This window comes from Dama dama, chromosome 14, assembly GCF_033118175.1.
Source record: "Dama dama isolate Ldn47 chromosome 14, ASM3311817v1, whole genome shotgun sequence".
In the NCBI taxonomy this organism is placed as follows: domain Eukaryota; kingdom Metazoa; phylum Chordata; class Mammalia; order Artiodactyla; family Cervidae; genus Dama; species Dama dama.
In genome coordinates, this window is record NC_083694.1 from 2,921,723 (window position 1) to 3,196,243 (window position 274,521).

Here is a 274,521-nt window from a genome sequence, read left to right on the forward strand (position 1 = left end):
AAATCGTTTCCTTTCTCTAAACTGTTAACGTCTTTGCTTCATGTTCTGAAATTTTCTATGTACATCGTACCTGATACATCTATGTACGCCTGATTCATACCTCTTATTCCTTTCCATTTAAATTAATGATCTTAAAGGACACTGGCCAGGTTGTACTCATCAGAGACCCACATGGAAAGAACTGAGTAAATCTTATTTGTGGTGTCTTTGAGGTTACTTGCAGTTTCCTTCTCCTTTCCAGAGTCCCCTTTCTTCTTCTTTCCCCCCTTTCTGTACTTCTTAGTGAGCTGGCATTTCTGTGAGGGATGTAGTTTAAAGTTGAGGAACTACCATTATGAATCAACTATAATCCAATATAAATAAAAATTAAAAAAAAACAACTGAAGAACTACAAACACAAGTCCTCACAGCCTGTGAGCTGGCTTAGCTGGTCCCCACTATTGAAAATTTGTGCTAATAAGGCCCTCTGAAATTAAGAAAACAATCTTTTGCCTGCAGACCACAACTGGAGAGTGGCCCCTGGGCTCATTGCAGCTAGAGAAAAAGCCTGCGCAGCAACAAAGGCCCAGCATAGCCAATGAATAAATAAGTAACATCATATTAAAAAGATTGTTCTCCTAATTTCAGAGGGCCTTATCTAGGCTCTAGGCTTCATAGGTGCACTTCCTCGGCTCTTGGAGCAAAGGCTCAATAGTTGTGGTGCATGGGCCCAGCTGCTCTTTGAATGTGGGACCTTCCTTCCCTTCCCACAGGGATCAAACCTGTGTCTCCTGCACTGGCAGGCAGCTTCTTTACCACTTAGCCACAAGGGAAGCCCAAGAAAACAATCTTATTTACAAGTGCATCGAAAGAATACATTGCTTAGGAATAAGTCTAACCACAGAGGTAAATGACTTGTATTGGGCTAGCCAGAAAGTTCATTTCCCTTGGACCAGGAAAAACCATGAACATGCCTCTGGGCCAGGTTCTAATTTCTGGTGGCACAGAGGCTGACATTAATGACTGACCAGTGGCTCTTTTTGCTCCTCACACACACATACATACATGCTGGGCCAGGCCTTGAGCTCCGTTCCAGCGTGGTAGAAATTAGAGAAGTAAAATACACATGTATGCATATATATAAGCACATGTAATCTCTAATCCTGAACTTAAATAGGCAGTATCAATGGAAACTCACCATATATTGACATTAAACGTCTTTTCCCTAGCTTTGTCCACAGAAAAGGCCTAATACCAATGATCAACCTAATAATAAACACTCCCAATGCCAATATTATGGTCACTGTGGGAAAAAAACCTTTTCCCACAAAACTCAATCAGATGCCCTTAGAGAAAACAGCTCATTTCACATCTATGGCAAGAAATACACCAGGTGAGCCGGGACATCCGGTAATGCCAGAAAGCAAAGAAGCTTTCAAAGACCATCAAGTCTGCCAGGTGCGTCCTCTTGCTGAGGCTGATAACGGGCGCTTGCTCCATCTTCTTGGCCTCACTGTGAGCCCTGTGATAAGGAAAACGCGCCCCTTCCTTGTGCCTTGCTCCCCTTCAACCCCAGAGGGTCTCCCCAGTCCCTGCGTAGCGCAACCCGACAGGCCAGACAGACGAGTGCTGGTCTATGGCGCCACCTGCTGGTGGTGCTGGGACCTGCCGCTGCCCAAACCGGGTCCCTCAGAAAAGACAGAGACCAATGAAACATAGAAGGCTTTAATTTCATCACCATAAACATTATACTCTGATTGCTCACATACAGCATAAAATATTTACTCCGCTAAATAAATAAGACGTGACATTATTACAAACGGCACTTAAACCCCCAGAGAGATAAGACCTCCTTAGCCCAGGCAGGGGGTGCTCCTGAGTTTCTGTGCTAGAGTCCTCAAGCACAGATATGCCCTGGGGGCTGAGACGGGTCAAGGCGCAAGGAGCCACACTCTGTGCTTCTGGTCCCAAAACAGCCCCAAGGATGGGGCTGTGGAGCGGCGGGGAAAGATGGGCTTGGGCAGCCCAGGCCTAGAGGGGGTGGGGGGTTTGGGGGCTGGAAGGGTCATGGGGTGCGGGGTGCTAGGGAGGCGGCTGAGACCTGGAGCGCCACCCTTCACATTCCCCAGCCCTCCCCACTTCGGGTACCAGGAGCTGGGGTTATCAGTTGGGATGAGGAGAGCTTGCAAGCTCAGGATTAGGCAGTTTGGGGGCCAGACCAATCCCTCCAGGAGAAGGAGATTCTGGCAACCCTCAGCCCAATAACCAACCATCTCAGGGGACCTAGTCGCCGAGGATCTCATCCTACCCAACCCCTAGACACCTTGATTCCCCTTCTACTTAAATAAATAAGTTAAATATTTAAAAACTGGGGTCCCTGTGATGGCACCACAGGGGCCAACAAGCAAAGTCCTAATAAAATGTAGGGGACGGAGAATAGCAGAAGGGGTGCTGGAGGGCAGGGCAGCTTGCCTTCGCCCCTCAGGATTGTGCTCCCCCAAGTCCTTTTCATACCTGCAAATCCTGCAGTCTCACAGTAGAAACACCCGTGCAGGAGCGACAATGGGAGAGCCTACTGGATAAAGGCCCTTGGTGCCAGAACAGGTGGCTGCATTTACTCAAATTTGGGATTTACCCCAGTCCCTTCACTGGGTGCATCTTGACCAGGACACTAGCTGTCCATCCTGAGCCTGGGTGATCCCCCGGCAGAGTCCTGCATTCCAGTGCATGGACTTACTTAAATGCCCTGCCCGTCTCCCCTTAAAGAAGTCCAGACTGAAGCCCTCTGAAGAGTTACCAAGCCAGCCGGCCCTCAAGATTTGCTTAGAGCTGGGAGGGAAGAAGCACCTCGCTGCCACCGGGAGGCAGCGGAGAGCCACACCAACCACTTTGGCAGCAGTAGAAAGGGCAAGGCCAGCCCCGACCCCAAGAGGTTGGGCAGGGAGAGCCGGGACCGGGGAGGCAGGCCCTCCGCCCTCCGTGCCTGGCAAGTACCCTACACAGAGTATTTGGCCAAGTCATTCTTGTCAAATACTACCTGCGTGACAAAGTAAATGGCAACCAGACCCAGGCCTGCCGCCGAGACCATGTAGGCAGTGACGGACTGGCTGAGCTGAACGATGAAGCCCATGAACAGAGACGGGGCCACCTGAGACAGCAGGAAGGCGCTGTCCAGGATGGCCAGGTCCAGGCAGATGCCGCGGCCCGGGACTGCCCTGGCCTCCTGCGGCTCAGCCACCACGGCGCGCACGGAGCTGTCGCAGGCGGAGGCCCCGCAGAGAGCGGGCGGGGCTGCCAGCAGGCCGCCAGGTCCCCCGTGTCCGTGCGGGAAGGGCGCCGCGGCCTTGGGGCCCGGCAGGAAGCTGGTCATCACGCCGTCCTCGCCGGCACCGCCTCCGTCGTCTCCCCGGTACTTGGGCAGGAAAACCTGGGGGAGGGGGGGACACACCGGGACAGGTCAGCACCCAGACACGAGGTCCCCCAGCCGCGAGAACTCGGCCCTGGGGCCGAGAGGAAGCCAGGCATTGGGTCTCAATGAAAATCGGAAGCAGGGCAGAAAACTGGGCAGACCCCTGCGTGGTCTGCGTCTCCGGTGAGGAGTCTTCTCGGGAGTGGGGGCCGGGAGCCCAGAAGGGGACCCCTGAAACCACATGTTGAAGTCCAATCAGCATGACAGACGAACTCAGTACTGCCAGTTCGGAAGAGAACAGAGCCCCAAGGTAAAAGGAAAGACAGCAGAAGGAAGACAGGCGGGCAGGGAGACACGGGGCGGAGGAACACAGATGAGGGCCCCGCCGCCCCGAACCGCACACTCTCTCCCAGCCTCCTCCCGGCCCCCGCCACCTGCCACTGGAAACCCGTCGACCCCCAAACAGAGATGCGCGCAAGGCGGTGCTCAGGCCCAGGCTGCAGCGGCTGCCCTACTGTGAGGTCTGTGGCCCCAGCCCGGGGCAGGCAGGGTCCTCAGACTCAGCCTGAAGAGGCGAGGAGCGCCCACCGCGGCTCGCACGGCCGGCTGCGCTCCTGTGGGAGCCGTCCTGTCCGTCTCACCATCTGCGGGGACGAGCACGGCCTGCTCCTGCCCTGCCCGCGACGCCCCAGAGCCTCCCATCTGAAGACAAGGCCCGTCTGACCGCTGACCCCAGGCCCATGCGTGCCTGGAACACCGAGTTCTCAGGGTCGGCTGCATCAGAGCCGGGAGCCCGCAGCTGAGCTAGAGCCAAGGCTCGTGTGAGGCCAGGAGGCGGAGGAGGCGGGCAGGCAGCACGGGGCCAACTGTGCCCGGGACCCCGCCCCGGTCGGCTGCCCTACCCTGGGGACAGATGTGCTCCCCAGTCGAGGGGAAGACCAACGCCAGCACAATCCCTGGCACGTGCCCAAGCCTGGCCTCGGGACACCAGCCTGAGCCCCCAGTCAGCGCGGGAGAGACTGGAGTATGATAAAGGTCATCAGCCCGCCCACAGGGGCCGCAGGGGTCAGGTTCCCCCACCCAACGCCCACCTCTGCTGCTACCAGTTCGGTTAACACGCCCCCCAGCTAGGTGTTTCTCTGCCACCTCGCTCCTGTCCTGCAAGGGGCAGAACATGTCTCCGCTACAGTCTGGAAGCCCTATGAAGGCAGGCTGAGTCTCTTTTTTCTTGGGACACCTCTGGACAGAACTCTGCAACAGGGCTGCAGCCCAGTGAGGCTGGTGGAGGCAACAAAGGTGACCACAGTCTGGGTCAGAAGGTTCCCACAGGAGGAGGCCCCTGGAGAGACTGCTTAGAAGGGGGCTAAGCAGGAAGGAGGCCCCCAACTTACACAGCACCCAGGCCAGCAGCGGCAGGGGCTTCAGGATCCGAGATCTGCTGTGGGGGCGGGGGAAGGGGACCAGGCAAAGGAGGGAGGCAGGAGAAGAGACTAGAGACAGAAAAGGAAGATAAACTGAAAGAGGGGAGGGAGGAGTCCGGAGCCTTCCCCGTCTGAGACGAGAGCAAGGTCAGTCACCAGGTCCCTCCCTGAACAAGGCCCACACCAGGCCTTTCCCACTCACAGGCTGTGAAAACTAGATGCCCCAGAGGTCATCTGATCCAGCCCCCTGCTTCTGCACAGAACACCGCAGCCCAGACTGAGGACTTCAGCTAGCCTGCTTCTTCAGGATTTCCAGAGGATTTCACATTTCCTGCAATCATCCACTTTAAAGGCTTTATAATCCTGACATCAGGAAGTCATTCCCAGAATCTAATCTACACCCTCCTTCCGCAGCCCAAGTCTCTGGCCCTGGGACCACAACAGGCTTCCTCTCCCGTCAAAGAATTCCTCCTCCAGCTTCTCTGGCCAGACCCTGGCCCTGGCCCGGTCGGCCACCCCTCCCCGCCCCCGGCTCCGCTGAGTACCTGCTTCTCGCGGTGGTAGAGGGAGGCGAGCGTGTAGGGCAGGATCTGCAGGGCAGAGAAGGTGACGCCGGTGAGGGCAGCCGAGGCAGTCACCACCGCCAGGCTGCGGGACAGGCACGTGGCGCCGGCCGCCACGGGGAAGGCCACCACGCTGGCCAGGTAGACCGCCCGGGTGCCGAACCGCTGCACCAGCCGGTCCATGACCAGGGAGAAGAGCAGGGAGATGGCACACTGCAGGAACAGCCCCAGGCTGCCCATCCGGACGCCTGGGGGTGGAGGGGGAGAGGCCATGAGACGGGGTGGGGCGAGAGCACTCGGAACCAGGAGCACCGCCGCCTGAGCCCAAGACCCGATATTGCCAAACCCGCGCCCAGCATCCCGCACCCACCCCGAGCAGCGGGAGTCCAGGGTAGGGAAAGTGATCACAGCCGCTGGCCAAGGGCCGAGGAAGACGCTGTAAGGGCTCGGAGCGCTCAGCTTCCTGGAGGGGGCCCAGACAGCCCGCCAGAGGCTCCAAAGGAAGAGTTTGGGACGCCTGAGCTGGAAGAGGCTGGCCGCGGCAGCGGCGGAGCAGAGGGCACACAGAACATGGGGCCAGGCAGACCTCGGCCCGGCCTCCGGACCTGAAATAAGCTCAGCCTCTCCTTCCACCAGGTTGGGGCAATGACTGACCAAAACTTTACAAACAGCCTGAGGCTCCACTGAGGTTGCAGCCAACCTGCCGCTCTTCTCCTGAGCAACTGCACACACAGCCTGCACACTGGCCCATTTGCCAGATGGGGAAATCGGGGCCCAGATGCGCAGGCTGTGGGTGTCTCCCCACGCCCGAACACCCAGGAGGGCAGCTCCCACAGCAGCCCCCCGGGCACAGCCACGGCCTTACCTTCGTCATAGTGTCTGCGGGCCTCCGTGCCTGGCTCGGCCCCGGGCACGCCCTGGTACAGCCCCTCGCCCACAAAGTCCGTGTAAAATAACGTGAACGTCATGAACGCCATCCAGCTGCACAGCTCCGCCATGAAGAGCCGGCGCAGGGCGCGGGGCATGCGGCAACAGAGCCGGCGCAGCCGAGGACAGAGGGTGCCCAGGCTCCGCAGGGCCAGGCGGGCGCGGCACGGGCAGCAGGGCGGCACCGAGGGGGCGGAGAGCCCTTCCACAGGCTCGGTGGGGCCCAGGGCCGCCTCCTCGGCCACAAACGCTGTGGCCGCCACGCAGGTGAGGAAGATGAGCGCGAGCAGGCCAAAGAGGCACTCCTCCTGGGTGCCCAGGTAGGGCGCCAGGGCGCTGGCGTCCCAGTCGATGGCGGGCAGGAGGTAGCCCAGGCAGCCGCCCAGGCCGATCATGAAGGCGTAGACAGAGAAGGCCTGGCGACAGTGGTCTGGGTCCCGGAAGAGGTCGGAGAGCAGGGCCTCCAGGGGCGTGAAGCACAGCTGCCCGCAGTAGGCCAGCAGCCCCACGCCCAGGATCAGCAGCGCCAGCTCCAGCGGCCTGGTGTCCGGGCACAGCAGCCCTGCCAGCCGGCTGGCCCTCGGGATGAGGAAGAGGCTCAGCAGGACGCCCAGGGACAGGGCCCAGATGAAGGGCCTCCGGCGGCCGTAGCGCCCACGCCAGTGGTCACTGGCTGAGCCAAGCAGCGGGACCGAGACCAGACCCAGCACGGGACCAATGCCTGCAAGGAAGGCGAGGAGTGTGAGCAGAGGGCCGGGGCTCAGATGGGGCCCATCCTCCTCGAGGAGGGACGCGGTGACCACATCCCATGCCAGGCCCGCTCTGTACTGGTGCTGTGCTGACCACTTCACAGGACCCTGATGCACTCCTCACAACTGGGATCACTAACGCCCCATGTTAAGACGGGGAAACTGAGGCATGAAGCAGCCGGTCAGTGATAAGCTGCATGGGCACGGAGCCAGGGAGGGCGGGAGGCAGGGTTTCAACAGGCAGGCTGACCCTGACCCTGTCATCCTGACAGACCCCTCTTCCTGGGAGTGAGGAAAGTGACCGTTTGCTTGGTCACCACCAAATGATGGTGACCATTTGCCTTCTGTGGCTTTCGAAGAATTCGTCTCCAGTCAGGAGCCCAGCCCCTGCCCTGGGGGCCAGAAAGAGCCCTTGCGGCGGAGCGGGGGGATCCCCAACCCAGCTTATCAGTATCGAAGTTAGCAGCACAGCCGGGCTAAATCACCTAACCTCTCATTAGCCTCCACCATCTTCTCTGTGAAATGGGTAACCTCAAAGCGTTACTGCAGGAGTTGGATGAGGCCACAGGTTTGAACTGCAAAGGGCACTTTCTCCATGTCTCCCGGGGCTGTACGGGTGTAGGGGCCTGGGACACAGAGGTAACCAGGGAACGGCCCTGTCCTCCTCTCTCTCTTGGAGCCCTCGGCGCAGGGTCAGCCCACTGCTCAGCAGCACTGACCCCCTGGTTCAGGGGCAGCAGGCGCCTTCTGAGCAGAGGCACTGGTGCCTTCCTTCCCCGGGAGGTCTCTGGAGCAGGAGGGGACGAGGACACGGTGACTCACCCAGCACCATGGTCATGAACTTCTCCTCCACCCCCACTTCCAGCAGCAGGGGCGGCACGTAGGTGATGCCTGCCGCCAGGCACACCTCCAGGCCGAAGGTCAGCAGGTTGACCAGCAGGAGCTGGGCCTTCCGATGCCGCAGCAGGCGGCTTGCCCACAGCCTCTGGAGCATGCCGGACCAGGCGGGTGGGGCTCCGGCCCGTTCACGCACTCCAGAACGGCTCCGTCTCTGCCCCGCTGCGGACGCTGAGGCCTCTCCTCCTGGCTGCCACCGACCGCCGAGGACTCAGCCGGAAACCCACTTCTGCGGGCCCTCTCTGCAGGTCTGGTTTCTCAGCCATGCTAACCGCCTATCATCGTGGGGGGCCTCAGCGGGCACAGATGTCAACGCTCAGATCCTAAAAGGGCAGGGACAGTCACACACAGAGCAGTAAGTTCCAGGAACCCAAGCTCGGGACTCGCTCTGAACTCTGAATCTGGCTCCCCCCGGGCTGGTGGCATGGCCCTGCCACCCAGGAGCCACCCCTTGCCGTGCAGGCAGGAAGTGCATGTTCATATTAGCCTAAGGTTGACCTAATTAATAAGGTAAACATGGTTTTTAAACCTCAGTACACTCCAGAGGCTACTAGATGTTAGTAATTCTCTGTTTTGAAATACCTTTGCAACTGCCCTTGTTTCCTAGTATAGAAGGGAGGGGGAAAAAAAGTCAAACCAGCTGAATTCCCAGTTCCCTGGGCACTGCAATCAAGGGGCCCCTGGAGACCCTCTGCGAGGCCCGGTTTGTTTTTCTCTCTCCACTTCCCAAAGCTGGGCTGTTCAATTCCCCTTTGTTAAGAGTCACACTTCCTATTTCACATTGCCTGGCCACAAGCCAAGGTGCACCAAGCTGCCACCCCAAGGAGGAGGACAAGGGGAATAGAAAAGGCTGTGGCTTCTTGGGTTGGGTTTGAGCCTGTCATTGAAACCATATGAAAAGCACTCGCCTGGAAGAACCTCAGCCTGAAAGCCCCTCCTGAGTTCCTCTCCACGCTCAGAGGCCACGGGGAAGAAGCATCCCACGTGAGCTGCCCAACTATCCAGGGACCGGCGGCTGGTCCCAGGTCTCAGCCTCGCCACCTGGCAGCCGCTGTGATGATGCTAGTGACCCCGGGGTGGCTCCGCTCTTGGCCCAGAAATCCCCACAGCCCTTCCCGTCGGGCCTTCTGCTCAGCGATCCCAGCAGGGAAGCACCCACCCTGGTCTCCAACCCCTCGGGCAGTGGGCCTCTAGGTCTTGCTTCCTGACCACGGCACCCCCTGCAGTCCACTCTGTTTACAAGTGACCACAAGAGAGGGAAAACCAAGTCAGCTGCGCAGAGAAGGCAGAGGGGGGCCCAGTCCCCTCACCTGTCGTCCCACGGTGGGTGGACGGGGGGGACAGAGCCTCACGCCCTGCTGTGCAAGGTCCCCGCCGAGAGCCTGGCTCCAGCCCGCCCCACCCGAGAGCACTCCCGGAGCACCCTCAGCCCTCGGAGCCCTATTCCCATCTCAACATCTCCTAACTTGGTGCTTCTGCTTCCTTATCTAACATCTCGAGGCCCCACAGGGCCTGTGCCTTACAAAGCATGTTATAGGTGCTGTCTGCGCTGCACCACAGAGAAATCAGACGCCGTCAGTCCTGGCTAAGAAGTGTCCATCCCGTCACTGCCTGCTGGGGTTGTGCAGCTTGTAGCCCAGGAAGAAAGGGACTTCACACAAGGCTGGACAACCAGCAGCCTCCCCCTCCAAGATCCACCCAGACCCAGACCATCAGAGAGCCACGGACTGCCACGGGGTGGCATGGGAGACGCGTAAAACACTGCCCCGCGTGGTCGTGAAAGCGGGCTGGGGGACCGGATAACACCCTTAGCTGGGGTGCTTCCCTGCACTGCCATGGCAACCCCAGGAGAGCAGGGGCAGTGCTGTCTGACCTGCAGGGAAGAGTTTGGGTCTAAAGGCTTCCAGCCCCTTCCATTCCCCACCCTGGGGACTCCCCTGCCCTGGGCTTTAAGGGACCAGGTCCTCCCTGGGCAAACAGAGACTTTATCAGACCCAGCCTTGCCCACATCCGGCACCCATGCCCAAACCCTGGTTTGCCCCGATTGTTTAGAATAAATTGCAGCTCTCCAGCACCATCAAGCACCCCCCCCCACACCTCCCTCCCTCCCTTCGGTCCAGCTCCCCACAGCCAGGACTGAGGAGGACGAAATCCTTCCCATGCCCAGCTCCTCTCTGCACCCTCCAGAGGCGCTGTACCCAGGACCAGGGCCTGGGCCAGCTGAGGGATCCCTGGAGGAGGTGGGCGGGCCCGGCCTGCTCTGCACAGCCCTGCTCTCAGGGTGCTGAGCCCGGCCTCCCTCCCTCCTGCCACCCCAGACTCTCCCCAGCCCGGAACTGCCCGAGAGACGCCCAGCCCATGAGAACACCCTCCCTTCCAAAGCCCCCCTTTCTTTCCCTTACCGTTCCACAGTGCCCCGGCCTCCCCTGTTTCGCCCCACCCCAGCCCTCAGGAGGAGGAAACAAGAGGAGGACCCCCACAGCACCAACTCAAGTCACCAGTGGTCCTTCCAGGGCCTTCTAGACACAGAGGAGCCCAGGGCCCAGGCTCGGACAGACAAGGGACCAGGAAGCGGTCTGTCCCCACCTTCCTGCCTCCCACTCCCATCTGCATCCCAGGGAACACCTCTCCCTAAAGCTTGAAGCTGACAACTCCCGCTGAGTCCCCCTGCTTTCAGAGCCCCCTGCATCCTCAGGGACACAGGCAGGGCAGCAGCATCCACTCCGCGCCTCCACCCTCCAGCCCTAGAGATGCTTCAGACTCAGATCCTCCTCCCCACGGCTCCTGGAGCCCAACCAGAGGGGCTCACCTGGTGGAGAGGGGGCGGGAAGATGAGGGAAAGGGGGCTGACCCTGTGGACAGGAACGGAAGACCTCTAGGAGGGCAAGTCCCTCTCGAGGTCCAACTATCTCCCCCTCTCCTTCCAGATCCCGGATGATGGGACAGCAAGGAAGCTGAAGGAACCCCAAGACTTCTGGAAAGCCTTAGGGAGCCCTGCCCCGGGCCATCTTCCCTCCCCTCTGGGGGAGCAGAGCTCAAGCCCAGAGAGACGGAGGGTGAACCTGCATTCTACCTGCCCAGCTCCAGATACCCAAAAACTCCGGGTGCAACACCCCCAGAGCGGACTATAGGCTCCGCTGCAGCTTTCCAGCACTCACCGCAGCATGAGAAGGGGCTGGGAAACGTTTATCTAAAGAGTAACTCACTGACACCAGCCCGGGGTGGGGGGTGGAAAGGACGGGCAGGACCTAAGTGCTGCCCCCACGCCCAGACGCCCCAAGGAGACACCAGCCCAACCCCCAGAGGGCGGCTCCTGAGGGCTCAGCCAGGGCTGCTGAGCGGAGGGCAGACGCTCCAGGGCTGGAGGGGGCCCGGTCCCCCTCGCCCCATCTCAGGTCAGACCGCAGCAGGGAGTACGGGAAGTGCAACTGAGCAACAGGAGCGAGCCTTGGCCTGAACATTTTCTCCAAACTCAGAGGGCTGGAGGAGGCCGGGCAAAGGCCCCTGCAGGAAGGGAGTGTCGAGGGACGCATAAAGAGGCCTTTGAGGCCGTTCAAAGGGGCTCCTGCCACCCCTCCGGCGAGGTGGGGCTGGGGTAGCAGGCGGCCCCTGCAGACGACAGAGGCCGAGGGAGCAGGCTGGGGGCAGCTCTGTGGCCTCTTTATGCGGGCGCAAGCCCCCACACCCGCCCAGGCATCAAAGGGCCCCAGCCCCGGCCTGACCCCAGAGCCCCGCGCCCCGCGCCCTCCCTGCAGGCTCACACAGGCCACGGTCTTTCTCAGGAGGCCAGGGAGCCCCTCCCCGCAGAGAAGGAAACAGGGAGGGGTAGGCCCCTCGAGGAACACTGACTCAGGGGCAGAAAGGGGTGGGGTCACTCCGGGCCAAGCTCCCCAAGACCCCCAGCCCAGGCTGGGGCTGCAGGTGCGGAGGACCCCACAGGTAGCGCCCCGAGGCTGCACGGGACAGGGGACCCTGGTTTCCTCCACACCAGCCTAGACCCCAGAGCCGCACCCCAAAGTTGCCATCTCTCAGATCCTCTAGGGTCGGGGGCAGAGAATAGCTCTGGAAGTTCACCAAAACCTCCTTGGCGGGGGGCGGAGGGGGGGGCTACCCAGCCCCTTGCCTGAGTCCCACGGGGCCAGTGTCCTTGGTCCTACCTCATAACACCTAGCCCCCTGCACCCCCAAAATGAGCTCTGTTCTTGCAGCAGCTCCACAGGAGCCTTAGGACACCCCAGAAAGCTTGTGCTGGCCAGACAGGTGATGGGAGATGAACACGCCTGTGAGGTGGCAAGCTCTCCACCATGACAGACCCCCCTGCCTGGGCCACTGGGCTGTGGGAATTCTGCCTGCCTGGGCCAGGGAGAAGGGGACGCCTGACAAGGCTCCATGCAGCTCCCACGCCTTCCAGCCCACGTTCAGCCTGCGTTCTCCGGACTCAAGTGTACTTCCAAGGAAGCAAGGGTCTGCTCCCCCACCCCCGCCCGACCACCGGCAACAGCGATCTGCATAAGAAGCCAAGGCCCACGACTCCCCAGGCTCCCTAAGGCGTGCGGGAGCCCCACTCGGAATGCAGCCGGAGAGCGGGAGGCCCGGGGCTGCGGCAGAGAGAAGGCCCTCCCCCACCAGCCTGCAGCCCAGCCCTGGCCTCCCCCGGGCCCAGGGCCGGGGATTTAGCATCCGCCCTGCTGCGCCGCCTTTTCTTCGCTCGGACGGGAAGCCTTCTGCTTAGCAGCTTGTCAGAGCGAGCGCGGGGCTGCGGGCCGGGACACAAAGGGGGATTAGGGAGAGACCTCTCGGCCGCAGAGTAATCCGTCAAACTCCCCCTGGCTGCCGCCCCGGCCCTGCCCGCTCGGGCCCCTTCCAGCTGCTGAGGCCCCCGCCCCGCCCCTGGGCGGCAGAGAGACCCCCAGTCCCCGGGCGGGGGGGCGGCCGCAGACACTGGGAAAAGGGCAGCGGCTCCCTCCCCCCATCCCCCCGACGTGTGAAAACCCAACAGGTGGCAGCCCGGCGGAGGGAAGCCGCTTTTGTTGCGCGTCTGAGAGCCCCTGCCCGGCTCTGAGACACACAAGTGCGGGGGAGGCCGGGGGAGGGGAGGGGAAGGGACCCGGGGCCCAGAGCCCGCCCACCTCCCCCGGCCAACGCAGCCACGCGGCGGCGGGCCGGCGACCCTCACCTGGGCCCCTCTAAGCCGAGCACGCCTCCCAGAGTCACCTGGCAACCCCATGGGGGCGGGCAAAACGGACACACACCTAACGCCAGGCGCCGGGGCCTGCGGATCAGACGCCCCTCCTGCAAACTGCAGTGACCCAAGGTCCCCCGGGACCACCTTGACCAAGCGCCCCCCGCACCGAGACAGTCCATCTCCGTCAGCTGGCAGCTCTCTGAATCCAGACATCCCCAAACCCAGTGGGTTCTCCAGGGTGGCCAAGGTTTGACTGTCAGCCTGACATGGGATCGCCTGCCAACTCCGCACCTCACTATAACTATGGGACCTTGTCCACTGACCTCCCTAAGCCCCAGTTTCCTCATCTGCAATGACCAACAGCAGCTAACACTGTGGTCTGCTACATGCCAGGGACCCTTCCAAGCGTTTGAGTCTTCCAAATGGCTTGATGAGAGGGTACCCATTTGACAGGCGAGGAAACTTAGAGGAATACCACCGTCAGAGGGGTGTGAGAGCTCGGACGTGCAGGCTCCTGCAGCACCGGGCTTCCTTGCGGAGAAACATGGGAGGGGGCCTCCCATTCCCAACAGGAGCAGCAGAGGTCGCAAGGGGACCAACTCTGCCTCTCCGCTTGGCTTCCAGCCTCACCCACGCGGCTCCTGCCGGGGCCCCCAAAGGCAAAAAGAATGCCAAGAATGTAAATGCATCCCCAGGTGCTGGCCCCAGCAGGTGAGGAGAGGTCACTGGGCAGACACGCCTGGTGCTGGAGGCTGCGAAGGGACATGGAGGCTGGGGTAAACATTTCCAGTTAGGGGACAGTGAGCCACAGAGAATAATCACAGTGGCCGACACTTGCTCACGGTCCAGGAGGTGTCTGCATGTACCGGATGTCCCTTCTCCATTCATACCATTTGCACAATCCCACAAAGTATTTAACATTCCTATTTCACAAGGATGAAAGGGGAGTTTCAGAGAAATAGGTTAACATGCCTAAGGCTGCACAGGTAAAAAACGGTTGACTGGAAAGTTCAAACCATTCTTGCATTCTAGAAAGTGCTTGGAACTAGGAGCCTGGACAGTGTAGCTCAGTTGCAGCAACTTTTCCAGCTGTGTAGCCTGAACTACCTCTCTGGGACTGTTTCCACACTGTAAAATGAGTGCTAGTCTAGATGCTGTCTGAAGTTCTTTACAACTGTACGGCTATGTGATCTCACACCTGCCCCCTGGCCCCAGGTGGGGTGCTCACCGGGGAGAGGTGCCCACCGACAATGCCGCATGGCACTGGTGGGGGAGTCCTAGCCCTCCACCAACGAGAGCCAAGGGGAACCAGGCGGAAAAGGCTGCCCCAGCTACACTTACCCCATCCTTTACCTGCCTACATACTGCTCAAGTACAACAGAGCGCCAAGGGTCAGCGGTCACCTGAAACTGATCCGAGCAACCAACCCGTCTGGGGGCAGAACTGACCTCTCCCCTCCTCCCTCCCAGAGCTGGACTCTGTTCCTGGCAGAGTAGCTAAATTCTTTCTCTACTTGGGCCACAATGAACACTTCCCTACAAGGCGGGGTAGTGGTGTGTGGGGGAGAGGAACACAGGAGAACGGGGAGCGAGGCACACTCAGGCCGCTGGGGAGTCCCCTCCCCCTGCTCCCTACAGCCCCTGCAAAGCGAAACCTGACCAGCCTCCCTCCAGCGCACTTGCACTCTGCCAGCCAGCCGGACCAGGCGGCTCTCCCCAGCCATACACATCCTTGTCACCACCCTCCCACCCCCTACCGAGCTTGACCTCCCTCAGAAGGTGACAGATACAGGAAAGAGACCAGGGCACAGAGGTCTGGGCAGACCTACTAAGGAGCAGAGAGCCCTGGGCCCTGGAGTTAGACCATGGTGCTGGGTCCCATCCCTCGGATCTCAAATTCAATGGTCTCTGAGGCCCTTTCAGCCCTGATGTTGAAGCTGAAGCTCCAATACTTTGGCCAGCTGATGCGAAGAGCTGACTCATTTGACAACACCCTGATGCTGGCAAAGATTGAGGGCAGGAGGAGAAGGGGACAACAGAGGATGAGATGGTTGGATGGCATCACCGACTCAATGGACATGGGTTTGGGTAAACTCCAGGAGTTGGTGATGGACAGGGAGGCCTGGTGTGCTGTGGTTCATGGGGTCACAAAGAGTCAGACATGACTGAGCAACTGAACTGAACGGAACTGGTCCTAGGGTCTGTGACCAGCCCCATTTACCAGAGGGGGCTCTGGGCTGGACTCAGCCCTAGGGATGTGTTCTTCAAAACAGTCCCCTTAGCAGTGAGCAGGGTTGAGGGGATCCAAGAAAGAGGTGGTTTTTCTGTTGCTGCTAAAGAGCCCAAGTTTGCCCACCCCTGAAGAGAGTGTGCCTCCATGCATTACAACCTCACCTCCCCCAGAGCAATGTCAGTGAGACTAAAGCCTGCCCACCCACCACCACCGAGCTCCCCCTGTGCAAGCCCCGCTGTGAAGGGGCTGGGGGTTGGGAAATAACCCACCGCAGGCAGAGCACCCTGAGGTGGGGCAGGCGTGCACGCTCCGTGCTCTCCAGGGTTCCTGGAGGAGGCTGAGCCGTGACAGTCAGCAGGCAGGAACTATGCACAAAAATGTAGTGTCCACAGAACACCACTGCGGGAGCCTGGGGTTTCTATATGCACCCGCCTCTCCTTTTAGCCCCTTCCCAGTCAGGTGTGGCGGGAAGAACACCAGGCCCCAGATCACCGGATGTGGGATATTCATCAGCACTGGGCCTGTTTTTATTTTCAAAGCAGCCATCATGTTCCAGTCACCTCCCCTGGCCCTCCCCTCCCTTTCACCTAAATCTTATCCAGCAAAAGTCCCCACGTCCCCCAGGACTACCTGAACCTCCAGCTGCCAAGGACCCCTTTCCCCCAAACCCTGACGACACACACTGGACACTGAGTGATGGACATGGTCCTCCTGGTCCCTGGCTTGTAGTCGTTCCCTGTCTCCCACCCCACTAGCCCTTCAGCTCCTAGAAACCAAGCAGCCTAGCCCCTGCTCAGGCCCTGTCAAGGAAGGTGCTCAACCAAGGGCCTTAAAGGTGAGGCTGATTCAGGATTCCTGTCTGATGGGATCCAACCAGCGTGTCCAGGTACACTGAAGGTGCTCGGCTCTAAGCCACAGGAGCCAGGAGCAGGAATCTAGATTGCCACACTCCCAGGGATGGGTCAGGCACTCCCAGCTTGAACACTATTTGCTAACTCAAAGTATGCTTGGGCGAGGGGGGGTGGGCATAACAAAGCACTGGGGAATGAGGGCTGTCTCCAGCTGACTGCTCCTGGGGACATCCTCTCTGCCTAGACTTTCCTCTGGCCTGAATCTGATGACTGAAGGACTGCAGGCTATGAGACCAGAGGCTGGTCTCCAAACTCCATTCCAGCTGGTTCATCCCAGCTTCCTAGACAGAATGACCTCCGGAATTAACAAACAAGGAAAAACCAACAAACATACCAAGCACCTGGTCTGTGCTGGCTCCTTGCTAAATATCATGGTCTCATTTAATCCTTACCATAACCTTGTAAGGTGGATACGATCATCTGCATTTATTACAGACACAGAAACCAAAGCCAACAGGTGAGGTAGGCTTGTCGCCAACATCAGAAACAAGAAGGCCCACAAGTCGTTCAGGGTCAGTGGCAAAATGTGGACTTCTTCCCGTGGGGGAGGGAACACAGACCATGTAGCAAAAAAAGGCTCACACAGGAAGTTCTGGTCAGCCATCAGGACCATCCCGGGATGGCGCTGTCACCAGCCCCTGCCCCCAGGCGGGGACGCTTAATACACTAGACAAAGCTGCATGCTCCAGCCCTGCTGCTGGGAGTCAAGTGGCATCAGCGTTCAAGGCACTGGGCCTGGTACCAACTGGTCCAGCCTCCACCCTTGCTATCCAGCAAACAGGGCCACAGACTGTTACACACAGAAAGCCAGGCTGGGTTTTCTTCCTGACACCAGAAAGCAAAGGGTTCCAAGCTCTGGGGCAGGAGGACAGAGCAGAACAGCAACTTCAGAACACTCCCGCCTCTCCCACAGTTTCTCTAAAAATCAGAACAAAAGAAGTCTTCTCTGCATAGAAGGCATTTAACCTTTCAGGCGCTGTACCTTCACCATTTCATGGCACTTTCTTCCGACTTGAGGAAATAGGCAGGGTAGGGGTTTCTGGACTGATTGAAAAACAAGCCATGCACAGCAGTGACAGGGAAGAGGCCAGGACATCAGTCCCGCTGTGTTCCTCACACCGGGCAAGTTCGACTGCAAGTGCCATTTACGGCTCACATACAGCTGTATGCGGTGTAATTCCCTTGCTAACAAACTTTGGTTCCTGAGCGTGAACCACAAGGACTGCCTCCATTGCTAAAAAACAATAGCAGCTGACATTACTTGCAGCGGCTGTGCTCAGAGCTTTACCTACATCATCCTCACAATACTGCGAGGCAGGTACTGCTTTCCTCATCTTACAGAGGAGGAAGCTGAGGCACAGAAATGTGAACTAATTTGTGCAAAAGGAAATGAGACTGGGACTTCCCTCGTGGCCCAGTGGCTAGGCTCTGCACTCCCAATACAGGAGGCCCAGGTTCGGTCCCTGGTCAGGGAACCAGAGTCCACAAGCCACAGCTAGAGATCCTGCATGCTGCAGCCAAGACCCGGTGCAGCTAAATAAGTAAAGGAAATGGAATTCAAATCCAGGCAACCGAGTGCTAGAGCCCAGTCTCTTAACTAGTCATATGGACTCCCCACAGTCCAGAAGGCCTTGATCCTAAAGAAACCAAGTCTACAGCAGAACCCAAGAACAGAGGCCCAGGGTGGGTGCTATTGTCCGCTAGGGAACACGTGTACATACAGTGGATATAGTTAATACCAGTTACCTGTAACTGGGCACTTGTTACCTATCAGGGCACACAGTCCAGTGCTCGGCATGCATGGCTTAATAAAGCCAGAGTGCTTTTTACATTTTAGATATAGGAGTTAGCGATGGACAGGGAGGCCTGGCATGCTGTGGTTCATGGGGTCACAAAGAGTCGGACACGACTGAGCGACTGAACTGAACTCATGTGTACAAATATTTATATTTGCTCCATTATTATTTAATAAATAACAAAGCTACAGAGTAGGAATTTTCATTATTACTGTCATCCCCATTTTGTAGCCAGGGATACTGAGACTTAAAAGATGTTATGTAACTTGCCCTTCATCCTGGAGCAGCCAGGATACAAACACCTGATAGTCTGGCTTGTTATCCATGATACTGTGTTTCAGGCTCCAGGAGTCCTGATGAGAGCTTAATCTGCCTTTCAGAGTCCTCGAGACGATCCCGCCTCTCTCCCTTTTCTCCCCAGAGCCCTGCCCAGGCTGAGAGAGAGGCCCCCACGCCATCCCTCCAGCACCCAGCGGCCTGGAGGTATCTCAGTGGCCACCGAGGATCACTGTGCAGCTCCTCATCCTCCTGCAGGACACCTTAGAGCCAGGAGGGATGCACTCCATCACTCCATGAGCAGACCGGAAACCTCCCACCCCAATAGCCTGCTCTAAATTGGGGCCTGAACGTCCACAGCTGTACTCACAGCTGTATTTTTACCTTCAGATTCATCCTGTGGACTCAAGTTCCATTTTTCTGAGCACTTTTAGTTAGAACAACAGAGTCCTGGTTTCGGACAAGCCTGGTGAGAGGAGATAAGGGAGGAATGGGAGGATGAGACCTGCATCTGTTGGCTGTGATCTCAAATAACTTTGCAATCTCACACTGGAAGAAGTTGCTCTATAGGGAAGGCTGGGGCAATCAGCAGCCTACATTTCCTGGCGCTGCCCTCCCCATCCCCACACGCCCACCTGCCGCCAGGCCTCCGCGCAGGGGCGTCCAACACCAAGCCTGCCCCACTCAGAAGTGCGCCCGGAAAGGCAGTCAGAAGCCGCCCAGGACCTCACCAAGCCCCCGAACAACGCTTTCGGGAGCCCAGCAAGGGTCACTGTAGGACTGCAGCCAGCTGCAGACGGCAGCTTCGCCGGGATGGGGTCTGTGTTGCAGCTGAAGAACAAGTCTGCACCAGGTACCGACTGGGGCCAAACCCTTCCGTACCCTCGAGTGTGGCCCCTGGGGGAAAAAGACAGGGAGGTGTGGCCCTGGGCGGTGGGGCGGGAAGCGGAGCAGGTCAAGAGTGCCGGTCAGGAAGGCAGACACCGATTCAGGGGTCAAGGGCAAGGTCAACGCACAGTGATGCAGCGCCGGGGACCACAGGGGACCAGGGGCAGGGCTGGTCCTCACCCACGGTACCCGCAGTTCCCTGGGGCCTTCCCGGGCAGGCCTGCCATGGGAGCCCGGAGCCCTGCGACACTGTGGCGGGTGTCCAAGGACCACCTCAGCACACCTGTTGGCTGATCTCAGGATCTTCAGCACCTTCGAACCTGGGAGGCGAAGATAAGGACGCCCTTTCTTTTTCCTCCTCTTCTGACGGATAACCGAGGCTCAGGACGGCGCGCACACTGCAGCCCAGCTCTCTGCCCGGAGCCAAGCCCCGAGACTGACGTGCGAAAGGGCTCAGCCCCCTTTCCCTTCCAAATAACCCCTCACTGCCCCCAGGCAAGCCGCCCGCGCCCGAGGACCCCGCGGCGTTCCGGCCGTCGACCCCTTCCTCGGCTCCCAGGTCCAGGACGCTCGCGCCCCGGTGACTCACCCTGCCCCTTTCCGGCGAGGCTGAGACAAGGGAAGAAAATAAACCAACTTTCCAAAGAAAACTCTGACGCGGGAGAAGGCCACCGGAGCGAGCGGCCGGTGCGCCCGCCGTCGGCCAGACCCGGGGCTCCGGGGAGGGGCCTCTCTCCGCCCGCCCCGCCGCCCAGCCGGCCGCGGACGCGGGGGACCCGGCGCCTCCAGCCCGGCCCGCCTCCGCGAGAGAGAAAGCGCGGCTCCGCGGGGGCCCCCGCAGCCCGCCCGCGGCAGGGCGAGGGGCGCGCCCGCGGAGCCTGCAGCCCGTCACACCCCCCGGGACTCGCGGGGCCAGCGCGCGGGCGCCGGACGTCCACCGCGCCGCCCCCTCCCCGGGGGCGCCACTCACGCGCCGCCGCGGAGCCCGGCCGCGCCGCGCCCCTCCCCGCGCCGGGACCCTTCCCCCGGAGCGGGGCGGGCGCGCCCCTACCTGGCCGAGGCGGGCGCCTGTCACCGAGGGCCGCCGCGCGCGGGCTCATCCCCTCGCCGTCCCCAGCGCGCCAGCCGGCGGCTTTTAAATCTCCAGGTTACTCGGCGGGGGGAGAGAGCATGCGCGCTGGGGCGGCCCGGAGGGGGCGGGGCGAGGCGGGCCGGAGGTGGGGGGCTGCGGGGAGGGGGCGGGGAGGGGGCGGGGTGGGGCCGGTACCCACCAGGGGAGGAAAGCGGGAGGTCTCCGAGCTGTCTTTGTAGCCGCGACCGCGACGGGCAGCCCCCGCGTGGCTCCCAGACTATCATTACCTAGGGCAGTGCGCCGCGCCCTCGCCCTCGCCCTCGCCACCAAAACATTTAGGTAGAACCTGCCCGGCTTCCCGGGGCGCCTCCGCTCCCCGCGGCCGGTCTGCAGCCATTACCCGTGAAAGCTATGCCGGCCAGTCCCGGGTCCCCCGGGCCGAGCCGCACCCCACCCACCCAGGACCAGCCTTTGCAAGAGATGTCGCATTCTCCCCAAGTTACTCTTCTTACTGTTTGCTGTTCTCGGAAGCAGAAAGAGCTTCCTGATGGCTCATTCAGTCCCTCTTCCTGAAGTTAAAAGATTTCAGATTTTTTTTTTCTGTTTTAGAGTGTGTATGGGGAAAGGGGGGAGGGCGGGGATAGGCTATGTTGACAGTAAAGTGTCCCCTATATCAGCTGTTGAGCAAGGTCCCAGAAGATGCCTGTTTCCAGGAAGACCTGTGCAGGTGGGAGAGAACTGGGGGCCCAGGCTGCCCAGGGGTGGGGGCCCCTTTGTGTCTTTCTTCCTCCATGGAGGGGAGAGCACTCCGATTTATGAGCATTGTTGGTTTGAATACTACAAAATCAGGGGGAAGATGCTTTTGAAGGGGAGGACCAACTATGGCTGTAGCCATGGACCCAGTACCAGGGCATAGGGCTCCAAGGTTGGCCCTGACATCACCCAGGTGTGATGTGGGAACAAGTCCCTCCCATATTCTGAGCCTGGGTAAGAAGGAGTTGGCCAGAGGGTCTCTAAAGGAACCTCTGATTGAAAGCAGAAAAGAATGGGAAGTCTCAAAGGGAGAGAGGAACAGTGGAGCCCTGGTGATGGTGGGGAGGAGAGTGGGCACAGGAGAGGGGAGAGGGAGAAAAAACAAGAATCTACTCAGTTTTCTGGATCACTGAATAAGTTGTTCTCTGGGCACACTTACCCCTCCCCCAGCCTCCCAGCAGGTGACCCTCCAGGGCCACAATCGCTTTCCAAAGCCTTTGACTCACCCATTTGTGGCCAGCAGAGAGATCTGGTGGAGTCCTGAGTCCCTGAGCTGGTGTCCGTCTTGCCCCAGAAAAGAGGGCAGCAGTCAGGAGGAATTCCAGGTCAGTTGGAAAATTACTGAGCCAGGAGAGCAGGGATGGTGGTATTTTCCAGGCTTGGGGGAGGAGCACTGGGGGTGCAAGGGGGAGCAGGAGCCCATCCTCCCCGCTGGCTGGCTGTTGCTGGGAGAGCCTGCGTGCCGCGTGCCCTGCCTTGAGCCCTGGCAGGAGGAAGGGGGAGGAGGGCTCAGGAGAGTGAGCTGACAGTGTCCTGTGAGATCCTGGGCCCCACCAGAGGGTCTGGCCACGTGGATGAGTGCTGGCTCACCCCTCTGCAATGCCGGTGACTCTTCTTTACCAAGCCAGGTGGGCGGACTCGCTAGGCCCCACCCAGCACAGGGGACTGGAGGACCCTCCACTGGCAAGATGCTCCCTCCCCTTTTTCTGCTGGTGTAGCCTCATATAATAACAGTCAACTTTTACTGACTGTGCCGGTCGCCCTTCTAAATGTATTTCACGTATAAACTCATCCATTCCCCATGATGACTCAAGACACGGGTACCATTTTCAGATGAACTGAGGCAATCACTCAGTCCCATTACTACTGCTACTACTACACACCCACACTCACATACACAGTCTCTGAGCCCCAGAAATAAAGCAGAGGCAGTCCTGGCCAGTGACATCCAAGCCTAAACAAAAAGTCCTAACATCCACACCACCCCCATGATGCTGGGTCGTTCTGGATTAGTAACAGTTTCCCTGGGTTTCAGAGCCCCACTAAGTCAGCTGTAGAAAAACCATCGTGTCCCTTCCCCGTCTTCTGCTCCCCCTCCCCCACCACCACACACACACACACACACACACACATGCACACACGCGCGCGCACGCACACACACACACACACACACACACACACCCTACTCCCTAGCCACTTCCCATTTATAGGAAATGGAGGATGACGTGAGGAGCAAGGCATTCCTTGGGGAACTGCTAATAGTCTGGCTGGATATTGGAGAAACCAAAGATGCTGGCAAAAATGCATTAGCAACTTCTGCTCCATCCCCCACCCGCAACCCCTCCCCATTATCTTGGGCTCAGAGGAAGTGTCTTCCTCTTTCTACAGAGATAAGATACTAAGCTGGCATTGGTTAGCCTGAAAAACTAAGGCTGAGAAGCCATGAAGAACCAAGAGTTCCCTTGATGTTTCCACCTGCTCTCCCATCTCCACCACCCAAAGGCTGTGGTCCTGGTGGAGAGGGCTCGTTGCTTCCTCCCCTGTTTGCCTCGGGCTGATGGGTCAGCAGTCTCTTTAAGCATAAAGGCCACCAACTGGCCCAAATCTTCACTGTGGACTTTGAAAGGGGAGGGATGGAACACAAGAATTCTGAACATAAGAATTCGATTTCTGGAATTTCTCTTGTGTCAAAATAACTAGAGATATGTACCTCAAAGAGATCCAACCAGCCCATTCTAAAGGAATTCAATCCAGAATATTCATTGGAAGGGCTGATGCTGAACCTGAAACTCCAATATTTTGGCCACCTGATGTGAAGAACTGACTCACTGGAAAAGACCCTGACGCTGGGAAAGATTGAACGTGGAAGGAGAAGGGGACGACAGAGGATGAGATGGTTGGATGGCATCACCAACTCAATGGACATGAGTTTGAGCAAGCTCTGGGAGTTGGTGATGGACAGGGAAGCCTGGCGTGCTGCAGTCCCTGGGGTCGCAAAGAATCAGACACAACTGAGCGACTGAACTGAACTGATGTATATCAGAAGTATGTACAAGATGTTCATCCCATCATCCTTCATGATAGTGAAAAATTAGAAACAATTTAAATGTAGACTAATGAGCCATTGGCTAGGTAAATTATAGCAAATCCACATAATGGAACATTGTTGTTGTTCAGGGGCTCAGTTGTGTCCAACTCTTTGCAGCCCCAAGGACTGCAGCACACCAGACTTCCCTGTCCCTCACTATCTCCCAGAGTTTGTGCAGATTCATGGCCATTGAGTATGTGATGCTATTTAACCATCTCATCCTCTGCCAGACTATTCTCCTTTTGCCTTCAATCTTTCCCAACATGAGGGTCTTTTCCAATGAGTCGGCTCTTTGAATCAAGTAACCAAAGTGTTGGAACTTAAGCTTCAATATCAGTCCCTCCAATGAATATTCAGGGTTCATTTCCTTTAGGATTCACTGGTTGAATCTCCTTGCAGTCCAAGCAACTTTCAAGAGTCTTCTCCAGCACCATAATTCAAAAGCATCAATTCTTCAGCACTCAGCCTTCTTTATGGTCCAACTCTCACATTCATACATAATGGAATGTTATGCTGCCATTAAAAATGATAATAACAGAAGAATTTAATTGAATGGGAAAATGCTTAGGATATATTACTGATAAAAATAGCTGGGTACAAAATAGTATGCACAGTAGGGTGTATATTGTTAAAAATTAGGTTTATACTGGGACTTCCCTGGTGAGCCATGGCTCCAAGCTCCCAGTGCAGGGGGCCCAGGTTCAGTCCCTGGCTGGGGAACTGGATCCCACATGCCACAGTTAAGAGTTCACAAGCGGCAACTAAGGATCTCACAATGAAGATCAATGCTCCCACATGCTGCAATCCAATATCCTGGATTGGATTGGGGACAGAAAATGAACATTAGTGGAAAAACTGGTGGAATCTGAATAAAGTCTACAGGTTAGTGAATAGTACTCCACCAGTGTGAATTTCTCAGTTTTGATTATTTTACTCTGGTGTTAACATCAGAGCTTCCTTGGTGGCTCAGCAGTAAAGAATACACCTGCCAATGCAGGAGACACGGGTTGGAGCCCTGGGTCGGGAAGATCGCCTGGAGGAGGAGACGGCAACCCACTCCAGTGTTCTTGCCTGGGAAATCCCATGGACAGAGGAGCCTGGCGAGCTATAGTCCTCGGGGTCACAGAGACTCAGACACAACTTAGCAACTAAACAAAAAACATCAGGGAAAACTTGTTGAAGGGTATATGGGAAATCTGTATTACTTTTCTGTAAATCTAAAAGTATTACAAAATAAAACGTTTTTAAAACTAGGTGAATATCCACGAAAAGCAATGATTTTAAGAAGACATAGCCAAAATGTGAACTCTGGGTTTCAATGAATGGGATGGGTGATTTTGATAGGGTGGCAGGAGGCTAGGGAAATTTTTCAGTAGTGAATCATAAATTGCTTTTGTAAATGGAAAGAAAAGAATCAATAAATATTACTTTTTAAAGGAAAATAATAAAATAAAGAGGAATGAGCCATCACCCACGGGCTGCTCCCCAGTGGGGTCTCTTGCACCCCGTTTCTGCTCAGAGGTTAGGGACTGGGAGATCAGGGGCTGGAGCAGGAAAACCACCCCGCGGGCCTCCGTAACTGAGAGGTTTAGAGTGGTTCAGGTGAAGAAAGAGGACGGAGCGGTTTGAAAGGAGGGTCTATGCCCACACTTGGGCCATATTTCCACTGGCACAAACACTCCCCGGGCACAGAGGGGAGGAAACGGAATGCTCTGAGAGAACTGGACAGCCCCCTCTTCCCTCTCAAACCTCAAGCTTGGGAACGACTGTGGCCTCTAGGTCCTGAGGTGGCCCTGAGGGTCACTGCTAGAAGGTGGAGCTTTAAAATCGCTGGCAAATGCAGTCCCCGCTATACAGCTGGGGACAGTCGAATCTGAGTGGTAACCCATACAGGGAAATGTCTGAAACAACAACACCTTCAAGGAAACTTCCCTCTGACTGTGAAGAAACAGAAACTCTTCTACAAAGAGAACTTTCCTCTGGAGTTAAACTTCCTCCTGAGTCCTCCTCCCAGCCCCAACCAGGCACCCGAGGAACCAGGGGAGACACCAACATTGCCTTCGAAGCAGAGACCCAGTTGAATAGGGATCAGAGGTAGACTAATGCTGAGTCTGTTCTTCCATCCATGAAAATGTGTAGGCTTTTCTGCAGGCAGGTCAGTGTCAGAAGGGAATGGCTTCAGAGCGCCAGCCTAGACCAGAGGAGAGTCTCAGGGAGCCAGACACAGGTGACTTCACGAAGGGGCAGGACCCAAGCGGCTTTGAGCAGATTCAACATGGCGGGAACATCTGCAGCGCTCTTTACCTTGGTAAGGAGCAGCGGCTGCTTTTTGCTGGAGTAGCCCTGAAGACATACCCCACGTCCAAGGTAAGAAAAACCCAAGTAAGATGGTAGGCGCTGAGAGAGGGCATCAGAGGGCAGACAGACTGAAACCACAATCACAGACAACTAGCCAATCTGATCACACGGACCACAGCCTTGTTTAACTCAATGAAACTAAGCCATGCCATGTGGGGCCACCTAAGACAGACAGATCATGGTGGAGAGTTCTGACAGAATGTGGTCCACTGGAGAAGGGGGTGGCAAACCACTTCAGCATTCTTGCTTTGAGCACTCCATGAACAGTATCAGAAGACAAAATGATAGGACACTGAAAGAGGAACTCCCCAGGTCGGTAGGTGCCCTATATGCTACTGGAGATCAGTGGAGAAATAACTCCAGAAAGAATGAAGGGATGGAGCCAAAGCAAAAGCAATACCCAGTTGTGAATGGGACTGGTAATAGAAGCAAGGTCCGATGCTGTAAAGAGCAATATTGCATAGGAACCTGGAATGTTAGGTCCACGAATCAAGGCAAATTGGAAGTGATCAAACAGGAGATGGCAAGAGTGGATGTCGACATTCTAGGAATCAGCAAACTAAGATGGACTGGAATGGGTGAATTTAACTCGGTTGATCATTATATCTACTACTGTGGGCAGGAATCCCTTAGAAGAAATGGAGTAGCCATCATAGTCAACAAAAGAGTCTGAAATGCAGTACTTGGGTGCAGTCTCAGAAATGACAGAATGATCTCTGTTATTTTCCAAGGCAAACAATTCAATATCACAGTAATCCAAGTCTATGCCACAACCAGTAACGGTGAAGAAGCTGAAGTTGAACAGTTCTATTAAGACCTACAAGACCTTCTAACACCCAAAAAAGATGTCCTTTTCATTATAGGGGACTGGAATGCAAAAGTAGGAAGTCAAGAAACACCTGGAGTAACAGGCAAATTTAGCCTTGGAGTACAGAATGAAGCAGGGCAAAGGCTAATAGAGTTTTGCCAAGAGAACGCACTGGTCATAGCAAACACCCTTTTCCTTTTCCAACAACACAAGAGAAGACTCTACACGTGGACATCACCAGATGGTCAACACCGAAATCAGATTGATTATATTCTATGCAGCCAAAGATGGAGAAGCTGTATACAGTCAGCAGAAACAAGACTGGGAGCTGACTGTGGCTCAGACCATGAACTCCTTATTGCCAGATTCAGACTGAAATTGAAGAAAATAGGGAAAACCACTAGACTATTCAGGTATGACCTTAATCAAATCCCTTATGACTATACAGTGGAAGTGAGAAATAGATTTAAGGGACTATATCTGATACTCAGAGTGCCTGATGAAATATGGACAGAGGTTTGTGACATTGTACAGGAGACAGGGTCAAGACCATCCCCCCAAAAAAGAAGTGCAAAAAGGCAAAATGGTTGTCTGAGGAGGCCTTACAAATAGCTGTGAAAAGAAGAGAAGTGAAAAGCAAAGGAGAAGAGGAAAGATATAACCATTTGAATGCAGAGTTCCGAAGAATAGCAAGGAGATAAGAAAGACTTCCTCAGCAATCAATGCAAAGAAATAGAGGAAAACAATAGAATGGGAAAGACTAGAGATCTCTTCAAGAAAATTAGAGGTACCAAGGGAATATTTCATGGCAAGATGGGCTCAATAAAGGACAGAAATGGTATGGATCTAACAGAAGCAGAAGATATTAAGAAGAGGTGGCAAGAATACACAGAAGAACTGTATAGAAAAGATCTTCATGACCCAGATAATCACAGTGGTGTGCTCACTCAGCCAGACATCCTGCAATGTGAAGTCAAGTGGGCCTTAGGAAGCATCACTATGAACAAAGCTAGTGGAGGTGATGGAATTCCAGTTGAGCTATTTCAAATCCTGAAAGATGATGCTGTGAAAGTGTTGCACTCAATATGTCAGCAAATTTGGAAAGCTCAGCAGTGGCCACAGGACTGGAAAAAGTCAGTTTTCATTCCAATCCCAAAGAAAGGCAATGCCAAAGGATGCTCAAACCACTGCACAATTGCACTCATCTCCACACTAGTAAGTTCAGTTGAGCTCAGTCGCTCAGTCGTGTCTGATCTTTGCGACCCCATGAATCGCAGCACGCCAAGCCTCCCTGTCCATCACCAACTCCCAGAGTTTATTCAAACTCATGCCCATTGAGTCGGTGATGCCATCCAGCCATCTCATCCTCTGTCATCCCCTTCTCCTCCTGCCCCCAAACCCTCCCAGCATCAGGGTCTTTTCCAATGAGTCAACTCTTCACATCAGGTGGCCAAAGTACTGGAGTTTCAGCTTCAGCATCAGTCCTTCCAATGAACACCCAGGACTGATCTCCTTTAGGATGCACTGGTTGGATCTCCTTTCAGTCCAAGGGACTCTCAGGAGTCTTCTCCAACACCACAGTTCAAAAGCATCAATTCTTCGGCACTCAGCTTTCTTCACCATCCAACTTTCACATCCATACATGACCACTGGAAAAACCAGAGCCTTGACCAGACGGACGTTTGTTGGCAAAGTAATGTCTCTGCTTTTTAATATGCTGTCTAGGTTGGTCACTAGGTTTACACACTAGTAAAGTAATGCTCAAAATTCTCTAAGCCAGGCTTCATCAATATGTGAACTTCCAGATGTTCAAGCTGGTTTTAGAAAAGGCAGAGGAACCAGAGATCAAATTGCCAATATCCTCTGGATCATCAGAAAAGCAAGAGAGTTCCAGAAAAATATCTATTTCTGCTTTATTGACTATGCAAAAGCCTTTGACATTTGGATCACAATAAACTGTGGAAAATTCTGAAGGAAATGGGAATACCAAACCACCTGACCTGCCTCTTGAGAAACCAGTATACAGGTCAGGAAGCAACAGTCAGAACTGGACATGGAACAACAGACTGGTTCCAAATAGGAAAAGAAGTACATCAAGGCTGTATATTGTCACCCTGCTTATTTAACTTATATGCAGAGTACATCATGAGAAACGCTGGGCTGGAGGAAGCACAAGCTGGAATCAAGATTGCCAGGAGAAATATCAATAACCTCAGATATGCAGATGACACCACCCTTCTGGCAGAAAGTGAAGAGGAAATAGAGCCTCTTGATGAAAGTGAAAGAAGAGAGTGAAAAAGTTGGCTTAAAGCTCAACATTCAGAAAAGTAAGATCATGGCATCTGGTCCCATCACTTCATGGCAAATAGATGGGGAAACAGTGGAAACAGTGTCAGACTAATTTTTTCGGCTCCAAAATCACTGCAGATGGTGATTGCAGCCATGAAATTAAAAGATGCTTACTCCTTGGGAGGAAAGTTATGACCAACCTAGACAGCATATTAAAAAGCAGAGACATTACTTTGCTAACAAAGGTCCATCTAGTCAAGGCTATGGTTTTTCCAGTGGTCATGTATGGATGTGAGAGTTGGACGGTGAAGAAAGCTGAGTGCCGAAGAATTGATGCTTTTGAACTGTGGTGTTGGAGAAGACTCCTGAGAGTCCCTTGGACTGCAAGGAGATCCAACCAGTCCATCCTAAAGGAGATCAGTCCTGGGTGTTCACTGGAAGGATTGATGTTGAAGCTGAAACTCCAGTACTTTGGCCACCTGATGTGAAGAGTTGACTCATTGGAAAAGACCCTGATGCTGGGAGGGGTTGGGGGCAGGAGGAGAAGGGGATGACAGAGGATGAGATGGCTGGATGGCATCACCGACTCAGTGGACATGGGTTTGGGTGGACTCTGGGAGTTGGTGACAGACAGGGAGGCCTGGTGTGCTGCAGTTCATGGGGTCGCAAAGATCAGAAATGACTGAGCAACTGAACTCAACTGAACTTACCTTGGTGGCTCAGATGGTAAAGCATCTGCCTACAGTGCGGGAGACCCGGGTTTGATCCCTGGATTGGGAAGATCCCCTGGAGAAGGAAATGGCAACCCACTCTAGTATTCTTGCCTGGAGAATCCTATAGATGGAGGAACCTGGTAGGCTATAGTGCATGGGGTCACAAAGAGTCAGACACAAAGAGTCAGAGTGAGCAACTTCAATTCAGAGGCACCAGGTAAGGGTGAGCCTGGATGAACACCATAGTCTTTTCCAGCTCTGAGAGCCAGTGAAACCCATCCCCCATTGCTCTCAAAGGCCAGTACTGAGTCCTGTAGCCTCTTAGATATTCAGGGCATCAGCAGAATTCTCCCAGTCAAGGAGCCTAGAATTGGAGCCGCGATGGCTTAGTTATAGAAACCTAAGTAACGGGAAGGGTTGGAGCTGGGGGTGAAATGCTTATGGGACTCGTTCAGGGCAGCAAAGCAGAGGCAGAAAAGGTGATGCTGTCTCCTTCTCCCTAAGGGTTCCAGGAGTGAACCCAATCACTTCCCTAGAAGTCTCTAGTGGGGAAGACACTTAGTTAACCGGGCTGGGTTCTAAAATGCCTGGAGCAAGGAGGTGATTCTGTCACAGTGAAAAACTCTCTGGAGCTCAGACCGCCTGAGGGGCTAACTGCAGGGAAGGGGGAGGAGAATGGGCAGTGACAGTCAGAGGCTAGAGATCTCTGCCCGCTCCACGCCCCTTGGAGATCTTTCACCAGCTAGTCAGTGAGAAGCTGCTCCGGTGGAAAACGTGTGGGCCCTGGAATCAAGCAGACCCAGTACCGTCTACTGTGCATCCAGGCATTCACTTCTCCTTCAGCAAACATTTATTAAATAACAATTACCAATCAGGCTCAGTGCTAGGACATAGTCACTTTATGCCTGCAAGCAAGTCATTTAATCCGAGTCTTTATTTTTATGCAGAAAGCTTGTTGGGAAGAATGCAAGGCTACAGCGTAAATAATGCATTTAGAGGAGAATCTCATGCATGTTTGTTCACTCTGCCTTACGTACAGATTTCTCAGTGTGATTTAGGAGATGGGGAAGGACACACGAGGTGTCTGTCTGCCCTCGTGGAGGTTACCGTCTTCTCTGGGAACTAGAAAGTGGTGAGAAAACGTGATTCAGCAACACATCAGCAAGTGCAAAAATGTCGAGGCTAGAACCACATTCCAGAGGTCAAACATGATCCAAGTTCAGTGGTATAACTCCAGGGAAGCGGAGAAGTTCTGAGCAGGGTTTTGAGGCCGTTGTGCTGGTGATGGTGAGAGATAATTACCCGTTTCTGTGCTATACTTAACGACTTACAAACATTTTCACCAAGATCAGCAGGTTTGATTCTCACAAATACCTTTAAGGTGGGCAGGTGCCACCTCCTTTTACGGATGGGAAAACTGAGGTCAAGCACCTGCCCAGGGAGGCGGAGCTGAAGTCGGGGAGCCCTGGTTGTCCTGGGTCCCTGCCCGGCAGCAGAAGGCAGCGCTCAGAGCTCACTCGCTCACCTTGTTCCTGCAGCAGCAGCAGCAGGTGGACGGAGCCTGGATCAGGAGGCCAAGGCGCTCAGAGGAGTTTAGTTGCAAGCTGTGCGTCCAGACTCTCCAGATGGGGGAGGAGGAGGGGTGAAGCGAGGGGCAGGAGGGCATGAGGCAGGAGACCTCGAGGTCTTGTTCCATTACCCCCGTGGGGCTGACTTTTCCACTGCAAGGCGGGACTGAAAAAGAGGAGACTGCTACGCCACCAGTAGGTTCTCTCACACTCTTTGCTCAACCAGAGACGAGGAGGGCCAAACAAGGGCGAAAACACTAGCAACGCAGCAAGAGGGATGGGAGTCTGACCGGAGGAGGGGCTGCCCTGGGCATGAGGTGAGGTGTGGAGTCTCGAATCTCCTTTCTCTAAGCGTTCTGCAGTTCAGCGCAGTGCAGCAGCTCAAGGATCGAGGGGAGCTTCCCTGCAACAGGCCCCACCTTCAGGGTCTGCCCTGTGGAGCCTGCCTGAGTGGGCAGCTTTGGCCACTCTGGAAGGGCTGGCCTGAATGTGCCAGGCGTGATGAGCAGCAGGGTGGAGTTGGACTGACTTTTGGCAGGACTCACTGCCAGACTCACCCAGACCTGTGTGTGTGTCTGTGGGGAAGGGGAACTGACACTCATGAAAGTGCCTGTAAAGCCCTTCTCACGCTCCTGGCCCTGATGCAATCCTCAAGACAATAAGCAAGAGAGTAATTAATAACTCGATTGTGAACTAGCCTCTTGCCTCAGGTGGTTGTGGTACCACTTTTGCACAGTCCAGCCCCAGGCCTGCAGGGAAGAGAGGCGTAGACACACCGGGTTCAGGGGTCTGGGCCGGGTCCCAGCCCCCAGACTCTGCAGCTCCTGGGGACCAGGAGGAAGTCGTTGGTGGGGGTCGGGGTGCTTGGCTGGGCTCCCAGGCCAGGAAATGGAGGGGGCACAGGCTACAAAATCTCTATCCTGGAATTTGTTTGGTTTTTCTTCTCTTTAATTAATTGCAGAGCGCCTCCCAGGGCTGCCATGTGCAGTTGTAGCTGTTACTCACTTCACAAGTGCAACTAGGCAAGGCTGGTGGTCACACCTACCTTTGCCAAATTTGCAGGGAGGCCCCTTACGGGCTGGCTGCAGCCCCTGCTCCCGTGGCAGGCCAGGCACTCGCAGCACTGGGACGCCTTCGGGCCTCTCCCCGGCCCTCTCCACTGCCCTCCTCTCCTCCTACCCCATTTTATCTAATCTTATGCCCACACCCAGAATAGACTGTCTAGAGCCTTGGAGGGGTCCACAGATCACAGATGCTGGAGTTAGACTAACGCGGGCTTGCTGGCCTGCCTAGAGGTGAACTTGGGGCAAATGACAACTCTGCTGAGGCTAGGTGGTCCCCGGCAAATGGGGAGGATCGTACCCACCCCCAGGGTTGTGTGAGAGTCAGGGCTTCGTGCTGTGCTTGACACAGAGCCCTAAATAGTCCCTGCCCTGTTCCCGTCTTCGCTGCCTGCTCCCTCAGCCTCAGGGCCGCGGCCTGTCCCCGTCCCTGTAGCCCTGCGAGTCCTCCTCAGTCTACGACAGCACAGCTAAAGGGCACAGTTCTCAAGCACTCACACTGACATCTCCCCTGTGCTCCTCACACTCGGAGCAGTGGGCAGGAAGGTGTCCGCGTTTTACGGGGGACCGAGGACCCAGCCCCGAGAGATGGCTCATCGGGGGTGACGTGGCTGCAGAGGGGCAGAGCTGGCCTTGAACCCAAGGCTCACAGCCATGGTGCTGAGCTCCCCGCGATCACATGGGGCAGGGGTGGGGGGGGGGTTCTAGAATTTTACCAACACCTTTTCAGAATAAAGGGGGAGAGAGGCTGGAGCCTCCTGAAGTCCACACATTTTCAACCTGTCCTCCTCCACCCTGCCAGCCCTGAGCACGTGAGCAGCCCAAGAGAGCAGAGGACCACGAGAAGCTGTTGCACCAGCCCTGGCGGGAAGCAGACCGCGATCTCCATCTAACTGCCAGGCCGGCAACGGAAGGCCGGGCCGACAGGGGCGATGCCCAGATCAGACCACAGGCGGAGGCCCGATGTGATGTGGGCCTGTGATAGCGCCTCCGGAGCCTGCCAGCTGGGGAGTGAGCCCTCCTCTGCTCGCTGCTCAAGGCCTCCCGCCCCTCCAACTGTGCTCAGGGTGGGTGATGGTTAGGCTTTCAGAGGCGGTCAGCCGCGGGGCCCCTCTCGTTGCTGTAACGGCAGGGTCCCGCCGTCTGGTAGGTGGGGCAGGCGCCAAGACCACAGCTCGCTCCTGAGAAGGTTCCTCCCGGGCTCCATGGTTTCTAAGCCGGTTCAGTCACTCGGTTCTCATGAAGACCTTGGCAGACAAGCGCAGGACAGAAATGCCAACTTGGAGGAGTAGAAGGGACCTGCCAGGGCCGCACGGCCTGAGTGCTGGGGCCTGGCCTGAGCCCTGGTCCTCCGTCTCTTTCTGAGAGGGGTGACCGCAGGGGCACAGGCTGTGGATGCCAAGGCTGGAGCCCAGAGACAGGACCGTGCCCTGCTGTCTGCCCTGGGGACAGCTTCAGTGTCCAGGAAAAGCCTCTTCTTTCTCGGGGTGAGCAGGGCAATGGTGGGGTCTTGGCCCGGCCCTCCTGATCCCCCAGAGACTAGAAGAAGGGACGAGGAGAGGGAAGGGGTCTTTGGGGTGGTGCCCTCTGCACAGGCCCCCGCCCTGCCACTAGGAGGCAGCCCACCCACCCCCCCCACGCCCTCTGCACGCCCCCCCCCCACCCTGCCCCTAGGAGCAGCCCGACCCCCTGACGCCCTCTACATGCCCCCTACCCTGGCCCCTAGGAGGCAGTCTGACCCCCCCACGCCCTCTGCACGCCCCCCGCCACCGCCCCTAGGAGGCAGCCCGACCCCACTTGGTTTCCTGTTCACCCCCTTGCCTCTCTCTGGGTTTGCTCTGCGCTCCCCTCCACCACCCACCCCCAGGCCACACAGCAGCCTCTGCCATCTCCTGGCTCAGTCAGCCCTTAGTCCCTGCCACGAAGGGGGAGCCTCCCGAGGTGATTATAAGTTCCCCAGAGAGACAGGCCTGTCATTAAGAGCAGACTTCCCACATCCTCCAAGCAGCTAGCGCGCCTGTGTTTTCCTAAGAATCTATCGGAGCTCTCACAGGCTGCTCTTTGGGGACCCCAGTCCGGACCTGGAAGAGCTTCTGGGAGGAGAGAGGGTGCCTAGGGCCCCTCCACCGGGTAGACTGCCTTTGTCTTTGAAAGCTGACACCCCAGAAGTTAAGCCCCTTAACATCGCCACCACCACCTTCTAGAAAGAAAGCGAAGGGAGGTCTGAGGAGCAGCACCGGGGCGAGGGGTCCTGGGGGCTTCACTCTGGGGGCTCTGCCCCAGGCTTACGGGTGTGCAGCCCCTCGGTGTCTCTCTGGACTCGGGGGGGCTGGCGCGGCCTCCGTGGCCAGGCTGAGACGGCCGTGCGCGGGGTGCAGCAGGGCGCCCGGAGGGAAGAGCGGTCCCCGGGGCCTCGCTGACCTCCTTGTCGCCAGGCGGCCTCTCACACCAGCCTTTCACTTTTGAAAATCAGCTAGGGGACTGCAAGCATTCTCTGTAAAGGGTCAAATAGAAAATATTTTAGGGTGGCCTCTGTCACAATTCAACTCTGCCTTCATGGCATGAAAGCAGCCACAGGCAGCGCGTAGACGAGTGGATAAGGCTGTGTTTTGATAAGCTTTATTGATGGGCCCTGAAATTTGAGTTTTTCATACAGCATTTTTGTGTCAGAAAATAGTCTTCTTTTCTTTTTCTTTTTTTTCAACCATGTAAAAATGCACAAACCCTTCATCATTCATGGTGCAGACAGAAACTGGCAGTGCCTGGATCCGGCCTGCAGGCACTAGCTTCCTGTTTAGCTCTCCATTAGAGCTGCCTGGGTGTCAGCCTCCTTAAATAAAAAGGACAAAGTTGGTAAAAGAAGTGAAGAAGTTAGCGGGCAGCAGCACCTAAGCTCTATTTTACTGTCTTTGGATAACCATGTGGATTTATTTTTAAACCGGTGCTTATTCCATATCTTATTCTATGCTTTCATATAATTCTCTCATCCTCCCTGCAATCTTATGAAGCCACATGGTAGCACTTCTGTGTTACAGATGAGGAAAATTAAATGCAAAGAGGTAAAGCAACTTGCATGCAGCGACGCAGGTAATATACGGCAGAGTGCAGTTGCAGACTTATCCTTGGTTTTCTAGTCTCAGCAGCCAGCATTCTGCCCACACTGTGGGCCTCTCTCTGCCCAAATGCAACCTCAGGGGATTCATCTGTCCATCCAAGAAAACATTGGTTAAACCCCTTCTAGATGCTAGGGACACACTCTAGGTCTCTGCCTCTTGGAGTGTACATTCCGCAGGAACCCGCACATGCCTAAGAAGAAGGTAAAAAAAGGAGATGTGTCAGGGCGCCTTTAGGGAGGAGATGGCGGGGAGGTCAAACAAGAGAGCGCCCTCTGAGGAGGTGACACCGAGCTGGATCTGGAAAATCAGGGAGGCGCCCACCCCAGGAAGATCTGGGAGGAAAGGACCAGGAAAGAGGAAGAGCAAAGGCAGAGACCCAGAGGAGGGGCCAGCCTCTGAGGCAGGTGCGGCCAGGAATGGCAGGAGAGCCAGAGGAAGAGAGGAAGGCAGGGATGGGGCTGGGTTGGTGAGCTAAGTAACACCAGAAGGAGGCAAGCAGAGGAGTGACGTGATCTGCTTGATATTTTTCAAGCGCACTTTGGGAGGTCTGAGCTTTGCAGGGAGAAGTATCAATAACTCCAGTGAAAAAAGTGATGATGGGGGCAAAGACATCTGGACCAGAACTGGACAGTTGCTGACCGCTGGAGCAGCCTGGGGGGGCCCTGAATGGGTGGGAAGGGCTCCTTGTGACCAGGCACCCCCGAGGGGGGCTCCGCCTCCCTGTCCCAGAGCGCTGGCTTTGGGTTTCCTGGGTCATACAGCAAACTCCCACTGGCTATCTATTTTCCATACGGTAAAGTATATGTTTCAATGCTGTTCTCGCAAATCAAACCACCCTCTCCTTCCCCCACTGTATCCCCAAGTCTGTTCTATGCCTCTATTGAAGAAAGAAACTGTCAGTCAGTTGTGCCCAACTCTTTGCAACCTCATGGACTGAAGCCAGCGGGCTCCTCTGTGTCTCCACTGCTTCCCTGTAAATGGGTTTGTCAGTATCATCTTTCTAGATTTCATATCTATATGATTTATGTGTTAATATATGATATTTGTCTTTCTCTGTCTGATTTACATCACTCTGTGTAATAGGCTGTAGGTTCATCCACCTCATTAGAACTGACTCATATGCATTCCTTTTTATGGCTGAGCAATATTCCATTGTGTATATGTACCATAACCTCTTTATCCATTCATCTGTTGATGGGCATCTAGGTTGCTTCCATGTCCTAGCTGTTGTAAATAGTGCTCCAGTGAACACTGGGGTATACATGTCTTTTTCAGTCATGATTTCCTCAGAGTATATGCCCAGTAGTGGGATTGTTGAGTCATATGGAGAAGGAAATGGCAACCCACTCCAGGGTTCTTGCCTGGAGAATCCCAGGGATGGAGGAACCTGGTGGGCTGCCATCTATGGTGTCGCACAGAGTTGGATGCAACTGACACAACTTAGCAGCAGCAGCAGCATGGTGGTTTTACTCCTAGTTTTTAAAGGAATCTCCATACCGTCTTCCATCGTGGCTGTATCAATTTATATTCCCAGCAACAGTGCAAGATGGTTCCCTTTTCTCCACACCCTCTGCAGCATGTATTGTTTGTAGACTTTGATCATCCTGACCGGTGTGAAGTGATACCTTATTGTAGTTTTGATTTGCCTTTCTCTAATAATGAGCGATGTTGAGTATCTTTTCATGTGCTTATTAGCCATCTGTATGTTTTCTTTGCAGAAGTGTCTGTTTAGATCTTCTGCCCACTTTTTGACTGGGTTGTTCATTTTTCTGGTATTGAGCTGCATGAGCTGCTTGTATATTTTGGAGATTAGTCCTTTGTCAGTTGTTTCATTTGCTATTATTTTCTTCCATCCTGAGGGTTGTCTTTTCACTTCATTTACAGTTTTCTTTGCTCTGCAAAACCTTTTGATTAGGTCCCACTTGTTTAATTTTGCTTTTATTTCCGTTACTCTAGGTGGTGTGTTGAACCTTACCTCTTGTCTCTATATAGAATCTTGCCCTCATTGTCCCCACTGCTTAATGCTGATGTCTCTGTGTCTTTTGATCAGTCCTTTCTTCAGATGGCGCCTTGATTTTTGGTTCCTTGTTGAGAGTAACTCCCGTCATATACTGTAATCCTCCCATCCTCCCTCGCTCCCTCTTGGATGGAAGTTCCAAAGTCAACGGTCCTCAGTCTCCAAGGAGCATTGACTGAGGACCCACTGTGTGCCCATGCAATGCTGTCATTGGATAGAAAATCACTTGATACTCACATAAAATGAACATCCATAGCAGCCTTATTTGTAATAGCCCCAGACTGGAAACAACCCATATGTCCTTCAAAAGGTGAATGGTTATATAAACTCTGGTACCAACATACCACAAATTACTGCTCATCAATAAAAAGGATAAAAAGGGATGAATTATTGATGCACACAACAACTTGGATGGATCTACAGGGAATTATGCAGAGAGAAAAGCCAATCCCCAAGAGACACATGTGATGTGATTTCTTTTGTATAGTATTTTTGAAATAAAACCTTAGAAATGACTCACAGAATAGTGCCTGCCAGGAACGGCGGGCTGGGATGGTTATAAAAGGGTAACACAAGGGATCCTTGTTCCCTGTTGTAACTTCAGAATCTGGATTGTGACAGCTCAAACACACACAGGTGATAAAACTGTATAAAACTAAACATGCAGACAGGCACATGTAGAATGGAAATGCTGAATAAGATTTGTGGATTATATCAGGGTCAATATCCTGGTTGACTGTAGCTTTGCAAATGTTACCTTTGGGAAAAACTGGGCAAAGTGTACAAGGAATGTCTCTGTATTCTTGTTAGAAGTTTTTTTGTGTGTGTGAATTTGCAATGATCTCAATAAAGATTTCAAATAGGAGAGAGAGAGAGAGGTCTGCCTTCAAGGGTTCACAGTCTCCAGTGTCCTCTGCCTCTTTATCCAGCTCTGAGTTGACTGCAGTTGAGGTATAATAATTGAGGGACTGTGTTGGAGGCGAAAGGGACGACAGAGGGTGAGATGGTTGGATGGCATCACCGACTCGATGGACGTGAGTTTGGCTGGACTCCCGGAGTTGGTGATGGACAGCCAGGCCTGGCCTGCTGCAGTCCACGGGGTAGCAAAGAGTTGGACACGACTGAGCGACTGAACTGACCGAGGCATAATAAACAAATGGGCAGATGTTCGTCAGGAGAGATTGCCGAATCGCCACCGAAAGACCACAAATGCAGGTTAATCCTCACTCCCCTTCATGATTTCCCATTCCCAGTCCCCCCAACTTAGGCATTTTTTAAAACAAAGAATTGGGAGGGAGAGGCGTTGGAAGTTGGGGTGGGCAGCCCCGAGGCCAGGGTCAGGACAGCCTCTTCTGGGCTCTACGGCCGGCTCCCTCCCGCTCGGCGGCTTCCTCCCTCTCGCTGTGGGTCTCACGGGGACTGTGGATCGTGGGATCTCTCCTCTCTGCGTCTCTGCGTCCGTCTATCTCACCGACAGAGGAAGGAGGAGAGGTGCCCGTAAACCTCACATCCTGGCCTCTGCCGCGGGAGCAACCTTTCCCGGGAAGCGGCAGCCCAGCTGTTTCCTGCTCGCGTTCTCGCCTCTCCACGTCCTCACCTAGGATCCCACGAGGGGCGACTTTCTGAACCCAGCCCCCGGGGACTGGGCGGGCGGAGGAGGCAGCCCCGTCCCGGGCCTTCGCCAACGTCCCCTCCGACCCCGGGCCGGCCCTCCCTTCCCTCCTCCAGCCCTCCCCCGACCCCCTCCCCCGGCCAGGCTCGAGCAGCGGCTCCGTCCCCGGCGGCGGCTCCGTCCCGGGCAGCTGCGCGCTGCAGGGCTGGGGCAGCCACAGCGCCCTCCCGCCCGGGCGGCAGCTGAGGGGCTGTGAGGAAGCAACTCCGCTACCTCACGGTCTCCTGACTCCCAGCCCGTGTCCCCCACCTCCTCGCCTCCTTCGCCAGGGTCTCCTCCCAGCATCCGCGTCTCTGCCCGGCCCAGGGGTGGATTCCGAGGCGTCTGCGTGGAGGAGGAGACGCTCCGCGTCTCCAGGCCTGGTTGGGCGCCCCGGGCGAGGCCAGGGAAGGCAGGGGGAACTGTGAGCAGCTGCCTCCTTTCTTGTCCTTCCCATGATACCCGCGACGAGGGGGCACCGGGGACTTGGGTTTCCCAGCTCGGCTGGGAAACGATTTCCTTTCATAAAGAGGCATGTAATTAGCCTGGGGAGACGGGAGGACCCACAGTCACTGTGTCCTTGGCTACACTGATGAGAGAGAGGAGGGGCCCCAGGGGGATGGAAGCCCCCCTCCTAGCCTCCCGGGCCTCTGCAACACACAAACCCCTGATGCTCTGCCTGTTTCTCTCCTATCCACACACACAGGCCGCACTCAGAAAAGAAATACTAGGTGTGCTGGAATAAATGGAAGACCTTTGAAATCTTGTTGAGTTGGGAGCACGCTGTGGCGGATTCCGGAGGCAGGCAGACGCAGGGCGACCAAGGCTACAAACAACTTGCTAGAGGAAGGTGGTCCCCTGGGATCCTTCCCTCCCAGCTTCCTGTTTCATGTCACTTTCCACTCACTGCCAGCTATTCCCCCAGGACCCAGACCTCACAGGCCTGCACTCGGCAGCGGGCAGTTGCAGCCTGTTCATGGAGGTGCGGCTGAAACTCCGGGCCTCCCACCCCCACCTCTCTCCTCTATAGGAGCTGCAGGATTGAATCAGAGGGGCCTTGGGGGGCTGAGTGGGCGTTCATATCACTCCCAACCCTCCCCGCCCCAGCCCACATCTGCTACAGTCCTATTTCCTAGTCAGAGCCTCTCTGTTAGAGGTTTCTCTGTGTTTCCACCGTGCACCACTCCCACCCCTAATCAGAGAGGTCTGAGCAGTCAAGAGAATGTGGTTTCCAGGCAGGCCTAGCCTGTGCCCTTTGGGGGTGCTGCGACATTCCGACCAGAGACCCCCATCTGGTTCTATCCTCCAGTACCAAAATGTACATAAGAAGCCTTTTTGTTTGCCAGCTATTTCATAGGACAAGTATAAATAGACTGTGCCCCAAGCAAAGTGCTTGGGAGGCACAGAGGGTGGACAGCCGGGAGCCTTGAGACTAGTTGGCTGGGTGGCTCCCATCCCCTCACTTACCTGGATTGCCCCCCTATAGCACCCCCCACAGAAGGCACAGCCAGAGAAACTGCCGCATGCCTCTGCAGCACTAATGAAGGGCACTCTGGTTCGAGAGCCAAGGCTGTTCCTCGTTCATATTAATGATGCATGATTAGCTTCGCGTCCCCTGGAAATAGCACTATGAGGCCTCTAGCTGGGCGGGCTCACTTACGACCCTCATAACAACCCTGAGAAGTGGATGTCACCGACACAGTTAACAGTCTGAGAAAACGGACACTTTGGGAAAGTCAGCGTCCTGTTGGCGGAGAACCAGAACTCAAACTCAGATCCCCGACTTTCTGTCTAAAGTTGTTAGTTTTCTTCATTATATATCTTTTTAATCTATTTTTTTGGTCAATTCACTGATCCCTGATATTTCGGCTAGAGGCTGGGTATTCTGGGGAATAGCCAAATGCAATCTATCAAGGTTGGCCTTAGTCAATAAAAAAGTAGCTGAAAAAAAAAAAGAGGAGCAGAATGTTGTGTTTGTCAGGCCGTGTGCCCTGGGGCACCCCCTCTAGACCTCAGTTTCTTCCTCTGTAAACTGGAGATCGTGACATTACCTGGACCTCATGGGACTGCTCTAAGGATTCAATGATAGAAGCCATGATAAATGTTCAAGATGATTCCTTGAACATAAACACTCAAAAACAAGAGGTATCCTTATTAAGACTAATGTTGGAAGAAATACAGGGTTAACAGCCCAAATGAGTTCTCCAGGGTGAGAGGTAGATTATTAAAGGATGTTACTATGTATTTTCACTTTTGAACATGAACATCTGTGGTTTGTCAAAGACATTTTCAAGGTCCAGTGGTCTTCCCAGAAAGAATTTGAAAAAAAAAAAAAAAACACTTAAGACCAAGGCCTGGATCTGTAGGAAGTCCAAAAGCAGGCAGGATTCTTAAGGCACAAGATAAAAAAATCAGAGGTAGCAGTGAGATGACAGCAGGATTCATCCCAGAGAGAAGGGCTGTTTCCATCTTTAGAGACTCTTAGAGAGGAATGAAGCATCCAGGGGTGAAGAAACTCATTTCCAGGAAAGGAAAATAAAGGTGCAGTTATGGGGTTTAATTGGTGCTGTTGAGCCAAACTGAGATGGGTGCAATAACTGGTCTGTCACAATAGCACCATCTAGGCCAAGTTGCCTTTTCCAACAAGAAGAAAAGGGCAAGGATCTGGTCCAGCTGATCCTTTGTCATGATTTAAACTAGCAGAGGTTCTCAAACTTTAGTGTGCATTGGAATCAACCGGAAGACTTGTTAAACCCCAACAGTTGGGCCCTACTCCCAGTTTCTGATTCAATAGGCCTGAGATGGAGCTGAAGATTTTGCATTTTGAACAAGTTCCCAGCTGATGCTGAGGCTGTTGGTCCAAAGATCACATTTTGAAAACCACTGGTTTAAAGCCCTTTTCCAGGGGTAGCCAAAGTGTGTCAAATTGCAGAATCCTTAATACCTTCCTTTCCAACACATATAACAGTTGAATTTAGTTACTAGTCATCTAACTCCGTCACACTGATTAGAAAATGAATATGTGTATTCTCAATTAAGAATTTTAAGAATGTGGAAAACACAAAAAGAAATAAACACCCCATAACAAAGAAATCTCTTTGGAAAGTCTGACTGACACAAGCAAGGACTTGGCCTGTCGAGTGAGGAGAGGAACAGGGCCGAGGAAGGCAGGTTCCGTATCCCTCACACTGAGTCACCACTGGCTGCTTTTCTATTGAGAACCTGCCTTCTATGTCTGTCTGCCCCCAAGCCCACATTCTGACTCTGCAAGAATGTTGTGAAAGCTAGGCCTGAGGAGAAGAGAGCCATCCTGGTACACAGCTCAGTTTTCTTAATACTGTATTCTTTTTTTTTTTTTAATACTGTATTCTTAATCAGGGACAGAATTCCAGTTCTCACGACCTTAAATGCTGACGCTTATCCAAAGTGCCTAACGAGGAGGAAGCATGTGGCATGCTCAGAGATACTAACTGGGTTGTGAAAAGTGAAAATTTTACTAAAGCCCAGATGACCAGTTCTCTCTCTTTAGGCGAGATAGCATGACAGGAGGAACTTGCGACTTCTGGGAGTTATTTTATCTACAAAAGAAGCACAAACGATCTTCTTAAAAATCTGATGGAAGAGTGTTCAAGATAACAGGCTTCTGACCAGAATTTCCGTATGCTTAGTCTGACTGTTACTCAACTCACATAAATCAAACTTTTAAAAAGAAGCCTCTTCCATATCTGTTGAAATTGCATCTTCCTTCCCCTCAGACTAAAGAGAGTCTGTGGGGGAGGAGGGAGCATCCATCTTCTAGCTCATCCCTGCGGTCGGGTTGCCAAGACGCTCTTCGTCTGCAGAAGGGTTTCCTGATAGGGGCCTTCTGCAGAAAGCACTCTAGCGAGGCCCCCGTGTCATAAGAACAGGATATCACACCGCAACAGTAAAGCAGTTCAGTTGACCCCCGGGCGTCTGTCCCTGATAATGGTTCCAGTAGATAGTTTTGTGGCTTCCTTTCCGGTATTAAACTTGAAAAACCAAAGATACAAAAATATAGTGATTTCATACACCAGAACTACACTCCTGACAAGTATTTCTAATCAGCTTTCCAGTGAAAATGAGTGTTCCCTCTTTTAAATGTATGTCCCATAACTAGAAATACAGTTTGTAACTACTGGATGGAATTTCTTTTTGTGTGAGAAGCTGAAGAAATATTCACACACCAATCAGTTCTGTGTACCCCCACTATTGAAAAAACCTTCTCGGGCTTCCTTGGTGGCTCAGTGATTAAGAACCCGCCTGCCAATGCAGGAGACACATGTTGTCCTCTCAGCGGGGAAGATCCCACAGGAAGCGGAGCAGCTAAGCCCATGTGTCGCACCTAATGAGCTTGTGTTCTAGAACCCAAAAGCCGCAACTGCTGAGCTCACTTGTTGCAACTCCTAAAGCCCACGCACCAGACAGCCTGTGCTCTGCAACGAGAGAAGCCACCACAGTAAGAAGCCCGAGGACCATAACTAGAGAGTAGCCCTGCTTGCTGCAGATCGAGAAAAACCTGTGCAGCAGTGAAGACCCAGCACAGCCAAAAATAAATAAATAAAAAATGTTTTTAAAAATTAAAAAAAAAAACTTTGACTAGAGTAGACTTGGGGATTATTGTCACCCTTCCCCTCTAAAGCCACCCTACATTGTGGGCTGGTTAAAATTTGCCCTTCTGCAAGAGTGTTCTTACTAATAAATAACTCATTTGTACTTCAGAGACAAAGCTAAAAGGATTTCAGTTCTGCATGAATGAGGTTTTCACCGCCCCCTGTACCTTGCCTAGAGGTACACTACTGCTTTTGTTTGAGGCCGGTTAGTCTACAAAGTCAGCAGCAACTTAGGTTCAAGGCATTAGGGGCACACAGCCTCATTCAGGCTCACAGCATCCCTTCGAAGCAAGGGAAGTCAGTCCCATTATGTAAAATGGAGAATCGTGCATGGGGTGCGGAGAGATGATGGGCCAGGTAGGTAAGTGACTAGTCTAAGATCACTCTCTGAGCTGATCTGCTTGATCCACAACCAGCCACAAAGCTTTTTTAAAAGCAGGTATCAAGATGAGGAAAGATGACATGAGGCTTCAATAAAAGGGGACTCACGCTTTAGTGGGCGTTATGTACTATTCTGAACTCTGCTGTTAACATCTGTTACACTTTTTATACAAGGCACATGCATTTCCTGGAACAATCCGGTTTTAAGTATTTCACGCATTAGTTCCTTAAACTATAAAAATATCACAGAAATGCTAATACTCTGAGATCCAGACTGTATCTTAGACTGTTTTTTCCAGTGAGGAGTAGGACAAAACTTCATCATACCACAGGTCCCAATTTTGGGCTGGGAATATAGTCACCATAATTTTCATTGTTGAAAATTGCTGGCTAACTCAGAGGTAAACTCCAGAAGCAACAGATGAGCTAGAAACTCTCATTGCCACTGTCTGGCAGGAGACCGTCCCCTCTTAGACCTGAATCTCCCAGAGCAAAGGCAACTGCTTCTCAGTGGCTGCTCAGTAATGTTGACTTCTTCAGTTAGTGGCCTGTGAGCCAAAGTTTCGGTCTTATTGCTTCACTTGAGGGCGTGGGAAGAGAAAGAGGGAAAGCAAGATTAGAAAAGGAACGGCTTGCTTTGTAGTGACCCAAGACCGGCCCATTGTGCAAGGTCTTGGGCAGCAAGCGCTCGCTTTGACTGGGCGCCGTGTGTGCGCATCCTGTATCCTGAAGTCGCAGCAGCAGCAGCGCCCGACAATGGAGCCTTGGAATCTAAGCTCTGCACTGTTCCAGGCTTACCAGGAAATGCTGTTTATCTTGTACTTGGGCCAACCGTGTGACTCTGCAGGACAGGTGGTTCCCCAACGACTTCTCGGGCTACCTGATTCATGTACAAACAATATATTTGCCTCAAACACAGTAAGCCCATAGAAACTGTTTATTCACGAAAAAAGAAGAGACATGGTGGTAAATTAGGTCAGAGGCAGAAGACCAAATCGGGGAGCCTGGCGTCTGTAACTGAGATGTGGCATGCATTAGATATGAAGTCAGGTTACCAAAGTCCCAGATTATGTTCCAAGATCTACCCAGAATGTCAGCTGAGTCCTCTGTGACTCCTAAAGACATTCAGTGTCTTAGAAAAGTGTTTTGCTCTTTCATTTTTCTTAACTACATTAGAGGTAAAACTGTATTTTAAAAATGACCAGTACCTTACTCCATTAAGTCAAACTAGAGAATCAATTATAGTGATAAAGATTCAGTGTATGTGACTGCCTCTAAAGTTTTTGCGTAATGACAAGTGTTTCATCGTCAACTTTTTATAAATTATATCACTGTACACATTGAGTTCATTGATGAGAATCAATTTTTACCATGTAACTAATCTAGTTACCAAATTGGTAGTCACCCTAAAATTTAGGTCACTGATTTCCTTGTGCCAGTGACTTTCTACCTCCTTCAGAGCCTTACCTAACCCATTTCCCCCATCTCTTGTAATCAGGAGAGCCTTATGCATTCATGTTCCTACCCAAGGTGGACAAAGTGTTATCTACTAGACACGTTACACATCAGCCAAGGAAGTGGTCTTACACATTCTAATAAAAGGGTTTGTGCGTGTGTGCGCCTCTCCTATATTTATTCAACTGAATAGCTAAAATATTACCAACAATTGTAATATTATGTGATCTTCCATTAATTTATTCCTTAAAGTTAGATTTTTAAACAAATCACTTCTGGGTGCCAGTTTGGAGCTCAATCAAGGCAAACTGTTGTTTTTAACATTTAATGCTATAATATGTTAAAGTAACTATTTTCTTTACTAGGGTGTAAACTCTGGCTGTGCTCATTCCCTGGCCCCAGAACCAACACGCATTTGTTTCACAGTATTTGTCCAGGACTTCAACACTGAAACGGGAGGTACACCCGTGAGCAATGCTGATTGCTCCTGGTGGTGCCCCAGCCAAACATGTCAGATGGGCACCTGTGCATTCTGGTAAAGTAACGGAGGGAAAGAGAAGCGTGCCACCGAGGTAGAGGAACACATGGTACCATGCTGCTTTCAAGTCTCGGTCATTCTGTCCACAGGCATGTTATCAGTGCTGCTTGTGCAAGAAGATGAGGCTTGTGAGCTGGAGGGCAATTTTAAAAGGCAATACTTGTTTCAAAATGGGGCCGAGAGTTCACAGCTATATTTTGAAATCTCAACATATACTTTCATTTTGGGAACGTTATGCATAAAGGTTTTGGGAATTGTCAAGGGAATACAAGCAGATAGATGTGCATGAATCAAGAGATCCTACTTTGCACTTAAAATCAGAAAATATTACTGCTGCATACACTAGGATCTTAAGCAGGCACACTGATCACAGAACATCGCTAACACAAGCAGATGGTAGTGTCTTGATACTGTGGATGTTGAGCCCAGGGCAGTATGGAGACGGTCAAGGCTAAGCGTATGGAGGACACCGCCCTCTACTGGCAAAGGATGAGAGTGGCAGTCAAGACATTTTTCTCGGTGTAATCACTACCTTAAAACATAATCAAAGATGAAAGGAAAGCTTTTCACATAAGCTGAAGCTTCCTATCTAGGGACCACAGGGGTTTTCAAGTAAATTTAAGCATTTAATGAGAATTTTCATATTTCATTGAAAAGAAAATTTCCCATTAAATCTCTGATGTAACACCAAAAGGTTCAAGCATTGCCTTTACTTAGTGATGCTGAAGAATATGTTAAAAAGTTTATCATCAGTACGAAGGAGCTGGTTTTAGAACCAACAGCCGTGACAGCTTAAAGAATGACCTGATCTGAAGCCTTGTCACATACCAGCCACATTAAGTCACATTCTACCTGAGCCAATTTATTTTCTACAAAATTGGAGGAACATCTGACCAATCTCAGTTGTTGGGAAAACTGAAAGGTACTATGTAAACAGAAATGCTTCATAGGCAGAAACCAATATGGTACTCTTACGCGATTATCCTTCTATCAAATATAAATTTTAAAAAATGCTCAATTTTTTAAATAAGCTGCAATGTTAAATTACTGTGGAGTAATGCTCACAGATAGGAGTCGAGGGAAGGAGGGAGTTCCAAATGTGTTTTACCAAACATAAACTATGCTTCTGATGTTTGTTGACCTGATGGTCTTTGAAGTCCTGTAAACCAGACTATTTCTTCAGCATTGTGCTCAAACAGAAATTTGATATGTTAGTCATAAAACATCAACAGAAGGAAAAGTGGCTGGTTAACGTTCTTATGAAGTAAACTTTGGCTTGAAACAAAGAACTCTATATAAAAAATAAATGCCAAGTTAGCTAGTCACTAAAGGGTAACAGCATGCAAAAAACACTTAATCTCAAAGCCAAGATGAGTTTGTAATGTGAATTACAATGTTTGGAATGACAAGGCCAGAATGTAAATCGCGGAAAGGTTGAAAAGGATAAAATTCCTAATACCTACAGTATCTTGTACCATATTCTCCATCAGAGGTAATAGTTAACTGCAAACTGCAAGAGAGTGTAATTTTTACAGGTATTTGAAATTGAATGCAAATATCTATTTTACACGTATAAACATTACATATGATTGTTGAAAGAATTTTGCCCTCCTAAGACTGCATAACCTGGACATGAACGTGAGAAAAAACACTGACTAGGGCTCCTCGTGCACCCAGCCTCGTGCTCCCTTGAGTAATTAAAAGCTAATGAGTCTGTTTCTTGATTCCTAACTCTAGTCCTAGTTAAGACAAAACATGCTTTTCCTGTTACCAACAACAGTGACGGTCACTGCTAATTTCTAAAGAATTCATTCATCTAGCAGTTTCCCCCTAAAGTCAAATTAGACTGGGAGGTGACAGGCCAAGGTGCCCAGTTGTATAGTAAATCAGTGTATTTGCTTGAGTATTACAAGAAGTACACAGAGCACGCATCTGGGTTACAAAAGCCCTTTTATAAAGCCATTTTAAAACAAAACAAAAAAAAGTTTACAAAAGAAAAAAAGATACAGAAAAAGAATAACTTGCTTCATATGTCCCAAAAAGAGAAAACAAATAAAAGGGACAATGCCAACATGCTCAACAATAAAGTGTTCTTTTTCTTATTTTTTAATACAAAATACAAGCAGAGGACACACATACTGAAAGCAGAGCTCAGAACAGACACGCGGTCCTGGAGACCCTTCAGGAAAAGAGAGCAGGAGTTTGTTTATCTTTGTTTATGCAGATACATACAGAGACTGGGGTATGTAAAAATTAAGGATCACAAAAGACCATCGCACAAGTCTACCAACGCATGTTGCATCTAGAATTCACGGACATGGTCAACAAAATCATGTTCACTTCAACCCCCGTTTCATTTAAGTTAAAAGAAAAACCTTTTAAATAAAGTGGTTACATTCAAACTTTTCACTTCCTTGGTACCATGCTGCAGGTATCGGCACTGTTAAGGTGTTGCAAGGATGCCCAGCCCTCTGGTGTCTGACCACGTGTACCTAGCAACATTACAGTCTTTAGGGATGCCCGGGTCTCAGCCCATGGGCAATTAAGTACATTTAAGTAGGTTCTTCTCTTTCACCCTTCCTGCTTCCAGAACATAAAAGGTTAAGGACTACAATTAAGGAAGACTGGGTATTTTAGAGCTGGCAAAATGAAGTCTGAAAGATGAATCAAGGCCAAAAATGACTGAGAACCTGGCTGCTGCTTAACCTGGCAAATCTTAAAAGTCGTTACTTCAACCTTGCGGGAATTAGGTGTAAAAGGTTTGCTGCAACATGTTCTTGGTAAACAAACTAAGTAGAGCTCTTATTTACAAATCTTGTAACAAATACTTCTGGACAAAAAAAAAGAATTCGCTAATTTCCAGAAGACAAAGATTTAATTGCCAGACATATAACAAACACACACTCACACACACACCCACACAATACGTCAGGGATTTTTATACAAGTTATTTAGGGCATAAATTGAGTACTGTACCCCTACATCTCATCAAAAAAGGAACAACAGAAAAAATCCCAATTTTACCCTCCCCCCATAACCTAGAAAACCCTCCCTTCACCCCGATGTACAAAGTGTCTGCACAATGGTGGCGTCCCACCAGCCACACGAAGCACACCGTACAGATGTCACCGGCCCAGTCACTCCATGGCATGGCCACGGGCAGGTATACAGGGTTTTTTCCAATAGTGGTTAATACACAGAAAGCACCACTGTGAATTTTGAATCAGGCTTTGAGAAAAAAGTGTAACTTAGGGATTTGGGAGTCAAGAAAACTCATTTTGTATCAAGCTTATCTCAAGAAAAAGGGAAAATGGGTTGCAGATTGAAATTTGGCTTTAAGTAGTTTGACGTCCCAATATTCAAATAAACTAACTCCCTTTTCAAATAAACCCAGCTCCATGCACAGAGAAAAGGACAACTCTCTAACCTCGAGCTATCCCTTGACAGAAAATGAATATTGCTTGTTCTATCTGAATGTCATAAAAACCGGAGGCCAGGCTTCTGCCTTTCCAAACTCCTAAGGTGATAGCTTCTTCTAGGCATAGCTACTGGTGATGCAGGCACAGAAAGAAGTGTTCAAATCAAAACTCCCTTTCTTCATAAAAGCCACAATGGTCACATGACCTTTTATAAAGCTTTCCCTGTAGCTCCTGGAATTAATTTCTGCTCCTGCTTTTCTGACACCCTCAAAGCATCTCCTAGAGAAAGGGAAAAGGAAAAACAAGCACTATTCCCTTCCCCCAATAAGGACTCTAAACCCACTGTCACTTCAATGTATATAACAAACAAACCCCAAAAAACTAGCCTCAAAAAAAGTGGCAAGTTCAATTCAGTTGATCATACTGTAAGAATGTCAAAAACTTTACTGGACTGTTAACCTCAAATTCCACTCTTGATTAGTTACCTGTAAGAAAATGCTGTTTGAACCAGTACCAAGAATAAGTACTGAACTAAGGGCTGAACCTGGAACAAACCAGTTATGAGAAAAAACAAAAAAGGTTATCAAAAGCTCCATAAAGGGAAATCAACTACTATTCTTCAAAGATTCAAAGATTTCCACTCACTACCTCCCTAAAGGAGGAAAACACCCATTAATTTTCCTACCTGGATTCAATAGGGAGCAGCGATATGAGGCAGAAATGTTTTACAAGGTAGGGGAAAGCTACCCTTATGAAAACTAACGTGTATCCTTTGAGCCCACTCCATTGATTCCAGTCTGAGGTGGGAAAGGGGAAGAGCAGCAGCAGGCTACAACAGGTATAAAAGGTACAGGCTACCTAGCTCTGTGTGTGTGTGTGTTGGGGAGGGAAGTCTGAGAAAAGAGTCTGAAGAACTAGAATGTAGTGTCAGTCAGCGTAGCTGCCGAATCCATGTTCCAGAGGTAAACCTAACCGCTAACAGAGAACAGAGAGAACGCAAACAAGCACTTTCAAAGTCAATGTCCCACTTCCTGAGCAGCTGCAAACAAGACAGTGAGCACTGCCGCCACCCCCTAGAGGCACTCCAGAGAAAGGGGGCGTTCAACCAAGGGGGTGCCAACGGCGGCACTAGCAGCCTGTCGCCCGAAACCTGTCCCGACATCACTGTCAGCCTGACCATTGAGCACCTGTTTCCAGTTGAGACACCCCAGCTGTCCTATTTGCATGCATGATTTGAGGGGAAGACCAGAGTGTCTTAAATCATCAGCAAAAACTGGAGAAAACAAAGGTCATTCAGAGCCTGTCTCTCTTGGGACACAGATCCTTTTGTCCAGTCTATTAGAAATATACATTTTTTAATCTCATGAATTAACCTTTAAAAAAAGAGATCCCAAACAAAAAGCCCAACCAAATGCACACAAATAACCTAGAGGATGTGATTACTCTAAAGGATGTGCATATATCACAGAAACGTTAGTGCAGATTAATATATTAAAGAGACTGTTACATAAAATACTAAGGCTAAAGTTTTAAAAGACCCTTCCCCTAGTCTTCGCGAGGAAAGCACACGTTACTAGGAATGTTAAGACTTAAAAGTTATAAACCCCTAAAAACAGAAGTGCATGGTGGAAACACTGATAGGTTTTTAAAAAACATGTGAACACAAACCTTCTTGTTAAAATACCTGAACAAACCAATAAAGCAAACAGAATAATCTTTAACACCTCATTACAAAGTTCACAACTGTAAAGTCAACCATCATGAAAGATAATAGTCCAATTGCTACTTATGTTCAAGTTTTACATATTTGGCTGAATACTAAAATCTCCAAATTCCTTCTTTAATCCCCACAGTGCAACAGTGAAATGACTCTCTGCCACTGGTGCTTTCTTTAAAAAAAAAAAAAAAAAATCAGAGTAAGGATATTCCTTACAGTGTCCTAAAAATATTCCTTAAATAACCTTTTTTCTATGAACATCTGTAGGAAAGCCAGGTTGTTTGAGAGAAAAACATGCTATAACAGTAGATAGAAAGAAAATTGCATTAGTAAATACTGAGGAAGCAAATCTAGATACAAAGGCAGATGTTAAATTTCACTAATTTTTCAATTTATTAGCACACTGTGTCCTGTGCTAAGCTGCTTCAGTCCTGTCCGACTCCTTGTGACCCTATAGACCACAGCCCGCCAGGCTCCTCCGTCCACGGGACTCTCCAGGCAAAAATATTGGAGTGGGTTGCCATGCCCTTCTCCAGGGGATCTTCCCAACCCAGGAATCGAACCCATCTCCGGCGTCTCCTGCACAGTAGGCAGTTTCTTCACCCACTGAGCCACCTGGGAAGCCCATTAGCACACTAAGACCCCCTCCTAAACCTTGTTCCCACTAGCTCATGGCATCAGAACGTGGAGAAGCAAGCAGACAGGTCTGTCCCCTGACTGCCTTCATAGGCGTGTAACTGGCCTGTTACCCACTGCACACAGGCCTCCTGAACACATGGTTTCTCCAGCTCTGCAAAGCCCCATAAACTGCGGCTGTAAGTGACATGCGGTCAGCAAGGGCATCGGTATAAAGACAAACGCTAACTGAGCAGTGTCGGAGCAGCATGTCCCATGCTCCCATCAAGTACAGGATTAGAAGTGAAGAACAGAACCAGGAGAAACCATGCTCTGGAGCAGGGCGGTGGGCGCTGCGAGCGGGCTATGCAGGGGTGCCCTGTGCACTAGCAGGAAGCCAAGAGAGGCGCTCCACATGTTTCTACCAAGAGATGAGAAGGACGGGTCTGGCAGGAAAACTCTCTATCCCTCAACAAAAGCAGAGCATGGTTCATGGACTCTGAGTGCACATTTATGGTGCAGAAGAATTTCAACTCTCTGTTTTCATAAAGCAAAAATCTCAAGTCTTTGTGATTGAGTTTCACATTAACTGGCACTTTATTTTGCTTAAAACCTAAACATTGTCAGTTTGAGAAGAAATCCATTGTGATATATAGATATCCCCATTTTAATCTTAGGGTTTTTTCTTTTGATCCTTGGTAAAATTTTTTATCCAAGAAACAGGATACATACATATATATATTTAAAAACATGAACCGTTAGAGAATGAAATAGGAAATCAAGAAAGATTTAAGTTTTGGCGGCCCTTGCTTTTTTTAAGTTCTTTAAAGACTGTAGCTGAATAAAAGGATCACTGGCTCCGAGTCTCCTAGAGATAACAAGTGATGAGACTAAAATCAAGCAAACCTATATCCTCAAACAGGGTCAGGAAACCTCAATTCCCTGCCTTGCCCCACAGTAAAAAACATGAATACCTTTAGTAGCAGTTCAGAATTCATCTTTCTCTCCTACCTGCCCCATCAGTGGAAGTTTAACATCATGATTTTTTAGACATCCATATTTTTGTATATAGAATATAAACTTGTATTAGATGACAATTGATTTTTTTTTTTTAATTCAGGTAGAGAAAGAAGCAATAACTTTTAACTAAAACCTTCTACATTTTTTGATTACTGTTCAACTTGCTACCATTTAGCAAAAAGCAAAATTTTCATAGCGTTTACCTCAAATCTTATTGCTTTACAACTGTGGCATACCCTCCATTGAAAATAAAAAGATGAAGCAGTCAATCCAGTGATTAATTTAACATGGCTTTCATTGGGAAAAGGGGAGGGGGGCGGAAAAAGGGGGTCATGACGAAGAGACCAATAGACAAAAAAGGTAAATTAAACATACAATGCTTTTCTTAAAAAAAAAAAAAAAGAAGAAAAAGAAGAAGAAAAGAAGAAAATGTTATTTTCAACAAAAGGGAAAAAAAGCATTGAAAGCCCATGAGTCAAGCCATAGCCAAAACCATATTCTATCTTAAGTAGCTTTTCTTTTTTTTCCCTCTTTTTTTTTCTTTTTTCTCTTTTTTTTTTGCTTTTTAAATAAAATCTCTCCCCAGACCATCATCACTTTTAATCTTCCCCAGACTGGGCTTCCTCTTCAGACCCTTCATCCCCAGATTTCTCAGGCGGGGGACTTGAAGACGTTTTCTTCTCCAGCGGGCTTTCTGGTTCCTCATCTTCTTCTTTGGGAGAAGGAGTCTTTTCCTTTGATGCCTTTGAAGCTGTGGGGCGACCCACTTTCCCCTTGCCTTTCACAGGACTTGGTGTCACTGAAAGAAGAAAAATACAAACTTGCGGAAGGGAAGAAAACGTCTAACGTTTTTAACAAAAATCAGCTACAGAACAATCTGTAAGAAAAAAAATCATAAAGATGACACCCCGACTTAGTGAAAATGAAGGTGGGTACTTGGTTTTCAAACACTTTCAGCCAACATTACTATGTTAATAGTAATGTTTGTAAATAAAGAAACTACATAATATCCTTGGTGGCTTGCAAAACTGTTAAATTGTTGATGTTTAAAACTTGAGTGAAGAAGAGGGGATGCAAGTTAATGGACTAGAAAGCCATCAAATACCTGTTTTTTTACATTTTTTGGCCATGCTGCATGTGGGGTCTTCGTTCCCTCACCAGGGATCGAACTGGTGCCCACTGCACTGGAAGCTCGGAGTCTTAACCACTGGAGGGTCAGGGTAGTCCCCATCAAGTAACTTTTAATACTTCCATCATTACCAAACAGTAAGACATGATGAATAAAAGTTCTATTTGCCAGAATAAGAAGGAAATGGCAACCCACTCCAGTATTCTTGCCTGGAAAATCCCATGGACGGAGGAGCCTGGTGGGCTACAGCCCATGGGGTTGCAAAGAGTCGGACACAACTGAGCAACTTCACTTTCACTTTGCCAGAATAAAAAAAAAAAAAAAAAAGCAAATCCAGCTTTCTGATTTAATGACAAACTAGCTTCACCCAGAAGAATATCTGACAGAAACCACAAGGGCCCAAAGAAAATAAGCCTATGTTGTCGAGTGATTTCACTCTTTGTACAAATCAGAACACCTCAATGTCCTACTGTAGGTGTGTATTTTCACAACTTTAAGTCTTTAGGAGCTGCTGGGACTGTGGTATCAGTGGGGAAAAAGGCAGTCAATAGCTCAGGTGCTGCTGCTAAGTCACTTCAGTCGTGTCCAACTCTGTGTGACCCCACAGATGGCAGCCCGCCAGGCGCCTCCGTCCATGGGATTTTCCAGGCAAGAGTACTGGAGTGGGGTGCCATTGCCTTCTCCGAATAGCTAAGTTGGTGCAGTGTTAATAGGTTATTCCCAAATCTTGCCTTCTGTACAGCACTAGTTGAAGAACAGGGCCAAGCCACCAAACTCCTGGAGGGGCTGGAGTCCTTAATAATAAATAAGTGATACTTCCAGGTACAGAAGATAGGATCCTTTAGTTTTTGTTGTGTGACCACTATCAAGTCCTACTGAAGGATTTCTGGAGAGAACGTTTACTGGTGACTTAACCTGAATTTTGCAGAGCTCACCTGTGGCCTTTAGCCTGGGCTTCGGCATTTTCTTTTCTTTTCTCTCAGGCTTCGACTTCTTAACCATCTTTTTGTTTTTCTTTTTTGAACTGCCATAGTCACTATCATCATCGTCTTCCACTAGGAAATCCTCATCACTGCCGGAATCTTCTGAGAGGAAAGAAGAATTTCAACGTCCAACTTAATGTATACATCCTTCCAAGTGAACAAAGGGAGAGAGTGCTAAGAATGGGAGATGGGATTTGGAAGTCAGACACTCTTGGGTTCTATTTGCAGCTGTACTACCAATTCGGTTGGAGCTGTCATTGGCCCCACCTGTAAAATGGTTTAACATGCACATGAGGGTTACATGACTGACTTGTTTGAAGAGTAGGCAGAAAACAGGAAGAGATTAGGCTTAATGTGGATAAAAACTGAAGCCATCAAATAACTCTTGGTAGTTCTATATTTTCCATATAGTCCTGATAAGACCAGGGAAATGAAAGTGAACTGATTTGGTGTCTTTGGCCCAACATTAAACAAAGTAAGAAACCTACATACAAAGCAAATATACATATAATTAATTAATCTGAGTAACCTGTGAAACACCTAAATTCTTTTAACACCTTTTTTGCAAGGAGAGGTCTACACCTTTCTCCACTAGGACAAAATACAGATCTTAATCACAGTACCCACCAGGTAACTGTTATTCTAACAATGGTTCATTCAGTATATGAGAATGAATGGTGTACTTAATCACTATTTGAGTATTTAATCAGTACTTGAGTATTTATTTGATGAACTTAATCAGATAATAATCATGAGAATCTCTGAGTCTTTTAAAATATAAATAGATATAAAAACAATCATCTCTAATAACACTCAGTATCTAATTTAAGGGGCTGATTTTAACACTGAGCATCCAAAATATTGCTGAAGTAAAACTGAGGTCACAAACTACAACCATGACCAAGATGCAAGGCACGTTACGCACTCTCCTGGAATGGCGTCTCATCCTCCTCTTCTTGCTCTTCTTCACTGCCCACATCTTCCATGAGCATCTCCCTCTGTTTAGAGGCTGCTTTAGAGGCTGCCTGCCGTTGCTGGCGCACATTTTTATGATCTTCTTTTTCATCTTCACTGTCCTCTGCAATATCAAAGTTATAATGCAATGATCAAAGAGTTATGGGTTTGACATATGACTGGAAAAGGCAATGTAAGATATAAACTGCAGCTTTATTTCATTCAGAAAGGGAAAGTTCTATTCCTAAAAATGTCTATAAAATATGCAAAAAGAGAGGTAAAATTCAAAGAATGAACTTGAATAAGGCTATGCATGCATTATTATGGGCTTCCCTGATAGCTCAGTTGGTAAAGAATCTGCCTGCAATGCAGGAGACACCAGTTTGATTCCTGAGTCGGGAAGATCCGCTGGAGAAAGGCTACCCACTCCAGTATTCTTGCCTGGAGAATTCCATGGACTGAGTCAGACAAAGAGTTGCAAACAGTCAGACATGACTGAGTGACTTTCACTTTCACCCACTATTACATATGAAATAACCTAGGCATGTAGTTTTAAGTAACAATAAAGCTGAATTTAGGTATGAATACATGCTTCCTATAACATGCTTTAAACTTACATTATTGCTGTACCCTAAAATTCTCAATTACATTCAAACCTATCTACACAGTTTTTAGAAACTAAAGTTAGAAAAAATATTTTAAATATTAGAACAGGGGATGACTGTTTTCCAATATATGCATTCTACAATACAAAACATACAGAACTAAAAATAATGCTAAACTACTATCCTTTTCAACGAATGAGGTGTGGCCATTTCAGTTTAGGGGAGACGGAGGGAAATCTTCAAAACACACATTTAGATCAATCAGATCTTAATACAATTTTATAATAAAAAAATTACTCTCATATACTACAGTTTATTAATTAAAACCTTTTTAGCACACAGTTGTGGTCTTGCATAAATCTGACTTAAAGGGCAGGATGCCAGCCTACTGCCTCTAGACCAAGTTATATTTGTATTAGTTTCACCTACAGCCCTTCTCCTGTCAAGGTTTAGCTGTTACTCTTTTGGAAACACTAGAATCTTATAAGCCTTGCTATGGTCAGTGTTCAAGTCATCACTTCCACTACCAAACTTCACCTGAAGACAACAGACACAAGAACAGAGCTGATTTTGGCAGACTCAAAACTAAACCCACTTGGTAGGAGGTATGCTGAACATTAGTACAGAGTTATTCATCTTGAAGTGCTCAAATGCTTATAAACATGAGAGATTCAAATTAGGGTTTACAAGGTAAAGGAGTAAAAGTGTATATTACATTATCACAACATTACTAGCTAGATAGTGCAAAAAGTTAATACAATTTCTTTTCAGACAATCATTTAGCAGACTTGAACAAGTGAAAGGGAAACAGCTCAGAGTGACTCAGTGGATCCATCTGCCAATACCGGGGACATGGGTTTGATCCCTGATTCGGGAAGATCCCACGTGCTGAAGAGCAACTGAGCCTCTGCACCACAACCCTTGAGCCTGAGCTCCAGAGCCCGGGAGCCGTAACTTCGGTCTGTGTGCCCTGGTACCCGCGCTTGGCAACAAGAGACGCCACAGCAATGGAAGCTGTGCAGAGATAGTGCGGCTCGCCGCATCCAGGGAAAAGCCTGCGCAGCAGCGAAGACCGAGCCCAGCCCATGATTAGGAAAAAATAGCTCAGTAGAGCGAATGCAGTGGAACTTTGTCTACCCCTTCACATCTTATCTAAACAGCACTGGGACGTAGACCAAGACTAAAATGGATGGGAGCGAGATGGAACTCTCAACTCTTGAACAAGTTAAATTTTTAAAAATAAATACCAACCACAAAATAATCAGGATTTAACATTTAATCTAGTCAGAGTCTCTTCAATTGATTCTTTTAAGTTAAAACTCTTACAAAAAAGCTTTCTCTGTGGCTACTGTTTCAAAGGACCTCTTCACAGCTAAAAAGTCAAACTAAAACTAATAATTGTTTGCTTTTCAACCCAGAGTCATCACTTCCTGTATTTTATACCTTGATTTCACTTAGTATTATATATATTCTATATAGTTTGATATCTTTTATTTGTTCATGTAAGTGGTTTTCAATTTCAATTATGCACAATTTCAATTATGCATGAGAATAATCTGTAAATGCTTTTAAAAAACAAAGCCCCAACATCCCACCTAGACCTACTGAATCAAAGTCCTGGGATGGGATGGACATAAGTATTCTTAAAAAAAAAAAAAAACTTTCATAGGAAACTGTAATAAGTCACTTGGACTGAGAATCATTGTGAGCTGTTAGAAGATGGAAACATTTACTGTTTGTAATGTGGTATTTACCACAGAGCCTGGCATTATTATGAAACCATTTATTAAAATGTTCAATAAATAAATATATAAATAGAATTACAGCTACTACATTAAAAATTGTTTACTACCTGCTGAATGAGAATCATCCTTCTTAGTCTTCACATCTTTTTCTTCTGAGTCCTCACTATAAGAAAAAGGGGGAAAAGTTTAAAAGTCTTAGATCAAAATCCAAGTGAACATAAATCTCTAGAAATCTGACTGGAGAAGAATACTAAAGAAAATCTCTGTTAGACATAAAATAATTCAGATGCTGAGGAGTGAAATTGCTTCCATCATTTCCCTAATACATAGAGATACTGGTGATTAAGAACAATTTTATCCACTTTTGGAAAATACTGCTTCCTTTGAAGACCCAAAAGAAAAAATGAAGGTATCTCAACACAGGCTAAAACTTTTCACCTATGCATAAGCCTTGGTTCACTAGAACATTTACTAAGAAAAAAACTCCGTTGTCAGAGACAGAGTATGACTATAATGAAAATAAACCATGTAATGTATCAACGGTGGTAAAGAAGGCAAATGAGTGGATAGCACCAAATATAAACGCAGCAAATACCTTTATAATTATTAAAGGAAACTGGAGTTATATAAATTACAATATGCCTAAAAATTTATCTAAAGCAAATGAAAATAAATTAATTATATCCTAATATTGATATTTAGGAGTCCAGTATGCTGTACATCAGAAATCTGAATACACAGGCCTGCCTTACATCATGGAGAAAATAAAAAGCGAGCTAAAGATCATTGCAGGGTAAAAGTTAAAGAGCTTCAAAGTTAAATGGAAAATTTTATCAAATAATTTTTTATGTCACAAAAATGAACATTTTATATCCTCACAAATTTTAACTTAGAAATCTGGTGTCTAGTGTTCTGCCTTTGTCATAAATTAATTAGCTGTATGATCTTAGGCAATTCACTTGGTACTCTTCAGTGCTAGAATTTTATGATTCCATGAGAAATTCTGACAAACAACAACAAAAATCATACATAAAATTGTCTTCATAGCCTTCTTTTTTTCAACAGCAGATTCTGTAAATCTTTTGGTAAGTATTCCCATAATCTAGATCACACTCAAATGACAAACTATTGAGCCCAAGATTTCTAAGCAAAGAAAAAAACCAAACACATTTCTTTACTAAGCAATCTGATCTAAATATATTGTAATTTTGAAAATTGTGACTGTTCTATCTAAATTTTTTATGCAAAATAAGCATTTAATTCACAAGTCTATTACAATGATGAAGAATGAAATCATTTTCTCTATTTATCTTATTATTGAGTTTATAGAGGCCATTAATCCTTGAGCCCTTTTAAAGTGAAGTCAAGTAATAGCTAAACTTTTAAGTAAAGACCAACAGAAAAATCAACATAATACTGGTCTGAGGGAATAAACATATGAGATAATACAAATGGCAACAAAAACTGATTTCAACCATTCTTGGATACATAGGAGAGAGTAATAAAACCAAATGATTGCAACAATGAAAGATGTAGTCTAGATATCAATTATATTGATGAGACATGATAACAGGCAATGAAGATGCTCATTCCTAGGGGAAATATAATAAAATAAATACAATAAAAGACAGTTCTAAGTTGGGCTGCTGTATGAAACTGGAGTATGGACTTCCCTGACGGTCCGGTGGTTAGGACTTCGCTTTCCAATGCATGGGGTGTGGAACTGATCCCTAGCCAGGGAGCTACGATCACACAAGCCTTGTGACCAAAAAACAACCGAAACATGAAACAGAAGCAATACTGTAACAAATTCAATAAAGACTTTAAAAATAGTCCACATAAAAAAAAAATTATTTGAAAAAACTGGATTAGAGAGATATATTAATGAAACTATGGAAGAGTTATCTTCCTACAGTAAAATTTTATCTTATTTTTCCTCAAAATTTTTCCACATTTCTGAAATTCTCCAGGAAAGAAAATATTAGAGGTTAGTGATTCAACCAAACAGAAAATGCTAGGTGAATGTATTAAATTTAGCTTTTTGTGAATTCAGAATGAAAGACTTCTACTCAGGGCTTTATTATACTGATTTTAGTGCTTAAAAGTAAATATCTTAGAAGAACTAATGAGAATTATCATTTCATTTCTTTGAAATGCTCATACTTAATAGTATTGTTTGGAAGTGGTATAGTCTAATGGCTAAAAAAATGGATTTTGGAGTCCAATAGACATGGCTTTAAAACCTGTTGGTTCATTTGCCAGTCCTTAGATAAATCACTGACTCCTCTGAGTTAATGTTACTTAGCCTAATAAAGGTTTTGTGAGCATTAAATGATAATGATTATAAATTAGCGCATAATAGATACTGGCACATAATAATCATAAATGGTAACTATCATCACCACCACCATCAGGAAGGTCTTGGTGTAGTTATACTACCTTGAATTTGAGAGCTTACACGTATGCCTGTAAGAGCAGAGATGAAAGCTCCAGTACCCTGGTCTTGTGAGGCAATTACAGTTAAAAATATAACTCATCTGAACTCATTTATAAAACAAAGGGAAAGGGAACAGCTCAAAATGATTAAATTATTTAAACAAAGTAGGACTGATTATATAAAACTCAGCAGGCAAAGGAACTTAAGATTCTATAAGCTTTAGTTATAATTCTGTCAGTGATTTGTGCCAGTGATTTTCTGAATAGGAAAGGTCACTTATTTTTTGCTCTTTCTACAATGAAAATGGCAATAGTAACTTTGGGCAACAAGTTATCAATACATACTTAAACAATCTTTCTGCCTTTGTGCAGAGGTTTGTGGTAGCAACAAAATCATTCTATCATTCCTGGAGTTTACTTGAGACTCCAGGTTGAGTCTAAGCAAGCCTCCATGACCTTAAAGAGGCTAACCTCTAGAATCAAAGCACTGCATGCTTTGATAAAATGAAATACACAAAACAACACTAAGTGAGCAATGGCACTTTCCCAAAGTCACTGAAGATTCTACCAGTTTAGAGATCAGAGACTACCCTCATCTTACAGTGCTGGCAGTGTAAGTAGAAACAGATAGGTAAAATGCCTTACCTATCTTCCTGTGAATTCTTTCCAGATCGCCTCTTATTTTTAGCTTCTCGGGGAGATGATCGAATTTTCTTAGCTGGAGGGCCTGAATCTCTTCCATAATCTTCATCTAAACAGATTATGAAGATAAAATTTTATTTATGAAGATAAAATTTTTCAAATTTAATGAACTGTATTATGATTTTTACCTATCAAAAATACCACAGTATTTACTGAGATAATTCTCTCAAGCTGTTTAAAAGCTAAGAAGGCAGAATTTCCTAAATAATTTTCTTTCATTACAAAAAAAAATTCTTTTCCACTCTAGTTCCACCTTGACTCAATCATTTTTATTTTTGCCTATTGCTTTCTAGTCCTCATGTGTATACTTTAATATACTCACAGTCAAACATCTCTTATTTTATATTTTACTCTTTTAATTCGCTAAAGCTTTTTACATGTTTCCACATCTTTGTATTTATTTGGAAACTATTATAGTAACATGGTTTTATTATAAGCATTTTAGAATGTAAAGAACCCACAATTCTACAATCCTAATACAACTACTGTTATCAAGCAAATTACTTTTAAGCTAAAGTATTATATATAGCACACTCTGACACTTGAAGAAAACACCCTCAATTTAAAAAGTCCCATAAAACCTTGAAAGGTGACTATTTCCAAAACTGTTCACTATACCGTTATATACAGTCGTGAGGATCCAGAACAGTGTGAAGCTTCAGCAATTATTAAATGGTTGAATAATTATAAATTATGGAATACCACACAACCAGTAACAAGCATAAACTTTTCGTAACACAAGAAAGCTAAGCAGAGGCAGTTGGGAAAGGCACAGAATCCAAAATTCTACAGAAAGATGTCAATTATATTTTTAAAAGGAAAAAATAAGACCAAAAGCCTTTTAAAACAAAAAGGTTACTTGAGGGCTAAGGGACCTTGAATAATATTTCTGTCTCAGTTTCCTTATCTGTAAAATGGAAATAACAATACTTAAAACCCCATTTTAACAGGACTGAGCTAAGGATTAAATGAGTAAACAAAAATATTTAGCAAGTATTGCCTCTGGGAAGTTGGGTTATGTTCTTTTTTTATTCTTCTTTATACATTGCTGCATTTCCTACATTTCCCCAAAGCATATAATATTATCTTTATAAAGTAACATTAGATTAAAAAAATAAAGAAAAAAGAACAGTAAACACATCTTGAAAATTAGAGTAAGGACATATTCTACAGAAACCTTTTATGGCTAAGATTTATGATACACTAGCCTCTCTACAGTTAGTTCACAAATCAAAGGTGTTGCACAAAATACTCTCATCTTACTTCATCATGCAAAATACATCAGTTCAGTTCAGTCGCTCAGTCGTGTCCCACTCTTTGCGACCCCATGAATCGCAGCATGCCAGGCCTCCCTGTCCATCACCAACTCCCAGAGCAAAATACATACATGCTCCCTATTACAAGGTATGAGTTTTATTGTGATTATAGCAGGAGATATATTAACTAATAAACAATGTATCAGAATTATCGCACATTTAAACCTTGGACTCCAAAACTAGGTAAGAAAAAAAAATTATTGAAGTGTTTATTATCAATGATTTAGTAAGGAAAAATTAAAATCCATGCAGGTTCAACATTTGAGTGACACAGACTGATGTAATTTATATGTCAAAATAGTCTAAAAATTAAAAATTATTTCAAAAGAATTAAAAAAGTGTAAATAAGCTGGGTATTCTTCCACTAATCAGTTCAATTTACTACTTACTGAAATCATAAAACTTACCAGCATCATCGGATTCCTGAAATTGTGAATAATCAACGACCTTCCTATTTCTGTAGAAAGAAAAGACTCTAATCAAGGTCGTAAAAATATAGGACTTTTCTAAGATATTAGAACACACATTTCTATTTCATAAACAGAATTAGAACTAGCTCTCTGAAATTTATTTTTCAAAAAGCCCTCATCTCAGCCAAAAGAATGTCACATTGTGTTATAGGAAAGCGTAGCTTAAAACAAAAGTATTTCAAATGACAATTCTTATAATGCTCTTCTCAGGGATAGCTCAAATACTACCCTTTCCAACAAAACAACCTCCCAGGAGTACACAGAATGGCAAAATGAGCCATAGTACCATATATTCTTTATATACAGAGTCTGATACCATATGCACACAAACCAAAACTGTAAATGTTATTTTATTCACACATATTCCTTATAAATAAGGTTACTACTAATTTTTTCTCACGGCAAAGTGTCTTAGCTTTTAAATGTAATACAGTTAATTATAATATACAAACTATGGCGACTGTAAGTTAAGCTTTACACAGAAGGGAATGGAAGAAACTGATTCATTCAAAAGCTATTCTTTCGGACTTAGCTGGTGGTTCAGTGGTTAAGACTCAGTGCTCCCGATGCAGGGAACTCAGGTTCATTCCTGGTCAGGGAACTAGATTCCATATGCTGCAGTTAAGATCCAGCACAGCCAAATATATATATAAAGATGCTCTTTATTAAAGAGCATTCTGGGGGCCGCACCTCACAGCTTGCAGATCTCAGTTCCCTTCCCACAGCAGTGACAGCCTGGATGGAATCCTACCCACTATACCACCAGGAAACTCCCCTAAAGAGCATTTATTAGAGAAACAAATTTATGTATCTACTTGGCTCAATGATTTTTAAGTCCTTTCAGTTCAGTCGCTCAGTCTTGTCTGACTCTTTGTGACCCCATGGACTGCAGCAAGCCAGCCCTCCCTGTCCATCACCAACTCTCGGAGTTTGCTCAAACTCATGTCCATTGAGTCAGTGATGCCATCCAACCATCTCATCCTCTGTCATCCCCTTCTCCTCCTGCCTTCAGTCTTTCCCAGCATCAGGGTCTTTTCCAATGAGTCAGCTCTTTGCATCAGGCGGCCAAAGTTTTGGAGTTTCAGCTTCAGTCTGTCCTTCCAATGAATATTCAGGACTGATTTCCTTTAGGATGGACTGGTTGGATCTCCTTTCAGTACAAGGGACTCTCAAGAGTCTTCTCCAATACCACAGTTCAAAAGCATCAATTCTTCGGCGCTCAGCTTTTACTTAAAAGTACTTTTAGAAGTATTTCTTCCTAGGTAAAGCATCTTTAATACCTCAAACAAATTTAATTCCCATTTTTCTACTTCATATTCTAAACCTAGAAGTTTAAAATTTCTCCCTTAAGAGAGATATAAGAGCTTCCATGTTAGTATCCAAACAGCCTGGCATTTAGAAGAACTTTAGATGCACTATAACTAAGGGGAAATTGAACAAATGAATTTAAAGAACTAAGAGAAACATACCACCAACTACACTTAAACCTAAGCCGAGGACTATTCCTGGTTTGATAGATTAAGACCCTTCCCAGGTTGCTCAGTGGTAAAGAATCCACGTGCTAATGCAGGAGACAGGGGTTCGATCCCTGGGTGGGGAAGATCCCCTGGAGAAGGAAATGGCAACCCACTCCAGTATTCTTGCCTGGGAAATTCCATGGACAGAGGAGCCTAGTGGGCTACAGTCTATGGGGTCGCAGAGAGTCGGTCGCAGAGAGTCGGACAGAACTTAGTGACTAAATAACAACACAACAATAGATTAAGACACCATTTAAAAGCAAAAACAGGGCAGTCAGAATTCAAGTACAGGTGCAATGTCTATATAATACGCAAAAATGAGAGAGTAGGAGTGAATTCTGAACACATGCTTGGGGCTTAGACGTGCAAGAAGGCACAGTCGCACTCTCCCAAGCTGTGCCGGGTCTCCGTTGTGCACAGGTTTTCCTCGACCTGTGCTAAGTGGGGGCTTCATGTTATGGCGCACAGGCTCTAGGACCTTCGGGCTTTGGTAGTCGAGGCTCATGGGCTCGAGAGCTACAGGCTCAGGAGTTGTGGCCCCCCACGCTTAGTTGCTCTGTGGCATGTGGGATCTTCCCAGATCAGGGATCAAACCTGTGCCTCCTGTGTTGGCAGGCAGGTTTTTTTTTTTTTTACCACTGAGCCACCAGGGAAGCCCTATGGACACACTCACTCTTGATTAAAGAGGGAAAAAGATCCGTAAGAAATTTTGCATTGTTTTTCTTTAGTCTGCCAACAACAAATTATCTTCTGACTTTATTGCCTCAATGAGTCAAGATGCAAAACTATAAAATATATTGTAACTATGTTTTAAGAAACTGAGTTTATATATTAAAGATACCATTCTATTAGGAAAGTTAATTTAAAAAACATGACTATTAATTCTACTTACATGAGTTACCTAGTCAAATGCAGAGAGACAAAAAGTAGAATGGTGGTTGCCAGGAGTGGGGTAGAGGAAGATGGAGAAGTCAATGGTATGTATCGTTTCAGTTTTACAAGAGTTCTAGAGACTGAATGCACAAAAATGTGAATGTATTTAATTACTGAACCGTACGTTTAAAATGGTTTTAAGATGGGGCTTTCTTGGTGGCTCAGTGGTATAGAATCCACCTTTAAATACAGGAGGCAGGAGGCCAGGTTCAATCCCTGATGCAGGAAAATCCTACATGTGGCAGAGCAACTAAGTTTGTGCGCCACAATTATCGGGCCCATGAACACAACTACTGAAGCCCATGAGCCCTGGAGCCTGTGATCTACAACCAGAGAAGCCACTGCAGTGAGAAGCCCGAGCAGCCCAACTAGGGAGTAGCTCCTGGTCGCTGCAACTGGAGAAGAGCCCACACAGCAATGAAAATACGGCACAGCCAAAAGCAAATAAATAAAATTATATAAAAGAATCAGGAAAGTTGTGAAGTAATTAGCCTCCAACTAAAAAAAAAAAAAAAAAAAAAGAATTGGGAAAAAACCAGTTAAGATGGTAAATATGCTACTTTACCACAATTAAAAAAAATTTTTTTTTCTTAAAAAAAAAAAAAAAAAAAAAAAACACAAAACTATTGGGGGAGCTAGTAAATATTCATGTTCTAGCAAAATAGTGATTTTTAATGACAGATACCATGAGAAACAACATTATGAACCCAATGCAAAGATGGCCCTTTTCTGCGTTACTTAGAATCAAGGAAATGGGACGCTGAAGCAGGGGGGAAAGGGTCCAGGTGGGGGAGTTTTAAACTTCAACTTCTAATAATTATGTACAGATTCTGAAACTGCAGGTATAATAATTTTAGGGTATTCATGCTGGTGGAATTGCAGCTAAAATGTGGTACAATTTCCAGGGATCGATAGACATATCCTATGATACTGTATAAAGGCAAGTAATCATAATGGAAAAGGATCATTGTTGTTATTAAATCATTAAGTTGTGTCTCTTTGGAACCCCATGGACTGTAGCCCGCCAGGCTCCTCTGTCCGTGGGGATTCTCCAGGCAAGAATACTGCAGTGGGTAGACATTTTCTTCTCCGCCTTCCTTCTTCATATGAAGAACAACTGAATAAATTGGGATTTTTTTTTTAACTTGCAAAAGGGAAAACACGTTACATTTGGTGGTCAGATTAAGTATGGGTTCAATATAAAGAACTTTCTAACAGTTTGCTAATGATAGTTACACTTCTCTAGTGTATCCCTAGAAACACTCCTTAGAAAGGAATTATGTAGTGATAAATACAGAATCTGCCAAGAGGATTTCTAGGTTCTGGTTCTAGAACTTCAGGCCAATCACTTACTCTCTGGGCCCCAGTTCCTCAGCTGTTGGAACTGATGACCTAAGTTGCAAGACTGATCTAAAAAGTTGCTCTATAAAATTAAACACAATTATCAAAGTTTAATGAAAAACACGACTTTTTCAAATTCAAGTAGTCAATGATCCTTTTGGGCACCACACATCTTAACATATACTGCGGTACCATTTGTTTTCTTCACTAATTTGAGCTCTTTGAAGGTAACAATTATGTCTTATGTCCACACTGCGCTACAGAACAGGTAGGCACTCAAATATTTTCTGAACTTTTTGCTCTTAGGGCCAAATTTTAAGAGCTCTGTTAGAAATTTAATTATAGAAAATACTGTAGAGGTTAATCATCCAATCTCCTTAAAGTCTGGAGAAGGCAATGGCAACCAACTCTAGTACTCTTGCCTGGAAAATCCCATGGGAGGAGCCTGGTAGGCTGCAGTCCATGGGGTCACTAAGAGTTGGACACGACTGAGTGACTTCACTTTCACTTTTCACTTTCATGCATTGGAGAAGGAAATGGCAACCCACTCCAGTGTTCTTGCCTGGAGAATAACAGGGATGGGGGAGCCTGGTGGGCTGCCGTCTATGGGGTCGCACAGAGTCGGACATGACTGAAGCGACTTAGCAGCAGCAGCTCCTTAAAGTCTTTTTGGATCTCATTTCTTGCCACTTAACAATCAACACCAGGAGGCATAATTCCACCAATCAGGTTTTTTTTTTCCCCAACCACTTGGTCCTGCAGCTTCCTTGCTTAGAATGCTATTTGTATCAGTCTTATTCATATCAGCTACAACATCACCTCTCAACACCTTTAATCCCTTACTGATACTACATAAACCACTAATGTCTGTCTCCTCTATTAAACGTGAACTTCTTGAGGACAGAGGCTGTCTCTCCTTCACTTACAACATCAGATTCAAGGAAGGTTTGATGAGTGAATGGATTTGGCCTCCGCAAAGCATTAGGGTGAGAAAGGGCAACAGAAGGGAGGATGTATGTGCCACTGGAGGTTTTAACCTATCAGACTTTCAATCCCACTGCCCTTAACAACAAAAGAAAATTCAGTTTTCTCCAAACGAAAAAACTTTATTTTAGATTTAAGAGATTTGAAAGGGGAATTCCCTAGCAGTCCAGTGCTTAGGACTTGGTACTTTCACTGCGGTGGTCCAGGGTTCAATACTCAGTCAAGGAACTAAGATCTTGCAAGTCACCTGGCACAGCCAAAAAATTATTTAGTACGTTTTTCTTAGTTTGGCCATGCTGCATGGCATGTGGGATCTTTCTTAGTTCCTTGGACCACCAAGGAAGTCCCATATTTCCTATCAATGTATTTTTTTCTATCCTAATTTTCAACACAGAAAAACTACAAACATGTTATGATGCCACTGAAAGCATGGAGTCTTAACCGCTGGAGCAACTATCAAATGCCAAAACCAACCCTTCAGTGCAAAATGAACATCAAACACTCAAACTGGGAGGACAACACAAAATTTCAATACAGACACTGTGGAAGCAATGATTCTCCAATTAAAACAAATTAAATTAAAATTTTTCAATACAGCATAAAAGTTAAAAACATGGATTTTAAAATTGGGTTTAAATCCTGTGACTCCCAGTTACTTCCCCTCTTTGAACTTCAGTTTTCTCACCTGTAAGACAGAAATAACAACACCTGTCTCTCAAGGTTGCTGTGAGTGCCAGGCACACAATTATCCAATAAATAGTAGCCATTATTTCTTGTAAGCACTAACCTGTTCCATCCAGAATACCACTGCAATCTTGAACCCACCTGAATACATAACACTCTTGAACTATTTACCTGAACAGCATGATTAAATCACTCCTCTTAAAAACACTGTGTCTGGTTCTAGTATTATTTAGAAAGATCGTGTTCAAGAGTTTGTTGTTCATTTCACTAAAATGCAATGTCAAAATACCTATTTTAGCATTATTTCCAACTCTATGATAAAGTTTCCAGTTACCATTTAGGCCAGAGAAAGTAGCAATACTAGCTATTTTAAATCCATCATTCAAGTTCGATCAATTTCTATTACTCAAATCAAATGGAGTTCCATTTAAACAAGTCTAAAAATTTACACTAGAAAGCAGAACTGTAATCCAGTAAGGAAAACAAATGTTTAAAATAGAAACTATAGGAACACAAAAACTTCAATTATGTGCCTGCTCTTATTTTAAAAGCTGATACAATCACTATATTTAGATTCTAAAGGTAACTTGGTTACACATGAACCAATTCCTGGATGACCACCAGAGGGCTCTGAGATAAGTCCTCACTTTTGCATTGGTATAAAGTGCAAAAATGAAAGGTAAAGTTGGAAGCTAGACAAAGAACAAGAAAAGATCCATTTTTGGCACCAAATATGGCTAACTCAAGCAATAGGATTTTTTTTCTTCCTCTCTCTTGATCATCAACTTCCTTCTACTAAATAATGGTGAGTCTACCCCCCAAATATCTTTTTTTTCTTATAGCAGCAACCATCTAAGACCAAGTCAATAATATTTGAACAACATTCTAAAGATCAAGTGAAGTGAAAGTCACTCAGTCCTGCCCAACTCTTCGCGACCCCATGGAATTCTTCAGGCCAGAATACTGAAGAAGGGAATACTGAAGATTCCCTTCTTCAGGGAATCTTCCAAACCCAGGGGTTGAACCCAGGTCTCCCACATTGCAGGCGGATTTTTTTTTTTTTTTACCAGCTGGAGCTATCAGGGAATGAACAGTATTTCAGAGATGAAAATTACCACACCTTTGAGATGATCTCAACTAACCCTCTTAACCTTACAGATGAGAAAACAATTAAAACCACAAAATTTGATGCTAATCGATAACAAACATTCACATCAAATTCCAGGTAAGGAAGCAGAACTTTAAAATAGAAACACACATTTAATTGTTGACACCTTAAGCTTTATACTACTTAAAGAGCACAAAATCATTTTCTCAAGGAAAACCAGAAAGAACTTATAAACAACTTACATTGTTTAGCTCATTCAAGCGGACTATCCTTCCATTTGTAACCGTGAAGAAATCACACTGCTCTGGTCAATGCAGGGAAGAAGAAATACCTAGTTTTCTAGAATTTAGTTTCTCATTAGGCACTTAAAATGCACTTGAAATCTGAGTTTTGAGAAAGCCAAAACAGCTAACATAGCTTTTTTCACTAATCATGTAAGTGGTAAATATCTAGGACAATGTTTTTTAGTCTGTCAGTCACAACCCATTATTGGGTCCTGAAGTCAATTTACTGATATATGCCTTCGAGTGTGCTCAATCACTTCAGTCGGGTCCAACTCTTTGCGACTCTGTTGACTGTAGCCTGCCAGACTCCTGTGTCCATGGGAGTCTCCAGACAAGAATACTAGAATGGGTCACCATGCCCTCCCCCAGGGGATTTCCCTGACCCAAGGATCAAACCCACAACTCCTGTGTCTCCTGCATTGTACACAGGTTCTTTACCCATTGAGCTCCCTGGGAAACCATTCAGTTAGTTCAGTCGCGTCTCTTTGCAACCCCATGCAATGCAGCATGCCAGGCCTCCCTGTCCATCACCAACACCTGGAGCTTGCTCAGACTTATGTTCATTGAGTCAGTGATGCCATCCAAGCAACTCATCCCGTCGTCCCCTTCTTCTGCCTTCAGTCTCTCCCAGCATCAGGGTCTTTTCCAATGAGTCAGTTCTTCACATCAGGTGGCCAAAGTATTGGCGCTTCAGCATCAGTCCTTCCAATGAACATTCAGGACTGATTTCCTTTAAGATCGACTGGTTGGATCTCCTTGCAGTCCAAGGGACTCTCAAGAGTCTTCTCCACTACAATTTAAAAGCATCAATTCTTTGGTGCTCAGCTTTCTTTATGGTCCAACTCTCACATCCACACATGACTACCAGAAAAACCATAGCTTTCACTAGACAGACCTTTGTTGGCAAAGTAATGTCTCTGCTTTTTAATATGCTGTCTAGGCTTGTCATAGTTTTTCTCCCAAGGAACAAATGTCTTAATTTCATGGCTGCAGTCACCATCTGCAGTGATTTTGGAGCCCACGAAAATAAAGTCTGTCACTGTTTCCATTGTTTCCCCATCTATTTGCCATGAAGTGATGGGACCAGATGCCAAGATCTTAGTTTTCTGAATGTTGAGTTTTAAGCCAACTTTTTCATTCTTCTCTTTCACTTTCATCAAGAGGCTCTTTAGTTCCTCTTCACTTTCTGCCATCAGGGTGGTGTCATCTGCATATCTGAGGTTATTGATATTTCTCCCAACAATCTTGATTCCAGCTTGTGCTTCATCCAGTCCGGCACTTCGCATGATGTATTCTGCATGTAAGTTAAATAAGCAAGGTGACAATATACAGCCTTGATGTACTCCTTTCCCAATTTGGAACCAGTCCATTGTTCCAAAGGGAAGCCCTTACTGATGTGTAACTAGCATTTTATATTTTTTGCCACACAGGTGGGGGATCTTAGTTCCCCCCACCAGGGGGTGAGAGCCCTGAGCCTTAACTACTGGACCACCAGGGAATTCCCTGTAACTAGATCTTTAAAAGAAAAAGCAGCAAATAGAAAATATCAGAGAAAATTGTACCTAAATAACTGGCAAGTGCCTGAAGCTTGTTTCTGTGTTTGTATTCTTACATGTAACAAAATTGCAATGTCAAACCTATTTCTTACAGGAACCTCATCAAAATTGTCTTGAGAGCCACTGCTTTAGAATATACTGATTTCCAAAGTAGTTTCACTTTTACAAGAAACAGTTATAATCCGTGGCCACAAAAGTTAACATTTCTTTACTTTAATTCGTCTTTTCAAGAATATCACTTTTTTAAGCTTAAGCACTCATAAAGCCTATCCAAGGTTAGTGGCCTGTGGGGGTCAGGGGGAAGGGTGATATACCACCAGGTACGAGAACTACTGGACCTGGGAGCTAACCCAATCTTACCCAAAACACGTTATCCTATTAACAGATGTACTGTAAGGGCTTGACTAAGGACCTTTCATGATCTTCCAAGGCTACTAATTCTAAGAAAACTCCATAATGGAAGTTTCCAGTGTGGTGAGATCTGCCTCTGAAGTCCACTCACCAATTGTCTTGTCTAGCTCCTGGTCTTACCATGGTCTAAATCTAAACTTTCTCCCACAGAGCAGCCCTTAAAATTGATGTGACAGTTTCCACTCTTTCCTTCAAGGCTAAATATGAAAGTTTCTGCTCATCAACAATCACTATCCACTCTCCCCTTAAAACTTAGGACATTTGCCTCTATTTTTCTAACTCTCAAGATTATTCATGTGCCAAATTTTCTCAGGATATGAGAAAATTAGTTCATAGAAGCTGAGATACGTAAATTCAATTCAGGATAATTTCTCACAATTACTTATCTTTGAACTTCATGTTCCTTTTGGCTAAGAAATGTTGCTTTAACTGTATTTTATATCATTCTGCTTTTTACAATTAAATAGAATTCAAAACCAGTCATAAGATACAAGAAAGCAAAAAATTTTAAATAAAAATTAGAAAAAAATAAAAAATCAAGAATGTTACAGGAAAGAGTTCTCAGTTCTTCAAATGGGAAAAGTAAATTTCTAACTTCTGCACGAGAATAAAGGCATTCTGAATGATGAGCCAAATATATATTAGATAGTTATTATAATTCCCTCCTAAACCTTTTATCAACTTGCTAGTATTTCAGTCCAGGTGAATAAATATGAACTGTTACATGGCATTCCTTACTCCCAAAATATATTCAGTCCCTCCATATAGGAAAACATTTCCCAACATAATAAAGTGCAAAAACTATGCAATTAGCAAGAGTAAACCTCAAGCAGGTGAGACTAAAGGGGTCTCAGATGAGCACATTACCAAGTAGAGTCCTGTCTGCAGCAGTCTTGGAAACTTCACTGGACTCTTCCAGTTGTCTTCACACAACTATCAGGGACAAATATGTAGCCTAAGAAAGTCAGATTTACTGACTCATTCCAATAAAGATGATGGAACACCAGAAGTGTGGAGCATCTAACCAAACAGGAAAACTGAAAAGGATTTGGGGAAGGGTAAAATTTAGGTGAAATTTAAATGAATCAGTGTCTTGATGGGCTCAAAGCACAGTAGGACAGTGTGAAAAGGGGTCTTCATCAGGTTTAGACTGTGAAGTGGACCTTGGGTCCTATTTCTTGGAAAAGAAGTTAAGGTAGATGTGAATTTTGTGCCCAGGAAGCCCTTATTTGAGGCTCTAAAATTTAAATCAAGGACATTTCTCTGCATCAAAAGGACAGCTTTTCCTGACAAAAGTGTGATGTTTCACTCTAAATGATGCAATATCAAACAGCAGAGTTTGACAGTCTGATTTTAGAGAACTCAGTGGGAAAGCAGTAGTCAAAATATTATTATAAATTGTTTGTATTTATTCATCATTATAAATTATTATAAATCTTTCTAGTTGTCGCTTCTGTGGAAGATAGTCTGTTGTCCCAGCCCAATGAATAGCTGGCTGGATTTTTATTTCTCGGTGGAGCTAAGTTTTAGTTTCTTTTTTTATTTTTTAAGTTTTAGTTTCTTAAGAAATTCACGTTCTAGGTCATTTTATCTTGAGAGATGAAATCTTCCTGAAGATCACCTTGCTTTGCAGGTAACTGTACAGGTACACAGTTCAAAAGATACTAAGAAGCACCTGAAAATAGAGCCAGTTGAAACACTCTGGCAACCTAAAGTTTTTCAAAGACCTCTGACTATTTAGATACTAGTTATTTTAAAATATGGCAATACAATTCTGTAACAATCAGTTCTACTTCCTAGAACTTAGACAGTAATACATTTTTTGAGACAAAACAAAGGGATGCCCCAGTTTGATCAAGTTGTCATGTGCTAGATCAAATGTTTTCTCTTACTGTCTACAACACTGCAGTCTCTATTTCTAGACTCAACAATCCAAGAAGCCACTTCTTCATAATCCAGAGTGATATGTTTATTTCTCTTTGCAGCTAAGAATTTAAAAAGGCAAACAGAAGTAATACTTCACAGGATACTCAACAACTTCATTAAGTTCAAGTGAGTCAAGTTTGCAAACTCTATGTAACTGTGTATCATTAACTCTCAACTCCAGAGAGGCACCATTCACATGGACTGTAACGTGAATGTTAACTGGGTTGGTATCCCAGAGTTACACAGAATGGTGGCCTTGTTTTTTATCTTTCTGGGGAAAACAGACCAAAAACATAAATAAAACCAATCTCCCTTTCTTTATTCCAAGTTACTTCTCCTTACTAATGAGTTGTATTGCTAAATGATTTCAATCACTAAAACTCAACCACTTAATTTCTAACTTTTGTCAAGTTAAATCAACTCCAATTTATTAATTTCCTACTAATTGTAGCCTACTAATGAGTTTTATAATTGGTGCTGAACCTTTTCAAATGGTCTTTCTCCTTTGGTTGTTTAATAACATGATGAAATCAGTGAAAGATTCTACATTTTGTTTCTGGGACATATTCTACTTGATATTTTTAATACATACTAGATTCAGCTATGTTTGGCATTCTTGCATCTATGTGTATATGTAAAATGAGCCCATTAATTTCCTGTGGTGTCCTTTAGGTGGTTTTGGAATCCACTTACGGTGTTCACTTAAAGCAGTGCTATTTTCTTCCCACAAAAACCTCACTTCAGTGCGTTTTCCTCTACACTCAAGTGTCCTAACCCTTCAATGAACCTCTTTGCATATTCTCTTCCCCCGAAACTCTCCTTTCCTCCATTCACACCCCTCCCCAGCTCACTTTAAAGCTGGTCTTGTCCAGCAAAGTCCTGCTGTAAACCATAAACCCCTCCAAAGATGGCCAAGTGTGCTACTACCATGTGAGTAATACCCCGAGGCAGTGACTCACAGAAAAGGTCACACTGGCTTTGGATTGGCCACAGTTTCTATTTGAATTCCTGCTTCCTCTTAGTGGTTAGGTCAACTGGGCCAATTATGTAATTATCTAAGTTTCAGCTATCTCACATACAAAATAGGGATAATATACATACTTTGCTTAAAGAGTTGTTTCAAGATTTTGAAAAATGTGTAAAGCACCCTGCAGAACTGGCACAAAGTGTTTCTCAGTAATAGCTCTATTGAGTTTTGAGTGATTTTACTTTTTCTAAAATTAAAGGTTGAGAAAGGGACTGCACTGTTAAAAGGTCCATTCTCTCATCTATGATTTGGAAATTCAAAGTTCTGAAAACCAAGCTTTTTCATAATTTATATGGTGGTAAACATATGAGGGGCAAATGAGAGGATTTTTAGAATTTTAGTGCGAAAATTCCTAGGTTTTACCAGAGATTAATGTGTTTCATTATAGAAGCACTACCCCAGACTGGTGATGGTACATTATATATAGGGTATAGGAACCCTGTTATTTCTTTTTTTAAAAATTTTGTTACCTGCTTAAAATTTTTGAAAATATTGAACTCTCAAACACATATAGTCCCCCAATGGTTTCAAACTAAGGATTGTGGACCTGTAATACATTTGGTGTGTAATCAAATACAATAAATACAAATCTGGAAGAGACTTAAATATTTAAGTAAGACTCATGCAGCCTAAATCCACCTTTACTATTATTTCTACACCTTAGCTCCTTGACTTCAAAGTTATCACTTCAAACAGATGGTATTGGACTAAGCTGAAGTTCTTTCTAGTTGTTCTTTTAAAAAATGCTTTTAATTAAAACTTATCTCTGAAAGTTAAAGATTGAGTTGGAAAAAAACACAGATCGCTATTTAAAACATTTTGGCCATATATTTCCCCTCAACTATTTTCTATATAAATCTTAACCACTGGTGCATACAGAATGCACTCACCATTAGAGATGACTAAATAAAGAACATTTGCCCATCTTCATGCCAAACACTAGGAAGGAGAGTGGTACCACAGAATGCATGCCAGCATTGTACTCAGAAAATCTCAGTTCAAATACTGGCTCTGTTTGATGGTTCTGTGACACTGAGTAACGTACTATTGAAACTTATTTTGTCATCTGTTATTTGGAATTTTTAAAAATGTTCTGTTACAGGGTGATAAGGATGACACAAGATAAAGTGACATCCTCGAGTGGAGTACCTGATTCTGTATTTATACTTAGCAAATGTTTATTTACATTTAAGTTTATTTACATTTAGAGAAATGTAATTTCTCTAAAATCAAACTTAAAACACTTGCTTTTCTGGCTGTGCCACACAGACAGCTTGCAGGAGGATCTTAAGTTCCCCAAACAGGGATCAAACCTGGGCCATCGCAGTTAAAGGACCAAAAGTCCTAAGCTCTAGACCGCCAGGGAATTCCCAACGTTGTCTTGTTATAGTTTTCACATTACATATATATATGTTGGCAAATGTTGAGTATTTAAGTGTTGTTATAAAATTAACTCCTCCATTATTCAGGCTTTGCAAGTTATGTGAGATATTTTGGAAGGTAAAGTCTACGAAGAGTTTGTCTTTTTAGAGGAAAGTGACATGTAAGTAACAATGTACAGATTCAAGGTTAGTAAAAATCACACTTCTTTCACATGCATGCACACGCACACACACACACACACCCTGGACATAAAGAATAAGATGAGATACAAGGAACCAGGCTAATCTAAAACCACATTTATTAGTATATGACACTTAGTGTCTACTTGTGGGCTTTCCAGGTGACGCTAGTGGTAAAGAACTGGCTAGACAATGCAGGAGGAGATGTTAAGAGATGCAGGTTTGATCCCTGGGTAGGGAAGATCCCCTGGAGAAGGGAGTGGCTGCCCATTCCTGTATTCTTGCCTGGAGAATCCCTTGGACAGAGGAGCTTGGCCGGCTACAGTCGCAGTTGACTTAGCACTGTGTATACTTGGTATCAAAATCCAAACTATCTAAAATTTTCAGGTTTCTAAGTTTAACAGACCCTTTTTTCCTGTTTTCCCTTTAACAGGCCCTTTTGAAACTAATTTCCCGGTAAGAGTGAGTGTCTTTAAAAAAATAAAAAAATAAATAAGAAATCCAGACACATTCCAAACAAAATTCTCTTTGAAAATAAAGCAATTTAAAATCTTGGGAAAGCTGTTAATTCTCAACAAAACTATAAACAAGACCAAAAGTATTTTTATCAATCTGTAAGAGCCTAAACTTTCAATGTTAAAGGTTCTTTGCAATCTCAAGTACTAAACAAAAAGAGGCAGGGTATCAAGTACTTACAAGATGGAGAGAGAAGAAATAGATTGATCTGAGTGACTTGGGAGTATTTTCAATAAGAGAGGATCTCTGGAGAATACACCAAGCTGAATTTCAAAAAACCCACTTTCTAGTCTGGGCAAGTCAGTAAATCTCTGAGCTTTCTTTTTCATCTTTTACAAGTAGTAGCATTTTTAGTCCCTACCCCAAAGGATAAGAGTCATGAAAACAAAAGTTGAAAGTGTCATACAGTCAAGTAACATCAATACTTATCTGGTAGAAGGTAGAGCATTTATGTGGGAAGGGGGAGGATGAGGGTAAGCAGGGCTGGAAATTAAGAAATCTAGGTTCTAGGCCCAATATTGGCATGTATTAGCGGGTTACGCAAGGCACTTCACTTGTCCAGGTCCCCACATAAAGTCACTTGCAAGACGAATTTGCCTAAATTTCTTTCTGGCTCTAAGACTGTAATTTTATGCTATAAATTTGAACCCAAGGCCTAAAATATTTGAGCTCTCATTTATATGTGAGTCATATACTATAAAAGGTGAAGAGAGAGCAATACAGCCTGAACAAAAAAAACTACTTAGATATGTGCTGCGCACACATCTATGGAAAACCCTGCCATAGCTGATCAATTCCTCTCATTTGGAAACTGGTGTCAAGCAGCCATTAGTACATTTCTAAATCTTCTTTAAATGCTTAGGTTAACATTAATATAGGCATAACAAAAATGTAAACCAGAAAACCCTCAAGATTATATACAGGCCTAAGGACAGAAACATACCCCAAAAGAAGCTGCATAGACACTTATCTAACACGTGCTTTTTTTTGTTTTTGGTTTTTAAAGGAGGTTGATGATTCTGATACTGTGTCAACATCTGTAAATTTTGGTTACATTCCTTCAAGTACACAGATTCAATTACACCTTCAAACAAAAGCACTTCCCTAAGACAGAACTTTTTTTATTGCAAATTTAACAAACCACCAAACTCAAGTTTAATTATTTCTGCTTTATTATTGATCAAGAGTAGGTAAAAGACTTGAAAAACAGTTACAAAGAGACTTCATCGCTAAATATATAATCAGAAACCAAGTTGCTTGAAATTAATAATTTGAAAGAGACTCAAAGTCTACAATATATTTAACTTCATTCTTCAACTAGGGGCAAATAAACACTTAAAAAAATTACTTTTAACATACTAAGAAAAAAGTTGTGCACAAATCCCAATGCCTACAAAAAAACGCATTAGAACGTGCTTAATGTATTTATTCCCACCTGGTGATATTAAAAAAATCCAAATTTTCAAGAGATAAAAGATGTTCCTGTCCCAACATATAAATCTGGGGGCACAAACTCAGGCAGAGGAGTAAAGTTACAACAATGAAAAGTCATCAAAACCTAGTGACCTGCGGTTGCATTTTCATCACGCAGTAATTTACTTCCAGAAGACAGAAGATCCAATCCAGGTGAAACAAATCTTTATTATGATAATTGTCCTGTTTGTTCTGATCCTAAAGAAAATACTCTACGAAAATTGACCCGATACACCGGTCAATTATTATGCAAAAAAGTATGCATACTATAATTTGAACTATCGATTCAGACTCCGTGCCAAAATGCAGGCAGAACTCCTCCCGGTGGCGATGGTAAGGTATCAGAGATGCGGGTTGAAATTAAGCAGAAAGGCTGTCAGGTAGTTAGTGAGCACTCTCCTCACGCCCACCCGGAGCGCAGGAGTATGCAGCCCCAGACCACCATCAGTTGGAGTGGACAGTCTAGTCTTGAGACAGAACGGTGTGCAACATTTAGAAACCCTTTCCGGGGTTCCAAACCTCCCTTTACAGCTCTAGGTCAAAATACTTCCGTTTCTCACAAAACTTGGAATGGAGAAGGGGGAAGACACTGTTAAAATACCTAAAGACGAAACCGATTTATCCAGAAAACGCCACGCCAAGCAGTCAATCCTTACATTGAAAGCCTCAAGGACATTATGTTAAAAATAACATTTATTAGCAACAGCGCTCCTTCTTAAGGCCGCAACAGATTGGATTAAGCCACACCCCTCCATAAATGGCACATTCCATACAATAGCCAGGAGGACGACAGAGGGCGATTCCACCGGGCGCTGGGGAACGGCAAACTTGTTGACAGTCTCAGAATGAAGTCCAACGATTGCCCGACCCTAGCCCGTTTATTATTAAAGTTATTCGGGAGGTAAAAAGAAGATTACAAACACACCCGAGACGTGTTCGGCCACGTGATAATAGAGCCGGGTAGCGGGAAGGACGAGCACTCGGGATTTGGGCCGTGCAAGTTGACCCGCACCTCCCTCAGGAGGGACGCTTCCCCGAGAAAGGGCATTTCTAGACGGGGGCCGGGAGCGAACTCAGGACGGGAAGAGCGGCATGTCACCCAGCTCAGAAACCCTCAGGAGCGGCAGAGGCCGCGGTCCGCGCCAGGGCCCAGCCCCGAACTCTTCTTCTGGCCGGAGGGGAAAAGAACGCGTCCCGCCCACGCCCGGCCCCGATCCGGGAGGCGGGGCCCTGCAGAGACCCCGGAGGACGGAGGCGGGGCCCGCGGTAGCGCGGCCCCTCCCGCCCGGCAGGGAGCACCCGCCAGAGAGCGGGCCGCCTCCCCCCACCCCGACGCGGGCCGCGCGGGGCAGGCGCTCCACGGCGTTTCTGCCCCCACCCCCACCCCCGCCCCAATGAGGCCGGGCCAAGCCCCCAAGCCCGCGGGGCCGGCCCCGAGGAGGTGGGGCCTGCGCGGGGGCGCCGACTTCACACCCCTCCCCCTCCGGCCCGGCCCAGTGCGGCGAGTGGGGGAGGCGGCAACGCTGCCCCGGGCCCTGCAGCGGCGCGGGGCGGGGAGGAGCCCGCGCTCGGGCGCGCGGCCGCCGCCCCCGCGCAGCCCCGCGCGCCAGCCAGGCCCCCCGCGCTCAGGGGCGCGCGCGGGGCCCGAAAGGGAGGAGGCCGCGCGCGGCGCGGAGAGGGCCGGCGCTGCGCCTCGGCACCCCTCCCCCCCCACCCCGCTCCCCCACCAGTCACCCAGCCCCCTCCAGCCCGTTCCAGGCCTCGGACTCCGCACTGACCTGACAGGCCGAGACATGTTCGCTGTCGAAACAGGACCGAGTCGAGGAGCCAAAGACCAGGACCCCCCCCACCCCGCGCGCTCGGCGCCCCACCCCCCCCAACTTCGGCCGAGGAGGCCGCTGCCGCCGAGCCCCGAGCTGCTGGCTTCTCAGACTCCGCCGCTCCCTGGTTCAGGGCCCCTTAATCAGACGAGCCCCCCGCTCCCCAGTCTCTTCAAAATGGATGAATCAAACCAGCCGAAAATGCGCCAAAGCCGCCGGACTACCGAACCCACTAGGGCCTGTGGACTCCGCCCCAGCAAGACCGGTCATTGGCAGCTCCTGCCAGATGCGCGGAGCTCATTGGTCCGTTTGAATCATCACGTCCCTCCAGGCTCCGCCCCGCCCGCGGAGAGGCCCCGCCTCCTCCGTGAGGTCCTGTTTGTCAAGATTCTCTGAGAGCGCACGGCCGCAAAACAAAAATGGTCGCTGCTCGTCCCGCCCCCTGGTTGCCACTCCGGAGTTGCAGATTCGTCTTGGGTCGCGCCTTAGGACGACTGAGAAAAAAGATTTATGAAGGGCTCAGTGTTATTTAATGTTAGCTTAATGATACATCATTTCGCCTGTCTTGGTCATCTATAAACTCCACTGACAGCAATACCTGTGGGCTAGGCAGCTGATTCGTCAGCAAGGGGCTGCTTCTGAATTGGAGGGAAACTTAACAGCTTCAAAATTTTTGACCTAAAACCCAGAAGCCCCTTCGCCTTGCTTCACCGTTAGACCTCAGGAGCCCAGCAACTGCTGGAGCAGGGAGCCAGGCTCTCAGTCAAGGAATAACTTCCCCACCAAGTTCCATTCTCCATTTAGGACCTTGAGATCACTTCAGTGTCATTAACGTCCCAGTCGTGGACCTTAGGGGCCTAAAAATTAGGAGCAAAAGCGCTGGGCCAGAAGGTTTTTCTGTTTGAACCTCATTCCCACCACTTAATAGGTGTATAGCTTTACCGCTCTGTGCCTCAGTTTTCTCATGTGTAAAATGGGCAACAGTAGTGCTTTATTCATAGAATTCTTAGGGTTAAGTGAGTTGGTATATTAAAAGGCTTTAGGACAGTTTCTGGAACAGTAAGCGGAATGTAAGTATTTGTTATTAGTAAATTCATACTCCTAATTCCTTGGTGGGGGAGGGGCTGGTTCAAGACTCAAGTCAAATAACTGAGGGTAACTCAGATCGTTGCATTTAAATCTATGAACATTTGTTGGACGCATAGAACCCTCAGAAGTAGAGCTCAGGATCCCTATGGGAAAGGCCAAGGTTTACCAGACCATTGTAAAACAGACTTCAATCCCTGTCACAGGCAGCCTGTTAATAACCAACTGAAGCCACAGTTCATAAACAAACAAACCAAACCGTTACTATTGCCTCGTGAATGTCTCCCCTTGTAAAATCTGGCTTCCCCAAGGGAAAAGAATAGCACAGTCCACCAGTAAAGTGTTAAACAAGTTATATTTTCTCTTCCATGTCACGCCACCCTTTCCCCCCGAATGTTGTTGGTAGTTAAAAAAAAAAAGCATACCATTAAGTACATTCACATCTCCAGAATATTTTCAACTAAACATTATACTTAAACACTAATCCCCCAGTCCCTCTCTCCCCAGCCCTGGTACCCACCATTCTTCCTGTCTTCAGGAATTTGACTACCGCAAGGAACCTCACATAAGTGGAATCATATAGTATTTATCCTTTTGTGATTGGTTTATTTCACTTAGCATAATGTCCCTCCAGGTTCAATCATGTTTAAGCATGTATAAAAATTCTGTACCTTTTAAAGGCTGAATACTATGTCATTGTATGTATATACCACATTTTGTTTATCCATTCCTCTGTCAGTGGACACTTGGGTCACTTCCAGATTTTGGCTATGGTGAATAATTGCTGCTATAAATGTGATATATAAATAGCTCTTTCAGCACCTGCTTTCAATTTTGGGGAGTATATACCCAGAAGTGGAAATCCTAGCTCATACAGTAATTCTACTTTTAATTTTTTTGAGGAATCTCCATACTATTTTCCATAGCAGGTGCACTATTTAACGTTCCCACCAACAGTGCACAAGGGTTCCAGTTTCTCCGTATCTTGCCAACACTTTTTTTGGTTTTATAATTTATTTACTTTTGGCTACACTGGGTCTTCATTGCTGCACAGGCTTTTCTCTAGTTGCAGAGCAAGTACTTCTTGTTGTGATGGCTTCTCTTGTTGCAGAGCACAGGTTCTAGGGTGTGTGGGCTTCAGTGGTTGCAGCACATGGGTTCGTTAGCCGTGGTTCCCTGGCTCTACAGCACAGGCTCAATAGTTGTGGCACACAGGCTAGTTACTTCACAGCACATGGGCTTTTCCTGGATCAGGGATCGAATTCATGTCTCCTGCATTGGCAGGTGGATTATTTATCCCTGAGACACCAGGGAAACCCTTGTTTTGGTGTTTTTTGATAGTAGTCATCTTTTTTTTTTTTTTTCTTTTTCTGGTGGTAGTCTTAGCGGATGTCCAAATATGTTTTGACTAAGTATTGTCATCCATTATTGTCACAATGCCAGTGCAGAGGCTGGCGTGGTGCAGTCACAGGTGACTTTCTTGGAAGCTCGTTTATTAGGTCAGATTGCTGTTATTTAGCAAATACCATTATTTGTTATTGTGAGATGAGGCAGAGGAGTTCTTGTGATTCATTTATTAGGCAATGAAAGGAACTGACCAGTCTACATATCCAGGCAGATGGAAAGTTCAGAACAGGTCTTCTGGGCCTTGGCACTGTAGTTTACTTCCAGGCCTATGTACAGATGGCCACTGAATGAAGGCTATTCCTCTTCCAAAGTGAGGGTCATATCCTCTCTCTCTCCTTATCTCAGCTTCAGCTAATAGCTTCTGTTTGCTTGTTTATTCACTATTTCTTTTTTTCTCTTTTTAAAAACACTGGATACCCTTTTCATTTGTTCCAGGTACTGTTCTTTTTGTTTTTTTGGCCACACTGTGTGGCACATGGGATCTTAGTTACCCATCCAGGGATCAAACCTGTTCCCTCTGCAGTGGAAGTGGGGAGTCTGCACCACTGGATCAGCAGGGAAGTCCCTTCACTCAATATTTCAACAAACACTCTCTCAGGAAGGAAGTAAGACTTGAGCTTCTAGTTTACATTTTAGTGAGCAAGTACAGAGTTATGCCTACAAGACCCCTAGAACTGTCTCCCTAGCCATGAGGAGAATCTGAAATGCAACCTGCAAGGTCAGATCCCTGTAGCACGTCCCCACACAATCTCCCCTGGACACCTGTCTCAAGCACAGCCATTCTGTAGGAAACTGAAGAAAGACACTGATCATCTGACATGTTAGATCTTAGATGCACTGTCAGTTAACCTTGAAGAGAAAGAGACAATATATGAAATTGTGAAAATGAAACAGGCTCAGGAGACAGAAAAGACGGTTATTCTTTCTCCCAGGAAATGAGATTTAATGGCTTTTGGAACCCAATGCTTAATTTCCCCTATGATTTTGGTACATGTTGAGAATTAGCCTTTTCCTTCTCCCCTGCATATGTTAAAGACAATAAGAAGTGACAGTGTCGGGGCAGTGAGTCTGATATTTCTTTCCTACCCCTAACAAAGACCCATTTCCTTCAAGGCTATGCCATAGTTTCTGGGAGCTTTGTAAAAATTTTTGAGCACTTACTCCATGCTGGGCACTTCCAGTTCTGTGGCCGTGTGAAAATCAGCCAGCCAGGTTTAAAGACAGACACTGCTTCAACATAGTTTTATAAGTTTTAGCCACAGCAATCAGAGAAGAAAAAGAAATAAAAGGAATCCATATTGGAAAAGAAGTAAAACTCTCACTGTTTGCAGATGACATGATCCTCTACATAGAAAACTCTAAAGACTCTACCAGAAAATTACTAGAGCTAATCAATGAATATAGTAAAGTGGCAGGATATAAAATTAACACACAGAAATCCCTTGCATTCCTATACACTAACAATGAGAAAACAGAAAGAGAAATTAAGGAAACAATTCCATTCACCATTGCAATGAAAAGAATAAAATACTTAGTAATAACTCTACCTAAAGAAACAAAAGACCTATATATAGAAAACTATAAAACATTGATGAAAGAAATCAAAGAGGACACAAATAGATGGAGAAATATACCATGTTCATGAATCAGAAGAATCAAGATAGTGAAAATGAGTATACTATCCAAAGCAATCTATAGATTCAATGCAATCCCTATCAAGCTACCAACGGTATTTTTCACAGAACTAGAACAAATAATTTCACAATTTGTATGGAAATACAAAAAACCTCGAATAACCAAAGCAATCTTGAGAAAGAAGAATGGACCTGAAGGAATCAACCTGCCTGACTTTAGGCTATACTACAAAGCAACAGTCATCAGGACAGTATGGTACTGGCACAAAGACAGAAACATAGATCAATGGAACAAAATAGGAAGCCCAGAGATAAATCCACACACCTTTGGACACCTTATCTTCGACAAAGCAAGGATATACAATGGAAAGAAGACAACCTCTTTAACAAGTGGTGCTGGAAAAACTGGTCAACCACTTGTAAAAGAATGAAACGAGAACACTTTCTAACACCATACACAAAAATAAACTCAAAATGGATTAAAGATCTAAATGTAAGACCAGAAACTATAAAACTCCTAGAGGAAAACATAGGCAAAACACTCTCTGATGTAAATCATGGCATGATCCTCTATGACCCACCTCCCAGAGTTATGGAAATAAAAGCAAAAATAAACTAATGGGACCTAATTAAACTTAAAAGCTTTTGCACAAAGGAAACTATGAAAAGTGAAAGTGAAGTCGCTCAGTTATGTCCGACCCTTTGCGACCCCATGGACTGTAACCCACCAGGTTCCCCCGTCCATGGGATTCTCCAGGCAAGAATACTGGAATGGGTTGCCATTTCCTTCTCCAGGGGATCTTCCTGACCCAGGGATCAAACCCAGGTCTCCTGCACTGCAGGCAGGCGCTTTAACCTCTGAGCCACCAGGGAAGCAAGGTGAAAAGACAGTCTTCAGAATGGGAGAAAATAATAGCAAATGAAGCAACTGACAATTAATCTCAAGAATATGCAAGCAACTCCTGTGGCTCAATTCCAGAAAAAATAAGCGACCCAATAAAAAAATGGGCCAAAGAACTAAACAGACATTTCTCCAAAGAAGACATACAGATGGCTAACAAACACATGAAAAGATGTTCAACATCACTCATTATCAGAGAAATGCAAATCAAACCACAGCGAGGTACCACTTCACACCGGTCAGAATGGCTGCTATCCAAAAGTCTACAAACAGTAAATGCTGGAGAGGGTGTGGAGAAAAAGGAACCCTTTTACACTGTTGGTGGGAATGCAAACTAGTACATCCACTATGGAGAACAGTGTGGAGATTCCTTAAAAAACTGGAAACAGAACTGCCATACGACCCAGCAATCCCACTGGTGGGCATATACATTGAGGAAACCATAATTGAAAGAGACACGTGTACCCCAATGTTCATTACAGGACGGTTTACAATAGCCAGGACATAGAAGCAACCTAGATGTCCATCAGCAGATGACTGGATAAGAAAGCTGTGGTACATTTACACCATGGAATATCACTCAGCTATTAAAAAGAATGCATTTGAATCAGTTCTAATGAGGTGGATGAAACTGGAGCCTGTTATACAGAGTGAAGTAAGTCAGAAAGAAAAACACCAATATAGTATTTTAACGCATATATATGGAATTTAGAAAGATGGTAACGATGACCCTATATGCGAGACAGCAAAAGAGACACAGATGTATAGAACAGTCTTTTGGACTCTGTGGGAGAAGGCGAGGGTGGGATGATTTGAGAGAATAGCATTGAAACATGTATATTATCATATATGAAACAGATGGCCAGTCCAGGTTTGATGCACAAGACAGGGTGCTCAGGGCTGGTGCACTGGGATGACCCTGAGGGATGGGATAGGGAGGGAGGTGGGAGGGAGGGTCAGGATGGGGAACACATGTAAATCCATGGCTGATTCATGTGAATGTATGGCAAAAAACCACCACAATATTGTAAAGTAATTAGCCTCCAATTAAAATAAATAAACAATTAAAAAAAAAAAAGAAACTATGTAAGGCTGTATGCTACATCAACCATAACAGAATGGCAAATGTTCTTTCTTACATTAAATACTTCAATTAAAGATTCCACATTGTCCATTAAAAAAAAAAAAAGATAGACACTGCTTCTACTATCTACAGGATCTCAGAAAGGGACCTGTCTTTGAAGACCCTGCCAGGAAATTAAAGAAAGATTCTTGAGTTTTCTTTTTCATTCTTCTTCTTTTTAAAAATCTTTTACCTCCAACCTGCTGAGTCTCTGTCCCATCACAACACTCATAAGAAAGGGTGGGATAGAAATGCTGTGTGTTTAGTTAGTCTTTCTGTAACCCCAGTGGCCAAAAACCTTCTTGGAGATAGGTTCATGGTTAAGAAGGATGCTCCCTTGCCTCAGGTCACAGCCAGAAAAAGACTAGGCCAAAGTCCATTTAAACTTTCTAATTCATTTTCTCAAGTGTATATGCTCCAGACTTCTATCTTCCTTTCTACTCCTAAGAATGTTAAGAGCTGGGGCTTCCCTGGTGGCTAAATGGTAAAGAATCCGCCTACCAGTGCAGGAGACATGGATTCAACCCCTAGTCTGGAAAAATCCCACATACCAAGGAACAACTAAGCCTGTGCACCACAACTACTGAGCCTGTGCTCTAGAACCTGGGAACCACACACTGCAGCTACTGAAACCCTTGCGTGCTAGAGCCATGTGCCGCAACAAGAGCAATGAAAAGCCTGCGCACCACAAGGAGGAGCACCCCCCACTGGCCACGACCAGAGAAGAGCCCACGAAGCAAGGAAGACCCAGAACAGCCAAAAATAAATAAAGAAAAGAATGTTAAGAGCTAAGTTTAGGTGGGTTTCTGCTACTAAGACAAATAGGATGTACAACTTGACATCTGGTTGAAGGAAAAAACCCCCAGAACCCTAACACTTGCTGTTTGGCTCAACAGCAGTAAAATCCATAGAAAACTTGCACTTGTAACATGGAAGATGACACAGCCTTATCCATCTAAACCACCAGTAAACACTGTTAAGTGAACACTGCTGAAAGGGGAGGCCCCAAGGTATAACAAAAAGAGCACTTAACTTGTAATGAAGAATATTGGCCCTGAGCACTGTGGTTTACAACCTAGGTGATCTTCAGCAAATTTTAAATTCTTGTGCCTCTGTTTCTTCATTTGTAAAATGGGGATAATTATGCTAGTCCTTCCCTCCTTCATGAGATCGGTGTAACAACAGCAACAGAAAGGGCTCCCTTGTGAAAGTAGGTTGGACACTGTGAAGCACTGTAGGTCTTCACTGACGAGAAAACCCCAAATCCAACAGCTGGTTTATGCCTCCACCGGAACATAACAATCCTTAGGAAGAGAGTAAACAAAGAGTGCCCACAGCTACACATGGAGAAAAGGTGACATTGAGAAGTGATGACAGTCAGCTTTTACCTCCATGAATGTCCAAGGAAGTATGTCCATAATTTCACCACCTGATGTGAAGAGCCAGCTCATTGGAAAAGACCCTGAGGCTGGGAAAGATTGAAAGCAAAAGGAGAAAAGGGCGGCAGAGGATGAGATGGTTAGATAGTATCACCAACTCAATGGACATGAACTTGAGCAAAATCCTGGAGAAAGTGGAGGAGAGGGAAGCCTGGTGTGCTGCAGTCCATGAGGTCGCAAAGAGTTGGACACGACTTAGTGACTGAACAACAATAACATGTCCAAAGTGCTGTCACTTATTCTCCACTATCTCCTAACCATTCCTAGGAGAAGTACTGTATTCTGACCACGCCCAGTATGGACATGATTCTACAAACTGCTGCCAGCCTCTCTGCCTCCAATGAATTCCAGTATATTGGAGTTCCAGTCCAGTATCCTGACTGCCTAGCAGACATTTCCACTTGAATACCCACAAGCTCAGTTCATCTATGCCAAACAAATTATCTCCCCTACCCACATTCTTTTCCTGACTCCTCATTTCTGTCAGCAGCATCTTCTTAATCGCCTGAGCTCAAATCCTTGGTGCTACTGACTCCACCCCAACCCTTCACTGTTAGTCTTCAACAAGGAAACCTCTTGATTCTTTCTTCACTGCATTTCTCAAATTCACTATTCACTTGCCATGTCCATTGTCAGCATTCATGCTTAAATTACCGCAACAGCTTCTCTTCACTTTTTGGAATGTGTGGTATATACAACAAACAATACTACCTTCCTGAACTACAGCACTCATGGCATTCCTAATACCTAAATTTTCAATATGTCCTTACAGTTCTCATAATATAGTCTGAATGCTTTATACTAACAGTATACTAACTATAGTAAGTATACTAAATTATACTAACTATACTAAGTATACTAAGTTAGTATACTAAGCTGTTGCCAGAGTTTCTCAGGCACAAGTCTAATATTATTCTACTTTAAATCTCTTCATGAACTGGAGAAAATATTTACAATATGTATGAGAAAAAGTTAATATCCTTAATATACAGTGAGCTTTTACAAAAGCACTAAACAAAGACAACAAAATAAAAACAGACATAGGATACAAATAGGTGACTAACATAAGAAATAAAAATGACAATTACATTTAATCATAACCCCAAATTTTTTTTTTACATTTCACTACTTAAATTGGTAAAGGTTGAAAACAGTCTTGTTAAGGATATGGATAAACTGGCCCCTCATATCCTACTGGTGGGAGTATATAATGGGACCAACATTTTGGAAGGAAATTTGGCACTATATGTAAAGTTAAAGTATGGATACCCTTTGACTTACTTCTAGGAGTTCATAAAGAAGGTTTCACACAAGTCTATATAGAGAGATTCTGTGGCACTATTTGAAGAGAGGAAAAAGAAATAATCCAAACATCCATTACTAGATAACTGGTCAAGTAAATTATAATACATCCATATAATCCTATGTAGCAAGTAAAAGGAATGAGGTAGAACTATGAATTCTAACAAGGGGAGATATCCAAGATACATTAAAGAAGAAAAAAAGCAAGTTTCAGGAAGCCGTGCATAAATTTGTTTTGTTTTGTTTTTAGGAGAAAGGGTTGTACAGCTGGGATTGCATATGCAGAGAAAATCCTGGAGGAATATTCATACTCTTATTAATCAAGTTGTCTTTCAGAGGTCAAATTACAAAAGAATTCTATTTCTTTCTAAAAAATATATTATTTGAATTATAACAATAATGTTCTTGGCCCTACTTACTACCAGCTAGTTGTGTGACTCCAGACAAGTTCCTTAACCCACTACTCCTCAGTTCTATGACCTAACCTCTGGAACCTGTGAATGTGGGAAAGGGAACTAGATTGCTAATCAGCTGATCTTAACATAAAATTAACCTGGATTATCTGAGCAGGCCCAGCATAATCACAAGGGTCCTTAAAAGTCACAAAGAGGGACAAGAAATGTCAGAGTGATAATCTGTGAGAAAGACTTGACGGACCTTTGCTGGCTCTGAAGATGGAAGAAGGGGACCATGAGCCCAGGAATGTGCATGGCCTCTGGAAGCCAGAAAAGGTAAGAAAATGATTCTTCCCTAGAACCTCTAGAAAGGAATGCAGTCCTTCCAACAACTCAGTTTTAGTCCAATGCAACCTATTCTGGATATCTGACCTCCAGAATTAATAAAATAATACATTTCTATTGTTTTAAGTCATTTTTTAAAAAGTAGGCAGACGCTTTACCATCTGAGCCACCAGGGAAGCTGTTGTTGCCAGTAGCCAATAGCTGAATGTTTCTATATGCCAAATACATATTTGTCTAAGTAGTTCACATGGATTATTTTTATTTTCATAATGATCCCAAGATTCTATATATAGACACTTAAGACACAAAAATTAAGACTCTGCTCAAGGTTAGACAGCTAGAGAGTGGCAAACTGATTTTTAACCTTTAGCTGTGTTAACTTCAGGAGCTCCTTTTACTAAATAAACTGCCTCCTGTTTTGTATGTATCTGTTTTGGTGGTGGCTTCCCTGAAGTTTTCCCATATAAAGAGTAATTTATTAAATGGGTGTACAGGTTTTTAAGTACCTCTATAACAATTTTAAATCTGCTCCTTAAGGAAAATGTCCCACAACTCAAACAAAACCTTTATTTACATTTTGATAAATTCATGTTCAGTCCATTTTTTTCATGTGCAGACTTTTTTTCATATAATTGGATTCACACTTAAGTCAGTTTTGATTGGATACTTTTTATGTATCCAGTATTGCAGTAGGAGTTGTGGAGGATATAAAGATCTATGCCATAGAAGTTCATGGAACGAGGTAAAGAAAGATTTCTTAAAGGGAAGTAGGACACGAGATGGATACCAATCGAGAAAGAGGTGGGATAGGATTTCAGGCTGGGAAGAAAGGGGGCTTAGAGTTTTTATGCAAGTTTGAGTAGTAACCAGTAGACCAAAGGGGTCATGTTATAGAGCAGTGGGAAATAAGGTTAGAAAGGCCATGGAGAGATTATATAGGTCACTAATTAAGCAGTATACCTACCGTTATAATTGTGGGATGAGAGCTGGGGAAGAAATGCTTTCTGTCCGGGAAGAAATGCTTTCTGTCCAGGAAGGGCAGTCCAGAAGAGAGCCAGGCATGTAAAATAATTGCATCTCGCTGCAGGGAGTCTACTTCTTGTAGTGATGTAATGACGTAGTGATGTAGAGGAAGGAGGTCAGGAACAATCTCATGGAAGAAGGCACTCCAACTGGGGGACTACAAGAAGAAATGCATTCTTAGACAGAATAAAGTGAATGTGTGGGGGCATTCACTAAACAGCAGAGCTTGCTGTAAGGACAGTAGATGGATGTTAGACCTAGAGCTGTGGTACGGGGTACGGAGGGGTGGCACTGGGGTAGAGAGCGGATGGATGGAGGAGAGCACAGGACTATGAGAAAATAAGATTGGAGAAAGGGTAAATCAGGAAGAACTCTATAGGCCATGCTGGGGCATCTGAACTTCATCTTGTTGGAGAACTGTTAAAGGGTTTAATTGTTTTTTTAATATTTTTTTCTAATTGAAAAATACATAAGCATTATTATTTTATTATTTCTTTATTATTTTTATTATTTTATTATTTCTTCCCCAGCTCTCATTATTACAGGGTCACAAAGAGTTGGACTGGCAACAACAGTTGAAAATGGAATGGCTGTTAAAATCCCTGTCAGTTCAGTCAGTCAGTTCAGTCGCTCAGTCGTGTCCGACTCGTTGTGACCCCATGAACTGCAGCACGCCAGGCCTCCCTGTCCATCACCAACTCCCAGAGTTTACTCAAACTCATGTCCATCGAGTCAGTGATGCCATCCAGCCATCTCACCCTCTGTCATCCCCTCCTCCTCCTGCCCCCAATCCCTCCCAGCATCAGGGTCTTTTCCAAGTCAACGCTTCGCATGAGGTGGCCAAAGTATTGGAGTTTCAGCTTCAGCGTCAGTCCTTCCAATGAACACCCAGGACTGATCTCCTTTAGGATGGACTTGTTGGATCTCCTTGCAGTCCAGGGGACTCTCAAGAGTCCTCTCCAACACCATAGTTCAAAAGCATCAATTTTTCGGTGCTTAGCTTTCCTCTCAGTCCAACTCTCACATCCATACATGACCACTGGAAAAACCATAGCCTTGACTAGATGGACCTTTCTGTTTTGGCAAAGTAATGTCTCTGCTTTTTAATATGCTGTCTAGGTTGGTCATAAATTTCCTTCCAAGGAGTAAGTGTCTTTTAATTTCATGGCTGCAATCACCATCTGCAGTGATTTTGGAGCCCAAAAAAATAAAGTCTGACACTGTTTGCCCATCTATTTGCCATGAAGTGATGGGACCAGATGCCATGATCTTAGTTTTCTGAATGTTGAGCTTTAAGCCAACTTTTTCACTCTCCTCTTTCACTTTCATTAAGAGGCTTTTTAGTTCATCCTCACTTTCTGCCATAAGGGTGGTGTCATCTGCATATCTGAAGTTATTGATATTTCTCCCAGCAATCTTGATTCCAGCTTGTGCTTCTTCCAGCCCAGCGTTTCTCATGATGTACTCTGCATATAAGTTAAATAAGCAGGGTGACAATATACAGCCTTGACGTACTCCTTTTCCTATTTGGAACCAGTCTGTCGTTCCATGTCCAGTTCTAACTGTTGCTTCCTGACCTGCATACAGGTTTCTCAAGAGGCAGGTCAGGTGGTCTGGTATTCCCATCTCTTTCAGAATTTTCCACAGTTTATTGTGATCCACACAGTTGAAGGCTTTGGCGTAGTCAATAAAGCAGAAATAGATGTTTTTCTGGAACTCTCTTGCTTTTTCAATGATCCAGGGGATGTTGGCAATTTGATCTCTGGTTCCTCTGCCTTGTCTAAAACCAGCTTGAATATCTGGAAGTTCACGGTTCACATATTGTTGAAGCCTGACTTGGAGAATTTTGAGCATAAAATCCCTGTACTTGCATATATAAAATAAAAAACAAGGTCTTACTGTGTAGTACAGGAAACTATTCAGTGTCTTGTGATAAACTATAATGGAAAAGAATAACTTTTTAAAATTTCTGTATTTGCAAACAAGAAAGCTGATGTTCAAAATTAAATGACAGTCACTGCATTTGGATGACATTATCTTAGTCATTGGAACTTGTCAAACATCTCATGACATATCTGTGCTGTGTGCTATTCAAACAGCACTAAACTTGGCCCCAAGTTTAATTACACATGTCTCTGAACATGATCTCAAAGTCTAATACAAACTAAATTTCCAACCCAAGAAGAGCCAGTTCTGCTTCTCTAAATGTCTGGGCTCATATTCTATTAATAAAATAGGTTTTTCAGGTCAAATCCTTCCCAGAAACCTAAATCATAGAATTGAGATGGGGAATTTGAAGATTTGCAGTTATGTCTTGGCTTTATTACAGATTCAAATGGCTGCCTTTCATTAGTCAAATTTTGAGATATTTGTTCCCTCAAATATAAAATGAGAACTGTTTGCTTTCTTATTTCCAGGGTAGTATATGAAACATGCACAACTCACAGATCTGAGGGAAGAGTTTACACAAAGTCAGATATTGGTATCCAGTACTACTGGACTGCCCCTCTCATGTCATGATAAATCATAAAATGTCTTATTTTCTTCCTTTCATATCTGCTTTTCCTCTTTACTCCCATTGTATGTAGGTTAGTTCCTAATCAGATAAGTGTAAATCAAGTTGAGTGTGAAGAAAGTTATCAAAACAGTACCATTATATAGTAAAGAACTGTTAAGTGCAAGTAATGGTTAATTTTGTGTGTCAATTTGACTGGAACATGGGTTTACCCAGATATTTGGTTAACCATTATTCTGGGTGTTTCTGTGAGTGTGTTTTGGGATGAGATTAACACTTACATTGGTAGATGCCATAAGGCAGATTGCTTTCTCTAATGTAGGTAGGGCTCATCCAGTCAGTTGAAGACCTGAACAGAACAAAAGGTTGACACCCCATCCTGAATAGCAGAGAATTCTCCTGTCTGACGGTCTCTGAACAGGAACATCAGCTCTTCCAGTCTGCCAGTCTGGGGACTTGAACTGGGGCATCAGCTCCACAGGTTCAGGCTGGCCAGCCTCCATAATCACACGAGACAAATTCTTATAATAAATCCCTTTACATATATACACACACATATTCATATACATACATACATACATATCTGTATCTTATTACTTCTATCTCCCTGGAGAAACCTAAAGCAGAACGATACCATTATTATACTAAAACTGCAGATAAAACTGAACAGAATTCAGATTACGCTTGAAAGCCAAAGAGGGGGCAGGGTTTTTCTAACAACAACAAAGATCATGCGTAGATATATTCTCAAGTCAAAGATACATGTAGAGTTCTTTCCAATGCACATTTTTGACTGGCTTTCTACCTATTCCAATTTGCAGCAGGGGGGTATTTGCCTTTAATAAATGAGTCTTGTACACAGCTGGGGCCTCTTCCTATACATAGTGAACCAAGGGGGTGAAGGAGAAAAGGGCACTTAAGTTTATTTCCTTGAGCAATCTAATCACTGAATTGTACAGAATATCTATCAAGGAAATTTTTACATCTGCTAACCTTGGCCACTGCCTACAAAAGTATAAAAGGCAGGAAGAGCCTTCTGTTAGATGGGACAGTGTTCTGAGGACAGAATACAGACCAGCTAAGGAAAAGAGTTAAATCTGGAGATAAGAAAGAACCCAAATAGAGAAAATGAAGAACCCAAATAGTCCGCAGCTATTGCTGAGTTAGAGAAATCATCTCAGAGGAACCCTGGCTCATTATAGCACAGAAGAGCACACCATCACTTGCTGCTGAGGGGCCTTCCGTGACCTGTGGTTCCTTTCCCAGCTTGTTTGATCACTCAGCTATTCTGTTCAAAATAGCAAGCCAGGGCAGTCACAACCTCACAGCTCTGTTCTCAGCCCTTCCTCATATCTCTTAGACCACTCTGCAGGGAATGCTTATGTTTTCTTCTTGGCCACAGACTAGCTGGATAAGTGAAGGGGAATCTTGTCTCAAATATGGAAATTTCTCTAGGGAAGGGCTACAATGATATCCATGTTCCAAACAGTTTTACCCAAGAGGTAGCATCCAAATGATAAGATCTAATTATTTTTAATATAATCACATTTCTAATCATGTAAATATTTTTTCTTCCTTATCTTTTTCTTTCTCTTTTCTTTACAGTTAGGGATATGGAGAGGAATTATATTTCACTTTCTTCTTAATTGGTTTCAGGGCCATAATGTTCACCAGTTGGGAGAGAAAATCCAGAAGGGCTGGTAGGCCAGCCTCTAGCAATGCTAGAAAAGGCAGAAATATCCTGAGTCAGCAAGTGGGAAAGAAAACATATTCAATTTTTTTTTTAAATGGTCACATTTCCAAGCAGTATTTGAGAAGTTACATCACTTAATTGGAACAAGGCAACTGGTAGTAGTAAATTAACAGATGAACAAAATAACACTTACCTTCATTTTAAAGAAGGTATTTTAAAAAGTCTCCATTTCCACAATACTCTTATCAGTATAAAATAACACTTTAACAAACTCATATTGAAGGTCAATAACTACCATGAATACAACACTTACTTCCCATTTATTTGTGATTTTGCAGGGGTTCAAATCAGTGAATAAAAATCAATTTTCTTTTCACAGAGAACTTGTTCTTCCACTATTATTTTCAGAATTATTGTAATAAAAACTCTATCTGGAATGGGTAATACAAAAGAGAACTTGAAGGTCTAAAAAGACTGAGCAAAATTTATAACAACTGGTATTAAAAACAAACCACCAAAGGCTCTGATATCTGGCTTCTGATCTCTTAGGAGAGTGGTTTTCAGTCTGCACGCATGCGTGTTAAGTCACTTCAGTCACGTCAGACTGTGCAACCCTATGGACTGTAGCCCATCAGGTTCCTCGTCCATGAGATTCTCCAGGCAAGAATACTGGAGAGGGTTGTCATTTTCTCCTCTAGGGGTTCTTCCTGACCCAGGGATCCAACCCTCATCTCTTATGTCTAGTGAACTGGCAGGCGGGTTCTTTACCTCTAGTGCCACCTGGGAAGCCCCAGTCTGGTGTGTGTCAAAATCACCTAGAGAACTAATGGAGCCTACAGAAGCCCAGGAACATTTCATTGGGAAGGCCTGGATCTCTGCATTTTTACCACATTCTCCAGCTGTGGTTTCCAAACTGGCCTGATCAGAATTGCCTGGGAAGTTTTGAAAATAACAACAATGAATCCCCAGATTTCACTCCTGGACATTTTGATTTAGTAGGTCAGACTGGGAAACTAATCTTAAAACATTTTATTTTAAAATCTTTAAACAAACTTTCCAGGTGGTTTTGATCAGATATGGGGACCACAGACTTAGAACACTTATTTAGCTAAATGTCTCTCACAGAGCTCTAAGTCTGAGCTCACTAAGAATATTCATAACTCTAGGTAGGTTATAAATCACCATCCTGTGAGAATTTAACAAATTAGACTGTCTAGAAGTGATTGGATACTAAAAACTCTACCCAATTTAGCACTTAAATTACCTAATGATTTTCTGTCTATCTACTTTCCACCTCTAGGCAAAGGTCTATACATAATATTTATTTCCTATGGCTGTTAAGTGCTAGCCACAAAAGTGCTCATAAGCAAGTTGCCCCACAGGATTTTGTTCTGTTAACCTCTGCCTCTTCTTCCACTCAGACTCCCAGAGCTTTGAGGAACAGACCTATTTTAGGGCACCATAGCCAACTGATGTCACTTGCAGCATTATGCAGCAAGACATCAACCCAGAAACCTGCAAACCCGGTCCCCAGCCCACTGGGAAAAAGACACTAGAAAACATTAATGTGAGAATCAATTTCTTTGGAGAAAGAAATGCTCTCACCAAAGAGTTCATTTAAAAGCTTGGCTATTTTTAGAGCCAAGACAAGAGAAAGCTAATACAACTTTAGAATCTTAAAAAAATACGGTGACTTTTCATTTAGGGCCTCCAGTAGCCCTAAACCCATATTATCTGGCCCCACTCCTCCTGCATCTCGGAATCAGATGTTTAATTCGAAGGCAAAACAGAAAGAATCTGAAAGCAATGGCCAACAAGGAATTTGGGGAATGAGCTTTGATCTCACTTTCCTTGTAACTGAAGTCCTATCAGACTGGGATATCAATATACATTGAATGGAAAAATACACTCAAAAGCAGATGAGAATTATGCTTCTTGAAACACAGATGCTAATTTCTAATCCTTCCCACAAAATCAATCCCAGATCACAAACTGAGAGATGAGATGATCTTGTTTGGACAGAAGACACTGACTGGTCTCTCTAAGCCAGCAGCAAGCAAGAGGCAGAAATGCCCATGGGGTCCCACGCATCTCTTCTTAGTGATGATGGCTCTCCTTACCAGACAGTCACCAGCAGACAGGTCAAATGTACTTAGTAAAACTGTTGGGTGGGCAACCAAAGGGAAGAGAAAGACCTCCTGGAGCTGAGAGGGAAAACAAGCCAAATGCTACTAGCAGCAGGCCCAGCTGGAGGAGGGCTTGGTTTGCAGGTTGATGTAGTTCCCCTGAGTGGACAAAGACATATCTTCTCTGGAATTGCTCATCATCTTTTCAATGAGGACTCTAAAAATAAAAAAAAAAAAAAAATAAGCCTGAGAAACTGAATGGAGAAACGGCAGATATTGTCTGTTTCGTCACCAGATGGCATTCAGTAAAGCCACAAGGTTTAAATGCCTCATTGTCCCCAATTATCTCAGGAGAGAAGAGAGTATCCCTGGCCTTCAGAAGCTGGCATTCCATTGGCTCAGTCTGTTCTTGTTTGCTCAGAAACAAGAAGGTCCAAGATGCTGCAGTGAAAGATGGGTAAATCTGTATGCCTATCCCTAGAACAGCATAAGCTACTCACCTCATGGCCTCATTAATATTTTTGTTCTCCTTGACCGAGGTTTCTGTCCAACCTGTGAAACCATTCTCTTTACTGAACCGGTCAACCTGGTCTCGGCTCACTGCCCAGGGGGATAGATCACACTGGCAAAGAAAATAAAGGCAACACCATAAACTTCCTGGGAATAGGAACATTGCTCAGATACATGTGGATTTGAAATAGTTCCCCCAATGGCTAGAACAGCAGCATCAGAAATCTACAGTCAATGTTCTTCTCAAAGAAAGTTTCAACATCTCTTGAAAAGAGGTAGAGAAGATTTTGCCAGCATGAGAAGGGCAAGTGGAAACCTAGAATCAGAGTGCATTTTAGATTCACTTACTCTCTGACCACAGACTGAAGCCAGGGGCTCTTTCCCAAGCTGACCACATACCTTGTTGGCTAAGAGCAGGCAGGGCACCGGCTCTCCATTGGGCAGTGTGAGCTTGCTGTCCAAGTCTTGCTTCCATTTCTGGCTGTTTCTGAAGGTAGTGGCATTGGTAACATCAAACATAATAACACAGGCAGAGGCATCCCGATAGTAAAGTCGGGTCATAGAGGTGAAACGCTCTTGCCCTGGGAAGTAAGACAGTTCTTGAGAAGGTGATCCTCAGAACCAGCTTGGGGACCCTGTCTGACACCCTGCCCTTTCCATCTTCATTAAGGGAAAGAGGGCAGTATGAGGAGTGGGTGAGTCCAGATTCTGTACCCAGATCATCCACTTCCAAATTCCTGCTCTGTCATCTACTACCTATATGACTTTGGATAAGTCAAGGTTTCAGTGCTTCAGATTGCTCATCTGTAAAGTGGGGGAAAGCAGTGGCTTTTTACTATAGGCTAGTTGTAAAGATTAATGAGTCACTGAATCTAAAACGCTTAGAAAAGTGATTAGCAAATAATAAATAAGGGTTGCTGTTGTTCAGCCACTCAGTTGTGTTCAACTCTCTGTGACCCCATGGACTGCAGCATGCCAGGATTCCCTGTCCTTCACTATCTCCTGGAGTTTGCTCAAACTCATGTCCATTGACTCTGTGATGCCATCCAAACATCTCATCCTCTGTTGTCCCCTTCTCTTTCTGACTTCAATCTTTCCCAGCATCAGGGTCTTTTCCAGTCAGTCGACTCTTCATATCAGATGGCCAAAAGTATTGGAGCTTCAGCTTCAGCATCAGTCCTTCCAATGAATATTTAGGGTTGATTTCCTTTATGATTGACTGGTTTGATCTCCTTGCAGTCCAAGGGACTCTCAAGAGTCTTCTCCAGCACCACAATTTGAAAGCATCAGTTCTTCAGCGCTCAGCCTTCTTTATGATCCAACTCTCACATCTGTACACGACTATTGGAAAAACCATAGTTTTGACTAGACAGACCTTTGTTGGTGAAGTGATGTCTCTGCTTTTTAATACACTGTCTAGCTATTATTATTGTCTTCTCTTGTTTCTCACCAAGGTCAGCTGGAAACCTTAGAAAGAACACCCTCTGCCTGCTGTGGGAGCATACATCTATGGTCTTCATAGTTCACTACCTCACCAGCCCCTTCCACTCACACAGAGACTGCTCTATATTTATTCAGGGTAAAACATTTACAGAACACATCTACAAAAGCTCTACATCTATTCAGCTTACATATCCTCAGAGCAGTCTGATCATTCCAGCTTCAGAAAAAAACTTTTGGTTCTACTTTTTCTCTGAAAACTTGTTGATTAAACCAAAATATCTCCCCTTGTTCTTGTCCCATCTTCCCATCCTACCTGCAATATCCCACAGCTGGAGGCGCACCATCTCTGAGTCAGACCACTGGAGAACCTTCAGAGCAAAGTCCACTGAAAATATATGTATAATGTACTTGAATAAAGTTTACCTTGAAAAAGTCCACAAAGTTATATCAAATATGCATATACAACCCTAGGGACACACAACTCCAATCACATTCATTCATTCATTGTTTGTGTATTTATTTTAAGCCCTCAATGGACCACACCCATGTACTAAACATGGGACATATAATACACATGCATCTTCTGAAGGCATCTCTGGCTTTTACTCTTGTCAAACCAATTATTTGATCCTACTAATATTGCCTTATCTCTTTTCAGACAGTTGACTCAGGCTGAGAAAACTCAATTGGAGAATATTAGGTGAGAGTAATTACAAAAACAACTCCTTATCTCAGGTTAAACAGTTTTTGGAAGATTTAGGGGGCTTTCTCAGGGAAGGGATGATGAGGTAAAAGAGGGAAATGAGGCAAGTGTGTTGGCCTTTGCATCTTCCACACTCAGTTTCACTGTTGGTTTCTTATCCAATTGTATTATGAGAAAATCACACCCTTGGGGGGAATTCTACATCCTTCATAAGGCTGTAGGAATTATCCTGGGCAGGAATGAGATAAAGTGAAAAGGTCCCAGAGGATTCACCCCATGGTTGATGCTTAAGAGCTGTGCTGGAAGCTACTGTCATATCTGTAGATGCTGAGACTCTGTGAGTTAAGGCCAAGGGGGAAGAGCTTTTGACAAAGACAGAAACAGGATAATTTCTGATGTTTGGAAATATATTTCTTCACATCTATGACAGGAATGAAAGCTAGGGGAAATTTAGAATAAACACTGAAAAAAAACAGCCAGTCAATTATATTCTTTACTATAGAAAAACTAGAGCAATTGCTAAAAATTAGTGGGATACTTTTAAACCAAATCCATGAATTAGGGGCCCTCACGTTACTTATTTTTTTTTTATTTGTTTGAAACGTAAAACCCTTCATTTTGATGGATGTTCTTAAGGAAGATGTCTTAGTTGCAATGTAATTGCATGTTAATTTTTAAAAATTCCATAATGAACACTAGTGTACATTTTCAAAATTTGTATTACAAAAGTTCTTTTAATGGAGATAAATAAATGTTTGTTACTTTCTCTCTTCACCAGCTCTCCCCAGCTAAACTTTTAATTAAAAGGCATTCTTCTACTTCTGGAAAGATGAGTCCAAAGGCCACACCTGGAAAGAAGTGAATTAACCCCTGGTGTCCCCTTTGTCCTTTGCCTCCCCAGTTTGAGAGAAAAAGGGGTGGGAAAATAGGTCAGAAAAGTGGTATATTTTACACTAGGAATAGGTTGTCTTTATTTAAACAATCAATGGACAAAAAACACACAGCTCATCAGTATCTGACTGAGTGTCCAAGGGGCTCGCCCAGGCAGGCATCTCCATAACAAAGCCAGGCTCCTTGAGGCCAGGTTACTTGAGGCCGTTCTGTTCCTTCAACAGCTGTCTGTAACTCTCGTGAACGGTAGAACAGGCAGCCCCAGCTGGTACCTAACTAGGTTCTCCAGAAGGTCTCAGCGGCGTCCGCTTGTCGCAGAGATTTGCCGGTGACCGCTAGGAAGGCTGGAGACTTGAGTTCACAGTTCCCCAGCGAAACGCAGCAATTGCTCATTTGCTCACCCACCCTTCCCCATTTCCTACATCACACCTTTGCCTTTCTCTCTCGAGACAGTCAGCTCTGACTGGGAAAACTTAACTGGAAAAACCCCCGAGAGGCATGCACATCAAACACCAGGGTCCCAGACAGCTCCTTCCTAGCCCGGGGAAGGACCTAAAGACCGCAAAACCCCCGGCCCCCAGCCCAGTCCAGTCCGCGGCTGGAGTCGCAGGACCCCGGCCGCTCCCCACAGCGTCTCACCTCCCACCGTGGACTTGTAGTGTTTGCTGAAGCTGTCTTGGGAATATCGCTGCACCAGGGACGTCTTGCCCACCGCGGCGTCCCCCACCACCAACACTTTGAACAGGTGGTCGCGGCTGCTCATGGCTAGCGGGATGGACGCTTTACGGAGGCGGGGAGTGGGGGGCTCGCTTATTTTCACCCTTTGGTCTCGGGACCCCCGCTGAAACTGAAGTGTGGCATACCCGCCCCACGGCCCGTTAGGGCGACTCTGAAGAGAAAGCAAAAAAGAAAAACAAAAACAAAAACAAAAAAGGAAACTTTGCGCTTAAGTAGACGCGCTTCCTCCCCGCGCGGCCGCAGCCTGGGCGGGGCGCAGGGCGCAGGCTCCGAGCCCACGGCTCTTACCTTCTTCCCCTGCCCGCCCGGCTGCCGAGAAAAGGGGCGAGGCACCACGATGCCTTACCCGACCGGACTTCCCCGGGGCTGCTCCGGCGGGCGACGGTACACGGCCAGCTTGTTTCACCTCACCGTGGGAAGGAGATGGGGGCCATCCCCTAACCGCACAGAAAGAGAGGCGTGCGCCTAGCCGCCTCAGGTGGCGCGGTCCCCTCGCCTGCCTCTGCGTGTCACGTGCAACATCGCTTGGCGCACTACATTTCCCAGCGTACCTTGCGGCGAAAGCTACTTGACAAGCGCAGCGACTCGCCCGCATGGCTTCCTGGGAGTGTAGTTTATGCACTATTAAAAAACTAACCAACCAACCTGCATTTAGTTTCAAACTCCTTCAATGGTTTGGAATTTTATTTTTAAATAATTCTGGAATAGAAAATATCCTTCAGTAAGTGGTTTGTCCGACATGATCTAACCTTCCTAAATCTGTCACCACATACATTTCTCATCTTTAATAAAAGTTTCATGGAGCCAAGATTAAAAAATTATTCCATAGATTCCATACATTATTTCGATTAATAAAAGCTAAAGCCTCATCCCTCATGCTTCAAGTCCATTTCCTGTTCTTCCAAATGGATAGATAGACATACCCACCCCCAAAGACCCCAAACCAGTCAAATTCAAGGACAGATTAAAAGACCGACACAGGAGACCACATGTCGTTAAACGTTACTTATTAATGTTTGATAACTTGCTACTGCAGTAAAGACAGAAAACAACAGACGGCTCCTCATTCTCACTTGCACAATCATCAGTCACACTACACCGCTCACATCATTTGAGTTGGAAGCTGACTGAAGTACACTGCCGGTCCTCCTCCATTTGTTTTTGCTATTGCTCATGAATAATGATTAAACTACAGTTTTGCAAATACTTTTAGTTTTTTAGCCTGTAACTTCTGACCTGCCTGCCCTTTAGGTAGGGTTGGACATGAGCTTCATGGCAAACAAAATAAGCTCCGTTTTCTATGCTTTTCCCAGGAATAGAAGAGAAAGCAACAGGAAGATGGAAAAATCAGCCCTGCTCAGGTCTCTTGACCTTCTTAACCTTGAGGAGAGACCATCAGCATGGTTCACAATGTTTGTTACCCAGGTAAGGAAGGTCAGGCTAGGCTTCTTGTCTGTTTGGGATGTCTTAGTTTCCTTCCCAGTGGTCTTTTCTCAATTCCCGTTGCCTTTGACATAGTTAACCATTTCTTGAAATTTGCTTCTCATGTGACTTAGTGACACCATTCTTTCTTGTTCAGCCTCCTTCTCTGATGATCACCTTATTTCACCGTTTCCTTTTCATCCTGTCACTCTTTAAGTATTTCTAAAGGCTTGATTCTTGGTCCCTGAGCTGATGATTCTTTGAACTTTTTACTTTGGTGAATTGCCCTTGGCTTCGCATTTCTCTTTGTCTAAGTTTTATTTATATCTTCATCTCTAATCAGTTTTGCTCAGCTGATATAAAGATACTTTTAGTTGGCTGTCCTGTCAGAGCCTCCCTCTCATTGCTTCACCTCAAAAACAACTATTTCTGTCACTGGCCTCATCATTTCTTCCTTCCACTCAGACCTGAAATTTTCTATTTTACTGTGGTAGGAACACTTAACATGAGACCTACCTCTGAAGTTTTTTTTTAAGTTTTAAAGTATGCAGTCACAGCAATATAAACATTCAAATTTTAAGTGTGTAGTAGTGGTACAGTGTTGTACAACAGATCTCTAGAACTTATTCATCTTGCTTAAATGAATCTTATGCCTATTGATTACTAACTGCCCATTTCTCCCTCCCTCCAGCCCTTAGTCACCACTATTTAGTCCATTCTTTATTTCTATAAATTTAACTATTTTAGATACCTCATATAGGTGAAATCATGCAGCAGTTTTTCTTTCTTGGATATTTCACTTAGCATGATTAATATCTTTAAGGTTCATCCCTGTTGTCATGTATTGCAGAATTTCCTTCTTTTTAATGGCCAAATAATATTACATTGTATGCATATACAATTTTTAATTTTATTTTAAAATTTTTATTGGAGTAGAGATGCTTTACATTGTTGTGTAGATCTCTATTGTACAGCAAATGAATCAATTATGCATATACATGTATCTCCTCTTTTTTGTATTTCTTGCACATGTAGGTCACTACAGAATGTTCAGTAAAACTCCCTGTGCAATACAGAAGGTTCCCACTAGTTATCTATTTTATACATAGTATAAGTAGTGTATATATGTCAATCCCAATCTTCCAGTTCATTCACCTCCCCTTGCCTCCTTGGTATCCATGCATTTGTTGTCTACATCTGTGTCTCTATTTCTGCTTCATAAATAAGATCGTCTATACCAATTTTTTCAGGTTCCACATATATATGTTAATATACAGTATTTGTTTTCCTCTGTCTGACTTACTTCACTCTGTAACAGTTTATAAGAAGTCCATCCACATCTCTAAAAGTGACTCAGTTTCATTCCTTTTTATGGCTGGGTAATATTCCATTGTGTGTGTACACACACACACATATACACACACATATGTATTCTTTGGCAATGCCAAAAAATATTCAAACTACTGCACAGTTGCACTCATCCCACACACTAGCAAAGTAATGCTCAAAATTCTCCAAGCCAGGCTTCAACAGTACATGAACCATGAACTTTCAGATGTTCAAGCTGTATTTAGAAAAGGCAGAGGAACCAGAGATCAAATTGCCAACATCTGTTGGATCTTTGAAAAAGCAAGAGAGTTCCCAAAAAGCATCTATTTCTGCTTTATTGACTATGCCAAAGCCTTTGACTGTGTGGATCACAACAAACTGTGGAAAATTCTTAAAGAGATGGGAATATCAGACCACCTCACCTGCCTCCTGAGAAATCTGTATGCAGGTCAAGAAGCAGCAGTTAGAATTGGACATGGAATAACAGACTGGTTCCAAATTGGTAAAGGAGTACGTCAAGGCTGTATATTGTCACCCTGCTTATTTAACTTATATGCAGAGTACATCATGCAAAATGCTGGGCTGGAAGAAGCACAGGCTGGAATCAAGATTGCTGGGAAAAATATCAATAATCTCAGATATGCAGATGACACCACCCTTATGTCAGAAAGTAGAAAAGAACTAAAGAGCCTCTTGATGAAAGTGAAAGAAGAGAGTGAAAAAGTTGTCTTAAAAGTCAGCATTCAAAAAACTAAGATCATGGCATCTGGCCCCATCACTTATGGCAAATAGTTGGGGAAACAGTGGAAACAGTGACAGACTTTATTTTCTTGGGCTTCAAAATCACTGCAGATGGTAACTGCAGCCATGAAATTAAAAGATGCTTGCTCCTTGGAAGAAAAGCTGTGACCAACCTAGACAGCATATTAAAAAGCAAAGACATTACTTTGCCAACAAAGGTCCATCTAGTCAAAGCTATGGTTTTTCCAGTGGTCACGTATGGATGTTAGAGTTGGACTGTAAGGAAAGCTGAGTGCCAGTGAACTGATGCTTTGAACTGTAGTGTTGGAGAAGACTCTTGAGAGTCCCTTGGACTGAAAGGAGATCCAACCAGTCAATCTTAAAGGACATCAGTACTGAATATTCATTGGAAGGACTGATGCTGAAGCTGAAACTCCAATACTTTGGGCCACCTGATGGGAAGAACTAACTCATTGGAAAAGACCCTGATGCTGGGAAAGATTGAAGGCAGGAGGAGAAGAGGATGTCAGAGGATAAGATGGTTGGGTGGCATCACTGACTCAATGGACATGAGTTTGAGCAAGATCCAGGAGTTGGTGATGGATAGGAAAGCCTGGCATGCTGCAGTCTATGAGGTCGCAAAGAGAGTCAGACATGACTGAGTTACTGAACTGAACTGACATATGTATGTGCGTGTATATATATATATATATAAAATTACATCTTCTTTATCCACTTTTTGTTGATGGACATTTAGATTGCTTCCATGTCTTGGCTATTGTAAATAGTGGTACTATGAACACTGGGGTGCATGTCTTTTTGAATTATGTTTTTTTCTGGGTATATGGCCAGTAGTGGGATTCCTGGGTCATGTGGTAGTTTTCAGTCTTTTAAGGAATGTCCAAACTGTCCTCCTGAGTGGCTGTATCAATTTACATTTCCACCATCAGTGCAAGAGGGTTCCTTTTTCTCCACACCCTCTCCAGTGATTTATTGTTTGTAGATTTTGTGGTGATAGCCATTCTGACCAGTATGAAGTGATATCTCACTGTAGTTTTCATTTGCATTTCTCTAATCATTAGTGATGTTGAGCATTTTTTCATGTGTTTGTTGGCCATCTTTATGTTTTCTTTGGAGAAATGTCCATTTAGATCTTCTGGCCATTTTCTGATTGGTTTGTTTGTTTGTTTTGCTATTGAGCTGCATGAGCTGCTTGTATATTTTGGAGATTGATCCTTTGTCAGTTACTTCATTTGCAAATATTTTCTCCCATTCTGAGGGTTGTCTTTTCATCGTGTTTATGGTTTCCTTTGTTGTGCAAAAGCTTTTAAGTTTAATTAGGTCCCATTTGTTTATTTTTGTTTTCATTCTCATTACTCTAGGAGATGTGTCAAAAAAAGATCTTGCTGTAATTTATGTCAAAGAGTGTTCTGTCTATGTTTTCCTGTAAGAGTTTTAAAGAGTCTGGCCTTACATTTAGATCTTTAGTTCATTCTTAGTTTTTATTTGTGTTTGGTTTTAGGGGGTGTTCTAATTTCATTCTTTTACATGTAGCTGTCCAGTTTTCCCAGCACCATTTATTAAAGAGACTCTCTTTACTCCACTGTGTATTCTGGCCTCCTTTATCATCATTAGGTGACCATAAGTGGGTGTGTTTACCTCTGGGTTTCTGTCCTGTTCCATTGATTTGTACTTCTGTTTTTATGCCAGTACTGTACTGCCTTGATGACTGTAGCCTGTAGAATAGCCTTAAATTAGGGAGCCTGCTTTCTCCAGCTGTTTTTTTTTTTTTTTTCTTAAGATTGCTTTTGTTATTTGGGGTCTTTTGTGTTTTCATACAAATTGTAAAATGTTTTGTTCTAGTTCTGTGAAAAATTTGATAGGGATTGCATTGAATCTGTAGATTGCTTTGGGTAGTCATTTTCACAATATTGATTCTTCCAATCCAAGAACATGGTATATCTCTTCATCTATTTGTGTCATCATTGATTTCTTTCATCAGTGTCATAGTTTTCTTCATACAGGTCTTTTACCTCTTATGTTTTTACCTAGGTCCATTCCTAGGTATTTTATTCTTTTTGTTGCAGTGATAAATGGGATAGTTTCCTTAATTTCTCTTTCTGATCTTTCATTGTTAGTGTATAAGAATGCAAGAGATTTCTGCGTATTGATTTTGTATCCTGTGATTTTACTAAATTCATTGATTAGCTCCAGTAGTTTGCTGGTGGCATCTTTAGGATTTTCTGTGTTTAGTATCATGTTATTTGCAAACAGTGGCAATTTTACTTCTTTGCCAATTTGGATTCCTATTGTCTCTTTTTCTTCTCTGACTGCCATGCTAGGGCTTCTAAGACTGTGTTGAATAATAGTGGTGAGAGTAGGTACTCTTGTCTTGTTCCTGATCTTAGAGGAAATGATTTCAGTTTTTCACCATTGCGTACACAGTTTTTAAAAATTCATATTTTGATGGACTTATAAGTTGCTTCCTTATCTTGGCTATTGTAAATGGTGCTGCAATGAACATAGGAGTACTAACATCTCTTTGAGATTCTGATTTCAATTCTCTTGGATAATATTCCAGAAGTGGGATCATTGGATCATACGATAGTTCTATTTTTAATCTTTTGAGGAAACTCCATGCTGTTTTCCATAATGGCTGCAGCATTTGCATTCCTACCAACAGTGGGCAAGGGTTTCAGTCTCTCCACATCCTCACTAACACCTGTTGTTTCTCTCTTTCTCTCTCTCTTTTTAAAAATAATAGCCATCCTGACAAATGCAAAGTTATACCTCATTGTGGTTTTGATTTGTATTTCCCCAATGATTAGAGTTATATATATATATATATTTTGCCATCTGTATGTCTTCATTGGAGAAAAATCTATTCAACTCTTTAGCCAATTTTCAAAATATGTCCTTAGGTCTTTGTTTTTGTTAGTAGAATTTCCGCACTTTTTTGCTTTTCTTTTTTACATTTTTATTGAAGTAAAGTTGATTTACAGTGTTGTGTTAGTTTTAGGCATACAGCAGAGTGAATCAGTTATATACACACATATGTCCACTCTTTTTTAGATTCGTTTCCCATATAAACCATTGCAGAGTATTGAGGAGAGTTTCTTGTGCTATACAGTAAGCTCTTATTAACTAGCTATCTTATGTATAGTAGAGTGTAAATGGATCTTGAGCATTATTAATATTTCCTCTTACATGCATTCCTCTGCAGCCCCTCTTTTTTATTTTTAAGATTTTTAAAATTTATTTTAATTGGAGAGTAATTGTTTTACAATGTTGTGTTGGTTCCTGCCGTACAACAACTCGAATTAGCCATAATTATATATTATATTCACTCCCTCTTGAACCTCCCTCCCCCCTCCCATTCCCCTTCTCTAGTTTGTCACAGCAGCAGGCTGGGCTGCCTGTGTTATATAGCAGCTTCCCACTAGCTATCTATTTTACACATGATAGTGTAGCTCCTCCCTTTTAAAAAATCAGTCACCACATCCTATTGATCTTTTCTTCAAAGATGTTTCTTCCACTCATCCTTTACACTTTGTATCCAGTGCTGCTTTCATTACTCACTCCTGGATCATCTTCAAAAACCTGTTTATTGGTCTCTCTGATTTTAGTTTTTTAAAATCTTCAATGCATCCTATATAGCCAGCCAGGTTGATTGTTCTAAAACCTCATTCAGTTCAGTTGCTCAGTCGTGTCTGACTCTTTGCAACCCCACAGACTGCAGCACGTCAGGCCTCCCTGTCCATCATCAACTCCCGGAGCTTGCTCAAACTCATGTCCATAGAATCAGTGATGCCATCCAACCATCTCATCCTCTGTCGTCCCCTTCTCCTCCTGCCTTCAGTCAGGGTCTTTTCCTGTGAGTCAGTTCTTCGCATCAGGTGGCCAAAGTAGTGGAACTTCAGCTTCAGCATCAGCTCTTTCAGTGAATATTCAGGGTTGATTTCCTTTAGGATTGACTGGTTTAATCTCCTTGCTGTCCAAGGGACTCTCAAGAATCTTCTCCAACACCACAGTTCAAAGGCATCAATTCGTTGGCACTCAGCTTTCTTTATGGTCCAACTCTCACATCCATACATGACTACTGGAAAAACCATAGCTTTGACTGCTGCTGCTGCTGCTAAGTCACTTCAGTCGAGTCAGACTCTGTGCAACCCCATAGACGGCAGCCCAACAGGCTCCCCCATCCCTGGGATTCTCCAGGCAAGAGTCCTGGAGTGGGGTGCCATTGCCTTCTCCTATAGCTTTGACTAGATGGACCTTTGTTGGCAAAGTAGTGTCTCTGCTTTTTAATATGCTTTCTAGGTTTGTCATAGCTTTTCTTCCAAGGAGCTTTTAATTTCATGGCATCTGCAGTGATTTTGGAGCCCAAGATAATAAAGTCTGTCACTGTTTCCATTGTTTCCCCATTTATTTACCATGATAGGACTGGGTGCCGTGATCTTCATTTTTTGAATGTTGAGTTTTAAGCCAGCTTTTTCACTCTTCTCTTTCACTTTCATCAAGAGGCTTTTTAGTTCTTCTTCACTTTCTGTCATAAGGGTGGTGTCATCTGCATATCTGAGGTTATTGATATTTTTCCCAGCAATCTTGACTGCAGTTTGTGCTTCATCCAGCCCAGCATTTCGCCTGATATACTCTGCATAGAAGTTAAATAAGCAGGGTGACAATATACAGTCTTGACATACTCCTTTCTCAATTTGGAACCAGTCTGTTGTTTCATGTCTAGTTCAACTGTTGCTTCTTGACCTGCATACAGATTTCTTAGGAGGCAGGTGAGGTGGTCTGGTATTCACATCTCTTGAAAAATTTTCCATAGTTTGTTGTGATTTGTTCCTTCATTATTTACCAACTGTCCAAAAACAGGCCAACCTCCCTGACTGGTGTCAGAAGCTTTCTGTACCCTGGTCCCACCCTACCTAACAATTCTGTCTCACCTGATCTCAAATGGGAATGTTCCCCCTCTGAAGGATTCTACTCTTTAAAAGCCCAATTTCTTTCTTTCTTTTTTTTAAGGCAGCGGAGGATTTGATGGGATATAGCCAGATCTACAATCCTGAGCACAGTTATTAAGCTCTAGCATCCTCTCCCAGGACGAGTGTATTTGAATTGATTAGTTTTGACGACACTGGGTCTTCATCACTACATGTGGGCTTTTCTCTTGTTGGGCCGAGCAGGGGCTACTCTCTAGTTGCGATGTGCAGGCTTCTCATTGCAATGGCTTCTCTTTTTGCGGAGCAGGGGCTCTAGGGCGCCCAGCCTTCAGTAGTTGCGGTTCCCAGGCTCTAGAGCACAGGCTCAGTAATTGAGGGCTTAGTTGCTCCGCGGCATGCGGAATCTTCCCAGATCAGGGATTGAATCTGTGCCCCTATCTTGGCAGGCAGATTACTATCCACTGTATCACCAGGGAAGTCACCAATTTCATTTTTGACTTTGTATATTTGCTTCGGGTTCTTCACCTATCAGGATACCCCTCAGGTTTCTTTTCATACACCTAAGTCTTACCACACTTTAAGTTCTCAAACTTCAGTGTACATTAGAATCGCTGGGGGGTGCTTGTTAAAAATGAACATTCTGACTCTGCAGTCCTGGGGTAGGACCCAGGGAAATCTGCCTTTTTGTCAAGTACTAAGGTGATGCCTAGATCAGATCCACTTTGAGAAAGCTGCTTTAAGGCCTGACTTAAGTATCAACCCATTTAGGAATATTTCCCTTATTACTGTAGCCCTTATTCATCACCTGGAGCATTTACAATTGGTTTGACCTGTGGTCTCTTAACTGACCAATATAAAATTATTTAACATATATGGAAACAGTACATTGCAAAGTAAACAAGAATTTCAAATACAAAATTTTGGCTTTGGCCCTGGTTGTGTGTAAGAGGAACTACTTTAAGTTTGCCAGATCTGAAGTATGAAGAGGGAAGATTAGCAAGTTCCTGGTGTCTCCCCATCTTACAGCGTTTCTATCAAAGGAGTGACAATTCTTTGGTGGGAATAGGGGTATTGTATTTCTTTAATAGTAGTTGCCGTTTCCCAGAGAGACAATTATAAATAAGAGAGAGAAAGTACATTCAGAGTGCCAAACATGAGTTTGCATGTTCGTGTTTGGAACACAGCTTTTTGGAAGCTGGGGAAAGTGGTCAGCCTTGCTCTGATCCTGTCACAGTTCCAGTGGGTGCTTGCCTCTTTCCTTTGTACTTCCCACTTTTTATTTAAAAAAATTTCAAGCCCATAGAAGTGTTAAAGAGTATAATGTATGTCAATATGTCCTAAAACTGAATTTTCGATTACTGACATTTTGTCGCATCTGCTTTATCTTTGTGTATATGTATGTATCAAACCATTTGAAACTAAGTAGCACACAGTTCATCCCTACACACTTCAGTACACAGGATCTAATAATTAAATTCTCTTATAAAACCAGAATATTGTAATAGAGAAGGATAAATGTGACTCCATATTAGATCTGTTTCTTTTACTTTAACCTTTGAATTCTACTGATTTTGTTGCAAGTTAAGAATGTTGCCTGTTGCCTGAAATATACAGGATAACTCATTCTCAAAGCTCTGACCTTTAAAGGTATAATACTTTTCCATTCATACAGACATAAAACATTGTAGAACAGAGAATAACATTTGTCTTGTTAGAAGTTTATAGGAGCATCATGACTTGACCTCTGTGGACAGCTGCAAGAAAAAAGGATTCTGACACCAGAATGTTTGCAACAACTCACCACAGTCACTCCATCTTTAGTATACAAGTAGCCTTAATTTTAACTAGGTAAAATGGTTCTCTGGAACATTAGTCCACCGTCTTGTTGATCAGCTGACTTTCAAAATAAAGTTGTGATTCCTTGCCCCCAAAATCAGCTCTCCATTTATTGGCTTGTTGTGGGGTGAGCAGTAGGAGCTTGGGCTTGGTAACAATACTATTATCATACCTAACAAAATTAACCTTAGCTCAATAATATCATAAACAATTTACATTTATCTGTATCCTTTGAAATATTTTTTTCTCATTTCTCCTACTCTGATCCAGAATACAATAAAAATTCATTCATTGCATTTGGTTGTTTTATTTCTTTAGTCTTTTTTTTGTTTGTTTTGTTTTAATGTAGAACTATACTGTATCCTAGGGGCTTCCCTGATGCCTCAGACAGTAAAGAATCTGCCTGCAATGGGGAGACCCAGGTTCAATCCCTGAGTTGGTAAGATTCCCTGGAGAAGGAAATGGCAACCCACTCCAGTATTCTGGCCTGGAAAATCCTATAGACAGAGGGGCCTGACGGGCTATAGTCCATGCGGTCACAGAGTTGGACATGTCTTAGCAACTAACACTTTCCCTTTCATGCTGTGTTCAATACAGGAGCCAGTATCCATGTGTGATTATTTATATTCAAGTTAGTTAAAATTAAATAAATTTAAAATTCAGCTCACCAGTCACACTGGCCACATTTCAAGTGTTCACATGTGATAGTGGCACTATATTGAACAGCTCAGACCCGGAGTATTTTTCTTATCACTGACAGTTCTGTTGGACAGCTTCAATCTATAACTCCTTGTCTTCTATTTTTTTTTTTTTTGCTTTTTGTAACACTGAGTTTCTTTCTTTCTTTCAATAGCTTTGCCTTTATTTTTTTCATTTTTTTAAAATTTATTTTTTTATTGAAGGATAACTGCTTTACAGAATTATGTTGTTCTCTGTCAAACCTCAACATGAATCAGCCATAAGTATACATATATCCCCTCCCTTTTGACCCTCCCTCCCATCTCCCTCCCCATCCCACCCCTCTAGGTTGGTACAGAGCCCTGTTTGAGTTTCCTGAGCCACACGGCAAATTCCCATTTTAAAAGCGTTTTATTGTAGAGAGTCTGGGTTGTTGACCTACATTCTAGACTATCTGATTATTTTCTCAAGAATAGATCTGGAAAAACGTTTTTGGCAAGAGCACTACATAAAGGACATAGCGTACAGCTTATTATATCATTCATTTCAGGTTGGTGATGTCTACTGTATGAGTAAATAAACATTGATATTTATTAAAGAAGTAATGCAGCACCAGGAAATTGTCTAACAACTTGGGGGTTTGACTTCAAATAGAAGACAGAGTTTAGGGGATTTCCTGGTGGTCCCGTGGTTAGAACTTGGGGCTTTCATTGCCGTGGCCAGGGTTCAACTCCTGGTTGGGGAACAAAGATCCTGCAAGCTGCGAGGTGCAGCCAAAAAAAAAAAAAAAAGAGAGAGAGAGAGACTTTATATAATCTCCATAGCTTCACTCCTGTGCTAGGAAGAGAGTGAAAAAATGCTTTGTAACATGAAACGGAGACTGAAGTGATACGGCCAGTGGCCCAGGAACACGGATGAGGTGGATGGAGCAAGACAAGGGTCTGCCCACAGGGCTCCAGCTGTCCCTCAGCCCCAAACTCCAGACTGGCTTAAGTGATTGTAACTTTTTGGTGGTTGCTTTGGGCACAGGAAGTAGCTTGGTGAGATGCCTGTGACCCAGCTAAGCATTCAGCCGGAAGGCTCTGCAGCAAGGTGCCCTAGGAAACCCTCTAGAGAGAGGCTGGCGGGCTCAAAGGCCAGTGTGTCAATCACTTCTCTGCAGGCTTGTGCCCGAGTGTGCAGCTAGCTTTGAGCTGGGAGTATCTGGGGAAAACATCGGACCCCAGTTTTTATAGCTTTTGTTGCCACATTTGCCTTCTTCCATGGATACTCTCCCATTCATTCCAAATAAAGACCAGGGAAAGAAGATAGGAAAAGGGGTAGAGGAGAATTTGTGGTTTAAAGAACTGAGTGTGGGCTTCCCTGGTGGCTCAGGGGAAATGAATCTACCTGCCAATGCAGGAGACACAGGTTTGATCTCTTATCTGGGCAGATACTGCATGCCGTGGATAAACTAAGCCTGCGAGCCACAGCTGTTGAGCCTGTACTCTAAAGTCCTGGAGCCACAGCTACTGAGCCCACGCTTCCTAGAGCCCATGCTCTGCAACAAGAGAAGCCACTGAATTGAGAAGCTCGCACATCGCAACTAGAGAGTAGCTCCTGCTCGACACAACTAGAGAAAAGCCTATGCATCTATGAGGACCTGTTGCTGTTGTTTAGTTGCTAAGTCATGTCTGACTCTTTTTGACCCCATGCACTGCAGCCCACCAGGGTCCTCTATCCATGGGATTTCTCAGGCAAGAACACTGGAGTGCCATTTCCTTCCTGATGCGAGGATCGAACCTGCATCTCCTGCTTGGCAGGCAGATTCTTTACCACTGAGACACCTGGGAAGCCCCAGTGAAGACCTAGCACAGCCAAAAATAAGTAAATAAAATTAAAAAGAGAAGACAGTGTGTGTTAGTGTGTCACTGAGAAAGTCACATCTCTCTAACAAAGCCATTCCCTTCACACAGATGATTTTGATTTTCTATGTCTTTTCAACTCTCTAAGAGGTGAGCAAGGCAAAGATTATTGTACTCATAGACTGTCCTTAGTTACCCACTGGCAACCCCCTATCCCTCCGCAAAGAGCTTGGAAATATTGTGTTCTTCCTAGGCCTCCCAGAGGTAAACTCTAAAATCAACATGTAATGAGAAGTTCTGAGGCAGGAGACAGTCTGACTGGAGCATAAGCAAATCTAAAGGAGAAATGCGTGGCTTTGAAGGGAAGTTGGTCGGTCTTAGAAGTGAAGGAGACACTGAGAGCAGAGCTCACAGCTCTCTGGCTTCTGTCTGGCAGATACTAGGGTCTGAAGGGAACACCTGCCCGCCTGTCAGGTGTCCGGACGGTGAGGACTCAGGCAGCTGACTAGCAAGGCATGGTGCCATTGTATTTTCAAGTGCTAAAATGAAGCTCTCTGTTGTGATTCCGAGCTCTCTAAGTGCCTTCTGATCACCTTTCTCCTGGGTAAGTTCCCTCTGGGCAGTGATTCTGTAGGCCAGGCAGACATGTCTGTTGGGCCCACTGACCGTCTGGTCTAATGCACAGGCCTCTGTGAACTTGTGGGCGTAGGTTAGCCTCCCCAAGATGACTTCTGGATGGGACTGAGTTTCTGAGCTTCTGAGGATGAAGCCAGGTCAGAGTCACAGTTTTCTTACTCCACGGAGACCTGTGAAGCTGGCTGGCTCTCCTCGTGGCCCAGCTTTTTCCAACCTCAACTGTAACCATGCCACCAAAGAGCAGAATCCGGCTGGGCCTGGGCCCATCAGCTTCTCAGTTCACTAGTTCCTTCATAGCATCCCACACTCTATGTCCTGAGTTATTTCTCTTCTCGTTTCAATTAGCATTATATATAATAATAATAAAAGTTTGTTTATTGACTCTTCTGTGTGCCCAACAGCCCCACAGAGAAGGCATTATCGTCCCATTCTACAGATGGGACAGCTGGGGACAAAAGAACTGAGAAGGGTAGGATTTAAACCTATGTCTACATCCAGAGCTTGTGCTTTGCTATTATATTTAAAACTAAGCTGCGAGAGGAAACTAGGATGACTTCTCAGAAGAATGTAACATCCTCAGCATGTTTTCCAAAAGTTACCTCGTTCTGAAAGTGGACACGAGGACTCTCACTTACTGACCTCAAAAAATAAGCGTCTGCCTTGATTGGAGGAGGCAGGCTGGCAGTCGCGCCTCGCTGCGGGAGTGGGAGAATCTAGAGATGTCCTGGGGTGTCCCAGAGGAATCTGGCCGTCAGCTTTGACCCTGACCCAGGAGAAAGTGGATCTGGATGGTAAGTGAAGCAAGACAGAGCGTGTAGAAGGCTGGGTGGGTGTGCGCTGTGCTGGTCTGTCCTCTGTAGCATGGGGGGCCTGGGGAGAGGGTCAGTGGTTGTTCCAGGCTTGGGATGGGGCTCCCCGAGAACACCTCGGGCAATGGTGGCATCTAGCCACTGCACCTTCCTGAACCTGTATTGAAGGCTCGTTTGAGTTTTAGCCTTGAAATCTTATTAATAGTCCATATTTGACTTAGTTCCTTTCTGCACACATTTCTAACTCCTAAAACCCAAAACATATACTTCACTTCAGGGTAATTTGTGAGGTAGTCAACAAGTTAGCTAACGTACTTTAAAGTCACATATGTGCCAGTGCAGAGTCAAGGACAGATATCACATATGTGTCCCAGGCTGGTTACAACTCAGAGCTCCCTTAAAGCAACGATTTCTATCTACGTGTTCAACATTCCCTTCATAGAATCTAAGAGAAAATAATTTCTGTAATGTTCAAAACAAGAAATTTGTTCCAACATGTTCAAAATAAGGAAATTTTACGGTGCTCTGAATGTGACATACTTTTTACTTATTTGGGACTATTTTCATTTAACTTAAAAACAATAACTAGACAGTATTAGTCAACCCCACTAAACATGAATATAGCCATAAGGTCTTACAAATTATGTTAAAAACTGTTTCTTTCTGGCTGGCTAACTGGTCCTCACTTTCCTGCGGTTTTTCTGTTGTTGTTGATTTGACTGCACTACACGGCTTGCATGATCTCAGTTCGCCGACCTGGGAGTGGACCTAGGCTGTGGTAGTGAAAGCCTGGGATCCTAACCACTAGGCCACCAGGCAGTATGTTTTCTTATTAGCTTTTTAAAAAACGTTTTCTTTTTCCAAGCCAGACACTTTTTTGGGAGTCATATTAAAATATTTTATATCTATATAATCGTAATAAAGTATAGTGCAGTAAACAGCACTACACAGTTACTGAATTCAGTTACCAAATTTTAGCTGGAGACAGCTGGATTTCAGGAGACTGTCAGCTGACTGATCTCAGGGTTGGTGGTGTTGCCTGTAATTATGTTGCAAAAATATCATCAGGGATAGGATGGCGCCTGGGAAGCTTGTTTTTAAATGCCCACTGGAAGATATTGTCTATTTCTGTAGACAGTTACTGTTTTGCAGCAATTCAAAGTGTCTCAAGGGCAAAACTGGGGTAACATGCACTATATTTTTGATTATTTCAGTATAATGTTTATGTGTTGTCTGTGCAGGGACATCTTGGCCAGTGCTTTCATCTGGCTCCAGGCATGGTGGGCTGAGAGCAAGCTGGGTGGCAAGGCACTTAACCCTTCTGTGTCTCAGGTTATCCCTTGTAAAATGGTGATAAAATCTTTTTTGCAGAGCTTTTAGAGATAATATTGAAGTTGTAAATGAGGCTATTATTTAAAACTATATCATATAGTATAAAATATTGTATATTGAAATATTATCTAAATAATAATTAGCAAGCAGTTATCCTCTTTCCATTAACTTTAAATATTACTGCTTTGAACAGCTAGTCCCAGAGTCCAGGTGCATTATAAAAGGCTGATTTCTTAAAAAAAAAAAAAGGCTGATTTCTTAAATGTTTTCATCAGGAAAAAAAAAAAAAAAAACATGGTAATAATGTGAAGTGGTGGATGTGTTAACTCAATGAGGGGGGGAATCCTTTCACAAGATATACATATATGAAATCATCACAGTACACACTTTAACTATCTGACAATTTTATTTGTCAATTATATCTCAATAAAGCTGAAAAAAAGAAGGCTGATCATTGAGTAGGGTACTGCTCAGCACTGTGTGCTATATAACATGGTCTTGAATCTTTGGGGGACATGTCCTGGGTGGGCAGTGGTTCCCGGCAGAGGCTTTAGAGTCAGGCCTGGGTGGGGCTGCACTGTGACTCTGCCCTTCCCTACCTGCCGTCTCAGAAAAGCTGTGTGTCTCTCCGAAGGTTGTGTTGTCACTCCCTGCCCTCCAAACTCCAGTCATGTGAACTATTTGTAGTTCCCCAAAGCACCAGGCTCGCTACCCTGCTCAGCCTACTCCATGTCGCTGCTCTCCTCCCATGCTAACTCCTATTCTTCCCGGCTTCCTCTACGACTTCCCTGACCCTCAAGACTTGGTTAGGTGTTCTTTCCACCTGCCTGCTCCCCAGTCACTCCTGATTCACCACTATGGTCAGTGTATTGACATTGTCTAGAGATTGGCCCACTTCCCTCTCACTTTAAAATCGACTACCACATTGGGGTTTGGTGTGTGCCAGCCACAGTGTTTACTGCTTTCTGTGAATTATCTCATTGAAGTCTCCTCACGACCCTAGGTATCTGTACAGATGAGGAAACTGAAGCTCAAGAGAGGGTAAATGGCCTGTCCAATGTAACACAAATACAATTAGAAGATCTGGATCCAGGCCAGATTCTAAACCCTTTGCAGTCAATTATAAATCTCTAAGCACTTACAGTGCTGAGCATGGTGAAGGCAAGTGCAAGTACTCAACAAGTACAGCTACTGTTACTGTGGCCCAAGCAAGGGATAAACCTCTGCAGGGAAGGACTCTTAACCCCCCGGTGCACGCGCCCTTTGCCAACACCCCAACCAAGGCCGAGTCAGTGTGCGGAGGGCAGGGAGGATGTCCCAGAGCAGCACCGGCTGCTTCTCAAGAAATAACTGTTTCCTATCACACATCTCCGTATCTAAGAGCTATTTCATTTGTCACACTCTGGCCTCTTTCCACTTCTATGCCAGGAGGGGGTGGGATCACAGAGCAGGCTCAAGACAGCAGGGGAAGCTGCTTTTGGGTGAGACACACAGGAACCACCAACCACCTAAATAAACGTCCTCTTTATTTTACCAAATATAATTTATCAGTTATGTTGACATTTGTCAATTCAGTTATAGTCACTATAAATAATTCTCTTAGGACACAGTTCTGTAACTTTTTAAGGATATAAGAGTAAACCAATGTTGCTCCCCACAGCCAGGCCAGAAGTCCATGCGGTTTGTGCAATCAGGGGAAAATAAATGGTTTGTCCATGAAAGTCATGAAGTTCATTTTCTTTCCCTCTCGCCCTGCAGACCTCCCTCTGCTCATCCTCAGGGCTCGGGGCACGCCTATGTTCTGGCAAAGGAGGGTGCACCGGACTCCTCCAGGGCAGCCTGGCTGAACTCCAGAGAGGAGAAAGGGGTGAGTGCCTGGGGCAGGGGTGACTGCAGACCACACGGGCACAGCCTTGGGGGCGGAGGAGTTGGTTTTAATGCCTGTACAAGAGTCTGTTTGCAAACGTGTCTGGAGATGGACGACGAGACAGGAGAAGGCCCGAGAAGAGCAGGAACAAGGCTGGGCTGGTGTCAGTGAACTCTGCTGGGGGCAACCCCAGCTGGGTAGCCTCTACGATTCCAAGTCTAAGGATCTAGGCTCTGGCCGGTGTCCTGGGTGGAGAGGCAGAGAGAGAAAGCATCTCTAGAGACATAGGGCAAGTTCCTTGGGGTGAGGCAGGGTGGTGGTAAGAGACGGGGTCACTGCCTGGCCTTCCCCTGGACACAGGCCCTTTAGGTGACAGAGGGGGAGAGCTGAAGGGCAGGCTATGGACAGAGAGGCTGGAAGAAACCTGCATCCAAATGCCCAGGTCTGTCCACATGTGAGTGTGCACAGCAGAATTCTGACCTGTTCACAGTAACGTGCTGGGAGGATGCAGAGGCCCCAGCACTCTCCCACTCCTGTGCTGGGTAAACTGGAAGCAGTGGGTGGATGTCTGGCCTTCAAGAGCTGAACCCCACTTCGGGTGAGTGGGGAGGAGATGGAAAGAGGCGAGGGTGAGAGAGGGTAGTGTAGGGAAATCAGTAGTGGCTGAGCAATGGGGCCTGAGTTGTGGCCAGTGCTGCATGCCCGTGGGAGCCAGGAGCGGCATCGAGAGACAGACCCTGCTTGGGCAAAGAGGGAAATTCAGTGAGGACACCTTCTCTGCTAGACTGAAAAGGGTGCACAGCCTTTGTATCCAGGGACTGAGGCAGGGGTGGAACTGTGTTTCCTCTGGCCAGTCAGTACCCAGCACAGGACCTGACGAGTAGTAGGCACTCAATAAACAGCGCTCAGTGAATGTTTCAGGCTGTGCCTGCAGAATCGCTCCTCTTGGGGAAGCTGTGTATTTGTTGAATGAGTAAATGAACACATGATGGATGTGGGCAGAAGCCAAGACAGAGGAAAACTGACCTCCACGGCATGAAAGACTGAGTGATTTCAGGAAGCGAGAAATTCTAAGGTGCATGTGATTATGTCCTCAGGAAGAACAGCAGCAGTGAGACACCCATCAACCGCCCAGCGCTTCTCCACAAACCCATTCTCCATCCCCAATTTCGGAAGCCAACACAGCAAGCTCTGGGGAAGGTCATGCTTAGAAATAATTAGAGATAAAGGTGAACAGAGAAGAAGAATCAGGTCTCTGGGTCCGGGGAGGATGTCGATTTTGGCAAACTTACGGGTGGACGTGGGCCAACAGCGAGACCAGGTCACAGCTCATTGCTTCTTAGATGAGATAGTCAGTTGGAAAAAAGATCAGAGGGAGGGGCTGGTGGTATATTTCAGGCAGTTGGGTAAAGAGCAGGTATATAATTTAAGGAGTTCACCTCATCCTTTTGGAGAGCAGGGCAGAGAACAGGGCTAGGATTACTTGGGGCTAGGACCAGCTGTCTCTTAATTAGGGCTTTGAAGCTGGCCCACTTCTAGAAAACTTATGTGTGTGGGGGAGGGGAGAGTGACATTTATCCCTCTGTTCACCCAAAAAGAAAAAGAGAAAACAAAGACAAACCCCCCAATTCAGAGCCATAGTTTGCTAAAGCTAAACCAATGTCCCCAGATCCTGGACGGAGACCCCTGTCCCAGGCATCTCCTCTGGAGGCACCCACCATGCAACTGCATTGGTGACTGTCTCAGACACCTACTTGTACTGTGCATCTCAGTCCACCTGTCCTGTCTGAATTCTTACTCTACAAACTTGGCTCAATGTATAAAAATTCCCATTGAAAATAATGAGAATTTGGTATCCATGTGAAGTCCTAGAAAGAGACGGGAGTGTTGAGTGGGATGGGGGTGAGGGGAGAAGACCTAACCGCCCCCCCCCCACCCCACAAAAAAATTTCAAACAGAAAGTGCAGAGAGGTGGAGAGAAGGTTGAGTGACCAGGCTAGTCCCCAACATCTGTGTCTCGGTCCCCAATGAGCCAGAGGACATGGAAGCTGAGTGCCAGCAGCCCAGTGCCGAGAAGGTCCCCCAGGGCTGTCAAGTACGGGATGGAGAAGTTGTCTGGGTCCAGGCCGCGGCCCCACATCCAGTGCACCATCCAGTCTGCGATGTAGAGCAGAATCAGCACCTGGAGAATAGAAGGGCCAGTTACAGCCATCCCCTCTCCAGGGGGAGCCAGAGGCCACGCGATCGCCCCGTTCACCTCACCACAAGGCTTGGCTAGCTGCAGCCAGTCCTTAAGCAAGTCAGCTCATCTTTTTGCCCCCGCAACCCCTCTCTGCTCCTCCAGCCCACAGTGACCACCTTGAACAGATGACAGAAGGCATTTGAGTTCATCGGGAAGGAAGATGCCTCTGTTCTCCGGAGTCGCCTACATTACATTCTGCTCCCAAATTTACCCAACAAGAGGTTTACTAATCAACATCCTCCTTGTTGCAGGAATTCAGTCCTCTTGCCTCTAATTCTGGGTCATCCTATTCTCGGGTCACTCCAATTCCTGCCATGTTGGCCTCCGCAGGAGCCCAGCAGGCGGCTGGGGGGCTGGAGTTTGCTTTTCAGAGAGGGATTTGTCCTCAGAGCAGAGAGGAATAAGGACAGTGTGAGAGGCTGCTGCCGGCACAGTTGTCCAAGTAACAGTTGATTATCCTAAGCTGCCTTCCTCCTGACCCTTCCCATTCTGCTCAGAGAATGCAAGTTTATTTTAACATTAGTCCTAGCAAAATAGAATTAGGAATAAGTCAGCTGAATACCAAGCACACAGTGCATATCAATTCAAAAGAAACTTGCTGCTGTGATGTATCTGTTCCTTGCTTTTCTTCCATTATTACAGATAATTAATGATGATCTAGATTAGAACCTTGCTAGTGGGCCCAGGACCAGGGGCATCGACAGCTGGAAGCTTGTGAAAAATGCAGAATCTTAGGCCTCATGCTGGATCTCCTAAATCAGAATCTGCCTTTTAACAAGATTTACATGTACTTTTAAGTTGGCGATGCACTTGATCTAGAATACTATGGGGATGTCCACAGGCCTGCATCTTCTCTATACTCTGCACAATTCCTGGCATTTGGGCTCCCCAAATGACTGCATCTGAGCAAGAATGACATGGTTTCTAACGGTAAAGCTCCAAAACAGTCATTTAGGAGGTTTTACTCCTGACTGTACTTTGTAAATACTGTGGTATGCAAATTCTGCCCAAAGGGGCTTAGTTCCTGGAACCAGAGCCCACTGGGGGATCCGGAAGCCAGATGTGATACCTAAATTTAGGCAGACTGGTTGCTCTCCAGTCTTCTCTTCAAGGAAGGCAGAGGTTACAGTTTCAGCATCCTTCACCTCCTGCCTTGCCCTGCACACAACGGCCTTGGACTTTTGTGGCCCTGATCCTGAGTGAGGGACAGCCCCCTCGAAACTACCTCCACCCACCCACCCCCGTGGCATAACTTCACACCCTTGCCAGCAGCTGCAGAAGGGTCCCAAATAAAGAATGTGGCCAGAGGACTTCGGGACGTGCCCCAGGAAGGGACGGGCAGCAGCTGTCCCCACATTCCAGCCTCCCGAGCAGGGCTTGGGCACACGCCGGGAGGAGGCAGCGAGGGGATCAGGAGGAATCTTTAGAGGGGATCAGGTGTCCCACCCTGGCCCTGCACCAGCTGGAGAAGAGAGGAGGTGAGCATGGCCCCCGGCATGCTCACAGCGGGGAATGGAGACAGGCCCGCCCTTCCCAAGGTGGCCGAGGGCCGCCCTCCAGCCACAGACCCTGGGCGCCCACACCCATCCCTGCTCTGCAACATGCGCTTCACCCCAACTCGCAACAGAACGTGGCAATTGGGGTCACGGCTGCGGGCAAACCACGTGGGTGGCCCAGACCTGGCCAAGGTGTCCTGACACCCAATAATATGTGTCTCAAAAAAAACAGTAAAATGAGAAAAATATGTATGTTTGCTTGCCTAAACATGGAATAAACTTGAAGGATATATGAGAGATACAGATCAACAGAAGGTCCTACTATATAGCACAGGGAGCTATACTCAATATCTTGTAACAAACTATAATGGAAAAGAGTATGATAAAGGATATATACATGTATCTTTTATATCTCTGTATATGAATCACTTTGTTGTACACCGGAAACTAACACAACAGTGTAAACCAGCTCTATTAAAAGAAAGGAACGGAGGACCCCAATGGCCGGTGAGGAAGAGAACTGGATGCAGGACCAGAGGGAGGAAGGATGTTTCAATGAGGCTTCTCTATTGACCCTTTCAAATTTTTTGAACTAACCTATTAAAAAAACAAATCTATAGAAATTGAAAATGTAATAATGAGGATTAGATTGGCTATAAAGGGGTTGCACGAGAGAGCCTTGCGGTGACGGAGCTGTTCTGTGTCTTGACTGTGGTGGTTACATGAACGTATGAGTGATAGAACTACACGCACACATGAGACTGCATGTAAAATCGGTGCAATCTGACTAGCTCTGTGCATTATACCAACACTGACTTCCCGGGTTTGGTGTTGTGCTATAATTATGCAAGATGTTACCACTGTGGGGAGCTGGGTGACGGGTACATGGGCTCTCTCAGCACATTTTGGGGGGGCAAATTCTTATGAATACATAATGATTTCAAAATAAAAAGTTGAAAAAATGTAGTAAACAGCAAGGGAGAAGACATCCTAGTGTTACAGGAAGGCTGAATGGGATCCTAGAGATTGTCTAGTATAGTGGTTTTGACACATTCTCAAGCTGTGAAATCCTCTACTCAAATGAAACCTCCCAAGGAAGCCCAGCATGTGAACAAAGCCACGCGCAGCTGCGTGGCCAGGCCAGTGGGGGTGGCACCTGCCTGAAATCCAGCACCTCCGCTTCACTCCCCTCGATTTGCAAATGTACCACTGAGGCTCAGAGAAGTAAAACAACTCACCGAAAGCCACACAGCCTCTCAGGGACTGGGCTGGAACTGCGGTCTGCCCTCCTGAGCCCCCGCCCTCCTGAGCATTCACAGGCCACACCGTCCCTGGTCCTCCACTCCCACCCCTGCAGGGCGGCCCTGGCCCCTCCCCACGCCCCTGCTGGTCCACACCTGGAGCAGAGCAGCTGTCATGTAGAAGATGATGAAGATGAGGGTGAGGGTGGTATGCCCGCCCTGCATACAGCTGATGGTGTAGAGGAACACCAGGTGTCCTGGGACCACGAGGAGGAAGAGCACGCGGGCCGAGCGAGAATTCACATCTAGGACCAGCGGAGAGGGGGCGTGAGCAGAGAAGGGGGAGATCTGGCGTCAGGAGACCTTTCACAGCCAGGGGGCGCTGCGCTGCACTCATGGGCAGCAGACGGCAGACTGTGTCTGCATCCATCCCATGGCGCCCAGCCCCCAGGGTGCCCCAGGCACGGACAGCCTTCCTGTCTGGACTCTCCCTCTAGAACAGTTGGTGCACACAGCCCAACAGACGAGAACCCGCGTAATCAGGCTCCAGGGGTTTCTTAAGTGATGATGTAAACCCAGGAGAGGAGGTGGGAACTCTGGCATTACCAGGGCTGAAGAAGGTGGTACAGGGGCTGGGGCATCGGCGAGGGGCTTGCTCCGAGTTCTCCCCTGGCGTCCCGTTCATGTGGAGGAAGGTGGAGATGCGGCTGGCCTGCACGGCCACCAGATTGCCCCCAACACCTGTGGAGACACGCGAGTCCTAAGCCGTGGTGGGCCCAGGGAGCGGGGAGGGCGTGACCCATCCACCAATCCCCAGGACAAGACGGAGGCACTGAGCAGACAGGCTCCTTTCCGGGGTGTCTTCGAGGCTCCTCCCATCCTCGCAGCTATGGAGACACGGCAGTCCCCTGTGGCCCCAGTGGGCTGACAGCGTGGGAAGGGACAGATGTGTAGAGGCAGGGAGCCTGACTTCTCTACCAGGGCATTGTGGGCAATGCCAGGTGTGGACCACACACACAGCTCAGGGGACAAGCCCCACCGTCATCAGTCCCTCTCCAAAGCTAGGTGGACCCAGGACCCCATGCTCAAGCGCCGGTTCCCGGAACCAGCCCAAGTCTTGAACTCTCTGAGCTGGACTCTCTTGCCTGCTAGAACCCTGACTGATACAAAACCCCCAGACCCTCTGATCCAGCCCTCTCCTTCCCCAGCTGGCAGCTGATGCCGAGACCTCACCGTTAATCACAGGTGTGAAGACAGCCATCCCTGCAAAGTTGGGGTCTGAGACCGTCTTGTCCAAGATGAGGCCTCCCACACTGCACAGACATAAAGACCACTGAAGGCTTCTGCTCTGGTCCCTGGGGTGGGGCTGCAGGTCCGTCTGGACGAGGGCAGCGAGGTGGCCCCAGGAGTCCCTCGTCCTCCAGTCCTCGCCTCCCCTTGCCAGAACCGGCTGATGCTCCTGACATTCACCCTAGCACAGCACCCCGAGCAAGCAGCCGCCTCCAACTCCCTCCCGAGTCGGCGTGAGGAGCTGCTGGCTGCCGTGCCTGCTCAGTGTTTATTTCCCCTCTGGGAGGAGGGCTGGACTTTTCCTCGGGGAGCAGCTCTCCCAGACTCGGCCACTGTGGTCTGCGCGGCCCCAGGCCCGTGCAGTCGGAGCAGCACATCTCGGAGGCCACAGTGACTGGTTCAGGGACAGTCAGGACGACAGGCAGTGAAATTCTATAATGGGACTTTGCAGAAGAGTTTAGAGAAAGAATCTCTCTTCGCCTGTTGGAATCAGCACACGGAAGTGCAAACCTGAAGCTGCAGGCCAGCACAGAGAAAAGCAGAGCTGAGAGATGGAGAACGCTGGGGCCCGGCCATTTATGTCCCTGAGCCCAGCTGTGCGTAGTCAGCTCCCTAAGCTGACGTGGTGTGTGAAACCCCTTCACACAGCTCCATCACTTCCAACAGAAGCACACATGACTGAGCCACTACTGAAGGCATTTCTAGGGTCCGGCCACACTTCCCCCTCCCAGGGCTGGGAGGGCGGCGGGTGGGGAGTGAGCCTACCTGCTGATGGCCATGGCGATGATGACGGGCTCCCAGCCCGAGTACAGCACCTCCCTTGTAGCCGGGCTCCGTCGGGCCAGCATCACCCAGACGGGGAGCAGGGCCACAAAGAAGGCGCACACCAGGGGGTAGATGTACTGCCAGATTCCTGGGAGGTGGAGAGGAGACGCAGGTGAGCAAGTGCTCCCTGCTCCCAGCCGCCCCTCGGCTCAGCCTGCAAAATCCCAACAGACCAACGGTAACACCACGCTAAATGCCAGCAAATGTATCTACTCCTTTGATGCTCGCTGTTAACCCAGGAGGTACACGGGGGCCAGCTCCTCAGACCCTGAACTTATCAGGGGCAGAGACCAGATGCTAGGTTTCTTGCTTTGATCCCTGGAAAAAGCTCCATCTCCTCTCTTTCATTGTGCAAGCAGATTCCAGCCTTCGTTCCTTTCCTTTGCCCTTTCCCCCTTCCGCCTCCAAGGGGAGTAAGAATCCACAGGACCAAGCGTATTTCTGAGATACTTTCACCCCTGCGCCTGCTGCCTGCATGAATCTGAGATAAGAACTCAGCCTCATCTCTGTAAGGTAGGGAGTTATCTACAAACTGTGTTCCAACCAAATGGTTAGGAACACAGGAGAAACCCTTACATGTGTGTGAAACTGCTGCCTTGTCTCCCAGTCCCACCCAGGAATCCACCCTGGTTGCATCCTCAGTGACCTCAGCCTCACCCTGCTCCAGGTAGAGTCCCCAGCTGATGCCTGAGAGCAGTGCCAAGGTGATGAGGTCACCCAGGCTGGCAGCAATGGGCGTGGCCACATTGTCTGGGTTGATGCCAATCTTGCGAGAGCCAATGATGACTCCAATCATGATCATGCCTGGGGAGGAAGAAGAGGGGCCAGGCAGGGGAAGACGAGATGACGGGGCATCGCCAGCTGAGAGGGAGACGGGAGGGGCCCGGTTTCGGATGCCTCTGGGACCGCCCTGCCTACCCCCCGGTCCCTCCCTCGCCCTCCTTACCCAGGACCAGGGAGGCGATGGAGGCCGTGGCCACGCTGCTGGCACAGAGCAGGAAGGCATGCGGGATGCTGAAGTGGCCGTCAGGGATCCAGCCGAAGACCACGGCGGCGATGGACGCCAGGAAGCCCACCACGGTGGCCTGCACCTGCGGAGGGGAGCGGTGACTCAGGGAGCAGGGCGCTGCTTAGCTGAGGTCACAGAGCACTCAGCCAGACCTCCTCCTGCCCCCAGCAGCTCCAGCAGGCGGGCAGGGCCGGCCTGTCCGGTCCTCCGGGCGGGAATGATGTCTGTATTTATTTAGCTTCACACCAGACACCAGTCCCGGGTAGTGCGCCCTGCAGGACCCCAGGACATGTCACTGGCTGAATGAGCGCTCCTCTGGGGCCCGGGGGAGGGTCCACAGAGCCCGAGACTTCATCCAGACACAGGCCTGGGACTCAAGGGGAGGAACTCCTGGTCCGGAAAGTGTGCAGCATCATGGGGACACGGGACAAAAGTGGTCAAGGGCCTTCAGCACTCCAAGTCTCCTGATGTGAGCTGGGGGGACACAAGCCTCCGGCATTACTGCAAGCTGAGAACGGACACTGAAGATCCTGGGAATCCCCCTGATCTTGGCCGTTTTCCTGGGAAATCGGGAAATCTCCTAGAGCTCCTTTGGGAGAAAGCAGCTCAGCAGGACCCTGGAGCTTCCCTCGGGAGCCAGTGGGTGCTGACTGAGGCCTGTCACGTTCCTGCCCAGGGAGGAAGGAAGCTGAGCCCCACCGTCCCGGTCCCCGCTCTCTTACCTGGATGAGGGCCATGTTCCCGGTGATCATTCGCCAGAGCTCCGTGGGTGTGTCCATGTGCCCGATGTTGGCCTGGGAAAGGGAGGACCGGGGTCTGGAGCATCAGGCTGGGAAAGCCTGCGGCTCTCTGTTCATCAGGATCCCGCCTGCATCAGCAGACGGTGCACGTGCCCTGAGACCCTGGACCAGGGTGTGACCCCCAGGGAAAGTGAAGCAGGGTGGAGGGGCTGGATGAGAGGGAAGGCACAAGACAGCCTTGAGCTCCTCCTGCCTCTGGCTGCGGGGTGGCAATGGGGGTTCTTAAGGCAGCACCCTCTTCTCCCCTCTCCTCAGGACAGAGGCCGATTCTGGGCTCTGCCCTGCTCCTCCGGGCAGCTCATCCCCATACGGGTGAGAAGGACCCGATCAGTCCCTGGCTCTGAAGCCAGCTGGCCATCCAAGGGGAACAGGTCAGCTGCTGGTGCAGGACAGAGGCCATGAGAGTGTTTGGGAAGGACTGAGGTGGCTGGGAGCAGGCCAGGAGGGCAAGATGGGGAGGGCTAGGCAGGCTGCCACTTCTCTCTGCTGCCTTCTCTGGGCTCATGGCCACGTGGGGACATCCCTGCCACCTGGCTCCCCTGGCCTTCCGTGTTTTACCACTTCCTACCTCCTGCCCCGTGGCCCTGAATCTAGTTTAGTCTCCAAACCATGACGGCTGATCTAAGAGGTTGTGGGAGGTGGGAGTGATGAGCAGCCCCTCTTCCTCGATTCCCTTACAGAAGAGCAAGCTGCCGTGGGGGAGAGGGAGCAGGGTGGGAGGGGGCTGGGAAGGCCTGGCTCGGCTCCGGCCCAGCTGCAGAGCAGGGCTGGAGATCAGAGAAGGCCCCCGGCTGTGCAGGTGGAGGGACCAGCGTGATGCTCGCCTGGCAAAGCTGCACAAACAGTCACGAGGCAGGTTGCGAAGCAGGGGATGGGGCAAGAGTCCAGGGGTGGCTGGGACCTCCAGAAACGGAGCCTGGGAACCACTCTGAGCAGGGAGCCCCTGACCAGGGGCAGGACAACCAGCCCGGGATCTCCCTGAGCCTTTTCAGCCCGGACCCACCTTGCAGACCTGAGCAGCTGAGAAAGGCCTGCAGTGACCTCTCAGTCAGGCTCTGTGTGCCCCACTCCCTCAGCCAGGACACTCACTGCGGTGGAAAGCCTTGATGCCAGCGTCATTTCCAGGTTTCCCTTAAGGCCCAGCAGTGCAGGCACCAGGATGAAGACCTCCGTCACCTTCTGGAATACTTCCCAGTGCTACAAGGGGAAGACAGAACCCAGGAATCTCAGGGCCCCACAGGGCTGGCATCAAAGTTGAAAGTGAAACTGAGCCCCCTGAAAGTGAGTTTATGATTAATTAATAAACTCTGCTCCGAGTTTATGGTGAATGTTTCTATCCAAAACTTGATTCCCTTTCTTGTCCCTGTCTGAATTCAATCCCTTTCTTGCCCCTTCTGACCTCAATCCTGTTCTAACTAAACAGCAATCAGCCAGAGTTAGATGACTAAGATTGCTGAGATCAGTGATAACATTGTTACAAGCTCAGGTTGATTCTCCTGGGCGATGAGTTACCAGAGCTTTTTTGTTCTTCCCCTTTAAATCCCCGCACTCAAAAAGACCAAGTGGGTGAGGCTCTGAGGCTTGTCTCCCTCTGCCTTGCCTGGTATCCAGCAGTAAGCCCATACTTTACTGCAAACCTGCAGCCAGAGTTTGGCTTTCTGCGCTGTGGGCACATAAGCCCTTGCTTGGTTACAATTGGATAGTCTGGGAGCAGGGGGTTGAGAAGGAAGTGGAATCAGCAGGGGGTGGGCTGGTCAGACGCCTTTCCTCCAGGAATCCTGGAAGCAAACCAAGTCCACGATGCTCCAAACAACATAGCCCCCTTCCTGCCACCCAGAACCGGGGATGTGCAGAGGGTCTCCCCCAGTCAGGAGACCCCAGCCTGGCTCTGCTTCCTTTGGCCACTTTGTGGAGCCAGGACAGGGGACGGTGGGGACCCACGCAGCTGAGTCACCCTGGAGCTGGCTTACACCCCAGAACTGCAGCGCGATCCCCCTTCAAATCACCTTCAGTCTAGTTTCTCTGTGGCCTCAGCCTCGGGTGCTGTTGTCTCAGCTGTTGAGCGCTGGGCTCCACGGGGCTGAGGAGATTAGAGAGTTTGTTTGGCTTCTATCTCCAAGGGCTCTGGGCCTCAGCCACAGCCGCTCTCCTTCAGAAGAGGCTCTGAATGAAGACGGTGGCCCCCAAACCTCAGAAGGCTGGTCTGCAAGAGGCTGTTCATTCCCCCTCGGCCCTGTCACCCCAGAAAGCTCCCCCAGTCTCTCGGTTAGGAAACGGGGGGGGGGGGGTGCTGCTTCGGGGAGAGCACCGGCGCGGTGGATTCCAGCCCTGAGACCATCAGGCTCCGCTCTCCGACCCGTTCTTTCAGCTAATGTCTTCTAAGTCTGCACTATGTGCCAGGCTGAGGGCTCTCTGTGCAGTTTTTCATTTTACTCTATCAAAAACGTGGTGAGGTAGGAGCTATTCTTATCCCTGTTTTGTAAAGGAGGGAACTATCGAGGTTCAGAGAGCACTATACTCAGGGCTAGGAAGGAGAAATGTAGGAGCCAGGACTGGCTATTTGAAAGCTACTTTAATTGCAACTGAAACTAAAGACTTGCAAGAAATGCTGGGATTGGGTTACCCTCCCTGGCCCCAAGGGCAGCCTGAGTTCCTTTCTGTGCTTCCTTTTCTAAGAATGGAAACATTGATGTTTGGCAGAAAACAACAAAATTCTGTCAAGTATCCTTCAATTAAAAAATAAATTAAAAAAAAAAAAAGAATGGAAAGCTTTCAGGTTTGGAGAGGGGAGGGGTCAGGCAGCCAGACAGAAATATGCAGGCTGATCAGACTACCAAGGTCAGGAAGCAAAGTGCAAGGGTACTGGACTGACAGCCTTGGTCTCCCACGTGAGACCAGGAGGGTGGGCCACCTGCTCTGTCCCCAACATTGTCCCACAGGGGCCAGCAGGATCTCCTTAGACAAGTTACAAGGCCTTGAGCTCCTAACTGTAAAATGTACACTGCAGGGGCCAGATCAGATGGTTCATAATGGCAATTCCAGGACTGACACTCTACAGCTAATGATAAGCAAGGCTGCAAATCAAATCCACAATGAGATATCAAGTTATACTCGTTATGATGGCAACTATTAAAAAACAGAAAAAATAACAAGAGTTGACAAGGATGTGGAGAGATAGAAAGCCTTGAGTACTCTGGATGGGAATGAAACATGGCTCAAACATTATGGGAAACAGTATGGCTGTTACTAACAAATTAAGGCGAGAACTACTATGGGATCCAGCAGTCTCACCTCTGGTATACACCCAAAATAATCGAAAGCAGGGTGTCAGAGAGATATTTGCACATCCGTGTTCATAGCAACGTTATTCCTAATAGCCAAGAGGTAGAAGCAACCCAAGTGTCCACTGATGGATAAATTAACAAACAAAACATAGTCTTACATACACAAGGGAAAGTTACTCAGCCCTAAAATGGAAAGCAATCCTGTTATGTGTAACAGCATAGATAAATCGTTAAGGACTTATAGTGAGTGAAACAAGCGAGTCTTAAAAAGACAGATACTACATGATCCCACTCATACGAGGTATCTAAAGTATTCAACTTCCTAGAAATAGGAGTAGCATGGCTGTTAAAGGGCTTGGAGGAGGGGGAAAGGGAAGTCGATGTTTAGGTGTAGAGTGTGGAGTTTTAGCTCTGTAAGATGAAAAAGATTTGGAGACCTGTTTTACAACAATGTGAATATACTTAACACCATTGAACTGCACATTAAAAATGGTTAAGATGATAAATTTTATGTTATGTGTTGTTTTTTTTTAAACCACAATTTAACAACAACAAAGAGGAGCATGGAAATCAGAGGGGGCCGAGGCCAGGGGAGGCGGTGCACCGGGGGTCCTATAAAGGCAAGGACCTCTCTTTTCTTGTCAGAGTTCTCTTTGTGGGTATGGGGCGGGGGTTGTTGATAGTGGGGGTCCCTACCAGGACCCCAGAGGAGGGCTCCTCTCATTCCCGGAGCTCCTGGCCTAGCCCCTCACAGCGGAAGGCATAGGGATCTTTTTAGGGAAGGCTTCCTCTTGACAACTAAGGATGGGAGAGAAACCCCCTGACCCCTAGCCACAGTTGCTGAGCTTTCAGACACCCACAGGAAGAGCCAGGACGGAGGCACCTCCTTTCTTATCCCTGGGGCCCCTAGAGGGGAGGCAGCCCCACGGGCCCCACGTGCCCTGCAGGAAGTCAGGCACTGTTGCTCTTGGCCAAGGCCGATGCACACGCCGCTGGGGCTCCAGCTCCCAGCAGGCAGGGCCGTGCCCCACTCTGCCCCCTCTCCCTCACCTCAACTGGACACGTAGCTCGGAGAGCAAGCATTCCTTCTGTGACACCCCCCCCCTCCCCCCAGTAGAAGTGGCTGACTGGCGGTTTTGGAAGCCTCTCTCTGAGGCCAGCCTCATATCCCCTCTTCACGGCATAACATCCACCTCTCCCAGCTTCCACGCCTCCGGTTCTGTGAAAAGCTGTGATCTCCAGGTGGGCGTATGTAAAATGTGTGTGTGTGTTGGCAGAGTGAAGGAGGCCGAAAAGAAATACTCCAAATGTATGCCAGAAATATTTTCTGAATTGTTTGTAAGGAATATTGTCTTTATGGTTAAGAAAAAATAAATATATGAAGCCCAGCTAAGCCCCTCTAGCTGCCACTATATTATACAGTAATACTTAATATATATATTATGAATATATAATATAAATATATATATATATATGAGGTTATAAATCCTCAAATCCCTGCACCCCCTCAGCACACAAACACCTTCTCCTTCAACTACACTAGGACCTACAAGGGATGGGCCTTCAGCAGTGATTTGGACAGAATCGGCACTCACGCTAACAGCCCCTGAGCAGAAGGCTCCCGGGCCTGCCAGGGGCAGTTGGGAACCTCACACCACCTGACGCCCACCCAGCAACACCCTGAGCTGGCACTTGGTCAGAGTAGCCAGTGGCTGCACACATCCTTTCTTCACCCACAAAAGCCTCTCAGGGGAGCCTCTGACATGCACGTGTGCATGCACACACACACACACACACACACACAGCTCTGGGAGGGCGAGCGCCAGGGGCCAGGGCCCAGTGAGTCTCCTTCCTGCTCTGGCCTAATTCAGGCCCGTCCTGTTCACCCTGCCTGGAAGTGTCTGACCCTGAAGTCAGACCCAAGAGCCAAGCCTTCACCCACGCCTTCCTGCTCGCTGGGGATGGAAAAGAACACGTTCCAGGAAGCCCTTGGCGGGAAATGCGGATGGCACACAGGGACAGATTTCACTCCTTCTCAGAAATGCGGCTCCTCTTCCCCTTCCTTCTCTGTCTGTGGATGGTGGGGGTGGTATGGGGGCGCACTGGTTCCTGATAGCTTGGAGGAAGGATGAGCCTGCCACGCCTCCACAATAATCCTGACTCATCACCAAAGGTTTCACCCCTCAGCAGCCCTACTGCTGTCTCACCCTGGTCTGTTCATCTCTCTTCCATCTGACACCTGCTCTGGCCTCAAAGAGAGAACCAAGTCTGCCTGGGAGTGTTCTGCCCTGGGCCTTCTTCCCCTCCAGGAGGAGAACGACAAGGAAGGAAGTCACAGGCTGGAGTCAAAGACACGAAGGCGACTCAGATCCCCAGCAGCTCTGAGAACTGCAGGAGCACCTGGGAAGCTGGGCTGGAGCTGACTCTCAGGGTGAGGGCTGAGTCAGCTCAGATGGGCGTAAACCCAGCCTGCACCTAAGGCTCTCCCTGCAGGTGTCCAAGGGGGAGGCCCTCAGGGCGGCGCCTGGGGGCAGAAGGCTGGACAAAGCATGATAAGAGAGGCGGATACCTGAAACCTGAGTGCTCTGTCCAGGAATGCAGGCAGCCTTGGGGGCATGCCAGCCAAGGGTAGGGTAGCCTACCTGTGGGGGCAGGAGGAATGTTTCTGCTCCACCCCGCTTACCCAAAGCCATCCTTGCCATCTACCTTCACCTTTGCAGACTCCTCTGTGCACAAAGAAAAACCAGAGGAGGAGGCGTTTGGGGGCGGGGGTGTCTCCTTTCCTAGGGATCTTCAGGACATGAGTAGTGAGGATGAAGAGCTGGGAGACTCACCTGTTTTAACACAGCTCAGAATTCCAGTGACAGAGAAGGAAATGGTGACCCACTCCAGTGTTCTTGCCTGGAGAATCCCAGGGACAGAGGAGCCTGCTGGGCTCCTGTCTATGGGGTTGCACAGAGTCGGGCATGACTGAAGCGCCTTAGCAGCAGCAGCAGCAGCAGCAGCAGAATTCCAGGGAAGGCTGGCACACCACCCCCTGCTACCCCCATCCCTCCAAGGGCTGACAGAAGAGGGGAGTGAGGTGCCCTGGGGCTGCCCAGGACCAAACCAGGAGGCTGGGCAGGGCCTCTGCAGGGTGGAGGCTCCCCAGCCCAACCCCCCTCCTCTCCCACACTGGGCCCAGTCCCGCTTTCCTTCCCAAGGGAACTTCAGCCTCAGTACTTAACCTTTTCCTACTTTTGGCCAGTAGTCAGTCCCTTATCTCACCGCCAAGGTGGCTGTACACACTAAATGGAGAGAGGGCAGATAAGAGGAGCCTGGGGAAAAGCCGGGGCTTCTGCAGCAGTGGGGAAAAATGAGGGCCTTGGACTAAGGAGACGTCTGCACCAGCAGGGCCTTGGGCTCAGCTGCTCTGGGACATGGGGGACACCCTACAGCCAGCTCCTCCTGAGGGCCCCAGCTGCTGAGAGGACTCCATCCCACTGTTGTTCAGCTTAGCCTGTGAGGGGGAAATGCAGATGTGAATCCTTAGAAATCGTCCTGCTCCTCCTGACCCCAAGATTGCCAGTCACCTCTTTCACTCCCTTAGATATGGAATAAAAATCTCCCTGCGGTCCCTGATCTCTCTGCTCCCGCCATCCCTGCCATGATACGACTGTAGCCATCTGCAGGGCTTGCTCCAGACATGCTGTGGGAGAAGGCTGGGGGCGGGCACAAAGACAGACCAGCCACTGTTGTCCATGCCAACTGCACCTTAGCTCTGGGGTGAGCCAAGGTGCCACACCAAGGGCAAATGCTGGTCCTCTGTGGGCACACTCGGCAGGCTCCAAACATTCCCTGCCTGGTTTCTCAGTGTCTCAGGGTAAGGGATAAGATGCCGGAAGTCATTTCCAGCTCTAGAATTCTCTTGAGTGCGTAAGAGAAGGCGAGGGAATGGCCCTCTAAGAACCTTTGTTCTCGCTCATTTAGAATATAACTCCAGTTGTTCCAGATTCCAGTCTACCCTGTTTTTCGAGGAAAGACAAAGAGCAGACTCCTCCCACAGTCTTTAACCAACTTTGGAACCATGGCCACAGTAAAGGCTATAGAGGTTAAGGACATAGGTTCTGAGTCCGATGACCAAGGACAAGTTACTAATCCCTTTGAGCCACTGGCTCTTTATCTACACAATGGGGACAGTTATGGTGCGAACCCCACGGGTCCACAGAAGAGTCCAACAGATGCTGCCCACTACCGTTCTTACTTTCTAGAAAATAAAATAACCCCTCCCAGGTTACCATCAGACCCTGGTTCTACACCCCTTTGGAAGCACCAAACCAGAACTGGAAACCTCTGAGAATGAGAACCCAGACCACAGGAAAGGGATGGAAGAGGTGGAGAAACTGGTACCCTGGTCTAATTTCTCTTCCTCTCATTACCCCACTCGCTGCTCTAGGAGGGGAAGCAGCTACCTGGGCAAGGAATCCAAAGCCTGCCCTCACTGCTCCAGACTGGCATCCCAACCTCCATGAGGAACAATCCCCAAGGAGACAGGTTAAGGGAGACAGGGGCATGATATAAACACCATCCTCAGTGGCAACCAAAGGTGCAGCGTTCCCCTAAAGACTCAAGTCAAAGTGGTCCAGGTAGACACCATTGAAAGAACCTCCTAGAACCAACCATCCTGCTTCCTGGGACAGGGGCCTGGTAAGACTCGCCAGCAGGACTCTGTATTATCATATGCATCGTTTGTAGGGCTGGCTCGGCAAAGGAGAGGGGATGCCGAAATCCACATCCTCCTGAGAGATTCCATGGCCAAGGACTCACTGGTTGGGGCAGGGGGCAGGAGGAGGCCCAAAGGGCAAAAGCCAGATCACCTCCAGCCTTCCCATTTCTCTGAGTACCTAGGACAGAGCCCAGAACTCAGGAGGAATCTGATACATGTTAATGATTAACTTAGATAAACCCAGCACTTTCAGAAAGCCTTATGTGTCTTACTAAGCTTCAAAAACTTTAGCTGGAAACAAGGCTTTAAATCATCTTGGGGACCTGGAGGTCCTGGGTAACTCCTAACCCACAATACGCTAACATAGCATATCCCTGGCTCTTAGCTTCCTGGTTCTGCCAATTCCTCTCCTTAATTCTACCTAGGAGCCTCACAAAGAGCTCTCTTTGCCCACCACGGTTTATGAAAGACAGGTAAGGAGCAAGGAGAAGAGATAGTTCTGCCCAAGTTTGGTTATATTTTGTCCCCATATTTGTCACATAATCAACACTTCTATGTCTTATCACGCCAACCCTCCAAATCATGTCTCAGCATGTGCCCACCCTCATTCTCTAAGGAGAGCCTGCCAAGGTTACACAAAGACAAGCAACACAAAATGCCTTTAAGAACCTTCTTGCTTAATTTGAGACCCTCTTGGCAGCTGAACAAATTCCTGCCCAGCAGGGGGATGAAGGGAAGGCTTGAGACTGAGCTTTCTACTGTGGGTATCCTTGAAACCCCCAAAATAAAGAGGAAAGAAAGCCTAAAGAGAAGGCCCATGATCTAAATGTCTCCTAGTGAGCTGGGCTCTGCAGGAATGACCAGGAGGGATGGCAGGCAACAATCTGTTCCATCTCCTCTTCCAAGCCTGAGCTTGGGAATCAACCCTGCTTCTGTTAAGCAATACAGCCCTGACCGCCTGTCCCAGGGCTACCGGGATTCCTCAAGGCTTCTGTAGAAAGGGACTAGAGGAAGAAGAAACCGAGGACATGATCCAAAGGGAAACAGGGTTCCAGGAAGCAGCAGCTGCTTCTGACAGGGAGGTGGAGGAAAAGCTCCAAGAGACAGTCTCCCAAGAGGAAAAGACAGCTCTGGGCTCAGGGTCCAGGGCCGCCCTCCCAGCTCCTACCTGCACGATGTCCAGCACCATGCCGGCGGCCACCGTCCCGAAGCCAGCCAGGAGGAAGGGGAACAGCACCTGCAGCCCGATGGAAAAGGAGGTCTCCTTGAGCGGGGAGGGGGCGGCGGGGCCGTGGTCCGTGCTGACGTCGTCACTTTCGTTGCTCTGGCTGCCGTTCTCCAGCAGGGCGTCCTCCTCCCGGAGGCCCTTGGCGTTGGCCCGAGACTCAGGCAACACCACTTCGACCTCCGCCCCGTCGGGGCCCAGGAACTCCGAGGTCCCAGCCAAGGGCTCTCGGCTGGGGCCCTCTGAAGAGCAGGCTGAGGCGGCGGGACCAGTCCCGTTCAGCTGGTGGGTGTCCTTCGGCTCCGGCTTGGAGGACATGTCGCGGAGGGAGGAGGAGAAGGGGGAATTCCCCTCTTTTTGTTCTCCGCTCTGGCTCCCCTTCTAACTTGGGAAAGAACTTAGTCTTGGGGTGAACGCAGGCGTGGTGGCCGCGGGACCTCTTCCCGTGGCTCTCCGCTCCGATCGGGCGCTTCAGAAGCTGATCCACCAACAGGCAGCCCCATCAAGCACTGAAGCCACGAGCTGGAGGGGAGCAGGAAACTCCGCACCAGAGCTGCAGCCGGCGCTAGGGGTGCAGGTGCCCGACCCAGCCGGCCGAGAAGCTTCTGGCCTCGTCACTTCTTTGGTTCTCAGCGCAGACTCCTCAGAGTCGGGGGCATCCAGAGCAGAAGAGTGGGGTCAAGTCTGCGGCGCCTCTGAGGTGGTCCTGCTTTGATGACAAGCAGCCCAAGTTCAGATCCTTCGGAAGGCAGACTTGGCCTGGGGCGGCCTCTGGCTGGGTTCAGTCAGCTGCCCACAGCTCCTCCGGCTCTGCTGGTCCCAGGGCAGTGTCAGCCGTCTCTCTCCTTTTTCCCAGAGAAGTTCCTCCTTTCTGGGAAGACCCTGTATCTTTGCAAATCCCTGGTCCTCACAGTCACAAGAATCTGGATGGAACACCTTACGTGGGAAAAGGAAGACAAGGAAGTGTTACGGTAGGACAGAAGACAGCTCCCACGGCGAGAATATTCCCACACGGCAGGCAGAAGGAGTTTGCTGTTTCTCTTCCTTTTTCACTAACACCCCCCATTCCTGCCCTGCAACATGTGGATGCCCAGCAGGCACTAGCCCTGCCATCCTCCCAACAGGCAACGCACTGCCCACCAGGGACCACCACCATGGTCAACAGTCATGAGACGGGGCCTGCCTGGGACAGGGAAGATGCTGCGCAGGAGACCTTGGCATTGCCTTCTCAGCAACGGGGGATGGGAATGGATGTCCTGGGGGAGATCCCTTCTTGAATGTCCATTAAAAACCCAAGGTTACTAGAATGTGGTCTCCCAGTAGGGTCTGTTACAAATTCAGTCACAAGTTCCCTGCAGCCACTTGGCTGCAGAAAGCGATAGTTCACAGTCATGAGACAAGGCAAATAAGCAGGGAGAATCTGACTACTGAGTGAAGGTCCCTACACCCCTACAAACTCTAGTCCCTGAGGGAAAAAACCCAACAAACTGGGAGAACTCCCCAGGCAATGGGGCAGGCCTGCCAGACCAAGGCCAAGAGCCAGAGGCCTACCCACTCCTGCCCTTGAGAGTCAAGAGTGTTACAAAAAGCTCAGACACTGACTTGGATCCAGGCCTCCGCTACTTCTCTGCCCCTGCTCTTGCTTGGCCTTGTGAGCTCGTCAGATAGGAGGAGAGTGTTATCTCACTTTGAAGGAAAGGACAGTAACACTGTGGTTACTATGCACACATTTCAGTTCTCTAGGTTCATCCTGTTCCCCAGGGTTACTGAGAGTGGGATATAATGGAATTCTTAAAAAACAAAAACAAAAAAGCACCATCCGAAAAAATAAATAAAAGAGCAGAATAAAAAACAAAAGCAGCATAAGCCAAGACTCACTTGCTCCCAAATGCATGTCTCTTTAGGGTAATGGCCCCACTTCTTCTTGCCTACAGGAACCCCCAGGCCTTGTTCCCACCCGATTTCATTCCACCAGAAGAGCTCTCACAAGTTAAAAATACGTTTAAAGAGAATTTCCCTAGGAAGGATGAATAGGTTCTTAAGTATTCCAAACACACACAATTAGTCAACTCCAGTTTGGGGAAGGGTGGATCAAACTCCAGTAACTGGCCCACGGGAATTGTTTTCTCTTTCTAGTCACTCACGTCACCAGGACTCCCTTTTCCAGTCTCCTTCAACACTGTCCCGTTGGTTCTTTCAAAAACCTTCACTAGAGATCCAGGAAGAAACCTCTGAGCAGGAGAGTCCGCGACTCCTGTGCCAGAAAAGTTTCTGAGTCCGCTAAAACCTGACCGGCCCTCCTCCTCCCGTCTTCCTGCCAAGTCACCTAACCTGAAACGGGGCTCGGAGCGAGAGAAGCCAGCCCCTCATCCGCTGCTGCCAGTAGAGAGACTTCAACCGGGCCTAGGCCCTGGGATGAAAGGGGCAAAAGTGACCCGGGATGCTCCGGGGAGGGGACTAAGCAGACGACTTTCGTGTCCCCGAACCCAGGGACTGGGAGAAGTATCTGGGTGGCCCTCCGGCCTCTCCTCCAAACAGACTCAGCGAATGCGCGGGGTGCCAGGTCCCTCGGCCTCGCCACCCACCCCCTAGACACAACAGCACTGACCTGCCCCTCCTCACTCAGAAGGAAAGGGGGCGCCTGGCGACTGGCGGCGGGGACCCGTGGTCTCGGGGGAGGCAAGGGTCCCCCTCTTCTCATCACTCCTCCTCCTCTGCAGTCCTCCTCGGCCCCAGATGCCCCTCGCCACACACACACACCCCAGCCTAGGCGAGTGTCCAGCCGCGGCACCCGACTTGCTACATTTCGCCTCGGCGCTGGGCGAGCGAGGCCGCCGCTCGGCTTCCACGAGGGGTAGGTGCCCCAGGCGGGCAGGACAGATCGCCGCGTCCCAGGCGGGGCGGGGGGCAGTCCGGACGGCGGGCTGTGGGGCCGAGCTCGCTCGCCCCCAATCCCTTCTTGCCCGCAGACTTGGGCCCGACTGGTTGGCTGCTAGCGGCAAACGTGATCTGGGGCAGAATGGGTGGCACCCCCATTCCATCAAAAATAGATTCCGGATGGACAGCGGCAGCCCCCAATCAGGGGCGGCGAGGGGGGCGGGCTCGGCCGCGGCCCGGCCCCGGGGGCGGGGCGCCGGGGAGGCGCAGTGCGCGGGGTGACGCGCGCCGGAGGCCGCTCGCGGGTCCTCGCGCTCCCCGCGTGGTGCCGCCTCCCGGGGCCGCCGCGCCGCGCCGGGACCGTCGCTCGCCCCTTTAAGGCGTGCGCGCCGGTCCGCGTCTGCCCCTGCGTACGGAATTGTTTCCTTGTGCCTCCGGCCTTCAGGAAGACCGAGAAACCTCCCAGCGGAGCCGCCAGCTCTGACCGCCGGGGCTCAACCACCATGCCGCTGCTCTGCGCCCCGGGCTCGGTTCCCGGAGAGAACCGTCCCTACCTTGTTTGGGGACACAGCTCCTTGCCTGCTGGGGAGAAGTCACCTCTGCTCTTTCCACAAGATGCCGCGTTCCTGCAAGCGCGTGGCTTAGCCTGAAGGAACCGGCCTTAATAAAGTCCCAGCCTTGGAAGGGCTGGGAATGGGCGGGCGAGAGGGAGGGAGGAAAAAGAGGTCAAAACCACCGCTGTGGTCCTACACTCACCGCCCGAGGCGGGGCGGAGGGGATCGGCAGCACGGAAGGATGTATCCATCCCGGGCTAAACAAAATCCAACTTTCCCTGACGCACCTTCTGGGATCAAAGAGGGCTGTTCCCATTTCGCCTTTTGCCACTTCCTCCCTGGGGTATCTCCACCTCTCCAACGCGAACGGAGAACCAGTTCTTTGGGGGATGTTTTGGTGTCCGGGGTGTGATCTCCCCCGTAAAGGAACCACCACCCTTGGGTTTTCCCCTCCTGTCAGTGGAACCTGTGACCAGTGGTTCCTTCCTGTCATTTTCCTTCCGGAAGGTGTCTCAGGGGTGCATTCGAGCGTGACTCCAGACCCCCGGATGAGTTTTGGAGGAGAGATGTGCCTGCGGAGAAAACACAGCGCTGGATAGGTGCTTCTGGCTGCCTCTTCCTCTTTCTGAGATACCGCACCCCCTCCTCCCAACTCGCACGCACCCCAGCACATACAGAGCAACAGGAGCAGGTAATTAATTCCCTTGCAAACCCGCACTGTCTAGTCCCTCTTCTCCCACTCTCGTCCTCAGGATTATTCCAGTTTAGCTGCTGGGACATTTGGCATCAGGGCCTGCAGTTTCTCATAGCACCTAGTAGAGGACATGGCTGTGTCAAAATTGGGGTTCTAATTTGACTGGGAACACTACGTCTTTCTGCCTGGATACAAAAGTAACCGCTAGACTCGGAAACATTGGGTTGCACCCAGAAGGATCCAATTTTGAGTAGGTGGTATAGGAGTGGGTAGGGAATTAAGGCGAAGGTGTCTAGAGACTTTTCACTTGGGGGCTGGAAATAATTCCTGCCCCTGCTCCATTCAACAGTCCTCTCTTTCCCCTTTTCATCTTGCCACAGCTGAGCCACCTGAATGGAAAATCTTGATCCACCTCCTATTCCCTTTCTACCCTCCTTTAAAAAAATAAAATTCTCCTGAAGCGGTTCCCTTCCCCTGTAAGTTTTTTTAACTAGAATTTCCCACCAGATCTGTGGGAAAGTGCACAAATCCCAAATATGCAGGTCAACAAATTACGACACAGTGAGCATACCTGTATGACAGCCTCCCAGATCAAGAATTCAACCATAACCAGCACCCCAAAAGCCCTCTTCATGTCTCCCCCCAGTCACTACCCCGCCCTCCTTCCTAAATTAACCTCTGTCTAATCCCGTGCCTTAGTTTCACCTGCTTTGGAACTTTGTATAAATGAAACCATTCAGTTGGTAGTATTGTGTGTCTAGCTCCTCTCACTCAGTATTGTGTTTGTGAAATTTAAGCCCAAGGTAGCAGTAGCTCATTCATTTTCATTGCTGTATGGTACACCATTGCAGCTGTTGATGAAAAAAAAATAAAAATCAATAGATGTTCTGAGAAAGAAATGGAAAACTTTATTCAAGCCAGCCTGAGGATTATAACTTGAGAGACAGTTTTTCAGAAAGCTCTGAGGACTGTTCTGCCTGCTGGAGGTCAAAACATAGTTATATGTGTTTTTGAGATGAAGGTTTATACACTGAATGATGTATTGACAGTTTATGCTATCCAGATGTGCATAACAAAGCAAGTAGTGGGGCATCGTGAGCCCTTACAAGATTGATAAGGAATGTTATCTGCTAAGGAGTTCTGGTTAACGCGTATGCACGATACATACTAAAGGGGAAGGAGGAGGCCCAAGTGGGCAGACAAAACTTTTATGTTTCAATTTTTCTTGTCTTGTAATAAAATATGAGTTTTATTTCATCACCATTAAATGCATATACCACAGTTTAATTTTCTATTATTCTGTTGGTGGACATCTAGGTCATTCCTAGTTTGGCATTATTATGAATAAAGTTGCTGTAACAATTTTGTTTCTGTCCATTGGCACACTTATGTTTCTATTTCTGTTGGATATATACTTACAAACAGACTTACTGGGTCATCAGTTCAGTTCAGTTGCTCAGTGGTGTCCAACTCTTGGCGACCCCATGGATTGCAGCACGCCAGCCCTCCCTGTCCATCACCAGCTCCCGGAGTTTACTCAAACTCATGTCCATTGAGTCAGTGATGCCATCCAACCATGTCATCCTCTGGTATCCCTTCTCCTCCTGCCTTCAATCTTTTCCAACATCAGGGTCTTTTCAAATGAGTCCCCTCTTTGCATCAGGTGGCCAGAGTATTGGAGTTTCAGCTTCAACATCAGTCCTTCCAATGAACACTCAGGACTGATCTACTTTAGGATGGACTGGTAGGATCTCCTTGCAATCCAAGGGACTCTCAAGAGTCTTCTCCAATGCCACAGTTTAAAAGCATCAATTCTACTGGGTCATTGAATATGTTTATATGTTTAGCATCAGTACGTGTGTGCAGGCGAAGAAGTGTGTGCGTGCGTGCAGAGTTGCTTCAGTCATGTCTGACTCTTTGTGACTCTATGGACTGTAGCCCACCAGGCTCCTCTGTCCCTGGAATCCTCAAGGCAAGAATACTGGAGAGGGCTGCCATGCCCTCCTCCAGGAGAGCTTCCCGATCCAGGGATTGAGCCCATGTCTCTTTTTGTCTCCTGCATTGACAGGTGGCTTCTTTACCATCAATGCCACGTGGGAAGCCCTTTAGGGTCAGTAAACGTTACTAAATAATTTTCCAAAGTGCTCATGTTAGTTGACACTCCTGCAGGCAGTGTCTTAGCATTCCAATCTCTCCACATCCCCATCAACACTGTGTCATCACTCTAAAATGATTTAAAAATGTTAGCCATTCTGCTGGGTGTGCACTGGTATCTCATAGTGGTTCAGTTTTGCATTTCCTTAGTACTGATTGAGGTTAAGCACCTTTCCATATGTTTATTTGCTATTTGGATATCTGTTCAAGTACTTTATTTCTTTTGTCCATTTTCTTTTTAAAAAAAGTTATTTATTTTAATTGGAGGTTAATTACTTTACAGTATTGTAGTGGCTTTTGCCATACACTGACATGAATCTGCCATGGGTATACATGTGTTCTCCACCATCTTCTGTTAGGCTTTCTGTGCTACTGTTTTATAGGAGTTCTTTATACATTTTAGATCTGAGTTCTTTGTTGGTTATGGGTATTGCAAATATTTCTATGAGTATATAAATACCGAAGGCCTCAGTTTTGCAGGTCTTCTGAAGCCTCAGGGCCACTGGATCACTAATCAGCTCCTAACACTTAGGTGGTGCTAGTGGTAAAGAAACTGCCTGCCAATGCAGGAGATGTAACAGACATGGGTTCTTCTTCTGGATGGGGAAAATCCTCTGGAGGAGGGCATGGAAACCCACTCCAGTATTCTTGCCTGGAGAATCCCATGGACAGAGGAGACTGGCAGGCTACCGTCCATAAGGTTGCAAAGAATCAAACACTACTGAAATGCCTTAGCACACAGCACTTAGTAGGTACTAAAGAAGTGTGTTGAATGAATGATGGATAAAATGGATGAGACTCATCCAGGTAGTCTGTTCTGTGCTGTGTTGATTCCCAGGACCTCACACTGAGAGGGGCTGGAGGGGACAGATTTTCTTCCAACCCAGCCAGATGTGACCTTGGGAAGGGGAAGATGCCCAGCCCTTCCCTGCTGAAAAAGCAGAAATAGAGTCTGTGAAGAGAGAAGCACAGATACAGGGAACAGAGGTCACAAGTGAGAAGACAGGAACTAGCAGCAGGTAGCAAGCCCGCCAGATGCTCCAGAAGCAGAGCCTGAGAAGTGGAGGAGGTGCTGGTGTCAAGGAGACGGTGAGGGTCTCTGAACATCACAGTGGGTCTCTGTATGACGAGAACTTCCAAGCTTATGTAGGCACTGCTGCTACTTACTCTCTCTCCCTCTTTCTTTTTTTTTTTTTTGGTGGATCTGCTTGGCTTCCGGGTTTTTAGTTCCCTGACCAGGATTGAACCCAGGCATTCCCCCAGCAGTGAGAACGCCGAGTCCTAACCCCTGGACTGCCAGGGAATTCCCTCCTGGTCACTCTTAAAGTGTGTTAGTTGAGGCAGTTCTTCTATGCTTTTCCTTTCCAAAGGAGAGAACTTAAAGGGTTCTCATTGCTATCTCCCCATTAAGGAACTCTTTTTTTTTTTTTTTTTGGTCAGATCTGAAACTTCCTCATGGCCTGTAATGTCCATCATGAAGATGGAAGACAATTAAGTCACTGCTGGCCCCCTCATCTCCAGGACGTCTTTCCCTAGGCCTGTTCATTCTCTCGCGTTCTTATGTCACTTTCTCTGCCCTGTCCTCTCTTTCTCCTCCTTCAGCTACAGCTGATACCAGGTCAGGTCAGAAGTCTGACCAAGTTCCATGAGTTCAGAAGAGAAGTTGCCCCCCTTGCAACACCACAATAAACTCACAGCATCCCCTTCCCAGGTTTCCCCTCTGGGAGACAACGAGGCTGGCAGCTGCTCCAGAATTTTCTATATGGTATAAACTTGGGGGCTTAACACTTTAGTTGAAAAGGGGTCCTTGGAGTGTCATGGAATGGCACTCACATAGCAAGCACAGTGTTTCACTTAGACTCTGAGACTGTTGACGGCTGGAGGATTTAGAGGAGGGAGGAGGTGTGGATAACTGTTGGGGCCTGTGGAGTAGCCTGTGAGGGACGTATCTCCAGCACTTTGCTAATACACGGTTCTTTTAGCTTCTATCCTGGGGTCCCCCCGGTTGTGTGGCCTTTCTTTCAGGAACAGCTGCTGTCTACCAGTGGCTTCTCCATAGACTACCTGGATGCTCATTCTGAAACATCGTAAAATTCCAGAGCCCTGTAAACCCTGAATCCCGTAAGCAGCATGGTATGGTCACAAGACTTGCCTGACATGGCTGGAAAGTTTTCCGTCTTTCGTTTCTGCTGGGGAAGGGATGACGCGTCCCATTTTTCCCCTTCCTATAACCCCTCCCCAGCTATGTCCCTCCCAGAGGTCAACATCTTTCCTGCTGACCCGAACTAAGGTGATATCCTCTTCCGGCTTCCTTCGGTTCTAGGAGGATGTGTGATGGGGGTGGATGGGGAAGAGTGACCATCTGTGCTCCAAGCTGGGTGCTCTCATCACCCCGTTTTCTTCTCTCTGAACTCGATTCCCAAAGCTCCCTGGATACTCTCCTGGATTCCTTCAGGCTGGATGGTTCCAGGGATTTTGGAGCTGCAGGTCTGAAATTCCCGTGTATAACTGAGAAAACTTAGCAGCAAGCCAAATAGTCTGGTGAGCTAAAACTGGGGAGATGAAGTCATCTTTGAGAGACAAGAGTTGCAGAGTGGAATGTGTCACAGCTTTGTAATCACATGGTTTGAATCCATGCTTAGTCACGCGTTAGGTATGTGACCTTGAGCAAACTCCTTTATGTCTCTGAGCCATATCTAAAAAAATGGTGACAATGTTCTCTTCCTTAGAGATGCTGTGGAGATTAGAGATACCATCACGTTTGGAGCATTTCTTGCACACGGTAGGAACAGGATGATTTCACCAAAGAGGAAGAGCCGCAAAGAAGGAGTAAGGCGTCTGTCTGGGCAGCTCCGGCTCTCCGGGACTCACACTGAGGTCTGTGCTTCGCAGAGTGAGGGCTCTCCTAACTGCAGAGGGTTTAAGGTGGATGGTCTGTCACATGGGTGTGGGTGGGGACACAGTCTTGGGGGGCAGCACCCCTACAGTAAGTTTTCACCAAAGGTTAGCAAGTTTCGCTTTTCCAGAGCCAGAATGTGAGATGATCATATTCTGAAAACCAGATTATCTAGTTTCAAAATGCCCCCTGTGTTTACTGCCCTTTGATTATCCACTAGCTCAGTTCGGTTCAGTTCAGTTGCTCAGTCACGTCCGACTCTTTGTGACCCCATGAACCGCAGCACGCCAGGCCTCCCTGTCCATCACCAACTGCCGGAGTCTACCCAAATCCACATCCGTTGAGTCAGTGATGCCCTCCAACCATCTCGTCCTCTGTCGTCCCCTTCTCCTCCTGCCCTCAATCTTTCCCAGCATCAGGGTCTTTTCAAATGAGTCAGTTCTTAGCAAGAGGTGGCCAAAGTATTGGAGTTTCAGCTTCAGCGTCAGTCCTTCCAATGAACACCCAGGACTGATCTCCTTTAGGATGGACTTGGTTGGATCTCCTTGCAGTCCAAGGGACTCTCAAGAGTCTTCTCCAATACCACAGTTCAAAAGCATCAATTCTTCAGTGCTCAGCTTTCTTTATAGTCCAACTCTCACATCCAAACAAGACTACTGGAAAAACCATAGCCTTGACTAGACGGACCTTTGTTGGCAAAGTAATGTCTCTGCTTTTTAATATGCTGTCTAGGCTGGTCATAACTTTCCTTCCAAGGAGTAAGCGTCTTAATTTCATGGCTGCAATCACCGTCTGCAGTGATTTTGGAGCCCCCAAAAATAAAGTCAGCCACTGTTTCCGCTGTCTCCCTATCTATTTGCCATGAAGTGATGGGACCAGATGCCATGATCTTAGTTTTCTGAATGTTGAGCCTTAAGCCAACTTTTTCACTCTCCTCTTTCACTTTCATCAAGAGGCTCTTTAGTTCCTCTTCACTTTCTGCCATCAGGGTGGTGTCATCTGCATATCTGAGGTTATTGATATTTCTCCTGGCAATCTTGATTCCAGCTTGTGCTTCCTCCAGCCCAGCGTGTCTCATAATGTACTCTGCGTATAAGTTAAATAAGCAGGGTGACAATATACAGCCTTGACGTACTCCTTTCCCGATTTGGAACCAGTCTGTTGTTCCACGTCCAGTTCTAACTGTTGCTTCCTGACCTGCATACAGGTTTCTCAAGAGGCAGGTCAGATGGTCTGGTATTCCCATCTCCTTCAGAATATTCCACAGTTCATTGTGATCCACACAGTCAAAGCTTTTGGCATTGTCAATCTAGCTCAGGGTTTCCTAAACAGGCCTGGTCATAGGAATCACCTGTGGGCACTTCTCTTAAAATATAGATTTCCAGGCCTCTCTCCTGGAAATTCTGTTTCCAAAGATCTGGTGCCAGGACAGGAAATCCACCCTTTTAATTAGTGTCCTAGGTGACTCCCATGATCTGACCAGTTTGGGGAAGAGTGTCCCAAACCAGTGGTTCTAAATCATGGCTGCTAATAAGAATCTCTTGGGGAGCTTTAACAACAATGTGGCTCCCAAGAGGAGGAGCCTCCCCATAGGAGGAAACACTGAATACTTGGAAGGCTCTGGGGGTGTTTAAAGACACAGAGATTCTTCAGTTGAATCTTCCTGTGTGGATTTATATATTGACTCATTTAATCCTCATAATTACTCAATGAAGTAGGCTGTTGCAATATGATAGCTCAAAACCAAGTCATTGGATTGGAGAAAAGTAGGTGCATTCTGGGGCTTCCTTGCTGGCTCAGGTGGTAAAGAATCTGCCCACAGTGCAGGAGACCTGCGTTCGATCCTGGGTCAGGAAGATCCCCTAGAGAAGGGAATGGCAACCCTCTCCAGGGTTCTTGGGCTTCTCTGGTGGCTCAGTGGTAAAGGATCCTCCTATGATGCAGGAGCCGCAGCAGATGCATTTTCGATCCCTGGGTTGGGAAGATCCCTTGAGATGGATTTGGCAACCCACTCCAGTATTCTGGCCTGGAAAATCCTATGGACAGAAGAGCCTGGTGAGCTACAGTCCATGGGGTCAGAAAAGAGTCGGACATGATTTAGCAACTAAACAAGAAGGTGCATTCAAAAGTTACTTAGGGGTTTCCCTGGTGGCTCAGTGGTAAAGAATCCATCTGCCGATGCAAGAGACATGGGTTCTATCCCTGATCAGAGAGGATCCCAATTATTGCAGGGAAACGAAGCCTGTGTGCCACAGTTGTGCTTGTGCTCTAGAACCCGGGAACTGGAGCTAGTGAGCCCACATGCTGCAATTACTGAAGCCTGAGTTCCACAACAAGAGAAGCCACTGGAATGAGAAGCCCCAACTAGAGAAAAGCCTGTGCAGCAATGAAGACCCAGCACAGCCCAAAATAAATAAATACCCAAGATTTTTTAAAAACAAGTTGCTCAAGATAGTCATGTATGCATACTAAGTCCCTTCAGTTGTGTCTGACTCATCCTGACCCTATGGACTGTAGCCTTCCAGGCTCCTCTGTCCTTGGGGATTCTCCAGGCAAGAATATGGAGTGGGTTGCTGTGCCCTCCCCCAGGGGATATTCCTGACCCAGGAATCTGAACCTGTGTCTCTTAGGTCTCCTGCATTGGCAGGCAGTTCTTTACCACTAGTGGCACCTGGTAAGCACAGAATAGTCATGTTGTTTAGTCGCTAAGTTGTGTCCGACTCTTTGCAACCCCATGAACTGCAGTACGCCAGGCTTCCCTGTCCTTCACTATCTCCCTGAGTTTGCGCAAACTTATATTGAGTGAGTCAGTGATGCCATCCAACCATCTCATGCTCTGTTGCCCCCTTCTCTTCTTGCCCTCAATCTTTCCAAACATCAGGGTCTTTTCAAATGAGTTGGCTCTTTGCATCAGGTGGCCAAAGTATTGGAGTTTCAGCTTCAGTCTCAGCCCTTCCAATAAATATTCAGGGTTGATTTCCTTTAGGATGGACTGGTCAGATCTCCTTGCTGTCCAAGGGACTCCCAAGAGTCTTCTCCAGCATCACAGTTCAAAAGCATCAATTCTTCAGCACTCAGATTTCCTTATAGTCCAACTCTCACATCTGTACTTGACTACTGGAAAAACCATAGCTTTGACTGTATGGACCTTTGTTGGCAAAGCAATGTCTCTGCTTTTTAATATGCTGTCTAAGTTGGTCATAGCTTTTCTTCCAAGGAGCAAGCATCTTTTAATTTCATGGCTGTGGTCACCATCTGCAATGATTTTGGAGCCCCCCAAAATAAAGTCTGTCACTATTTCCATTGTTTCCCCATCTATTTGCCATGAAGTGATGGGACTGGATGCCATGATCTCAGTTTTCTGAATGTTGAGTTTTAAGCCAGCTTGCATGTGTGCGTGCTCAGGCACTTCAGTCGCGTCCGACTCTTTGCTACTTTATGGACTGGCTGTTTATCCATGGAAGTCTCCAGGCAAGAATACTGGAGAGGGTTGCCATGCCCTCCTCCAGGGGAATCTTCCCAACCTGGGGATCGAACTTGTGTCTGCCTGTGTCTCCTGCATTGCAGGCAGATTTTTACCCACTGAGCCACCTGGGAAGCCCTTAAGCCAGCTTAAGGGAAATGCAAATCAAAACTACAATACAATACCACTGCACACTCACTAGACTGGTAATAAAGAAAATAATAAAAGCAAAACCCAGAAAATATAACAAGTGTTGGTGAGGATGTGAAGAAATTGGAACTATTGTACATTTGTTGGTGGAGTATAAAATGGGGCAGCTGCTGTGGAAATAGTTCAATGTTTTGTCATAAAGTTTAACACAAGGCTACCATATTATCCAGCAATTCTACTCCCAACTATATTCCTCTAAAGAATAGAAAACAGAGGAGAAAAGCATTCTAGTTAGAGGAAACAGAGTGAAATGACAGACAGGCAAGGGAGAATGTGTCATTTTCAGCAACAGGGAAAATGTGTGGCTATGTGGCTATCTTTGTGGCTGTGTGCATTTGGAGAAGTGGAGGGTAAAAAGATGAAATGTCTTTGATGATTGTTACACAACTTAAGACTTACTTTACATGGATATATTGTTTTACCTGTTGATTTCATTTTTCCATGTAGGTCCTTGAACATAGAGATTTTATGTTTTGAAATTGATATTAATTTTTAATGCCTTATATTTTAAAATTTCTGTAATGTTTTCTGACATAGTCTACCTTTATAATGACTATATATATATGGTTTTTGGGTTTTTTTTTTTGGTCACATGGTGTGGCTTGTGGGATCTGAGTTCCATGACCACGGATCCAGCTGTCACCCTGTGCATTGCAAGGCAGATTCTTAACCACTGGGCCACCAGGGAAGTCTCCCTAAAGATTATCCTTTAAGAGCAGTTTTCTTAAAGAGCAGTTTTAAAATTTACAGTAAAGTTGAGAGGACAGTACAGAGATTTTCCTTATGCCCCTTGTCCCCATATGTTCATCACCTGCCCCATTATCAACACTACTCAACAGAGTGGTACATTTTTAACCAGTGTGAACCAACGTGGACATCATAGTCACCCAAAGTTTACCTTAGGGTTCACTCTTGGTGTTGTACATCCTGTAGGTTTGGACAAATATATAATGATATATTTCTCTCATTATAATATCATATAGAGTATTTTCACTGCCCTAAGAATCCTCTGTGCTCTGCGTATTCATTTACTTTTCATATTAAATAATATTCCATTGGTTGGATGTACCATAGTTATTTATCCATTCACCTACTGAAATATATCTTGGCTACTTCCAAGTTTTTGGCAATTATAAATAAAGCTGTTATGAACATATGTATACAGGTTTTGGTGTGGATATGTTTCCAACTCCTTTGGGTAAATACCAAGGAACCCAATTGTTGGCTTATACGGTGAGTATGCTTAGTTTTGGAGAAGGGCATGGCAACCCAGTCCAGCAAGTACTTTTGCCTGGGGAATCCCATGGACAGAGGAGCCTGGCGGGCTGTAATACCTGGGGTCGTGGAGAGTCGGATGTGACTCAAGTGACTTAGCATGCACACACTTAGTTATGTGAGAAACTGCTGAACTGTCTTCCAGAGTGACTGTGCTGTTTTGTATTTCTACCAGCAGTGGAAGAGTTCCTGTTGTTCCACATCCCCAGCACCATCTGATGTTTCCAGGGTTCTGGATTTGGGCCTACAACTTTAACAGATGTGTGGCGGTGACTCATTGTTGCAGTGTGTATTTCCCTGATAACATGTGATGTGGCCCACCTTTTCACACGCTGATTTTCCCTCTGTGTATCTTTGGTGAAGTGTCTGTTAAGGTTTTTGGCCCATTGTTTAACTGGATTGTTTGTTTCCTTATTTTTCACTTTTAAGAGTTCTTGTACATTTTGGATAACAGTCCTTTATGAGACATGTCTTTTAACATGCTGATTTAAACTTACAAATTTGGTTCTTCTTTCTTTATTTATTTTTTTGATTAGACCCTTAGATATTGTCTCATTTTTTCTTTTTTTTTAAAATTTTTAAATTTTTTTAAATTATGAAAATATGATAACACAGCTACAGGGGACTTGGACAATACAGAACAAGGTTACATATGGTTCCACTGTATATTACAGTTACTTTTTTAAGGAAATAAATTAAGATTTTTAGTTGGAGTTTCAATATCAAACTCTCAAAAAATTAATGGAATAAATATACAGGGAAGTAGAAGGATATAGTAGACCTGAAAAGCTCTAGGAACAAATTCAAGTCTCATTTACTCTTAAAGAGTTAATTTATAGTGCTATGTTGATGACTCCCAAATGTCTTTGTCTTAGACTTCTTCTGAGCTCCTCACTTGTGTGTCTCAACCCTTCTTACTCGTCATATCCAAAGTGGAGCTCGTCATCTCCTAGAAATCTACTCCTTCTGTCTTCCCCTTCTCAGTAAATGTAGTCACTTTTCCCATTTGCTCAAGTCAGCTGGCTGGCAGTCCTTCTTGACTCCTTCCTTTACTTCTCCATCTCCCTTTGTTGTTGCTGTTTAGTTGCTAAGCCGTGTCCGAATCTTTTGCACCTCCTAGGACTATAGCCCGCCAGGCTCCTCTGTCCATGGGTTTTCCCAGGCAAGAGCACTGGAGTAGGTTGCATTTCCTTCTCCAGGGAATCTTCCTGACCCAGAGATCAAACCCACATCTCTCGCATTGTCAGGCAGATTCTTTACCACTGAACCACCAGGGAAGCCCTCTGCATCTCCCTACCCTCCATCAATCACCAACTGCCATCTCCTGACTCCACCTCCTACAGACTTTTTTTGAATTTTTAAAAATTAAGATAAAATTCACATAACATAAAATTAATTGTTTAAAAGCATACAGTTAAACTTGTTAATAGATAAACATCAAGGTCCTAGAGCATAGCACAGAGAACTATATTCAGTATCCTATGACTTAAAAAAAGATTACATAAAAATATGTGTGTGTATATATATGTATAGCTGAAACATTTTGCTTTATAACATAAATTAACACAACGTTGTAAATCAACTATACTTCAGTAAATAAAATCAAAGCATACAATTCACTGCCATAGAAAACAAACTTGCAGTTACCAAAGGGGAAGGTGGAGGGGGTAAATTAGGACTTTGGGTTTAAAAGGTATACACTGTGTGCACGTGTGCATGTGAAGTCGCTTCAGTCACCTCTGAGTCTTTGCAACCCTAAGGACTGCAGCCTGCCAGGCTCCTCTGTCCATGGGACTCTCCAGCAAGAATACTGGAGTGGATTGCCATGCCCTCCTCCAGGGGATCTTCCAGAGCCAGGGATCAAACCTGCGTCTCTTGTCTCTTGCATCGGCACAAGGGTTCTTTACCACTAGCACCACCTGGAAAGCCCCAGAAGATAAACACTGCTATATATAAAATAGATAAATAAGGACTTACTTTATAGCACAGGGTACTATACTCAATATCTTGTAATAACATATAATGGAAAGGCATATGAAAAAGATTCAGTTGTGTGTGTGTATATATATATATATATATATATATATATATAATTGAGTCACTTTGTTGTATATGTGAAACATTGAAAATCAAATATACTTCAATTAAGAAAAAACATATAATCTGTTAGCTTTTAGTATATTTACAATGTTGTGCAACTATCACTTCTATTTATTTTTTATAAGACATCTTCATCACCCCAAAAGGAAACTTCTTAACCATTACTCCTCACTCTCTTCTTCCCCTAGCTCCTGGCAGTCACTAACCTACTTTCTGACTCTATGGATTTTCCTCTTCTAGACGTTTCATAAACATGGAGCCAGGTAACATGTGACCTTGTGTGTCTGGCTTCTTTCTCGCTCCACGTGACTAATTTGAGGCTCACCCTCATTGCAGCATGTGTCATTCCGTTTTATGGGTGACTAGTAGTCCATGGCCCAGACACGATGTATCTTGTTTATCCGTCCACCTATTGGTGTCCAGCTGGGTTCTTTCCATCTATTGGCTATTGTGAACAGTGCTGCCAGGAGTGCGAACTTTTGTTTGAATATGTGTTTTCAGTTCTTCTGAAAGAATGCTTCAGAGTGGAATTGCTGGGGGCTTCCCAGGTGGGGCTAGTGGTACAGAACCCGCAAAAAGTTGGACACAACTGAAACAGTTTAGCACAGCACGCACAGTGACTAACCTAAATATTTTTTGAACACACCTACCTTTCTCAGATCCACTGACTCGATCTTTCAACTGTAACACTGTAACAGCCTACTTCACCGGGTAGTTGTTAGTATTAAATGATTATAATTATATAACTGAATGATTATACACACATTAATCTATGTCTATATATATATTTCTACCTATCTATTGATGTTGTTTAGTCGCCCAGTCGTGTCCGACTCTGCGACACCGTGGACTGCAGTGAACCAGGCCTCCTGTCCCTTCCCATCTCTGGGAGTTTGCCCAAGTTCAGGTTCATAGTGATACTATCCAGCCATGTCATCCTTTGACACCCTCTTCTCCTCTGCCCTCCAGTCTTCCTAGTATCAGGGACTTTTAAAATGAGCTGTCTGTTCACCTCAGATGACCAAAATACTAGAGCTTCAGCTTGAGCATCAGTCCTTCCAGTGAATATTCAGGGTTGATCTCCCTCAAGATTGGTTTGATCTCCTTGCTGTCCAAGGGACTTTCAGGCGTCTTCTCCAGCACCACAGTTCAAAAGCATTAATTTTTTGACATTTTTCCTTCTTTACCATCCAGCTCTCACAATCCTACATGACCCTGGGAAGACCATAGCCTATATGGACTACGTGGACCTTTGTCAGCAGAGTAATGTCTCTGCTTTTCAACACACTGTCTAGGTTTGTCATTGCTTTCTGGCCAAGAAGCAATCATCTTCTGATTTCATGGCTGCAGTCACCATCCACAGTGAGTTTGGAGACCAGGAAGAGGAAATCTTCCATTTCCCCTTCTATTTGCTATGAAGGAATGGGGCCAGATGCCATGATCTTAAGTGAAAGTGAAAGTGAAGTCACTCAGTCGTGTCTGACTCTTGGTGACCCCATGGACTGCAGCCCACCAGGCTCCTCTGTCCATGGGATTCTCCAGGCAAGAACACTGGAGTGGGTTGCCATTTCCTTCTCCAGGGGATCTTCCCTACCCAGGGGTCAAACCTGGATCTCCCGCCTTAGAGGCAGGAACTTTAACCTCTGAGCCACCAGGGAAGCCATGATCTTAGTTTTACTTTAATATTTAGTCTTAAGCCGGCTCTTTCACTGTCCTTCCTCACTCTCATCAAGAGGCTCTTTAGTTGCTCTTCACTCTGCCATTAGAGTGGTATCATTCGCATATCTAAGGTTGTTGATGTTTCTCCCACCTATCTTGATCCCAGCTTGTAACTCTTCCAGCCCACTATTTCCCTTGATGTGCTCAGTGTGTAGGTTAAACAAACGGTGACAGCAGACAGCCCTCTCGTATCTGCTTCTCAATCTTGAACCAATCAGTTGTTCCATACAGGGTTCTCACTGTTGCTTCTTGACCCTCATACAGGTTTCTCAGGAGATAGGTAAGAAGTTCTGGTATTCCCATCTCTTTAAGAATTTTCCACAGTTTGTCATGATCCATACAGTCAAGGGCTTTAGCATAGTCAATGAAACAGAGATAGATGTTTTTCTGAAATTCCCTTGGTTTCTCTATAATCCAGTGAATGTTGGCAATTTGATCTCTGGTTCCTCTTCCTTTTCCAAACCCAGCTTGGACATCTGGAACTTCTTGGTTTGCATAATGCTGAGCCTAGCATGTAAGATTTTAAGCATGACCTTACTAGCATGGGAGATGAGTGCAATTGTCTGATGGTTAGCACATTGTTTGGTGCTATCTATCTATAGCTATTCCTATTTCTATACCTATGCCTTTACCTATATTTATATCTAGGTATAATTATTTAGTACAAGGCCTGGAATATCGTAATCACCGTATACATGTTAGAAAGAAGGAATAAAGTGAAGATGAGAAGAGTGGAAAGATGGAAGTGAGGAAAAGTATCCCCTCACCTGTTCTCCCCTCTCCCGCTCTCCTCATGTCAGGCTCCAGAGTTCCTGTCCTGACTCATGAGGCCCAAGCAAGCCTCCTTCCGGTTTCCTGAAGGCATCAGGCTCTCGTTTGCACACTCTATTCTGTTTGGCACATCCTTTACACCCCCTCCCCTGTTCTCCCCACTCCTTTGCCTTGTTAACTCTTATCTAATCTTGAAGTCTTAGCTTATTCATGACCTCCTCACCATGAGGGCTTCCTGATTGCCCTGACAGGCACCATAAAAGTGAAAGTGGAGTCTCTCAATCATGTCCAACTCTTTGTGACCCCATGGACTGTAGCCCTCCAGGCTCCTCCATCCATGGGATTTTCCAGGCAAAAATACTGGAGTGGGTTGCCATTTCTTTCTGCAGGGGATCTTCCCGACCCAGGTCGGGAACCTGGGTCTCCTGCATTGCAGGCAGACTCTTTACTGTCTGAGGCACCAGGGAATCCCGACCAGGAACCATGGGGAATATAAAATAAGGTTTTACCTCCTAGATCTGAGCAAGAGAGCTCCTTACCCCCAGCCTTATGCTTTAGAAGGTACCACGGATCACAGCCACGAAAGAACTAAGTCTACTAAAATCCTAGAGGCGCTTCTTTCCCTTGGGGTTCAGCTCTCAGTGCTGGTTCAGAGCACCTGGTCACCCCAAACATATGTTTCTGAGACTAAAACGGTTCAGGTCCCGTAGAAACACTTCTCTACATAAGTTGCTCTATATCTTCGGAAAAGAAAAGTTACATCTGAAATGCCCCAAAGATGTGGCATTGTGAGTTTCGTCACTGTGAACTTTGGAGACAGACATAGCTTTGGAGTGCAGGGAGGAATTGAGCTGTCAAAGTGTGCTCAGCTAAGGGAAAAGAAAATTGACTTGTCAAATCCTTCCTCTCAGATAGCATGACGGCAACAGATTCCTGCACGGTGTGTAATTTCCTGGGAGTGCTGAGTGACCACTTTCTTGCTTCTCTTTGAGTTCCAATTTCTGGTTTTGGAGGCACTCAAGAATCAGTGTAATATTTGCTGAAGACATTTTGTAGTATTAAATAATTTATAGCATTCTTAAATTTGTCATGTTGACTTAAAAAGTAATGCTCAGCATGAGAGTTACGTTTTATTTGGGGCAAAATAAGGACACTGAGGCCTGGAAGACAGCGTCTCAGCTAGGTCTGAGAAACTGTTCCAAAGAGGCAGTGGAAAGGTCAGTATATATGTGATTTTGGTCAAGGGGGAATACAAGCAATCAAGCACATATTTTCCCAGGTTTCTGCTAGTCTCATGAAGCTTTTGCTAGTCATGAGGACCAGTCATCACAATGAAGGATTTTCGTGCTTTTTTAGATTTGGGGAGATACAAGAATTGGGCTCATATTAGTAAAATTGGCTCCTGAAAATATCTATCTGAAGACCTGTCCTGCCAGTTGCCGATTCCTCCCTCATACTGGTGGGGGGTGGGGAGTTGAAAGATACTGGGACATACCCACCAGCATCTAGACACTGGCTGGGGTTTGGTTGGAAGAGATCAAGGAATACCTGCCCAGTTGAAAGATACTGGGGTGGGGGCTGGTTGAAAGATACCAGGGTTTGCTCACTTGTAGGAGAATGAGTGGTCTTGCCTGAGTGGTCAGGAAAGGCTGATCTGACATTTTTTCTCAATTCAGCTGTCTTAATAGTAATTTGTTAGGATAAAAGTGAAGATGTTACATGAGAGCTTGGCGCTGAAGAAAAAGGATGAGACTCCTCCTGACCAGTTACAGTTTTCTCAGGTGACTGAGAAATTGACGGGAGTGGTAGAGGCTGAGTCCTCACACCATGCAGTGGTCCCATGGGGAAACCCATCCATTAATTGAAGCACTTGCTCCCAGAGGGTGGAGACGAAGAACTGGCGATTCAGTGATCTGAGTATCCTTGGTGGTCTTAGACTGCTGGAGGGAGAAACTGAGATACGTAAGAACTGAAATGTCTGGGGTGACGGCTAGAGCTGATCTCACACCAGCACACGGACCCACCACACAGTTTCACTAGGGAATTTTACCTCTGACAAACTAGGAATAAGGAGCATCAGAGAGCCAGCCTTTAATTAACACCTCAGCCAGGGTTATGTACATACAAAACTTCAACTTGCATGTACCTACTTAATTTGGGGAAATTATACTAAAGGACCTCTCAACCTAAAATGACCAAATTGAGGTTCTTTTGATATTCCAAAATTGATAGTTTTGTGCATACAGTTAGAAAATGTTGGCCACAAGATCAAACAGACTGAATAGAATGCTTACTTTGATTGGTGTCTAGAAGCTTCTTTCAAAACTACATCAGGATGAAAAAAGGCTGCTGGCAGTCTGTCATTGACTTGTTCTTCCTCCAGCCCAGCGTTTCTCATGATGTGCTCTGCATACAAGTTAAATAAGCAGGGTGACAATATCCAGCCTTGACGTACTCCTTTCCCTATTTGGAATGAGTCTGTTGCTCCATGTCAGGTTCTAGCTGTTGCTTCTTGACCTGCATACAGATTCCTCAAGAGGCAGGTCATGGTCTGGTATTCCCATCTCTTGAAGAATTGTTTAAGAGAAAGTTAGCCTGAAGGAAAAAGAAAATGTCCTGAGGGAGGAAGTCTGACTTAGGAGAACCTGGTTTTCACTCTCTGTGCCTTGAGACCAGAGCTCTCAGGGTCACTTATCTATCAAGACCATCTCTAATTGCTGAAACTAAAAAACAAACACTGAAAACAGGGAATGAAGCTAGATCTCTCATTGTGTCTGTCTGAATATATCTATGTCTCAGCATGTATCTGTCTTTGGATAGAATTCTGAGGTTAATTTGCTAATGAGCTCTAATTTAATTTGCCTGAAGAAAAGTAGGTGCTTACAAATCAAACAATTCTAAATATAAGAAAAATGAAACTAAATGAATTTCAGATTCATGTGAACTGGGAAATACTCAGTATTAAATTAATACCTGTCATGGACATGAGTTTGAGCAGGCTCTGAGAGATGGTGAAAGGCAGGGAAGCCTGGCCTGCTGCAGTCCACGGGGACACAAACAGTCGGACATGACTGAGCGGCTGAACAGCAGCGTCCTGGCATTAATGTTCACGTTTGTTGATCTAATTAGTATAGACATGTCTTAGAGTCATCAGTATAGTACTTTCATTGTGCCTAGGTTTAATATAGACTAAATAAGATCTTATTATATCTGTTACAAATTTGCCAACAAGGAAAGGAACTCAGTGCGAAGAAACTTTTAAGGAAAGAAAATGTAAATGAGATAAGAGCTTTCAGATAAGCTCCATTAAGAGTAATTATATTTTAGTCTCTCTAGATTTTGAGAAACTGAATTACTAGGGTTCTGCTAAGTTAAGTGATGAAAGCTTATTGAATACCTAGGTCGCTCCCAAATAAAAGGAGATACTGAAACAGTAATTAATAATCACTGGCTTCCTCTTACAGAGAGACTAAGGATATTTTAGACTATTAATGAATATGTTTGCTGCCATCTTGAGATGTTCTCTATAAGAAAGGAAGTGTTTTTAGAAATTATCATTAGTATTTATGCTCACCAATCTATAGAATGCTAATATAAAGGTCAGCTCATGGTTGCTTAAGGAAAATAGGATGTGTTTTCAGTAAAAAAGGCATGAAGAATAGAATTGCATTTTATTAAGGGAAAAAGAAGTAGGTCTGACTTACAGATGTCTGTTTCTGAGTGGGAAAATAGTGATGGTATAGAAAGTGATGGCTACAAAGAGGTCTGTGAAAAGTGGACCCTGAGAAAAGATTTTGTGCATCACCAGTTTTCTTAAGATGCTGAACTGCCTTTGATAACAGATTTTAAGCCCTAAGATCTGCTCTGTATTTGCCTTTGAAATTTGTTACTTTGGCTAAGTGAATAACTATTGCTTCACAGGGACCTATGATCCTATCTGATTGAGTGTTCTAAATTCTTTTTGATATTTTTTAACAAAACTTCCTATATCAAAATTTAATGAAGTAAGTCCTTTGACCTCTAGCTAACTTTGGGATGCTTCAAAGGGCCCCTGAAACATCCCAAAGAGAGATGTAAACTAGGTTCATTTGATACATTAAATTACCTTGGAAGTATTGTCAAATGAGTAATAGATCTTCTGAGGTTATATTGTATGGTAAATGTTACTTATATAGATATTCTAAAATTTATTGGAGTTCCTAAAATGCTGAAATGTCCTGGTAAGATGTTATCAGTCATAATTCTAATTATCATCTGCAAGTGTTGTATGTCACAGCAGTAACCATGTTACTTTGTCAATTGCATTGTAATCAGATTTTAAATGAGCCTTAAGTTGTCATTATAGACAGTTAAGGTTTTATGCTGATGCCTTTGCAAAAAAGCTTCCTCTTCAAGAAGATTAACAGAATTGGATAAATGTAAGTTTCTGACTTTTAGACCATAATGCTGAACTGGGTAAGAAATTAAAGAATCCTAAGGAGAAACCGGATGGCTTCATAAACTGTTAACAAAAAGAGTTAGTTAACAAAAGGACTGAGTAAACTGGTGAAAATGGCTATAATTTTTATGGCTTCTGTCTGAAAAATTACTGGGTTGAATCCGTGTTTTACAGTGAAAGGAAAACCTTCCCATCAGCTAATTATGACCTACAGTAATTTGGTAAATCATACTTTTGTAGGCAGAACTGAAACACTTACCTTTTTTTTCTATTTGCACCTTCCAGATGTTGTAATCTATTAGGTTTCCAGCAGCTTCATCAGATAAATTAGGAAAGATAAATTGGAGAAGGGGACGACAGAGGATGAGATGGTTGGATGGCATCACTGACTCAATGGACATGAGTTTCAGCAAGCTCCGAGAGATGGTGAAGGACGGGGAAGCCTGACGTGCTGTAGTCCACGGGGTCACAGAGCCAGGCACGACTGAGCGACTGAGCAACAAAAGGAAAGCTACCTCACCAACAGGTACTGAAATCTTAAGTTATTTGGGGACCTTGTGAAGGGAGAAGTTCATCTAGATCTGTAGGGTGAAACATGTAATAAGTCCTTGGCATGATTTTCCTAACCCTGAGAGGTTTTTTTTAAAAAGTTCAGTTTGAAGTTTAAAGTTTGGGGAAAAAAAGTTGTTTGAGACTCCTTATAACAATTTCAGTAAAGCAAAAAGCCTATATGATCAATTATAGTTATATAAATTATCAGGCCAAGATACATTTTTTGAGACCTGATTTATTTTGCAAACAAATTAATCTTAATTTGGATATGTCTGGTAGAAATGAGAGTAATTTTAGAGATTAAAAAGATTATGTTTCAATGAATGTTAAATCCCAATTATGTAAATGAGGGTCTGTATTTACTCACTCACTTCCCAGATAGTTCCTTCTTGTTATGTTATATTAATATGAAGTTAATCAAATTATTAAAAGGACACTCTAAGTTTTGTTTCTGAAGCTTATCTCAGTAATCTCTGGATGAAGATCAGATGCTCCATGACCTGCAAACAGGGGATTACATATACTGGAAAAGACATAATTTAAAGGGCTGTCTCCAACCTAGATGGAAGGACTTTTAAATCAAGTATTCTTAACTAGTTCATGTACAGTGAAACTGAAGGGAAATTGACTCTTGGATTAATTCCCACTTCTAAAGGCCCCTATAACTGACTGACCTAGAGAGAGGACTGCTGACCTCAAACTCACCTCAAAACAATGCTCAAATAGAGGAAACTACACGTACACCAGGAAGAGAAGAAAATGACATGAGAAGTAGGCAGCTTACCAAGATCCTGGACCTGATTTGTGTGATCTTGACTTCTTAGACTTTTACATATAAATAAAAAATTTTCTATCATGGATATGATATGCTAGTTTTAAAGATCAACCCCAATTGTTGAGTTGTGGTCAATTATGTGCATCTATTACTTCTAGATTACCTTGGTGGATTTCTCCACTCCAAGAGTCTAATTGGAAGAAAGTTCAGTCCTATTTAGGCTACTCTTGATATTACTAGGTGGAATTCTTTCATCTGGTGGATTAATAATACGTTCTCTGACCCTGGCCATAATATGAATTTTCCTCTAAGCTATTCAAGCTCAATCAGAGCAACAGCAAAAATTCAAGGAATAAAACCTCCCACAATTATGGGGTGGATTTATGACATTAACACTAGGTTGTGGTCATTTCAGATTTAAGCCCCCCTTCTTTATCTTGGGAACAGTTAAATTATACTAAGCATAACCAACCTTAGTAACACTAGGAAACTGGGCTAGGAGCCTTATGGACAGTGCATAAAATTTCCCTGAAAGATAAAAATTGGTACAGAATAGTCTAAGTCAGATGACCTGAGAATATACTGGGATGCACTTAGTGTAAGTTCTGGCTTCATTCTTACTTAAGACTTTAATAATATGGCTAGCTATGTTATTTGTACTTTGTTTGTTTTACAAGATAGTCGTTTCTTGCATTACCATTTGGTAATGTGTGTGACTGAACCTCCAATGAAAATAATAATGACTAAGCAATTTGAAGCAGTTGATGAAATATATAGTTCTGTATGTGATCAGTGACTGTAATAGTGTAACTCTAGATATGGGAAGGTACCATAAGAGGGAGTTTTTCCTGGACCATAACAGATTAAGACAAGTTGGTCCAGAGTCCTTTGATTACTACTGATAAGACCTAGTCCAGTAATAGCACACTGAGTGAGTAGCCTATCTTTGAAATCGCCAGCAGACCTAGGAATGAGAGCCTTCCTTGCACTGCAAAATAGTGATATAGTCATGAAATGCCTCCCAAAGTCTGGTCGAATTTATGACCATGATGGCACCCTGTCAGCTACAAGTTGGTACTTACCAACTGCCTCTACAATGATAAAATCATGCTGCTGCTATTGCTGACCTTCAGTACCCACTGAAAGGAGTTCAGGGTGGATAGCAGAAATGAGGCACTCTGTGCTTGGGGGAAAAACTGATAGGATAGGTCTTCTATTTCCAGGAGCTGATCTTATGAGTCCAATTCTTGTATCCCCCCATATCTAGAAAAACACTAAAATCCTTCATGGTGACAACTATTCCTTGTGACTAGCAAAAGTTTTATGAGACTAGTAGGAACCTTCTGGGAAAATATGTGCTTGACTGCATGTATTCCCCCTTCACCAAAATCACATATGTACTGATCTTTCCCCCTGCCTCTTTGGAGAAATTTCTCTTTTTAAAAGTCAACAGTAGGTCTAGATGTCACATATGAAACATGATACTTATGCTTTTTATTAACAGCCACATGGACACTGAACACAGAAATTGCAAATAGCTTCACTTTTATTAAAATATTTAATTAGGTTTAAATATTTTAAAAACTAAAGAAGTGTCCAGCTCTTCAGAAGGAACTTTGTCTCCATTATTTCCTCTGGAAGAAAAGAATACTGGATTGAGAATGGCCAAGTTTACAGAAACCTATGATCAAAATCAAGGGACTTCAGGAGAGAACAAGAGGGAGGAGGAGTAGGTGGACGTGGAGTATATCTCTCCCCACGGATACATCAGTACTGCACCTTCAGACACAGAAGTGCATGCACAACGCCAGCTGAGAGGGGACAGGAGTACATGACCAGAGGAAAAGAATCTATAGAACCACACAAAACTCGGTAGGATGAAGGAACTAGGGGGAAAAACGGGAGTGTTAGAAGGATTGGACCTGCCCTTGGTGGGTGGGGGAACTGAAGCACGGGTCTGATCCCCACATTGGGGCAACTGTCTGAGTCACAGGAGAAACATTTAAGGCTTGAGAGTGAAACAGCTGATCTGCAATGGAATGAGAATGGAATGGAATAGAGAATGGAATGAGAATAAATGGAATGAGAATCAGATAGTCATTGTCGCAGCCATACATATGCCAGGCAGGAACGCAGGTCTCCTGGAAGGGGCAGTGGTTGGGAGCTGGAGTTTAGGGATTGAGGAGCAATCCTAGTGTGAGGGCTCCTGTTGACTGCAGAGAGACAGATGGAGGGGAGGTGAGGGAGGAGATTGTGGTGGGAAATGCCTTTGGAGGAAAGCCAGGCAGCCTTGGAAGCAGGGCAATACTGCTGAGTCACACGTAGGGGGTGGAGCCATCACCATAGCCTCTCTCTCCACATGCCAGCATCCACAGCTGAGCAATAGAGAGGCTGGCCCATCAAACGCCTGACTCACTGAACTCAGAGTAGGACCCCAGCCAGGGGCCCCCTCTGTGTGCCTGACATGCTGAGCAACAGAGATGAACCCCAGGCAAGGGAGCCCTCTAAGGGCCTGAATGGGCGGAGCTACGGAGAAAGACTGGCCAAGGGGGCCTTCTGATCTCCAGCTATTAGAGGCTCGAAAAAAGACTCTGATAGGGCCCTGACTCCTGCGGCGGAGGCAGTCTGGTCCCCGCACACTTGGCGCTGCCAGGGTCATCACAAGCCAAGCAGTTGTGCCACCTTCACGCTCAACCCTCACTGGGGCAGAGCTGCACAGGCAAAAAAAGTCTTGTGTCCATGCACACAGGGTCACTTTGGTCTTGTCCGACCCTTTGCAACCCAGTGGACTGTGGCCTGCCAGGCATCTCTGTCAGGGAAGGGGGTTCTCTAGGCAAGAATACTGCAGCGTATTGGCTGCTACTGGTTGCCATGTGCTCCTAGAGCACTATATTTCCTGCTGCCCTAGCTGCCAACTCCCCTGAGTACCTGGTGCTGCCAGAACCTCTGCGACCCAAGCAGCTGCACCACCTCCACACCTGGCCCTCACAGGGGAAAACCCAAGTCCTCCAGGGCAGCCTCAGGAGCAAACCCCAGTGGACGACCCACATGCAGAGGTGAAAATAAAACCACAATTGAAAGCCAGGGGCAGTGTGACTAAGGAAGAAGACCCAAAACCTTCTCACCAGCTGTACAAGCTGCAGATTAAATCCACAGGATCAACCAGGCAGACTGTGTCTATGGAATATATAAAAGGACATTGAGAGCGCCCACAAAAGAAAACGCACTAGTTCTGATAGCTCTGGACATTGGAGGAAAGAACACACAGGAGTACACATTAGAATCTTCGCTGCCCCCTCAGCAGGTCCAGAGACCAGCAGTGTACGAGGGCATCCTAGGGAGGTGAGGTGGACTGTGAATCCCAGTGAGGGAAAGGACCCTGACGGCAGTGACTCAAGAAAGACATTTATTATTCTTATGTTTTGACTCGTTCTGTGGATTCTTCTGTATTTTTTCTTCTCCCCCACCCCACAGTAGTTGCTGATTTTATTGGCACTATGAAATCTAATTAAGCATCTGAGCTTTTAAAATTTTTTCTCAGTCACAACTTTTATTGTTGTTATAAACCTCTGCCTCTGCCTCTATATTGGGCTTTTGTAGTTCTGTGGAGTTTTCCTCCCCCCATCCCCTTTTCTTTCTTCTTCCTTTTTTTTTTTTTTCTTTTCTCTCTTTTATAATTTTAATTTTTAATCCTATATTTTCTACATTTATTCCTTTGTTTGCCTTCCCACTGTTCTTTTCCCTTGCAGTTCATCTTCAATGTGTATAAATCTTCATCTACCTCTATTTAACTTTGCATATCTATTCTTTCTTTCTTTTCTTTCTTTCCTGTCCTCTCAATATATTTGTTAGTTTTGTTTTCATTGCTCTATTCTCCACTTGGCACCTTGCTTTAGTTTTGTTTTCCAGTTTGTGCTTTAGTTAGTTTTGTTCTTGACTGGTAAATATACTTTTTGATTTTCTTTATTCACCGGGTCAATCTATTGTACTTTATTTTTGTTGGACTGTTTTCACTTTGCTTGTGGGTGTATATGTATATGTCTATATTCCATTATTTTAATTATTATTTCCCTGATTTTATAACTGCCATTTGTCTGGCGTTCATCTTTGGCTTCTCATTTTTGGATATTTGCTTTAATCTCACTTAATGTCATAACAAACCACTTGAGGAATCTTCATTCCTGACCAGAGATCAAGCCCTGCGCCTTTGGAGTGGGAGCACTGACTCCAAGATCCTAGACCCCTGGAGAACTAATCCTCAGTTCAGTTCAGTTCAGTTGCTCAGTCGTGTCCGACTCTTTGCGACCCCGTGGATGGTAGCCCACCAGGCTCCTCCATCCATGGGATTCTCCAGGCAAGAATACTGGAGTGGGTTTCCATTTCCTTCTCCAGGGGATCTTCCCAACCCAGGGATCAAACCCAGGTCTCCCTCATTGCAGGCAGACGCTTTAACATCTAGTATCAAACAGGAGAACTCACACAAAGGAAACCACTTGAATATAAGACCTGGCATCACCCAACCACCAGTAGCACCCTGTGCAGGATGCCTCATCTAAACAACAAACAAAACAAAAATACAAACCCAATAATCAGCAGACAAGATTACCACCTCACTCTGCCTTGCCCATCAGAGGAAAAACAAACAAACAAACAAACAAACAAATCTCACCCTGTACAGATGCTTACACAAACCACTGGACCAACCTTCGGAGGCCAGAAATCAAAAGGAAGAAAGAATTCAGCCTTGAGGCCTGGGAAAAGGAGACCTCAAACACTAAGTTAAAAAAAAAAAAAATGAAAAGGCAGAGAAATACTACACAAATGAAGGAACAAACTAGAAACACAGAAGTCCAAATAAATGAAGAGGAAATATGCAAACTACCTGAAAAAGAATTCAGAATGATGATAGTAAAGATGATCAAAAACCTTGAAAACAAAATGGAGAAAATGCAAGAATCAATTAACAAAGACCTAGAAGAATTAAATAACAAACATACAGGGACAAACAATACAAATACTAAAATTAAACATACTGTGGAAGGAATCAACAGCAGAATATCTGAAGCAGAAGAACAAATCAATGAGCTGGAAGATAAAATGGTGGAAATAACTTCTGAAGAGTAGAATAAAGTAAAAAGAATGAAAAGAACTGAGGATAATCTCAGAGACCTCTGAGACAATATCAAATGCACCAAAATTTGAATTATAGGGGTCCCAGAAGAAGAAGAGAAAAGAAAGGGTATGAGAAAATTTTTGAAGAGATTATAGTTGAAAATTTCCCCAATATGGAAAAGGAAATAGTCAATCAAGTTCAAGAGGCACAAAGAGTTCCATACAGGATAAACCCAAGGAGAAACACGCCAAGACACATACTAATCAAACTAACAAAGACTAAACACAAAGAAAGAATATTAAAAGCAGCAAGGGAGAAGCAACAAGTAACATACAAGGGAAACCCCATATGCTCAACAGCTGATCTTTCAGCAGAAACTCTGCAGGCCAGAAGGGAATGGCAGGATATATTTAACGTACTGAAAGGGGAAAATCTACAACCAAGATTACTGTACCCGGCAAAGATCTCATTCAAAATTGATGGAGAAATAAAAAAACTTTTCAGAAAAGCAAAAGTTAAGAGAATTCAGTACCCCCAAACCAGCTTTACAACAAATGTTAATGGGGTTATATAGTCAAAAAATACAAAAGAAGAAAAAAATCTATAAAATCAACCTCAAGCAATTAAGAAAATGGCAATAGGAATATACATATCAATAATTACTTTAAATGTAAATGGATTAAATGCTCCAACCAAAAGACACAGACTGGCTGAATGGATACAAAAACAAGACCCATATATATGCTGTCCACAAGAAACCCACTTTAGACCTCAAGACACACATAGACTGAAAGTGAGAGGATGGAAAAATACATTCCATGCAAACAGGAAGCAAAAGAAACCTGGAGTAGCAATCCTCAGATCAGACAAAATAGACCTTAAAATAAAGAAGATTACAAGAGATAAGGAAGGACACTACATAATGATCAAGGGATCAATCCAGGAGGAAGACAGAACAATTGTAAATATCTATGCACCCAACATAGGAGCACCTCAATACATAAGACAAACACTAACATGCAAAAAGGAGTAATTGACAGTAACACAATAATAGTAGGAGACTTTAATGCCCCACTAATGGACAGGTCATCAAAACAAAAAATTAATAAGGAAACACAAGTCTTAAAGGTTACACTAGAGGAGACGGATCTCATTGATTTCTTTAGGACATCTCATCCAAATGCAGAAGAATACACCTTCTCAAGTGCACATGGAACATTCTCCAGGACAGACCACATCTTGGGTCAGGAATCAAACCTCAGTAAATTTAAGGAAATTGGAATCATACCAAGCATCTTCTCTGACCACAACACTATGAGACTAGATATCAATTACAAGAAAAAACCTGTAAGAAACACAAACACATGGAGATTAAACAACACATTTCTAAATAACTAACAGGTTACTAAAGAAATCAAAAGGGAAATCAAAACATTTCTAGAAACAAATGACAATGAAAACATAACTCAAAACCTATGGGATGCAGCAAAAGCAATTCTAAGAGGGAAGTTTATAGCAATACAATCCTACCTCAAGAAACAAGAAAAACATCAAATAGACAACCTAACTTTATAGCTAAAACAACTGGAAAAAGAACAAAAAAACCCTAAAATTAGTAGAAGGAAAGAAATCATAAAGATAGAGCAGAAATAAATGAAATAGAAATGAAAGAAACAATAGTAAAGATTAATAAAACTAAAAGCTGGTCCTTTGAGAAGATAAACAAAATTGACAAGCCTTTAGCCAGACTCATCAAGAAAAAAAGAGAGAAGAATCAAATCAACAAAATTAGAAATGAAAAAGGAGAGGTTACAACAGACAGTGCAGAAATACAAAGGATTAGAAGAGACTATTATGAACAACTATATGGCAATAAAATGGGTAACCTGGAAGAAATGGACAGATTCTTAGAAAAGTTCAATCTTCCAAGACTGAACCAGGAAGAAATAGAAATTATGAACAACCCAGTTACAACCCAATTGAAGCTGTGATAAAAAGAAAATCTCCCCAAAAGCAAAAACCCAGGACCAGATGGCTTCACACAGGAATTCTATCAAATGTTTAGAGAAGAGCTAATGCCTATCCTTCTAAAACTCTTTCAAAAAATTGCAGAGGAAGGAGCACTTCCAAACTCATTCTACGAGGCCACTATCACCCTGATACCAAAACCAGACATAGACAACACAAAAAAAGAAAACTACAGGCCAATATCACTGATGAACATAGGTGCAAAAATCCTAAACAAAATTTTAGCAAACAGAATTCAGCAACACATCAAAAAGCTCATACACCATGATCAAATTGGGTTTATTCCAGGAATGCAAGGATTCTTCAATATATGTGAATCAATGAATGTGATACACCGTATTAACAAATTGAAAGATAAAAACCATATGATAATCTCAATAGATGCAGAAAAAGCCTTTGACAAAATTCAGCACCCATTTATGATTAAAACTCTTCAAAAAATGGGCATAGAAGGAACCTACCTCAACATAGTAAATTCTGTATATGATAAGCCCACAGCAAACATTATTCTCAATGGTGAAAAACTGAAAGCATTTCCCCTAAGATTAGGAACAAGACAAGGGTGTTCACTTTCATCACTATTATTCAACATAGTTTGGGAAGTCCTATAGCATTCAGAGAAGAAAAAAATGAAAGGAATCCAGATTGGAAAAGAAGTAAAACTCTCAGTTTGCAGATGATATGATACTGTACATAGAAAACCCTAAAGATAGTATCAAAACATTACTAGAGCTATCAGTGAATTTAGCAAAGTTGCAGGATACAAAATCAATACACAGAAATCACTTGCTTTTCTATATACTAACATGAAAAATCAGAGAAATTAAGAAATAAATCCCATTCATCCTTGAAACAAAAAGAATTAAATATCTAGGAATAAGTTTACCTAAGGAGGCAAAAGAGCTGTACACAGAAAATTATGAGACACTGATGAAAGAAATCAAAGATGACATAAACAGATGGAGAGATATTCCATGTTCCTGGGTAGGAAGAATCAATATTGTGAAAATGACTATACTACCAAATGCAGTCTGCAGATTCAATGCGATCCCTATCAAATTACCAATAGCATTTTTCACAGAACTAGAACAAAAAAATTCACAGTTCATATGGAAACACAAAAGACCCTGAATAGCCAAAGCAGTCTTGAGAAAGAAGAATGGAGCAGCTGGAGGGATCAACGTTCCTGACTTCAGATTACACTACAAAGCTACAGTCATCAAGACAGTATGGTACTGGCACAAAAACAGAAATTTAGCCCAACAGAACAAGATAGAAAGCCCAGAAATAAACCCATGCACCTATGGGTACTTTATTTTTGACAAAGGAGGCAAGAATATACAATGGGGCAAAGACAACTTCTTCAATAAATGGTGCTGGGGAAACTGGACAGCTACAAGTATAATAATGAAATTAGAACACTTCCTAACACCATACACAAAGATAAACTCAAAATGGTTTAAAGACCCAAATGTAAGACCAGAAACTATAAAACTCTTCGAGGAAAACATATAGGCAGAACACTCGATGACATAAATCAAAGCAAGATCCTTTATGACCCACCTCCTAGAGAAGTGGAAATGAAAACAAAAGTAAACACGTGGGACCTGATTAAACTTAAAAGCTTTTGCACAGCAAAGGAAACTATAAGCAGGTGAAAAGACAACACTCAGAATGGGAGAAAATAATAGCAAATGAAACAACTGACCAAGGATTAATTTCCAAAATATATAGGCAGCTCATACAACCCAATGCCAGAAAAACAAGCAACCCAATCAAAAAGTGGGGAAAAGACCTAAACTGACGTTTCTCCAAAGAAGACATACAGGTGGGTAACAAACACATGAAAAGATGCTCAACATTGCTCATTATTAGAGAAAAGCAAATCAAAACTACAATGAGATATCACCTCACACCAGTCAGAATAAAGTGAAGTCGCTCAGTCCTGTTGGACTCTTTGCAACCCCATGGACTGTAGCCTACCAGGCTCCTCTGTCCATGGGATTTTCCAGGCAAGAGTACTGGAGTGGGTTGCCATTTCCTTCTCCAGGGGATCTTCCCAACCCAGGGATCAATCCTGGGTCTCCTGCACTGCAGGTAGATGCTTTACCGTCTGAGCGACCAGGGGAGCCCCTAAAAGTCTACAAACAATAAATGCTGGAGAGGGTGTGGAGAAAAGGGAATGCTCTTGTACTGTTGGTGGGAATGTAAATTGATACAGTCACTACGGAAGATGGTATGGAGATTCCTTAAAAAACTAGGAATAAAGCACCATATGACCCAGCAATACCACTCCTAGGCATATACCCTGAAGAAACCAAAATTGAAAAAGACAAAGGTATCCCATTGTTCATTGCAGCACTATTTACAATAGCTGGAACACAGAAGCAACCTAGATGTCCATGACAGATGAATGGATAAAGAAGTTGTGGTACATATACACAATGGAATATTACTCAGCCATAAAAAGGAGTGTATTTGAGTCAGCTCTGATGAGGTGGATGAACCTAGAACCTATTATACAGAGTGAAGTAAGTCAGAAAGAGAAAGATAAATATCATATTCTAATGCATATATACAGAATCTAGAAAAATGGTACTGAAGAATTTATTTACAGGGCAGCAATGGAGGAACAGACATAGAGAATAGACTTATGGACATGGGGAGAGGGGAGGAGAGGGTGAGAGGTATGGAGAGAGTAAAATGGAAACTTACATTACCATATATAAAATAGAGAGCCAACAGGAATTTGCTGTGTGGCTCAGGAAACTCAAACAGGGGCTCTGTATCAATCTATAGAGGTGGGATGGGGTGGGAGATGGAGGGAGGTTTGAAAGGGAGGGGATATATGTGTACCTATGTCTGATTCATGTTGTTTGACAGAAAACAACAAAATTCTGTAAAGCAATTATCCTTCAATAAAAAAATAAATTAATAAAAAAAATCAAGGGTCTTCAGCCCAAATTTACTCCTTCCCCCCACTCTCTTTGCCTATGAATACTGTATCTTCCTTCCAACCTTTGGGAGTGAGGTATGAATAAGATACTTGAGCCAAATCCTTGATGGGAGTTGCAGTGTACTTGTGATTATCTGCTGGATCTCTTTCAGATGGATTTGGGCAGTGGTACATGGATGGAGTAAGGGTGAAGGAAAGACCCAGGTTCATTGTCTCATTCTGCCCAGCATCCTGTTATGTTGTTCTGGCCAGCACGTTCAACTGTTCTTTTCAGAACACTTCAGAGACCAAAAGGCTGGAATGGCTGTGTTCTCAGAGCCAGGATTTGGAGCAGTTCCCTCTCAAGAACTTCTTCCCTCCCCAGGGGCTCGGAAAACTATTGTTCTGATGCTAGAAGAGAGAAGGGAGACCTGATAGGGACAGGGACCCCTGCTCACTTTTTCCCCAGTTATCCCAGAGATCATTAGAGGCCTGGCTGTCCCCAAACTCAAGAAGGGAGAAGAGCTGAACACAGAAGCTGAGGGTGGGGGTGGTAAGGAATGTTGGCAGACAGTGGGACAAGTGTGAATAGCAAGAGGTCAGCCAGGGGAACAGAGAACTTGAGCTCAGAACCAAATTCAATAGTAGAACCGCCTATGTCCTTGAGATCTCCCTGAATCAGAATGAATGAGCCACACACCAGAGGTTCTTGGGGGCAGGCAGTGTAGGATGATTGAAAAAGCACTGGATTTGGGGATTTGTGAGCTGCATTTGAATTCCAAGGCTGCCCCTTCAGAACTGTGTCTTCTTGGGCAAATGACTCTTCTGCATACAAGCTTTGGATTCAGATGGACTCTGCCCCTAACACCTGCATGACAAATTAGTTAACCTCTGAGCCTCAGTTGCCTCATTTATTAAAAACAGGGGCAATAACACGTTTGGGGTTGTTGTCAGTATTAAATAATATTTAATCTTGTTAAAGTAGATTTCATCCGTCACATTGGATCATGGAGTAACAACGAGCTTGGGGCCAGGAGACACGCATTTGAATCTGCCTCCAGCTAGACGTGTAATCTCTCTGAGAAACAATTTCTCCTCTGTGAGAAGAATGATGCCTCTCCACGTAGCTCTCATGGGGCTCCAGTGAGATAAGTGGGGCTGCCCAGGTAGGTGGCTCAGTGGCAAAGAATGCACCTGCCAAGGCAGGAGGCGCAGGAGACTCGGGTTTGGTTCCTGAATCAGGAAGATCCCCTGGAGGAGGAACAACAACCAGTTCTTGCCTGGGAAATCCCAGGGACTGAGGAGCCTGGTGTGCTAGAGTCCACGCGGTCCTGAAGACTTGGGCACGACAGAGCGCAAATGACGTTGAGTGAGACAGGTGTGTGAAAGTACTCTGCACAGCTCTGTACAGATGTGAAGAATCCTTTTTGTTCTTCAGCTCACCCTCTAACAAAGGCTAAATTAAGTACAGAAGTGGCAAAAAAAAAGGGAGGGCGAGGGAAGGAATGTGAATCTTAGGCGGAGTCACAGAGAACCTGAAATAATCCCTGCTCCGTGTGTTGAACAATTTCCATTAGGCTCCAGCTCCTGAGGAGCTGCTCACACCCACAAGCGGGTGGAGAGGGGCAGGGGATAGCGAGGAGGGAAAAGAAGCCACTGTCCCACTGCTGTTAAACCCCAGGAAGGCAAGGAGGGTCCTGTCTGGACAGGAAAAAAGAGGGAATGTCGTCTCTAGTCCCAGCTCCGTCTGTGTCTCCCTCCATGACCTTGACTCCCTCCCTTGTGACCCACAAAGCATAGCTCCCAGCCTTGAGCCAAGAAGTGCTGCCTTTCAATGCCCCCCACCTGACAGCTACTGAGCAGATTCCAGTGTGCTCCGGCGTGGACTCCGCGGAACACAGACTGGAGCTTTGCAGTCCCCGAAGGGAGGGCGGCTGGCCCTTGCCCCACCTGTGGAGCAGAGCCTCTGTTGGCAGTCCCCTCCCCACTTGCCCTCCACTTTCCCTCGATGAGTCTGAACCAGGACACGATGTCAGGGCCAGGACCCTGCTGGTCCTGGGCTCCAGAGAGGCTGTCTTTCTCTTGGGGGCTCAGCCCGCAGGATGTGCCAGGGAAATCTTTCGGCAGATGAGTGCCTCCTGGGGTGGGACGGCAGCAGCAGGTGGCAGGAACAGGGTAGGGGAGGGAGAGAAACCCAGGGAGCCCTTGGGAGGAGCCCAAGGACAGAGGTCGTCTTCTCCAGGCCCCAACCTCCAGAACCAGGAGGTCTGCGGTTCCCCCAGAGCCCGCTGCCTCAGTTTCACCCCCCCAAGTGACCAGACGGTGCTGCACAGACCACTTTATTTGACCAGCTGTTGCGGTAATTATGGTAGTGACATAGTTTAAGTCCTGCTTCAGGTGTAGAATAAATGGGAGGGGAAGAGGTGAGAGGCAGGGGCAGGAGGGGAGAGATGAGGAGCCAGATAAACAATCCAAGAAGAGACGGTGGGGAGGGGGGGGAAGGAAAGGAAATTACAGTTACGGCAAGAACAAATTTATAAGCCGAGTGTGACTTAAACACTTTTAAAAGGTAAAATCTGGTTGATATTTTTCAAATCTGTGTTTGCTCAGTTAGGCCTTAACAAGGAGCAGTGAATTCACCAGTGCAAGGCAGACGAGCCAGATACCTTCTATTTTAAGAGAGGGAAAAGAAGGCAATAACTGACGGTGAACCAAGGAGCTGTCTTGAGGGAGGGAGGAGCCAGTTTCCTGATGGTCCTCCCCTTCTTCCTGGCCCTGTTTTTTCACTGAGTTTAGGAGTGACCAAGGCAGGTGGGTGAGGTTATTATGACATGATTTTTGACCAAAAGTTTCATCAACACTGGCTTTCCCCCTTGGGTTAGTCCTGGTCCAGCATCAGGCATCCCTAATCCAGCTGGTCCCCAACCTCACAGTTCATGCAGGTGAGGAACTGGCTCCATGTCTGTGTCACCATTCTGGATAAACTCGAAGATGAATTTCACCTGGGTCTCATAGGCTTGGACCGAGATTTTCTCGTTGATTCCATGGATGCTGAGGGAGAGAAATTTGGGGCGGGGGAGGCCATTGCTTTAGTGCAAATGTTATTGCCGAGCACCCTACATCCCCTGAAGCCACTGGCCTTTGACCCTCCAGGGGCAGGAAGTGGGCAAGGGGGGAGCAGCCGTTTGGAAGCAGTGAGATTTCGTAGGACAGGTTGGTCACCGCTCCAGGATCTAGGTCCATGGCAAAGTACAGGGGGAGGAGATGATAGTCCTGGGGAGTGCAGATCATCTCCTGCTCTGGAATCTATTGAATGATTCCTCCTCTGAGGGGAAGTTATCTTTTAATTCTCTCTCCAAGGCTGGAGTCGCAGCTAGGCTTATCCCGATGCCAGCCACCCCTCCCCATATTATCAGGGGCACAGGTGGGTAGGAAGGGCAGCTGCCAGGCTGTGGGAGAGCCTGTGGGGTTCTCTGCTTCACCTCGAACTTCACTGCCAGATCCGATGCCCGCAGCCTGCCTCCACACAACAATACAACCGAGGCACATGTGTAACCTCAAAGATCAAAGGATATAAAGAAGAGCTACCCCCACCTACACTCATTTAAAAAAACCAGTGAACCTCCTCCCCATGAAATCTGTTCTTAAGTTCATATTCAAATATATATTCAAACAACTTGACTTTTGATGAGGAAATCAGAGCTGGTATGGTAAGGAGCAGAGAGGCAAATGGAAATCATGCCCCTATATCCCAGGACTAAAAATTTGCTGAAGAACCCACAAAGCAGAAGTTCACACACAGTAGTTGAAACTGGTGAATAAGTTTCAGATTCCCAAGGTATGTTTTGAGAATTCAAAGCATCAGTTCATCTTTGACCTCGAATGTGTCTGCAGTTCACTAAGTGGAAGTTGAGAATTCTGGAGTACCCACTTTCCGGGGAAATGAGATCCAGAGGGGAGCGCTTCTTGCAAAGGAAGGAAGAGGCGGGACTCAACGTCCTAATTCTACCAGGTTCTTTCCAGTCACCTGATTATCTCCATCCCTGAAAAACAGTCACTGGTTCCCCCAAATTCTGGGGAGTGGCAAGAGTCTGGCACTGAGAAAAGCTGGCCAGTTGGGCTCCGCAGTATCTTTTAGTTCGTACAAATCCCAGGTTGCCCCCATTCTGTGGGCTGTCAGGAGAATGAAGTGGGAAAGGGACAGGTCAGATGTATCTCCTCTCTCCACCAAGCTGTCCAAACCTGTTTCACTCACTCACCTACTGAAGCCCTGAGGCTGTAGGTAGACGGGGTTGAACCGGTAGATGCTGGTGGTCAGATTCAGATAGTGTCTGCTGTCTGTGTTGCCAATACAAGTACCTAGAAAGGAAGAATCCAGAGAAATGGAGCTTTATGCAAGCAGCCAAGCCAAGGAAGTGGTGGCCCGTAGGCTACCTGGAAAATTGGGACTCTTGAGTCACCACAGAAGATGCCTGGATCTTCCTTAGGAGACTGCAGCCATGGATTTTTGTCCTTCAGCCTACCAATTTTCAAAACCTTTCTAAGATACTATTTCAGCCAGGAACATAGAATCACCTCCCAAGGGATATCTCCCAGAGAGATATCCCTTACATGGTCCAAGGCTAAGTGCCCTCTCTCCATGATGACCACAGAGGCCAATGGCTTCATTTCATATGTATGGCCAGGTTATTCTATCAGTAGAAATTTAGATACCCAGAAATCTAAGCACCGTTTCTTCACTGCCCAACCTTTCTTGTGTATCACTCAGGTCAGAAACAAATGCTCTCTGGGGGACTTTTCCTGCTGCCGATGGCAATCCTTTTAAAGGAGAACATGCTGCGCCACTGTGCTCAGCTGTGTCTGACTCCTTGCGAGCCATGGCCTGTAGCCCACCAGGCTCCTCTCTCCATGGCGGTTCTCCAGGCAAGAATAAAAGTAGAACATAATTTCTGGCTATTCCTGTCTTCTGAAGCAGGACTCTATCTTCCCAGAGTCAAACTGCAGGTCTGGATAGTCCCAGGATACTCTCTAGTGTCCCACTCTCCTGAAGGTAGTAGGTCATCCGTCCCCATCCTCGCCCCCCCCTACCCCAAGCTGGGGCTGGGATTCCTCTCCATTATGAATGATCTTTGAAAAAAGACTCCCTAGATTATCAGCTAAAGTGTGGTGGGATGAATTTGAGATGGTAATTTGTGTTTTATTTTGATTGAGTTAGTGCTTTTATTCTAGAAATGTATCCCATTTTTAAGTACTTTCAGGCAGAACAGATTTATCATGAAGCTATTAAGCTTATGCATAAAGATCCCACAAGTACAGGTGTGCTTTTTGAGTTCATGACAGGGTCATAGCTCTGTATTCATGTAGTTGGATAGGTATTTTTAATAATTTAAAAGTGACAGAAAAATTTCAAAAATACAAGTGGCTATTGCTTTATAGCAAACTTGGGATGATGTGTTGCATGTACTTTTTTTTGAGTATCCTTTTTAAAATTGAAGTATAGCTGATATACAGTGTTGTGTTAGTTTCAGGTGGATAGCAAAGTGACCCAGCTATCCATGTTCAGATATACCTGCCTTTTTCAGATTCTTTTCCATCACAAGTTATACAAGACACTGAATGTAGTTCCCTGAGCTACACAGTAGGTCCCCACTGTTTATACACTTACTATATGATAGTGTGTATCTGTTGACCCCAAGCTCCCTATTTATCCTCTCCAACACTTTTCCCACTTGATAACCACAAGTTTGCATTCCATGTCTTTGAGTCTATTTCTGTTCTGCAAGTGAGTTCATTTATATCATTGTCCTAGAGGTCACATGAGTGATACCATATGATATTTGCCGTTCTCTGTCTGATTTGCTTCACTTAGTGTGATAGCCTCTAGGTCCATTGTTCTACTTTCCACTCCTGGTTTCAGATGGGTCCCTTCACAATTCCTGGCTTTGGAGATTTCTGCCAATTGAAGTCTGCCTATCTTTATTCTGTAAAAGCCTAACTGTGTTGATGAGATTATCGCAGGTGCCCCACAAGGGAGAGGGAAAGGTAGAGAGCCTTTGAGGCGAAGAGAAGAGAACCTGGGAGTATGAAAGCCAGGGTTCCTAGATGGTAGGGACCCGGGTCCTGCTCTGTGGTAGGAATCCAAGGAGGTAGACAATCTCAGAGGGTATGTTCAGGGGAGATCTTGGGTCTGGAGATCTCACCCCCCAGACAGGTCAAGGAATCAGAGGAAACCTGTAACTTGAAGTGACCTTGTGGGCAGGATAATGGATGTCTCAGAGGCAAACACAAGGACTGATGACCACAGACTAAGGGGTCCTGATGCGATGTTATTGCATAAGACCCTGAAGCCTGACTCAAGGTGGGGGTGGTGGAGTTGCTTGGAGGCTTCAATAATGCCTGAGGTTGAATTTCTGAGAAATGGGTCAGATTTAAGTTGATTAAAAACTAAGACTGCTTTTTTTTTTTCCTCCTAATACCCAAGGAGTTTATGGTTGTAGAATTTCACTATAGTATCTTTAAGGTCCATGCCTAACAAGTCCTAAGAATTAGCTTAGAAAAATGAGAGACTCCATGATTGAAGGTAGATAAAAGCAAAGTGAACACAAGTCTTCACATTAGAGCATCTCTTCCTCACATCACAGACCAGAGATTCTCAAACTGTGGTCAGCCATCAGATGGTGTCAGAATTCCCTGGGATATTTATTAAAAAGGCAGATTCCAGGGTCCTCTCCAGAGTTAATATACCTGAATCTTTGGGAGTGGGTCCAGGTAATCTGCATTTTAATAAGTTCCCTAGGTGATCCTCTTGTCCTCTTAAATTTGAGAACCACTATCTATACAGCATAGATTTGGAAGGCACGCTGGAAGACTGGAGAAGGGGCACAGAGGCACTGCTACTGGGAGGGTGAAGGGGGTTAATTCCAATGGGACAGCCAGGAGAAGTTCCTGGGCTGAAAATTCTGAGCTCTGTTGCTGAGCTGCTATCCTAGAATGGGTCAGAACCAGACTGCATGGGTGGAACCCAACCCCCTCTGTGGCTCCTCCAGAGGAAGGGGAATCTGAGCCGATCCTCTCCTCTAGGCCAGAGTGGCTGGCCTAGGTTAAGCAAGGACCCAGGCTTGGCTGACCTAATTTATTGTTTCTGATCCTTTCCTGTTTGCTTTCTCACTTCCACTTGGAGGGGAAAATGCATTTCCAGTCCCATCAGGAGAGGAAGCAGCCAGCTGTTTCCAGGCTGAACAGCTGGGATGGGGGTGAGGCAGTGGATATCAGATAGGCTACAATTCCAGCACCGGCCCCTGCCCCCAAACTCTGGCAGCCACAGTTGGTGAAGTCATTACCTGGGGCAACAATGTTGACTTCCGGGAAGACAGATTGTATGGTCTGGCGGAGCAGCTGGTAACCCAAGGCCTGATCATCAGAAGGGCTGACAGGCAGGGGGTCAAAGGCATCCAACACGTGGAACTGGACCCGGTCATCAGCCACAATGTCCTTGGCTAGTTTTAGGACCTTGAGAGAGGAAACAAAGAAAGTTTGATTTCTTATTGGTCTGCTATTCAAGTACTGTATGAATTTATACAGTCCTGATTTCTCTCCAGCAAGGCAGAGCCTTTATAGAAGAGACTCATTGTAGCTCTGAGACCTCAATTTCAGCCTCCTGGTTGTTGGAGATAGAAGGGCTGTTCTTCCTGGAAATCTGCAGCGTGGTAGATTTATGTTAGATGTTTGGGAGGCTTGCCTTATAGCCGTGAGGTAGGGAACTGGAAAATCAGGATATTGGGTAATTTCCCTTAGGCTGAGAACCTAAGGCTAGGTGAAAATGTACAAGAGACAGCAGAGTGGAAATCTCAACCATCTCGAGGCAGGCGGGTAGATGTAATGACCTCACTTCAGCCTGGGAGAGTCTCAGACAGGTGGTGACAGGTCATACACTTTCTTCCTTCTCTCTGGGTATCCCTGCTTCCTGTTTGTAGCCATCTGCACTGGGGCCAGGAAGATGAGCTCAACAGACAAAAAGTTAGAAGTTGGGGGGCTAGTATTCAAGTTTTCTCTCTGAGCCTCCTTTCCTCAGGAAGGAACATGAGGAAGCTTCTAGAAATTTCAGTCTGAAGTGACTAAAGCTGAACTCAGCAAAAGTCCTGGTCCCAGGCAGGATGTAGACCAGACCCTGAGGATCGGATCACATGAAGCTGTGTGGGAATGGATAAGGATGCTGACCATCTGGGCTGGCTGACCACAAACCCACCCAGCCCCCTAGGGAAGGCTCCAGCACCGGTCTCAAGCTATTTGAGAAGCACTTGCTTTAGGATGGTCTCTGCCCTAGAAAGGGGACTGTCTGTCTCATAACTGGGGGGCATTATCTTGAGAGGACCTCTTTTAGGTCAGTGTCAGGTCTGGAGAGGAAATGAGGGTTCCTTCTTCTGACTTAGAAACCATCACCTGAGGCAAAGCCAATTCTGTGCTGTTGGACTGAGGGGAGGGGCAACTCACTTGTCAGAGCTTATTTTCACTCCAGCACAGATGTCTCAAATACTCTGATACAAGAATTAATATATTGTCTGGATATGTTCTTAACCCACTGGAAGGCTCCTAAAGTCATCCCCAGAAGTGTCTGCTGTGTCCTGCCCCACATTACTTAAAGATTCCTGCCTCCAGACACTGAAGAAGGCACACAGATTGGATCTCAGTGAGCAGGTGGCTCAGTGGTAAAGGGTCTGCCTGGCAATGCAGGAGACACGCGTTTGATTCCTGGGTGGGGAAGATGCCCTGGAGGAGGAAATGGCAACCCACTCCAGTACTCTTGTCTGGAGAATCCCATGGACAAGAGGAGTCTGGCAGGCTACAGGCCATGGGGTCGCAGAGAGTGGGACACGACTGGGCGCACGTGCCTGCAGTGAGCACCGCAGAGCCCAGGTTTGCCACCAGCCGCCAGGCTAGGTCCTGACCCAAAGGCCACTTATGCCTAGTACGAAGAATACAAAAGGTGCACAATGAATGTTGCATATATACATTTTAAAAGACGTGAGACGATAATAATAAAAAAAAAAAAAATAACAGGAGTTGTCTCATTAAGGAATTTGCCCAAGGTTTAGAGTTAGTACTGCTGGGCTGGGTATCTGACTTCACAAGGATGGTGCTTCACTGTTTCCAAAGTACCTACAGGTTGAAATGGCATTGAGTAGAGCCAGAAAGAGGGCGGTGTTCATTTAAGATGGATTTCCCAGTGGTATGGATTTTGAGCCAGAATTTGAAGGAAGGATATGAGAATGATGGAGAAGAGGCAAGAGACAGGCTGAGCAGGGAAGGGGCATGCACACTCAGCTCTGGGCCTCGGGGAGCCACTCACAGCTGTGTGACACTCCTCAGCCTCTGTGTCTCTGCCTGCTCATCTGTTAACAGAAGCATGATGGTACCACCTACCTGCTGAGGCGGTTGTTACCATGACTGGACGTGTGTAATATGCTTAGGCTGGCTCCTGGCACTCATGTATGTTAGCTGGTATTTGCCTGTTTAGAAGGGCAATAATCAGAGGCACAAGGATGGGACTAAGAGGAGGGATTCATCAATGGTAATGGGGACCTCAAAGGTACAGCACATTGATTCCTCATTCCTCTGAGCCCCTATAGTCCTTATTTCCACATTATGTTGTTTTCTATTTTAGGCAAAGCTGTATTTTCTTCTTGAGTGAGTAAGTTCGAAGGGAAGGACAATGGGGACTTAAAGACTTAAGTCTTTAGAGTTAGCAAGACCAGCTTCCACCCTACTGTAAGACCGGTCATCAAAACAACCATGACAGGCTCTCACTGGCTTGTGCTTCAATATTTCCAGTGGCAGAAAGCTCACAATCATGTGTTTTAATCCATTTCATCTTTGAACAACTCTGTGATGAGCATCTTCTTAACAATGAACTGAGGATGGCTTCCTATAGCATCTAACCTACTCATATCTCTTTTTATTTATTTTTGAAATATTCTACAGAATCCACAGGATAATGTGTCAATAGTGCCAGAGCCATCAGCACCTCTGTTGAGAATAGAGGCTTCTGCTTTTGCTGCCTGCATGCTGTTCCCAGGTCTTTGCTCCCTCTTGGCTTTCAGTGTAAATGCCTCATGAGAGAGGACTGTGTGTGTGCTTGGTCGTTAGTCATGTACGACTCTTTGTGACCCCGTGGACTGGAGCCTGCCAGGCTCCTCTGTTCATGGGATTTTTGAGGCAAGAATACTGGAGTGGGTTGCCATTTTCCTCCTCCCGGGGATCTTCCCCACCCAGGAATTGAAGCTGCCTCTCCTGTGACTCCTGCATTGCAGGCAGATTCTTAACCTGCTGAGCCACTGGGGAAGCCCTGAAGAGAGGACTGACCATGGATACAAAGCTGCTTACCGCCCCAACCCCACTTCACAACCATTTTGTGACACATTGTCCTATGATTTCCTTTGTGGTGCCTACTTCTTCCACTTGTACATATATTTGATTCCTTACACCCACTAGCATGTAAACATCTTTAGAATGGGAATCTTGGCCTGTTCACCATTTTCCCAAGTGCTTGGAAGAATGTCTAGCCCACAGTAGCCACTGAATAAACACTTGGTGAATGAATAAATGAAGGAAGACAGGAATTTTCTGTAAAACACTCTAGATAGGTGGACATCCAGCCTCTGAGAAGCTCACTATCATGCGGGGTGCTATACTCCAACACTCTGCTCTAAGTGGGGGCTCCCAGAAACATCTCCCAGTGGCCTTATTTCTGCCCCTTGAGGGCCACACAGAACAAACCTTCCTTTCCACATGGCAGTCTGTTAGGTTTCTGAAGGCTCTTGTTCCTCACCGATGGGGCCAGAGACCTAGCTCCTGGGTTGGTCAAAACGTTCATTCAGATTTTTCCCGTAAAAACTTACAGGTGAGACCAGGTAAAGATGGATGAAGAGGGCACAGGGAGCCATTTAGAATCGGGGCATGAGGAAGAGGCATGACCAGGACGAAGAGGTATGGTGTGCTCCTGGGATGACGGCGGCCTTCCATTCCCCACTGAGGCAGGGGAGCAGGGTGGGCCTAGGGAGCCCAGAGATCTCATCGATCGGGGGGAAGGAAGGCCACTGCGGGAGGGGACTGGAGAGGAGGGCAGAGTGCCAGAACCTGGGGAGATGAAAGCCCCAGCTGGTGGAAAACAGCCCTTGGAAAGGGTATGGAGTTGGAATGAGGCTGGAAAAAAACTGGTGGAAAGCAGCTCAGTGAGGGGAATTCAGTGATTTCCTGGCCCCACGAGCCCCCAGGGAGAAGACAGAGGTTGGCACTGGATGAAAAGCAGCAGAGCCCAGGGCTTACACTGTCCCAGCTCCCTGCCAACGCCGGGTGACTCTGGGTAGGCTGCCAGCTTGTGCCCCCAGCCCCTGCAATGCGGGCCTGCCCCCAGCCTGTCTGAGGACACACGACGGCCTCCATGGGGAAGGCCCCAGGGAGAAAGGACCACAGAAATCTAAGTGCGGCGGACCCTTGATGATCCGCCAGGAAGAGCACCAGGAAACACCACCCACCCCTTATCTTGCTTAATCCTGGAATATAATACTCATCTCATAGTTGTCAGGTTGGTTTTTTTTGATCATTTTCAGAAGGACCAGATTTTCCTTCTGAATTCTTTTTAGCTCAACCTGATGTTTAAATAAGCTGGTCTTTCTTAGAGATGTCAAATGTTCTGTGTATTTCTTCTCACCCTTTAGCTTCCAGCTCAGATATCATGTAGGGAAGTCTTGCCTGACCCATGGACAGATTCTCATTCCTTCCTAAATCCTTCGATAGCAGCAGCCCCTTTTCCTCATAGCACTCATCATGGTTTGCAATTACACATTCATTTTCCTAACTTTTAAATTGATGTTCACAGCAGAACATCACAAGTCTGTCTGTAACCTCTTCTCTCCAAGGGGTCACACACCCTTCCCATGGGATTTTATTGGCTCTAGAGGTTTCAATTAATAATACTCCAGCCTCTGTCTCTATTATCTCTTTATATCTAAGGTATTTATAATTGTCTATTAATATATTAGAAGCCTCTCAAATTTCTAGACCATTATATTTCTCTGAGAACTTGCTCTCTTCTTGAATTCCCAATCTTGGTTAAAGGCATCAGCATCTGGCCAACTAATATCACACACTGCGTCCTGAAGAACCCCCCTCTCACACCTCTGGTGGGTACCTACTCTACCCATGACCATAGCCTCAGTTAAGACCTCCATACCCACTGCCTGAGATGTTGCAACAATTTAATTATTTCTTCTTACTTCAAGGCTTCCTCAGGATCGCCACTAGCACTGTCTCCCTAAAAGAGAGTCTGAGTCTATTGCAGCCCGGTTTGAAGACCTCTGACATCTGTCCACAGATTAGAGCCCAAACTCCTTGGCATGGCACTCAAAGCCTAGACCCCCAAACTATCAGTACAACTCCATTTTCATCTTCCATCACTTTCCCCCAAATTATCCTACTCTTTAGATTTCATTTTCCCTGTACCCTGAATGTCTTACTTTTAGCCAAATCCTATTTGTCCTTTGAGTCCTTTTCTAGTGGTTGGAAAAGACTTTCTTGATTCTTAGAGGTAGCATCAGCCCCTTATTTTGCTCAGATTCGATGGTAATTTGTTCGCCCCTAATTGTTATAATCCTCGTATGGTGTGAGGCTGAAAGCGCAGACTCTGGAGCTAGTCCTGGCTGTATAACGCTGGGCCTGCTACTTACCTGCTGCGTGGCTCTGTGCCTCCATTCTCCCTGTTAGATGAGGAGGACACACTCCCTGCTTCACAGAGTGGCTGGGGGGTTAAGTGGGTGTATACAGTATGTAAGCCTGAGAACAGCGCCACGCACGCTGCAAGCCCGCTGTCTCTGCTGCTGCTCTGATCATGGTTATCATCATTCATCTCCCACCCCAGACTCCACGCTCCCTAAAGCCAGGGATCTCCTATCCCAGCCAAGCACCTGGCACGTAGGAAGCCTTTGAAAAATCATTGAACAAATGAGCCCCTGGGCCAGCCCTGGAACTGCAGCTCCACCCGGCCCCGCTGGACACACTTCAGCGGGGCTGACCCAGTCGTGGGGAACACGTGGCACGCACCTCCTGAACAGTCTGTGCGGGGTGAATTCGGAAGTTGATGATGGCCTCGGCCACAGGGGGGATGACGTTCACCTGGAGAGAGAACCACAAACCTTGGCCTGAGCTGACCTCTAGTCCCCGACACCTGGCCCCCACCCAGGAAGAGCCGACTGCCACCAGCAGAGGGAGAGGAAGCTGCTTTGATTGAAAAACTCAAGGTTTAATATTTCTAGTCAGCCACTGTCTTCTCTGGGCCCTTGACGTGTGGTTATGTTCAATGCTAGAGGTGTGTCTCTGCTTCAGGCCAGACCTTCATGTTTCTTGGTCCTGGAGGGGTCACAGAGAGCTGCTCAGAGCAAGACTGCTTTCTCTGGGACGCCAGGACACCTCTATTTTGGCCTGTACAAGGCTGCTAGTGGTCTTCGGTGAGCGCTCTTTCCCAGGGTGCCTAGGACAGTTCTGCAGTGGCCAGTGTTGGTTCTTACTCAGGAGGGGCACCCCAGAGCCTCTGAGGCCCCATTAAGGCCCCGAGGGGGACAGTCACTATAACTGATGGTGGTAGTGATTTTCCATATCCTACTGTGAAATTTGTTCTCTGTCTGATGAGGGAAAACTAAACAGAACTAATCTAATTAGGACTAATTAGAAAAGAGGGTTAAGGCTATGGAGGGAATTTTTCCCCAAAGCCCATGAGAGAGGAGATTCCCCAATTGTGTATCTTTCTTTGAACTGCTATGGTGCAAAAAAGCACCAGACTAAGGCCAGGAGAACTTGGCTGATACAAACTGGCTGTGTGATTTTCAGATATGACAACCTCTTTGTGTCTCTGTCTCTCAGCTGGCTCCTCCTCTGTTAGGAGGACCAAATGGAAAAACAAATGTGAAAGTATTCTGGACAGATAAAAACACCATTCAAACGCAAGGACATAGTACACAGTACTATTATTTTGGTGAATTCTCTAGGCAGCTGGTGAAAACAACTCAGGTCTGGCTGACATGCCAAACACACCGGCCAGTTACAGCAGAAATGAATTCTGAGGCACCATTCACTTATTCTCAAGCTGGTCTGCACATTAGCAGAGCGCCACAAGGCCACACTGGGTGGATGATCCTCCTTGAAGTTTTGCTGGTGGCACTGGTAGAAACTGGAACAGTCTAACTCCTTTCAAGATTTCAGAAAGCCTCAGCCCCCGTGAGCTAGTGTGGCTAGTTCAAACAGAAAAGCTCCTTGGTGGCTGGTCCAACTGAAAGTAGACCGATTTGCTGAAAAGGAGTTCTTGGAAAAAACTTTATCAGAGTATTGGTTCACCTTAGACTTATTTCTATAAAAGTAAACCTTGGGAGTTCCCTGGCGGTCCAGTGGTTAGGAGTCTGCGCTCTCACTGCCAAGGGCCAGGGTTCAATCCCTGCTCAGGGAACTAGGATCCCACAAGCCAAAAAAGTAAATCTCATGTAGAATTTATATTTTTGAAGGCCATTCAAAATTTACTGTATTTTGGAGAATGACAATGTATGTATTTTAAGGCTGTATACATCACAAATATTATAGATTTTTAAAATAGTAGGTGAGTTTCTCTCATTCAACTCAGGGAAAACATATTAATCATTCAGTAAATTTGTGAGGTGAATAAATCTTTCAAAACATGAGGAAGAATAACAAAAACGTGGTAAAGAGGTTGGGAATCTTTAGACTACATGACCAAAATGCTAGATGAATATATTACATGTTAAATGAGTATAAGTCACAAGAATTAACTCCCAAATAATACCTCTTCACATCAGTGTAATGGTTATGTTTTTGAAGGGGTACAGTCCCAAAGAACCTGAGGGGGGCCCCTGAAACACACATACATGAAACTTGGCCAAACTTCATGGAGTTTGTAGATGTCAGCTAGAACCCTTGCTCCTGAGGTTTACCCATCTGATGACATAGGACAGTTGAGCACTGAGCCTTCCTACTATCCACACTGGAGCCAGAGAAGGAAGGAGAAGCCAAGAAGACAAAGCCAAGGGATGCAGGGGTGTGTGGGAGGAGTCGGGTGGGGTTACCTTGACCCCGGCATTGAACATGGTGAGTGCCATGGTGGTCCTGACCAGCGAATTGGTTATGTAATTCCTCTCCATCAACCTAAGGCAGAAAGACTAAGGTCACTGTCCACTGGAAAGAGAGGGTTGTAGGATACCCTCTTTCCTGAACCTTGGAGATCTTTAAGACTAGGAGGGGTGCCTCTGGACCAGTTAGATGTAGCGTCTGGTGGCTGAGGGATGGTTAGTCAGGCCCGGTTAAGCCACAGAGAGGAGACGGGGAAGTGGGTAGGTTTGGGGTGGGGATGTGAGGAATGGGAAGATAAAACGTTACCTGCTTACAAGGGGCCGAAATAGCCACAGGTTGTTCAAGACTATGTTGGTAGGGAAGGGAAACTGAAAGGGAAAGCAACAGGTCAGGATTTCAGAGGGGTCAGCATAACAGGGTCACTGTTCTGGGACCTGGGCCTGTCCTTACTTTAGACCCGCCTCGAGAGCCCGTGGCAGCAGCCTCAAGGGTGAGTGGGAACCACCTCTGTCAGAGTGGCTGGTGTTGGGTCTCAGGTTCTCAGCCTGAGCACCGACAGCCCCAATCAACAAGCTGGGTCCCTGTGTCTTGGCCCAGGCAGCAGCTGGAAGGAGGTGAGAACGGGCAGAGCACTGGCCAGCAGCAGGGCCCCTTTATTACGCTAAAGGCAGCTTCTCCAGCAGTCTTTCTGCCCCTCCCACCGCTGACCAGCGCTTGGGTGCCTCCTCACACCTCATCTGCCAGTTGTTCCAGCGCTGTCCTCAACGGCCCATCTCCAAACATGTTCGGCATCGGTGTCTGCTCCAGTCTGGAAGAGAAAGGGAGCTCAAGACTCACCCAATGCAGTCCAAGAGCAGCAGTCCAAGGAGATGATGGGAGACAGGACATTTCCACAGGCCTAGCCAGGAGGTCTCCTGCTCACCTCCCCATCATCTCCACCGTTCCAGATCTCTGAGCACGAGTGGGACTACTTCTACTCCACTCACAGGAGCTGTCCCCCAATACCAAGTCCGAGATAGGGCACCCCAGTCTCACTGCACCTACCACACTGCAGCAAAGTTGTCAGCCTCTTCCACTAACTGTTTGGTTCCTGGAGGAAACGGCACCACTGCATGCCCATTACTGGACACAAAGTCTTGGACATGGTAGATAGTTAAACATTTAGCTGAAAGAATATAGCTTTTCTTCCTACTCTGCAAGAAAACCAGCCAGAGCTAACCTCTGCTGTTATAAACCCTGCTGTCCTCATCCACAGACAGCAGCCTTTGTTTATCTTGAAGTCCTCTTGCTGGGGCAAGTGGAGAATTTAGACGGTTCTTTTCCAGCTTGTGATCTATAATTTCAAGCCTGGACTTTGGACTATTCCAGCTGCCTAACCTAGCTTTTGTCTGCTGGCCCTTGCTTGCCATATGGACGGGTCCCTTTCTGACCTGCCTGGGAGCTGCGCGCTCTGTCCTCCCTGTAGCCGCCATCATGGCTTCTCAGCCCTGCATCAGGACAGGAAGCTTAGCCTCCTCAACTCAAAGTGGGAAAGTGCCAGGTCTTCTAGCCGGAGTCTGGTGGGGGTGGCAGGCCCAGGAGTGGCTCACCGGCTGACCGCGGCGGCGAGAATGCCTATGCTTGTTTCCTTTGGAGGAGCTGAAGAGTGGCCTGGAGTCATGTTGACTTGCAGCATGAGGTTAATTGCACCCTTCTCGGAAACTGAAACCCTGTAAAAGAGGATCAGAGAAGGCCCTCCTGACTTCCTCCCACCCCGAATGACCCCCAGGCCCATCTGTGCAGTGGTCTGGTAAGCCAAGAGGTCTGTTTCATGCTGCTTAAGGATTTTTACTTTAGAAGAGATAGGGAAAGGAGAGCTCAGACTTGGTCAAAGCTCGGGGTGATTAAAGCAAGTGCATGCCTGTGTTTATGGCTGTCGTGTCCAATGCTTTGTGACTGCATTGACTGTAGCCCACTAGGCTCCTCTGTCCATGGGATTTTCCAGGCAAGAATCCTGGAGTGGGTTGATTAAAGCAAGAGGAGTAGGCTTATCGATAACCAGACCAAGGTCAGCTCCCATGTGAGAACCTCTTCTGAGGTGGGGCTGGGGTGCTATACTCACATGGCAAAGGGCTTCTTGAGGTTGGGAAAGAAACCATCCAAGATGAAGCTCCCCTCATCCACCAGGAAGGCGAGCTGGACGCCCCTTGCCTGGAGCAGGGCTGAGATCTTCTGCGCCCCGTTTACCCCTGACACCTGCAGATATTGAACCCAGAGCCACAGTCCTCCTCAGTCAGATCGCCAGAGACAGCTCACAGAGACCCATTCAGCACAGCTGGGCGCTCCAGAGCCTGCCCATCCAGGCTCCTTCATGAGGGACAGGGCCCTCAACAATCCTGCTTCACAGAATCCAGAATGTCAGAGCCAGAAGGGCCCAACCCCCTCATTTCTCAAACAAAGAAACCAGGACCCAGAGTGTGAAGTGATTTGCCATCATTGGAAATAAAACACATTCATCGATCCGCCTGCTAGCTCTCTTCCCATCACACTGGTGTTTCTCTGATGGACGATGTGCCTGCTGCAGGTGTTACCAGGGGGTTCATTAAACATTCAGATCTGTGCATCACACTGAGTGAAGGAAGCCACTCTGAAAAGACCACAGTCTGTAGAGTTCCAACCATATAACGTTCTAGACAAGACAAAGTTATGGAGACAGTCAGAAGGTCAGTGGTTGCCAGGCTTTGGGGAAGGAGAGAGGGATGAATGGGCAGAATACAGAAGTTTCTTAAAGCAGTGAAAATATCCTGTATGATACCATAATGATACACCATTATAATATACAACATCAAGAGTGAACCCTAATGTAAACGATCACTTTGGGTGACTATGATGTGTCCGTGTAGGTTCATCAGTTGTCACAAATATATGACTCTGGTAGGGGACGTCGATATTGGGTAAGGCTGTTCATGTGTGTGGGTTGGAGAAGAAAGGAAATCTCTGTATCTTCTCATTTTTGCCATGAACCTAAAACTGCTCTTAAAAAGAAAAACAAAAACAAAAAAAAACAAAAAACCATCGGATCTACGGCACAGAGCCCAGGCATCTACATTTTGGTCAAAGTCCTTAGATATTTCTGATGACATATACACAGTGTGTGTGTACTCAGTCGTGTCCAACTCTTTGCAACCCCCTGGACTGTGTCCCGCCAGGCTCCTCTGTCCATGGAATTTTCCAGGCAAGAAGATATATTCACAGAGAAGTTGGCAAATTGTGCATCCAGGGAGCAAACCGGACCACAGTGAAGCATACTCCCTCCCCCAGGAGGGGACCCAGAGATAGGTTTAGGATGAAGGCATTCTACCTCCTCATCATGGCCCAGAGCAATGAAGAAAGATCTTCGGGGGATGTAGCTTCTGATCAGCAGAAGCTCCAAGGCCTGCAGGATTGCCTGGGGGACAGAAGGACAATGGGAGAAGAGAAAGGCTTATTATCTAAGTGGTGGTACCAAGGCATCAGAGATATTCAGCAGCTGGCAACAGGGCTAGGATGTGATGGATTCCTTCTAGAGAAAATACATTAAAATGGCCCCAGGGGATGGAATGGAGGGAAACAGTGGGTGTATGCATGGTCAGTCACTCAGTTGTGTCTGGCTCTTTGTGACCCCACAGACTATAGCCCGCCAGGCTCCTCTGTCAGTGGGATTTTCCCAGCAAGAATACTAGAGTGGGTTGCCATTTCCTCTTTCAGGGGATCTTCCCCACCCAGGGATTGAACCCGCAACTCCTGCATCTCCTGCATTGATAGGTGGATTCTTTACCACTGAGCCACCTGGGAATCCCTGTAGGGAAACACAGCTCACATAAAACCATCCCCACCTGGAAAAAGCATAAAACTTATCAATGTCAGAGCTGAAAGGGTACCTGGGATCATCTACTCTGATCCATATTTCACAGTTGAGAAGTCAGGACCCAGAGCAGTGACCAGCTGATGACTGGAAGTCAGATCTCCCAGAACCAAGGTTTTCTCCACCAGAACCTCCCACCTCCCAGGGGTTAGCAAAGCACCCCCACCCTGGATTGATCTTTAGGACTCTAAGGCAGAGGGAACATAGCATTCCAGACCATAAGAGAGTTCTTGTTGTCCAGTGTGCCTCGACCATAGATGAAGCCATCACGCTCCAACCCAGAGAAGGGGGGCACGTCCCAGCCTCTGTCCGGGGCAGGCACCACGTCAATGTGAGCGAGGAGCATGTAGGGCTGCATGCTGGGGTCTGAGCCTTTGACAGTGAACAGGTGGCTGTAATTTCCTATGACCTCATGCCGGATAAAGCTGGTATGGAACACAGTAGGAAAGACTAGAAGCAAAGAGATGCAAAGCAATGAGAGAAAGCCAGATTCAACAGTTGCATTTGGTTTTCCTACTAATTGATTCTCCCTGCCCTCTTCCTCCCCTTTAAAACAGGCAGCCTCCTTTAGGAAGCCCTCTGGAACAAAGCTAGTCTGATTCCTGATTCACCCAATCTCTGAAATATCTCTTCCTCATATTATATTGTGTTATTACTGTTAATAACAAGCATATCAAGACCGCATCGTTAATGACAGATAAGAGCTCAAGATCTGGACTGACCTGACCTCTATTGCTGTCACAAATACAAGTTACAGAGTGATGCAGACTAGGATTATGTTAAATTTTAAATACAATAGGCCCCAGTATCCAAATTATTTGGAACCAAACATGACCTTTACCTGTGTATATTAAAAAATCAGAGATATTTTTCCTTTGCAAAACAATATTCCTAATGTTTGTGTTATACGGAGATAAAAGCTGATCCTGTCGAGCACATGACCATACTTCTGTGTTCAGGTGTTCTCAGGGTCAACTATGCTAGTTACAGATAGGTAATAACACAGGCGGCTTTAGATACACGGGAGGAAGAGCTTTGATCTCTCTTTGTGCTGTGTTCGAAGAATCCACACATGCCTCTGTGGATAACTGAAAACAAGCAAGCAGGCAAACAAACAAAAAACTGAAGAATACATTTCTTTTTCCTTGTCAGCCTGCTTATCTAGTCTACTGTTGCTGAACATTTCTTTCCCAATTTTTATTTCCTATTTAGTGAAGACTTTCAGCCTGGCCACTGGGGAGTGATCCCAGATTCCCCACCCCTCGTCCCAGAGTGCTAGAGAAGGGACTGCTGGCTGTGCTGTGCCAGCCTCTCCCACTCCTGATGACTTGAGAGGGGGCCGTTTTTTATTTGATTTAGTAAAGTGGCCTCACTACTCTGCATGAGCTTTTTTCATGGGGAGGGGGAGCTCCAAGTCTCCTTTTTCCCCTTGACCCATCCATCTTTAGCTCATGGGCAGTGGGGTGAGAAGAGAGCAATTATGTGATAGTTTAAAGTTTTTGACTGCCTAGCAGCTCAGACACGTGTTAGTAATGAATCTGGAGCAGGGCCTGGGTAGGTGGAGTGTGCCCGTGTGTGGGCTGTAGGTGTGTGTATGGAGGTAGGGAGGGGACAAGCCTGTGGTGCAGTTCTGGAAACTTGCAAATGAAGAAGGAATTCCCAGTCCTATCTTTTTATTTTATTGACTGACATTAAAGGGCAAAAATTGACAGGGTTCAAACTCCAACCCAATGGCTATGTGCCTTGGTTCTTCAAAGGGTAAATCTAGTCTCTACTCTGTGTCTGCTCTAACTCCTGAACTCTCCCTTCTATCCCTCCCCCCTGTATACAAACATGTCCAAAGAGGCCCAAGCACATTAGGCTGCCCTCTAGTCAATCACAAGATAAACTTCTTTATCACCTTGTAAAAGCACCGTGTCTCCAGTGCTACCTCTCCTGCCCCTTTCCCACGGTTTGTGCCTGACCTTTACGAATGTATTCTCCAAACTCAGCCAGGGCTGTTGTGTTGAGCTCCTTGGGGCTGAAAGACACTGTTGGAATCTGGATGGCACCTGTTGGAGTCAGAGATGGAAGATGATAACAACCACTGATTTTTCCACAGCCCTGTGTACATAAAAAGTTCTCTTGCACTCATTATCTTATTGTGGAGAGCAAAACAATCATTCCAGGTAGGCATTGTTGGTTTTCCTGATTCAAAGGTGTGGAAAAAGCTTAGAAGCATTAGGTGAGCTGCTCAAGATTGTCCAGAAACAAGCAGTAGGACTGGGATTTAAACTCAAGTCCTTTGTTTAGGCTAATATGGTTCTTAAAGGAAGATAAAGTCCAAAACGGGATGGAGTGGAGGAGGTCAGACAGGAGTAAATTTTGTACCCTGATCCTAAGTGGGAAGCTGCTATAAACTGCCACTAAGGCCTCACTCTGCCTCTGAAACCACCAATCCTTTGATGAATCCAAGGAGCCCACTGTCCTGGGTCCCTTTGTGAACAAAGCTTTGTATCTTTTTGTGTACAGTGAGTGTGTGAAAGTCACTCAGTCGTGTCTGACTCTTTGTGATCCCATGGACTATACAGTCCATGGAATTCTCCAGTCCAGAATACTGGAGTGGGCAGCCTTTCCCTTCTCCAGGGGATCTTCCCAACCCAGGGATTGAACCCAGGTCTCCTGCATTGCAGGCAGATTCTTTACCAGCTTAGCCACAAGGGAAGGACTCTTTGTGTACAGAGAGTAGGCTTATTCCTCATAGACTGGTTAATCCGGAGTGTCACTGATCTCAGCCCAGGTCAGCTTTGGGGGCACATGATACCTGGGAAGGGGGGCATTTAGAAGCTCCCAAACAAGCTCCTTTGTCATAAACGATCTAATCCACTCTACCCAGAAGTCCAGTTCTTGAGTTGCCATTAGGTTCATTCCTTGGTGAAGGTTTTATATTCTTAAAGAGTTCCACTGTCAAATGCAAACAGTAGGGGGTGGGGGTGGTGTCATGAGATAATTTGATTAGAAGGTTATCTAAAAAGCACCCAGAGCAGCTTGATGTCAAGGGAGGCCTCTGACTTCTGTACTCAGTTTTGCGAAGAATCAACCCTGCATCATAGCCTACCAATAAGTGGGGATGCCAAGGTTCAAAAAGACTAAATGAACTGCCTATGTGAGATTGAGAGGCAGACTCAAGATCTGAACTCAGATGTTTTGCCTCGGCTTAGGGTTCTAAGTCATGGTGCTATGAGGTCCATATTTTAGTTTCTTATCTAGCTTTTGCTTTATTTTGTGCAAAGAGACTCTAGTGAGTGGCTGCCCAATGCCTTTCAGAGAACTCTTTACACTAGGATGCTTTGGGAAAGCCCTGCTCTGCCTCCCAGGCCTATCACTCCAGCACAAACACAGTTTATATTTAACAACAAGGGATAGCTTTTGCATTTGCCTGCATGTTTATTTAGGCAGTTTCTTTTAATCCATTACTTAATGGAAGGGAAAAGACTGAAGATAAGCCCAACGGTGAGGAAGGATCTCATTGTTTTCATTGTTTATGCCCCAAGTCGTGTCCTGACTCTTTTGCGACCCCATGGACTGAAGCCTGCAGCCTGTCAGGCTCCTCTGTCCATGTGATTTCCCAGGCAAGAATACTGGAGTGGGTTGTCATTTCCTTCTCCAAGGGATCTTCCCAACCTAGGGATTGAACCCGTGTCTTTTGCATCCTTTCACTCTTGAGCCACCATCTCTTTTCTCCTGGATAATGCAGACTGAGAAGGTAAGTAAGTTTTTAGCTTGGTTTGAGGTCTAGGGGAAAGATGTCCTTTAATTGGTAGAGGAAATTAAGAACATCTCACACCTCAGCAACAGCCCCATACTTCTTTATGGAGCCATCTAGAACCCGAAGGATCCTACAGGCAATAGAGGCTGTCACCCAGTGCTTACTCCAAGATGTAGGGTCCTGGGAAAGATGGTTCGGCTGACCTAAATTTCAGTTTCCCTCATCTGGACATAAATAAGGTTCAGATCGTTTAGTCTTAAGAGACTTAACAAGTGAAGACTACCAACGGTTAAAGGCTGTAATGCTCCAGGCAAGCGGAGGTGGGCGTGGGGGTGGGGTGGGGTGGATGACAGCCCGGTAAACCCGGGCGAAGTTCAAGCTTCCAGGGTAGGCAAGGAACGCCCTGGAGTCCCCAGGAGGCAGGTGTAGGAGCAGAGTGCGGTCTCCAGGGGCCGGAAACGGGGCTGGGGCTTGGTGGTGGGGTGTTGCTCAAGCTCGAGGGGCGGACTTCTGCGGCGGGGGAAGGGAGTCGCGGGTTGGCCCGAGGAGACGGGGACCTTTATCTGAGAATAAGCGGTGAAGGGGACCCGGGTTCACCTTTCAGCGCTTCCTTCATGGCGATGCGCTGCTCTTGGCTGAACTGAGAAGGGATTCGCAGCTCCTTTTGACTCTCCGTGCCCCGCAGGCCCTTCGATCTGGAGACGGCGGCGATACCCAGGAGCAGCGCAGACAGCGAGGCTAGCAGGCAGACGGACGGCCGAGCCATGCTTCTCTCAGGTCCTTGCTGCCGGTAGGCGGCTGGAGTTTGGACCTAAACGTACAGATCAAATTCTTTCCCCTGTTACTGCTCCAATTCCCGCAACTGCCTTAGCCCCGCCCCAATCCCAGAGCTGGCCAATCGCCGCTCTCCTGGAGACGCGGGCCCACCAATCCACGGGCGACCCCGCCCCAGGCCCGCAAGGCCTTTCGGGAGTTGTGGCCTCCCGCAGGGTAGCGGGTCGCTGTGGGACTGAAGTATAGTGGGGCACCAGGCTAGTTAACCGGCAGGTCTGGGGTGCGTGTCACTTTCTGCTTTGAGATGCTAGTCAATCTCTTTCTTCGTGACAACAAATCAGATAAAAGGGGGAAGAGGCAAGTAAATGAACCAAGTTTATCAGATTTATCTTCTCGCTTCCTCTGAAGCTTAGGGTTTGACGGGTCTCCTAGGTGCCTTGAGGGAAGCTCTCCACCCTCAGCTCGGCTTTTTTGGAATCAGGACAATGTTGTTCTGTCCATGGACATTGTTCTAAAGTATTTTGGATCAGAGGAATTGCTTCTGCTTAGGAATTCGCTGGAAGTGTTTCTGATATCAATGTTAAATTTCATTTTTGCAATTCTAGGCAAATGCATTAAGACTGAAGGAGTTTTAGAAAGATTATGCATTAATAGACTTTCCTGGTGGCTCAGGCAGTAAAGTGTCTGCCTACAATGTGGGAGACCTGGGTTCCATCCCTGGGTCGGGAAGATCCTCCGGAGGGGGAAATGGCACCCCACTCCAGTACTCTTGCCTGGAAAATCCCATGGACGGAGGAGCCTGGTGGGCTGCAGTCCATGGGGTCGCGGAGAGTCGGACACGACTGAGCGACTTCACTTTCACTTTCATGTGTTACTAATTTCAGTGTGTCCAACAAACTTTGGACTTTCAGAGTAGAGGGTCATTCTGAAAAAACAAAACAAAAAACATTGTAAAATACAGACACTTAAAATTAGATTTCCTGGAACCAAAAAAACTTTTCCTTTCAGATCCCTTGATGCAATATCATATGGTACCACTCTCACATTTTACAATTCCCTAAAAAAAAGCCTCATAAGTGCTCTACGGTCAGTAACTAGTCATGACCAAACTTGCAAATTCACACTCCTGGTGTTTGCAAAAGCTCAGAAAGGGAGTGCTTTGCTCCAGCTCTTTCACTTATCCTACTTGAAAAACCAAAATAAAAAAAACCCTGCAATTGTGTACTTGTTTTTCAATAGAATTTTGAAACAATATTATGAAAACTTCACACATGTAGAAAGATGTAAAGAAAAATAAAGTGAACATTTCTGTATTCACTATGCAGCTTAACCCCTAGAATATTAAAGACGGAATTGACCTGGGGTCCAGCTTAGCCCCCTCCAGCCACCTGCCTGGCGCTTGGGGGGGGCGCAGTCTCCTTCAGCTGCTTCTTCAGCCACTTCTGGCTGTGGGTGGACTGCAGGGCCCTTGGGTTTCTGAATGGTTGTCCAAGGGGCTGGGGTGCCCATTGATGGTGTGGAAGCTCACTCCCCAAGGGGCAACTCTTGGCTAATGGGAAGAGGGAGACTAGATGGAAAGCGGTCAAGTCCCCTCCTTCCTCTTTCCTCAGCTGTTCTGGGGCTGTGGTCACATCTGCTGTGGGGCCAACTGTGTGACTCCTGGTGAACCAGGGTCCACCCTCCACCCACACTCACTACCCTTGGGATTGTGTCTTTCCTGTGAAACATTTGCCCCTGGCTCTGATTTCAGAAAACCAACCATTCATGACAGAACAAGATGTCCAAATCTTAGAGGCTTAAACAACTTCTCATGATCATGTCTCATGATCTCATGATCTGTGGGTCAGTCATTTGGGCTGGGCTCAGCTGGGGGCAGTGCTGCCAGTCTTGCCTGAGATCACACTGTGACCATGGTCAGCTAGCAGCTGGTTGGTCTAACATGGCCATACTCAAGTTTGGCAGTAAGGCTGGGCCCTGGCTGGTGGGCCGGGGAGACTCAGCTGCTCTTGGAGGCCCCTCCTCACCTGTTCCCTGTCTTGCCTGCCCCTGGGAGTGGGCTCAATTGGGACCACAGTCCTCCCAAGTCTCCCTGCTGGGATGGTGCCAGGGAATGCATTCTGCCTCCTGCCCCGAACCTGCCCTTTGTGCTATGGGCAGCTAATGGTGCTGGCCCTCTGTCCACACCATTAGGGTAGGGTGTGTGGTCCTGTTTGCAGGGTCCCCCGCCCCTCTATTCTCAAGGCTCAAGCACACCAAGACCCAAGTCTGTGCTACTCTGAAGATGATGACAAAACACAAGTGAGGAAGTTCCAGCTTCTTCTGAACACCACCACTCAGATCAGCACAGACCCTAGATGTGTGACTTTCTGGCTACCTTGGCCCACTGCTCCCCGCTCTGTACTCCCTCCCTCCAGGTTCCCGCAAGGTTGACCTTTGCTCTCTCCCCAGCCTCCACAGCTCTGGCTCTCTGTAGTCTGTAAAGTGGACTTTCACCACATACTATACTCCTGCCACATACTTGTGTTGCCATTTCTCACCAAAAAGAACTAGAAGCATCACTACAAACAAAGCTAGTGGAGGTGATGGAATTCCAGTTAAGCTATTTCTAATCCTGAAAGATGATGCTGTGAAAGTGCTGTATTCAATATGCCAGCAACTTCGGAAGACTCAGCAGTGGCCACGGGACTGAAAAATGTGTTTTCATTCCAATCCCAAAGAAAGGCAATGCCAAAGAATGCTCAAACTACTGCACAATTGCACTCATCTCACACGCTAGCAAAGTAATGCTCAAAATTCTCCAAGCCAGGCTTCAACAATATGTGAACCATGAACTTCCAGATGTTCAAGCTGGTTTTAGAAAAGGCAGAGGAACCACAGATCAAATTGCCAACATCCACTGGATCACTGAAAAAGCAAGAGAGTCCCAGAAAAACATCTATTTCTGCTTTATTGAATATGCCAAAGCATTTGACTGTGTGGATCATCACAAACTATGAAAAATTCTGAAAGAGATGGGAATACCAGACCACCTGACCTGCCTCTTGAGAAACCCGTATGCAGGTCAGGAAGCAATAGTTAGAAATGGACATGGAACAACGGACTGGTTCCAAATGAGAAAAGGGGTATGTCAAGGCTGTATATTGTCACCGTAATTATTTAACTTATATGCAAAGTTCATCATGAGAAATGTTGGGCTGGATGAATCACAAGCTGGAATCAAGATTGCTGGGAGAAATATCAATAACCTCAGATATGCAGATGATACCACCCTTATGGCAGAAAGCGAAGAACTAAAGAGCCCCTTGATGAAAGTGAAAGAAGAGAGTGAAGAAGTTAGCTTAAAGCTCAACATTCAGAAAACTAAGATCATGGTATCCAGTCCCATCACTTCATGACAAATAGATGGAGAAATAGTGGAAACAGTGTCAGACTTTATTTTTTTGGGCTCCAAAATCACTGCAGATGGTGATTGCAGCCATGAAATTAAAAGTTGCTTACTCCTTGGAGGAAAAGTTATGACCAGCCTAGACAGCATATTAAAAAGCAGAGACATTAAAATAAAATAAAATAAAATGCTATTACCTGCCCGCAAAAAAAAATAAAAAATAAAAAAAATAAAAAGCAGAGACATTACTTTGCCAGCAAAGGTCCGTCTAGTCAAGGCTATGGTTTTTCCAGTAGTCATGTGAGAGTTGGACTATAAAGAAAGCTGAGCACCAAAGAATTGACGCTTTTGAACTGTGGTGTTGGAGAAGACTCTTGAGGGTCCCTTGGACTGCAAGGAGATCCAACCAAGTCCATCCTAAAGGAGATCAGTCCTGGATGTTCATTGGAAGACTGACACTGAAGCTGAAACTCCAATACTTTGGCGACCTGATGCAGAGAGTTAACTCATTTGAAAAGACTCTGATGCTGGGAAAGATTGAAGGTGGGAGGAGAAGGGGACGACAGAAGATGAGATGGTGGGATGGCATCACCGACTCAATGGACATGAGTTTTGAGTAAACTCTGGGAGTTGGTGATGGACAGGGAGGCCTGGTGTGCTGCAGTCCATGGGGTTGCAAAGAGTCAGACACGACTGAGCGACTGAACTGAACTGAACTGAAGTTGCTTGTTGGCCAGAGTCTGTTCTGAAGTTAGGCAGTGGGTTGGGGCAGGGGTGCAGCAGGGCTGTGGGTATACCTGTGCCCCAATCTGGGTCATAGTCACAGCGGCTGCCCCCTCATGCCATGTTAGCATCTGTCCTTTCACCATGGGGCCATTATCACCTCCCCTGTCATCCCTCAAGCAAAACTACTCTGTGGAAGTACAAGGTCCTAATGGATGTGTCCATTTTCTGCACCACAAATTAGATGAGATTTCTGAATGGGAAAAAAATAGAGTTGAAATGATTTTTTTAAAGTGGACATTGACAGAATTTTTATTAAAAGTAGTTTAATTCTTACCAAACTGAATTTTTTTTTTTTGACCAAGTTGCTGGGCTTGTGGGATCTCAGGTCCCCAACCAAGGATTGAACCCTGCATGGCAGTGAATGCCCGGAAATCCTAACCACCAGGCCACCAGGGAACTCCCCCCAAATTTAAAAATTTTAATTGTCAACTCAATATACATTTATGCTCCTGTGAACTCTTTGGAAAACACAGGAAAGAGAAAGAAAAAAAAAAAAATCAGGTGCCATCCCAATATCCAAAGATATTCACTCATAATATTTTGATGTTGCCCAATTTTTTCCTATGCTCACAAATACTCACACATGAAATATGTATCTGCTTTAAAATGAAACAGATGCATACTATAGCCAGAGTTCTATATTTTGCTTCTTTCTTTTGACATTATCATAAGTATTACCCTGTCCTTAAATATTCTTTAAATTCTCTTATCATGGAATATTTAAAAGTTAATGACTGTATGCAATGACTATGTAAAGCAAATAATCACGCAACTGTGACCTCCCCAATGATCAATAACACTGAAGGTGTGTATGTGACCCATTGCCTCTATCCCTCAATTCCTGCCCAAGTAACCACTATTTGAGATCGTGTGTGTCTATGTGTGTGCTTTAAATAGTTCTACCACATATGTGTGAGCCCTGACATATATGTATATGTATGAGAGGAGAGTTTGGTTTTGCTTGCTTTCATAAAAATGATAGCATAGTCCTATGAAAAGTTTTTTCACTCAAAATTTTGTTTGTGCTATTTATTTATACTGTTATATCTAGCTGTGGTCTATTCACATTCACAATGCATGATATTGCATTCTGTGAACATACAAACATCTGTTGTACTTGTCTCTTGGGCTACAGGTGAAAGAGATTCTCTGGGATATATCCCAAAATGGAAATGTTGGGTTGGACTGTATGAGGGTATTCAACTGGAAATTCTGAACCATTTTCCAAGGCTACTGAACGAGTTTATATTCCCATCATTGAGCTGCGTACAGTATGTAAGTTCCTGTTGCTTCACTTTCTCGCCAGCACCAGACACTTCAGATGAGTAATTTTGCCTATTTTGTGGCTGGAAAGTGATATCTCATTGTGGTATTAATTTGTACTTCCCAGTTTATTAAGGAGTTTAAGTATCTGTTCATATGTTTATTTGCTATTTGTGTTTTCCAAACAAAATGGCTGTTTACTTCTTTTGCCTATTTTTGTTTTGAGTTGTTTTCCTTCTTATTGACTCTTCAGAGTATCTAAATATTGTGGATAGTAATATTCTGTTGGTTATATTTATGTTGCAAATATTTATGTCCATTTGTGTCTTGTATTTTCACTTTCTTTACATTCTTTTGATGAACTGAAGTCTAATTTTAATGTAGGTGAATTTATCAATCTTTTGTTTTCTTGTTTAATATCATTTCCTATTTAAGCTTATAAATATATTTTGATATGCTATCTTTTTAAACTTTTGCCTTTTACATCAAAGATCTTAATCCATCTGGAATTGCTTTTCTATAAATGGTGTGAGGTCAGGTCTAATTTTGTTTTTCTCCAACTAGATAGCAGTTTTTCTGGGATCATTCATTAAACAGTCTATCCTTTCCTCAGTGATCTACAAGGACAACTTTCCCATTTACTGAGTTTTCGGTATGAATGAGCCCATTACTGGGCTTTCTATATTGTGCCATTGGCTTTGTTTATTCCTATGCTAATATGACTGTCTTAATTACTATAACTTTAAAATGTGTTTCAACATCTGGTGGAGCATGTTTCTCCTTTAGCCTGTTAATGTAACGAATTATATTAATAAGTTGAAAAAATGTAAACCACCCTGACATTCCTAGGATAAACTCAACTTTGATAAACCCATTGCTGTATCTTCTTTTAGAGTTTTTGCAATTCTATTTTTAAGTGTGATTGGTCTGTAATTTTTTTTTTTTTTTAATTTGGTATCAAGTGTATAGTAGAAATCTAGTTAGAGGATACTGTAGTGATTTCTAGCTGCCCTATATTTGTTTCTCCTTCCTTCTAAGTAATAAGAACCCTGATGAGCTCAACACATTGACACCCAGATAAAAAATCAAATTTCCCAGACCCACCCTTGTAGCTAGGTTTGCCATGTGACTAAATTTGGAGAATGAAGGATAAGTAGATACTCTCTGCTTAAATCACTTTCTCCAGTTTCACATGTGATGGTTGGCAGCTCCAGCAGGCATGCTGGACCATGAGGATCTGCTCTTATGGGGAGGGAAGGAGGTAGAGAGAGAGGGGGAGGGAGTGGGGGCGGTGCAGAGAGAAGAAAGAGGAGAAGAAGGGGAGGGAAGGGGAAAGAAAGGGAAATCTGAGCTTGACTTTCCTTCCATTTGTTTTATTTGCTTGTTTTTTGCATTTTCTGGAAGAGTGTTTATAAAGTAGGATCAAATATCTAAGATATTTTCTAATAATTCTAAAAAATAGAATAATTTGGACCTGGTGTTTTCTCTGTGGGAAGATTTTAAACTGATGATTTCACTTAACAGTTACAGGATTTTTCAGCTCTCTACTGTTTTCTTGATTCCATCTTTGGTATATTATATTTACTAGCAATTTATTCATTTCATTTAAGTTTTCAACTTTATATTAGCTAAGAGTTTAAACTCTGGAGCCAGATTGTCTGAGTCACATTCCAAGGCCTTCAACATTCATTGAGTTGTGCTGATGACCTTGGGAAATTCACTTAATCTTTCTGAGCCTCAGTTTCCTCCTCTGTAAAATGGAGATACCAACAGTATGTACCTCTTAGAGTTGTTGGGGGGATTAAATTAGTTTATGTACATGAAGAAGAGCACGTGGCATATAGTAATCGTTGAATGGGTGTGAGCAGTTCTTACTGTCTCCTTTCTTTTGTTTTCTTTACATTTGTTTGTTTTCCAGCTGCCATAGTTGAATGTTTGGCTCATTAATTTTTGTCTTTTTTCTTTTCTGATAAAAGCATTCAGAGCTATAAATTTACTATGATGCACTCTTCCCTGTGTCCATGGGTTTTGATATGTAGTATTTTCACTATTGTTTAGGTCTAAGTGTTTTAAAGTTTCCATATAATTTCTTCTTTGAGTTTTTCAGAACTGTTTTTAAAATTTTAAAAAATGCATACCTTTCTGTTCCCTTTTTGTAACTGATTTTTAACGACAATGCAGTGTCACAAAATGAGGAATGATACCTACGTCTGAAATTTGTTGAGAATTGCTGTAGGGCCTAGTATGTGAACAATTTTTGTAAATATTTCATATGCTCTTAAGAAGTGTAAATTTTAGTTGTGTGCAGAATTCTATGTATGTTCACTAAATCAAGATTGTTTATTTTATTGCTTAACTCTTTCATACCTAACTTTTTAAAAATTTGTATGAGTTACCAACAGTATATCGAAATCTTCCATTGTGTTGCTGGATTTGCCATTTTTTCCAGTTTTTAAAATATCAATTTTGCTCTATTTATTTTGAGACTTTTATTGGGTGCATTCAAATTTAGAACTGTTGAAAATTTTATCATGACATAGTGGTCTTCTTTATGCTTCATGGTCTCCTTGTCTTAAAGCCAATTTTTTGCAATTAATATAGCTACCTCATTCTTTTGGTTAATATTTGTCTTGTATATGTTTTCTTCCATTTTTGTGTCCCTATGTTTTACAGGGTCTCTGAATTTAATTTTTAATCTAGTCAGACAATTCCTTTTACTAGTGAGATTAGTTATATTTTTTGTGATTTCTTGTGTATTTGGGCTTGTTTTTATCTTCTTTTTATTAGCACTACTTTTTCTATGCTTCTTTCCTGCCATGTACTGGCTTTTTAAACAGCTTATTAAATTTTCATCATGTGGGTTTTTTTATTATCCAATTCTCCTCTGCCTCACTGGTTTGGACATTATATTCTTTTCCATCTTATGATTTACTATTGAAGTGTTATATTCATACTAAATAAATTTGAATTTAATACCATAACTCTTTTCCTCTGAAAAATAAGAAGACATTTGAACACTTTAACTCTGGTTGCCTTCTCTTTATATGCTCTTATAGTTCGTTATTTTAATTTTTAAATTTATTTTAAAAAATAACCTAGTTATGCTATTATTATTATATAGACATTTCCTTATATTTACCAATATGTTTACCTGTTTCCTTGTTTAATCTTTCTTCTTGAATCTCAAACCTTACTTTTGGAATAATTTTTATTTTTCCCAATATTCATCCTTTTGAAGCTACTTGATTGAAAGTTGTGACAGTCAACTCTCTCAGTTGTTGTCTATTTGAAAATATCTTTATTTTATACTCATTCTTGCAAGATAATTTTGAGTATACAATTTTAAGTTGATGGTTATTTTAACACTTTGAAGACATTAATTTACTGTTTTCTGGCTTCCACTTTTTTCTGTTGAGAAGTTGTCTGACAATGTAATTATCGATGTTTTGTAGTGAACTGCTTTCGCTCTGGCTCCTTTTAAGGGCTTCTCTTTGTTTTTAGTGTTCTTAAGTTTCACTACAAGGTGTCTAGAATTTCTTTTTTTTTAATGTGTACAATTCAATATGTTCACAGAATGTGCAACCATTACCATAGTCAATTTTAGAACATTTTCATCACCCCCTAAAGAAACCCTGTACCTTTTGACCATTATCCCCTAATCCCATTCACCTTCCTTCCTAGACCTAAGCAATCACTAATCTACTTTCTGTCTCTATATACCTACCTATTCTGGACATTTCATGTAAATGGAACAATATAATATGTGATCTTTTGTGTCTGGTTTCTTTCATTCAACATAGTTTTCAAGGTTCACCTGCATTATAGCCTGTATTAGTACCTCATTCCTTTTTCTGTCCAAATAATATCACATTATATGAGTATACCACATTTCATTTATTCATCTTTCATCTATTGGTGGACATGTGGATTTTCACTGTTTGACTGTTATGAATAATGTTAGTATAAGCCTTCATATATATTAAAGAATAGTTGATTTACAATGTTGTGCCAATCTGCTGCACAGTGAAGTGACTCATTTATACATGTGTAAACAACAAGATCCTAATGTATAGCACAGGGAATTATAGTCAATATCCTGTGATAAACCATAATGGAAAAGGATATTAAGAATGTATATATGTGGATAACTCATTGTGGGTTTGATTTGCATTTCCCAGGTGGCAAATGATGTTGATAATGTTGACATGTGCTTATTGGCCATTTGTATATCTTCCCTGGAGAAATGCCTATTAGAATATTTTGAGTTGCAAGTGTTTTTTAATGTTCTAGATACAAGTCCCTTCTATCAGATGTATGATTTGCAATAGTTTATCCCGTTCTGTGGGTTGTCTTTTTACCTTCTTGACAGTGTCTTTTGAAGCACAGAAGTTTTAAATTGTGATGAATTCAATGTACCTATTTTTTACTTTTATTGTTCTTTTATTGTGCATTTGGTGTCATATCTAAGAATATTTTGCCAAATCCTAGGTCATGAACATTTACCTCTGTGTTTTTTATAATATCTTATATCTATATTCTTTTAATAGCTATTTCTTGAATAGATATTTCTTAATTTGCTGTTTTTCTCTTTTAGGACCATTTATAGAGGCTTAAATTAAGAAAAAAAAATGTTACCAGTTTCACTGGGGAGCTGGTCAATGTAGTGCCTTACACCATCATGACAGACATTAATTTTTCTTGATCCTTTTGTGATAAAAATATGAAAAAAATTATAAAGTATATTTTCCAATACTAAAGCCAGAATTATGTTTAATGATAAAAAGTAGAAACTTTAGCATTAAAGTCAGAGAATAAGAGAAGGATGTCTACTTTCACCACTATTACTTAATATCATTTTTACAGGAACTAGTCAAGACAAATAAATAAGAGAAAGAGACTAGAGGTATAAAGATTTGAAAAGGAGATAAAATTATAATTGTTTGTAGACATAGTATGTATTGCTGGCAAACTTGAAATATTCAATAGCCAAACTACCACAGAACTATTAATATTGTAAGAATTCAGCAGGTACTCTGGGTACAAAGTTAATATACAGAAATCAATAGCAAACATCGACCAGCTAGAAAATACAAGATTACATTATATTAAAAAAAGGTTAAAAAAAAAAACTAGGAATAAACTTGAGAAATGTGTAAGATCTATACGAGAAAACACCACTTAAATTATCAAAAGGAGATCTAAATAGGAAAGAATATGGCATCCTTAAATAAAAAAGCTATATCATAAAAATGTTGTAGGTGGGGACTAACCTTTCCAGATGTTAAAAAAAATACTACAAATCCTCTATAATTATCTTCTGTCTATCTATCTAGAGGAAATGGCAACCCACTCCAGGATTCTTTCCCGGAAAATCCCTTAAACAAAGGAGCCTGGTAGGCTATAGTCCGTAGGATCACAAAGAGTTGGACATGACTGAATCACTGGCAAGAGCACCTGAGATCTATGTATCTAGTATTGGTATAGTCACAATTATTGTTTTTAGTGGTTTAAAATCCGTCTTGTGTTTATTTTGGTGCCCCAATTACCCTACATTTGGTTAGTAGAAGGTGCTTGAATCTGATTCCTGTGTCCTTGTGATATGCCTCCATCATTTTTGGGGAACAATTTCTTGCCTTCTGGCCCAGAAAGTTGTTTCAGATTCATTTCGTCCCTACCTTGCCCTGGCTCTGTAACCAGTCATTGCTCTGAGGGGCCCTGGTCCCTCTTAATAATGAATTGTACTAGAGACCATGTTTAGGAATGCATAGTCTTAAAATACTCCATTCCATGGTAGAATGGGGAGATCATCTTATAGAGTTAAAAAAATCAAGATACAATTGATGTATAAACATTTATTAGTTTTAGGTATACAATATAATGATTTGGTATTTGTTTATATTGTGGAACAATGACCACAATAAGTCTAGTTAACATAGAAGTTTTGACACTTCTTCCCCAAAGACTGCTAAAGCCATGTTGTAGTTTTACAACTAATGGTAAAAATGTGTTTTAAAGGTAGGTTAAAGAAATGCATCTGATTTAGATGCTGCTTATATGCCACTCAAAACTCTCTTTAGAGGTAATAGTTCTGAGCAGTCTTACCTGCTGGCCTCTCCTGGAGCCAAGCACATCTCTTCCTTCCTGCCCTGGGGGTCTCCCTGATGCCACAGCAAAGGGCCCCTCGGGACTGCTCTGCGCCCACGTCCTTGCAACCCACATAGATCACCCTTGACCAAGAGAAGATGGGAACGATGGTTCAACGTTTCTGCAGGTCAGTTTGGAGGCGCACTTCGCAGGGCTCCAGGAGGTTGGGGCCCCAGTTGCCCTCTGTACGGGCTACCACGGTAACTCATTCTTTTGTGGGTTTTCCCTCCCTGCCTGTTTCACTCCTTCTGCCTTTCACTGCTTCTCCCTGGGATCACTTCTCAAATACCTGTGTGGACGCTTTTGTCTCATGTTCTACTTTTAATGGTTAGGTTGAGACGGTATCATTAAAAATACATACAAAATTCAGAAGGGAGGGATGCCCATTGCCAACTTACTCAGATCTTGAAAGGCATTTAAATAGCTTGGTGGGGCAAGATTAGTTTCTTATAGATACATAATTGTTTTGGAACTCAATGGCTTCTCTGCCTCTACACCGTATCCTCTTCCTCCTTCACCTGTTTCTCCCTTTTCTAGCTCTCTTGATGTCTTTGTTTCCATACATTTATCCTGCTGATCTTCCTTCCTTCTTTGCTTTGTCTTATCTCTAGTCTTCCATCTCTTGCCACTTCATCCTATTTCTGTCTCCAGACAGAAGGAGTCTTTGCTCTTTTTCTGTGATTCCTCTTATTTCCTACAGTTAGCAAACAAAGTTCTGGATCAGCCAAGCTTGTTGGACGCTCGAGTCCTTTGACCTTTTGCTCCCTGCATTGTCTCACAAATAGGGGAGGGAAATGTGGGATTAGACTGTGTCCTCCCCCGAACTGGGGATTCTGAAAACTTTGCTGAGTATTGATAGGATTGGCCCATTTGAGAGACATCTCATGAATGCTGAAGAATTAGCACATGAAACAGTGGAAGTCTGAATTCCTTGATAGCCACAGAAACCACAAAGTTGGCTCTGGGAACTGTCTGGAGTTGGAGGATCCCTTACACCAGGCGTTTCACCCTATCTCTGTTCTTCAGCTGTATCATGGGAGTTTATTCATTCCCAGGAGTGGAAAACCAGACCCCAGAGAGGAGCTGGGAGACTCAAGGAGAAGTCTTAGCTTTCCGTTTCTTTCCCCCGGGGGCCTGGGCAAAGCAAGGCCGCCTCTTCCTGGAGGTGACTTGTTTGTCTCTCTGTAAGACCACCTGAACACATGCATTCATTCACATTTCAAAACCACTTTATTAGCAAAATGAACAAAAGGAGAATGGCATTTAAATTAAATAAATTACACAAATATCTCAAGAGTCCTGGTTCCTGGGAATCACATCAGTATCCCTAAGAACATTCAGAAGTTTTGAAATCCTGGATGCTTTCACTACCTTCCCTCCTTCCCTGCCTCAGGCACGTTCGGTAAGTGGTCTGTGTGAGCTTGTGTTCTCGCCAAGGCATTCCAGCAGTGAGTTCTCTTCCGGCTGTCTCTCTGCACCCCAGGTGTTTCCCACCTGACCTCCGCCGTGGACTCGGGTAGTACTTACACTCTCGGACGTGGACTCGGGTAGTACTTACACTCTTGGACGTGGTGCAGGGCCCCTCCCTGAGCGCCCACTCGAGGCCACTGTGCGCCAGCAATGCCCTTTAGGTCTGGGGCTGGCCTGGGGGTTTGCGGTCACTTCAGCAAGTCCTCAAGGGTTCTAGACACTTGGTTCCCAAGGCACCTGTGACTTGGGATGTCCTGAGACTCTGTGATCTTTCCCCCACCTCTTGGGCCTGAGCTGGACTTTGCTGGAGGTGGAGCAGGGGCGGTTGACTTTTCATTGGCCACGGTTCTTGTCCTCTCGAAATCTGGCACTTCGGGTGCTGGGCACAGTGAATCCCAGATAACATTGGCCTCTGCCTTCCAAGTTTTGGGTTCCATTGGCAGCCAGATGGCATAATGAATTCACAGAGACGCAGTGCTTGTAGGCCAAGAATCTGTTGGCTCTTCCCCAGCACCCCCTCCTTTAACTCTGTAAAGACTTGCTCGCTGACCAGCTCACGCTTAACAGACACACAATGTAGGTCAGGCTGAAATTAGGAATTCGACGTTTTTCCAGGCTGGGCCAGCCCAACCCTTTGGGCAGGGATCATTCATTGAAGGAGCTCAGGAGACACAGTGGGCAGAGGCCAAGGTGTTTTCTGTGCTCTTCCATGGAAAATTTCCCAAAACACCTGCACATGGAACCTATTTATTTGCAAGTCAATAGTGGGTTTCTTCTATGTTTTTTTTTTTTATAAATACGGAGAACTTAACCCTTCTTCTCATCTTTCCTAGAAGAAAGTGGCCTCAGATCCTGAATTTGTCACGGGATCCCTGTGGGGGAAGACTCAGTCTGCATCAGCCTGTCTCCACGCCGGACACCCAGTTGGGATATGATCTTGGAGTCATTTTCCCTCACATGACTGAACCACTCAGGCCTCAAGCTGAGAAGGGGGGGGGGGGGGGTTAAAACCATCGGCGCTTTGCCAGAGAAGAGGACAGGCAGACTTCTCCAGTGGGGGAGGCGTTTCTAAGGTCGGGGGGCTGTCAGGGCTTGGGCCCACCAGTTAGCCCTGGACTGATGGAGCATCCTTTCCCTCCATGTCTCCAGAGCAGGGACTGCCCAAAGCTTTTGTGCGGAGTAACTGGTATCTGTTGCTAGGCTGCCAGAGGATTCTGCCAGCTATCCCCTGTTCCTCCTGGGTTTCTACCTGGTCTCAAGTAGAGGGGAGCAGCCCTCGAGGGCAGGGGGAGTGAAAACGTTTCAGGAGGCTGCCCCTGGGGAGGTAGTTCTGGTGGCCGCTCCCCAGGCTAGAGTCTGATGTGCCAAATAGCAGTGGGGGTCTCAGCAGCCTTGAGAGGAGGAGGAAGGGGGCATAGTCGCCAAGACGGAGATTCCTGGGTGGCTGGAGCCCATGGACCCAGGAGTACAGAGCTGCTGGGATGGACTTGGGGCAGTGGGAGGGGATGAGCCACAGAGTCATGGGCCAGTTTGTCCCTGTGTCCTGTGACAGCCTGACACCGAGGAGTGCGGGTCTCGGGGCATTCTCGAAGCTTGCACGCTACGTCAGCACGAGCTTTCCCTCCGTTCCTGAGTCAGTCTTGAAGCCTGGCAGTCAAGGGTCCCCTCAGCTGCCACAGGCAGGGTGTGGGCGGGTGCAGAGCAGCCAGCAGGAGGCATGCTCATTGCGGGTTGGGGCCCCGCGGGTCAGTAGGAGCGTGAAGAGGTGTCTCTGCCTGCTGCTGAGACCGACTAGCTCTGGAGGTGCCTGGGGGGACGTCAGAGTGAGAGACGAGGAGGACGCAGAGGCACCCGAGTTCCGGCGGAGGTGTTCTCAGCTCTCCACTCCCGGCGATCCCAGGCTCATCCTTCACGGGGCCCGAGGGGCTCTGGAGGCGGCCTGGGCCCTCACAGGGCAGTCAGGGTCTCTGCATGAAACATGCTTCCGAACATCTCCTGCAGCGGCCGCAGGAAGCGGGGGTGGGGGAGAGAGCATTAGATCTGAGTAGTCACAACTGCCGGGTGACCCTACGAAACCCTGGCCAGTAAGAGGCGTTATGAGGAAGTGAGGGTGAGTGTGTGCATGTGTGGGTGTGAACAGTGGAGGGGCAGGGTCAGCCCAAGAGGTGAACCTGTATGGAGGTGACGAGAGAAGAAGCTTGAAATCTAGTTTTGAATCACCTCCGCTGTGCTGTGTGACTGTCACAGGCCCCTCCCTCCTTATTTGCTCTCCTTTCTTCATTAGATCAGGTGACGATTGAGATCAGACAAGTTCTAAAGTCGTTTCTTGCTCCGACAAGCTATTTTGTCCTAGCCAGGTGTTTGGAATGGGCTGGAGATTCTGTGGGGGCCCAGAAATCAGTATGCCAAGTCTTTGCGGCCCTGGCTCTATTCCCTAATGCCTGCTGCATGCCACCAGGACTCCCAGAGATGGGCTCAGAGGACCATTGGAACGCATGCCCAAAAAGATTGGGAAGATGCACCAAGTGAGTTGTTCTTTCTAACAGACCCAGAGCTGGATTTCTCTAAAGCTTTGGTTTCTTTTAACTCAGGGCATTGGGGTAGGGCTATTTTTCATGTCAGGACCATAGCATTCTATATGAAGTACACGCCACATCTGCATGGCTCTGAAGGGCTGCCCACCGGCAGTAGTACTTGCACCCCTGGAATTCATCTGATCGGATGTGTGCCCACCCTGGGACAGTGTCAGGCAAGTAGTAGGCACACCATCAATACCAGTTGAATTAACAAAAGAACAAAAGCATCCCTCACTAATCTTGTTAGGTGGATGGGACAGGCATTCCTCGTATTTCCCTTATTTTACAATGATAAACACTGGGGGCCCGGTGGTGTCACATGGCTTGCCCAAGATCATGTGGCCAGTGCGTTGGAGAGTTAAGAATAGATGTTGTTTCTCTAGGACTTGATCCAGTGACTCTCCCTTCCCCCATGATGCCTTTCAAGGAGTAAGAATTAAGATCTGCTATTGAAAGAAAGGTGAGAAGGAAACATTATTGCCTTCAAGGTGACTGTTCTGGCTTCTGGCGGGAGAGCGCAGCCAACATTTTGGGTGGGAGAGGGTCTCCTTCCTTCCCCTTCTGACCCCTGCTAGTCAGCTCACCTGCTCTAAATCCCAGTAGCTGGGGCTGTCCTCCTCCGGCTCGTACAGAGAAAGCTCAGGGTCCACGGGCGCCTGGGCGGGGGAAACCAGTGCAGAGTGAGCTGCAGTGCCTGAAAGATGGTCTGGCACAAATGGTAGGGGTGGGGGGCATCTTGTGTTCTGACGCCTAACTTGACCTCTTGTCCTTGCCCTCCCCTCCCTCATTTGCCTCTCAAAACAGCACAGCCGCGGTTTCCCTCTTCCTCGAAGACAGGCGTGCATCAGCGTCGGCTCCCTTGGCAGGCACTTCAGAAGCAGGAAAGGCTTACCTAGCTTACCTAGCTGCCTGACCTGGGGAGTCCATCTCCCTTCTCTGTAAAAGTAGGATGATCACACTCACTTTGCTGGCTCTCTGCCTTACCACGCTGTTGAAAACAGTATGTGTGTGTGTGCATAACTTACAGATATGAATATATTCTATAATATGTAAATATACAATTGGTATAATATACATCTGTAAGAATACTTAAACTGTAAAAATGGCATTATCTGTGCAGTTACAATGATGAGGGTTTTCCCAGAATCCCCCCCTCTCTGCTCTGCTGGCAAAGGGCAGAAGGCCAGGAAGGCCATTGCTCTCACAGTTGTCTCTGTGTGGCGGGCGGGTGCCTGGCCCTATGTTTCCCTGGACAGGCTTTCTGCACCCAGAACAGATGGCTCCAGCTTCATCAGTCTCAAAACGCAAAGAGCAAATGGTTGCTCTAGGGCCAGAAAAGCCTTTCTTATGATCCCCTGATGGTAGAAGGGGTTTGCATCATGGACTAGGGCACAGAGGCTTGGCAGGCCGAGGGTCGAAGATGAGCTGGCAGGGCAGCCTGGAAGATGGAGCTGTCTGGGGAGGCCTGGGCAGGGACCCCAAGGGGATGGGCTTTTTCTGCCTCCCCAGCTTTCTGGAGTGTTATTTGTAGACACTGTTATTTGTAGCTCATTTGCATACTATTTACTGAGCTAGTAAATTAAATGTCAAGAAGCTGAGACAAAACTCTGATACATACTCTTCATCCGTCACCAGCCTGAAATCTCTAAGCTCGACTAAATTAAAACTGGCTGGCTTACTCCCCTCCCTTCTCCAAAACGTCTTGTTTCTAGGGAAGGAATACGTTGGTTGAGCCATAACCTACTGTGCTTCAGGTGTTTGTCTGATCTCAAAACTGATAATAATAAAGATTCTGTAATATACAAAGCTCTTTCAAGTGTCACAAAAGATATAACTATCAGTTAATCCTGAAACCAAAACAAAAGAAAGATCCTGTGAGGTAGATAATGTTACATTAAGGCACCCATTCCACAGATAAGAAAACAGATTCAGGAAAGTTAATTGATAGAATAGGTGTTGGAACCCAAACCGTCCTGTTATTTCAATGCCCCAGGGCCTAGGATTCCCGAGGTGCAGAGACCTTACCCCTTGGAAGTCGTGTCCTGGGGCCACTTCCCTGGCCTGTGCCTTGGCAAAAAGGACCGCGTCGTGTATGCTGGGAAAGACGTGACTGCGCTCTAGACACCCGTCTTCAAAGAGGCCTCCCTGGCTGATGTCATTGTACACCTGGGCTGCAAGGAGGGAAAGGTCACCTTCAAAAGTCGACGCCACTGCGGCCTGGAGCTGGGGGTGGGGGAGATGGAGGGCCTGGGGTTGAGCCCTCGCTGCGTCCCGGGGCCCGGGCCTTGGCCTTGCAGTACCAGTTCTGGACAGCAGAGGGTAACGTGAGCTTGAGGATGCTGAACCTTCAACCCCGGGCAGAAGGAAACAGCTTGATTCAGGGAGTCGGTCCTTTGTGGTGAGGGAAGGTCGAAATCGTGGGCCAGTTCTGTCCCTTAAGGGTCCGTTCTTGCCCCTGCTCACCCAAACCTTCCCTGCAGAGTCCGGTGTTGGCAGAGCCTTACTCCTCCCCAACCCTGGAGCACACACGCAGCAGAACCGTGCGGACTCTGCCTGAGCGGGGCTTGCACAGAGTCTGGCATGCTCAGGCCGGCGCTGAGGCTGGCTGGTCCTGCTGGAAGGCGTGGCCCTCTGAGGGAAGCGCGGCGTGGAGACACATGCCTCTCCCTTTCTCCCGCGCGTCTGTGTGCTCTTGCTGTGTCCACATCCTTGTACTCCGCACACATGCTGGTGAGACGTCCACTGCCGTGTGGACAGGGACCGGGGTCTGTGTTTGTGGGCCCCTCAGAGACTGAGTCTGTATAAAACTGCGTGTGTGTCTTCCCTGGAGAGTTATGGTATATCTGTGCTTTCTGCCTATTTATGGACTTTCGGATTTGGAGAAGATTCCCCAGTTCATCTAGTCAGCCTCTTCATGTTATGTAGGTGGCAATTGATCCCTAGGCAGATGAAGTGACTTGGCCAAGGATACATGGCAAATTGAAAGTGAAAGTGAAAGTCATTCAGTCCGTGTCTGACTCTTTGCCACCCCATAGACTGTACAGTCTATGGAATTCTCCAGGCCAGAATATTGGAGAAGGTAGCCTTTCCCTTTTCCAGTGGATCTTCCCAACCCAGGGATCAAACCCAGGTCTCCTGCATTGCAGGCGGATTCTTTACCAGCTGAGCCACAAGGGAAGCCCAAGAATACTACAGTGGGTAGCCTATCCCTTCTCCAGGAGATCTACCCGACCCAGGAATCGAACTGGGGTCTCCTGCATTGCAGGCAGATTCTTCACCAACTGAGCTAAACGTGGCAAATTAGTGGTGGGCAAATCAGAATCCTAGTTGCTTCTCCTTAACTCCACAATCCCCACCTACACTCTTTTATTGGGACCCCTAGTGGTAAAGAACCTCCCTGCCAGTGCAGTAGATGCAGGTTTGATCCCTGGGTTGGGAAGATACCTTGGAGGAGGGCATAGCAACCCACTCCAGTATTCTTGCCTGGAGAGAATCCCATGGAGAATCCCATGGTCAGAGGAGCCTGGCAGACTACAGTCCATAGGGTCACACAGAGTCAGACATGACTGGAGTGACTTAGCATAGTACAGCATACAGGATGTTATATAACCCGGTCGTGGTCTCTTCTGACTTGTGCCTGAAGTTCTCGTGAGCAGGCAGTAGTTTAGGGGAACAGGTGCTGTTCTGGTTTCTACCCCCCTCACTATTCAGCCTCCCACCCACCTAGTCCCACCCTAGCCCCTCGTCAGCCTTCCAGTCCCCTAAACATCCTTCTTCTCTTACCGTGAATGTTCGCCAAGAAGACAGTCACCCCGATCTTCTCATAGGTGGAGCTCAGCTGGAGGAGTCAGGAACGTGTTGGGTAGGGAGACAGAAGGAAAGGAATGTTCTAAGTGGGCCTCCAAAGTGATTCACAAAATGCACTTGAGAGGGAAGCCAAACAAATAAGCAACCAGGAGAGCCCTGGCAGCCCAGGATAAAAATAGCAGCAGGGCACACCACTCCTCCCTGGAGTGTTGGCTGACCGCTTCTCTGGAAAGCGGGGCAGACGTGGGGCTTTGCCAACAAGGCAGCCACTTGGTGTCCCCGTGGCCCCTTCTTATGGGGCCAGACCTTTTCTGGCTGAGAGGGGCTGACGCTTCAGTGCCTTCAAAGGAAGCCCCTTTGGAAACAACGGAGACCCTTTTTGCACTTACCCGTGTTTACCTTTTTCTCTTCGCTAGCTTAGAATCCCAGACCCCACTTGCCTTTGAGGGTTAGGCAGAAGCCGCGGGGGAGGACCATGGCCCAGAGCGGCTAATGCCTCAGCCACCTGGATCCTAGTAGATCCAGGCTGCGGGAGCAAGCTGAGCCCTTGTCTGGGGATGGAGCCGGCTGTGCGCTGGTTGACGAGGCCATCAGCCTCTGTGCTGTCTCGGTTCCTCGGTTTCACTATGCTGCCTCTCTCTGGGCCAGTCCCTGAAATGACTCTGCCATTAGAAGTAGCCGCTGAAAAGCTATCAGATGGACGCATTTATTCAAGCTGCCCTGTGAGCCGTCTGTTTGGCCTAGAGGTGAGGGCCGCTGATATTATTTCTTCTTCTTCCCTCGGTTGGCCAGACCTGGCTGGTGCTAGGGTGTCTGGGTGAGTGTGGGAAGGAGCAGTAGACCGTGAACCTGGGCCAAAACGAGCTCTACTCGGAGGACCCTGGGCCGGGTTCCCGTGTCTGCTAGAGAGGGGTGCTAGGACGGGGTGGACCAGCGGGGCCCGGTCCTGGGGTCCCTCCCCGGGCATGCACTGTTCTGTGCTATCTGGGCCTGCTCTGCAGGCAGCATCCTGTCCTGGTGGCATCTGGGAAAAGGGCTTTTAGGAGAGGTTAGGCTCCCTGGTGAGCCTCCTCACTCAGTCGGTCGAAATGAAGGCTCCAGGGAAAGGGAGTGTGGGAGGGTAGGGGAGAGGTGGTCGGGCTGGGGGTGCGCTGGGGCTCCCTCCACCTTGGGGGCTCCCTCACCTTGGCCAGGGCTTTGATGCCCATCAGATCCACAAAGCTGACCCCACTCATGTCGAGGACGAGGGTGTGGAAGGTGACAAAGGGTGGGACACTGGCCAGCATGTCACTGGGCTTAGCTGAGGCTGGGGGCTTGCAGTGGGCAGCGGTGGAGCTGTCAGGGCTGAAGGTGATGTAGGACACACTGGCGCCATTAGCAGGCGTCTGGTTGTTGTTGGGGTCAGTCGGGGAGCCGTTCTCAAAGTCCTGCTGGAGCTCCTGCAGGGAGACAGTCTGGAGGGGGGGGTGGGAGGGCGGAGTCAGATCATCAGGCTCAATCAAACTTCCCTGTGGCTGAAGCTGGGGCAAAGTACGTGCAGGTGGAGGTAAATAACCAGACTTCATGGTGGGGAATCCAAGCCCCTCTAATCCCTGAGGACTGGTGCCTCCCAAAGCCTCCTGCTTGAGCAGGTCGGCACGTTTGGTCTCCATAGCGCAGGCAAAGTTAGAGGGCCCTCTAAGAGAGGGGCTGACGCTTCAGTGCCTTCAGAGGAAGCCCCTTTGGAAACAACGGAGACCCTTTTTGCATTTACCCGTGTTTACCTATTTCTCTTCAGAATTCCCACATCCACACCCACCTTGCTAGTTCTAGGTTGGCTGGGGACCCCAGGAAATTCACTGCAACTCTCGATCTGAGGTTGCTCTTAAGTCCATGGGCAGATCCCATCTTAGCCAGAAAATGCGGAGGGGGCCATGGGAGTTTAGTGGGTACCCTGGGAGCTGACGGCTCCTCATCCAAGGAGAAGATGCCCACCAGACAATGTCACCCAGCAGTGGCCACAGAGGCTCTCTGTCCTTGCCTCCGAGGGTGCTGGGAGGTGGGCACCAGCTGGCAAGGTCAGAGAGGGCAAGGGAGAGGGTGTGGGCTGTTCCTAGCCTCAGTTCACCTTGGTTTTCATGAACAGAGACTTCCTCTGTTGCTTGGGCATCGTTCTCCCCTTCTCCTGCTTCTTGAGGTGCTTTTGCTTGGCCAGCAACACTTTCTGGGGATCCACACCTGTCTGGAGGAACAGGGCTGAGAGAAGTCTTCACCTCTGCCCTCTCTGAGGGTGGCCGGATCTTGGCTCCCAGCTCCCTTTCTTGCCTCTGCCAGGCACGCTCTGTCCACTCCCTCTGGTCACTAGGAGACTGAGCCTTACCTTGGCAATGACTTTTTGCCTGAAGATCTCTGAGTTGGCGAAGTAGAGAGGAGAGCAGTAAGTGACGATCTTTATACCTTGGATTTCTTGGACCTGTGGCAGGGAAAATCAGCTCAGTCAGCAGCAATGTCTTTTATCGGTTTTTCATAAGACTCTTTTATGTGGGGTGATGTAGGGCGAAAGAGGGCGGTCATGAGCTTGGATTACCCACCCTATTGTAGGTCTTGGGATTCACATAAATGTCAGTGTCCGTGACTTGGGCCAAAGCAGAGCCATTACGACTGAATGAAGAAGGAAAAGACAAACACAAGAGAATGCTATTAGTAGACAGGCCCGGAGGGATGCTTGGGCTGGGGGCTGGGCAGAGGTAAGGCAGGGGAGGGTCCCGTCCTGACCCTGGGCTTTTTCTGCTTGTCTCTCTGCACTGGAGACACACGCCTGGTGGCCTGAGGCTGGACTATAATTAGAGGGATGGCAGGTGGCTCCCCGACATAGCTCCTGGGGAGGGGGTGGCGCTCAGGGGGGAGGAAGGTGGAGAATACAAGTGTAAGTGGCCCCAAAGTCACCACTGCTTGGCTCTGAGTTCTCAAGGAGAAGACAGGTCGCTGACTTCAGGATCCTTCCTGCCCTGGACTGGACTCCCCGTCTGCTTCACTTCATGTTTTTATGGGAGACACTTAGCTGTCCCCTGGCCCACGGCTCCCTCAGGGTGGGCTGCGGTCTGGTCTGGGGTCTGATGTGCTCTTGGAAGGACACTGAGTCTCACCCGCCTGCCCAACCCCGCTTCCCCTGGGCCCCCAGCCCTCTATGACCGTGATGGATTCCCCTGGGTTTTCAGGACATGGGAGTCAGACAGCCCGGCCTGTGCCAATGGTCCTGGCTGGGCCGGGCTCTCCTCGGGGCTGGCAGCCCCTCCAGAGCCAGACCCCGTGGGGAGCGGGGCCCAGGAGCTGCACCAGGCCCCCCATGGCTGCCCCTGCGGATCAGCTGGGGCATGACGGCTGTGCCTTTAGGGAGGGACCATTACTTACAACTGGGTCTGGAAGACCACAACCAGGGCGGAGAAGGCGACCCCCACCGCCACACCGTAGGGCAGGCTCAGGAAGAAGGCGGAGAGGAAACTCACCACCCAGATGCACTGTGAGGAGAGAGACGTCAGAGCAGGCCCGGGGAGACACCTGCCCCGCTGGGGAAGTCTTCCAGGGTCACCAAGGCCCTTCTCTGCTAGCCCAGCCTCAGACCACCCTTCCCTCTTCATGGCAGTTTGGCGGTATTTCACGTAGGCGAGCTTTGGTGACACTCGCCCATTTCCAGGGGACAGAGGGTGGCTCCCTGGTCTTGTCTGGTTGTTAGTAGTCAACCCCTGCACCCACTGGGAGCTGGCGTGGCACAGTCAAAGACTGTGGGTCTTGGGACAGAAACGCCTGGGCTCCAAGTTTCATTGTCCTACTTGTGAGTATTCACTTACTAGCTGTGTGAATAATAATACCAGCTTCATGAAAGGATTAAAGAATTAAGGAAGATAGGGTCCTACCAAGCCTAGTGATAGGTGCGATAATGTGAGTTCCATTCCTCCATCTGATAGTAACCTGTGCACTTGACTGGGGCTCAGCTATGCTTCCTGACCTGATAGCCTGGGACTGGGTTGCTTGTGCAAGGCGGGAGGGTGGGGGTGGAGGGATGGGGGGTGGGAGGTGGAGGGATGGGGGTAAAATGGGAACCCAAAGCACGATGTGAATACCAGGACTATTGCTGTTGTGGGGTGATGGTTGGGATGCAGCAAGAGCAGACCTTTGGGGTGGGAACTGGGGCCTCGTTTTTCTCCCCATCCTCGTCCTTTACACGAGGAGGACCCCAGATGCACCACTCACTTCTCAGACTTTAAGGATTTTCTTCCTTACCATGTAAGTGCCCTTCCCCCCCAGAAGACAGTACAGCTCAGAGGTTTGGAGTCTAAGACTTGGGGTTCCAGTCCTACCACTAACTACTTCTGTGGCCTTTGATGAGTTACTTAACCTCTTTGAGCCTTCAGTCCTCATTTTGAAAGGAGGTTAGGAAACCCACTCTCACTGGGCTCAAGTGGGGTAAGCAGTGTCGTCGATAGCAGTAGCCTCATTCCTATCACCCAATGGAAGATGTGTTGGGAACGTGACTAATCAAAGTGATGTCATGTCTGCTAAGGGTTTCACGGTTACACGCTGCTTTCCAATTCTGATCTCACTGAAGCCCTAGAACCACTGTATGGTGCAGCCATGAATATCACCCCCATCACAGATGGGGACATAGAACTCCACAAAAATCTTAACCTGCCTAAGATCCTGGTCCATTGGCTTTATGTTCTAGGTTTTTTTGTTTTTTAAAACCACAATCACAGACAACTAGCCAATCTGATCACACGGACCACAGCCTTGTCTAACTCAATGAAACTAAGCCATGCCGTGTGGGGCCACCCAAGATGGACACGTCAAGGTGGGGAGGTCTGACAGAATGTGGTCCACTGGAGAAGGGAATGGCAAACCACTTCAGTATTCTTGCCTTAAGAACCCCATGAACAGTATGAAAAGGCAAGTGATAGGATACTGAAAGATGAACTTGCCAGGTCAGTAGGTGCCCAATATGCTACTGGAGATCAGAGGAGAAATAACTCCAGAAAGAATGAAGGGATGGAGCTGAAGCAAAAACAGTACCCAGTTGTGGATGTGACTGGTGATAGAAGCAAGGTCCAATGCTGTAAAGAGCAATATTGCATAGAAACCTGGAATGTTAGGTCCATGAATCAAGGCAAATTGGAAGTGGTCAAATAGGAGATGGCAAGAGTGAATGTCGGCATTCTCAGAATCAGCGAATTAAGATGGACTGGAATGGGTGAATTGAACTCAGATGACCATTATATCTACTACTGTGGGCAGGAATCTCTTAAAAGAAATGGAGTAGCCATCATAGTCAACAAAAGAGTCTGAAATGCAGTACTTGGATGCAATCTCAAAAATGACAGAATGATCTCTGTTCATTTCCAAGGCAAACCATTCAATATCCAGAAATCCAAGTCTATGCCCCGACCAGTAATGCTGAAGAAGCTGAAAATGAATGGTTCTGTCTCTTCCCTGGTGGCTTAGAGGGTAAAACGTCTGCCTGCAGTGCAGGAGACCCGGGTTTGATCCCTGGGTCAGGAAGATCCCCTGGAGAAAGAAATGGCAACCCACTCCAGTACTCTTGCCTGGAAAATCCCATGAACAGAAGAGCCTTGTAGGCTACAGTCCATGGGGTCACAAAGAGTTGGACACAACTGACGAACAACACACGTGAAGACCTACAAGACCTTTTAGAACTAACACCCAAAAAAGATGTCCTTTTCATTATAGGGGACTGGAACACAAAAGTAGGAAGTCAAGAAACACCTGGAGTAACAGGCATATTTGGCCTTGGAGTACGGAATGAAGCAGGGCAAAGGCTAATAGAGTTTTGCCAAGAGAATGCACTGGTCATAGCAAACACCATCTTCCAACAACACAAGAGAAGACTCTACACATGGACATCACCAGATGGTCAACACTGAAATCAGATTGATTATATTCTTTATAGCCAAAGATGGAGAAGCTCTATACAGTCAGCAAAAACAAGACAGGGAGCTGACTGTGGCTCAGATCATGAGCTCCTTATTGCCAAATTCAGACTTAAATTGAAGAAAGTGGGGAAAACCATTAGATCATTCAGATATGACCTAAATCAAATCCCTTATGACTATACAGTGGAAGTGAGAAATAGATTTAAGGGACTAGATCTGTTAGAGTGCCTGATGAACTATGGATGGAAGTTCATGACATTGTACAGGAGACAGGGAGCAAGACCATCCCCAAGAAAAAGAAATGCAAAAAGGCAAAATGGCTGTCTGAGGAGGCCTTACAAATAGCTGTGAAAAGAAGAGAAGCAAAAAGCCAAGGAGAAAAGGAAAGATAAACCCATTTGAATGCAGAGTTCCAAAGAACAGCAAGGAGAGATAAGAAAGTCTTCCTCAGCGATCAATGCAAAGAAATAAAGGAAAACAATAGAATGTGAAAGACTAGAGATCTCTTCAAGAAAATTAGAGATACCAAGGGAATATTTCATACAAAGATGGGCTCAATAAAGGACAGAAATGGTAGGGACCTAACAGAAGCAGAAGATATTAAGAAGAGGTGGCAAGACTACACAAAAGAACTGTACAGAAAAGATCTTCATGACCCAGATAATCGCGATGGTGTGATCACTCACCTAGAGCCAGACATCCTGGAATGTGAAGTCAAGTAGGCCTTAGGAAGCATCACTACAAACAAAGCTAGTGGAGGTGATGGAATTCCAGTTGAGCTATTTCAAATCCTAAAAGATGATGCTGTGAAAATGCTGCACTCAATATGCCAGCAAATTTGGAAAACTCAGCAGTGGCCACAGGACTGGAAAAGGTCAGTTTTCATTCCAATCCCAAAGAAAGGCAATGCCAAAGAATGCTCAAACTACTGCACAATTGCACTCATCTCACACGCTAGTAAAGTAATGCTCAAAATTCCCCAAGCCAGGCTTCAGCAATACGTGAACCATGAACTTCCAGATGTTCAAGCTGGTTTTAGAAAAGACAGAGGAACCAGAGATCAAATTGCCAACATCTGCTGGATCATCAAAAAAGCAAGAGAGTTCTGGAAAAAACATCTATTTCTGCTTTGTTGACTATGCCAAAGCTTTTGACTGTGTGGATCACAATAAACTGTGGAAAATTCTGAAGGAGATGGGAATACCAGACCACCTGACCTGCCTCTCGAGAAACCTGTATGCAGGTCAGGAAGCAACAGTTAGAACTGGACATGGAACAATGGACTGGTTCCAAATAGGGAAAGGAGTACGTCAAGGCTGTATATTGTCACCCTGCTTATTTAACTTATATGCAGAGTACATCATGAGAAGCGCTGGGCTGGAAGATACACAAATTGGACTCAAAATTGCCAGGAGAAATATCAATAGCCTCAGATATGCGGATGACACCACCCTTCTGGCAGAAAGTGAAGAGGAACTAAAGAGCCTCTTGATGAAAGTGAAAGAGGAGAGTGAAAAAGTTGGCTTAAAGCTCAACATTCAGAAAACTAAGCTCATGGCATCTGGTCCCGTCATTTCATGGCAAATAGATGGGGAAACAGTGGAAACAGTAGCTGACTTTATTTTTTGGGGCTCCAAAATCACTGCAGATCGTGATTGCAGCCATGAAATTAAGACGCTTACTCCTTGGAAGGAAAGTTATGACCAGCCTAGATAGCATATTAAAAAGCAGAGACATTACTTTGCCAACAAAGTTCCGTCTAGTCAAAGCTGTGGTTTTTTCCAGTGGTCATATATGGATGTGAGAGTTGGACGGTGAAGAAAGCTGAGCACAGAAGAATTGATGCTTTTGAAGTGTGGTGTTGGAGAAGACTCTTGAGTGTCCCTTGGACTGCAAGGAGATCCAACCAGTCCATCCTAAAGGAGATCAGTCCTGGGGGTTCGTTGGAAGGACTGATGCTGAAGCTGAAACTCCAACACTTTGGCCACTTGATGTGAAGAACTGACTCATTTGAAAAGACCCTGATGCTGGGAAAGAGTGAAGGCAGGAGGAGAAGGGGACGACAGAGGATGAGATGGTTGGATGGCATCACTGACTCAATGGACATGAGTTTGGGTAAACTCCGTGAGTTGGTGATGGACAGGGAGGCCTGGTGTGCTGCAGTTCATGGGGTTGCAAAGAGTTGGACACGACTGAGGGACTAAACTGAACTGAACTGACTGATTTTGCTTTTTGGAACTATAAAAATAATAGCTAAGTTTTATTGAACACAAGATGCAATTCAGAGAATGTGTTCCTTCCTTGTATTATCTTGTTTCATAAGCATCCCTGGGGGTGGGGGTGGGGGGTTGGAGAGTATAAAATACCTGTGATCACGGATGAGGAAGCCAAGACTCAGAGAGGTTAAGGGACTTGCCATCGGTCACAGAGCCGGTGAACAGTTGAGTTAGGATTTGAACATAGGCTGTCTCACTCCAAAACCTGACCTGTTAACACTTGGTTATGCCAATTAGGGCTTCCCAGGTGGCTCAGTGATAAATAATCTGCCTGCCAATGCAGGAGACACAGGAGAGGCTCGTTCAACACCTGGGTTGGGAAGATCCCCTGGAGGAGGAAATGGCAACCCACTCCAGTATTCTTGCCTGGAAAGTCCCATGGACAGAGGAGCCTGTTAAGCTACTGTCCATAGGGTCGCAAAGAGTCTGATCCAACTTAGCGACTGAGTGCATGCTAATTAAGGAGCAACTGACCAGAGGGATCACTGACAGAAGTGACAGGCTTGTGGGGCTGGAGGAGGCAGTACCTGGGGTACCAGGCAAGACAGGTACCCAGGGGTTGCCTGCTACTTACGCAGTCCAGCTTGCTCTTCTTCCACAGGTAGTAGGGATCGGCGAGTTGCTTGAGAGAATTCTTGAGGTTGACAGCAATCAGGGCCCCTAGCACAGACTAGGGAAGCAGAACAATGCTGCCTGTCACCGGGTGTGTTCCCTTCTTCCTGTCCTTCCTACAAACCCCTGGCCCTGGGGGCAGGACAGAGTTGCAGTTCTAGAACTGGCAGAGCCCCCAAAACTTTGCACTCAACCTTAGGGTTGTTAAGTGCAGGTGCTGGAGCCAGAGGGCCGTTGGGCCTGAATTTTGCCACCCCCCCCCCCCCCTTCATCCCTGGAGAGCCTGTGCCTAGGGCCCTCTGAGCCAGGGGCCCACAGACGCTGTAAACGCTGACTCGGGTGTGGACCCTGAAGTCAGGAGGCTGGAGTTTGAGACCAGCCCTGCACCTGTGAGCCTTGTCACCGCTTCTCAGCCTCAGTTTCCCTCACCTGTAAAATGGCGAGAGTCAAACCTACGCTGACTGCTTCGCAGGTTGTGGCCAGGACGAAGTGTAACAGTGATGGTACTCTGTAACCTGTGAGGCATCACACAGCTCCTAAGGCCTGCTCTTACTGGAGTCTCTGGCTGCCTTCTGCTCTGATGCTGTGTCTTACCTTGGGGAGAGCGTAGAGATAGGATCCCAGGACCAGCATGGTGACCATCACCACCAGGGACACACACAGACTTGACACCTATCCAGAGAAAGAGATGGAAGTGGGGCTTAGGTGTGAAATTCTTGCTCTTGATTTTTTTTTTTTCCCCAATAAATGCCTTTGGTGGAGTGGAGACTGAGGAGAGGAGAGGGAGGCTGGAGACCTGCTGACCTGGATTCTCTGGGGCAACTGTGCTGCTACACCCAATCCCTTTCCCACTCCCCTGATCCAATGCTCACCTGGGATTTTCCTCCAGCTCCGTCCACGGCCAGAGTGACAGAGAGGGCACAGCAAATGACATGGATCTTAAAGAAGGAGCCGAAGAAGTTGCTGCAGCCCAGGGCGATCATCTCCTGCAGGCACAGGGGCAGGGTTGGAAGCTGGGGGTGTGTGGGGAGTGGGGCACACAGTACAGACCAAACATAGTCATTCAAGCTAGCTGGATCTTGAACTCAAGAATGACCCAGCTGCTATAAAGCCATACACTCCCAGCCAAGTAGAAGTCAGCCAAAGAGCCCCTGGACATCCCTCGCCAGGCCTCCGTGGGACCTGGCCCGGCCTGCTCAGCCATGCTGGGAGTGGCTGGACCTACCTGGTTAGCGTCCACATCATAGCCGTGCTTGTTGGCCAGGGTCCGGCCCATGGCCAGGTTGATGACATAGCCCACGATGGCCAGGGAGAAGGCCGTGCCAAGCATGTCCTTCCACTGCGAAACCACAGGCGACACGGGAGTGGGGAAACTGTCAAGGGGCCAGAGAGGAGGCGGGGCCCAAGGGTGTGAGGAGGGCGCCCGCAGCGGGCAGCAGGGCCCACTCTGCTCCAGGGCCTCTGCGTGAATCCCTGCTTCCAAACGGGGCGCTCGGTGCCCTGCTGCAGGGCAGCTACCATCCTCCCCTTGAAACAGCAAAAATCGAGGCTCAGAGAACACAGCTTCTCTGAGGTCACCAAGCTAGTGAGCGGCAGGGCCTCATTTGTTCACATCCAGAATTTGGACTCCTCAGTCTTCCTGGTCCAGAGCCACAGCCCCCAGTGCCCTGAGGCCTTTTGCCCATTGTCTGCTCCAGCTCTGCCGTATAAACACTGGTCCTCTCCTCCTAGGGCCCAGCACAGTCCCTGGCACAGAGTAGACACTCAGTGAATTCTGTTGATCCTAATAGACTTTTTTTCCGTGTGGATAGAAGAGCCAATGCATTAAAGCAAGGCAAAGAACCAGAGAACGACTGATCAGAGAGGTTTCACCCATCAGATGAAACTTTTGGGGGGAGTGTGTCAGTCAAGGGGGCTTCCCAGGTGGTGAAGAACCAGCCTGCCAAGGCAGGCGACATAAGATATGTGGGTGCGATCCCTGGGTTAGGAAGATCCCCTGGAGGAGGGCATGGCAATCCACTCCAGTATTCTTGCCTGGAGAATCCCATGGACAGAGGAGCCTGGTGGGCTACAGTCCATGGGGTCGCAGAGAGTTGGACATGACTGAAGTGACTTAGCATGCACACACATGGTTGTTAAGACTCACTTCATGAAACAGTCTGCATTGTGTGGCTCTTCTCCATAATAAGTGATAGTAACCATTCATAGCTGGTCAGTGTCAAGGAGTTTATAATACAATTTATAGAGTTCATCTCATCTCTGACTCTGAACCTAGGTGGGGAGGAGAGTGGGGGTGGGGCCAGGCTTCCTAGCCACCTGGACTCACCCAGGTTGGATCTCTCCCACGATCTGCATGTGGTACTTTTTGGGCATCTTGTAGCTCCCGGAGATAGCTGTTGCCACCACTACCTGCAGAACCCAGAATGGAGAATGGGGATTAGATCTAAATTAGGGCCAGGGTAGGGGTCCCTCTCTAGTCTCCCTTTTGTCTGGGGACCCCAAATCCCCCTCCCCTGACTCCTTGAGGGGGATCAGCCTGAGGATCAGGAAGAGGGGGAGCCACACACAGGGGGATGGAGTGGATTCACCCCAGACCTGTCCTACCGGCTCATAGGGGGCAAGCTGGTGGGGGAGGGATGCATAGAGGGACTCTCTTCATTCCGGCTGGAGCTAGATTCCTTTTCAACAGCCTCCTGCCTGGGGCCCAACACCCCAGCCCTGGGCAAGGTCCTTACCACAATCATCTCTGTTGGGATGGGGAAACGGATCCTGTGCATGTAGCGGGCATTGAGCTCCTTCACCAGCACCAGGACCACACCGCTGATGATAGCGAAGATGAGCGAGGCGATGTTGGTGTGAGCGAGGTTTTTGCAAATGTCAATGAAGGTCTGGGAGAGAGAGCATGACGCTCATGTGCTCCCACCCCTTCCTCCTGCACCACTACCACCCAGCATCTGAGCCAGTGGAGGGATGTTGCCAGTGCTCTGAGAGGCACAGCAAAGCAGAATCCAGACCCTACTCACAGTCCCACTTCCCACCCCTGTCTCCATGCTGGGACGGGAAGGCTGATTCCCTTCCTTTTCCTCTAGGAAGAGTTCAAGCTAATGGAGGAGGGATGGAGATTAGACATAAGGAAGAACTTTCCAGGTAGGGAGGGGTTGAGGCACTGGAATGGGGAACTGATGGAGAGTGTACATCTCCTTTTCTGCAGCAATTAACCACGGAGATTTAACCATACTTTGGCTACCTGATACAAAGTGCTGACTCATTGAAAAAGACCGTGATGCAGGGAAAGATTAAAGGCAGGAGGAAAAAGGGGAGACAGAGGATGAGATGATTGGATGACACCACTGACTCAGTGGACATGAGTTTGAGCAAGCTCCGGGAGTTGGTGATGGATGGAGAAGCCTGGCGTCCTGCAGTCCATGGGGTCTCAAAGAGTCAGACACGACTGAGTGACTGAACAACAACCACAGAGAACCTCAGCCAGCCTTCAAGGTCTCGTGTTTGACCCTCCCTCCCCAAATGGGAACCTCTTGAAATCCACTCTGAACAATGGGTCAGATGGCCTTTGCTTGAGAACATCTCATAACGAGGTGCTCACAACTTCTTAAGACCGTGAACTCGGCTCACGTGTCTGCTCAAGACCCTCTCGCAGGGGTGCACTCATAGACTCACAAAGACGATGGACCCTGGGCCTGCGTAGGAGGGGACGGTCAGTCCGAAGATATACTTGAGCACGGAGATCAGGATCTGCAGGCCAGCGGCCGTCATGAAGCCCCGGATGAAGGACTCAGAGAGGTAGATGGCCACAAAGCCAAACTGCATGAAGCCCAGGCCCATCTGAGAGCAGAGGGGTGGTGGGGTCAGACCATGATGGGCCAGCCACTCTCACACCTGCTGGGCCCAAACCTAGGACTGGAGTTCATGCAGCCCTGAGACAGTAGTAGCTCTAGGAAAACAAGTCCCTTGTGACCTTGTCCTGCCTTGTACTGACAGAGAAAATTAGTCCCTCGGGGCACAGGTCTCTGACACTTGACCTCATTGGCTCTAGTTTCCTCCACTGTGGAATGAACCTGGTACTCGCCAGTGTTTGCCCTCTGAGTAATTGACACCCCGTCTGCCCAGTTGGCCAACCCAGAACTTGGAAGTCATCGCCCCTCACCCTTCATTTCTAATATCCCAAGCCCTGTTTATTTTGTTCCTGGCAAAGCATTCTCCCAGTCTACCCCTGCCTCCTTGCCTGCCACTCTGGTCTAGGCCCTTATCACTCTTGCATACGGGCCTCTTCACAGTCTCGCAACTGGCCCCGTGCTTTGATTCTAATCTACTTTCCATCCACCGTCGTCTCCAGAGTCTGAGTAATCCCATCTGACTGCCAAATAGGAACCAAATTTGCTGCTTAGGGGACAGACCTCAGGCTTGACTGGCCCTGCCTGCTCCTCTGGTTCATTCTCCCAAGGCCTCCTGACCTCCAGCCACACCGAGTGCCCTGTTTTCCGTCCCCTGGTCAGTTCACGCTGTGTTAGGCCTCAGTGCTTTGGGGTGCTGCTCCCTCTGACGGGACTGTCCTTCTGGGCCTCTTTCCTTTGGTTACCTACTGGCCAACTTCTACTCATCCTTTTAGACTGAGGTCAAATGTCACTTCCTCTCTTTGAGGAGAGGCCTTCCCTGACTTTCTCTTTGATGTTCCCAAAGCTACTTGTATATAGCTCTATTCTGCTGCTTATCTTACTGCCTACACATTTATTTGTTGATTTGGCTACTTCCTCTGCTGGGCTGTGAGCTTCTGGAAAACTGGGTCTCTCTCTTACTTATCTTTTATCCCCAGAGCCTAGCCCAGTTCCTGGCATGGTGAAGCAACCAAAAAACATTAACTGAATGGATCAATGAGTGAAACTTCTGAGGCCCCTTCCTGCTATTACATTCTGTCCTGCGGCATTGGCCTGCATGAAGCCTAGCAGAGTCCTTTGCATGTGGCGGAAATGCAATTTATCTCATGTAGGAGGTGCTGTGGCTTGGAGCAGAGACGGCTGGAGGGGGATATGGGGTGTTACGGAAATGGAAAACTGCTGGCAGAGAGCTGGGCACTGGAGAGGGTATCGGAGAGAGGCCATGAGTCCTTTAGACAGTCATTAGCTCCGGACACTTTTACTAAGTGTGGATGCTGGTCTCATGCACCTGCTGAGGGCAGGTGAGATATTCTGAATTTTTAAGGTCATTTGTGGCCTCCAAACAGGGAAGAGGGAGGATGGAGAGACCTAAATCAGCTTTAAGGTCAAGACTGGGCCTCTGTGGGAAGGGCAACATGAGCTGATGCCTTATTAAGGGGGGCATGGCAGAGATGGAAGCCGAGCCTTTTACCTGGATGACGGCCGTCAGGCAGGCTAGCGTTGCTGACACGTGCAGCCTTTCGGCCTCCATGGCCCCTGTGTCCACATAGCTTTCATTGGTGGCATTGTTGAAGACCCGGAATTTCGACTCTGGGGCCAGCTGCAGACAGATGTTACCCACCAGGATGCTGATAACGGCAAAGGTACCTGTGGTGCCCCACCCCGCCAGCAAAAGTCAGAGGTTTGGACCGCACCCATGGAAACCAGAAGGGGCCCAGAACGCTCCCCAACCCCCGCAAGGATGGCGCTCCATGCCTCCAGGGTCCTCTCCAGCATCACAGTAACCATTCATATCTGACCATGATCTACACTCTTCCAGGTGCTTTCACCCCAACTGTTAATATTCCTTTATTGTACACGTGAGGAAATAGGCTTGGAAATATAAGCAGAGCCTGCGTCAGAAACAGGCTTTTTGACCAGGCCATTTTCCTCCATCTCACTTTGCACCAGAGAGCTCCGAATGTCCCTGAAGTGGCCTGATGGATGATGGCTGTCGGAAGGCCATTTCTGTTCAGCCCTTTATGGCCTATCTTGTGCTGCTAAGTCTTCCCCACATTCCAGGGTCATGCTAACTGAGCTCACGGAAGCTAAATGGCTTCTCCAAGGTCACAGAAGACCTGGGATCGACACTCACGGTGACGGTCCCTCTGGGGCCAAGCAGCGCCAGCTGGAGGAGAATGCAGATGGGAAAGCACCCGAATCCCCTTTGCCACCCATCACCCATCCCCGCGGTCCAGGTCACCTGCCTGCTAAGAGGGGAGGGGTCTTACCTGGCACCATCTGGTGGATACCCCCCAGGAAGAAGTAGGTCAGGAGGGGGAAGAAAGAGGAGTAGAGGCCGTTGACTGCAGGAAGATTGGCCAGCAGAGCGAATGCCATGCCTGCACAGGACACAGAGAGTCAAGGCCCTGGGGCACAGTTGGGTGATGGAGGTCACAGAAGATGGACTGGGAAGGGGAATAGGCTTGGCTGAGGGGACCCCCTGACCTTGTGGGACCTGGATGCATCCACCGCTGAGGCCGCCAAGAAGGTCGGGGACGATGTAGTCTTTGATCTTGTACTTGGGGAGCCAAGAGAGAATGGGGAGCAGCCCGAACACTGTGGTTTTGATCTTGGCTGAAGAACATCTGGAGGGGAAGAGGGCAGGTTTTCAGTCAGCACTGCACTCAGAGTGGGGAATTGATTATAATATCCTGTTCTTGGTCATTCATTCACGCATTCACACAAAATTCAGTGAGCATGCACACTATGTGGCAGACTCTCCTCTTGAGCGCTGTCACCTTGCTCTGGGCCCTGGTTGGAGATCTTCTGATTGCCTACTGCTAACCTGGGAAGTCTGCAAGACTTGTCATGCAGAAAGGCATGGATTTTGTGGATGCCTAGCATTCCGAGGTGTCAAGTCCAGCTCAGACGGCCGTTCTCTGATCTGACTGAAAACAGGCCCGGTCACCCTCACCTGGGCTCCTGCAGCAGCGTGTGTACCTCGGGCTGTAATTTCTTGCTTTTCATCTACCTCCCCCACTACACAGTAAAACCAGCATGGAAAGAAGTCTGGTCTCTTGTCCAGCTTTGTATTCCTCATGCATCACACTGGGATGCTTAATGAATATCTGTTGAAAAAATGAGTGAATGAACAAGTGAAAGAATGGGCCTGATTCTGATTCAGAACTCAATCTGAATGGGGGCTGCTGCTGTATTTTTGGAACCTCCTCCTAAAGGGAGGCTCCTTGTCCCTGCAGGGTGTGCCTCTGCTGACCCACCATCCTTTGTGTGTGACGATTCCAATGCTGGAGTTCTTTCCCCTGTTAATTCATCAAAAGAGGGAAGAATGGGGAAATTATTTGTTGGTCAGTGCAGGGTGGGGAACATTGATCCCTCCCCTGTTTGCTGAACACCTTGAGGTCCTTTCATCAGAAACTCAGAAGTGGTAAAAACAAGGGCCTTCAATCTCAAGGATGACAGCTGGTGGATTGATGACCAGAAGAGGTGGGGAGGCCTTTGCTTTTCTTCTCCCAGCTGAGGGAATTCAAATACTCAGGGCCCATCTGGTGACTCACTGGCTTGCTGTGATTAGGCCTCCTTTCCTGCCCAGCACCGATTCCTGTTCTTTACTGTTGCTCAACAATAGTTTCCCTGACACTGGGTCCCCTGGATGTCACCCAAAACTGAAATCAACACAGACAATGCTTTGTACCCTTTAAAATCTGGGTAGACTTTCTGTCCCAACCAGCACTTCATGGAACAGCATCACCACTGCCTTTGAACTCCCCAGTCCCCTCTGCAGTGGGCAGTGCCTCTCCCATCCCTGGGATGATGGACAGGGAGTTGGACTGGAAGTAAATAGCTTAAAGCATTTCTAAAGGCTTGTCCTAAGAGACAACCAGGCCCCCAGGAACTCCCTCAGGTTTGTTCATGGCAGGGAAAACTGGACTCATGAATGGAGAGCTGGCTGGGGGAGAAAAACAACCCACTCAAGGGCTTGTACATGTCCAGCCTCACTTGCAAGCCTGCCATAGTTGGGCAAAGCAATCTGACTTCTCTGAAGTCTGAGAGAAGATCTGGAAACAGATGCTAAACACCTGTAGAGAGGTTCCAGAAGCCAGGTGGGAAGTAGATAGCGGGATTAGTTTTATAGACATTCATTCATTCATTAAACAAAAATTTATTGGAGTACCTTCTGTGTGCCAGGCACTGTTCAAGGCCCTCCTGCCAGCCACATGGGAATTGTTAGCTCCCTATGACTTTTTGTCGTTTCCATCATTCTCATCTTTTAGGAAAACAGCAGATACCCTCATCCCTCCAGTACAGAAAGAACACAGACTTAAACTTCTTGGCACAAATGCTGACAAGGTCTTTATATAACCAGGCAGAGATGGAGCCTCCCAGGAGAGGTAGGGTTGGGCTGGTGCTTTTAGTGAAGACTCAAGTGGGTGATCCCCCAGCCTGAACCAGTTCCACCTGCACCTCCACTTCAGCCATTGCCAGTGACCTCAATTCAGGTAACTGAATCAGCTGTTTCCCCAGGGGAGTGGGGAAGTGACTTCTGCCACAGACCACAGCGAGGCCTGAGGGAGGTCTACCAGATGTCTGCGAAGGGGGGTGAGGTTAAGTCCATAGCCTCAGCCTCCTGGAGCGCGGGTATAAGTCACTTCACAGAGTTCCCTCCTTATGGGTGTGGTTTCACTACCCACCAACACAGTTCCAGGGATCTGAGAGTGGAACAAGCCCAGGGGCTGGTGAGACCACATCCTGGTAAGTATCGTTTAGGGGAGCCCAGGAGTTTAGGGGCTACCTTTGAGCATTGTCTGGACCTGGGAAAGGAAGGAGCATCTGGGAGAGAAAGAGGACAAAGTCCACGGGGTGGGAGAGGCTTCAGATTTTCCTTGATGAGGAAGGGACAGGAGAAGGGACAGCAGAAGTGAGGGCTCTGACCTGCTGTGATGACACACCCTTCCCCAGCACCCTTGAGAGCCCAGGAGGTACTCATGTGGGCTGAGAGCATGGTGAGACTTCATGCAGGGTCCGGACGCTGGCCAGCCCCCTGGACCAGTGAGTGGTCTTTGTTCCTGTTCCCCATTTCCTCGAGGGCCTCAGTAAAGATGAGGTGTAGGATCTCAAATTCAGGGTTCAGAACCTCACCTCCCCAAGGCTTCCCAAGTCCCGTCTGAGGGACAGCTGTATAGGAGCCGTGCCCTGGTGCAGGGAGGGTTGGTGGGGAGCAGAGGAGAGAGGAGTCTGGGCTTCCAGCCATGTTACCTGAAAGTGTTGCTGAGTTTCTCTCCCAGTGGGTACGTCCGGTCCTTCTTCTCAAACTCGTCATCGAAGAGGGTAAGAGAGTATGCATCTCTGTCCACCACGTAGCGGGGCCTGGGCTGGCTCATGTCTGGGGCATTTACAAGCTTTGGGAGACACAGAGGAGGGAGGATGAGAGGCATCCCTTCTCAGTGCCAGCCTGGGCCATCTCTCTCTGGTCCTAGCTCAGCAGGGTTTTATGCTGTCTTCCCCGCCCCCAGCCAGCAAGGTGCCTCCCTTCCCTCTTTCAAGTCTTTCCACCAGACTCACTTCTTCTGGTGGCCTTCCTTCCCAGGCACAGGTGATGCATACACTTGCCCTGGCTGTTTTGCTTGGCACTCAGCACGTGGTTGGCACTCCACATCTATGATATCACTGTCACCCCCGCTGAACACCAGGCAACAAGGAGGCGGGAGTGCAAGGGCAGGAGTCACGGCTCGGATTCAGCGGGTTGATCCTCTCCCTCCTTTCCTTGCCATCCTCGCCCCAACCCACGCTGGCCCCTGGTATCCTTGCAAGCCCCTTTGCCCCGCCCCCCCCACCCCCCCCACCAGACTTCAGTTTCCCGGGCGGAAAGGCTCATACCATCCTGTCAGTCAGCTTGGAAGAAAGAAAGCAGGCTGCCTGGAGGCAGGGGGATGGCCACGGTGACCTTGGGAGGACCTTCTTAAAGCAGTCACCTAGGAACAGGTTTTCCCAGGGGGACAGTGGTGTTTGGGGAAATCAAGATGGTCTGTGCTGGCTGGCTCTCCCACAGCTTCCTGTGTCTAACCTTTCCCCCACCCTGTATACTGATGTCTCTCTCCTCCTTGCTTTTTGCGCAACCTTGCTGACATTCCAGGAGCTGAGCAGGGCAGAGCTAAGTGCTGGGGCCCTGAGGCCCAGAGCTCCTGGTAGAGATCTTTCCTCCTCATCCTCCAACTGCTGGTCCCTACTCCTGTCCCCTGCCCCCCCCCCCCCACCCCCAGAGCTGGCAAAAGCCTGCCTGGACGACCTCAGAGGAAGAAGGAGGAGAGGAGGAGAGGAAAGAGACGGCATAAGCTTAGGGGGAGATGATGTCTCGCAGGTGGAGAGTGTGGGATGGCTGTAACCAGTTTGGCAAAAGATTCGAGAGAGAGTTAAAAGTGAGAAACCACATGGGGGACTCAAGATGCTCCTCCACAGGCTTCCTGGGGGAGAACCTGGGTGAGTGACAGGTTGTCAGAGGGGAGCAGGCTGGTTGATGTTTTTTGTGGAAGAGCACCCTGGGGGAGAGGAGGGAAATGCATTAACTACAGGCCCAGAAACTTGGGTTCTAGTGCTGCCTTCACTGGTGAAGTGGAAGGGGCAGCATTCCTTTCTGAAACTCAGATTCCTCATCCACAAAACTGGGGGACCATAGATACCTCACAAGGTTGTTTGAGGATCAGGTGAGTAAATGGACAAGAAAGGCTTGTGTGAAGCGTAAGAGTGAGATAAATGTAAGTTGCTATTGTGGATAAGACTGTGTCCAGGTAGATGAAGGTCAGGTTGCTGTGTCTCATTCACTGGGCCACAGGACCCTTAGTTCCACCAGGACCTGTAAGCATGGTGCCCTGCAGAACCCCCCAGAGGCTGCTCAGCTGGCAGGGCAGTTGTGGGGTGAGCCTGCCCACAGTGCCTGGGCCCACCCAGCCCTTTGCCTGGTGTTTACTGTGCACCCAACAAATGCTTGTTGAGTGAATCAATAAATGTTCTTTTGGAGAACACATGGGTTGAATTGAACAAGAGTAAAGGCCTGTAAGATATTTCAGTGGGACAAGTGAGAGACTGAGTTGCATAAGGAAAACAGCATAGGTTTTGGAGCCAGGATGACCTGGGTTGAAAGATTCGGTTTCTTCATCTGTAAATGGGGATAATAACAGTCCCAGGCATTTGCCATGAAGACTAAATGAGATCATGAGTGTGAAGTCTGGTCTTCCAAGGGCACCCAGTGAATGGTAACGGCGATGATTACTATGATTAAGATGGGAGGGTGCTTCCTTCCGCTTGGGAGAGACTGTTCAGAGGCTTCCAGCCCTTCACCTCCAACAAGGCAGGGTGGCCTCATTCCCCCTTCCCCGCCCCACCCTTTCATTGGGCCTGGAAGGGTCCGACCTTCCCAGTACTTTGCCTGATGGGAGAATCTCTCTATGGGAGAAATGAGTGGGGGTCATGACCCTCTGGAAGGACCCCAAACTCCAGCCTGGCTTCAGAGGAAGACTCATAGACTTGGGGAGTCTATGCCTGGCCACCAAACGGACCACTTATAAAGGAATAGTCGGGGTTTTCAAGGGAACTGCACCAGGAGAGGGAAGAGGGGGCAATGGAAGGTCTTGTTTCCATGCCAAGCAGCACGCAGTGATACCAGAGGCTCTGCGTTCTAGGGATGTGTGTTGGGGGGAGAGAGGGTGGTCAGTATCTGATCCCACAGAACCAACTCACCCGGCTCCCTTGCTTGGCTCCCTCGTGTCCTCAGTGGCACCTTTCGCTACCCAGCATTCTTGTCCCTGCCCTTACCCTCCTGCAGCCTCCACATTCAGCAGCCCATCAAACCCCATCGCTGTTTCCTTCCGGTGTCACTCCCAGGTCTTATCTCACACCTGGACTATTGCATTAGCCTTCTGACCGATTCCCCAGCCCACACCCCCAGCTCAGAAACTCTCAGCTTCCTCATGTCCAGGAGCGGATCAAGTCCAGACTCCTTATTTTGGCATGTTTGTCTGTGCATCACCTGACCCTGGTTTGGTGGACTCAGTAGATCTGTAGGTTGCACCTGCCCTCTGTATCCGGGCTGTCCACTCACCCCCACTGAGCAAGCTTCCTCAGTTTTCCCTCTGGGGCTCCGTCCATACTTTCCACCTTACCTGAGATGTCCTGACTCATTCTGCCCTCACTCAGCCCTGCCCAGTCTTAAGACCTGCTAGGTTCCTCCTCCTCCCTCTCTTCCTTCTCCCTGCCCTCCTCCTCCTTTTCTCTGATGCCTTTCCTGATCACTCTGGCCTGGGATTTCTTTCTCCTCAAAACTCCTTTCTTTGGACCCCTCCAACCTGCACATCACTATTGGCTTCCGGCAAAGGGTGCCAGGAAAAGGGACATTGGTGCCGGAAATCCTTTCGAGAGCACAGATGAATTTGGACAACATGAGACTGTTTCCGCCCTTGTGGGCAGGCTTTATAGAGACAGGGCTTAGATGCTAGGGGAGTTCCCACTGACAAAGGAGAGAAGATGCCTCCCTTTACTGAAATGTAAAATCTGCCTCTCTCCCCATATGTTGGTTGTCTTCTTCTAGACATGGGTGCTGAAGGGAAGAAGGCTCTGGGAGCTTTTGCAACCCTGAGTGTGCACTGTGTATAAAAATGAGAACCCAGCAGCCCACCAGCTTCAGAAAGCTTTGTTCAGAAGGGGACCTGAGGACCAGGCAGGTCCAAATCTCTCCTTTTGTGGATGAGGAAACTGAGTCTCAGAGGTGGGAATTTGAGCCAGGCCTTTGATGCCGACTCAAGGGCTCCTGTTGAAAAGGTCTCAGACCTTCCAGAGATGACTCTGGCTTCCCTGAGAGGCATTGGACATCCCATGACCTTCCATCCCAGCCAGTGATACAGGATGTCTAGGTTCTGCTCTTCCTCCTGAGGGCTCTGTGGGAGGTTGTGGTTCCTCCCTGGACCTGGACTTTCCCAGGACAGGGACAGACAGAGCAGCAAACCTGCAACCACACGAGCTGCCCCAGCTCCTGGTGAGGAGGTGCCCCGGTCATACTTCCTAATTCCAAGACTAGGGGTTGAGGCTGGGTGGGGCTTCGGAGGGGAGGTTACTTCATCCCCAGCCAGTCCTCCAGGCCTGGAGGAGGGGGGGATGGGAGAGAGAGGCGGAAAACGATGAGCTGGCAGAGTGGTGGGAGGCACCGCCTCTCCTAGATGGCTCCCGGGGTTCGCAGAGTCCAGGACCTCCCAGGGACCCCCAGGAAGGGCTCCTACAATGCCCGGTTAGGGGCGCAAAGGTGAAAGAGGGAGCAAAACAGGGAGGGGGTGTAGGGAACACGAAGACTTGATCCCTGGTTAAACAAACACACAGCCCTGCCAAATGATGTCAACATGGCTGAAAAAAGTCAAGTGCTCTATTGCCATAGGTGTGTATCACCTAGCCTGCCTCCCATCAAACTGTGTGGGCCCCTCCAGAGTCCCCCATCCCCCACTGGATCGGGGACAAACAGCAGGTGCCATGTGACAATATGGAGGAACAAAAGGGTGCCCCTCCCCTCCCCAGTGTGGAGGCAAGGAGGGAAGGTCCTGAGTTGCTGGACAGAACTACAGTGGGGTGTGGGGCTTAAGGGCAGCAGAAGGTGAGAAGAGGAGAGGGCAGGAGAGGTGGGTGTCTGGACAGTCCCCAGGGCTTGGCAGGGGACTGGGGTCACATCTGGGGCAAGCGGGGATCGGGGGTTTTGCAGAGCTAAGGAGCTGGGGGTGGGGACAGGGGGAAATGGACTCCGTTGGGAGGGCGCAGACAAGAGCAGACACTCCTCTTGGGTTCTTCCTCAGAATCTTAATCCCCCTGCAGTGAGCTCATTCAAAAGAAAGCCCACTGCAATCTCCTCCCAGTTGTATTTCTGACAAGGTCTGTCTACAATGCCCATGAGAATGCTGTGGGCAAAGATGGGCTTGGGCATCGTGCCCGAGTGAAGGCATAGAAAGGCTTGGAACGGTGCCCAGCCGCGGTATGTGAGCAACAAATTTGCACTGTGATTATTATTACTCCGATTACCCTGGAGGGGTCTTTTCCTCGTGCCTCTGCAACCTCAGGCAGGTCATTCTGCCTTTCTTGGGCTTCTTTTTCCAATCTCCTCTGACTTGCCTCCCACCCACTCTTCCCCATACCCTTGTTCCTCCGGAAGTTTCCAGGACTGGTGAGAGGAGGACGGAGAAGTCATTTCAGAAGGGGCAGGACACCTGGGGAGCAGAGAGCTGCAGAGCCCGTCTGTGGGGTGTCAGTGGCCTGGGGGTGATCCCGTCATTGTGGCCTAGGCTGACTTCCTCCTCAGCCCTGCGGGGTGTGTGTGTGTGTGTGTGTGTGTGTGTGTGTGTGACTGGGGGGGAGTCCTTTGATGTGCACACGTGCCAGGCACGGGAACAACCCCAGCTCAGCCAACCCACCTCGGTCTTCTTATCACTGGTCCCTACCCGGGCGATCGCTGTGTCCTGGGCAGAGGAAAGGTCACTTTCAGGCTTCCCCTTTGCTCTAGCTGCTGGCTCCTCCCCGTCTCATCCAGGGTGGGAGTCAGAGGGAAAGGTAAGTGCTGAGGTGTGTGGGGTGGGAGCTGGGGACAGGAGAGGAGGGCTGGGGTCTCAGCTAGCGACCGCGTCTCTGGCATGAAGGAGTGTGGGCGGAGAGGCCTGTGAGTTTTCAAGACCTTTTATCAACACTCCTTTTATCTCTACTGCCTCCATGTTTCTTGGGCAAATTTCCCACCCCTTTTTAACCCCAGCCCAATTCCCTCACTGGTAATGCCAGGCGAGAGCATGAAGTCTCTCTGTGTTGCCTTCTTGCTCTCCAGCTGTTCTAGGGCCTGGCATCCCCACCGGGGGGAATCCCTGCCACCCACCCCATCCCACTGCTTATCTCTAAGCCTGCGAGCCCCTCTCTGCTTTCTCTGCCCAAGACAGCTGCTGGGCTGAGGAATCAGTTCCAGCAGGAGGGCACTTCCCAGCAGTGAGACCTGACCAAGGTCATGGGTGCCTGAAACACTTCAGGTCAGGCTCTGGGAGGTCTGCATGGAGACTGGGGCTAGTCTTGTGCACCTCTTGGAAGCAGCTGGGTGTTCAAGGACTCCAGTAAGGGGCCCGCTGCTCTGGTTTAAGAAATCTGGAGCTTCCTCAGTGCTGACCTGGTCACTCATTCCCTCAGGGACTTCCCTGGGATCAGATGTGGGTTGTTTGATTTAGCTCAACACACATTCACTAAATACCTGCTTTGTGACCATCCCTTGAAAGACTCTGGACACCAAGAGATAAAAATGAATTCTCCTCTGTCCCCCAGGCTTTCATGAAAATGAGTCTTCAGGTCGGCCGACCAGTCTCTGGGAGGCACCCACAGAGCCCATCCTAGTGCTGAAGGAGCTGTGTGTGCCAGCCTTGGTGCTGCCCGGGGAGGTTCTTGCCGGGTTCTGAACGCCAGGGCCAAGGGAGGCCGGGAGGGCCATGCCAGAGGGATATCAGTGGGAGTGATGCTGTTGCGGGGGAAGGCCTCTCTTGATTTGCCCTACTTGGCATGCTGTGCCTCCCCAAGAGGCACGGCCTTAAAGCTGGTCTTTCTCCTGGTCCTCAGACTCAGCACAGTCAAGTGTAAGTGGGGGAGCTTGTGCTCAAATGACAGGTTGGCTTGGCCGAGCCTGGGGACCCTGTGGGCTCATTGGGAGGAGTGGGGGTCCTGCGTGACGGTGATTTGGGCCCCTCCGAGCTTCGGACGAGGAGCTAGGAGCTGGTCCAACGCTCAGGTGGCTGGGTCCTGCTGCTGCCTGCCTGCCTGATGGAGCCCTGCTTGCTGTCTCTAAGCCTCACTTTGCCCTCCAACCTCCCCCAACCTCTCAGGACTCAGGGGACACAGGGAGCAGGAGGCAGGTGCCTTGAGCAGGTGGAGAAGCAAACAAGTGAGAGAGAATGTCTCGGGGCAGAAGGACAAGGAGACAGTTGCAGAGAGACTGGAGAGCCAAGCATTAAGAACTTTTTGCTTCCAAGACTTGCAAAGAAAGGGAGAGGTGCAGCCAGCAGCCTCAAAGGCCGGTGCCCTGGGAAAGGTCCAGTATTTTTGTTCTTTCCTCTGCAAAGGGAAGAAGCCCGTGCAAAGGAGCCAACTGTTTCTCCTCACCCCATCTGGGGGTCTGGCAGGTCTCTCTGCTGGAGCTTCTGTCCTGCATGCTCCCTTGGCCCCCGGCCCTGCAGCTGAGACCTTTACATGGAAGTGAGGGCCCCAGGGGTTCCTCAGGGCTGAGGGGCTGGGCACTGTTCTCAGACCTGGGGTGCCGGAGCCTGCTCTCCACCAGTGCTCAGGTTGGCAAACAGCCGCTGCTGTGGCCGGCTGGTCCCTGTCATCCCTCCCCTCACGGACCCCCGCCATCCTCCAGGGATGACCCCAGCCCAGCGGGCGCCTGGCTGGTGCTTACCGGTGGGTGAGCAGGGCCGTCTGGGCAGGGCTGCAGGCGTGTCCGGGGAGCGGGCAGCTGAAAGGTGTGCGAGGTGTGCGAAAAGGCTCTGCTCAAATAATCCAGGGAGGCGTTTATAAATAACTTTACCTCAGGGCCGCGGGGTGAGCCCCGGCTTCCGATTGGCTCGGAGGGGAAGTGGTTTTGAACACTACACCATAGCTAAGCCTGGGGAGATAGGAAAAGGAGATAAGGGAAGAAAGGTCCCAAATGAACAGCCCTTTTTTTGTTTTGCCCAAGGAGCAGGGCTGTTTGATGGGAGCTTGGCACTTCCTAAATCCACCCCGGAGACAATAGGTCACATTCAACAGCCCCGGCCCCACGGGCTCCCCCAGGGCCAGCCAGCCGTGGCTGAGGAGGGGTCGAAGCAGACCCCTCTCCAAGCTTGCTGTCCTGCTGCTTCTGGGGTCAAGCCGCCTGGCCTCTTGGACAAGGGGACGCATTGAGGCCACCCAAGGGGAGGGGGCCTGGGGCTTCTTGCTCTGAAGGTTGGAGACTCGGGGTGTTGCAGGGGGACGGTGTTGCAACCCCTGAGGAAGGCTGCAGGCCATTTTGGGGGAGGCCTGAGGGCCCTGAGAGGTTTGGGGCAGTGGTGGAGACCTGGGTCCCAGCTCCGACCCCAGCCTTAAGTCACTCGTAAGTTCTGTGTCTTGACTGATGCCCTCCTAACTTCCCAGGTAGGGTGTGCGGGGTGCATGGGAGTTTGGGGTATGGTAAAGGCACTCAAGAGACTGGAATGCCAGCAGATATGTGTAAGGTGACCCAAAGGCTCGCGCATCTCTGTCACAGGCCTCTGTCACCTCCATCAGTGAACGCCCCTCGGTCGTGGCTCGGCTCAGGTTGCCACGTGCCTTCTGGGTTAGAGCTGCCCACCCACTCCATGCTCACTCAGTGTTGTGAACCTCAGAAAGGGCAGAGGCGTGGGTTAGGGGAGTTTCTTGACCTATTTCCTGAGAGAGGGGGTCCCCAGCTGGTGCCAGAAGCCCCTTCCTTCTCATATCTGGGGCAGTACTGTGTTAGTCTGAATTGTCCTCTCATCTCTCCAGAAGACAACAGGGGCTCTGAGATGGGTTGGAATCAGTACAGGGGGTTTCAGTAAGTCCCCCTGGAAGCTAAGGAGAAAGTCCCACTGAGAAGGTGAAATGAGCTATCTTAAGCACATAATAAGGGTTCAAAAAAAAATTTTTTTTTTTTTTTTTTTTGCTGTGCAGCATGTGGGATCTTAGTTCCTTGACTGGGGATTGAACCCATGCCCCCTGCATTGGAAGCACAGAGTCTTAACCACTGGACCACCAGGGAAGTCCCACAATAAATATTTGTTGAATGAATGAAAGAATGAATTGTCTGCAAGCCCGGTCCAAGGGAGAGTTTGCAGATGCGTTGCTTGTGGGGATGAGGGTAATACCCAAGGTCACTCAGAGTTGTCAGGGTGTGGCCAGGGGCCTGAGCGAAGCTGGCCCGAGGGTGCCCGGCCCCTTGCCGAAGGCCGGGCATGTGCGTGGGCACTTCCTCCAGCAGCCCTGCCCCAGGCCCCTGCACAGGCCTAGCTGTCGTGTTCCACCACTCCCTCTGCTTCATCATAGTAACAATGCACTGGTCACAGCGGATGGAAATCATGTGTCCAGCCACTGTCTCTCTCCAAGGACTGTGAACTCCGTGAGGAGGGTAGGGGAGTGCCTGTTTCGTTCACTCCTGCATCCCTACCATGTAACTCAGTGCCTGCCACTTAGTAAAAGTTCAGTATAGATCTGTGCAATGGGTGAATGACTGTGTGATGAAATCTTCAAACAAAGTAGGGCCAGAGGTCCAGAGCTGGCGCATTCATCTCCAGTATTGCCCAGCGGTATGGGTAACATGACCTGGTCTAAACTTTGCACAGATCAGTTATCAGTGTTAGTCACTCAGTTGTGTCTAACTGAGACCCCGTGGACTATAACCTGCCAGGCTCCTCTGTCCATGGGATTCTCAGGCAAGAACACTGGAGTGAGTGGCCGTTCCCTTCTCCAGGGGGTCTTCCTGGTCCAGAGATAGAACCCGGGTCTCCTGCATCTCAGGCAGACTCTTTACCGTCTGAGCCCCCTTATCAGATTCTCCTAATAGCCAGGTGACTGTGAGCACCAAGATCAAACAGCTAAGTTCCCATGCTGGGATACCATGCCTGCAAGGGAAATCTTTCTGTCGTACTTTGGTTCTTTGAGTGCAGAGAATGTACTGTCCAATTGTCTGGGGCATCTAGGACTGCCTGCAGGTACATTTCTCTCTTTTAAATGACCCGTGGACATTTTGGTCTATCAATTGATCTACTGTGAGTTTTGTTAATGTGAGTCAGTCTGTCCTGAATCTGATTGACTTTCGATAGTGACACTGGGTGACAGACAGGTTATCTGGTTTAATTCTCATAGCAACCATGTGATGTAGTCATGTTACTGCCATTTTTAGGAGGAGTAAGCTGAAGTTGACTGAAGTGAAATAACTTGCTCAAAGTCACAAAGGCCTCGTTTGAAGAGGCAGAAATCCAATTTGGATATTATGGCCTCAAATTCTATGCTTAGTCCATTTTACCACTTTAATTTTTGACCCACAAAGCAAAGGATGACAGCCACCTTTTAAGACTCCACCTTTTATACACTTTCAGCCTCCCCATCAGGTATATCTTCCAAGATAACTTGGGTAAAGATGGCTGAGGCCTACAAAATGGGGCTGGCAACTTGTTGATGATCCTCCCTAGCCCTTCTCCAACCGTCTTGGCAAAATTCCGGGAAGGCTGATCTTGTATAATAGTGACAGGAAGAGCATAGAGCCTTGAGGGTTCTTTGAAGGCACCAAGGGAGGTAGACAGAGCCCTCAGAATCTGGGGAAAGCCAGACCAGAGGCCAGAGAAGCAGAGGACAGGAGGGAGAGGCAGATGGCTCAAAAGGACATCTTAGGGGTATCTTGGATAGAGTTAAATTATGGGACGGTGGGTAGGTGGAGAGAAAACGAAGGCGGGGAGAGACAGATGGCAGGAATGACAGCACAGAGAAGAGGCAGACTCAGAAACCAAGAGCCAGGGGCCAAGAGCAAGCACATCAGCCTCCCAGCAGTCCTGACTTTGTTAAATCATTGTCTGCTTTTCATGGTGAACACATTTCAGCGTCAACCCTGTACTTTCCTGGAGCGTACAGGTTCTCCGTTGGTAACAGCCTTACCCCTAGAGTTGAAAACTGTGTTCATCCATCCGTCCATTCATTCACTTAACTTAACCATCGCCCAATGCCAGGATGCTGCGCTGGGGATACTGAGATCCACAAGGCCCACCCCCTGCCCTGAGAGGATCTCACTCTTGGGGGAAGACAGCGAGGTGAAGAGACCCTCATCACATGCAGTCACAGTGCCATGGCCATGCGGAGGAGAGACTGTGGGGATGCTGGGAGGTGGTCGGGAAAGGCTTTCCCCAGGAGGGGACACAGAAGGGCCTATCATGGCCAGAGCCTGGGACTTGAGGTTTAAACCCCACGTGGCCACTCATAGGAGGAAGTGGGACAGGGACTGTCCTAGAAGCACTGTTTTTATAGGGGAGGGGTCCCAGCATGTCTCCAAGCCTCTGACCCCTGACTCCATCCCAGGTTCTCCCTTGATATCCTAACCCTGAGTTTCCATCTGACCAGAGCTCCACCCTATTCTTCAGCAAATCTTAGAGTGGTGCGTGTACAGACACACATACGCTCATACCAAACAGATTTGGGGGATTTACTGAGTTATGCAGGTAAAGCCAAAGTAGTCACAAAGTACCCTTCTGACGATGTCATCTTGGAGCTGGTCCAGCTAAGGAGCAGCTAGTTTCCACACTAGTAAACTGAGGCTAGACCTCAAGAAGATGAATCCTGCCACCTCTAGCCTTATCTGCACCTGCTGGCTTCTTGTATCTGTGCCCTGCGTGGGGCCTGGGCCAAGCGTGCGGGCAGGATCATGTTTTGGGCAAAGCAGCCCAGCAACTTAAGCAAACACCTCAAGGCTGGAGTCAGAAAAACCTTCAGCACCTTGCCCTGCGGTGGTAGGATCTGACCTGGCCCTGCAGGTGCCAGCTTCCTGAGTTCCCGGGAGCTGGCAGGGCTGCAGGGGTGCCCACGGAGAAGCCAGCTCGCACCTCTCTTCCCAGGGAAGCCAGAGCACAGAGCGGTGAGCGTCTGAGACGGGTCAGGGGACAGTGGAGGCCAGGCGAGCGGCAGGGACGCCAACCTGTGTCCGGCCTTTTAACTCAGGGCACCGGAGCTTCTGCCGTGCGCCTGGCACTGGGCTTGGCGCTGGCGACCGAGACCGAAGGCAGCCAGGCCCCAAGAGGCCAAGACTGAAGAGTCGGCAGAGGGAGGCTTCCCGGAGCACACACAGCCCGAGGGCAGTATGTTGGAAGGAAGCTAAGGGGGCTCTGAAGGGTGTAGAGTGAGGACAGGATCCGTCTGGAGAGAGTCAGATCAGCGCTGGCCAAGACCTCCAAAGCACCTGGGGCCAGAGGAAGGGGCATGTCGTTGAACCCTCGAATGAGGAGCAGAAGAAGGGGTCTCAGGGTTCCGAGTCCTCTCCCTCATTTTACAGGTGAGAGAGAGATGGGAGGTCCTAGAGATGGGAGGGACCTGCCCAAGGTCACCCAGAGAGGCCATGTCAGAGCCCAGGCTGGGCGCGACCCAGGACCCCAACCTGGCCCTCCAGCCTGGCCTCTCTCTCCACAAAGTGGGTAGGAGGTGGTTTGTGACCCTTCCTCCCTTCTCCGCGGCACTCAGGGGCTCTCGAGAGACACCGGGTATCCAGGGTGCTGCTGGTTGCAGAGGACTCCCTGCTCGTGGGGCCCAAACACTTTGCTGGGAGGTTTGGGACAAGTAGGTTTACAGCGTCGGGCCCGGGAGCCCAGGTATGCTGGCCTTGCAAGCTTCCAGACAGGGGAGATGAGTCTGCTCAGGCCAGACCTTGGTGGACTCGGAGAGGGTGTTCAAGGCATTTCAGCCTGCCCTGGGAACCCTGCGGATGAGGCTTGAGGTGAGGACGGGGGGAGTTCCACATCTAGTCACGTTGACCACAATTCTGGCTTTGGGCCCTTAAGCCAAGTGTGTACTAACTTGGTATACGGGCTGTCTCCAAGAGGGGTATAGAGGTTGCGGTATAAGAGGACCTAGACTGCCCCCCCCCCCCCCCCCCAATTCTAGGAGAACTGAGATAGCTGGAGAAACATGGCACTGACAATCTTGGTTCCAGGGTCTTGCCCTAGCTCCAGGGTCTAGCTTGGGCAGAGAGAGAATTTGATCACAAGAGGGACTTGACCTAGCCAAGAAATTGGAAATGATGCCTCCCCATCTCCCCTTTCTTATCCCACATTCTCCAGGAGAGAATAAAACTGGAAGGTGCCTATCACTCGCCAGCCAGTCCAGTCCTCCCAACTCTTCCTTCCCATCACCCCTGACCGCACGGGCCTCTCTCCTCTGCGTGCTCTCTGAACCCCAACTGGCCAAAGGTGAGGTGGTCTAGGTCTTCTAGTTGCTGTCTCCCCAGCAGCTCTTTGAAGTCAGTGACTATGTCACGGGTACGTGAGAGGCATCAGGATGCAGTGGGAAGAACAGAGACTTCAGGCTGAGAGTCTGGCTCTGGGTTTGCTGATCATGTGATCTTGGGTCCATTTGTTCACTTGGGAGGCTCAGTCTGTTCACCTGTCCAAGGGGACACCTGGCGAAAAGGAAATGGCTTTTGTAAGGCAGGTTCCTTTCCGTGGGGCATGACCGCCTGGCCTTTTGCCCATATCCATCAGCTCTCCGATACCTGCTACCCTCAGCCCTTCGGCCACACCCCAGCCTGTGACACCCTTTGCCACCCTGCACCTCAATGGCCCTGCTCCCTCGTCTCAGGAGTCAGGAGTGCTGGGCTCCCACTCGCAGGCCTTGCCCTCCTGGCCTCCCAGGGATGCAGCCGAGTGGCAGACTGGGTTCAAGAAGGCTCTCCTCCCGAGTTGCTGCAACCAAACATCAGGGCGTTGTCACACCTGGGCCTTGGAGCCCCTCCCACCTCTGGGAGGTGCCAAGCAGGAGGGTGTGAGCGTGAATGTCGGTGTGCATGTGCACGATGTGGGCACTGAACAAGTGGCTTTTCTAAAAGGGAGTGGGGCTCGGGGCATGTGGACACCCCTACTTGTGCCCCCCCCACCTCACAAGCTCCCCAATGACTTTCTGTCTGTTGTCTTTGCCTCACCCTGCAGCCTGTGGGCTGGTGGGTGGGGGTGAGTCCCCTCACCCTCTGGGTCCTGGTGCCCTCCTGCCTGAGGAACCTGCCCTAGGTGAGGGCAGTCCTTGCAAGAACAGAGCCTCGCAGATGGGACTCCCCTCGGTTCATGTTGGAGAGAGGGACGGTGGAGGGGAAGGTGTCTCCCTGAGTTTCCCCCAGAGGCTGTGTTGGGCGATAAGTCCAGAAAGTTATTCCCCAAATAAGCCTCCCTTGCTGTGTTTTCTCAACCCTCCAAGGTCAGGTCACCGAGCATCCTGATTCCACCCTCTCCCTGCCCAGAACCAGCCGTCACAGGCTCGGGCAGAGGAGGGAGCACGCTGGGGTAGGTTTTCAGCCCCAGAGCAGAGGTTGTTCACTCTTGGTAGGGGACTGAGACCAGGTCAAGGCTTCAGCCCGGATACACTCAGAGCTCCTCAGTCCTGACCAGCCTGAACACCATTCTCCCTCTGGGAGTTGGGGGATGGGGGGATAAGATGTGCATGGAATTCCCCGAGAATGTGGGAGAAAGTGGTCCCAGCGGGACGGATGGTGCAGGAGGGGACCTAGGCCAGTGTGCTTGGACCTCAGCTGGGGCCGCTTCTCTGGGTCTCCCAGCCCAGCAGGCAGAGGCGGGTATGACGGAGGTTGGCCGCGAGGCTCTGAGGTCCAAGGCTCGAGAAGCACGTGTCCCAACTCCAGAGTGCGGGGAGCAGGCCACAGCGCGGACGGCTTTGGAGGAGTCCTCAGGACAACTTGGTCCCTTGGGGCTAGCTCCTGGCAGCTGTCCAGGGCTGAGCTCCGGCCTGGGCCACTCACAGAGCCACTTTGTTCCCCGGGAACCGCTCGGGTGTTTAGCTCGTCTCGTCCTGCTGGTACATTTGTTGGCTATGATTCCCACTGAGGACATCTTCAGAGGCAGGCAGGGCGCCAGGCTTGCGGGCAGGACCTGGACTGCTCCGTCGAGCAGGGAGCTGGGAGAAGGGACACTCACCAGCCTTCAATGTGACCCTTGGGGCTGTTTGCCAAGGGCAGTGGCAAGTCTGCCTGGGAAGTTCTGATGCCACTGCTGGCCCTGCAAGGAGGCTGAGAGCAGAGTCCGCTGCCAGCGTGTCCTGGGACTGGCTCTGGCTCCCTGGGAACAAGCTGTGTGACTAGAGGCAAGTTACTGAACCTCTCTGAGCTCTTGTTTTCCTCATCTCCAAAATAAGAGTGATAACAGCACCTACTTCAGAGTGATGTTGGGAAGATTAAACAAGGTAATTCATGAACCCCTTGGGCAGCATGGAGATCAAATCAGTCAATCCTCAAGGAAGTCAACCCTGAATATTCACTGGAAGGACTGATGGTGAAACTCCAATACTTTGGCCACCTGATGTGAAGAGCCGACTCATTGAAAAAGACCCTGATGCTGGGAAAGATTGAAGGCAGGAGGATAAGGGGATGACAGAGGATGAGATGGTTGGATGGCATCCATGACTCAATGGACATGAGTTTGAGCAAACTCAGGGAGATGGTGAGGGACAGAGAAGCCTGGCGTGCTGCAGTTCATGAGGTTGTAGAGTCAGCTCAGACATGCCTTAGCAACTGAACAACAACTCATGAAAAACATTTATCACAAGATCTGGTGATTTCCAGAGGGCCCACCCCACCCACCTGGTCCTTCTTCTTCTACGCTATCTCCATCCAGCTTGAAATGCTCTCCCTTCCTCTCAGTTCTCCAAGTCCTTCAGCTCAAGCCACATGTCCTCCGTGCAGCCAGCCTGTTTGCTCCGATTGCATTCAGATTCCTGTAGTTCTCTCAGGGGATAACCGCAACTAGACACTCGATCATGTGCTCTTAGGGATTTGGCTTTAATGGTTTACAAGGGACTCTCTTCCTGGTTCATAGGATTTGGGTGTTTTGCTTCTGTTGTGTCCTTCACGGACCAAAATGTCCTAAGCTTATCTACCGACTGACAGCCCATCCTGTGTCCTGCCCAGGGCGATTATAGAAGGACCATCGTTCATTGTGTTTTCAGCCTTGGTCTGTGAGGGTCCAAGCTTTCCAGAAGGTGCTTCATTTGCAGCCACATCCCAGCAGCTGACGAGACCCAGTCGAGGGTCACGACTGACCCCCATTTTGCCTGCTTGTGCCCCATCCCTCTGATTAAAGATCCACTTCCCCTCTGGGGCTGAGGTTCCTGTGGGCAGGCTTGGGAGTGTCTGGGCATCCCTGGGTAGGTTTTTTGGCTCTTAGCTCATTCTTGCTCTCCATGGCCCACCGGCCATGGAGAGAGGGCCCCTCTGGGAGTTCTGCTCTGCTGCCTCCTGGAGCTCCCGCCCTCGAGGTCCAGCGTCTCAGGGCACCCCGTGCGTCCCACAGGAGGGCGGTGGGAGCTTCCCTCCAGGCTGTGTGAACTGTGGCGGCCCAGCCCCACGAAGCCATGCTGCAGACTGCTAGCTCTCCACCACCAGTGAGCGACAGCATTGCTGTGGGCACGCAGTGGCACGCTGGAGTCCACTTCCCAGCCTCCCTCACTGTGTGACTGAGTGCTCATAATGCAACGAGGAGCCAGAGGAACCCCGTCCAGGTCTGGGCCTTGAGATGCTGGCTAAGTCTCCACGCTCTTCCTCCTCCCGCCATGCTGACGACCCAGCACCAACCGTGCACAACGACAACGGCCTGGCAAATGGGGAACAACAGATGGAAAGGCTCTGAGCTCAAGAACGACCTTATGAAGCCGAGGGCTGCAGTAGCCTTGAACCTGCCATAGGAAAAAAGAGCAACTTTATTCTGCAGTCCACGGTGCTGCGGTCCTCTCCATTGGGTTGTAGTCTAGTCTTTAACCCACACATGGGCCCCGAGTGTGATAACACTGTCCCTTCAGCTTTTGCTTTTAGTCACCACAGCTTGGCTCGGGAGAGAGAATGTAGACGCCCATTTCCTGGGTTCTCCTCCTCTGCCCCCAGAGACTTGACCACAGGAACTCTTCCTTTCCTGTAAAGAGAGGTCTGGAGGACCTCTGATTCACCGGCTTATCAGTCACACCCAGTCTCTGGATCCCAATCTGGGTCAGCTGAGACTCCCAGCCCTGTGCTTATCCAACAGCAGAATCTTTTTTTTCCCTTTCCCTTTCTCTCTTTCTAAAAAAAGATTTTATTGAATTATTGATTTATAATGTTGTGTTAATTTCTGCTGTACCACAGAGTAATTCAGTTCTATCTCTCTATGTATATATATATACACTTTTCATTTTCTTTTCCATTATGGTTTATCGCAAGATATTGAATGTAATTCTCTCTGCTATACAGTAAGACCTCATTGTTTATCAGTTTTATATACAGCAGCTTGTATTTGCTGATCTCAAACTCCCAATCCTTCCTTCCCTGACCCTGACTCCTTGGCAACCAGAAGTCTATTCTTTCTCTGCAACAGCAAAATCTTTATAATTGATGCCCCGGTTAAGGTGAGCCTTCCTGGATGAGGGCGCTACCCTCCTGCTTAGTTCACCTCTGTCTCCTGCTTAGGATGCGAAGATAGGGAAAGGGTGGGGGTCTTAGGGTTGGGGAACAACCCCACGGATTTGTGGTTTCTAGTCTGTGGAGTCTCCCTGGGGTTAGCAAGTGGATGAAAAATGGAGTTGTGTTACTGACTAAGGTTAAGGAAAAATGGTGCTTTGTATTTTGTAGAGCAGTCACAATTTATAGGGTGCTTTCCACATGCACCATCTCATCTAATTGTTGGCCACAGCCCTGTGGCGGGGACAGGGGCTATTCATCACTGTTTTGCATACGTGGAAACTAAGGATAAGTTTCCCACGCCTGGGAAATACCCAAGCTTGCATCAGACCTCAGGGTTCCCGACTTTCTAGCTTTGTGCTCTCATGTTTCCACCCTGCCAGGCTGAAAAAAAGTTGATATGTTTTGACTTATGCTCAGGAAGTACCTGGCCTGCATTTCTTCTGAAAAGGGAAGGACTTCCTTGATGTGAGGGTAGGGGCAAGGGAGACACTTAAACTGGACTTGTCTAGAGACAAACAGTTGAATGGGATGTACAGTCCCTTCTGGTGAACACCTTGAAGCCCCAGGACTTCCCTGAAGTTCCCAGACCAAATAAAGGGTTTGTTGTTTTCCCCTCACATCCTGTCCCCATCCAATTCCTGCCCTTACTCCAAGACTGCAAGGCAAGCGGGTCTGCAGGCCTAGGCTTGTATGGGGGCTGGGGTCTGGGCAAGGGCAGAGATGTCCCAGTGGGGTGAATCCCACTAGACTGGTCCTGGAAAGTGTCAACTGAGAGAGTCCTCGGCCTGGGAAGGCTGGGGAGGAGCGGGGCGGGGATCGCTCTTTCACCTCCAGTGGCTCAGCCACACCAGGCGCTTGGGCGGAGTGCAGGATAAAGGCCAGTGGAGAAGAAAGGTTGGTTTGACCCCAGTGCTCCTGGTTTGGCTGCCCCGCCAATTACACAAACAGTCCTGAGCACCCAACATGAGCACACCCACATGTCTAGAACCACAGACCCCAGGTTCAGCCGCCGCTGGCCTCTTTAGTGAAGCAGCATGCAGGATTTAAGTTAGACACAAAGGAGAACTTCCTGGGGTGAGGGTATTAGATCAGAGACTGGGCAGTGTGGAATCTTCTGAAGGAAGCTTGAGAGTCTCTGTAAATGTGAAGAGATGTTTATCTCTCTGATTGTTGGGGTGAGGGTAGGGGTGAGGGAGACACCTAAATTGGACTTGCCCATAGACCAGCAGATGAATAAGGTGTGCAGTCCCTCCTGGTGAACACCCTGAAGCCCAGGCAGAAGGAGAAGCAATAAAGGAACAAAGTAAAGAGGCACAGAGAGCCCCCCGCTTGCTTGTTTCTGTACCTGGGAAAGGGAGAGGGAGGGAATTTGGGGCTTGGAATACTGCAGTGGGGGCACTGCTTGACTGCTGGACAGAAAGTTTTCAAAGAAGGACTCTTTGGTCCTTAGAACAGGGAAGTGGTGAGGAGTCTGTGAGAAGGAACATTTCCCTGTATTCAGGAGGCCAGGGACATCTGCAGTTGTCATCAGATCGGCCTGAGCATGTGAATTCAGGGGGGCAGGACGAGTGGGAAAGGGGCGAGGCAGCCCAGACAAGCGTTGTTGGGCTCTCCGCTCCCTCAGCCAGACCAATCAAGACCTGTGAGAGGGGCTCAGAAGGTCCTAAGGAGGTAGGATGATTCCTGGATACTCTATTTTTATTTCCGCATTTTATTATGAAAGATTTTAAACACATAGAAAGGTCAAAAGACTTCTCCATTGAACACCATATACCCACCACCTAGATTCTACCATTAACATTTGCTATATGTGTTTTATCACTTGTCCCATTATCCATCCCTCTATCCATCTAATTTCTGGATGCATTTTAAAGTGAGGAGCAGGCCCTGAAAAAAATGCTAATTATTAGATAAATGCAAATTGAAACTACGATCAACTCACACCGGTCAGAACGACCACCGTCAAAAAATCTACAAATAATAGATGCTGGAGATAGTGTGCAGAAAAGGGAACACTCCTACACTGTGGGTGGGAATAGAAACTGGTACAATAGCTATGGAAAACAGTCTGAAGTTTCCTTAAAAAACTAAACATAGAGTTGCCATATGATACAGCAGTCCCACTCCTGAGCAAATATCTGAAAAAGATAAAAATTCAAAATCAAAAAGGTACATTCACCCCAGTGTTCACAGCAGCACTCTTCACAATCGCCAAGATATGGAAGCAACCTGAGTGTCCATCAGCAAACAAAGAGTAAAGAAGATGTGAGATATATACATATAGTATATATGATATACACAATGAAACATTACTCAGTCATTAAAAAGAATGAAGTATTGACATTTGCAGTAACATGGATGGACCTAGATATTATCGCAGCAAGTGAAGTAAGTCATGCAAAGAAAGACAAATATTATATGTAGAATCTAAAAAAAAATACAACTCTATTACAAAACAGACTCACAAACAGAGAAAACAAATTTATGATTAGCAAAGGGGAAGGGGAAGGGGAGGCATAAGTTAGGAGTTTGGGGTTAATAGATGTACACTATATAGCATGGGGAACTATATTCCAAATCTTGTAATTAATAACCTGTAATAGAAAAGAATCTGAAGCTGCACGCCTAAAACTAACACAATATTGGAAATCAACTATAGTTTAATATAACACAGACTTTTCAAAAGTGAGGTGCAGACATCATTTAGGCCAGGACGTCAGCATCATATCACAAACAAGAGGTCAATATTTGTTGCAGTTATTTTTTGTGTGTGTTTGATAAGTTTTACACACAATGAAACACACAGATCTTGTGTGCCAGGGATGAGTTCTGATAAGCGCATACACCTGTGCAAATCAACCCCCATCAAGCTACAGAACACGGTGATGACTTCAGAAAGTCCCCTCAGACCCCTTCCTAAGAAGTCCCACCCCCCCAAAAAAAACCTCGTCTGATTTCTTTCTCCCGTAGATTAGTTTGGCCTTTCTGTAAATTTATTCACATAAGTGAAATCATACAATAGGGTTTCTTAGGAAGGCTTCTTTCCCTTGACATAGTGGATTCTGCCTTCTTTGGAAAAGAGTCTGTTTTATCCAAAGTCAGACTTCTTTTTTAACCACCAGAAAACATGTCCCCAAATCTAATCTTCACTACAAGCAGGGACACTGTGTTTACAAAGGCACGATCAACATCTCAGTGCCCATTCTGTGTGTCCTTGACCAGCTAAAGGTAAACAGGGCTGCTCCCACTGGCTCCAGAGATCTGTGAGCAGGTGGGGGGAGGCTGGCAAGATTTCTGAACCCCCAGCCTACTCCTGCTGCTGCGAACGGAGCTGGCCTTTTGGGGTCCCCCAGCCCTTATACCTTTTGCCCACTCTGGGCACTGAGGATTCTGCCTTCTCGCCCTCCCCTCCTCCCTAGCCCCCAGCAGTAGGATCTGATAACCAGCCATTTACACTAGATAACTGATAGTCCGGTTACACTGTAACTGGACCGCCTTCCACCGAGGTGCTGCCTCTACCGGTATTGACTTGTCCCCTCCTTTATCTCTGAACGTGGCCGACAGGCTCCTGGCTCTGTGCCTCTCTGACTCCCACCGAGGCTCCCTAAGGACAGGCAGCCCCTCGGCCCCCACAGGGCTGCTGGGCTCTGACGTCATGGATTTTTAATCATTCTTGGATCAGTCACAGGTACAGCACAGGAGGCTCAATGCCGTGATGGCATGCAGGCAACGCTTGCGGGAGATGGAGGAGGGCGCAGTGGTCTGTCTGGGGGGGCCAGTCCCGCGTCCTCCCCTGGGGGGAGATGGGTCACCATCCAGAGATGGTGCAAAAATAATCATGATAAATAAAGGCTGAAACATACTGAGAGATCCAAAGGTGGCTGCCGGAAGACTCAGAAAAAAAAAAATAGGAAAAGGGACAGTGGGGACCTGAACAGTTTCAGGAGAAGTGTCACTGAAGAACCATCTCCTCACAAGTGCATGTGTGTGAGGCATCCCACTACCCACGGGGTCCGGGTTTGTTTGTAATGTGATCCCCACCCTTCCCATCCCCCGCCAACTCCCTGCAGGGTCTCTGCGTAAACCGAGGCTCTAGGATCTGCCAGGTTCCCCCTCGCCTGGGGGGTTCTCTGACTGCCCAACCCCACCAGCAGGCCCTGGAGATGAGACTTGTGCAAAGACATTTAGGCACTGCTGGGAAACGGGATCTCAGGGGCCCAGAAAACCACTCTGAGTCTACTCTGCTGGCCCCCGAAGGGAAACCCAAGTTGTCTTTTTAGCAGGACACTGGTTATGGGAGAGGGTGCTGAGTGGGCTGGAGCCCTCTCTGCAAACCCCACTCCCATGCCCACCCCTCCCTGCCAGAACCTCTGCTTCTGGGGAGAACGAATGAGCTGGAGACGCTTCTTTCTGAAACAACAAGTCCGGCTTCGTTCTTGCCAGGCTCTCAGCGTCAGGAGGCCACCTCAGAATGGGCACAGGACTCCTTCCCTCCAGGTCTTCCCTGCTCAGAGCTGGGCTCCCTGCCCACTCCTGCCCTAGCACAGTGGTTCTTTCCCCCAGCCTCCATCCTCATCTTAACCACAACTAGGTTTCTCCAACTTGTCAAAAAATTCTTAGGCCTTGTCCCTAGATACTCCAATTCACTGTGTTTCTGGGGACCTGGTCATGAGTATTCTGTAAATTATTTAAATACTCAGCTAGGTAAGGGAAGCCCCACCATACCCCTAACCCTGCCTTCTTCCCTCACTAGACTCCCAAATATGTGTTTTGTCTCCTGGCACAAACGATGTGATTTTGGTCAGTAATTGATGATCTTTCACATCATCACTTTTAAAATGAAAATTCTCTGAAATGTCCCTCTGTCTCCTGTGCTGTTTCCACCCTGATATGGACACCTGTCCTCTCTGTCACTAGTGGTATCGCTGAATGAGACTTGTCCCTGTCTTCTGGAGGGTTCCTTATCTGCTGAGGCTCGGAAGGCACACCTCCCTCAGGGGAGAGAGAGCGGTTCCACCAAGTTCTAACCAAAAGAGAAGTGGTCAGAGTGGGGATTGGCTCTGAACCAAGCTCCTCCTCTGAAAGCTGACTTCTCCCCCTTCTCTTCTTGGGACTCTTCACAGTCCCCAGTGGGAAGAGGGCATGAATAAGGCACACCAAGCCCATACCCCTGATTTGTTCCCAGGCACTCTCCACTTTCTGAGCTTTTTTAAACAGTGGAAACAATAATACCAAATTGATCTGAAATCTCTGCTGAGAAAAATATGCACCAACAACAAACCTGCATTAAATTTGGGGACTCTAGCTTGATCCTAGCATTTGTAGTGGAGCAGGGGGAAGATAGAATCTTTAGGAAGAGGATGAACAGTGTCTAAAATAAAATTCCAAACATGAATGAAGCAGATTGGATTGGATTGGATTATTTGCAGCCACTTTGTATAGATGCTGCTGAATGGATGAACAAACTAAGCATGTGTGTATTTAAATGATACACCTGAGTTACAGCTTGCAAGTTACTTCCTCCTTCTCTGGCAAAGGACAAATAGAGAAAGAGCCTCCTAATACTGAGGTTGTTAAAAAAAAAAAATGACGTCTATTGAAAACCCTTACGAAAGGTCAATAAGATCAAAATATTTCTTTTGTAAATGACCTTGTTTAAAGAGCTTCAGACATTTTGTCCTTCACTGGTCTAGCCCAGTTCCAGGCCAGGGAGTGAGGTAGTGGAACAAAGACGAGGGCCAAGAGAAATACCCCAATAGGAGCCTAGAACCCCCTGATGCTGCCAGCGGAATCACCTCCCTGCCTGACCTCAGCATGGTTCCCAGCCTAAAGGAAAGTGGGAGCTTTAACTGGGGGGCACCAGAGCCCCAAGGAGCTCTAGCTGGAAGACATCAGCTCCAGCTGCCCTGAGCCTTCCCAGGAAAGGACTCGTCCAATGACTGAGCACTCCGCCGCTGCTGCGGGCTAGAGTCAAACCTCTACTGCTCCAGGCCCTGGGGACTGTTGACAGCTCCTTGCATTTTCTCCCTCAGTTTTACACTCATCAAACGTTATGCTTTTTCAGTTCTATCACACACAAAACATTCTTGCTTTGTGTGTTATTCTTTTTTCTGCTAATGAAAATAATTCCTGCTCATTGTAAAAATTTCAAGCAAAATAATGTGCAAATAAGAAAGCAAAAGCTTCCATAATCTAATTTTCTGAGATAGCCGGCCTAGCAGCTGAGGCTACACCCTTCCAGATCTTTCTCTAAGCGTGCACAAACAGCTTACACACGCCGTGCTATTGTGTTCCCACACCTTTGTTCATGCTGTCTACACCTGCTTCCTGCAGCGCTCTTTCTTCTCTCTTGCCAAGCTTACCTCTGCACATACTTCTGAACTCAGCCCACTTTCTCCACCTGTCATCCCCTAGCCTGGACCAGGTGCCCTCCCTGGGCTACCTGAGCCCCTGTGAGCCTTATCAGGCACCTACCATGGTGAATATTCAAGTCCTAGTTGATGTGTCTATTCCCCGCTGACCCCCGCCCCCCAACTAGAATATAGATTATACAGGTTGGCGGCCAAGAGATGAAGGCCAGCGAGGACCCTAGCCCCAGTAGCAGCCCTGTCCCTTCTGACTCTGCTGACTGTCCTTGTCACTTGATCGGCCTCTGTGCCTAGCACCCTGCCTGGCCTGTGGTTGGTGCTCAGTAGTTCTGTATTGAATACGTGAGTGAGTGAGTCAGTGGTTCTGGGTCACAGAAGCTGTCCCCACCGTGGGCCTTTTATGCACAGGCGGAAGGCTACAGAAACCAGCCAAGAACAGCACATCTCCACGTTGCCTGGTTCCAAGAGCTACCACTGGTTTACAGTGGTTGTGTAACTTTGAGAACGGTCTTCTCGAGATATTGTGAAGGTTAGAAATTCGAGGAGTGAGGTTTCCTCCCACCGCCTGCAGTGGCCTCTCCCCCACTCCCACGTAGGAGGCCAAGGGCCCTTTCCCCTTATGCCCAGGAGATACAGAGAGCTCGGGTCTCTAACGAGCCTGGTGTGATGGGCTCCGAGGCCAGAGCTCCAAACGCGTCAGCTGTGTGACCTCAGGCAGGTACCCCAACCCCTCTGAGCCTCCCTCCACAATATCAAAATTAGAATGCTACTAATTATACCTACCTCACAGGTTGCATGTGTGCGTACTAAGTCACTTCAGTCGTGTCTGACTCTTTGGAACCCCATGTACAGTAGCCCACCAGGCTCCCCTGTCCACAGGATTCTCCAGGCAAGAATACTGGGTTGGGTTACCATGCCCTCCTCCAGGGGACTTTCCCCACCCAGGGATTGAATCTGTATCTCTCATGTCTCCTGCATTGTCAGGCGGGTTCTTTACCACGAACACCACCTGGGAAGCTCTACCTCAAAGGTTAGAGGAGACTAAATGGAATATGAATGTGAGTGCTTTGTACATTTTGTAGCTCTTTAGCCTGTATCCCTCCCAGTGGAGTCAGAGTAAGATCAGAGTGCTAGGAAATCGAGACTTTTTAGCTCTGTCCTTGTCTCCTGAGGTGACCTTGGGACTTTCTGTGAAGTGGAGGTAGGAAGGGACAAGGGACCAGATGGTCCCTAAGACCGCTTCCAACCATAGAATTCTATATGCGCTGAAAAGTTAAATGCCCTGGGTCCTCATACCACCATTTGGATGTGAGCACAAAGGTCTCTGCCAGCAGCCAGCATGACCAGGGAGGGTCTCTTTCTTTCGCCAAAGCCCCTGAATAGGAATTTTGAAGGGCTTCCCTGGTAGCTCAACTGGGAAAGAATCTGCCTGCAATGTGGGAGCCCCTGGTTCGATCTGGTGACCACTGATTGGCAGGCCATTCACTGGCCCCCAACCCTGAAATTCTGTGCTGGGCCACCATGATACCAAGTGGCACTAGAAAATCCTCAGCTAGTTTTCAAGTTCCTAGAGAGGGATGGATTTGGGAATGGTGTGTGTGATGTGTCTTTTATGACATTTTTGGCTTCTTTGGAACCTGATTACTTAAGGCTGGGCTCAAACAGGTAAACTGTAGAGTTTGCTCTTGGGGTGCATGGGGTCTAGGTGATAAGAGAAGACTGACAAGGAACCCTGATGTGGGAGCAGGCTGGACTCTGCGGGCTTAGAGAGATGATCAGGGTTTGGGTGTGTGGAGGGAGCATGTGGGCGTGGTGCGGAGATCGGGTGTCTGAGGACAAGGCCAGGCCAGCTGAGACAGGGACATCGAGTCAACCGTACACGCCTTTGACTGATCAAGCACTCACAGCATCCTCAAGGGCACTCTGGAGGTGGGGATTATCAGCCCCACTTTACAGATGAAGAAACTGGGGCTCAGACATGCCTGGAGGCTGCCCTAGCTCGACTTTAAATCAACCAGGCTGCCCGGGAGGCAGCAGCTCCCGTGGGGTGTGGTGGGTCTGCACAGAGCCGCACAGAATCCAGGGTGGACTGGGCCTGCGGGACTGCGCTGGGGTCAAGGGGTGATGGGGGTGTTGCTGCTCCTCTGTGGGTGGGACCTGATGGGTGGTGTCAGGAAGCTCAGGAAACTTGAGCTGGGCCATCAGTTTCAGGGGCCAGAACGACGCCAAAGGGCGGGGAGGCAGAGACTGGACAGGCTCACAGGTCACCGAGGGGCCATGCACTCGGGGTGGAGGTAGACCATTGCTCCATCCTCACCCAGCACCCAGCAAGCAGCCTCTGCCCGCTCGCTGCCCTGGACGGAGGAAAGCCTCTGTTGCTGCAGAGGCTGCACAGCCTCTCTTCTTGGGGGCCTTCCTGCTCCTGCCTCCGCTGGCTTCCTGATGCTCTGGGCTCCGGCTGGGGGAAACCTGGGAGAGGGTTTCACCTTCCACCACCAGGACCAGCTCCAAGGTCCTGCTTGCTATCCCGCCCCCACCTCGCCATTTGCCTCATTCCTGGCATGAGCATCAAGACCAGGTCTGTGCTCCTTGTAGGAGCCACCCATCTCTCAGTCAGCCCTTTGGTCTCCTGGGGAGATGGTCCATGAGCGGTATTCCTGGGCCATCAGCATCTGGGGGGCTTGCTAAAATGGAGCTGGCTGCGTCTCACCCCAGATCCTTGGAATCACTGAGGACGGGGCTTGGGAATCTGCGTTCTGAATAGGCTTCCTCGAGGAGTGCTGAGGAATGGTGAAGGGAAAGATCCAGGGCCTGAGCTCATCACACCGTACCCTGCACGGAAGGGGTCGTCTCCCGGGATTCCGGGAAGGAGTCCGGGTTGGCGGTGCTAAGATAAGACTGTTTGAAAGAGCAGAGTTTCAGAGACCAGGCGGGGAGGCAGTGCCCTGGCTGCGGGCCCTTGAAGCGGAAGATTGCTCACCTCCGAGTACCCACCCCCCGCCTCAGGCTTCTTCACACGAGAGCTCTCTCCCCGGCAGAGGAATGCGCGGCTTTGGGTCCAAGCAGGAAATCTGAGGAAGGGCTTGGAGATGGGCCAAGTGGAGAGCCAAGGAAGTGATGAAAGATATTTTTAGGATTACTTATTCCAGAAAAGGCTGAGGGGGCACCTTATCACCATCCAAGAGCTTGGAGAGGCTTATTTATAAGACTCTTGACCCAACAATCGGAGATTCAGTGGCAGCTTCAAGGTCTGGAGTGAGATGAGAGGACCGGACTCCTGAGGGCCTGACATAGTCCAGGAAGAGACCGTGAAAGGCTCCATCCTGGTGTTTTTTGAGGACAGTTCATGCAGTCGTTCCCCGGGTATGTTTTGGTGTTTCCTGTGAGCCTGGCCCTTGCTCCGCAAAGGGTAAAAACCTTGAACGAGGCGGCCCTCGTTCACGAGGTTGGGGAGAGAGTCCCTTCTGTCTGCAAAGCCTTTCTCCTTGTGAAGCAACCGCCTCGAGGGCGGACTCCTGGGTGGCAGGCCCCGTCCCCTGACAGCTGCCCCCAGCTGCTGTAGGGAAACAGCCAGAGAGCTGACTGGCTGCCCGCTCTCCAGCATGTCACCACACTTCCACAGAGCCTCCTTCCATATGACTAAAGGCCTGTCGGCAAGTGAGCAGCCCAGGTTGCCCCCGCGCCTGGCAGTCCTGTGTCGGAACCAGTGCCCCTGGCCCTGCTTGCCAGGCCTGTCAGGAACCCTCCTGCAGCTGCCAGTCACCTGGGCACTGCTGTCCACCTCTGGACGTCCGGGCTCCCAGACAGCCTTGGTCAGCTTCTCTGAGGAGCCCGAGGGGATTAGGGAACCGTTTCTGCTTTGCGGTCCTTCTCTCTGTATGTGGGCCATCTCACTGTTTATTTTTGAAGTTTTCTCAGCACGACCAAGGGGGTAAGAGACACAGGCGAAACCTCTGTTGTTGCCCACGGGGTGGCCTGGATTTATACACACGAAGTAATGTGAGAGTGAGTCACGTTCCAAACCACGAGGAAATGGGAGTGGAAACTGGGGCACCCCAGGTCTTGGTCCAACCTTCCCTGAGTCACTGGTAGCTTTTCGTAAGTTCCGGAACCGCTCTGGGATCGCCTTCTGTGAAATGGGAGGACGACCTCTGGGCTCCCGCGAGGCAAGGTGAGGGTGAGACAGGGCCAGGCAGGAACAGCGGCTGTGTTTCTGGGGCGCCTGTGAGGTGCTGACAGCAGGGCTCAGGGTCTGCAGTCGTCTCGTCCAGGCTCCTCAGCCGGCCTGTGAGGTGGCTCTGTCACTGTCTCTGCTTCACACAGGAGGAACTCGGAGCAAAGAGCTATGCATAACTTGCCCACGAAGGGGCTGCACTCAGCCCCTGCCGTCTGACCAGGCCCCTCGCGCACAGGAAGCGGGTGAGCCAAGGGCGGGTGGAATGGAATATTACTCAGCCATTAAAAAGAATTCATTTGAACCAGTCCTAATGAGATGGATGAAGCTGGAGCCCCTTATACAGAGTGAAGTAAGCCAGAAAGATAAAGAACATTACAGCATACTGACACATGTATATGGAATTTAGAAAGATGGTAATGATAACCCTGTATGCAGAACAGAAAAAGAGACACAGAAGTACAGAACAGACTTTTGAACTCTGTGGGAGAAGGCGAGGGTGGGATGTTTCAAAAGAACAGCATGTATATTATCTATGGTGAAACAGATCACCAGCCCAGGTGGGATGCATGAGACAAGTGCTCCGGCCTGGTGCACTGGGAGGACCCGGGGGAATCGGGTGGAGAGGGAGGTGGGAGCGGGGATCGGGATGGGGAATACGTGTAAATCCATGGCTGATTCATATCAATGTATGACAAAACCCACTGAAATGTTGTGAAGTGATTGGCCTCCAACTAATAAAAAAAAAAAAAAAGAAAAAAAAAAAAACAAAAAAACAAGGGCGGGTGGAGGAGCAGAGCGGGCTGACTCTCAGGCTCTGGGGTTGCCTCCCGATGGGCCCAGTCCCAGAGATGCACATGCTGCCCCTGACCCGCGGGCAGGCTCCTCGTCTCCAGCCCGGCCCTTAGTCCAGAGTGACCTCTGGCACCGACCTGAAGAGCCCTTGTTTCCTCTCGTGAGGCGGTCCCCACCAGGCCCCTCCCCGGCCCCAAGCCAGGGTCTCACGTCCCCTTCCTCCCCCAGGTGACGCTCAGGCGCCAGGGGCTGTGTTTGGTGCCTTGTCCCGCTTCACCTTCCCAACGGCATTTTTCCCATTTGCCAGGAGGGGATGGAGGCTCTGAGATCAGAGACTCACCCAGGTCTCCTGGTCAGTAGACTCAGTCCTGTGGTCTTCAGTAAACAGAGGAGTCTCCACAGAAGGCAGCAAGAGATTCTTGGTCCTTTCCTCCCCAGGCCCCCTCGTGTCGCTAAAGCAGAACTCCGAGGACTCAGGACCAGGCATAGCCCACACCTGATTGAATTCATTCAGTCGTTCATTCGCTCAGCTGTATTCACTCGCCACGCTCTAAGGGCTGTGTGACGTGAGGTGCAATGATGAGCTGCCTTGGGACCTCGGAGGCCTGGGTGTCAGAGGGACGAGGGAAGCAGAGGGTGAGCAAGCAGCTATAATACCCGGTGTGAGCACTGAGGAAGGACACCTAAATTTGGGAAGCAGGGGAGGCTTCCTGGAGGAGGTGATGAGGCAAAGTCCAGGGTGAGACCAGATGGATAAATAATGTGACCCCTGTTCGCCCCCAGAATGCCCAGCCCTGCCCTTCCCTTCGGATGGGCAAGCCTAGAAGTGGGCATCATGGCCTCTGCCTGCCCACCGCCTTGGAGCAGAGATGGCTGGTGTGAATGTGGGTCATTTCCCTTCAGGGGTAACTGGAGAAGAAGTGGCAGGTGAGGCAGCAGGTACAATATTGAGGAGCGTCCTGGTGCTGGCTCTGTCCTGGAGACCCGTGGAAAGCCTTTGTCCTGATGGCCTGTAATGAGTTTCAGGAGAGAGCTTCAATATTTGCAGCAAACAGAGGCACAAAGGATGTGGAGGGCTATTGTGGACTCTCCAAAGAGGAGCTAATCCTCGGGCAAGCCGCCTGGCCAGAAGGGGTTCAAGTGCTGGGCGGGCCGCTGTGGAGGGTGTTGTCATTTACCAGCAAATGTAGGAGATAATAGCAGAGAAAGACAGTCTCTCCACAGGTGGAGGGAGGCGTTGAGAGGCACTCCCAGTGGGGAGGAAGGGGAAGCACCTGTCCTGGAAGCTCAGAACCCAGGTGATTCTCCACCCCCCTGCCCCCACCCACCCCCGTCTGAGCCCTGTGCCTCCTCCTGAAGGCCTGGGCAGCCTCGTCTGCATCCTTTGCCCAGGGCTCAGATGAGTCTAGGCTGGGCAGGGAGGTGGTGGTAGTGGGTACGGTGTGTGTGAGTGTGTGTGTGTGTGTGGGTGCGTGGGTGGCGTGTAAGCCAGGGTTCTCAGGCCACTCTTTCTTACTGTCCTGCTCTCTAGCTCTCTCTCTGGGTCTCTTTTTGGTCCACTGCACATAGACAAGTCATTTCTTGACTCCAGGGGGCCAAGAAAAAAAAAAAAAGAGTGGTATTTACATATCATTAGCATAGAGGAGTTCTATTTGCATAAGTCTATTTTAAACCCTTCCCTCCTTCAAACTTGCCACGTCATCTCTAAATACAGTACATAAATATTCTGTCCAGGCACTAGGACAAAGAGTGTCTTGGTGGGGTAGACATGGGTAAAGGCTTTCCCCAGGTCCCTTTGGGAGAGGCCTTGTGGCCAGAGTGGAGGGAAGCAGAACTGAAGGAAGAAATCTGCAGTTTTGGGAGTGGGAGGGGTTGGAAAACTCAACTCTGTAAGCTTTGCACCAGCAGTGGGGGTTCTGCCAGGATGCCCTCCGCCCAAACACCTCTAGGGTACAAAAAGCTGAGGGTGGAAGTAGAAGAGGAAATGTGACAGTGTAGTGATCTACACCACAATTAGCATAATCCGATATAATTTGCATGGGTGAGATTACTCAGTTGTCCAGAAATGTTCAAATTCGATCTGTTTTGCTTCTTACAAGTTCTTCTTTCTTGGAGTTTTTTTCTCTTGCTTCCTCTTCTTTTTTTTAAATTTAAATTTATTGAATTTTTAATCGAAGGACAATTGCTTTACAGCATTTTGTTGTTTTCTGTCAAACCTCAACATGAATTTTCTTCTGCTTCTTGAAGAGGACAGGGTAGGAGCATGGAAAAGGGGGTGGGGAGCAGAAGACAGGCAGTGCAGACACCTGAGGCCTCTGCTTTCTGTCTCCCCTTTCTGTAGTTCCTACTCTGTGGGATCGGCTTTCGCCTCACAAATTCACAGCAGTAGAGCAGGGATGAGGCTGGGCTTGTCTGCCTGCTTCCCAGAGGACAGCCAAGGCTGTACAATAAGAACCGTGACTCCCAGGCCACAGTCTGGCCAAGACTGAACTGTAGCTAGAACTTAAGAGCCTTGCTCCTGGGGAGAAGGGAATGGTCTTAAGCATTCTCCAGACTGCTACCAGGGTCTCCTGCATTGCAGGCAGATTCTTTACCATCTGAGCCACCAGGGAAGCTGCTACTAAACAGATAACCCTGCTCCAGACAGCAGCAGGTGGATCCCCTCAGCCCTGGGGTGCTGGGCCACCTCTCTCCTTGGGAGTGGGAAGAGAAAGGGGAAGAAATCTGATCCCTCTCACAGCAGAGCTCTGAAAATCTATTTAGTTCTTTCCCATTTACAGCCCATTATTATTATATATAAAATAAATGAGGCTTAATTCTGCTGGACTTGAGATGCAGGGAAACACCTGCAAAAATCATTTGCAGAACCATCGTCCCTACGCCCTACTTTTTACCTCTGTCTCTTGTCTTCTAAACATGTTTTTTAAAACATTGTTATAATTAGTATTAGCAAACCCCAATTGTATTTAAACTACTACTAATAATAATGTCTTTTGTGAAACATACATCGGATCACATCACTCTTCCACCGGGAAACCTCTGAAGGTCCCCACGCTCCTCTCCACAGTCTCTGAGGTCCTGCTCCGGTGCAGACCCAGACTTCCTCTTCTGACTCACCTCTTACTTTCTCATGACTCTTCAGGCTGACTCACTGCCCTGCTACTTGGAGAACATTCCCCGCTCATTCACACCTCAGCTTGTTTTATTTGTTGGCTCTTCCTCCAAGATCTTCTGATAGTCAACTTCTTTTCATTTCTCAGGGCTCAGCTCTGCAGCCCCTGCTTCAGGTAGACCTTCCTTCTCTCAACCTGGATAGGACTCCCAGCATGTCAGAGCGGGCCTCTCAGTTCTTTGTTGAGGTATCGGTTCCATCTTCTATGTGGACAAGAGCACGCCTGCCTTATCCATCTCCATGCCTCTAAGCATCTGGTAAAGCACTTAGAACATAGCAGGTGCTCATGAAATACTTTGTTGTGTGATGGGTAACCAGGTGATAGCTTGGGGCTGGTGACAGATCATGGGTTTTGGAGGCAGGGAGATGCCAGCTCCCATCCTGGTTTTGTCACTCTCTGGTGAATGGCTGAGGACAGGGTACTCACCTCTCTGAGTCTCTTCTGGCAACAGAGATAACATGAAGGTGAAGTGTGTGGCACTAGTAGGGGTTCACTGAATAGAGATTTTTCACGTGGATAATTACACCTTTATTTCACACTTACTCTGAACGTAAATCTGTTGCTGCCCTCAAAAATTCAGTTTATTGAGAGACACAGAGACCTGCATGGCCAACCATGAAACAATGGTGAACATACAGAGATATGAACCAAGTACCACAGGAACAGAGGCGTGAACAACAAAGTCTAAAATGCCTGCACTGGAATAGCATTTTACAGTTTGTATACCATGGACTCTTCCAGGGTTTATTTGACTGACCCCTCATCTCACACGCTAGTAAGGTAATGCTCAAAATTCTCCAAGCCAGGCTTCAGCAATATGTGAACCAAGAACTTACAGATGTTCAAGCTGGTTTTGGAAAAGGCAGAGGAACCAGAGATCAAATTGCGAATATCCTCTGGATCATCGAAAAAGCAAGAGAGTTCCAGAAAAACATCTATTTCTGCTTTATTGACTACACCAAAGACTTCGGCTGTGTGGATGACAATAAACTGTGGAAAATTCTGAAAGAGATGGGAATACCACACCACCTGACCTGCCTCTTGAGAAACCTGTATGCAGGTCAGGAAGCAACAGTTAGAACTGGACATGGAACAACAGACTGGTTCCAAATAGGGAAAGGAGTACGTCAAGGCTGTATATTGTCACCCTGCTTATTTAACTTATATGCAGAGTACATCATGAGAAACACTGGGCTGGAAGAAGCACAAGCTGTAATCAAGATTGCCAGGAGAAATATCAATAACCTCAGATAGGCAGATGACCCCACCCTTATGGCAGAAAGTGAAGAGGAACTAAAAAGCCTTTTGATGAAAGTGAATTGAAAGAGCAAAGTGAAAAAGTTGGCTTAAAGCTTAACATTCAGAAAACTAACATCATGGCATCTGGTCCCATCACCTCATGGGAAATAGATGGGGAAACAGTGGAAACAGTGTCAGACTTTATTGTTTTGGGCTCCAAAATCACTGCCAATGGTGATTGCAGCCATGAAATTAAAAGACGCTTACTCCTTGGAAGGAAAGCTATGACCAACCTAGACAGCATATTAAAAAGCAGAGACATTACTTTGCTAACAAAGGTCTGTCTAGTCAAGGCTATGTTTTTTCCAGTGGTCATGGATGGATGTGAGAGTTGGACTGTGAAGAAAGCTGAGCACTGAAGAATTGATGCTTTTGAACTTTGGTGTTGGAGAAGACTCTCGAGAGTCCCTTGGATTGCAAGGAGATCCAACCAGTCCATCCTAAAGGAAATCAGTCCTGGGTGTTCACTGGAAAGACTGATGCTGAAGCTGAAACTCCATTACTTTGACCACCTCATGCGAAGAGTTGACTCATTGGAAAAGACCCTGATGCTGGAAGGGATTGGGGGTGGGAGGAGAAGGGGACGACAGAGGATGACATGGCTAGATGGCATCACCGACTCAATGGGCATGAGTTTGAGTAGACTCCGGGAGTTGGTGATGGACAGGGAGGCCTGGCGTGCTGCGATTCATGGGGTCGCAAAGAGTCGGACATGACTGAGTGACTGAACTGAACTGAACTGAAACCTTTGGAGTAGGCAAGGACTCCATTTTACAATAAGAGATTTGAGGCTCAAAGAGATAACATTATTGAGCCATCAGCTCAGTTCAGTTCAGTCGCTCAGTCATGTCCGACTCTTTGTGACCCCATGAACCTCAGCATGCCAGACTTCCTTGTCCATCACCAACTTCTGGAGCTTGCTCAAACTCATGTCCATTGAGTCAGTGATGCCATCCAACCATCTCATTCTCTGTCATTCACTTATCCTACCTTCACTCTTTCCCAGCATCAGGGTCGTTTCCAAGGAGTCAGTTCTTTGCATCAGGTGGCCAAAGTATTGGAGTTTTAGCTTCAGCATCAGTTCTTCCAATGAACACCCAGGACTGATTTCCTTTAAGATGGACTGGTTGGATCTCCTTGCAGTCCAAGGGACTCTCAAGAGTCTTCTCCAACACCAAAGTTCAAAAGCATCAAGTTTTCGGTGCTCAGCTTTCTTCACAGTCTAACTCTTACATCCATACATGACCACTGGAAAAAACATAACCTTGACTAGACAGACCTTTGTTAGCAAAGTAATGTCTCTGCTTTTTAATATGCTGTCTAGGTTGGTCATAGCTTTTCTTCCAAGAAGCAAATATCTTTGAATTACATGGCTGCAGTCACCATTGGCAGTGATTTTGGAGACCAAGAAATTAAAGTCTGACACTGTTTCTATTGTTTCCCCATCTATTTGTCATGAAGTGATGGGACCCAGATGCCATGATCATAGTTTTTTGAGTGTTGAGTTTTAAGCCAGATTTTTCACTCTCCTCTTTCACTTTCATCAAGAGGCTCTTTAGTTCTCCTTCACTTTCTGCCAAAAGGGTGGTGTCATCTGCATATCTGAGGTTATTGATATTTCTCCTGGCAATCTTGATTCCAGGCTGTGTTTCATCCAGTCTGGCATTTTGCATGATGTACTCTGCATATAAGCTAAATAAGCAGGGTGACAATATACAGCCTTGACATACTCCTTTCCTAATTTGGAACCAGTCTGTTGTTCCATGTCCAGTTCTAACTGTTGCTTCTTGAACTGCATGCATTTCTCAAGAGGCAGGTCAGGTGGTGTGGTATTCCCATCTCTTTCAGAATTTTCCACAGTTTGTTGTGATCCACACAGTCAAAGGCTTTGGCCTTTAACTAGTAGTCAGTAAGGCAGAAGTAGATGCTTTTCTGAAACTTTCTTGCATTTTCCATGATCCAACGGATGTTGACAATTTGATCTCTGGTTCCTTTGCCTTTTATAAATCCAGCTTGAACATCTGGAACTTCACAGTTCACTTAATGTTGAAGCCTAGCTTGCAGAATTTTGAGCATTACTTTGCTAGCATGTTGAAATGAGTACAACTGTGCACTAGTTTGAACATTCTTTGGCATTGCCTTTCTTTGGTATTGGAATGAAAACTGACCTTTTCCAGTCCTGTGGCCATTGCTGAGTTTTCCAAATTTGCTGGCATATTGAATGCAGCACTTTCACAGCATCATCTTTGAGGATTTGAAATAGCTCAACTGGAATTCCATCACCTCCACTAGCTTTGTTCGCAGTAATACTTCCTAAGGCCCACTTGGCTTTGCATTCCAGTGCCTGGCTCTAGGTGAGTCATCACATCATCATCATTATCTGGGTCATGAGGATCTTTTTTGTATCATTCTTATGTGTATTCTTGTCACCTCTTCTTAATATCTTCTGCTTCTGTTGGGTCCATACCATTTCTGTCCTTTATTGTGCCCATCTTTGCATGAAATGTTCCCTTCATATCTCTAATTTTCTTGAAGAGATCTCTAGTCCTTCCCATTCTATTGTTTTCCTCTATTTCTTTGCATTGATCACTGAGGAAGGCTTTCTTATCTCTCCTTGCTATTCTTTGGAATGCTGCATTCAAATGGGAATATCTTTCCTTTTCTCCTTTGCCTTTAGCTTCTCTTTTTTTTCTCAGCTATTTGTAAGGCCTCCTCAGACAGCCATTTTGCCTTTTTGCATTTCTTTTCCTTGGAGGTGGTCTCGATCACTGCCTCCTGTACAAAGTCATGACCTCCATCCGTACTTCTTCAGGCACTCTATCAAACCTATTCCCTGATTCTATTTGTCACTTCCACTGTATAATCATAAAGGATTTGATTTAGGTCATACCTGAATGGTCTAGTGGTTTTCCCTACTTTCTTCAATTTAAGTCTGAATTTGGCAATAAGGAGTTCATGATCTGAGCCACAGTCAGCTCCCAGTCTTGCTTTTGCTAACAGTATAGAGCTTCTCCGTCTTTGGCTGCAAAGAATATAATCAATCTGATTTCGATTTTGGCCATCTGGTGACGTCTGTGTGTAGAGTGGTCTCTCCTGTTATTGGGAAAGAGTGTTTGCTATGACCAGTGCATTCTCTTGGCTAAACTCTGTTAGCCTTTGCCCTACTTCATTTTGTACTTCAAGGATAAACTTGCCTGTTATTCCATATATCTCTTGACTTCCTACTTTCGCATTCCGGTCTCCTGTGATGAAAAGGACATCTTTTTTGGGTATTAGTTCTAGAGGGTCTTGTAGGTCATGATAGAACCATTCAACTTCAGCTTGTTTGGCATTAGTGGTTGGGGCATAGATTTAAATTAGTGTGATATTGAGTGGTTTGCCTTGGAAAAGGGCAGAGATCATTCTGTCATTTTTGAGACTGCACCCAGGTGCTGCATTTCTGAGTCTTTGTTGACTATGAGGGCTACTCCATTTCTTCTAAGGGATTCTTGCCCATAGTAGTAGATAAAATAGTTATCTGGATTAAATTTGCCCTTTCAGTCCATTTTAGTTCACTGATTCCTAAAATGTTGATGTTTACTCTTGCCATTTCCTGTTTGACCATCTCTAATTTCCCTTGGTTCATGAACCTAATACACCACTGAAGGAGGAAACAGACAGAGCTGTACTCCGACTTAGGCCAGGCTGAGAACATTAGGCTACATGCGTGGTCACCCTCCCAATGGACTCTGAACTTTGTGCCCAGTGTCTATAGAAATGGCATACCAATGGGAAACCAGACCCCCTGGATAAAAGAGCTTCAGGACTTGTACTTGGACTCTTCGTTGCCTAAAAGAATATGCTAATTATCTCTGTAACAGAACAAAGTGGTAAATTCCATTATGTTTATTGGGATATGACCACAGGCCTATTGATAAATATCCACTGTTTATCTAGTCTTGTGACACATGAATCATGCATTAACTTTGATCCTATCTCTCTTTTCCCTTGTCCAGATTAGTTTCAGGGAACTTGGGGAGGCGGATTTGGGCACGTACACTTAGTGTATATAAGGTTTTCACAAAAACTGGTCGGGGTCCTCGGCTGAGAGGACCTGCCTTGGGCCCGCCGGTGTAATAAACTGCACCGCACTATCTGCATTGTCCTTGTGAGTGAGTTTGTTTCCCTGAACGCGTGGCTACAACATTTGGTGCCTGGGCCGGGAACCCCCTCACTTTGAGGACACAAGTCCCATTTGTGACTACTCCAAGGCCTTGTGACTTGAATTTTCTAGAGCAGGGAAGACACCTCACCCTTCCGGAAGGATTCTGCTTCTCAAAGCCCGGACCTTTCACATTAGCAGGTAGTGGACGGCAGCAAGAGAACTGAGCACTCAGGTGAGGAGGAACCCCCCAGGCAGGGTGGAAGAGGGGACTGGATCACCCCCCTGGAACACTAGAAGGAGCGGGGACCCACAGGAGCCTGGAATAGGAAGGCGGCGATTGCTTGGTACACAGGTCGACGAGCGTGCTAGGGCTTAGGAAGGGAATTTGTGAAGGTCATTTAGGAGGTGTGTCCACGCCGTCTCAGGGAAAATTATTACCAGCGATCGCCAGGGGATTTTTAGGATAGGAAACTGGTCCTTGTATGCTCCTATTCTGCCCTCCCCCAGGAGGTGTCCCGTCTGCTGTGATATTCTTGATCCCCTTGGAATTATCAGGCTAGAAGGAAGGGGATACATAAGTGAGTATGAATTGGCTTTTCCGGAGACAGCCTGGGACATGGGATATTTAACCATCTATGTTTTCATTCACACCTGATCAAGCCCACCAAGGCAGAACGGACTTTAAGGGAGAAACAGTCTTGGACCACGTGGTGTTCTGGTTCGGCCGTGCTGACTGGCAGGTGAAGACACGCCGATCCCCCTTCTCCCTCTGGGATCTGGCAAGATTTGGACGAGGATGACCTGCCCCTCCCCCATACTGGATGATGACGTGCCTGCCGCCCAGTGCTCCACCAGGACCAGAGGCCGCCTTAATGCCCGATCCAGGGCCAGGTGAAGTTCCTGCAGCAGCCACTGTTCCTCTGCCAGCTCTCCCGGAGAGAGAGCTGCCACCTCGTAGAGCTGCCACCTCGGCGGGCTCAGATCCCGGTGACAGAAGCCTCTGGCCAACACTTCCAGGATCCGGCTCCAGCCAAACCGCCCAAGCTATACCCGCCTCTGCCAGTGAGTACTGACAAGAAGGGGAGGGAGATGTTGGAATTAAGCAGAGACTGCACTCTGCCCGAGAGCCGGAGGGAACGAAAGAACAGACAAGAGATTTGCAGTGCTAGTTGCTGCTCTGGGAAAGTCTATCTCGGGCCCTCTGGAAAACCTCCTCTGCCCCAGGGACAGGACAGTCCTTCAACCGGTCCCAACGGAGGCCCCGGGCCCGGTTGCAGCCAAACCAGTGTGCCAGGTGTGGAGCTTTTGGCCACTGGAAGAATGAATGCCCTAAGGCAAGGAAGGAAGAGGAAGCTCCTGCAGTTGTGGGGCTTGCTGACTTGGAAATTAAATAGGGCTGCCGGGGCTCAGAGATATCAGGTCCCCGAGAGCCCATGGTAACCTTAAAAGTGGGGGACCAAAACATTGACTTCATGGTGGATACAGGAGCAGAACTGTCGGTAGTAACCAAACCTGTGGCACCTCTGTCCAAAAAGACTACCGCTGTAACTGGGATATCGGGAGAAGAGATGATTAAATCGTTTTGCCAGCCCAGAAAATGTCAGATGCGGGGGCACCAAGTGATTCATGAATTCCTCTACATTCCTGAGTGCCCAGTACCCCTGTTGGGAAGAGACTTGCTCTCCAAACTAGGAGCACAAGTGATTTTCTCCCCTGAGGAGAGGCCCACCTTCCAGATGGGCACTATGACTTATTTGCTCTCTCTCTCTCAATACCCCCCCAAGATGAGTGGAGCTTGCATGAACCTCCGAAGGAAGAACCGGGTGGGCCGGAAGAGCATGAGAGAGAGCTAACTCAATTATTCCCTAAGGTCTGGGCAGAAGATAACCCCCCTCCCCTCAGGCTGGCTAAACATCACGCCCCAGTGATAATGGAACTCAAACCAGGCACCATCTCGGTTAGAGAGCGCCACTACTCGCTACCGACAGAGGCCCGGGCTGGCATACTGCCCCCCATCAATAGATTGAAACAAGTGGGCATTCTAGTAGAGTGCCAGTCGGCTTGGAATACGCCAGTCCTGCCAGTCAAAAAGGAGGGAGGACAGGACTATAGGCCTGGACAAGATCTCAAGCTAGTAAACCATGGTTACTGTGACTTTACACCCCACTGTTCCAAACCCCTATACCTTACTTAGCCTCCTCCCACCGAGGACTAAAGTTTATACTTGCCTAGATCTCAAGGATGCCTTCTTCTGCACACGCCTCGCCCCAGCATCACAGCCCATCTTTGCCTTTGAATGGGAAGATCCAGACGGGGCACCAAACAACAACTCATCTGGAATCCCCCACAAGGGTTTAAGAATTCCCCAGCCATCTTTGGGGAAGCCTTGGCTTCTGACCTGGACTCATTCCATATGGAAGAGTACGGATGTTGGCTCCTACAATATGGGGATGACCTGCTGCTGGCTGCCAAGACCAAGGAAAAATGTTGGGAAGGGAAAAAAACACTGCTCCAGCTGCTGATGGAAGCAGGTTACCAGGTGTCAAAGAAGAAGGCACAGATCTGCAAGGAGGAGGCAAAGTATCTGGGGTTTGTTTTAAAGAAGGACATAAGTTTCCAGACCCTAATTGGGTCCTATATACTGATGCCACTAGCCTGATAAAACAAGGACAATGGCTGTCAGGTTAGCCAAAGTGGAAAGGGCCATCAAGACTAAAAAGAGATGGTGGGAATTGCCAAGTGACAAATTATTGGTATCGGAGGAGCTGGCACACACTCTGGTAAGGCAAACACAGCAAGCAACCCAACTAGGCCATGCTGCATGCTCACAGGTTAATGCTGCATCTCAGGTATTCAGACAAAATCCTCTGGGTATTCAGCTGAAAGGCACACTGCCCCTTGAACACCTGGGAGTGGACTTCACTGAAATGAAACCTCACCGACACTACCGTTACCTGCTGGTCATGGTATGTACGTCTTTTGGATGGGTAGAAGCTTTTCCTACCTGGACTGAAAGAGCATCAGAAGTAGTCCAGTGCCTGCTTAGGGAAATAGTTCCCAGATATGAATTTCCTACCAGCATTGGATCAGACAATGGCCCGGCTTTTGTAGCTGATTTAGTAAACAAGTAAGCAAAACTTTAAACATCAAATGGAAACTGCACACTGCATATAGGCCCAGAGTTCTGAGATGGTTGAATGAACCAACCGGACACTTAAAGAGACTCTCCAAGTGGATCATAGAGACTGACTGCTCCTGGGTGGACTTGCTTCCGACGGCTCTGCTCAGACTCAGGATGACCCCACAGTCCCAAGGCTATTCTCCATATGAAATTGTGTATGGGAGGCCCCCTCCCATAATAAAACAGATGTCACCAAATTTGCCTCAGATAAGGGGGGATGAAATGGTAACCCACTCCAGTATTCTTGCCTGGAGAGTCCCATGGACGGAGGAGCCTGGTAGGCTACAGTCCACGGGGTCGCAAAGAATCGGACACGACTGAGCGACTTCACTTCAGTTCACTTCAAGGGGGGATAGGATTTCACAGCAGATGGAACTGGGTAAGGTAATAAATCAGGTAACTAAGTTTGTACAATAAAGGGTGCCGTTCCCCCTTGGGGAACAGATTCATGAGATTACGCTTGGTGACCAAGTATGGGTCAAAGATTGGAAACTTGATTTACTAGCTCCTCGGTGGAAGGGCCCTTAAACTGTTATTCTAACTACCCCTACTGCACTTAAAGTTGCAGGTATTGCCCCTTGGATCCATCATACGAGGGTGAAGAGAGCATACCATGCAGACCCAGAAAACGCTGAGTGGACTGCACAGAGGGACCCCGCTGACCCTTGAGAGACTAAGACCATCCTTAAGAAGAAGGAAAAGAAGATCCTGGATGAGCCCCTTGAGGATGAAGCCGCACAATCAACTCCTGCTGCTTGGCCTCATCAACGTGCATATTCCTACGCCAACTTCCATAATACCTCCAACTGTTCAGTATGTGGGGCTATGCCTCTGTCTGTGATGGATGGACTTCCCTGGGGGCTGTCACCACTCTGCCAAGGAGATTTTAAACCACGCTGCTCTTTTCTGGGACACTATCATACTCTCTCCCTGCTCTCTGGGTGTAAGCCAGACCTACAGTCAATAGACTTGGGTCATAGGGTTACATTTGATATAAATGCCAGTGTAACAAAAGCCTAACCTACAACAAGCCCTGGTAAATCTACCTTATTTACATGCTAGGTGGACAAGATCTTTGTTTCAATGGTATGAGTATATTGTTGCCTTATTCATACCCTCTATAGAGACAACAGATATTATGATTAAAGTAGAGGCCTTGACTAATTTCACAAAACAGGCTCTCCTAGATAGAATGAAAGCCATCCAAGCCTTAAATGAAGAGCAAATCCAAATGAGAAAAGTGGTAACTTATAATAGAATGGCTTTGGACATATTCACAGCTGCTCAAGGAGGGACCTGTGCTATAATTAAGGTTGAATGTTGTGTATGCATTCCTGACTTATCTGGCAATGTATCGACTGCTTTAGATGATGTGAAAAACCAGGTAAAAGCAACATCAAATGAAAACATTCCTTTCTGGACTTCGGTCCTATCTTGGGTGAAGGGTGGTGATTGACGGAAAATTGTATTTACCATGGCTATAGTTTCCTTGATAGTTCTGCCTTGTGGACCCTGCATTTTACAATGTATTAGGAACTTTGTAACCCAAAGGTCTGTGATGTTCTCCCAAATTGGCGGTCGGAGAGCCAGGGTGCAATATATCCCTATGAATGATGCTCATAATATGAGTTAAGAGCATCAAGAGTGGGGAATGAAGGAGGAAACGGACAGAGCTGGGCTCCGTCTTAGGCCAGGCTGAGAACATTAGGCTACATACGTGGTCACCCTCCCAATGGACTCTGAACTTTGTGCCCAGTGTCTATAGAAATGGCATACCAATGGGAAACCAGACCCCCGGATAAAAGAGCTTCAGGACTTGTACTTGGACTCTCCGTTGCCTAAAAGAATATGCTAATTATCT

The 274,521-nt window shown here is 47.4% G+C and overlaps 7 protein-coding genes, 1 long non-coding RNA gene and 1 other non-coding gene across 15 annotated transcripts; 2 read left to right on the forward strand and 7 right to left on the reverse strand.

Annotated features, from left to right (window-relative positions):
* Positions 1-1,688: 1,688 nt before the first annotated feature.
* Positions 1,689-20,353, reverse strand: SLC45A3 (solute carrier family 45 member 3). Of its 2 annotated transcripts, none has more exons than XM_061159917.1 (5): positions 20,284-20,353; positions 7,871-8,268; positions 6,238-7,020; positions 5,355-5,620; positions 1,689-3,406 (listed from the first exon to the last, which is right to left on the reverse strand). In XM_061159917.1, exons 2-5 carry the CDS (start codon positions 8,040-8,042, stop codon positions 2,975-2,977), a joined length of 1,653 nt encoding a protein of 550 aa, XP_061015900.1. In that variant the 5' UTR covers positions 8,043-8,268; positions 20,284-20,353; the 3' UTR covers positions 1,689-2,974. The 2 variants fall into 2 exon arrangements, with proteins under 2 accessions (XP_061015900.1, XP_061015901.1); XM_061159918.1 differs by lacking the exon at positions 20,284-20,353 and adding an exon at positions 19,822-19,918.
* On the forward strand, positions 8,041-20,595 carry LOC133069527 (basic proline-rich protein-like). Its single transcript, XM_061161163.1, has 10 exons — positions 8,041-8,193; positions 10,066-10,226; positions 13,754-13,840; positions 14,345-14,395; positions 15,806-15,858; positions 16,117-16,196; positions 18,990-19,197; positions 19,728-19,812; positions 19,940-20,449; positions 20,544-20,595. Exons 1-10 carry the CDS (start codon positions 8,041-8,043, stop codon positions 20,593-20,595), a joined length of 1,440 nt encoding a protein of 479 aa, XP_061017146.1.
* Positions 20,596-51,326: 30,731 nt separating this feature from the next.
* NUCKS1 (nuclear casein kinase and cyclin dependent kinase substrate 1) lies at positions 51,327-80,458 on the reverse strand. 2 transcript variants are annotated; one of them, XM_061159920.1, is made up of 7 exons: positions 80,223-80,458; positions 63,060-63,109; positions 61,280-61,385; positions 58,306-58,361; positions 55,820-55,972; positions 54,847-54,993; positions 51,327-53,581 (listed from the first exon to the last, which is right to left on the reverse strand). In XM_061159920.1, the coding sequence occupies exons 1-7, from the start codon at positions 80,237-80,239 to the stop codon at positions 53,382-53,384; spliced, it is 729 nt and encodes a 242-aa protein (XP_061015903.1). In that variant the 5' UTR covers positions 80,240-80,458; the 3' UTR covers positions 51,327-53,381. The 2 variants fall into 2 exon arrangements, with proteins under 2 accessions (XP_061015903.1, XP_061015902.1); XM_061159919.1 differs by having other exon boundaries at positions 54,847-54,996; positions 80,223-80,455.
* Positions 80,459-90,417: 9,959 nt separating this feature from the next.
* RAB29 (RAB29, member RAS oncogene family) lies at positions 90,418-102,046 on the reverse strand. Of its 5 annotated transcripts, XR_009695727.1 has the most exons (7): positions 101,827-102,046; positions 101,440-101,689; positions 99,520-99,591; positions 98,163-98,344; positions 97,754-97,875; positions 97,248-97,470; positions 90,418-91,076 (listed from the first exon to the last, which is right to left on the reverse strand). XR_009695727.1 is itself a non-coding variant. In XM_061159925.1 (6 exons), exons 2-6 carry the CDS (start codon positions 101,561-101,563, stop codon positions 97,359-97,361), a joined length of 612 nt encoding a protein of 203 aa, XP_061015908.1. In that variant the 5' UTR covers positions 101,564-101,689; positions 101,885-102,046; the 3' UTR covers positions 95,189-97,358. The 5 variants fall into 5 exon arrangements, 4 of the variants coding, with proteins under 4 accessions (XP_061015904.1, XP_061015905.1, XP_061015908.1 ...); XM_061159925.1 differs by lacking the exon at positions 90,418-91,076 and having other exon boundaries at positions 95,189-97,470; positions 101,885-102,046; XM_061159924.1 differs by lacking the exon at positions 90,418-91,076 and having other exon boundaries at positions 95,189-97,470.
* A 16,577-nt stretch (positions 102,047-118,623) lies between these two features.
* SLC41A1 (solute carrier family 41 member 1) lies at positions 118,624-140,103 on the reverse strand. Its single transcript, XM_061159926.1, has 11 exons — positions 139,707-140,103; positions 137,042-138,034; positions 128,974-129,081; positions 127,807-127,878; positions 127,022-127,166; positions 126,733-126,879; positions 126,016-126,163; positions 125,194-125,273; positions 124,567-124,701; positions 124,117-124,265; positions 118,624-121,163 (listed from the first exon to the last, which is right to left on the reverse strand). The coding sequence occupies exons 2-11, from the start codon at positions 137,414-137,416 to the stop codon at positions 120,978-120,980; spliced, it is 1,545 nt and encodes a 514-aa protein (XP_061015909.1). The 5' UTR covers positions 137,417-138,034; positions 139,707-140,103; the 3' UTR covers positions 118,624-120,977.
* Positions 140,104-140,312: 209 nt separating this feature from the next.
* On the forward strand, positions 140,313-161,698 carry LOC133068954 (uncharacterized). The gene is made up of 3 exons (XR_009695728.1): positions 140,313-141,220; positions 146,107-146,254; positions 160,535-161,698. It is a non-coding gene; the product is annotated as an uncharacterized LOC133068954 (long non-coding RNA).
* A 12,280-nt stretch (positions 161,699-173,978) lies between these two features.
* PM20D1 (peptidase M20 domain containing 1) lies at positions 173,979-195,266 on the reverse strand. The gene is made up of 13 exons (XM_061159927.1): positions 195,007-195,266; positions 192,626-192,712; positions 190,879-191,111; positions 190,119-190,205; positions 188,880-189,013; positions 188,368-188,487; positions 187,511-187,586; positions 187,085-187,146; positions 186,775-186,853; positions 184,748-184,819; positions 178,993-179,161; positions 175,912-176,011; positions 173,979-174,703 (listed from the first exon to the last, which is right to left on the reverse strand). The coding sequence occupies exons 1-13, from the start codon at positions 195,173-195,175 to the stop codon at positions 174,580-174,582; spliced, it is 1,512 nt and encodes a 503-aa protein (XP_061015910.1). The 5' UTR covers positions 195,176-195,266; the 3' UTR covers positions 173,979-174,579.
* A 12,857-nt stretch (positions 195,267-208,123) lies between these two features.
* SLC26A9 (solute carrier family 26 member 9) lies at positions 208,124-239,832 on the reverse strand. Its single transcript, XM_061161184.1, has 21 exons — positions 239,765-239,832; positions 232,576-232,718; positions 229,807-229,946; positions 229,590-229,700; positions 228,791-228,966; positions 227,105-227,269; positions 226,162-226,314; positions 225,753-225,835; positions 224,652-224,799; positions 224,299-224,412; positions 224,021-224,098; positions 223,389-223,484; positions 218,005-218,111; positions 217,185-217,254; positions 216,974-217,066; positions 216,722-216,835; positions 215,799-216,068; positions 214,591-214,645; positions 212,833-212,978; positions 211,392-211,463; positions 208,124-210,226 (listed from the first exon to the last, which is right to left on the reverse strand). Exons 2-21 carry the CDS (start codon positions 232,698-232,700, stop codon positions 210,179-210,181), a joined length of 2,364 nt encoding a protein of 787 aa, XP_061017167.1. The 5' UTR covers positions 232,701-232,718; positions 239,765-239,832; the 3' UTR covers positions 208,124-210,178.
* Positions 239,833-241,029: 1,197 nt separating this feature from the next.
* Positions 241,030-241,102, reverse strand: TRNAG-UCC (transfer RNA glycine (anticodon UCC)). The gene has a single exon. It is a non-coding gene; the product is annotated as a tRNA-Gly (tRNA).
* Positions 241,103-274,521: the final 33,419 nt, after the last annotated feature.

What these genes read in the sequence shown, in the direction of transcription:
- LOC133069527 (XM_061161163.1), top strand. Translation starts at nt 8,041, where the DNA reads ATGCCGGACCAGGCGGGTGGGGCTCCGGCCCGTTCACGCACTCCAGAA. An exon ending in TGCACAGCCCTGCTCTCAGG is followed by an intron (nt 10,227 to 13,753) that starts GTGCTGAGCCCG and finishes CTTGGCTTCCAG; the next exon opens with CCTCACCCACGCGGCTCCTG. An exon ending in GACAATGCCGCATGGCACTG is followed by an intron (nt 14,396 to 15,805) that starts GTGGGGGAGTCC and finishes CTCTCCTTTTAG; the next exon opens with CCCCTTCCCAGTCAGGTGTG.
- SLC45A3 (XM_061159917.1), bottom strand. Translation starts at nt 8,042, where the DNA reads ATGCTCCAGAGGCTGTGGGCAAGCCGCCTGCTGCGGCATCGGAAGGCC. An exon ending in GTTCATGACCATGGTGCTGG is followed by an intron (nt 7,021 to 7,870) that starts GTGAGTCACCGT and finishes CCTTCCTTGCAG; the next exon opens with GCATTGGTCCCGTGCTGGGT. An exon ending in TCTACCACCGCGAGAAGCAG is followed by an intron (nt 3,407 to 5,354) that starts GTACTCAGCGGA and finishes CCCCTCCCCCAG; the next exon opens with GTTTTCCTGCCCAAGTACCG.
- NUCKS1 (XM_061159919.1), bottom strand. An exon ending in AAGAATTCACAGGAAGATAG is followed by an intron (nt 58,362 to 61,279) that starts GTAAGGCATTTT and finishes TTTTTCTTATAG; the next exon opens with TGAGGACTCAGAAGAAAAAG. An exon ending in GCCCAGGCTAAAGGCCACAG is followed by an intron (nt 53,582 to 54,846) that starts GTGAGCTCTGCA and finishes TTCTTCTTTCAG; the next exon opens with TGACACCAAGTCCTGTGAAA.
- RAB29 (XM_061159921.1), bottom strand. Translation starts at nt 92,965, where the DNA reads ATGACTAAGATAATGTCATCCAAATGCAGTGACTGTCATTTAATTTTG.
- SLC41A1 (XM_061159926.1), bottom strand. Translation starts at nt 137,416, where the DNA reads ATGTCCTCCAAGCCGGAGCCGAAGGACACCCACCAGCTGAACGGGACT. An exon ending in CATCGCCTCCCTGGTCCTGG is followed by an intron (nt 126,880 to 127,021) that starts GTAAGGAGGGCG and finishes CTTCCTCCCCAG; the next exon opens with GCATGATCATGATTGGAGTC. An exon ending in GGGACTCTACCTGGAGCAGG is followed by an intron (nt 126,164 to 126,732) that starts GTGAGGCTGAGG and finishes TCCACCTCCCAG; the next exon opens with GAATCTGGCAGTACATCTAC.
- PM20D1 (XM_061159927.1), bottom strand. Translation starts at nt 195,175, where the DNA reads ATGGCTCGGCCGTCCGTCTGCCTGCTAGCCTCGCTGTCTGCGCTGCTC. An exon ending in ACAACAAGAACTCTCTTATG is followed by an intron (nt 190,206 to 190,878) that starts GTCTGGAATGCT and finishes TCTGTCCCCCAG; the next exon opens with GCAATCCTGCAGGCCTTGGA. An exon ending in TTTCGGCCCCTTGTAAGCAG is followed by an intron (nt 186,854 to 187,084) that starts GTAACGTTTTAT and finishes TTTCTGCCTTAG; the next exon opens with GTTGATGGAGAGGAATTACA.
- SLC26A9 (XM_061161184.1), bottom strand. Translation starts at nt 232,700, where the DNA reads ATGAGCCAGCCCAGGCCCCGCTACGTGGTGGACAGAGATGCATACTCT. An exon ending in TCCCAACAGAGATGATTGTG is followed by an intron (nt 225,836 to 226,161) that starts GTAAGGACCTTG and finishes TGGGTTCTGCAG; the next exon opens with GTAGTGGTGGCAACAGCTAT. An exon ending in GTGGTCTTCCAGACCCAGTT is followed by an intron (nt 217,255 to 218,004) that starts GTAAGTAATGGT and finishes TTCTTCATTCAG; the next exon opens with TCGTAATGGCTCTGCTTTGG.